Genomic DNA, 287,166 nt, shown 5'->3' with positions numbered 1-287,166 from the left:
ACTGTTGATCAAAACCTTATGGTAGTCTGACACTGTAATAAAGTATTCTTTCTTTCTCTCAAAATTTTCACTACAATTTTTTTATTTTTATTTTAGTTGTCTAGTGCTGAGTTTCCATAATGGCATAAGGTACGGTGGAGACATTTGTTATATTTGGATTGAAAATAACTAGAATTTCCATTGTGCTGGACTTGTAATAGGGCAAATGTCGTTTAAGACTGGATAAATGTATCATGAAATTAAATTCTACTTTCTTACAATCAAGTAACAAGTTTTTATAAAGAGAAGTATGATTTTGTTAAGAGAAAAATCTGTTTGTTTTAGCAGAAGGCGTCTAAAGTCTCAAGTTCTATTAAGAATCAGGCCAAATAGAGGCAAGGATTAAATATAACCCTTTCCAATAATTTATTCTAAATTGTAGAGCAAAGTTCATGATGGATAGAAGGAGAGGAAGAATATGTTATTAAAATTGGTTACAACCCACTGTTATGTCCTGCATGTATCCATATTCACTGCTCCGTTAGGGCAAGAATCAACCTTGTTTTCCATCAGTTGGCATAAATATTGATGTATATTTTGTGAACAGTGTGGAGTCCCTGCTGGTCTAAATGGCAGTCAGTGTTTCAGTTAGAATGTACACCACCTCTCAGGTATAGGCTTTAGAATATATGTTTGGGATATTCCCTCAGCTCCTGCCCTCTTAATACAAAAAAGGTATTGCTCATTCAGAGGACAAAGGGAAATCTTTGGGAAGACAGAGCAAAGAATATTGGTACGCAAGACAGAAAAACAAGTGGACTGCACCATCTTCGCAACAATTGATACATTGGCAGGAATTACCACAAGATGAAGGAATGGCAAGATCACAAAAGCAGAGGACTTTGCTTCTGGGTTCAGCTTATCTCTCTAAGGAATAGATAACTACTCTAGTTAGGCATTGCGTTGTTTTAATTTCTTTTACTTATGTTAGAGACTATATTCTTATTTCTATAAATGTAGAGCATTTTGTATAATTTTTGGCTAGAAATTACTTATTTCTCAGATGACATCTTCTTTTTGAGATAACTTATTATAGCTGGCCAGCACCATCTTGTGGTCTGCTGAGAGCATTACATGTTTTCTTAAAAATAGAACTTCCTATATCTTGTTATATTTCTCAAAATAAAGTTTGATTTTGCTTATCTCCTATGAGGTTGATTTACCTCCCAAAGAACACACCTTTATGCTACAAAGCCAGGAGGTTAAAACATTCTCCCCCTTTATTGTATAAATTGTGGGAGCAGGCCAGGATTAGAGGGGGCACCAGGTGAAACATGGGAAGATGTTCTGGCAGTAGTAGTTATTGATAAGCTAAAGGAGGGACATGTTGAGATCAGAAAGTATAGAAACCCAAAACATTTCAGGTTCAGAGACCCATCTCTTGATGATTTCTAACTGTAAGCCTTACCAGGTAGACTGGACAGGAAATACAACCAGTTAGCTAATTCTACTTTATTATAAGGTTATAATTAATAGAACCTTGCAAGTCTGAAAGTAAAACTCTCCTGTTTCCTTTACACCCCAAGAAATTGGTGAGGGTCACTCTCCTGCCATAACAAATATCTAGTTGTGTATTAGGATCAATCTCCCAAGGTCATTCTCATATACCACTGCATCAGCTTTCCCCCTCCCGAATTCCCAGGGAAAGTTGATTTGTCAGCTGTGAGAATCAAATGTAGTTGTATCACTGGGCTCTTCTGCTGTAACTTTCCCAGATCATAGAACGCAACTAGTAAATTAGCTGTGCCTGTAAAGGTGAGAGCTGTTGCTTGAGAATCTGTTGCTCTCCCGTCCCCACTACGTTCTGTATGCCTGATGAAAAAGAAACTGCTCATTTTCCATGCCCTTTACTTGGTTTCCTGCTATCCCTGAGGCACCCTCCACTCTTCAGAACTCTTCCTGTTCATTTTGGTCAACACCTAACTCCTGCAAAATTTGTAACTCTTTAAGGATGGCATTTAGGGTATTGGTCATGAAAGCAGTTCACAGTGTGTGTGGGTGGTGCCGTCTATGAATGTAGAGTACAGTGTTTCTTTTATTAGCAAAGACCAATATACAGGGTGATATCATTGAAACCAATGATATCACCAATACAGACCAATACATTTTGAGTTTAGTTGCTAGGAAGGACTTGTGGAAGTCAGAAATTTTGTAGAAAGCCACACCAAATCCTCTTGCAATTCTAGCTCCCTCTTATCTGTGTGTGCATGTTGATTTTTTGTATACAAACTTTGCTAGATCTAATTGTTCCTTTAAGGGACTTCGGGCTGCTTAACTCTAGGAAATCTGCTGCACGAGGATGGCACTTTCTCGCCTGGTTGTTGGTAAGACCTGTGGATGGAATCCCTAAATTGCTTGGAACAGGGATATAACAATAAAGGAGTGTGTCTATGGAGATTCTCAGTCATTCAGATCATGGTTGTCCCAAAGGTGCTTTTTCAAGAGACAGATGGACTTTCTGGTTTTTCTTTGAAGACATTTCACTTCTCATCCAAGAAGCTTCTTTGGGATAAAGGAGTATGTTACATTTTAAGCAAATTCAGCAAGAGGTACTGTATGAGACCAGTCCAATTGTCTTGCTGATATGAAATATAGCATCTTAAATACTGCTGAAACAGTTAATCTTTTCAGACTATTAGTCTCCAGTAATGTGAGGAAGATAAATTTTAATATTTAATAAGTGAAAGTGGGCATACTAAAGTTTGAAACTCAGCTGACTTCCTAGGTCAGAAATCATGATTGACCAATTTTCTGTATCTAAAGACAAGCTCTCCCACCCCAAAAGAAAAAGAGTTGAACTGTTCCTTGGGTCATTCTGAGCTCCCAGCCCTTCTTTGAACTGTCAGTCAGGACTAAGTCATTTCATCCTACATTGCCAGCATGAAAGTTAAAAAGTTTGAAATATATATGACCGTATTCTCCTCTGTCCCTGCTTGAGATTCTGGATATCTCAGTTAACATCAATTCTCTCTATGGGATCTCCAAAGTGTCCTTTGAATTTATACACGAAGTTCCCATAGTTATTCCCCTCAATTAATAATATTGCCTGCTTAGCTGCTGCTTCCTTCAGCACAAAAGTCACTTTGGTGTGATCAGTGGGAAATACCATCACCCTGCCTGCACATTGAGCAGTAAATGTCTGGAATTGATCCTGGTCCCTTCTGAATTTTGACTGAGCTGCCCTCTGTTGTGCTGCCACAAGTTGGAACAAACTCTGCCCTGGCTGTTATATTAGTTTTATCATGGCACTTTGCAAATAAGTCATTTGTTCATCCACTTGTTGCTTGTGTTGCAACAATGTTGCTGCCAGATAATCTTACCCTGAGAAATTAGGGTCTCTTCTGAGCCTCTTGCCCCTACCCTCATTATCCAGCTGCAGACTATGCTGACTCTTATCCGTTTCCTAGGCAACATCTCTGGGCCCAATCTCTCAAGGTCACTCCCATAAGCCATTACATTAGCAGAGTTGGGACAGGAATGGTGCAACCTGACTTTCCTTGATCTATCAATAGACAACAATATTATCAATTACGGTATACATTTGGAACAACTGAGGATTGGGGGCATGATTTTGTGATGGAGCTCCACATTCCTCCATAGCCTGTTCCAGTTGGTGGGCTTGAGAAAGGAAATCCAAAGTTCCTGACCTGTAGGGTGTAGAGGACGTAATGGTCTCATCCCTCTTGTTTAACACAAAGTGCATGGGCTTTTAATGTTTTTAAAATGTTTTAAAAATGTTTTTTAATAATTTTCCTATGTTCTTTGTTGTATTATTTTTTGCTGTAAGCCGCCCAGAGTCCCTTGGGAGTTGGGCAGCATAGAAATTCGATAAATTAAATTAAATTAAACACCTACATGAGGCCACCAGGTAAGCTCCTGTTGACACAGGGCCAGGTATTATCAGTATACTGATAATAAAAAGTTACGTATCTTAATCTAGTTGACCAAGTGTTATCAGGTCTTATCCCAGTCCCTGGAGTCTGTGGGGGTATGGATGGAGAGCAACAGAATTAAGCTCAGTTAGATCCCAATAAGACCAAATGGCTGTAGGTGCATGTATCTTATGGAACCAGAGACTTTCCATGGGGGTTGCATTTCCCCAAACAGAATTACTCAAAAACTGAATAGCAGCTGTAACCAGAAAGGCCTTCAGAGAGATTCATCTTCAGCACCTACTGCATCCAGGAGGCAGCTCTGAGTCACTCAAACCTTGGTTTCTTATGTGTGGACTACTGCAATGTGCTTTATATGGCTGTCCTTGAAGACAACTTAGAAAGCTCAGCTGGTCCAGATTGTGCAGGCAAAAGCAGTTATGGGCATACCATAAAATGATTTTCCTTTATGAATTGCACTTGTTAGCAGAGTCTCTGGGGTGCAATTCAAGATTTTGGTTACCATTTACAAAACACTAAATGACACAGGGCCTAGTTGTTTGAGGGACTGTTTCCCCATTATTTCTGCACATTTGGTGAGTTTAAATAGACTCGGTATGCTTCAAGTCTCAATCATTAAATGATGACATCTGATACAACCCAGGATGCTTGGATTCTCAGTCCCTGCCCTTTAGAATAGTCTCAAACCTCTTCTTTTAATGAGTGTTGAAGATCTTGTTTTTTCTCCCTGTACGGGGCTAGGCTGGAAAATGAGCTCCCTAAGTGAGAGGTTTCACTATTCTCTGATGGAATTACCATTTTCTTTCTTTCTTTTATTTTTTTTTATTTCTTCCCTCCCTCCCTCCCTTTTTTCTTTCCCTTCCTTCCTTCCTATCCTATCCTCCCTCCTCCCACCTCTCTGTTATCTGATGTACAAATAAATCTAAAGTACATCACCCAGCGTCATGTGGTTGGGCAACTGAAGAAATGCAAATAAATATTACTGTAAGCTGTGAAATCTTATGGGAAGAATCAGTTTGACAAGTGAACTAGATCACTGAGTCACATTAGCCAATCCCATATTGCCCCAGAATGAGAGCCTTTAATAATTCTAAAATAAATAATGGATTTTCAAAAGATTATAGTATCTATTAAATATTGAAATGGATTTGTCAATTTTAACTTTGTCTGCTTCAAACAAGTTTTTTTAAAGCATGGTATTCTTCAAAGAACTGCTGCACCTCCTTCACAGCGGCTGGTGATCATATTAGCAGTCTCAGTCCAAGTATCCACATGTGGATTATACACTTCCACAGAATCTGAAGTTACAGGAGCAGCTGCCTCATAGCTGGCAGTCCTGCCTCCTGTGGCATAAAGGAAGCCATTCACCATTATGACACATACTCCAGCTCTTGGGACTTTCATTGAAGCAACTTCCGTCCATTTTTCCTGATAATAAAACAACAAAAAGAATTATCTTTTTATACTAAAGTATACTACTAAAGTATACTATATTTTCCTTCCAGAGCAAATCTATACACATAACAACAGTTATAATGGTCTTTCAGGCACTGGCAAAGTAAAGTACTGCTATATATTAGTCATCAAACACAAATATAGTATTTATTCAAATTCACAAATCCAGAAAAAAAATGCAGAGACAAAACAGAAAATTTGTTTCTGTTCATTTGTCTATTCTGTTCATTCATGAATCCAATTCATTACACAAATGAATTGGATTCAAGAGCAAAATTCTTGATGATTCCTTACTCAGAAGAAGGGAAATTTCTCGGATTTTGACTATGTCCCTTGAAAATCTGCTCTGTCTGGTTGGAAGTTCCTCCTGGCCTGGCAAAGTGACTCTGATCACCAGGTTATCTTTGAACTTTGCTCAGTTTAGTTTTATATTTGTCCCAGAAAGCCATTCCTTCAACAGTATAACACTTATACACAGTTAGAAGCATAAACTGCTTGTGCCATTCTGGAAAAACAAGCAGATACAGTACTGATAGTGCATAAAAAAATTCAGAAAAATTCTACAAGGTAGCACAAATAGTTACTTTGATATGAAAACTAAATCCTACCTCTTCAAATGAGTATTTCTCAACAGTTGAAAGAGCACCTTGAGTTTCATTCCACCCTCCAACAACGTAGATGCAGTCATTCAAAGTAGCCACTCCTAGATATGCCCTTCTGGTACCCATTTCAGGAAGGGTAGACCAGCGCTTAGATAGGGGGTCATAGACTTCCACAGAACGTAGTTCTATTTCTTCATTGCCAGTGCCTCCCACAACATAGATTAAACCTATGAATGTAACAATTTCCTATTAGACCACTGCAAGCCATCATGCAAAATTGACTGCAATGCCATCTATAGCAGGAAATCAATAGCTTTCATTATTGGGATTGCTCCTGAATAAATTACAGATTGTAATTAATTCATTTCTGCGAAGGACTGTTTTAAACCATTTTATATTGTAAATAGTGTGTTTGAATTTCATTCTTCAAAACAGGACAGAAAATCTCTAGAAGATATCAAATTTTCTGGTCATGTCTTAACTGAGCAATGTTATGCATGTCTACTCAAAATCCAGCCCAACTGAGTCAACTGAAACTATTCCCAACAAATATATATAGGACTAGCTGAATACCCGTGCTCCGCTACAAAACTATGTGATTGGGCTTGATAAATCGACACTTACAGCTTGAAAATTAACGAGTAGTTACGATGGCCTCTCCTCTTCCCTTCTTTCCCTCAGCTTTGTCCCACAAAAGCCTATCCTATCCTATCCTATCCTATCCTATCCTATCCTATCCTATCCTATCCTATCCCTTCTCCCTCTCAGGCTTACCCCAAAGAAGCCTCCCTTATCCTATCCCCTTCTCTTCCTCGGCCTTGCCCCACAGAAGCCTCCCCTATCCTATCCCCTTCTCTCCAGAATTATTTTCAGGTTGGGAGGGGGAGTAGAATGTCTAATTAGTATCAGAGCATGTTAATAATAATATAAGAAATACTAATGACCTGATGGTCATATTGAAAAATCCTTTCTTAGTGAGCACCTAGAAGCCAAGAGGAAGATACGTGCCAAATTTCAAGTTTGTAGGCTTTATGGTTCTGGTGATTTCCTGATCACGGTATGAGTGGTTTCGCTTTTATATAGATAGATTTCAGCTTAAGTTTAACATATTAGGAGGAGTCGGGTAACATATTTTCAGACTAAAACATTTTATTAAAAGTCATAAGCTTTCATGAGCTACCTCTGTTCATTTTTAATAAATCTGTTACTGCATTCTGCCTCATTTTTAGCTAATATAAACTAATGTAGCTCTTCTCCTATGATATCTAAAATATTGAATCTGGAAATTTAAATGTTTATCATACTGAAAGCACTTGCAGCTATTGCTATGTTGAATATAGTTATTAACCATAATGAATGCAGACTGACTGCTGCCTATTATATAATTTGCACTAAGCAAAATGGTCCCATAATTCTAAACCCCTCACCTCGTATTTCACAACAGCCAAAATTGTAACGTGGCACAGCCATGCTGCCCACAATTTCCCAAGTATTCTCTTCAGGATCAAAACGTTCAACGGAAGTGCCAATCTCTGCTCCAACCCAACCTCCTGAAAATCAAAGCAAGTGTGCAGGTAAAGAATATTGCATAGTAAACAGATTGTTACAGCCTTGAAACTATCAGATATATAATAGATATAAAAGCAATGTAGATTATAGCCCTAATACGTAAACATTCCTCACAACATGTTTTACAAATGTACAATATTTTAGTGGCACGGGTTTTAATATTACATGGCTTTGGCTTTAAAACAAAGTATAATACATTACATTATGTAATAATTAAATTTAAATATCCTGTATATTATCTTACAAAAGATACAATGTGGTAAGCAAGCTGGTGAAGCTGTTTTAGCAGATCCTACCTTTGGAATCTCTGAATAAAAATTTGTGTTAAGCTACCAGAAATGATATTTATCAAGGTGTCACCAGATGTCTCACATGATTTGAAGACAACTTTATTATTGCATAATCAAAAGCTGCCATGCTATGTAGTAGTACATGATCCAAATACAATATTGCTCCTAACATAAAACAGTTATAGATTTAGTAGTCAAAAGACTTGCCCAAAGCATAGATAGTCCCGTAAGAGGTGCATACTCCAAGTCCACAGCGAGGATGGTTCATCGAAGCTACAGCTGCCCATTGCTTTGTAATAGGATCATAGCGTTCAGTACAATCAAAAATCATAGAGTCTTTTTCACCTTGGGAAGAGATACGAACATAAAGTATGTTTTACAATAGATTAAGAATACAGTTACTGTACTGTGGCGGAGTATTGGCTCAATTTATCAATCTGAGTCACTATTAATGCAGATTATAAATTAAAGTTGCTAGATGACCACAGCACATTGTACAATTTCTAAACTGAGTGGCATAAATCTGTACTAAAGATGATAAGGAATTGTGGCTCTGATCAGCCCGGGGAGAATTTTATTTCCCAAATACACTTTTCCTGAATAAATAGATATTACTGATAATTATTGACTCTGAATAACATTTAAAAGAACTGGAAAAAGCAAATTTACATCTGGAAGGAAAAAAAAGTACACAGAAACAAATGGCTGAAACAAATAATAATTATTAATATTATATTGTTAAAAATAATAGTCTCCAAATAACATTTTTAAAAAGTGGAAAAAGCAGATTATATTTGGAGGGAAGAAAAATACACAGAAACAATCATGGCAGGAAGAACCAGGGTTCTGCAGAATTCAAAGAATTTCTGTAATAGGAAATTGTTAGAGCAACAGTCCATATGCATAAGGCAAATTTTCCTATTTTACATAATCACAGCAATAAAATATCCTAAAAATGGTAAGCATAGTACCTGCCAATGTAAAGGCCACCTACCACCTGTTGTATGATTTAATGTGTATATGGTAAACTCTGGATGTCATTGTATAATTCCTAATATGCTCTAGAATGGTATATGTCAATCTTAAAGATACAGTTGCAAGAAAAAGTATGTGAACCCCTTGGGATTACGTGGAGTTTTGCATGAATTGGTCATAAAATGTGCTCTGAACTTCATCTAAGTCACAACAATAGAAAAACACAGTCTGCTTAAAATAATACTACACAAACATTAGATGTTGCCATGGTTTAATTGAACATAACATGTAAACATTCACAGTGCAGGGAGGAAAAAGTATGTGAACCTTTGGACTTAATAACTGGTTGACCCTCCTGTGGCAGCAATAACCTCAACCGTTTCCTGTAGTTGCAGATCAGACCTGCACAATGATCTGGAGTAATTTTGGTTCACTCCTCTTCACAAAACTGTTTCAGTGTAGCAATATTCTTGGGATGTCACAGCATTTCAATCAGGTTGAGGTCAGGACTCTGACTGCGCCACTCCAGAGGCGTATTCTGTGCTGTTGAAGCCATTTTTTTGTTGAATTACTTGTATGCTTTGGGTCATTGTCCTGTTGCACCACCCATCCTCTGCGGAGCTTGTTGGCGGACATATGGTCGTACATTTTCCTGCAAAATGTCTTGATAAACTCTGGAATTCATTTTCCCATCAATGACAACAATCCGTCCAGGCCCTGAGGCAGCAAAGCAGCCCCAAACCATGATGCTCCCTCCACCATGTTTTACAATGGGGATGAAGTTTTCATGTTGGTGTGCTGTGCCTTTTTTTCTCCACACATAGTGTTGTGTGTTCTTCCCAAACAACTCAATTTTGGTTTCATCTGTCCACAGTATATTTTGCCAGTAGTGCTGTGAAACATCCAGGTGCTCTTTTGCAAACTTCAAACGTGCTGCAATATTTTTTTGGGGACAGCAATGGCTTCCTCCGTGTTGTCCTCCCATGTACTCCATTCTTGTTTAATGTTTTCCTTATTGTAGATGTGTCAACAAAAATGTTAGCATGTGCCAGAGATTTCTGTAGGTCTTTAGCTGACACTCTAGGATTCTTCTTTACCTCATGAAGCATTCTGCGCTGTGCTCTTGCAGTCATTTTTACAGGACTACCACGCCTAGGGAGAGTAGCAACAGTGCTAAACTTTCTCCATTTGTAGACAGTCTGTCTTATCATGGACACATGAACATCAAGGCTTTTGGAGATACTTTTGTAACCCTTTCCAGCTTCATGCAAGTCAACAATTCTTGATCGTAGGTCTTCTGAGAGCTCTTTTCTGCGAGGCATGGTTCACATCAGACAGTGCTTCTTGAAACCAGTAAACCCAAAACAGGTGTGTGTTTTTAAAGGGCAGGACAGCTGTCAGCAACACATCCAATATCATCACACTGATTGGAGTCAAGGTTGGCTCACTCCTGGCTCCAATTAGCTCTTGGAGGAGTCATTAGGCTAGGGGCTCACATACTTTTTCCTCCCTGCACTGTGAATGTTTACATGTTATGTTCAATTAAACCATGGCAACATCTAATGTTTGTGTAGTATTATTTTAAGCAGACTGTGTTTTTCTATTGCTGTGACTTAGATGAAGTTCAGAGCACATTTTATGACCAATTCATGCAAAACTCCACGTAATCCCAAGGGGTTAACATACTTTTTCTTGCAACTGTAGGTTCTTGCCTTTAAATAATTAAGTTATTGTCATGGTACGTGGGAATGAACTTGGGAGATAGGAGGGAGAGCTGCACAGCCAGTATGTATAAGATGTCTCATCCCACAGGTGAAATGACTTGGGAAACGTTTCAGAAGAAACTCTCCCTAGTTTTCTGAAAGGTAAAAGGAAAGGAGGAGAGTAATAGGTTCAGACTTGTAAAATAGAACAGAATAGAACAGAATAGAATTTTTTATTGGCCAAGTGTGACTGGACACACAAGGAATTTGTCTTGGTGCATATGCTCTCAGTGTACATAAAAGAAAAGATACATTCATCAAGAATCATAAGGTACAACACTTAATGATTCTGTTAATGTAACCTTACAATGAAGATGTAACTAGGGCTTCTTGTCTGGACTTACAGGGCTAACAGCTATCAAATGAGCAATACAAACAACAGTCTACATTTTTCTCAATATTTTTTAATTACCTCCAATAGCGTAGATCATTCCTCCAACTACTGTAACACCCAGGCCACTGCGAGCCTGGTGTAAGGAAGACACAGTAGTCCAATACTGACTGAAAGTGTCGAAACGCTCCACGCAGCTGAGAGCTCTGCTATCACTCCAACGACCTCCCTGCAACCGAGTATAACCACCTACAGAAGAAGTGGGAACAGGATAAACAATCAGCCATTTTTCAGGCATTTCTTGACCAGTTAAGGGTTTCCAAATATTTAAAAGCTAAGAAGAATCCCCACCTATTGCATAAATGTACTTCCTAGCTTTTCTCCGTGGACGTGCCTTACTTGCCTGGAGAAAACTGCTCATCTTATTTTCTTTGGGAAACTGACCAACTTCACAATATTCTTTCAACAGAGTATGCAGAGCTACTCGGAGACTGAAATCTGAAATCCCTGAGAAAGAAAGAAAACAATGAAGTAAAAAGCAGGTAATCCTTGAGTTATGACTGTAATGAAACTTGTCAATTATGGCCGTAAGTCGTAATGGTTATAAAAGGGTTGGTTATGTGACTGACCCAATTTTATGTTTTTTTGCACCAGTCATTAAGCAAACGCCACAGTCAGAAGTACAAATGCTGCAATTCTTAACGAACCCATACAGGTGGCCTCAGTTCATTTAGTGACCATTCAAAGTTACAATGGCACTGAAAAAAGTGGTTGAAAACTATTTTTCACACTTATAACCGTTGCAGCATTCCCACGGCCATGTGATTTACATTTGGATGTTTGACAACTGGTTCATATTTGTGATGGTTGCAGTGTCCCAGGTTCATGTGATCCACTTTTGCAAACTTCTGACCAGCAAAGTCAATGGGGAAGCCCAATTCACTTAACATCTGTAGTGATTCAATTAACAACTGTGGCAAGAAAGGTCATAAAATGAGGCAAAACTCAATTAACAATTTTTTCACTTAGCAACATAAATTTTGGGCTCAATTGTGGTCATAAATTGAGGACTACCTGTAGTTGGCTATGGTTCAGTTTTGCAGAAAACTGGAAGTAAGGACCAGTTTTCAGAAAAACTGTCACAGAACATGATCATGTGATTTCAGGACACTGCAAAAGGCCATAAATGCCGAATGCCTTCAGTGCAGTCATGTGACCCTGGGAGAGGGGATGATAAAGTTTGGATCTGGGTTATAAGTCCCATGTTTGGATAGGTCATAACTTTGAATCATCACTAAGTGATTGGTCATAAATCAGTTCAAGGTTTATGTACCTGTACCTAATTTGTAGCTAAACTAAATTACATATGTGCAGTTTACATTTTTTTTAATTTAAAAAAACTCTGAGCCTGTAATGTTATATGAAAATGACCTTGAGAGACAGGAGGAAGAGCTACAGACTAAAGGTGAGTGGTGGAAAGAAACTTTCAAACTTGCAAGATTCGTTAATGTAACCTTACAATAAAGTCAGAGCTAGTACTGCTAGCTGTGCTTCTTCTCTGAACTACCTCACAAGGCTGACAATATCAACGACAATATCAACTTAAAACAGTTCACTTAATGACCGTTCAACGTTACTGAAAAAAGTGACTTATGACCATTTTTCACACTTATGACCATTGCAGCATCCCCATGGTTACGTGATCAAAATTCAGACGCTTGGCAACTCATACTTATGACGGTTGCAGTGTCCTGGGGTCATGTGATCAGCTTTTGCAACCTTCTGACAAGCAAAGTCAATGGGGAAGTAAGATTCACTTAACAACCGTGTTACTAACTTAACAGCTGCAGTGATTCACTTAACAACTGTGGCAAGCAAGCTTGTAAAATGGGGCAAAACTCACTTAACAAATGTCTCACTTAGCAACATAAATTTTGGGCTCAATTGTGGCCAAATCAAGGATTACCTAGCAAAATGTGTTTTGATGTAGTTTTTTTAGTCACTGGTTAAGTGTTAATTTCTTAATACTTTATGGTCCTTACTGCAGATGGTCCCCTTTGAAAACCTGATTAATTCCACAGGGGGTGGGGTGGGAAGATACTGTTCCATACATATCTAGACAAGATTTAAACAAAGAAAAGCAACTAGGCTAGGGCATTGGTCTGCATCTGTATTCTTCCATTAGGTGGAAAGAACAAGAGATGTCCCTTTCTGATCCTCTGTCATCCTAAAAAGTAGAGAGATGGGTAATCCACAATGGGGGCTATAAAGCAGGAGAAACTGGCATAGAGAAATCTAGCTATTTAGTCACTAAGTCTGTTAAATTTGGATGCCTGGTGAAATTCATGATTTCATATCAATACTGTTCTCTCACCACGTCTTCAGCAGAACAACAGTCTGCTCTCACAAAACTAGGCCAGATTACAAAATAGAAGCTATAAATTTAACCAGAATCTGGATCTTCACTTTTTAGTTCATGCCAAATTTCCTTACCTATCAATTCTCACATAAGAAGAAATAAACACTGATGACCAATCCATCTTCTTCTGCCCTACTTCACCTTGATTTATCATGTCTTGTTTTCCTTCAAATAAAAAAAAACAACCCAATATTTTCCTGATTGTAAAAAGCAAGTGCCACTGTGTTTTGCATCATGTCATGAGTTATTTGCTATGATATTCAATTTGTATTATACACAAATTGTATTTTAATAAATGTGTTTATTATTATTTTTTAATTTGTAGTAATACTGTTGTATAATAAGCCACCAAGAAAACTTATTGAAGGACAGCATAAAAAATGTAATAAATAAATGCATTCACAGGAGTTTTAATATTACAGAAATTTCATGCTAGGGCGAGGTGCTATTACATAACGTAAGGGTAACTTGTATATAGTTAATAAGTCTTCATATAACCAGTTTTTAATTCTTATATTGGATAACTGAGTATCCTATCATTATTCTACAATTTATTATTAGATTTATATTCTGTATACTCTGCCTTAATTTTATGCAACTCAAGTTAGCGTATTTTCCCCACAGCAACAACCTGTGAGATGGGTTGGGCTGAGAGTGAGCGACTGGGCCAGAGTCACTCAGCTAAACGTTTATGCCTAAAGGAGGACTAGAACTGACAGTTTTCTGATTTTTAATCCAGAACCTTAATCTACACCAAACTGGGTCTCAAGAAGTTACCTTCTATGTACTTCAAAAGTCTTTGTGGAGATAATAAGGGAAATCTCACTGCATCCAGTATTTCCACAACGTGTTTCTTTCTTTTCCCTGAGTCTTTCAAAATCCATTGCATGGCAGCCATAAAAACCTGGTACTCATCTTCTATGCTTAGGTCTTCACTTCGCAATATCTTAATTAGCTGGTCTTTTGTCAATGCCAAGAATTCATCTCCATTGTGAACCTCTAGGAAGTGGGCATGGATGTAATTTTCTGCGAATTCTAGCAGGTCATGACAGGCAATTTGCTCAGCAAACTGGAAGAGTCCAATGCAGTTCATAGGATCAATCTGTCCCTTTAGAAATTCACAACAAAGGTCCACCACCTCTGACAGCTGAAACATGTCTGCTGCCACAATCAACTCCTGGACATTATTTTCATTAATGCTGACAATACCTGAAAAAGGAAGAAAGATTTTTAGCTGGCATGAAATCTTACCAACACTGTTAAGTATACAGGTAATCCTCAACTTATGATCATTAGTTTCAAGTTATGAAATTAATGTTAAAAATTATGACGGTGGTGACTTACAACCAATCCTTGAACATATGATTATCACAGCATCCCCACGATCATGGGATTAAGATTTGGGTGCTTGGCAACAAGCATTTGATGGTTGCTATGTCCCAAGGTCACATGATCATCATTTGTGACCTTACCAGGGGACTTCCAACAAGCAAAGTCAATGAAGAAAGACAGATTGGCTTAATGACCTCAGCAAAAAAAGATTTTAAAATTGGGAATGTATCACTTAATGACCGCACTGTTTAGCAATGGAAGTTCCAGTCCTAATTATGGTTGTAATAAGAACCATCTGTAAAGCTTGTCTACAAGCAACCATAACTGCAACCATCCTTTGAAAGGTATTGATGTACATTGCTAATAGATAAGATTCCATAGCAATTAAAATGAAGACAGTGAACATGTAAAAAGTACATTTACAGTAGGGCAAAGAAGTATTTAGTCAGCCACCAATTGTGCAAGTTCTCCCACTTAAAAAGATGAGAGAGGCCTGTAATTGACACCATAGGTAGACCTCAACTATGAGAGACAAAATGAGAAAACAAATCCAGACAATCACATTGTCTGATTTGGTAAGAATTTATTTGCAAATTATGGTGGAAAATAAGTATTTGGTCACCTACAAACAAGCAAGATTTCTGGCTCTCACAGACCTGTAACTTCTTCTTTAAGAGGCTCCTCTGTCCTCCACTCATTACCTGTATTAATGGCACCTGTTTGAACTTGTTATCAGTATAAAAGACACCTGTCCACAACCTCAAACAGTCACACTCCAAACTCCACTATGGTGAAGACCAAAGAGCTGTCGAAGGACACCAGAAACAAAATTGTAGATCTGCACCAGGCTGGGAAGACTGAATCTGCAATAGGCAAGCAGCTTGGTGTGAAGAAATCAACTGTGGGAGCAATAATTAGAAAATGGAAGACATATAAGACCACTGATAATCTCCCTCGATCTGGGGCTCCACGCAAGATCTCACCCTGTGGGGTCAAAATGATCACAAGAACGGTGAGCAAAAATCCCAGAACCACCCGGGGGGACCTAGTGAATGACCTGCAGAGAGCTGGAACCAACGTAACAAAGGCTACCATCAGTAACACACTACGCCGCCAGGGACTCAGATCCTGCAGTGCCAGACCTGTCCCCCTGCTTAAGCCAGTACATGTCCGGGCCCGTCTGAAGTTTGCTAGAGAACATTTGGATGATCCAGAAGAGGATTGGGAGAATGTCATATGGTCAGATGAAACCAAAGTAGAACTGTTTGGTAGAAACACAACTCATCGTGTTTGGAGTAGAGAGAATGCTGAGTTGCATCCAAAGAACACCATACCTACTGTGAAGCATGGGGGTGGCAACATCATGCTTCGGGGCTGTTTCTCTGCAAAGGGACAGGACGACTGATCCGTATACAGCAAAGAATGAATGGGACCATGTATCGTGAGATTTTGAGTGCAAACCTCCTTCCATCAGCAAGAGCATTGAAGATGAAACGTGGCTGGGTCTTTCAGCATGGGAGGGGGAGAACTTGCACAATTGGTGGCTGACTAAATAGTTTTTTGCCCCACTGTATTAATGCAATGGCGAAGATTTCTATCAGAAAAGCTATAGATTAAATGTTTCAACATCTCTTCACACTATATATAGGAATTTGAAAAACTTAATGCTTTTCCTCATCTTTCTGAGAACTATTTCAGAGAGAAAGCTTTATCCTTTAAATACTGATTTTAATGTACAAACAACTGGCTTTATAGGACAGTCTCTCCCTTGAATTTAAATGTGCAAACCAGTCCAGATTTACTTCATTTAGCTATTTATGAAAATAAATAATATTTTCATATAGTATGAAATACTATATCAAATAATATAGCATAGGAGAGAAATTCTGTATCCAGTATCTATTGCAGGTTCTTTACCATGACGTTGAATAACAGAGCAAAACAGACTCGTAATTCAAGCTTAAACATATTTTGACAAAATGCCATTAATTTTATGGAATTTAATTCCAGATGTTGTGTCCATGTAAAGACAGTAGTAACAAAAAAATTATGTGAATAAAACATAGATGCCCACGTCATGCTATGTAACTCATCCTGTTTTTTAAACTAATCTGAGATAAAAGATGGATGTTTGCAAAATAATGTTTATCTCAGCAAGAACTAACTGAATCAAAACATTCAATTTGCAGGTTACTAGGTATCTAAGACATTAACCAAAGCATGTTAAGGAAAAAATTAGAAATTCTCCTACCTGTATAAATAAACTCCAGCAGGATCTGGAAAATATTAGCATCCACACCCAGGATCTGCACAACATCCTTTGAAGATTCCTTCATCCCTCCAGCAAACAAAGCAGCAAAATAAGAGCTACTTGCGGCCAAAACGAGCCGGTGGACTTTATATGCTCCTTCACCAACTTGGAGCTGTACATCACAGAAGTGTTGCCCACATCTCAGCTTGTTGATCTGGGCTAATAAAAGTCGAGCATGCCTGTCTGCCAAGAAAGGGAACTCACTTGTGCTGGGGCAAGCCACACAAGCCATGATAGCTTGACAAAATCACAGAGAAACTGAATGACTAATGCTCATCAGCTTCTGGTGCTACCCTAGGAGAAACAGGAACACATGAAAATGACAGACCTAACTATGAAATTACTGTTGACCATGAGTAAGATTAATTACCATAACTCAATTCTTCCATCTTTAATTAAAGTAAGAGTACTCTGTAAGATCTTCAGCTAAAATTTGAGTTTGGGACCAATTCCCATTTTCATATCATAAATGAAAAAGTGATCGACTATATAAAATCATTGAATCATACTCTGGGCCGCAGACCAGTACCAGTTCCTGGCTTGTTAGGAACTAGGCAGAAAAAGCAAGTGAGAGAGCGAAGCTTCGTCTGCGCATGTACAGGATCTAGGTTGCATGGGAAACCATCCTCCACGCCCCACCCCGTGGAAAAATGGTCTTCCATGAAACTAGTCTCTGATGCCAAGAAGGTTGGGAACTGCTGGTGCAATGCATAAAAAAGTGGTTATGTTTAAATGAGGGCAAATTACATTTTGTTTTGTTCTATCTACTGTCCAGCACCCCAGGTTATTACCTTCTTAACTGCACTCATTCCTTAGCTACTCCATCAGATCATGACCTATTACCAATACATTTGGCTCCATTTTTTTTTTTAACCAACTAATTGTGTGGCATATTTTTTCGAAGAAATCAATAGTACAGGCAGAGAAACAGTACAGCAGGCCAGTCCTGTATACTAAACAAAACATCTGGTTTGACATTTATTTTCCAGAAATGCTACCTAGCCTTTTTTAAGGTTTTGTTTCACATTACATTTTGATTATGCATCATTTCAAAGTTTCTGCCTTTGTTCCCCCTTCAGTCATTCTTTTTAAACTATCGCTGGGGTTGAGATCTCACCTCTCCCCCTCCCCCCCAGGCAAGGCCACAGGAGGTCCAGGGGATGCTTACAGCCTCACCCAACCTTTGAGTGCCTGCACACGGTTGTTGACGTTCTGGCACTCACTTCTGATGGGGGCGAGAGTGGTTTACATTTCATTTTATTTTCCCGCCTTTAAAAAGAAATCAAGAGACTCTACGGCGGGAGCCTCCGTTTTTGCAGCAGCAGCGGCGCCGAAAACAAATTGGAGCCCCTTCCCACCCACCCCCCAAAAAAGCATAAATTCCTCAGCTGCAAAAATGCAAAGCGGCAGCCACCAAAAATTCACACGTAGCGCCGAAGACGTGGCTACAGAGAGAAGGGGCGGAAAAGGTGAACCGGAGGAAAGGAGGAGCCGGGGCAGCCGAGTTCTGGAGCGAAGGCAGCGCACGTGACGCGACATGACACAGCAGCCGGGAGGGTTTTCACCGTTGCCCACCGTCCTGTGGCAGGGCGGTGGAGGCGCTGCTGCTGTGGCTTTCCCCACGAGAGGGTTGGAGGCCGCGCGAGAGATGGAGCTGCACCTTTGCAAGGGAAGGGAGGGAGCCGCCAGAGTGTGTGGTGGATGAGGCCGCTTTGCTAAGAAGTTAAAGCGAAGCTTTTTCTTTATGACTAACCCTGTTGGTTTGTTTGATGTTTGGAGGATTCGTTGAACCAATAAGCTAGCCGGTGTTTGTCCACTACTTTAAGAAGCGTAGACTTCAACTCCCAGAAATCTCTAGCCAACCATTAAATTCCCAAGTAGGCTGCCTGGGGAATTATGGGAGTTGAAGTCTACACACTTTTAATATATTGTGGCTCACCAATACTGAGCTAAGGCCACCTTAAACGACAAAAACTTAAGAGAAATTGAACCCAAGGGCTCAAACGGGGGAACAGTGAGCGCCTGTAAAACTAACGGCAAATCCCACGTAGGATACCGGTGGACCATGCCCGGCCGTAAGTTTGTATCCCATGCAGAAACCCCCGGACATAAGGATGGTGAGCCAAGGACTGGTAGGCGGTGACGAGATAACCGTAGAGAGTGCTGCAACCTGGCGACGTAGAGTGGTTGGTGCCAGCCCAGTCTCCAAGCCCGACTGAAGAAACCCCAAAACGTCCTGAATGGAAGCTGACGTTGGGTCCACATGATGGTCAGCGGACCAGCGGCAAAAGGCCTTCCAAGATGTCTCATAAATCCGCGTAGTCGAGGGTCGACGAGCTGCCTGAATGGTGCCGATCCCTGAGTCCGGGAGCCTCCCTTTCCTCAGTATGACCCGTTCAAGGACCAGACAGCCAACTGGAGCCACTGAGGCTCAGGATAGGAGATGGCCCCCTGGCACAGGACGATCCGATGGGGCGGAATCACCCACGGGCTGGCCACGGAGAGCCCTACAAGGTCGGGAAACCAGGGCTGACGGGGCCAGTGAGGCGCCAACAGTAGCACCCTTGCCTTTTCCGCGATGATCTTCCTGATCACCTGTGGAAGCAACGTGATCGGAGGGAAGGCGTACAACAGACCGGTCGGCCAACGACATCTCAAGGCATCCGAGTCCTCCAACAGTGTCGGATATGCAAATGATGTAAAAAACCAGAAACTCCAATTCTGGGGTTATAGTATTGTTTGGAGGGGCTTTAATTGGTTGGAAGTCCAGGAAGCAAACAACTGTCGCCTGCGGAGGCAGAATTTATTGCTTTGTCTGAACTCTGTTCAGAGATTACTTGATACATACAGCTGTTACAGGATTTAAATGTAAAGATAAATGAAGCTGTAACGGTGTATGAGGATAATGCTGCCTGCATTAAAATGGCAACAGGTGACAGAGTAAAAAATAGAAGCAAGCATGTGGACATTAAATATTGTAATGTAAGAGAAGCCATTAAATGTAAATTGATTAGCTTGCTTCACTGTTCTTCAGAGGACAATTTGGCAGACATAATGACCAAGCCATTGGGTGGAGTGCACCATGGGAAGAATATTATGTTAACTGGATTTTTGTTTATTCCAGGCATGAAGGGAGGAGTGTCAGAATATTCATGACTGGGAAGATATGGTAACAAGGTCAGCCAATGAATAGGCATAGCAATTAAGTCAGCCAATGGGAGCTGAAACCAGTTGGGAGCCTGGTCATGGCTCAGCAAACAAGTCTGGTCTAGTCTATCTGCAGAATTGAAACTGAAACTAGACTGCTGAACTGAAAACTGCTTCTCTCCTCTGCCTGTCTTTTTGCCTGTAACTCTCTACCATGTTGGAAGAATCTGCTGTTGGTATTGTATGTGTTATTTTATATATAAAGAGAAGTTAATGAATCCTGCTGAATCAGTTACCTGTGTGTGCTTTCTGGATTTGATTTTGCAACAAACTCTGACAAACCTCAGTCAGAAAAATACCAAAACAAAAATTCAGACACTCTACCCTCCTGTAAAAGCACACTTGACTGGAGAAACCTATCCTTCCAATTGCCTCCTTAGAATTTTCTCTGTCTTCTGTTTTCTCTGCCTATTACTAGGACTGGGATACTGGCTGCTTTCCTTCAATTTTTTTCAGTATTCAAAACCTCTTAAAATGGAAATTGTTATAATCACTGTGATGAACAATTGCAAATGTACCTGCTCGATAAAGTAGTGGAGCAGAAACAGGTTTCTACCTAATGGTTTTAACATAAACAACAAAGAATGTTCTTCTATAGCAGATCTTTAAATTGTTCAGTTAACTTATTTTCAAAAGAAAACCTACAAAGTCAAAGACCAAACTATTTTGCCCATCATACAGCTATAAAACAAAACCAAACCTCTGGTCCTAGTGATTGACCCAGATTGGATCCTGCAGCTATAAAACACTAAAAATAATACTGGCTTAATAGAAAAAAAGCAAGGGGAAGCAAAATCTAGAGAAATACTGAAGAAAAAGCCCAGCAACAACCAAGTGAAACAGTCAATAGATACTATTCCCAATGCAGCTATTGGAGTACATGGTATACTCATGCTGAAATACACACAATACAGGATAAAAAAAAATCAGCATTAGAATGTTCTGAAATGCTCTGCACAGCCACAAAACTTTGGATGCAATACATAAACCGCAAAAATATTTTGATTAAGCACTTAAGAAAAGTTTTAAGACCAATTTCTTTCAAATTTGTAACTATGCAGCATAATAGGAAGATGGGAAGTTCAGAAATGTGAAAATAAATACCATTTACGCATTTCACAATCAAAATGACAATTTAACTATAACTTTGTCTGAGCAATTGATCTAAGGTTTAATCATTACCTTGGCAGACTGTGGCGTAGAGAAGTTAAGCCAGGCAGGAACAAAGTCATGCTGCGCCATTTAGGTCCAGTGTCTCTCTTCAATAAAGTGAGGCATCAAACCTCATGGCCAGGAGCTAAGACGAGAGAACCACCACACACACTGTCAGCCCTACTAAAAGCAATGGAAAAGAGCAGATTCTTCTGAGCATGCTTCCTAGAGTCTGGAAAACATCTTACCATCTTTCTAGGGACTAATGGAAATTTATTTAATTTGACTAAGCATCAGGTTGAGTTACTGTAGCTATATTGCTCCTGTTTAATTTAATTCCCTTAAGCCACTTCAGTCAAAATTATCAAAGGCCAGGTTCTACCATCATCACTACTGGAGCTAAATAAAACTGAGGAAGAATTAGTGTACATCTCCAAAATAATATTTCACTAGCAGGGTTTTTTCTTCAAATTATTTTGATGTCTGCTTATCTAGAAATAGTTCACTAATTTACTTATAAGGGACAAATTAAAAACTTTTCTTCAAATAATGTATTAAACATAATGTATTATTTTTTAACTATAAATACAGTGCCTTACCCAGTTTGGCCTTTGCAGCCCACTCTCACTTTAATACTTTGATTTCCAGGTTCCTTCCTTCGCCAGGGTGCACCTATGCCAGCTGTGTGGCAATGGTGAGTCCCAAAGGAAGCACGAAAAGCCGCACTTCGTGCTGACTGCACCCCTTAACCCTCTAGCTGCTCATCTTAAATGCTCTCTGAACTCATACGAGAAAAAAAAAAACCTAAAATGCAGTGTGCATTTTTGGAAAGCTACAACTACATTCACCTCATTAAACTGTTCCCTGTTGTCACAATGCTGCGTAATTCAGCTATTACATTACAAAAGTAGTTGTCAACTTTGTACATTCAGAAAAGCACCGTAATTAATGGTGAATTTCACAAATCCACTTTATTCATCTTCTGCAACAAATGAATTTGAAACAAAGGGACAGGGGAAAGGATGCTGAGGAGTCTTGCAAAATCTGGTATAGTAAACCTTTGTTCTTATTAAGTGCTAAAATGCAGGATTCATTTTTAATGGTTGCTAAAAAATTAGCTTTCTTAAAATAGTATTTTGAAAGGCTTTTCACATAATGTCACTTAAGTTTCCTTAGTAAGGAACTAAAAGCAACTTGAACATACAAGATTGAATTATTACTGCCTTTCTACTGTTCCTAGTTATGCATTTAATTAAAGCTAAAAGTAAAGGGCTAAGCTAGCAAGCTATCCTTCTGCCGTATTTGAATTGCTGCTTTTAAAAACAGAGAAAAAAATGGTTGTATTTTAATGAAGAGTTCACATTTGGGCAGTGGTCTTCTTCCATCAAAATGAGTAGAATTCACGAAGTACTCTGTAAAGAAGGAAAAAATAATACCACCTATCAGTAATCATAAAAGTGGCCAAAAGGATTATCAAAGACACATTACTTATGACCCCTATTTCTAATGAAACAATATAAGCTAACAAGTGTAGTATTTATGGTCAGTGCCAGGGTGCCATTCTCATTTTGGTAAATTAATGGAGAGTCCTTACATAGTTATTGAGGAATGATACCTGCAATTTACCATAACATATTTTTTCAGTTATGCAAACATCATCACTTACAATATAATAAATGTGGTTCAAACTACATACCTTTTTGAAGCAGAAAGAACTAGAGGATGGAACTGGGAATGGTCAAACAGCACTTGATTCCAAGTTAACACATTATTGGAATGGAGCCTTTCTTACTGAATTTTAATGAAGTGTTTGTCAGTCTATGTTTACATTATGTTTAAATTATGGCACTGGCATAATTTATGTTTAAATTATGCCAATGAAATCAATAAAGCTATTAAAATCAAGTTTTGTGTGAAAAAAAAATCAATTAACTCTATTCAACTCTCGTATTCCAAAGAAAATCCAACGCTAAGAATTCCAAGTATTTTATAGAAAATTTTACTTGTTTTATCTTGATATATACATACAAATATACAAAGTGAAACCTGCAAACCTACAGTATCAAGTTGTAAAGTGCTTTTTCTTCTGAAATTTTGAATACTACGGTATAGCAGTTTTGTAACAGTAACTTATTAGAAGAATTCAAAGAAAATGTGTAAGAACAAGTTATCTACTCTGTTTGGAATATGAGGAACTTTCACACAAACAACTTTTAAAAATATCTTTAGACAAAGAAATGACTACCGTAATGGTTCAATAAACAGAGCAATACAGTATAAGTAACAAGGATAGGAGGTAAAACCTGCTAAAAACTTCAGGGGATGATATTCATCTGAGTTTCTTAAGTCAAAAGGCTCATAAGAGCCTTGATAGTACAGGGGTTTAGTGCACCCTGTTATTAACACAGCTGCCTGCAATTTCTGCTGGTTCGAATCTCTCCAAGGCTCAAGGTTGACTCAGCCTTCCATCCTTTCTAAGGTAGGTGAAATGAGGACCCAGTTTGTGGGGGCAATAAGCTGACTTTGTATAAAATATACAAAAGAATGAAGGCTATTGCTTAACGCATTGTAAGCCGCCCTGAGTCTCCGGAGAAGGGCGGCATATAAATCAAATTAAAAAAAAAAAAAAAAGGCAGCATTGTCCGGAGATGTTTCTTTTTTTATTAGAAAAAAAAAAGTTTTTATTTTATAATCAAACAAATTATAGTCAAGCATTCAATGTATCATCAAAATACATCTTAACACTTTTACTTATTTGTTAATACATTTATCTTAAACCCAACCTTCAACCCCCTCTCCCCTCCCCCACCCCCGACTTCCCAGAGCAAAAACAGGGTACAGAGTTTACCAAACATACGCTAAAATATGCTAACTTACTGCAAGATTTAAAACTCCCTGGACCCCTTAACTCCCCTTTTACAAATTATTTATCAACCTCCCTTTTATGAACTCAAAATAACATAATCCATTAATCAAACCCTGAAAATCACTTATTACATCTGTAAAATATTCTTAATACTTTTACTTAATCATTTTACTCTTCCTATTATTATTCTCAGAATTCAAATATAATACATCATTAATTAAACCAAATTCTCCTCTTACATCAGCAAAATATTAATCATTAATACATCAAGAATTGAACCAGAAAAAATTAATCCTCCATTCTTCCTTTCTTTCTAAATTTTTTCCAGTCTTTCTTCCTCCCTCCTAATTTTATTCTGAAGAGATTTTGAATTTTGATTTGAGGTTGATGTATCTTGAAAAATTCCTTTCTTGAAACTATTTCCACTGATTTAGAGTCACCATATCGACTCTTCTTGCTTATATAATCAATCAGTTCATTCCTTCGTCTGTCACTATCAGTTTGCAAAGAAAGGTCTAGTTGATGATTTCCAATTAGTTGTGTGAAAGCTGCCAAATCTTCTTTGTCCAAAATCTCATTGGGCTGGTCAGTTTCTGCTTCTCTCTGCTCCTGATTATATTTTTGAAAAGTTCTGTCGATTAATTCCAAAAGAGCAGGAAGAAAGTTTGAAAGTTCTTGAGAACCAGCCAGTTCCACTTTCTCTGTAATCATAATGTCTCCTACATCATTGTGCTTTCCTTCAAAAACATCTTTGCTTTTATATCCTCCACCAGTTCTTTAAATTTCCCTTCCATAATTGCTATTTGGTTATTCATGGCTTCCTTTATAAATTCTGTAAGTTCTCTAAAAGAATCCTCCTGGCTCTGTACATCAATTGGAAATTCTATTGTCTGTGTCATTTCTGGCACCACTGAAGAGCCTCCAACCCTTTTAACTTGCTTGGGAGCCATCTTAATTTAAAAAGAAAATTTTCTTTTCACAGCCATAAAGTCTCTTGAACAGCTTTCAACACTTTATTTATAGTTTGTCAAGCAGGATAGTCTTTTCTCCACCCAGCTCTCAAATTCCAGCAACTTTAATCCAGTTTTTGAGCACAAATCTGTTAACAAGCACTTTCAATTCCAACTTTCACTTTTAGAGCCACAACAAAGACGTCATTTCCTCCAGCTCAGAGAATTCAATCAGAAACAATGTTTCCCCGGAGTTAAGCATATACTTGCAAAGGCTTGCTCTCCTGCTTCTGTTCTGTCAGCTTTTGAGCTCAATCAATCTTCTTCTTGACAGCAGAGTTGGTCGCGACGCCTGGCTCTGTGTGAAACAGAGACTTCCCGGATCCGGAGCTTCAGTGGGCTGACCAGGGAGCTCTCACCCTCCAAGCCCCTGAGATTATTCCAGGGGCTTTCGGGGAGCTCTACCCTCACCCACCGGCTCTCCTCTCCTTCTTCTCCCGAAGGAGAGGTTTCCAAGCTGTCTGACAGCTGATTAGCGCTGTCAGAACGGTTCCACGGAATCACAGGGCTGGCGGTCTAAAAAGACTGTCCACGGCGCCGGCGGTGCCAACCGGAAGTCCTGTCCGGAGATGTTTCTGTGGTCAGGTGACTGACAAGACATCACACCACAGCAGAGCGTACAGCGAAACACTCTTGGTATGCAAGTTTAAATCAGCTTGCTCCAATGCTACTTCTTAGAGCGCCAGTTTGGAGTACTGGTTAGGGCATTAGACTAGAAATTGGATATTTTGAGTTTTAGTCCCACCTTAGGCACAAAACCAGTTGGGTGACTTTAGGCCAGTCATTCTCTGTCAGCCCTAGGAAGCAGGCAATGGCAAACCATTTCTAAAATCTTACCAAGAAAACTGCAAACAGTCCAGGCTGTCATCAGGAATCAGTTCTGATTTTTTTAAAAAGTGTGCTATTATTTCTACAATACTTTATTTCTCTTTGAATTATCTGAAATAGCCATTATGGGTATAGTATCGGAGAACACAGAACCGTGATGGCAAACCTATGGCACACGTGCCACAGGTGGTACACGTAGCCATATCAGTGGGCACACCAGCTCAGCATGCGCGCACCGGCCAGCAGAGGCTCTGGAGGCTAGGGACAGCAAAAAAGTCACTTCCTGTTCCACCGGGAGTTGGGAAATGGGCCCTCTCAGGCCTTTGGAGGACCTCCGAGGGAGTGGGAAAGGCTGTTTTCGCCCTTCCCAGATGCATAGAGAGGATCTGGAGCCAGGTAAGAAAGAAAAGCGGACCTACCAGGCCATCGCATGCCAGAAGCAGGGGGGAGGGGGGATTGCGGGCGCATACACAGGGCAGGGCTCATAGAATTATGGGTGTAGGCACACTTGTGCGTGAACCTCCCCCGCCCCCCCCTCCTGGTACGCGATGGCAAAAAGGTTAGCCATCACTGACATAGAATGATCACACCAATTGTATGGTGAGGGCACCAGAGTTTATTTTGTTGCCTTCACTGCATCCTAATATAGCCATCCAGCCGAACTTTCTCCAGTGATTCTGAAAACATTATTTTATAAACCCCAGTCTCGCTGTTATAAATTTGCAGATTATCTAAAGAATAAAATTGTTTCAAAAAGAAAAGAAGTCTTCTAATACTGTACAGTAGAGGACTCTGAAAAACTTAATTGTAATGTTATATCTACAAGCACTGACATCTATATGTTAATGTGGTCTTCGACTGACCTTCTACTGTACCATTACTAATTCTATGCCCATACTTTTGAACATATATACATTCTAAAACGGTTCTTAGTTATTACAATCTTATCATTCCATAGATCAACTGTTAAATCCTGTAGCATTAGTTATTCTGAAACAGAATGTCTTGACATTAAAATCTGTTATCTACACATACCACCACTTTTCGCAGTAGTTATATTCCAATTCCTTAGATAAGAAATTATAATATATTTTTATTAATCAGTTAAAATATACAGTGAACACTTGATCTTCCAACAAAAGAATTCTTATAATTTTGAAGATTTCTCCATATTTGTTTTCAGCATATTCATAAAATGAAACCAAAGTTGGTATGCTATTCTGTACTATGTCTCTTTTGCAGCTGGGAAGAAGAGGGAAGTCTATTTTTCAAGCAGTTGAATGTGTCTAATTTACAAGCATCAAATATGCTGATTCCAGGATGGCCCATGAGGAAAGTTTCCAGAAGGCAAAATAATCCCATTAATTAACTCAAGAAAATTTAAGACATTCACTGAAGACTGAAATCTCCTTAAAGAAAATCAAGGCAAAGAATTTTTCTCATTAAAACTTTGAAATAGTGCATTAAATTGATGAACAATATCTTTTAGGAACACGTAGAAGAATACCCAGAGTAGAAATTATCCATGGCAAGATATGCTTTTTAAAGTATTAGCTGGATTTCAAAGTATATTTCACTTTTACTACTGTAGCAGTATATCTATATTTGGTTTCGCTATCTATATCCAAGTACTGTCACATCAAAATAAGTTATTGGCTCCAGGCACTATTTAAACCATCCAGTAAAAATGCTTTTGGCAATTAGTACTTCACAAACAGCCTACAAATCTAGAATATCTTCACAACTCTTTTCCTCAATTGCCTTTGCCATCCGGTAAGAACTGTCAGACTGGGTCACTTCTGATGAACAATGTCATGTTCATTTCACACCAGAGCTATGCCTTCCCTTTTGCAGCTCCGGCCCTCTGGAATATTTGCCCAGAATCCATTTCTCCCCATCTCTATTTTAGGAGGGCTAAGGAAACCTGAATTTTCAAATCAGCAATAGTTTGAATATAGCATAATTTAATTTTATATACTTTCCATCTTGAGCAACATTAGTCTAAAATATAATCAGTTCAGATTTAAACCAATTATATTTGGGGAAATAATTAAAAACTCAACTAAATTATGTCTAACAATTATAAATGATAAAAAATATAATTTTTAAAAAGGAGCTAGATCCGTGATGGCGAACCTATGGCACACGTGCCGTAAGTGACACACAGAGCCATCTCTCTGGGCACGCCAGCCATCACCTGTTGTTCTTCCAGGTTCCGTCGTGCACATGCACGCCGGTCACCTGGTCTTCCGGTTTTTGGCACGCACCCGCGCCAGCCAACTGTTCTTCTCGCACGCGGGAGTGTCAGAAACCAGAAGAGCATGCGGGTGCCAGGAAGATGAGCTTCCGGTTTCCAGCATGCACACTCCCATTTCGGGACTCAGTGCCGAAAAGCTTCGCCAACACTGAGCTAGATGTTCATGCAGCATCTAGCACATGAACATCAATGGTACCATTTGACATTTATAGGTCACATTTCTATCCCTTTAAAATAAAAACTTAAGATTTGAACTCTACTATGAGGATCCAATTCTAAATGTATCTAACTCTTGACTCCTTAATTACAAAAATATATTGCTTAATTTATAGTTTGTGAAGAGGGAAGCAGGCTACTACATAATTATGAGAAATAATATGAAGCATATGCCAAAAAAAAAAAAAGCATGAATTTAATCAAATTGAACAGAAGCTTTATGTGCTTAATAGGTATCACAAGGAATTTAAATCACAATTTTCTTTAGCTTCCTCTTTGGAAATTGATATTATTTTACAACTATGTATAATAAATAGGAAAAGCAGAGGTTCATGTTCATATGTATGCTTAACTGGGTAAACTACTACTTTTTGCTTGAAGAGATAAGAACAAGAATACACTGGAAAAACAAACGTTACTTAATTTACTTCAGAAGTTTAATGCTCTACTTTAAAAGAAAAAGAAAAATTGAAAGTAAAGGGATGTCCAATTTTGTTCTCCACAAGACTATATAGTTGGGAACTTTAATAAGAATAGATTATAACAAAAATTACATGGTATTTAAACAAGAATATCTTCAGTTGACTACTAACTTCTGTTTTCTATGGCTAAATATGCCTACTATTACTCTTCAATCATAAATTATTATTGATTCACCAACCAATGTGTTGGAAAGCTATGTAATCTCTATGGCTTAATGAACAGAAATGACACATTCATAAATATTTGTAAAATTTGTTTTAGTATATAAAAAGTGGATTCTTATCTGCATGTCATAAATTTATATGATAAAACATGTTTGCTTGGGAACATTCATATAATCTACAAAGCGCTTCCGGACTAGATTTTAACTGAGCAGTTCAAATATAGTGGGAATACAGCTCCACCCACAAGCTAATTACATAACATAGGAATATCATTAAAAGCCTCTAATCGAAACAAGGCTTGATATGCTACATCCAAACTATGAAAAGTATTTTACTACCTTAAACCAGGCCAAATATGTAATATGTACATACATGCTTTAGGGATACAATTAGTAAGAGTAACTCACTAAGTTATTTACAGAGATTATCAGGCTTTCATTTTTTCCATTTTTCTTAACAGGATCATAAAATATTTTAATTAATTAATATCCCTTGTTAGTAGGGAAAGTGAATAGTTCCAGTATTAAAATAATAGCAATAGTTTTCTTCTCAAGCATGTGTAAATATAACATTCCCTGGATTTAAATCATATGTGCGACAGCAATGTGAATAAATTTTTGTTCGACATTGAACCATCAGAAAATATTCTGTATTAAAAATGTTGAATATAGCTTCATAGTAGCCCAAAACAACTCTGGTTATCTAGCAGCAGTTTACATCAAGGAAACGTTTCAGAATCTCAATTCTAGTCTGAAACATTTAGTCCAATGGTTCAAACTCCATTCCAGTTTGTAGTCCCTTAAAAGTTTATCAAGAATTTTTTCAAAAAGAAATTCTGTAGCATTAACAAAATGCTTGAAACCTTACTCAATAACTCGTATTCCAAAAATATTGATTGGAAATGGAGTTTGTTTCTAACTTGGCATGTTGTGTGAACTCATCTGTGATCCTTTATTCAGTAAAATAAACTGTAAATCCAATTCCTATGTAAAATTCATTTCACATTTCCCCAAACACAGTATGCTGCTTCCAAATTGACAAGATGTATGTGTAACCATTCAGGATTACTTAACCAAAAATATTATTTAAACTTTAGCAATAGTGCCTGGAGTAGCCACTGGTTAAAATGTGATTGGCTACTTTCTGGTTCTAAGTGTGTCCTGTGAATCTAGCCAATGTGGTTAGCTTCTGGTTTAGTGCTGTGCATAACAGGCAAGCAGATTCATTCAGAAAACCAACGATTTGGTTTAGCAGAGGTCAAATGCTTCTTTCTTACCACAAAAATAAACTCAAGTATTATTTTTTTTTTGCAGAAAAGGCAAATATTACTAGTTCAAAGGCAGACGTGAAATCCATGCCCCTGGTATTACTTCCTAAGTAAGGGGGGGGCTGCTTCGAAAATAAGCCAAAAACCACCTTCTAAACGTTTGTTTTGTTGCCTCGCAGAGCCAGATTTACACCCCCCCCTGCACCCAAGGACTCTTCCAAACTCTCACACTTCCTACTCCGCATTCCGCTTCCGACCTTCTTTTCGACGACACCGCGAAGTTGCTGCCCGTTTCCACCCTTCCTACAGCAGAACTTCCACTATATATATATATATATATATATATACACCAAACCCTCACATACACACACACACGCCTCTCGCTTACTCCCTTCAGCCGCCCTGCCCACCCCGCCCCCACTCAAGTTTGCACTTCGAGGCCTACCGCGGCTTCCTATCAACCCTCTTCCAGCCCAATCGAAGCCCTCTCGCAGCCCCCGTCCCTCCCGTCTCCAGTCCTCCTCAACCCCCAGCCTCCTCGTCCTCCGCCTCCATTTCTCACGGAAAGTGGGTCTCGAAACTACCTTCACCCGCTCCTGCCCAAACCCCGTGTCCAGCATGTCTCCACCCACCCGCTCGTCCCAAACGCTTCCCGCAGCCACGGTTTTCCCACCCCCTCCCCACCCAGCAACTGCCCCCACCCACCCCCCCACCCCCTCGATCAATATAGAAGGCCTTCAGCCACCTTCTTCCTTCCTCTCTCCCAATTCCTGCACCCGAAGCAGCACTTATTTACACTCCCGCCCCCTTGCCTACTCCGGACTCTCTCTCTCTCTCCCCGCTGCCTTCCTACCTCAGTTTCTCCCCCGACGTTGGCAGCCACTCAACTCCCTCTTTAAGTCCAGCTCCTCTTCTCTCTCTCTCTCTCTCGTTTTTTTCCACGCAAGGCCGTGCTCACAGAACCAGGCCCCAACTCGCCCCCTCACTCTCTCCGTAGCTTCAGTTCCTCAGACCGAATCATAACAAAGCTCTGCCCAAAATGGCTGCCCGGACCGGCCGAGGGCCGGAGTGGGGCGGGGCTATTCACGCGAAGTGGGGGGGTTTAGGGGGATAGAAACACGCCCACCTGGCCCTGCCCGTGCTAAGGGTGGAGCGCACGCGCGCTCACTTGCTAAGCCATACAAAATAGCCGCACGCGCACCGCCCATCAAAGGCTCTTCGGAACGCTCGCTCGAATTCGCCCGTTCTCTTTTTACGCATGCGTGAGCGTGTATCATTCTGTTGGCGTTAAGTTATGCTCGGTTCGGTCTGCAACTACTATCTTTCAACGCTTTGTTCTCGGCCCCTCTCCAGTTGGCACAACCTTGGTGTTATTGCTCGGTCGTGTGTCTATTCTCGCAGCACGGTTATCCGTGGATAACTCGGTTCATTGTCCAGGGCTCGCGTGACACTCTGAACCATAATAAACTAAGCGCATACCGGAAGGATTTGCACTGGTCGATTTAGTTTGGAACTAAATGAGCCATGGAAAACAGTATAATAAAAGTTTTTTTTTCCCCTGCAGTTCTCTATGTGCTTTCGATAAATCAAACTCAGATTAATTTTGCTCATTCAAAATTAACGAAATGTCTGTTACTTAAGAAAAACCTAGTAAAAAGTTTAATCCGTCTGTAGGTATTGTACCTAGAATGTTAAATAAAAGTAAGTTCCAGCATAGTACCCTTAATCATACTTTTTTAGCTGCGTTTGTCCCTGCTTGTTTGCCATCTTGTGCTTTTGTGTGTTTTGCATTGTTTCCTTGTTTTTAAATTTTTTAACAATTTGTAAATCTTCCAGAGTCACTGGGAATCAAGCATCAAAAACATTGAATTATTACCATAAAACTTGATGGTTAACTACTGGCTATGTTCATGCAGAAAGTTAGACTAATCAATTAGGACTTACAGTGGCCTGGTCATACAATTTATTAAATTTATGTGCTGCTCATGTCCCCTATAAAGTTGCATTGCAAGTGTTTGGTTTTAGTTTAGATGTTGTGGTTTGTATTGTGTAAAGACATCCTCATTTACTGAATGAGAAATGTTAGATCAACATGCCCTTGTAAATGGCCTTTTCCTGTGAATGAGTCAGACCTATATAAGATGTAGATCTCTCTTTTTTTAAAAAAAGCCACTAAAAGGTATGATCACAAATAGTTAGAAAAGCATGCCAAAGGAAAGCATTCTAGATTACCTGTTCTTCTAAATACATCCTCTATTTCTGAACTATTGTCATTAGACAACTGGATCATTTCTATTAAAAATAATTTAAAAGGAAGAGAAATATCAGACACCCCCCCCCCCCCCTCAGTCAGGGAATTTATTACTTCAAAGTGTAGGAAGTTAGCACCCACCCCTTTCCTGGAAGAGTGAAATATTTTAGGAAATATGAAAAAGGCAGAATATTATATTTCCCTGGATGAGAAATATGAGAAGCATATTTTACAGACAAAGCAGCTCCCACCTTCCTGCCCCCCACCCTTTGTCAATGGGCCATTAAGGCCTGGGCCAGTCTATTCTACATAACAAAGATCTGCCTCCTTCAGGCAGAGCCATAGTAGGAATTGCCAAAGATGGGATTAGCCCTCTACACAATAGCAGCAGAAACTCACCACATGTGACCTGGGAAGCACATGTGACCATCAGCCAGCAAGGCCCCCACCCCCTGGGAGTCTGACAACCAATCAGGATACTCTTTTGGGGCCCCAAGAAATGCAGAGCCAGAGAGAGCATAAAAACCCGAGGATTTACTGTATCTGCCCCTTTTCTGTTCAGGAACTCAAGCCATGTGATCCTGTCCACCATTAAACCATCTTTCCAAGCAGTCTCCATGTTTCCAGTGTCTGTTTTCCCCACTTGGAGCAGAACCTAGAAGGATGTTTCTTCCAACAAAAGTATGAACGGATCCATAAAAAACGGATAGCTTATAGCTAGCTTTTTATTTTTACAAGATAGCACTGTTGACAAACTATCTTTACAGGACATACTGAACCACAATCTTATGTAAGATTAGCAAATGTTAGCCCAGCCTGTGCAAATTCAGTCTGTATATGATTCAAAGCATTATGCAATACAGAATACCTAAGGAAACCAGAGTTAAATCTACTATAGATTAACCCATCAAATAAATAGTTAATGTGTTTTGCACAAACAACCAATGAGATTAGTTTACATCCAAGGTTGAATTGGATTAACCTGGTAAACTATCTCCTAAGTAACCATTTTTTCCAGCACATTTTTCTTTGATGCCAAATTGAAGTATGTCAAATAAGATAAAATTATACTTACAACAAAGGGAAAATGTTTAGTAAAAAGCAGGAGTATTTTATGGATAAGTAAAAGGAATATAATTTAATCAGAGATATGTGAAATATGCTGTTTTTGTTAATTTATATAGATTAAATGTTTTTACTATTTAAACTAATCATTTGGAGTGCCAAACAGTAAATGTTACTTAAAATTCTAGAAAATGAAAACATAACAACTACTGCCCTTTGGACTGAAATAACCTGCTTCTTTTTATTGTTCTCTCAAATAAAAGATCTTTCACACTTTCATATTCAGTGCAAATCTGGGTGAGATTGGAATGACAGTTTTGTCAGTGTGAAATCAGTCTCAGAAGCACACAAGAAAAGTTGTTAAACCATTGTAACTATAAATATTGTCCAAAATTGTCCATGTTCAAATCTACTGTCATCCATGAAAGCTTAATAAAATGGCTTTAGGTCTTATCTCAAGAGTTTTTATGGGGGTGGGGCATGTTTAGGAGAGAATGTTCTGTAAGCAATTTTTTTGCTCCTAGTTTTTGCATGGCCTTGTGTGGAAAAGCAGGATATAATTATAGCACATAAAAATATGTATTTGATGTGTTATAATTCAAGTTATCTTACAGTTATACAGTTATAACTGTATAACGTCGTGAGTTGAAGACGTGGCTCTTTCGTCAACTTAACTGATCCGTTATGGGTGTACATTGTTATAATTTTAAATTGTTTTAATTGGGTTGTTGATTTTAATTTTATTGTGATTTGTATTGGATATTGTTTTTGTAAGCCGCCCTGAGTCCCTCGGGAGAATGGCGGCATATAAATTGCAATAATAAAATAAAATAAAATAAAAATAAAGAATATACAGTGTAGCCCATAACTGACATTTTACATATCCTATGGATGCAATCAATGTAAAAAGTTCTGTATAAAGACATCCAAATAATAAAGAGTCCTGATAGATTGTCATTCTGGATTAAGTTACCTGTAAAGCGAAAATGGCCTTTTTTTTTTCCGTTGCATTTTAGTAAATTATTGTTATGTATTCCCAGTGCTGGTCATTTATAAACAAACCATGGTTGTGATTTCTGAGGTTGCATTTATCCAATTCATGCTGTAAACCATGATTATAGGAATCACGGCTTCGGGTCTTCTGCCTTCAGTGCCCCACCACAGTCAGCCGAATGCCGCATAACTTTTAGAATTAAAGAATCACGCAAACAAACAAACAAACAAAAAAGAGCAGTACTGAACCGTTCCAAAAGAGAAGAGCGGATACCTCTCGTGTTTCTTATACAAAGCAGGAACTGAAGGGAAGCCTCTGTTGCAGGCTGAGAGCCTATTGGTCTGACACGCGTACCCGGCGGACTTAAACGGGAGCAAAGGGAAGTGCCTTGCCTTTCAAGCGGATAATGGCTCGGGTTTTGTTGGGGGTCGGTTTGCATGTTACTAGAGTCATACTTAGCCCGGGGAGGGGGGGAAAAATAAGCTTCTGCATATTTCGTACAATATTGTAGGAAGCGCGTGGATTTTTATGCTTTAGAGTGTTTCTGACTTTCTGGGAATCCTGCTATACGAGGAGAGTCTGGAAAGCCATTTAGGAACGGGTTTCCCCTCCCCCTTTTTTTTTGCTGAAGCTAAATCAAATTTCGGGCTTTGGGTTCTCCTCTGAATATTCGCTTCTCTGTTAGCTCCTTCGGTTTTGCCTGCACGTAGTATATGGTGAGTATCTCCAGTCATGTAAAAGGTGGGGGGGGGGGGTGGTTAACGCACTCAAGTCAAGGAAAGGAATTTACTTTCGGTGTAATAACTGAGGGGAAAGCAAGAAGGATTTATCTTAAGTTTTAAAATGTATTCTTCAAATGGAAACAATTAAAAAAATAAATTAAGAGGCAGTTTGGTTTAGTGGTTAAGGCAGGGCCGGATTTAGATGAAAAGAGGCCCTAGGCTATTCCACTTATGAGGCTCTTTCACCAGTGGTGGGATTCAATTTTTTTAACAACAGGTTCTGTGTGCGTGGCTTAGTTGGGGGTGTGGCTTGGCAATCATGTGACTGGGTGGGCGTGGCTAGCTGGTCATGTGACTGTGTAGGTGTGGGTAGCTCATCATGTGACCGGGTGGGCGTGGCTATGTGCATAGGGACTACTCAGAGGGCTGAAAAAAGTCATTTCTGACTGGGCCTCGCACTTTTGACCGGTCCTCACACTTATGACCATCCTCACATTTATGCCCGTGCAGCTTTCTTAACAACCATGTCACTCGTTTCACAACTGCTTCTCTTCACCATGGTGACAAGATAGGGCAAAAACGTAAAATGTGAGGACAGTCGTAAGTTCGAGGACTGGTCAAAAGTGCGAGGACCAGTCAGAAATAACTTTTTCAGCCCTCTGAGGAGTCCATATGCATAAAAGGATACAGCAATAGAGAGGGATGAAGGAAGGGAAGGGAAATTAGAGTAGGAGTGAGGGTAAGAGAGGAGGGAAGAGAGAAGGAGAAGGAGAAAGGAAGAGGAAGTAGGGAGGAGAAGAAGAGGGGGAGGAAGAGAAAGTAAGAAGGAAAGAAAAGAGAGAGGTGGTAGGTTTGAGGAGAAAAATTGCTGTACAATAAAAAAGATGAAAGGGAAGAAAGCCAGCCCCAAACAAATATAAAGATATTAAGATAAAGAATGAATTGTTAAACTTTAAAGAATAAAAGAGAACAAATATGAATAAATAACAATAATTAGAAACACACATACAAACATACAATGTATTTTCTTTGAACAGAGTATTTGGCCGGTTCACAAATTTAAAAAGTGTTTAGTCATTTCAATTAAATTTACAATTTCTATATTTCCTTTTTGCCATATTTATTCCTCATCTATTTTTGTAAAAAAACAATATTACCCTTCATCCTCATCTCTAATCTTAATCAAATTCAATTTTTCCCTTCTATTCTATATTATACCCTTTCCCATTGTCATCTATTTTATATCCATCCTCACATTGGTTAATTATGTAATATTAGTTGTTTAATATAAATTCAACATTTTAATATAAATCAATTAGTTATATAACTACCTTTTTTGTATATTAATCAATATGAACATGAATATTCCAATTATTTCCATGCAATCCAATTTCTTACAAATCAATTAATTATATTTACCAATAATAATAAACCAAATAATTTCCCCCATATATTCCTCCAAACCACAACTTAACCATTTCTGCTTTCAGAAATATACAATTAATAGTATCTCAATTATTACAATTCCCTAGTTAAATAGAGCTTTTTTTCTTTTGTGTTTTAAAATCCTGAACTCTCCTCTTTTCCCCTAAATTTCCCATTGTTTGCACCAACTTTTTTGGTGAGGAAAAAGAAAAGAATTCTGCCTGCCTAATTTTCCAACCTTGCAGCAATAGCAAAGCAGTTTCACTTTCGTTTCTCCGCATAGCTAGGGGGAAAAAAATCAGCACTCTTTGCAAGGAAGCAGAAGATCCCTGAGCAAAATAGCTGAGACAAATCAGCTGAGAGCCGGGAGGCCAATTAGCCTATGCTGGAGCTCCGTGGGCCAATAAAATTACAAAAAAACCACAGAGCCCTTTGTTAAATTGCTGGCTCCCCCGCCCCTCGCCCACCACTATTTATTGGCAATAAATAGTGGTGCGGAGGGGCGGGGCAAGCCAGCAATTTAACAAAGGGTTCGGCTGCACCACTGGCTCTAGGGCGGCCCTTTGAAGCCCTGCGGCAAGAATTTGAAATTTTTTTTTTCCTCTAGCCATCGGAGGCAGCAATAGATGGGGAGTGGGCGGGGTAAGCGAACGGCCGGCGATCCAATAGAGCAGAGAGTGAGGGTGAGTGAAGGCGTGGAAGCTGCTTTCTCCATCCTGCTCTCTTGCGTCCGGAGCCCACGTGGATCCCAGGCAGCGGAACTCAGGCTAGGGAAGGGGTGGGCAATTGTGGCTCTTTTACAACCGGTGGCCTTCAACTCCCAGAATTCCTGAGAGAGCCAAGCTGTCTCAGGAATTCTGGAAGTTGAAGTCCACCGGTTGTAAAAGAGCCACAATTGCCTACCCCTGGCTACGGTAGGCTGGCACCGCGCGGGTGGGAGGCGAGGGGCGGGCGAGCCAGCAATTTAACAAAGGGTTCGGCCGAACCCCCTAGAACCCCCAGAATCCCACCACTGTGTAGGCCCCTCTTGATCTTGAGGCCCTAGGCTGAAGCCTAGTTAGCCTATAGGAAAATCCGGCCCTGGGTTAAGGTGTTGACCTAGAAACCAGGAGACGCTGAGTTCTAGCCCTGCCTTAGGCTTGAAAGCTGGCTGTGTGACTTTGATTTGACCAACTACCGGTAAATAAGGTGGCTTCTCACATCCCTAGATATTGTCTACTGTATTTCTCTGGGTGGACATGATAAAACTACAGTATTTCCCCAGAACGTGAGGCTGGATTTTTTTTTCTTTTTCTCCAGAATATGAGAGACTGAAATTATCCTTAGCAATAGAGATTATGCTTGAGGCCAGAAGCATGCCAACTTGCTTAATTTAAAATGATCAAAATAAAAATAGTATGAAATCAGGTGAGAATGGAGTCTTGTTAACATCAAAAGAGAAGTCTGTGAGTGCCGTATTGGGGACTTTTAAGGCGAGTTTGTGACTGAATGTGTCCTGCAAAGATAGGGTTGACATCTGATTATTTGTGTGAAGTCAGACAACTGGGGTAATTCAGTAACCCATGATTACTTAACTATAGGTTACAGTGTGTACTGAGGTGATTTAAATGCATACTTCTATTTCAAATACTGCTAGTATAATGAATTCCTGTGCCATTAAATTAATTTAGGGAACTCTCATTTCCATCTTGGAAAAGGTAAGTGCTGTCAGATCTGATTGATACTCAGATAAGAGACTATCAGGAAATTCCTTGTTTGGCAACCAGACTGGACAGTTGAACAAATATTTTGGAAGGCCAAAAAACCCACACAGCTCTATCTCATGATTAGGAACTGAACTTAATTTGAAGGCATATTCGCCTTCTATTCTTACAACTCAGATAATATTCCATAGAAGAATATACAGCGAAACCTATCGTAAGCAAAGGGATACTGGGGATACATAGCACATAACACAGTATAATATTGTTATTGTTTATATGTTGTACAATGTTGGATTGATATCTAGTATTAGACTGATAGTTAAAGCTAATTATATCATGACATCATCGTTATGTTTTTTAACAGCTTTAGCTGATAGGCTCCCTGGAATTGACTTTCCAGTTATGACTCTATATTTTAGATATATCTTTCCTAATTTATACTTCATCAAGATTGTTTCAATGTAGTATATTTTATTGAAGTGGAAAATATCACCCAATATTTATGCATGATACTCTAAGGTTAACCATCTAACCTTTTCTGTCTTTTAAGGTCTATGAAAATGTTCCGTTTTATACAACAATGTGGTTTCCAAATTCCTTCCAAGGTAAAATTCTCCCAGATAATTGAATTGGAATTTATTTTAGATTTTTTAAAAAAGAGAACAACTTCTATTACATGCTGGGATAAAAGAAGATAGTCCTAATAATCCTTTGTCTTCCAAGAGAGATGTCAATAATAGTTTTGTAGCTTTTGTGAAATACGAAAATCTCCCGAAATATTTAATGTGTGCAGTTACTATGGTTCTTTTACATGTTAAAAGAGATTAAGTTTTAAATCAGATTCTCTTAAAAATTCTATTTTTATCAGAATGAAGGCATAAAATCAACATATTCTACATTTATTAATAGTACTAAAATATATATTCCCCCAGAGATTAGAATGGCCCCCACTCTAATACTCTTCCGGAAGGCACTGAAGACCTGGTTCTGCCAGTGGCCCTGGGGAACCCAGAGTGGGATGGAGCCCATTAAATGGCTCATGTGACCTGCTGTTGCCACGGTGGGAGGTGGGGGGGAAAATTTGTTATATTGTACTATATTAATTTATTTGATTCTTTTTGTTAGTTTTTATTGTTTTAAATGTGGTTTTATATTCTGTAAACCGCCTTGAGTCGCCATGGGCGAATAGGTGGCAATATATATTCAATAAATAAATATGGTATATAATATATGCAGTAATTTATGAATAGAAAGAATAGAATAGAAAGAATAGAAAGAAAAATAATTTTCCACTATAAATGTAGGTATTAGGAAATATTCAATTCGTGCATTCCAAATACAGTGAAGACATAGACCTTATATGTTCTCTGGAAAGATACTAGAAATGTGGAAAATATTTTGAATTTGAAAAAGTCTTTTATTTGAACAGCATCCAAACACTTCCTGTGAATGAAATCATTTGAATCTTTTATCACCTTTTTTTTTGCTGTCAGTCATTTTAAGCATTAGTAAATTGTATGTGAATTCCTGAGGATGCATGTCTTGAATGGAAATCTCTTGCAGATCCCAAATAAGAGTGGGTTATATAGTATCATAAAGACAAAAACTAACGTTTTTATATGATTTTGGAATTAGGTAAAAAAATAAGTTTGAGGCAAAATGTGTAGCGGTTGCAGGTTTAAACTCATACATTTCAGTGACATGCATGTTTATATTTCCAGTTGCAGAGAACTCGCCTTCAAAGGTTTCTGCAGCCTAGGAATAACCCTTGCAGTTTTCCTCTTGAATACCGTCAGAGTTTCCTGTCAAAATTACAACTATCTAAAAAGGCATCTTTGTGTACAACTAAGATCCAGGGATTTCATTCCTCTGCTTGTAGCTGGAACAGAAAAAGGCCTTCAGAACCTACATCTGATGAGCAGGATACTCGACTATTTGACTTGACATCACTCAAGGACTCTCCAAAGCCTGCCATTTATGTAGCAGCTTCAGTATTATTTCCATTTGTTTCAGTGCCATTAGTAATGGCTATCCAACAAGCCTCCTACCCTGAGTTGGCATTTGCTGAAATTACATATGCTGCCTCTATATTGTCTTTCCTAGGAGGGATCAGGTGGGGATTTACTCTTCCAGAAGGAAGTCCTGCAAAACCTGACTGGCGTAATTTGGGTAACAGTATAGTTCCTCCTTTAATAGCCTGGATTACTTTGCTTTGTAAAGATCTCACTACAGCTGGAGTCATGGTTATCATAGGTTTAATGATAGCCCTGAATAATGACTTGGTCCTTCTTCCCACCTATCCCAACTGGTTTAAAGCCTTGTTAGTAATTTTAACTCTAGTGGCTGCGTTTTCTACATTTGTCACAATAATTTATTTGAATGTCTATCCTGAAAGATATCTAAGTTTTAAATTTGGGGAAACAGAAGATTCTAAGTAAACACACACAAAATGCAGAACCTTGTGGGAGAAACAGAATACAGAATGGAAACAATATTCCCAATGCATGAAATTAATTTAGAAAATTATTGGAACAGAAAATAATAAATGAATTATCGAATTCATTAAATTTACAACACTAGCCATAGAGAAGCAAATTAGAAGCCCTGAGTCCTTTCGGAGATAGGGCGGCATACAAGTTCAAATAAATAAATAAATGAATGAATGAATGAATGAATGAATGAATGAATGAATAAATAAGAAAGGAGGGTAGGTGCTGAACACTGATGGATGGTTTTTAGATTACTTGGTTTTCATTTTTATGGCTTTAGTAGAATTTAGTTCTCTCGATTTTTTATCAAATTTGGTACAAATATGAACCAATTCACAGCATTATTCTTGAAAATTAATTCTAGGTAGGTCAGTACCAGGGTCATTTGAAGCATGTAGAGCAATGCTTCACTTAAAACCTGGCAGCACATCCTCTTGAAGGCTCAGCGCAGCCGTTTTAATGGTTTTCCCATTCTGTCTGAATGTGTGTGTGCATGCATGCAATGAATATTTCTTCTGGGATTGGTGCTGAAGTTTTATTACTAACAAATTGTAATAAAAGTAAGATAACTTTGAGGAAATTGGATATCAAACAATGATTGTTTCAGTGATTTGAAAGAACAATTCTGGGCCAAAGATATTTGGGTAATATGTTCTAAATATTTAGATATAAAACTATAGATCTACTGCTACCAACAGACAATATATCATCTTTTACATTAAGCAGTTTTTAGAAGTTTTAACTTCTTGTGCTAAGTGTTGGATTGCTATTTGCTGAATTAACAAGAAAACCCAGTATAAACAATTCCTTTTTTTATAAAAAAAAATTATGAGAAAGATTTAAGAATACACTTGAGGCTTAAAAGTAAAATCAATTTAACTGTGCCACACTGTTGATCAAAACCTTATGCTAGTCTGACACTGTAATAAAGTATTCTTTCTCTCTCTCTCAAAATTTTCATTATTTTTTTTTATTTTAGTTGTCTAGTGCTGAGTTTCCATAATGGCATAAGGTACAGTGGAGACATTTGTTATATTTGGATTGAAAATAACTAGAATTTCCATTGTGCTGGACTTGTAATAGGACAAATGTCATTTAAGACTGGATAAGTATATCATGAAATTAAATTCTACTTTCTTACAATCAAGTAACAAGTTTTTATAAAGAGAAGTATGATTTTGTTAAGAGAAAAATCTGTTCGTTTTAGCAGAAGCCTTCTAAAGTCTCAAGTTCTATTAAGAATCAGGCCAAATAGAGGCAAGGGTTAAATATAAAGCCTTTCTAATAATTTATTCTAAATTGTAGAGCAAAGTTCATGATAGGTAGAAGGAGAGGAAGAATATGTTATTAAAATTGGTTACAACCCACTGTTTTCTTCTGGATGTATCCACATTCACTGCTCCGTTAGGGTGAGAGTCAACCTTGTTTTCCATCAGTTGGCATAAATATTGATGTATATTTTGTGAACAGTGTGGAGTCCCTGCTGGTCTAAATAGCAGACAGTGTTTCAGTTAGAATGTACACCACCTCTCAGGTATAGGCTTTAGAATATATGTTTGGGATATTCCCTCAGCTCCTGCCCTCTTAATACAAAAAAGGTATTGCTCATTCAGAGGACAAAGGGAAATTTTTGGGAAGACAGAGCAAAGAATATTGGTACGCAAGACAGAAAAACAAGTGGACTGCACCATCTTCACAACAACTGATACATGGGCAGGAATTACCACAAGATGGAGTGCCAAGGTCACAAAAGCAGAGGATTTTGCTTCTGGGTTCAGCTTATCTCCCTAAGGAATAGATAACTACTCTAGTTAGGCATTGCGTTGTTTTAATTTCTTTTACTTATGTTAGAGACTATATTCTTATTTCTATAAATGTAGAGCATTTTGTGTAATTTTTGGCTAGAAATTACTTATTTCTCAGATGACATCATCTTTTTGAGATAACTTATTATAGCTGGCCAGCACCATCTTGTGGTCTGCTGAGAGCGTTACATGTTTTCTTAAAAATAGAACTTCCTGTATCTCAGTGGTTCTCAACCTTCCTAATGCTGCGACCCTTTAATACAGTTCCTCATGTTGTGGTGACCCCCAACCAGGGGTGGCTTGGAGGTCATGTGACCCAGTGGGCGTGGCTAGCTGGTCATGTGACCGGGTGGCCATGGCTATGTGTATAGGGACTACTCAGAGGGCTGAAAAAAAGTCATTTCTGACAGGTCCTCGCACTTTTGACTGGTCCTCACACTTATGACCATCCTCACATTTATGCCCGTGCAGCATTCTTAACAACCATGTCACTCATTTCACAACTGCTTCTCTTCACCATGATGACAAGATAGGGCAAAAATGTAAAATGTGAGGACAGTCGTAAGTTCGAGGACAGGTCAAAAGTGCGAGGACCAGTCAAAAATAACTTTTTCAGCCCTCTGAGTAGTCCATATGCATAAAAGGATACAGTAATTGAGAGGGATGAAGGAAGGGAAGGGAAATTAGAGTAGGAGTGACGGTTAAGAGAGGGAGGAAGAGAGGAGGAGAAGGAGAAAGGAAGAGGAAGTAGGGAGGAGAAGAAGAGGGGGGGAAGAGAAAGTAAGAAGGAAAGAAAAGAGAGGTGGTAGGTTTGAGGAGAAAGATTGCTGTACAATAAAAAAGATGAAAGGGAAGAAAGCCAACCCCAAACAAATATAAAGATATTAAGATAAAGAATGAATTGTTAAACTTTAAAGAATAAAAGAGAACAAATATGAATAAATAGCAATAATTAGAAACACACATACATACAATGTATTTTCTTTGAACAGAATATTTGGCTGGTTCACAAATTTAAACAGTGTTTAGTCATTTCAATTAAATTTACAATTTCTATATTTCCTTTTTGCCATATTTATTCCTCATCTATTTTTTTAAAAAAACAATATTACCCTTCATCCTCATCTCTAATCGTAATCAAATTCAATTTTTCCCTTCTATTCTATTTTATACCCCTTCCCATTGTCATCTATTTTTATATCCATCCTCACATTGGTTAATTATGTAATTATGTAATACAGTTGTTTAATACAAATTCAACATTTTAATATAAATCAATTAGTTATATAACTATCTTTTTTGTATATTAATCAATATGAACATGAATATTCCAATTATTTCCATGCAATCCAATTTCTTACAAATCAATTAATTATACTTACCAATAATAATAAACCAAATAATTTCCCCCATATATTCCTCCAAACCACAACTTAACCATTTCTGCTTTCAACACAGTATACAATTAATAATATCTCAATTATTACAATTCCCTAGTTAAAAAGAGCTTTTTTTTCTTTTGTGTTTTAAAATCTTGAACTCTCCTCTTTTGCCCTAAATAATTTTCCATTGTTTGCACTTACCTTTTTTGGTGAGGAAAAGGAAAATAAATCTGCTGCCTAATTTTCCAACGTTGCAAGCAAACCGCAAAGCCAACAGCCTGTTTTACTTTCAGTTTCGTTTTGAGCTTGGTTTGCACAAAGAGGAAAAAAAAACTGAGCAATTTAGCAAGAGCAGAGCCCTGTGCAAATCAGCTGAGAGGGGGAAGCCGAGCTAATTAACGTAGGGCGGCCCTTTGAAGCCCCGCGGCAAGAGTTTAAACAGGTTTTTTCCCTCTAGCCATCAGCGGGGATTCAGGAGGCAGCCGGGAACCAGGAGGCAGAATGAAAAATCGGGACTTTTTTAAAACGCCGCGGGACGCAGGACAAATTGCTCAAAAGCGGGACTGTCCCGCCAAAAGCGGGACGTCTGGTCACCTTACTCTAGGAGTCTCTGGAAGCTGGGGACAGGTAAAAAAGTCACTTCCTGTCCCACCGGGAGTGGGGAAATGGGCCTTTTCAGCCTCCATAGGGCCTCCAAGGGAGTGGGAAAGGCTGTTTTCGTCGTTCCCAGATACACAGAGAGGATCTGGAGCCAGGTAAGAAAGAAAAACGGGCCTTCCCCATCCACCCCCAGGCCCTCCAGAGGCAGGAAACAGCCTGTTTCCCTACTTCTGGTGGGCCCAGGAGGCCCGAAAATCAGCTGGCTGGCGTGCGCATGCGCCCCAGAGCTGAGCTGGTGTGCCCACTAATATGGCTCCGTGTGCCACCTGTGGCACGCGTGCCATAGGTTCGCCATCATGGTTCTAGAGAAAAAAATGGATCGTGAATATTGAATATCTATTGAAGTGCTGAAACTCTCATGCCTCGTATCACTGCATTTGCTAAAATTCTCATTTCTATAATACCTTTGTTTTGAATTTGATAAATTACATTTTCTATCAACTTATCTTTTTAATCTAGATGATTCTTCTTTCTCTTGATAATTCTATTCCAAATTGTTTAAGAAGCATATTTAATATTTTGAAGACACAAAAGCGGCCAAGTTTAACAAGGGCAATTATTAACCTGTGTTCCTGTTCGGTGTTTCTCATGTTCTTGAAACAACAAATCTTGTATTAATTTAAACAAAATAATTGCATTCCAAAGTCTATATTTGGAATAAATATAAAATTTGAATATTGTATATTTCTATCGTAAATCACAAGACTAACAGCTACCACTCTGGTTTTATTTTTAACATTCCTTTGACATGGCACTACACATTAACTGTCAGGTTTCACACCCATGTTCAGCAGTGAAACAAACTGTGCAGACACTTAACTCTTTATTTAGCACTTGTCTTGGGTAAAAAATATTGGACACACTTTGTAGATTAGATTTTTTTCCAGACATGAATGAAAATTTAAATATAACAATTGGCTGCCACTATACTACAGAGAAGTCAAAGGCTATATATTTACATTCACAGTTTCAACTCTAGAATTTTTCCTCTTGCCCTTCCAAGTTTATGGAACTTGGCCAATTTCTCAATGGAAAAGCAGCAGTATTAAACTATGTTTACATAATAACCTGGGAACTACAGATCATTGCCTCCATGATTTCAGTCTTTACATTACTATTGGTTCCACTCCCCGATCCTTCAAAGTTATTCTGAAGTTTGTGTGGAATTACAGGAATTAGGAGTTACGACCACTGTTGAGCCCAACATTTAAGTGAAACATTTGTTAAGTGAGTTTTGCCCCATTTTACAACCTTTCTTGCCACACTTGTTAAGTGAACCACTGCAGTTGTTAAGTTAGTAACATGGTTGTTAAGTGACTCTGACTTTCCCATTGACTTTACTTGTCAGAAACTCACAAAAGGGGATCACATGACCCTGGGACATTGCAACCATGATAAATATGAACCAGTTGCCAAGCAATTAAATTTTGATGAAGGACCATTGGGATGCTGCAGTGGTCGTAAGTCACTTTTTTCACTGCTATTGTAACTTTGAATGGTCACTAAATGAACTGTTGTAAATCGAGAACTACATTACTTGTATCTTTCTTTTCTGTGGAATTTGCAAAACTAAGAATTATCAGTCTAAATCAACCCACTGCACAATGAACAGAACAGGACAGGACAGGACAGGACAGAACAGAACAGAGTAACAGAGTTGGAAGGGACTTTGGAGGTCTTCTAGTCCAACCCCCTGCTTAGGCAGGAAACCCTACACCACTTCAGACAAAGATGTTATCCAACATCTTCTTAAAAACTTCCAGTGTTAGAGCATTCACAACTTCTGCAGGCAAGTTGTTCCACTGATTCATTGTTCTAACTGTCAGGAAATTTCTCCTTAGTTCTAAATTGCTTCTCTCCTTGATTAGTTTCCACCCATTGCTTCTTGTCCTACCCTCAGGTTGTCCTCTTCTGTGAAGTCCTCTTCGTTGAAGGCTGGGGCTTAATCTACTCCATTGGTCTAGTTCAGGTTGGTAGATACATGTTTTTCAACTTTAGTGTCTAGTCTAGGGCTAAGAGACATTGACATTGACCTAAATTGGCTTCTGCGGGCAAAAGAGGATGAGAATCTGTAGCTTTCTATTCCTAGCCCAAGGCTAAGAATAAGGAAGCAACAATTTTCCCTATTCCAAGCTTCTATAAAAACACACTTCATTTTGTATGAATTCTTACATACATATGAATTACCCATGCCCTTACTGCATGCATTTATCTAGTAGCAGCAGAAAAGAAAAAATTCAAACAGTTCAAACAGAAGTGATTGGACAGCCATTTGTCCAGATTGGTATACGCTTAAGACTTTTTTATTTCATCATGCTGGCCTGGCCTAAATCTTCTCCCCTTTTAAATATAAATTTTAATTTGTTTTAAATTATGGGGTATTTTAAATTCAGCCAAATTATTTAATTCGTTTTTAATCTATTTTAAATTTTTGTATTTATGTGTTTTATCTTGTGGCTGTTCACCGCCCTGAGTCCTTCGGGAGAAAGGTGGTATAGAAATTTAATAAAATAAATATACAATCTCCTGTCTGAACAGGGGGCCTAGAAGACCTCCAAGGTCCCTTCCAACTTTGTTATTCTCTGCACATTCTGAAAATGTGCTTAAAAAGTATCACAACATGTTTATCCTTGAAAGAGCTGTTAGGGCACCTGATGTGGGGAACATGGAAGTGTTGTGAGGCAAGAGATCCTACAAATGGGGAAATGGACCATTGAAAATAGCTTCACAGAACTGCAGTATTTGGAACAAGTGATTAATTTTACCATGGTTTCAAATTTAGTTCTCTGCAGCTGGTACAGATTCTTATATGAAAGCTACCAAATTTATAAAACTATTAGGCATAAAGCATTCTCTTCTGATATATTTTGATATTTGTCCATTAGTATAATTTGAATCAACCATAAGCAACTTCTAATATTTATTGGTATGTATGAAAGTATCCTTGCAATGTTTCAGATATTGACAGACATTTAGACAAATGTCTAAATACTACATCTAGACATTTAGACAAATGTTTAAATACTACATCTAGATAAAATACATAAGGCATTTTGCTTTTTATGAGCAAAGTTCCCGAAAAATGCATGTCCAAGTTCTGTATTATACAGTATCATGTTAATACATCTCTGTTCTCCCTTAAGAACAATGACTGTATTATGAAAGAAAATGGTTATAACAGGGAATTAACTCAAAAGTCTGTGTAAGGAATTCATCAACAGCTGTGTTACCAATAGGAGGATCAAATGCTTCATTTGCCAAGAGCTCAATGCATTTTCATTCCAAAGGCAGAATTGGAGGTAATCCAGGGACACAAAAAAGCTCAGAGTTACAAAGGGGTGTAGTCCCATAGAGTTACAGCTGCACACAAAAAAAGAAAAAAAATTAGTGAGCAATAAATACTATGAGAGAAAGAGGAAATAGACATAACCCCTTCTCCTTTTCAGGATTCATATTGTATAATTGTATTAAATGTTCCTCCAAACCATCATTTGGGTAAAGCAGTTCAAGAATACCTTTGTGAAGCCCCTAGCAGCCATTCATACTCAAGAAGGCTAAATCCTCTACAATATTATTAGCCAAATTCAATAGAATGTTGTAGCTGCACATTTGAAAGAGTGTTTTGTTTTGTCCCATAACATTTATATAGAATCATATATAATGAATTCTCCAGTATACCTTTTTCCTTATAGTATTTTCCCCCTTCCTTATTTCACAATTTTTGTATATGATGATGGCTTTAGAGTGTGACAGGATAAACATTCTGTGACAGTTCTCATACTGATAAAGATAGTAACTATTATCAATCAATGTACATTGATAAAGCAGGCAAGCCTCTTCTGCTTTGCATTGCAAGAGGACATGAATGTTTATTTATTTATTTATTTATTTATTTTATTATATTTCTATACCGCCCTTCTCCTGCGGGACTCAGGGCAGTGTACAGCCAGGATAAAACATAGCATATAAAATTTAAAAACATTTTAAAAAACAATTAAATAATTTTGGCCCGAATTTAAAACAACCCAATTAAAACCGAAATTTGATTAAAAACCTAAGAGGATGGGATCAAGATGGAACAAGTGTGTCTTCAGGGCCTGATGAAAAGTCCGGAGGTCTAATATCGTGCGTATCTCAGGGGGCAGGTCATTCCAGAGGGCAGGTGCTGCCACAGAGAAGGCTCTTCCCCTGGGGGTCGCCAGCCGGCACTGCCTGGCCGACGGCACCCTGAGGAGGCCCTCTCTGTGTGAGCGAACCGGTCGGTGGGAGGCTATTGGCGGCAGAAGGCGGTCTCACAAATACCCCGGCCCTAAGCCATGGAGTGCTTTAAAGGTGGTCACCAACACCTTGAAGCGCACCCGGAAGACCACAGGAAGCCAGTGCAGCTCGCGCAGGAGAGGTGTTATATGTGAGCGCCCCGTCGCTCCCATAATCCCCTGCGCGGCCGCGTTCTGGACCAACTGCAGCCTCCGGGTGCACCCCAAGGGGAGCCCCATGTAGAGAGCATTAAATAAATAAATAAATAAATAAATAAATAAAGCAGTTGTGGGAGCCTTTGAGCAAATTTAGATAGTAAAGGTGAATTTCAACATGTAAATGGATGAAAGAGATTGCAAGTGTTTCACATCTTGACCTTAAAGGTAGCATATTTTTTTCTATATAGAGAAGACAAGTGAGTGTGGGTATTGCCAAAATTGTGAAGTGATTTAACATTGCCTTCCTTCTTTCAGAATATATTTTTTGACTTCCCAAATGAGTCTTCAACCCTAATATTTTCAGTTCATATCCTAACCAAGCACTAACCAGAGCCAACCTTGTTTAACTTTGAAGCCTGAAGTTGGTCAGCTACTGTATCCTGCTGATACATTGTTTAGTTAAACATGTTTTATTGAATAAACTGGCTAAGCTCATATATCATACAAAATCATAAACCTTAGCTTACTAATTAATGATGGCTGAATTTACACAACATACTGAATCAAAATCGAATCACATAATTCCTTATTGCAATGTGTAAAATCAACCATTGCAACTTATAAATAACAGATTATTGCTTAGGTAGCAGGACCCAGTTTATGGTTTATTTAATAGACTTTAATTAAGCAAATGGCTTAGTGTGATGTTGAATGCAGTTGCACATTAATGAACAATCAGCACTAGTGGATAAATTATTTAGCTCCTTGTTTCTTGCTTTCCTATATATGATGATTAACAAATTTTAGGTTTTGGCTTCCTAGCAGTTCTACTCCCAAACACTTCTATTGATTTTATTTGCTTGGGAGGATGACTGTTGCTTGTCTGAGATTAAACTTGATTGTGTAACATTTTTTGAAAGGTACTTTTGAATTCATTTCAACTATGATTTAACATAATACTATGCTTCCCAAACATGCTAAAATAATTTCCCACATCCTGAGTCACAAATTATTAATTTCATTTAATCTTCTCTAATCTAGTATGTTTTGCTAATTCAGTAATACAAAGCAGTAAGCTGTGAGTTCAAGTCCGGTGTTAGCCATGAAAGCCAACTGGGTGACCTTGTGCCAGTCACTTTCTGTCATCACAACCCACCTTAAACAGTTGTTGTTGTTGTTGGTAAAGTAGAAGAGGGAAGGTACGCTGAGTATGTTTGCTGCCTTGAGTTATTTGTAAAAATAATGTTGGGATACAAATAAATAAATGATAAATGCAAACACTTCTTATAATATATTCATATAGTGGTAACCATCAGGAGGACTATTTCTGTGTTATCATGGCAGCTCACCCATAGTTGGCATAATGTCCCATCTATAGTTCAGCCAAAGTTGATTTAACTTGGCAGTGCAATGGTAGGTTATTCTTTACAAATTATAAAAATATTGGTCAAGTGGAGGAGAATTTAATAAAACTGCAAACAGAATTGATTGCAAAACATTTTAGAAATGTCAGAGTTCTCTTTGGGTCTCTCTCTTTTTGCTACAACATTTGCAGAGAGAAATAAAAAGGTTTAAAAAACCCCGTTGTGCTACAGTTAAGCAACTGGATGAACTACACTTGTTTGTTGTTCTCATGATTCACAGTATATTTTATTTCCTGAATGTCATATTTTATTTGTTTTAAAAAACTTATATTCTCTTCCTAGGTCACAGCACCTAATTATCTTTGAGTTTGGGAGTTAAGTAGGGTTGGATCTGGTTGACCTGGGAATTCCAGTGCTATGATTTAGATCAGGAAGTTAAAAATATTCTAGAAACAAGAAATGGCAAGCCACTTCCATACTACTGTCAAGAAAACTGCAGATATGGATGTGTCCACAAAATTAGCAGACTGAAACTCAACTTGAAGGAGAGTTTATCTTTTATCTCCCCAGAAAATATCTTGAAATAATTTACCAATCAAATTTAATACAATAATAAAAAGTATATTGAAATATAAGATATACATTAAAGTGAATTCAAGAAAAAGACAAATGTTTCTACCATTTACCCAAAGATGGGTTGAAACATCATTTTTCAGTAGATGCCTAAATTATTTAATAGTAGGTGCCTTTGAATATCAAAAGGGAAAGCATCCTAAAATGCAGGTACCACTACAGATATAGCATGTACAAAGCAAGATGCTCAATTCAACAACCTGGGTTTTGCAGTTTTGGTCCAGTTGTAGTTTCCAACTTGTTGGACATCAAGCACATTGTGGTACTCAAAGTGCAAAATGATTATTGTCTAGTAAAGGGCTAGTAACAGATGCTCCTAGTCATAAAGGTCACATGGGCCTGTGGTAAACATTGTGGGAAGGCAATGATGTTAGTTTGTTGTAGCCCAAAATCAGGAAAAACCTGACAGTACCATTTCTAACTAACATGTTTTATTAAAAGGCATGCATTTTTGCAAGTTGTAAGCTTATTCCTTTCAGGGGAGGAGGAACTGGCTTATCTCTGTTTTGATTTTATAGCCATCAGATGTACTATCATGCTGTTTTTCTCCCAGCATGTGAGAATTAACTCTCACAATCTCTCACAAAATCTTCAAAGAAATCAGATTTCATTTGCGATTTATTCACTTCATCACTGCATCCAGGCAATAGTTCAGGATATGATTCTGATGTTACTGAGAAGAATTGGTTGTTATCAGTGTATTGATGGCACTCTCTCAGCGGGCCTATGACCTCTCACTATATATTGTATGGTTTAATTGTGAAAATTCAATAAATAGTTGTCCTTTAGAGGTGTTGTCAACCAGAATCACTTGTGCATAGTCTCAAGGAGAAATTTTATTGTTAGTCACCTATAAGAATCTTGTCAGACTGACTACATTCTGTTGGAAACAATCAGATAATTCAGGGATTCAGGGATTCTGGTGGAGATCAGGTCTATGCATCCTTCTTCAGTTCAAGGACTCTAAACATGGCTCCCTCTTAACACTTTCCTCGAGTCTAAGTGGAGATTCTACCACATCTGTGTTTTATAAACCATACCTTATCATATAGCATATTGTGTCAACACAACTATGTTAGATTCAACAATCATCAGTAACTCAACCACTGGTTAATGCAAGGGTTCTGAAACTAGGGATCGCAAGCTTATTGGGATGGGTCATATTTTTTAATGTATTTCATGAATTAGTGTTTTTAACATGATTAAAATGGCCAAATCACTCATTTCAGCAGAGAATAACAACTGATATTGTTGATGTTTCTAACATTTGAGCCATGGTGGCGCAGTGGTTAGAATGCAATATTGCAGGGTAATTGTGCTGACTGCCAGCAGTTCGGCAGTTTGATCCTGACTGGCTCAAAGGTGACTCAGACTTCCATCCTTCCGAGGTTGGTAAAATGAGGATCTAGATTGTTGGGGGCAATATGCTAACTCTGTAAATTGTTTAGTGAGGGCTATAAAGCACTATGAAGCGGAATATAAGTCTAAGTGCTATTGCTATTTGATTTTAGAGTCCACTGGCTTTGCAGCACATTCACTCTTCTTATACATATAATGATGTTGTCAATGCTTGATGTATCGAGAAGTATTATTTTTCAGCCAGCTTGTGACAGAACCAATGTTGATTTCGGCTGAGAGTTAATGACTTGTCCAGGTTAAAGCAGCTGGCTTCCATGCTTGACAGAGGACCTGAGTTTTCCCACTCCTTCACTACTACTGTACACCTCATTGGCTCACACCTACTGTTACTATGTCAAACAGTTATTGATACTGACAATCCATTGTCACTGATTATTTTATTTATTTATTTATTTATTAAATTTATATACCGCCCTATTCCCGAGGGACTTAGGGCGGTGAACAGCGAAAGATAAAAATACATGTAATACAAACGTAAAAACCAATTAAAATATACTAAACACTCTGGTCCTAGATAATTCAAAACCTCCCAGTTTAAACAAAATCAAAAGCAATATAAAGGGAAAGTTAGGCCAGGCCGGCCTGCTGAAACAGGAATGTTTTGAGGGCACGGCGGAAAGTGCGCAGATCCGGGATCTTTTGTATCTCTGGGGGAAGCTCGTTCCAGATGGTGGGTGCCCCCACAGAAAAGGCTCTCCCCCTGGGGGCCGCCAGTCAACATTGTTTGGCTGATGGCACCCTGAGAAGCCCCTCTCTATGGGAGCGTACTGGGTGGTGAGAGGCTATTGGTGGCAGAAGGCGGTCTTGTAAGTACCCCGGTCCTAAGCCATGGAGTGCTCTAAAGGTGGTAACCAAGACCTTGAAGTGCACCCGAAAGACCACCAGGAGCCAGTGCAGCTCGCGCAGGAGGGGAGCCACATGGGAGCGCCATGCTGCTCCCATAACTACCCGCTTGGCCGCATTCTGGACCAGCTGGAGCCTCCGGGTGCTCCTCAAGGGGAGCCCCATGTAGAGAGCATTACAGTAGTCCAGGCGTGAAGTGACGAGGGCATGAGTGACCGTATTTAACGAGTCCCGATCCAGAAAGGGACGCAACTGGCGAATCAGGCGAACCTGATAAAAAGACCTCCTGGCCACACCCGTCAAGTGTTCTTCTAAAGACAGCCGTGAGTCCAAGAGGACGCCTAAGTTGCAAACCCTCTCCGTGCGGGGCAATGACTCGTCCCCAATAGTCAGTGATGGCACCAACTGACTATATCGGGATGTCGGAAACCACAGCCACTCAATCTTGGATGGGTTGAGCCTGAGTCTGTTCCTCCCCATCCAGATCCGTACAGCCTCCAGGCACCGGGACATCACTTCAAGGGCATCATTGGGGTGGTCCGGGGTGGAGATGTATAGCTGAGTATCATCAGCATACTGATGATACTTCACCCCAAAACCACAGATAATCTCACCCAGCGGCTTCACATAAATGTTGAACAGAAGGGGCAAGAGAACCGATCCCTGTGGCACCCTACATACAAGGGGCCTCGGGGTCAACCTCTGCCTCCCTGTCAACACGGACTGTGACCGATCAGAAAGAAAGGAGGAGAACCACTGCAACACGGTGCCCCCCACCCCTAGCTCTTCCAACCGGTGCAGCATGATACTATGGTCGATTATAGCTAGTGGGATGTGGCTTTCCTCAGAATTAATTATGCACCACTAGTATCTCTTTTGGGCTGGCATAGCATTGTTCTTTGGCCTATCTGTAGAATGACATATGTCAGTGAAGGTCAGCTTTTATCTTTATTTGATAAAATTATATGGTTCCATTGCTGTTTTCTTTGATATAAAGATTGAAATTTAATTTCAAAGATAAATAATATATTTTTCTCTTGCTCCACAATAATGACTGAAATCAGTTTTTATTTGGAGGTGTTCATATACAAACCCTTCTATTATTTTAGGAATCAAGGAATTGGAATGTTTAAGAAGCTCTGACAATGTAACAAACAAATAAAATCTTTACAGTATCTAGTTGAGTGGACAATGCTTACTTCCACTCTGGATGCAATGAATAGGACCCCTGCAGCAGAAATTAATAAGGAGATCAAAAACCAGCATTCTTCAACTCAGCAGCAGCCCATTCCTTGAAGTGCCCCTGGGGTAGCACTTAAGTTTAAAAATAGCCTCTACTGTTGCCCCAATGCCTTAATGCTATTAACAATTGTTTCTAAGTTTAATTGCATAGAGACACTGGTGTGTGTCCGTGCATTTCCCCTAGTTTTCATTGTGGACCCTCCTCCTTGCTGGTAAAGCGCTTGTCCAGAGGCAATTAGGCCCTTGAATGGAAAGAGATTTCCTTGTTCTGACATAAAACAGAATGGCAGCTGCCCTCCTATAATGGCAGCATGTCAATAGAGGTATTTTTGTTCAGCAGCGATTTACAGAGTTGAACAGGTAATGTCTTTATATGAAAGACACATTTCCTCCTCCTTTGTCCCCATGTACCTACAGATTTTTAATCCAGAGCTTTAGTGACCATATTAGTCTTCTGATACTGTTGCCTCCTCAAAGTCTGATTGAATGTAATGCTGATTAATAATTCCCACAAGTATATGCAGATAAAGATGGCTATGGAATAGACTTTCCACAGGCAGCACCCATGAAAACACTGGCTAGGAATTCTGAAAGTTGCAGGCTGACTCTGCCTGGAGTTCACTAGATGAGGAAGACCCACCCAGAAATTTGATGGACAGATTTAAATAATAGCATCAGTATAAAAGTGACCAGTGATGAAATATTGGATATTTAGCCATTATTTATTTATTTATTGGTCTTTAGTAGAACATTGGAAATCAGCAATTTGCGTAGCTTCTACTTTTACTTTGGTGCCGGAGCAAGCGTATGCTGAAATAGACACTGCCTGATTCCTGGCGGTCTTCAGATAGGATATTTGTCAGATGAAGATTCATTCATATGTCACTGGGGGGGGGGATGAAAAAAGTCAGAACATTTATATCTCATCTTCAACAATTGTTTCATGCTAGCATTGTTTTACGAGCAAATTCACAAAATCTGTTTTTGATAATGTTTAGAAGATATCAAATTTGTAAGAAACATTGTCTGTTTTGCAAATTAGTTACAATAAACAGCTATCTGCATACAATCCTTCTCTTTCATTCAAACTGTATTTCAGGAAGTCGACTTAATCTCCAAAATATGCTTTCACTAAGAATTTACTTGGCACAAGATGGCAAGTAAACTAATACTAATCCTAATATATTCCCTTGATTTCGTGCAGAGGTCATGGTATTGTACATCTGGAAGTACAGTTCTAACTATGACTGCAGTGTCTTGGCAACGTATGTATGTGTCTTTGTTTTCAGCATCTGTCATCACCTATGCTTCTAGCAAGTTTTAACTAGTAAATATGACTTCTTTTATGAACATGCAAAATATTATGAACAGAAATTTCTTTGGGTAAGCCAGTTGAGACAAGAGAATGCATATGCAGACTGAGACTCAACATAGCCTTACCTCATTCTAAATCCAAATTTCAACCCACCAAATGATTATTTGTAAACATTATCTAGTGCATTTCTCTATATAGTCTAGATGTGTTTTACAACAAATTTTATCATCCATCATATTAGCCATAGGTGATGAGAGTCGCAATATTTGGAAAATGCCTTGTTGAAAAAGGAAGGATTTAATAAGTTTTGATACTTTGGAAACCATCTACTACAAACATATTTTCTCAAGATGGCTTCTTTTTATTTATTATTTATTAGGCACACTTCCAAACTGCTTCCTGTTAAAAAAATTGTTGTGTAGAGACAATTACAACTGGAGTGCTATATAAGCTCAGCAAAATAATGCAGCAAATTCACAAACAAAAGCATAGCAGCTTTCTTCTTTATATAGAGTGATTAAGACTGGAATAACGAAAATGTACTTAGATCTGATTGCTATGGCAACCCATTCAGCTCAATTATAATTCAACAGAGTTGGGAGTAAGCGCTAAAAGAACCTAAGTGTATAATTCAGCAATGTGTTGGGGTTTTCAAGTATTCTCCCATTTTTGTCATAAATGGCTGTTAATTGGCTCTGTAATGTTTGGGTAGGTAAAATAAATTAGAATACATTGAACAAACAGCTGATTTTATTGTGCTTTTTGATCAGTATTCTCACTCAAGAAGCTACCACCAGATTATCTGTCTTGATTAGACTATTCTGGAACAGGAAAATATGTAACCTTCAAGAATTCTTGAAACACTACCCTTAGGAGGCCTAGATAGCATAGTCAATGTGAGAAATACTAGAAGCTACAGCTGTTGAGTAGCAACATCTGAAAGACCAGCAATTCTGGCACTTTACCCAGGTCTCTGACAAGAAAAAGTGAGACCCCTCACTTCATCATGCTTGCCATTTTTAATCTTTATTTTTTATACTTTGATTATAATTTTATTTGTTTGATGATTGAGAACTACCCAGAGTCATGAGATTTAAGTGGCATACAAATTATAATAATTATAATTAATAATCTTCCAAGGTGACTCATTATCATCTTAGTAGCTGTCATTGTCATTATCCTGTTTTCAGTTATTTTGAATAAAATAAATCTTGGTTATCAAACAGCAACCATGCTAATAAAATCTCACAATTGCTTTATATTTCTTTTTAAATTATAAAAAATTAGAAACTGAATTCCAGGAATTGACAAATACTGAGAACTTTACTACTGATATAGGAATGGAGTTTGGCCTAGAGGACACCCGAAATAACTGGTTGAAAAGAAGAAAGTGTGAATAATCAATGTGGCAATACCGGGGATAGTAGAATAGAAGACAAAGAATTGGAGATTATCACAAAATATCAAGATCTGAAAATGGAAAGATTATGACATAAACCAGTCATGATTTATTGACACAGTGGGCGCCATACCAAAAACTCTTAGATGGCACTTATATGCACATTGAAAAAATTTCCATCTGTCAATTACAAAAGGCCATACTGCTTGGATCCCAGTAGGGGTGTCCACAGGGATGGATGTCAGCTGTCAAAATGGCAGCTACAATCAGGCAACTAAACTTGCCCTTTTTACTTAAGCAAAACACAACAAAAAGTGCAGGCTGTGATCATTTAGACATGTTTGCCATTTGGACGGTGTTGATGTTCCTTCCATAGACACCTTTGATCCCAGCTGTACTCTTGGTTCTGATGGCCAAGCCCTTGAGTATATTCTGATGTGCACTGATGCTTGTTGATTTGCCATTGCTAGAGTTTCATTTCCATAAGCCCACTTTCCAATCATGAGAGTAGTCAGCCTTGAGAGCAATACAGAAACCTCTTGCAGAAATCTGTTTAGCTCTCTAGTTATTTAACTCTTACTGCTAGATAAGGATAATTTCCTTTTATCAAATTTCTGTTTAGTTTTGGGACATCCAATGTTGATTTTAATGTTTAAGCATTTACCATGTGAGTTGCATCTGAGTCTTAAAATGTTATCATTTTTTGTTTATCATTTACTTGTGTGCTTTTGCTGCTGACACAGGTGCCTGCAGGTGGATAAAGGGAAGAGAAGAAGGGAGTGAAGTGAAGAAACATGCATCATTGTAATATAAACTCTGACCCTTATGAACCTCTGAGTATGAAGGAGCAGAGCTTGCACTGCAATACATGTTCTACCATTAGGCATCATTGTGATTAGAAATAGATGCCTAGAGCTGCTGAAGACCAATAATGGCAATGATAAAAATAATAACAATTTAACATTACTTACCTAATGGGTAACTCATTATTTTCCAGGCTTTTATACTTCTCCTCCAGCTCTCTTCTCATTTGCATCCTGAGACGGCAGAATCTTTCTTCATCGTTGTTATCGCTGCTACTGCTGCTGCTGCTACTGCTGGAGGATCTATACTGAATGAACTTGATTACCTCGGGATCCATTTCATCCATCTCAAGGCAGAGGCAGGGGGAGCGGTAAGCCACCTTCAGTGAAGCACCCCACATTTTTTCGCACATATGAGTTCCACTGGCATACATCTAGAATTCAGAGAGACATAAATGGTCTTGTTTATAGTATCATTTACCATCAGAACCACACTGTCCTCCTTACAGCTTCCTTTACATCTAGGCTATTATGAAAAAGTAAGGCAAGTTGTGGTCTGATTCAGTTGGGAGGGTGGATTGGGGAACTAGTTTATTCAGCTCATTCAGGATCCAGAGCATACACCATACCAGAAAACTCCTAATTGCTTTATTATGAGGTTAAAAAAACTGGAGCTGAAAGGAAACAAATTTTACCCAATCCTTTATGTAGAATTTTAGCCTCTCTTCTTTTCAGCTTTATAAACAGAGCTGTACCTTATATCATACCAATGTTTTTGAACTATTTAATTCATTGTTTTCATTTTGATTAGTAATTCTTTCTGAAATATGGGGCGGGCAACCTTTGATAGCCAGGAACTGCACAGTTTAAGTTCATACTACAATATTTTTGCATTTCTAGTTTCAAAATTGGGAAGCTATGGGGGTTATTATATTAGGTCATTGTGATCAGAGCGAATTCATTGTTTCTGTTGCTTCTGCTGCTGGAGGCTCTATCCTGAGTGGATCTGATTGCTGGGATCTATTTCATCCATCTCCAGGAAGAAATAGGAGGAGTGACTAATCTTCAGTGAATCACCCCAGGAAGGTGGCTTGGGAGCCACGTGCAGCACGTGGCTGCTCAGTTTGTTTTCATTCACTCTAGAATCTCTAGCAAACATTTTCCTAATTTTCATTTTATCTAGAGATGCATGAGATCTATCACTGAATTGGCCAACCCATGCATTTCTAGATGAGCCTTCCCATAACAGACATCTTTCAGATTTCTAGCTGGGGTGTTGCTATCCCAAAATATAGTAGAAATGCATTGCTCTTTAAATTAGTGTGATATAGTGGTACCTTGGTATTCATCATTAATTGGTTCCAGGGGGCACGATGAATACCAAAAGCAATGAGTACCAAACACATTTTTCCCATAAGAAATAACATAGTGAGACACAAGGCAGCCGATACCAACGAGTTCTAATTTGTGCGTTGAGTACCAAATAAAGAATGAGTACCAAGACAAAATTTTCATGTCAAAATATGTTGAGTACCAAATTTGATGAGTTTTAAAGAAGCTGAGTACCAAGGTACCATTGTAATTCCTATACTATATGTGCAAAATGACTGAAGAGTCCCTTTGTATAATATCAATATATCTTTTGTTTGGAAAACACTCATTTTAGATTAACCTATTTTAAAATAAATATTGGTACATTATCTTACCTTAACCTTCTCTTACTGAATTTAAAGTTTGGAAGGCAGACTTCAAAATTATGCACATAATCTGCATTTTAAATTATACAGCATTTATTGGTGGATTATTTAAAAGAATTAATGGTGGCATGCACTAGCAATTCTAAAATATTTTAGAATTTAAGAGCGGGTGAATATATGAGTTTCCTCTTGTTAATTTAGATCAATTTGTTAGATTAGAGCGCTAGCACTACAACTACAATTGGAATGAGAATTTCTGTTGCTAAGCAAGGCAGTTGTTAATGTTAAAGTCATGCCTGATTTTTATGAACTTTTCTTGCCATGGCTGTTAAACAAATCACTGGGTTTGTTAAGTGAATCATTTGTTCATTAAGCGAATCCAGCTTTACCCATTGACTGCCTGGGAAAGTTGCAAATGGTGATCATATGACCCCGGGATGCTGCAACTGTCATAAAAACCTGTCAGTTGCCAATTGAGCCTTGGTGGCGCAGCAGACTAAAGTGCTGTTACGTAGCACCAGCTGCCTGTAATTACTGCAAGTTCGAATCTCACCAGGCTCAAGATTGACTCAGCCTTCCATCCTTTCGAGATAGGTAAAATGAGGACCCGGACTGTGGGGGCAATAAGCTGACTTTGTATAAAAAAGAACACCGCTTGGGGAGGCCGAAAGCCCTACTAAGCAGGTATATACAAAAGTATGAAGGCTATTGCTTAACACATTGTAAGCCGCCCTGAGTCTTCGGAGAAGGGCGGCATATAAATCGAACCAATAAAATAAAATAAATAAATAAAATAAATTGTCCAAGTGAACATGTGACATGGGGATCCTGCAGTGGCTGTAAGTGTGAGAGTCGATCATAAGTCACTTTTTTTTCCAGTGCAGTTTAACTTCAAACAGTAGCTAAATGAATGGTTTTAAGTTGAGGAATATTTGTATAGAAAGCCATGTGACACTAACATTAGGGTAGTATGTATGCCTCAGAAGTAGCTTACTGTACAATACATTACCTCACTGATTGGGATGCAGTCATTCTTACAGTGATTCTCTCCTTTTTCATTAATTTTCCAATCGATCAACCAGTTGCTAACACAAGTGTGATCACTTTTACAAGCTTCATACCTATATGAGAAAACACAAAAGTAGAGGCCTTATCTGCATTTTTAACACCCTATGTAATGCAACATAGAATAATGTGTTTTATTTTTTAAAAAAATCAAGTCAATGCTCCTTCAGGATATGATTGGATATTATTCTTTACAAATGTACAAGGCAGTTTAAAACAAAGACATTTTCAGGATAAGGAAGGGAAGAAAAAACAATATACCTAAACCATGTGGCTTGTTACAATGATAGAATGTACAGTATGTTAAAAAAAGACGTGTAACTTTCCTAGGTGATAGCTATTAGACTAATAAGTAGGGAAGAATACTTAATGACTAGAGTTGTGGTCAAATCCAAGCTTCTAAAGAGTGATATTTTCTCCTCATCATTGCAAGGTCAACCTAGGGATGAAAATATTCTAGCCTGGAGAAGTAGCACTAGTATGGAGCTTACAAAGTGTACTTCATTGTTTCCATTTCTCATTTCTCAAAGTCTTCCAGTGGCTTTAACTATATAATTGGCAGAAAATTGGAAAGGAAGATCAAAAAAGACCACTCTGTTACTGTCATACTCTAAAGTACTACAGGTTTTGAAATAATACTTTGCAGAAACATGGTTGGTAAAGCCAGAAGTGGTATTTAGCAGGTTCTGACCAGTTCTGGAGAATCAGTAGCAGAAATTTTGAGTAGTTCAGAGAACTGGTAAATACCACCTCTGACTGGCCCCGCCCCCATCTATTCTCTGCCTCCCGAGTCCCAGCTGATTGTGAGGAAATGGGGATTTTGCAGTAACCTTCCCCTGGAGTGGGGAGGGAATGAAGATTTTACAGTATCCTTCCCAGTAGTGAAATCTGAACCAGTTTACTACCAGTTCGCTGGCCGTGCATGCGCGCCATGCGCCAAACATATGCTGCACCTGCGCAGGGTGCACGAAACACGAGTTGTGTGCATGCACACGCAGTACGCACCAATGGAGTCTTGGGAAGGTAAGTAGAACAGCGCGAGGGGATGATCAACTGTGGCGCGGGTGGGAACCTTTTTAAAAACATTTTAAAAGTATTTTAAAAGTATTAAAAGTATTTTTATATTTTTTAAAGGTTAAAAAGCTCTGATGATCACAGCTGTGCCATATGATCGTCGGAACCTTTTTTTTACTTTTTTAAAGCATTTTTTTTACTACCTATTCGTTGGAACAGGTAGTAAAAAAAATGATTTTAAGAGGTTGAAAAAAAGGCTCCGACAATTACAGCTGTGCTGCGCGATCATGGGAACCTTTTTTTAACCTTTTAAAAGCATTTTTTTACTACCGGCTCGGGTGAATAGGTAATAAAAAAATGCTTTAAAAAAGTAAAAAAAAGGGTCCGGCAATCGTGCGGCACAGCTGTGATCATTGGAGCCTTTTTTTTTTTACTTTTTTAAAGCATTTTTTACTACCTATCCACCCAAACCGGTAGTAAAAAAATGCCTAAAAAGTAAAAAAATAAGTTCCGACAATCAGCTGAGCGACGCGCTATCTTCGGAATGTTTTTAAAACTTTTTAAAGCATTTTTAACTACCGGTTCTGGAGAACCGGTAGTAAAAAAAATGCTAAAGAAGTAAAAAAAAAAGTTCTAACGATCGCGCATCGCTCAGCTGATTGTCGGAACTTTTTTTTTTTTTTTTTTTACATTTTTTACTACTGGTTCAGTGAACCGGTAGCATTTTTTACTACTGGTTTGGGCGAACTGGCCTGAACCAGTAGCATTTCACCCCTGATCCTTCCTCTGCCACGCCCACCAAGCCACACCCACAGAACCGGTAGTAAAAAATTTTGAATCCCACCACTGGGTAAAACGCTTCTTTGAAAGTTTTCCCCAGCCCCACTACCTCTATCTGGAGTTTATGATCGTGTGGGGTTCTGAATGAAGCCAGGAGGCCATGTTTTTGTGTTAAAAACCTGAAACAGAAAGTAGCATCACCTAAAAATTTATGATTCAGTTAAAAAAAAACCTATGCTAGCCATTCCCAAAATCTTCAATATGTCCAGTTAAATTTTTAATTTTATTTTTTGAATGTCAAGACTTTTGCCAGCACCAGCTTTCAAAAACACTTGAAAACATCAAAGGGTACAGAAGAACTTCAGGTAGACAAACAAAAATCGGTAGCTTGATCTATGGAACAAAACTGTTGTAAGACAATAATAACAATAAAAAGCCATTTCAAATTCTTTTTTTTCCTAAGGAATATCATCTTAAAATGAATGATGCATAGTATCACAACAATTGTAAATAATATTCTGTTCTGCCTTGTAAAAATCCATGTGGGTTTACTTCTCAACATTTTTTAAATGCTAAGAGAAAGTTACTGGTAAGTTAATAAGATTTTAAAAATAATGAAATTGCATTGGAAATTTTGATTTCACCCCAAAGAATGAAAAATTAAAATGTAACTTCAAACAGAATCTTTTTATTTATTTATTTTTAAAATAGCAAGAAGATCCACCTACCAGTTATCACAGAAACTTTTGCATATGGGAACAGAAGAAATAGCAGCTGGTTGTCTGGGACGAGCCCAGTAAGCAATATATGGTGAGCACCTATAAAAGCACTCTATTTTCTTCATGTAAGCTTCACACCTATTTTTATGGAAAAAATATTCACTGTTATTATAGAAAAATCTTCAATAAACAAAATGGAAAATTGCTTGGGAAGTTTAATTCAGTTGTTCCTTAGACTTGTAATTCTAAAATTATACTACAATTTTATTTAAGTAAATACTAGGTTTCATATCAAGGCTACATTAATACTTTATTAATCTCATTGATAACCCTGGGTAGCAACACCAAAGGGCTAAATAGAAAATTTATTATTTATTTATTTATAAAATTTATAGGTCACCCAACTTATCCCTTTTTTCACCTAGTTTGTCTTGCTACATTGTCTTAATTACAGATAGTCCTTGACTTAACAACCACAACTGAGCCCAAAATTTTGATAGCTAAGCGAGACAATTAAGTGAATTTTGGCCCATTTTACCTTTCTTGCCAAAGTTGTTAAGTGAATCACTGCAGTTGTTAAATTAGTAACACAGTTGTTAAGTGAATCTAGCTTCCCCATTGACTTTGCTTGTCAGAAGGTCACAAAATGTGATCACATGACCCTGGAACACTGCAACCATCATAAAGATGAGTCAGTTGCCAAGTGTCTAAATTTTGATCATGTGACCATGGGTATACTGCAATGGTCGTATACGTGAAAAATGTACAAACCAAAAGCCACTTTTTTCAGTGCCATTACAACTTTGAATGGTCACTAAATGAACTGTTGTAAGTTGAGGGCTATCTGTATTTGCCTTAATTCAGTTGCCTTAATTCAATTAATATACTATAAGTCACTTTGGGAATTTTTGGATTTTGGACAATAAAAAAATAATTATTAATATAATTCTACTTTTAGAAGAAGAAGAATAACAGCAACATCTGGAGCACCACTTGAATATTATCAACATTAACAAAATCACCATCTGTCAATTGGAAAAGGCAGCTTTTCTTGAAACAGAAACTTACATCCTGCGACAATACCTTTAAAGCCATCAAACAACATCTGCCTATCCTAGGTCCTTGGTAAAGACTCAATAGTTGGATAAAAATGTCAAATCTAGTCTAAACATCTGGCTGATTGCACAATAACCAAAACAATGTATTAAATGTATACTTATGTCACCCAATTTCCAGGGACTCTTTATGTTATGCTGTTGTTACAAACAGCAATTATGGCAGAATTATGGCAAATAACATATTCCTAGAAACATATGGAAAATAAAAACAAAACAAAACCTACTCTGGGCTAAGATTTCCACATCTGTTCCAGAAGGTAGTATTTATTTTAACGACTGGTGAATCGGCCAGTTGTTCTGTAATGTTTGGATAGCAACAGGCGGCTGTGGGAAATTAAAAACCAAAGAATTATTAATAAAGGCTTACTTTCTAACACAATTATAACTGTGAGGCCTCTGACCTAGTTAAATACCCACAAAAGCCAAGGTTGTTACAATTGGAATTAAGTTGTGGGGCACTTTTAGATGAAGAATTGTTTTGTTCCCCTTCTTGCAAATCCTCTTGAAAATTCAGCTTGTCTGTCTCCTAAGTCTAGGAAACTCTCAGAGGACAGACAGCTAATTAATACAGTAGTTGCTTTTTCATGCCAACATCTGAGCAAGGACAGCTTTTGCCACTATGTAATTGATTACTTATTTTGCCTGTGATTCCATACCTAAATGTGCATGTCCTTCCCGTCTTTAAAAAATCTCTCTCCTCCCTCCCTCCCTCCCTCCCTCCCCCTCTCTCTCTCTCCTCACCTTTCTTTATCTTGCTAAAAAGTGTTACATGACAACCTCAGCTAGGTGGCAGAGGTGGATGCCTATGGGCCCATCTGTAGTGACTATATGTCTCTGTCTCTGTGTGTGCAGCAATTTTTTAAAATTTGGAATGTAGGAGCAAGTAAGAATTGAAAGGGAATAAAATAGATATGTGAGGAATCTGTAAAACAAAGAAAAGAGAGAATTTAACAGAACTGAAAGAAGAAAGTGTGATTTTGTGACTAATGGGGAAGTGACAACATATCGGTAGTAGCTTGAAAGAACGTATTACACTTGTGTCAGAAATTATGACTTGATAGCATCTATACTGTTATGCAAATGTTGGAAAGTAGAAATTCCTATGGTGGTGACAGTTGCACAGTAAGCTCTAGTGAACCATGATAATAAAAGAACTAGGGATGAGTTTGAAAAAAGTTGTGGATCATTCTTTATTCTATTAGCGACTATGAGTGGATGGGTGGGAAAAGATGATGGTACATTTGGTCTGTTTCCTCCTATCCTTTTAAGTCAATGGATATTTGGCTTTTATTCTCCAGTTGGCACTGGAATGTACCAGCTCCATGTTTACACAATGATATACCTGACAGCAGCACTGACTCCCACCTCACTCACTTTTCCTCATTGAATTACTTCTATAAAAGAAGTATGTTGAGGTGATTTGTTCTATAGAGTGGATGAATGAAGGGCTAACTGCAAAACTAGTATATGAAGGAGGTGTGAATGGGGTTACGAAAGCCACCAGTCATGGTTGGAGGGAGTCCATGAGGTACTCAGAAAAGTGAATTGAGAAGTTTAAAGAGCAAAATGCAATGTGTGAAGTGATGTATGGATATGTATGGAAGAACAATGATTTATAAGGATACAAAGTATGAAGAGACATCACGAATGATTTTAATATAAACTTTTATCATTTTTCTTTTTCTACTTCTACTTTGACTTGAATTTCTTGGCTTATTCGTTTTTATTTTTTTCTGTGCTTTTTTATTTTAATCTTGAGAATCCTTGTACTTTGTTATTATTTCATCACAGAAGTAATCAGTTAACCCCTAGTGTGCATACATGTGGCTACATACAACACATACACACGTAATTGTATCATGACATTGAGCTCACATTAGTGGCATGAATAAATGATAAAAGTACAAAGTAATCCTTCAAGACCCCCTGTTAACAAAGGCACCAGCGCACAATCTGTTGACCTTATACAGTTTAATTTTTGACACAGTTTTGCAGCACTTACATTTGGCATATAGGGTACATTCCTGCAAGTATTTTTCTTGGGTAGGCCTTGGCTTGTGACCAGCCCCTCTCAGACATCTTTGTCTCTGTCCAGTGCTGGACATTAAGACAGCGAGGAACAGGAGCACTGAAAATCGCAACATCTTCTTTTTACTGCTATCCTTGTCAGGGATCCTGTAGGGAAGTTGACATTTCAATCATAATGGTGGTTTATGAAATGTAAGGACAACCTTAATGTGAAATGTCAGAAAATATTGCAACTAAACTCTAGTAAGTGGAACATGGTTTTCTTTCTTATCCTCCTTAAACAATTGAACTGAAAATTTATTTATTTATTCATTCATTCAATTTACATTTTCTGTTCAAATAAATGTGTAGGGAATTTTGCTACCAAAATTCTTGACTGAAGAAGAGTTCAGAGAAATTAGAAAGCTTCCAGTAAGTGTATAAAATGTGATATGATAAAATATGATCCCTATAAATTTGATTTTTTTTCTCATGGTGAATATTGTACAATTATTGTTGCTTTTGAACTGAGAATATCAGCATACCTTGTGCAACTATTTCAATTCAAGAACTTTGTTTGTGGTTTCCATATCTCAACTTTCTATAAAGAGGACAGTGTGGACAAATGAGGACCCAGTTTGTGGTGGCAATAAGCTGACTTTGTATAAATATACAAAAGTATGAAGGCTATTGCTTAACGCATTGTAAGCCGCCCTGAGTCTCCGGAGAAGGGCGGCATATACATTAAAGCAAAAAAAAAAAAAAAAGTCACCCCATAACAGGCATGCAACATGTATATACACCGTATTTTTATCTCCCATCTCAGTGCTGCATCCCAGTATGCATCCTATCTCTCAGGCCACACTAATAATATAAACAAATATTAGTACCTGAGGTTGAAGCAGCTTTTGCCATTATGGGAGTAGCCAAGTAATTAATGAGAACTAATTATGTACTATACTACATTAGTATTCTGAAGTAGCAAATTGTGCCCCAGCACAAAATCTCCAACTTGAAAAGGTTTTGTGTTCACTACTTTGTTTACCATGTAATCTTTGGAGTGTATTAATAATCAATAGGGTTCTTTACCCTGTTGGCTTTCTATATTTATCTTCTCATTAGCCAGTAATGGGTTTCAAATTTTTTTACTACCGGTTCTGTGGGTTTCGCTTGGTGGGCGTGGCATGGCTTGGTGGGCGTGGCTTGGTGGGCATGGCAGGGGAAGAGTACTGTAAAATCTCCATTCCCACCCCACTCCAGGGGAAGGATACTGTAAAATCTCCATTCCCTCCCCAATCCAGGGGAAGGTTACTGCAAAATCCCCATTTCTTCCCGTTCAGTTGGGAGGCAGAGAATAGATGGGGGCGGGGCCAGTCAGAATTTTTACTTCCAGTTCTCTGAACTACTCAAAATTTCTGCTACCGGTTCTCCAGAACTGGTCAGAACCTGCTGAAACCCACCTCTGTCATTAGCAGAATATATATGCTGCTTTCCATTACTGGTATGAATCCCACCAAATGACATAGAGAAGACACAGACACTTGACTTCTTAATATCTCTTGAGGAATCGAGATATTTTTTGGGTTCCAAACTTTCAGGCCATTGTAGACTATGAAGAAGCTAATGTTATTTCACAATATAGAGCCTAGAACAATAGAGTTAGAAGGGACTTCAGAAGTCTTCTAGTTCAACCCCCTGCTGAAGCAGGAGACCCTTTCAGTATACCATTTCAGTCAAATGATTGCCCAGTCTCTTTGAAAGCCTCCAGTGTTGTTTGATTTCTCTTTAGTTGTATTGCAACAATAAAACGTTGGAAACTTTTTTTTATCGAGAAACTTTGACCTGGAGTAATAAACAGTGTTGCATAATTTAAAAACTTTTCTCTATTAGAGGATACTTAAAGTAGAGTAACAATTGGTGTATGTGTGGCATATCCTTTTGTTTGCTAATTTATAATGTACAAGAATACCAGAGCAAGACAACCTTTTTCCAGGTAAAGTTCAAAGGGCCAGAAAGCAATTTAACTCCAATCTCCAATCCTCCTTGACACAATAAATAAATTAAACATTATTGTTTCAAAACATGAATTAACTCATATTTCCAATAATTAACATTTGATTTTTACAGGATGTGAAATGTAGATGATTTGGTTACTGAGGAGTTAAGAAGAATTAAGCATTTCCCTTGCCAGTGCACTTAAACTACAATTCTAAATTGTTGACAAATGTTGTTTTTTTCCTGGTATGATTATTAACTGTGGTAGTTTTAGCATAATATGGATGGTAGTTACTTGAGCATTACAAACACAATATCTGTTTACTGATGGTCTCATCATCTTCAGGACATACAGTAACTTTATATATATGGTGTGTGTGTATCTGTGTGCCTTAGAGTAGGTGTTGACTCTTGGTGCCTGCCTGGACAAATCCCTTGTAGTTTTCTTGGCAAGATTTCAGAAGAAATTTGTCATTGCTTCCTCTTCCTAGGGCTGAGAGAGAATGTCACTGGCCCTAGCTGGTTTTGTGCTTTAAGGTAGAACTAGAATTTAGTCTCCCAATCCTTGGCCTTGTGCTTTAATCGCCATACCAAACTGGTTCTTGCGTCCCTGTCTTATATTAATTATACGACATCATTGCTATTTATGCATACAGTTTAGCAAACATGATAATCTATTTCCATTCACTAATTCTAAAATTAAAATAATACACTGTCATTTTATGGATTCTCTGGATTTTATATTCCTTTTGTTTTGAGGAACTGGTATTTAAACATCCCTTATCAATTTAGCTCCCTTCCACACTCTTAACTGTTTTCACTTCCCAAGTTCCTAGAAACAATTTGAGGCCAATTTGTGATTATTCTCACGTCCATCATCCTTGAAATGCAATGAAACCATATGAGAACTAGTACTCATCAACTAACCATTTTTAAAATGTGATAAATACATAAAAAAAAGAACGAAATTATAGAAGGCCGTAAAAATGGTATCTGATTGGTCACCTATCCCTATTCACAGTCTATTTCATTCTCTGATTAAAATATTTGTAATGCACTGAGAGAGGGAGGATGGCTTTATATTTATTAAAATAGCAGAAAATTAAAGCTTGAAGTTATGATAGGTTATTTCCAGCAGGAGTTACAGTACATTGTATAATACACTTTATAATGTAATGATAATGTGATTTACATTGAACAATAATGTAGTTATTTTTATTTAGCCTGTTGTATGAACACACCTGCCATTTATTAACTATACCTATGGTGCAATATGTTGTACAAGTTTAGCTATTACATAAAGAAGATTGTTAATATATAGCACAGTTTCATATCTGATGCAAAGATGACTTAAAAGTAAAAATAGGCTTGATATTAAATGTGTAAATGCATTTAATGTGTTGCTTCTCTTCAAACAGTAATAACCTGGAGTGGAATGAAGAGAAAGAATACAGGAACAATGCCTCCAAGAAAAGAGACTAGCTGTTTACAGTATGTAAAGGACTAACTTAAAAAGCCATTAAGATATCTACTCATTTTTCCTTCCAAAAGGGAAGTTTCCATCATAAAGTGCTGAACATCATTTTAGGTAAAAATTTGCCAAAGCAAGGATTACAGAATTAGTACTGGTAATTGTTCTAATTAATCAATTCTAAGGCAAATGAAGCCAAATGTAACCATTGATTGCTTACCTCTTTGGCTAGCCTTCTGTTCCTTTCTTTTCCCTCTGGAAAGAGACTGAGTAAAAAAAAAGTTTCTGGTCTTTTCTGTCTATTATACCCTCTATATATACTGATTGCCAGCAAAAAACATAGTTTGCAAAGCAAAGATTCCTAGACTTTTGCAAAAGCTAACAGACTTATCTCTGGGTCATTTGCAACTGGGATGTTGACCTACCTGCTTTGTTGGATTAGAGAAAACATTTTTACTCTAGAAACAGCCAATCAGAAACCTCTACAGAAGGCCTGAAAACTTGCAATTCATCTAATAAAATGCTACAGATAAGACATTGGAAGATATGCTCATATTCAGTTAGAGCTGGATCATTGCCCATTCACTGATTTCAACAATTAGGTGTTCAGTATTGATCTTGAGGCTGCAGAATTGTCTTTGAAGTATAAAGCTGCAATAGGTCCCACTTTTTCCTTCATATTTTAAAATCTCCTTTTAGTTAAGGGTATGAACTGACTCAAGGCAGCTTGGGAATCAGCTTTTCTATTAATAAAACCATAAATACTGAACTTTTAGTGGGCTGCTATGTTTGATGTGACTATGTTAGTTACGCAGATATTTGTACTTATAAAATGTCAGTTACATAACTCATTTTTTTTAAAAAAATAATCTTTCTTTACATTTTCCATTAAAAAAAACACAAAAAATAACAACACACCATATAAATAACATACAAGACAACATAACAGATAACAAATATATCTGCAAGTACATTATATTCCGAGGGAGATAGAACGACTTATCTCTCTTTATACATCAATTAGGTCTATCCGACCTCACTTTATTAATATAATATAGGTTTTTCAATAAATACATAACTCAATTTTTGATACTCTAGGAATAGGACTAAAAAGGTTGGGGAGTGTCATTGTAATACATCTGGAAGATACCAGATTGGGAAAACTTAAGTTACAAACAAGCCTCTCATTTATTTTATTTAGCTATTTAGAAAATTTATATTTCTAGTTTCTTTGAATGTGGAACAAAAATATAATTATTTGCCCTCTTTTTGCTTGTTTTCAGAAAACAATTCAAAACTTTATATTAAAAGGCATAATAAATAGTACACATAAAAAAAATCACAATCCTTGAAATCAAAACTCCACACAAAGATCATTTAAAATTTTTCTATGCATTTTATAATGAATTACTAATGATCAGATAAAGTTGTAAAACAGGTAAAAATTAAGAACATCTTTGTTGTTACCACTCTGTATTTGTTATCTGTTAATGATAGGATCACCTCTTTTTGAAGAGGCAGCAATTCCACAAGGAAAGAGAAGGAAAGTACTAAATATACAATTTTTTGTGAAGCTGGGCACCAGGTTTTTGATGGCTGATAGTGATGCAGAAAACATTGTTTCCAGGACAGAAGTCACAAATTATAATACGGTAACTGTACATTTATTAAAAAGTGTGATGGTATCTAAGCCCAAAGGTTCTAGGTTGGGTGAAAAAACAGCATAAAAGTTTCTATGATGGAATTTACTTTATATTTTCCTAACAATACCAAGTAAACTGCATGCCTTGAAATTTTGTGTGTCTGCAAAGATAGATATGGTAGATAAATTATAGTGACCATTTTGTACAGAAATGGAGGCTTGTTACTAGAGAACCAAAACAGCAATACATTACAAAACTATTTTATTTTCCTTTGGTCCCCCCCCTCCCCAAATTGCCATATATCAACTGGGGTTCACAAATTATATTATACTATTATGTGTTTTATGGTGTAACATATTGTATAAATTAGCCTGTCAGTTTATGTTTTCAGTCTTTTCCTATGATTCCAATATTTTGCATATATTTTGACACAACTAATTAATCTTTATGGATGTATGTGAGATATTCCAAAATGTCTTTTATCAGTAAATGTCCCACCTCACTCATGGAAACTTCTTTCAGATAAGATATTAGCAAATATATTTGAAAACTGATCAGGTCAAACTGACCAGGACTATGTCTCCCAGACGATAAGTAGTGATTATTACTAAAGCTCTGCAAATATACAGTCAACCTTTAACAATTTTCCTGTTTTTTTAAAAAAATCTATATATTGATTTCTTTCCAGGCTGAAAACTCTTGTCATCTAATATGGAGCAAGACTGACAACTGAGAATAATGTTAAAATCAAGACCAGTCACATAATTCTTGTTAAGAGAAAATGCTATAACAAGAAATAGCAATAGCACTTAGACTTATATACCACTTTAGAGTGCTTTACAGCCTCTCTAAGGGGTTTACAGACTCAGCATATTGCCCCCAACAATTTTTACAACCTTGGAAGGATGGAAGGCTGGGTCAAGCTTGAGCAGAGGTGGTATTCAGAGGTTCTGACCAGTTCTGGAGAACTGGTAGCAGAAATTTTAAGTAGTTTGGAGAACCGATAAATGCCACCTCTGACTGGCCCCACCCCCAGCTATTTTCTGCCTCTTTAGTCCCAGCTGATTGGGAGGAAATAGAGATTTTACAGTATCCTTCCCCTGCCATGCCCACCAAGCCACGCCCACAGAACCGGTAGTAAAAAAATTTGAATCCCACCACTGACCTTGAGCCTGGTGAGATTTGAACTGCTAAATTGCAGTCAGCCAGCAGTCAGCAGAAGTAGCCTGCAGTACTGCACTCTAACCACTGCGCCACCATGGCTCATAATCAATACTGTAATAGCATTAAATAATACAGCTGTAATATAGTGAAATGTAGTAATTGAAGAATATTTGAAAATGAAAATTTATTTAATATACAAAATAATATTACTATAATCAATTGTATTAATTTCAGTTAATGGCCATCTCCCTCCCAAATTATTTGTCCATGGATTTAAGAGACTAGGAAGGTGCTTTGTATCTCACCTGTAGTCATAGCCTAAAGGATTTTTGGCCCTATTTTCTTTTCCTAGGGAAGTATGACTGGCTTCCTGACTGGCCTGTTTAGAGGAAAATATTTTCATCTAAGTATACACATGGCAAATATTTAACCAGGTCAAAAGATGCTATCCAACAATAACTGGACAGCATATGAGATATTTTTCTAAATTGTTGTATATATAAATTATGTGTGTTATTGCTTTTATAATTTTTAAATTGTATCTTCCATTGTCATATTGTTTACTTCTATGGTTCATAGATAAAAATACTAAATGAAAGTCTAGCTAATTGTGAATAGCAGCATGCATAGTATATGTGCACTGATATTCAAAATAATATATTTTATTAATAGTGTAAATCAGGGGTGAAATCCAGAAGGATCTGACAGGTTCTGGAGAACCGGTAGTGGAAATTTTGAGTAGTCCGGAGAACCGGCAAATACCACCTCTGGCTGGCCCCAGAGTGGGGTGGTAATGGAGATTTTGCAATATCCTTCCCCCTGGAGTGGGGTGGGAATGGAGATTTTGTAGTATCCTTCCCTGCCATGCCCACCAAGCCACGCTGTCACCCACCAAACCACACCATGCCCACCAAGCCATGCCCACAAAACTGGTAGTAAAAAAATTTGTATTTCACCACTGGTGTAAATGTATGCATGTCTACTCAGATAGAAACCTAATTTTAAAGTAAAAATTTCTTGGATTCTAGATATAATTTATTCATACTGAAGAGTGAAAACAAAGCTGTTTATTCTATCAGTGCAATGCTGAAGCCCCAAAGGCAATTGCAATAGCTTAAAATTGGTTTATTAGTTTATAGCTGTTCCACAATTTGCTGCTCAATGTTGATGCTTAATGTTTGAAGTGATATAATAGGAAATTGTAGAGAGGAAATAATATTATATGTATTACATCAAATTGAATTTAAATCATATTTACTTTTTATCCCGAGATCTGGCCACATTTTGGAACATGATCCTATCCTTGGACTGCTATGATTAAACAGAAGTTCTCTCTCTGTTCAAAATTCTTAATATTTGTTTTGCTAAGCAAAAAATGTTTTGATATCAGTGACTTCATTTGCTGTACAGACTTAACAACTGCATAAAACTCAGAAGAAAAATTTAACCTTTTATGGGACTAGCAGAAAACTATTTAAGAAAGAACTATTCAAAAATGGTGATGGTCAGTTTACTTGTGAAAGCTCTTTGTTTTGATGTGTAAGTAGCCAAACCAATTCAACAAGAAAGGCAAAACACTTCATTTACTATAACATTTCCTTCAGTTGTAACATTGATGGTGTGTATCTCTGCCATGGATGCTGCTGATAACATTTCAGTTATAATGGGCTATTCTATAAATACTCCTGTGTAAAAGAATATAGGTAGTCCTTGATTTATGACCAGATGCTTAACAAATGTTCAGTTACTATGAGCCTGAAAAAAATTATTTACAATCTGTCCCTGAAGTTATGACTTCTGTACCACATTTGTAATCATGTGATTGCATTTTGGTTGCTTGGCAACCAGCTCGCATTTACAATTGGTTGCAGCATACTGCAGTCATAGTGATTGCTTGTTATGATTTTTTTGCCATTTTCCAGCAAAAAAATTGCCCATTTGACAAAGCAGATTCACACTTATGAGAATGTGGTTCTTTTAATACCTGGAGTGACTCACTTAATGTCATAAAAACTGTTTTGGATTGAGTCTGGTCATGTGGTTCCTTGACTTAGAACTGCAAAAACCTATGACTAAAATTATGATCCAATTGTGGTTGTAAATTTAGGACTATTTTTATCCTAAAAACTCACAGAAATCATTATTTTCTTTAGTAATGATAATTATTTCAAACAATTCATCATGCTGCTAGCATTTTTTAAAGACTTCCTGAGATTAATTGTTAGCCCTTCAAAAACAGATCGGCCAAGATTTTATTCAAAGAATTTAGAAGCTGTTGCGAGAGAGACTGGCTGGGCCAATGGGAGGAATCAAATGGGGAATTAGTCTGGAATCTCTACGTGAGCATAAGAGAAAAAAGTCTGACTCCCTTTCAATGCCATTAAATCTTATCCAGTTTTACCCAGGTACAAACTGTCAGAGAAGATTCCCATGTAAAAAAACAAACAAACAACCCAGCTAATTGAACTCTTCATGTGTGGATCTGATTGTTGGTGCCTCAGTATAATTTCTTCACTGTCTCCTTTCCAAGAAGTTACCCTGACATCAAAAATCAGATCAAGCTGTTAATATTTGACAGGATGTGACTGTTATTCAATATTGTTGTCTGCCTTGCAACTGGAAATCCACTTTCAGACCAAAGTCCAGACACGGGTTCAGAAATAGGTCATAGGTCATAGACATGGAAGGTTCCACACTTACAACCCATTAGGCAATTCAATTAGGTATCTCAAACACTGACACCCACTTCCACAAATCTAATTCACCACATTTAAGGACAGTGGTGGGTTTCAATTTTTTTTTACTACCGGTTCTGTGGGCATGGCTTGGTGGGCGTGGCAGGGGAAGGATACTGTAAACTCTCCATTCCCACCCCACTCCAGGGGAAGGTTATTGCAAAATCTCCATTACCTCCCCATTCCAGGGGAAGGATACTGTAAAATCCCCATTTCCTCCCAATCAGCTGGGATTTGGGAGGCAGAGAATAGATGGGGCCAGGCCAGTCAGTATTTTTACTACCGGTTCTCTGAACTACTCAAAATTTCCACTACCAGTTCTCCAGAACTGGTCAGAACCTGCTGAAACTCACCTCTGATTAAAGATAGTGGTAATGTTTCTCCTGCTGTCAAGCGATACGTTCTAGCAGGAAAAACAACAACTGGACCTGGAAAACCCACCAATCATTGTCCTAACCTAGTCTTACATTTTGGACAGCAAAGACAGCAGCACTGGTCAGCTGCATAAGGATCAGCAGTGGGGCAGCACAGCAAGTTGCACCAAAAAACTTTCCTTCCAGCTTTGACAGAACTGGAGAATTGCACTGGCAGCGCCCTTAGGAGCCACAGCTGCTGAACGGCTATTTAGACACGAAAGCCCTAAATAAAAGAGTGGGTTAAGGTGAGTTGACAGGAGAGCTTCACCATTCAGATTTAGTCTTTTAAGCATTTTTAGTGGATCTCTCTTATAATACGCTATCCACCTTTGTATTGATACAGATCCACACCGTCCCGTCATACTTTGCGAGCCAATTCAGTTGCAGGCACACTTAAAAAGAGTGTATTTTTTTCCGCGCGCTCCCGTTCCCCCCTCAAGCTCTCCTTTTCCCTCGGCCCCGCCTTCTTCATTCTATAAGCCCCGCCTTCCCCGAGTTGGCCCGGCCCCGCCCTCTCGAGTTTCCTCGCGCGTCGGCAGCCCCTCCTCTCGCGATACGTGGCCGGGTGGGAGGGTGGGGGTGGGCTTGTCGCAGTGTCCAGCGTGCTCGCCGCTGACAAGAGCGCGGAGCGATGCCTGCCTGGCAGCTAAACGGGGAGAGAGGCGCTTCCCGAGATCGTCTCCCCCTCCCTCCGCGGCCATGGCGGGCTGTTTAGCGCGCGAGCCCCCTCGCTGAAAAGTTGCCGCTGCCACTTTTCCGCCGTCATGAGGAAGGGTCGCCCTCGGGGAGAAAAAGCGGGGCCCTCGGGGCTCTCGGTTCCCCGGAACCTGGAGCAGCCCACCCGGGTCCCCTTAGATGCTTCGAAGAGAAGAGCCTATGCGGCGGCGGGGGGCAGTGTAAGAGAAGCGGAAGAAGCGGGTCCAGGCAGCGCCGCCTGTAGGGAGCCGCCAGAAAAGGTACTGCGGCGGCTGGAGGGTCGGCGGGTCTGCCTTGTCGGGGGGGGGGGCGTCGCTACAGCCAGGGATATCAAGATGGTTGGTGGGGGTTGATCATGGAGGCTTTACCGTTCGGGTGAGTGGGGGGGGGGCGCAGAAAGAGAGTTCTAGGGGTACCGTGATTGCTGGTTGGAGTCATCCAATGTGGACAGCCGGATGCTCCTCCGTCACTGCAAGGGGAGACGCTGGGTGGGTGGAAAGGGGCCGTTGTGGTGGAGATGCCCTTCCAGGGATGCCGAGAGAGAGGCTTCCCCTGCTGTCAGAAAACTCGTGGAAACTTCTGCTTGCCTCTTATGAAGCCCAAGAATAACAGCGTCTAAGCTAATCGCTGTAGTAGAAGATGTTCACGTTAATAATTGCTGTAGTAGAGGATGTTCACATTAATTGCTGTAGTAGAGGATGTTCACATTGGATCCCTTAGGGTGGGGACATGCCTTGCAGGGTGATTCCTGTAACCTGCAAATGGCTCTGTGGTGGTTAGATCTGGGGTTTGGTCCAGATCAAAGAACATCTCAGTGAAGGGACAGGTAGGCAAACATTTTGGTTTAGATTAGTAGTGCTTCTGTTTGGTACTATTTGGTATTATTAGTATAATTTGCCCCAGTAAAAATACCTACGGAGCAACTATGTGGATGATTTATCTTCTCTAAAAGTGAAAGATTAATTATATAATGGATAAATTTACATGTATGATGTAAACCTTCCTGAGGATGTTCCAGAGGATTATTTATAATTACATTATGCATTGCCTGGCCGAGGGAGTTCAAGGTTGTATACTACAGTAGCAACCTTCTCAGGTAGCTTGGACTAAGAAATAATGGTTGGGCCAAAATTTCCTGGTGAATTTAGTAGTTAATTAAGGACTAAGGACTAAATGATAATTATACTTGCAGGATAAGTACTGTAGCCTATTTGAACATGCCCTCAAGTGGGCAAAAATAAATGGTGTGGACTGGTAGAAGGAACAAAATAACCTCTCTTGTTATAGAGGGTTCATTAAGGTTCTTTTGAATTTGTACATTTACAATATAGGTTTTATTTGTACAGTATTAGCCCTGGTTCTATGCATGATACCATAGCAAGTACCATTAAATACTTAGCTGCAGCTGATGCATGAAAACCAATTTGACAGTTGGTGTTCCTAATCAGTGAGCTGCCCTGCTTATTAGACATTAGTCGTGACTGAATATGAAGAAGTAGAAAGTAGGATAGTCCATCTTTTTCTGGAAGATTGTATTGACTGAATACTAGTCATATTTTAAGCCAGTGAACACTACTTCACATGCAGGTAGTCTTCAACTTACAAATATTCATTTATTGACCATTCAAAGTTACAACTGCACTGAAAACAGTGGCTCATCACAGTTTTTTACATTTATGATGCAGCATTCCCATGATCAAAATTCAGATGTTTAGCAATTGCCGGATATTTATGATGGTTGCGATGTTCCTGGGTTACGTAATTCCTGAGTTATGTGATCACCTTTTGCGATCTTTTGACAAGCAAAGTTAATGGGGAAACCCGATTCATAATAACCATGTTACTAACAACTATAGTGATTTCTTAACAACTCTGGCAAGAAAAGTAGTACCCTGTTTCCCCGAAAATAAGACATCCCCTGATAATAAGCCCAATCGGGCTTTTGAGCACTTGCACTAAACTAAGCCTGTCCCCGAAAATAAGCCCTCCCCAAAAATATTTAAACGCAGAGCTGGAAATCAGGTAAGATGGCAAGAGGAGACCCATCTTCCTCCATGTGCCCCAAAATAATAAGACCTCCCTGAAAATAAGACCAAGCGCTTATTTCGGGGTTGAAAAAAATATAAGTCAGGGTCTTATTTTTTGGGAAACAGGGTAAAACGGGGCAGAACTCATTTAACTGTCTTGCTTAGCGAGAGAAATTGTTTAAAATGCTTGCTTATTTTTTGGAGAATGGGGAAAAATGCCAAGATTTTACTTTAATTTGGAAAATGATAAATTTATGTATATATTTACTGGAGTACATAGGCCCATCCAGTTGCAACTCTGATGGGAGATAATAGGTTGTGGATGAAGCTGATTACACAAATATAAGATGGCCTGTGAATGGAGATGTATGCAGAGATGATGGAAAGAGTTTCATCTGAAAAAATTCTTGCTGGGAAGAATTTTTTATTTAATGTGGACTTAAAACTAAATGTGGTACAAGTAATTAAGCTTAGGTAATTAAAAGGACTGGGTTTAAGCCTACCAGCAGTTTTCATTTCCAGTCAGGTAATAATTTTGTATATTGCATTCTTCCTTTGAAACATTTGCTAAATAGTATTCCATTCCCCAATGTGAGGATTTTTTTTTCTTGGAGGATGAGGATAAAACAGAAGCTGACTTACAGTATAAGTTTATTGGCGATAGCCTTATGCATATCTTGATATAAATTGCAAAATTTGAACAGGTACTTTTATAATAGTTCAGCTTGTTTGAAATTGCTGGTCTGCTATTGTCTCAATATGGTGGCAGAAATAAAATTTTTGCATTTTATTTGCATATTCAAAAATACCATATTTTTCGCACTATAAGACTCACTCCCCCCCCAAAAGTGGGTGGAAGTGTCTGAGTGTCTTATAGAGTGAATATTGCGATGGGGGGGAGGGGGGTTGGTGCCTGTTTGCCGTTGCCAATTGGTGGCGATCGGGGAATCATCGGTGGTGATAGGCAGTGGTGGCAATCCCTGCCGCCTAGAACAGCTGATTGGCTGTAATCCAGGAGGCTGATCCAACAACCAATCGGCAACGAAGGGTCCAGTGTTCCTCAATGGCAGCTCAACTCAGTTGACCGGTAGTGGGAGGCAGAGACAGATTCTCCCCCCCCCTTGTTTTTCTCCTTTTTGACTGCCTTTTTGGCATAGGAGATTAATCAATCATAATTTTTTTATCTCAAATTTTGGAAGGTCCTTTTTAAAAATTTCTTGTATATTCATTTGACATATTCTCATTATCTGTAATTGAATAGGTAGATGAAAAAGATAAGCATGTTATTTGAACAGTATTTGCTTTAGTATGTCTTGTATCAACAGGACACTTTCTGATTTATTGCTTCTTGCAGAAATTGTTACAACTTTGCATTTCTCAATGCAGCTTGTTTCCCACCCCATTGCTTCTCCACAGCATCTGTCTCCACTATTCCCTATAATAATGTCATTTCACAATAGACATAAATCACTGTAATGGCTTATTTTCATATTAAACAGAGTTTGGGAATAACTGATAACCTTTCTCCGCATTCAGTCCATTAAAATGAGATTTCACTGTATTTCAGATGGTAAGAAAAGTTCTTTCACTTGCTTTAAAATGGAATACATGAATCCTGCTTTATTTAGGCACCCCATTGCTGGTTTCCATAAAGTTCTGAATCTATACCTCCCTCCTTTCCCCCTTCCTCTTTTTTTTTCTTTCTTTCTTTCTTTCTTTCTTTCTTTCTTTCTTTCTTTCTTTCTTTCTTTCTTCATTCTTCAATAATGTACAGTGATGTTTATACAATATTAACGGAAAATTATTGACATTCTATTGTTTAGATAACTTTGAGGGTTGAAAATAGACAAAAGAAAAATATTCTATCAATATTAGGATGATAATTGCAAAAACTTTAATTTTTTTTCGAGAGAGACAAGCTGCGCAACGTCTCTTAAACAAATGGTTAGATTTGGCCCAGGCGGCATACAATGTGTAGCATATATGCATAGACAATCAATCAGGCAACAAAATAGTGATGAGGGATTTGGTGGGGAGTTTCACTAAGTTTCTGTTTTTCTTTTGTCTGTCCAAGAACATGGAATTCAAAAGTTATTTTTTTTTTAATTAGATTTATATGCCGCCCTTCTCCGGAGACTCACGGCGGCTTACAATGTGTTAAGGGGTTATTGACCCCTTACCTATTATACATTAGCCCAATAGCCTATAGTTTTGTCTAAACCTGCCTGATTCCATGCAGGGAAGGACCATTAGAATATTGTATCTGATTCAATGGAAGGGCTAGCCTTAATCAGAGATTGTGTTAGGGAGAGAAGATTGTACTTCTATCTGCAGTTCTAACACATGAACTGCTTTCCGAACTAGCATATAGTGAACTCCAGGATAAAGGAGACATTTTACTTCTTGCCAATCGAAACTTCAGTTGCTATTGTTGGAAGAAGCATTTTCTAGCTCTTTCTAAGATCTAAGTCTGTCATCTATTGATCTTTATAAGCTGCTGAGCCTATCATCAAGAGAGGTAGGACTTGTAATTGACTAGTTGATGCCCCACTTTCAGGTGTGGGAAGACAAAATGAAAGACTGTAGAGCTGGCCTTGGGAATGGGTAAGGAGTGATCAAACTGTTAAGGAAAGAGTTTGAGTAAAGATTATCCTTCAGAAAAAGGAAATTGTGAAAAGCAACACAAAATATCCCACCTTAATTTTGTTTGGTATAAGCTGAAATAGACAGAAGTTCTGAGAGAGTTCTGTGTTATTCTGCCCTGCAACAATAAAGAACATTCCTGGAATCCCTTTGTCTATCTTGAAGGGCTGACAATAGAGAGTACATCATACCTACTCATTGTATTAAACTAAGTCCCATTGAACTTAGTTTAAAGTGTAAGATTATGCTGATATATATAATACTTTATTTAAATGTTCAAATGCATCCTTAAGATCATATCTAGGAAATAATGAATAGGAATTCTAATTTAAAAGTTCAGGAAACATACATTTTTCTTGAGTTCTTAGGAAATCTAGAGAAATCTAATTATTGGGTAGATTAAAGTATTTTAGAAATAAGCATTATTGCCGGCCTATGTTTTTTCTGGCATAAAGGAGTCTAATCATATAGGTCCCAGTGAGTAAGGAGTGTGGGAGTGCCTCAACATGTCCATGGGCCACTGTATCATTGGATTTTATAACAGATCTATCAAAGTAAAAAAGGGAATATGATAATCTTCATAGTGGTGGAAGCTTTAACTAAGATGGCTCACTTCATAGCCGCCTGGTTCTGCCCACAGCCAAAAACTCTGCTCGGCTAGTTTTAAATCTACCATTTACATGGTTTAGCTTGACTTGGCTTCAGATTGTGGCCCACAATTCACTGCTAGGTTCAAAGTCTAGGAATCCAGATCCACTTATCTTCCATTCATCACCTGGAGTTAGAAAGTAGATGGAACTAGAAAATGGGATTCTGGAACAATATCTCAGATGTTTTATTAACTACCAGCAAGGCAACTGGGCGGACCTCCTAGCACAAGCTGAGTTTGCTTATAATCACAACATACCTCCAGCCAAATGACGCCATTCATGGCTAACTATGACTTCCACCCCCAATTTTTTCCACTGACCTCACCAGCTTCTTCTGTTCCAGCCTCAGATCAGCTCTTGTAGGAATTATAAGCAATTTATTGAGTTCTCCAAGCTCATTTACAGAAGATCAAGGATGATTATAACCACTTTGCTGATCGTCATTGCCAGGCAGACCCACTGATAGCTCTGGGGAACTTAGTACCTTTTTATCCATCACCCGTCAAAGAAATTGGATCAGTGGAAGCTGTCATCAACCCAGTTCCTTTATAATTAAAGTTACCTTCTAGTTTCTGTGTTCAGTCTGTATTTTATAATTCCTTGCTGGTTCCTGCTGTACTTTCCAATCCTCATTGCTCCTTCACCCTGGCCACCGCCAATTGTGGTTGAAGGGAACCTGAATATGAAGTAGACTACATTCAGGACTCCTGGTTCCATTGGGGACTCCAGTATCTGATGGACTGGAAGTTTTATGGACCAGAGAAACATTCTTGGGAAGATGTCAATGATGTTCATGTTCCCTGCCTCACATACCTGTTCCATTGATGGTACCCAGAGAAGCCAAGGCCTCAGTCTACAGAAGAGGAGGGCCCTAAGGAGGGCGATAGTGTCATGGCCAGCTTAGTCTTAGGAGATAAAGTATCATCAGTTTAAGGGGATTCAGCTGAAAGTATTGCCTCACAACCAGAAGCGGCAGCTATCACTGATCTCAGAAGACAAAGAGGCAGAGCCAACACCTCCCTCAACTGCAAGGACCCACAGTGAGGAGAGGAGAGCTAAACAAAAGCTATCAGCAAGAGTACTGGCCAGAAAGGAATTGCCCCATCAAAGGAATAAATCGGGGTCAAGCCACCCCTATATAAGGGGAGCCATGTGCCTCACAGATCTGTTGATGACTCTCCATTTACCTCAACGTCAGGTTCCTCAACTCCTTAGCTGTCTTCTCGTTTGTTCAAACTGTTTGCGATTAGAGTTCTGTTTGAAAATCTTAGTAAAGATAAAAGACTTGCTTATAAGACATAGTAAAGATAAAAGATTTGCCTGTGTGTTTGTGATTTCTGTGGACCAGAATAGGACTGCTCCAGCCCCAATCGCTTTTACCACCCTGCACTTTTTGGCCCCTGCCATCCTGCACTCCACCCCCCTAGCTGATTTTTTGCCATCTCCTTATTCCCATTGTAGACAAGGTGTGTCCAGTGTGATCCTTCATGATGAGGCTATCTTCCCCAGGCTTTGTGAGAAAATTGCTGTGCACAACCCAGGGTAGAAAGTCTTGTGCAGCCACTTCTGTCTTACAAATGCCCAGGCCAGGCATGCCTCATCAACAAGATCAGCTAGAGTAGCAGCATCATTGTAACTTCAAATGGTCATTAAACAAATGGTCATAAATCAAGGACTACCTGTAACAAAAATGTAAAAAGAGTGTCTTGGTGATGTGAGCAAAATAGCTTTTAAAGTCCTATATACCCTATCCTTGTGTAACTCAGTTTGTCTCTTTGCTACATAGCCTCTCCTTGTTGTGTCTCCTTGTGCTTTGCTGCATATATACATTGGTGTAAATGTGTCTGCCTCTGTATATATCAGGGTCCATGTGTGGATCTATGAATATATTCAATATTCTGCATTATGATTTGTTTCGTTTGAAAAGGCACACCAATTTTTACCGCATACATGACACATGGCTTCACTTATTTTAATAATGTGTCATTCATGTACTTATTAAAAGTACCATCTATATGTCCCTTAGTCTCCATTGTCTAGAACCATGATGGGGAACTTATGGCACACATGCCAAAGGTGGCACGCAGTGCCCTCTCTGATGGCGCGTGAGCAGTCGCCCCAGTTCAGCTCTGCTGCACATGCACATGCGCCTCCCACCGGCCAGCTAGTCTTCAGATCTCTGCTGCGCATAAATGCGGGGAGGGGGCAGAGTGTGTGCGGGGTTGCACGTGCATGTGTGGAGGGCATGAGGCGTGTGGGGGGTCACATGTGCGGGGGCAGGCATGTGTGGGGGTCGCACGCACATGCACCAGGGGGTGGAGTGCATCCGGGGTTGCATGCGCAGGGCAGGATGGGTACGGGGCGGAGGTGGGGGCGCATGCAGGGGGCCGTGCACGCATTGCATTTGGGGGGTTTGCACGCATACGTGTTTTGGGCACTTGGTCCAGAAAAGGTTACCCATCTCTGGTATCGAAGTTACACAACAATGATGCATACCGTAAAAATTGACATTGGAAGAGGTACTGTGTGTGGAGTGAGCTTCAAGAAGCAGGATTAGCGGAACAATATAAGAATAATATCAGGACATTTCAGTTTAGTTTAATTTAAATTAAATAATATGGTCAATAAGGTTACTCCCATGTCTTTAATATTTTTATTCTTCTACCGTGTTAAAGATTACAATTTGCTGGTAATTTTTCAGAAGAATATACATGCAAGATTTTTAGAGAATGTATCTAAGGTTTTAGATTGTTCTTTTCTGGTATATGGGAACCAGTAATAACAGGTAAAAAGATTGGGAGCTAATGCATTGGCACAGAAAATGAAAGCTGTGTGGCAAATGGAAACAAAAGGTATTTCAGATGAGGAAATGGCTTCTCCAAACCGTTGTCATTCAGTTTTACTTCCTATGAAGTAAAATTGTTTTTAAATTTTTTAAGTTAATTTGCTATTATTTGGAAGAATATACTGTAGGCATTTTTACTTTTTCATCAGAGATAATACTTGAAATACACAGGACACAGGCTTGGTGAGTTCCCCTTATAAATGGATTGTTAAATTCTAGGAGTTATAAAGAATTTGGTATTAGGTATTATTTGCCAACTCTATGTATTACATTTGAAGTGAAAGCTAAACCTGCTGTGTAAAATTGATTTCCATTGAAAATGGCAGAGGCGAACAGCTGGTGGTTTCAGATAGCTTGTCTGAACAGAGCGGATTTAAACAATTCCATGGCACTTATCAATGTTTGTAGGTGTCTCCAAATGGTGGTATCTGTTGTTATAAAGGATATTTTATATTGTATAGCGCACACTCTGTGTATTGACTTCTGAAATTTTCCTAAAATCAGAATAGTTTTTTATATTGTACAATGGCAATGGTTGTTTATATTGTCATCTTTTTGGCTGTTTTTTTTTCCTGAATACACTGTTTTAAACCTCCTTTAGTTACTATGTTTGCTTACAATTAAATTGAATTAATATATGCTATATTCTTTGCATGATACCATGTCAGGAAAGACATGAGCTAAGGCTTACAAGAAATGCTGAAAATACATGCAGGTTTTGTTTAGGTACATCAGACGCAAAAGGAAAGGCAAAGATTACAGTTCTATTAAAGTGAATTGGTAAAGGTGATGGCAAGAAGGCAGTACATTTTGTGTTTTACATTGATTTTCTCTCAAAAGGAAAACAAAGCCTCAACTGGCCAGTGTTACACTTATTTCAGTACTGTATAGACAAAGAGCGGGGATAGAAATATTTACTAAAGTTAAATAAACTCAATCCTTCAGAGTCACCTCACTTGAAGAATCCCACTTTGGATCCAGAGATTTATAAGTATTTCCAACATTCTCTCTTTGGAGAAGATTAAAAGTGGACTATCTGGACTCCCTACAATCAGGGTTCTGGCAAAGATATGAGATGTCATTAGGTATATTAGTAGATTACTTTGTTGGGACCTGGATGGAAATATATATCTATTCTGATTCTTTTAGACTTCTCACTGGTTTTCATATTATTGACCATGATATCCTTCTGGACTTCCAAAGAGGGTTGGGGACACTGAGTTCCAGTGGTTCTACTCCTTCCTTTGGTGGATAGTTCCAGTTGGTGGAGGGGAGGGCAGGAGAGATCTGCCTGATGGCCACTCCCTTGCAAATGTTTATATTAATCTTTAAAGCCCTAATATGGCTTGTCACCTAGTTATCTGCAGGGTCTCATTCTCTCATCAAAATTAGAACTGGCCAGTTAGGCTTCCTAGGAGAAACTATCAGTGGTGTCCAACTTTAGGAAGATTGGGGAGAGAAGGGAGGTTCAGTAGTGCTGATTTTTAATGGCTGTGCCAGTTCTCTAGACTGGCTTTTTAGTGGATATTTCATTGGACCCCAGCCTGATTTCCTTCCAGAATCTGCTTAAAACAGAACTTTTCTAGAGGGCATTTGGGCCTGGAGTCCATCTTAGTTTTATTAATTTATTCTGTGTTTTTATTAGTGTGTAGACCTTTTCTTTATATAACTTTTATTGTATATTGCTTCTGTGTATCAAGGACCAAGAGTCCTTAGGAATTATGAACTTGGATGATGATGACGAAGACAGAAAACCATTCCAGGGAAAGGATAGTTAGTAATTTGATATTAGTTATCATTTGTCTCCCAGTCACCTCAATCTAGATCTTGGTGACTGATTTGATTGAAGTTTCAGTCTCAGGTTTCTGATGATAAATGCTAGTCCTTTCCATAATAAACTACATTTGTCCACAGCTTTGCTCTGGAAAATACTTGGATCTGAATTATTTTACCAAAATCAGATTGCTAGAGAATATCTATGTCATAGGATAGGTAAATTCTTATAGGATACTTTTCTGGGTCCTATACTAGTGCAGGTCCTAGGTAGGGGAGAAGTAGGGATAATTCTTAGTGATAACTTGAAGGTAATAGGCTTTGAGTGCGCATATGTGATGGTTGCAAGGACAAATTAAGGATTTTCCTCATGTTTTTCTGCCTTGCTGCATGACAGATTCTCTTCATAGGTTCTTGGATTTTATTGCAGACTTGGATTGGAAAAACCTGTTGTCCCTGGCTTTTATGCTGGAGTACTTTTATTTTCAGTTTATGAGGGGGCAGAATCTCTGGGAAAACCTGAGAGTTCATGACCTCCATTCAACTGGGTTTTCTGAGGGAGTTTCAGCTCTGACTCATGCAGGTGATTTACACATGTAGTTGGTTTTTGTCCCAGAACAGCTGGTACATGATCTGAAGGGCTATGTTGTATGAGGTCTTTGGATATGGTTGAATTACTTCCTGATTTCCTTGAGTCTAGTTATTGTTTCAAATCACTGAGTATTGTTAGAAACTCTGCCTCATTTTATGAATCCCGACACTTGAGAATATTCTCAATATATTGAATGCCTGGTGAGTTAATTCGAGGTTGCCAAAGTGCTGAGAAAATCATTCCAGGTATCCTCTTCCTTTCTTCAGATTCTTGGGGTTCAATGGTTTAGTGAAGATCTGTGGGAGATAAAGCAGTAGAAGAAGCTCTTAGAGCAGAGGTGACGGAAGACTGAATAAGAACTTGACAGAACATGTGAAGCAGTTCATGTTCAAACCTATGCAGTGGTGTTCAGAGAGCAAATTATTCATACTCCTCCACCCTTACTATATCAGTGCCTTAGTAGCTAGATTTGCTGCAATCAGGACTCTGCATAGCTGGAATCTGAAGAGTTATCAGAAATAAAATTTTGCAGTATGAACTGGAATTCCTTTAATCTTGTGAATTCTGAAGAATTGCATAGTATACTGGATAGATTATCAACACAACATTGGGAGAGGGAGGTGATGACAGGCACCTTGAAAGAGACACAGTGGTATATCTTTGGTTGAAGAGATTGTCCCTAGATCTGGCTTTACAGATAGTCCTCATTTAAAGATAGTAATTGGGACAGGCAATTCTGCGCTAAGCAACATAGTTGTAAAGTGCAATATCACATGACTATGCCATGATGGAAGTTGCAGCAGTCCCAGTTGCCATCATTAGGTGAGTCCAACTATGCAGTCACAGTATTCCATGGTTGTGATCACCCTTTGCAACCTTATGGTAGCTTTTCCATTGATTTTGAATAATTACCCTTATGCTATATATTAGATAATATAAAACTCATACAAAACTATAGTCATATAAGTTTATTTCTTTTTAAATGGATTGAAGGAGAAATTACCGCCCAAAAAGTACCCCTCAGACCAGAAACCTATCTACTAGGTATATTGACAAAGGACTATAAAAAAGAGACACAATACTTGATAATACACATCTTAACCGCAGCTAGAATCGTCTTCGCACAAATGTGGAAATTGGAAAACACGCCACCAGAAGAGAAAATAATACAAAAAATTATGGAATGTGCAGAAATGGATAAATTGACCAGAGAAATACAAGGAAAAGAAGATACAGACTTTTACTTAATTTGGCAAGAATGGTACAAATGGTTAGATAAAAAAGACACGAAAAAAGAGAATACCACCCAAGGACACAAAAATAAGCAAACAAAAGGAAATATCGTTATATAAACATTGATACAAGATGAAAGATAATATATATAGATATATTGATATATAATTACCGAAGTAACTCTACTTTCAAAGTGCAAGTTATATGACTTGATTTCATTGTATAGTTAGTTTATGTCTAGTTTGTTTTAACGTCTATGTCTATATGTGTATGTTTGTTTACAATAAAAAATTAAAAAAAAAAAAATTAAATGGATTGAAGGGGCCCCATGCAGTGGAAATCAAACTTGTGATTTGAAGATTTTTCTGTCTTAATAAATAGTAAGAAAAAAAGTAAATTCCAAAGTGGGTAAACAGATGAGATTTGAGATTTTTGAGTCCCCAAAAAAGGCTACATTAATGATTGAGAGCATGATGGGGTCCTGTGACTCTCAGTTGATCATAAACAACTGCGTGTTTCTGCCATCAACTCACCTGAAACAGCTGTCTGGAGTGCCTATGGGTAATCTCAAAATCTAATCTTCATCTGGAGAAAATTTTCAGCAGTCTGAATCCTATATCCAGCTGCTTTTCAACTGTAATGTCACCCATGGTCCATGGAACATCAGTTTGCCATTTCCCCACCAGAACTGATTCCAGGAAGGGGATTTTCCTAACCCTTTTCACTCGGGATTCAAATCAGGGTAAGACACAGAAACTGATGACACAAGATCTACATAGGAACCTGGGATGAAGCGCAATACTCTTAATGCTTTGGGATTTTTCAGTGGCCTTTGATACCTTTGACCATGATATCCATCTGGACTTACTGCAGCGTGGGATAACACAAGTCTAACTTATAATTAGCTAAAATCTAATAAAAACAATTAAAATTCCAAGAAAATTAAGGGTCAAAGCAACACATTTGAAGTGCCCAGAAAAATATTGAAAACCAGTGTAAGATTATTAAACTTGAGTGTAATGAGGTCCCAATATTATGCACTAGTTAATAGCCTAATTGGTATATTTTACACCATTTGAAATTTCCAATACTTTTCATGGATGCCTTATGTACTGTATATTAATTCTCTTTTGCATGACAGTAAATCAGAACTTAAGAATGGCAACATTTTTCATTTAATACAATAGCTGCACTTCAAATTATTAAAATAGTTTTGTGTTAATACATTTCTTATCTATTTCTATTAGGGAATCAAAACCATGCAAGTCCTCATGAACTTTTGTAGAGTAAGCTTACTCTATTTTTTTGCCTTTTTTTCTAGGATGTTGTAACAGAATCCATTCCTTTGCGCTGCCGAAAATTCAGCAATCCTGACATCTTTTCATCTACTGGAAAAAGTAAACTCCAGCGACAACTGAGCCAGGATGACTGCAAGCTGCGAAGAGGTAGTTTAGCCAGCTCTTTATCAGGTAATTTAGTGCAATTATATAATAGCTTGATTTTAAACTTTGACCAGTGTAAAGTAAAGATGTAGAAACTATGAAATTAAGAACTATAACTTAAAAATATATGCTTAAAATCTGTAAGAACAATGATAGAATTAAAATTGGTTTATTCAGCATATATCAAATTACAAATATAGTAGCAATATAATATTGCATGGTTAAACCATTTGCAGATATATACAATTTAGTTTCATATCACAAATAAACAAGGTATTTGTTGATGCCTTGTGTGATGACCCCGGATAAGGCACAAAAGCCACACAGCCAGCTGAGAATTCAAACTCCCCTTTAATGCTCCAAATTTCCCCAAATGCTCCCATGTTCTTGGCAAATCCCAGAGCAAAGCGTGCGTGTGCACACACACAGCAGCTTATTTTATTTTATTTTATTTTATTAGTCATATTTCTATGCTGCCCATTCTCCGAGGACTCTGGGCGGCTTACACCAAAGACAGTATACTAAATAGCATATTGCCCCCTAATAATCTGGGTCCTCATTTTATTCACCTTGGAAGGATGGAAGGCTGAGTCAACCTTGAGCCGGTGAGATTTGATCCGCTGATCTGCTGAACTAGCAGTCAGCTGAAGTAGCTGCAGTACTGCACCCTAACCACTGCGCCATCTCGGCTCTTTATAGTTCAGCAAAGCAAAGGAACTGGGAAATGAGTCCACGAAGCAAGGAACAAACAATGAGTCCATGAAGCAAGGAAGACACAAGCAGTCTTGCAAACTCCAAATGTTTGCAACGGCAGACAAAACCTACAAATTCAGCGTTTGTTCCCAACAAACGCCCCTTCCCACAGCGTCTCCCTAAATTTCAGTCGCCAGGTGTGCCTTGTGAAGAGGGGCAGGGCATTCTCCTCCCGAGTCATTGTGTCAGCCTTTGCTGTTGATGCCTTTTCTCCACTCTCCGTGCTCAGGGATCACGAGGGGGCGGTCCTTGCTCATCGCCTGAGCTCCATCGCTCCTCATTTCCACTGCTTGCCGTTCCTTGGTCATCCTGCCCCCGTTCCTCCCTGCTAACAAGCCATCCCAATCCTGAGGGGCCCTGGACTGCCTCGTCCTGCTGCTCCTCACATTTCTCCGAAACCAATGAAGCTGCTCCCTCGATCTCCGTCGGCTCCAGCTCTGGCTCATCCTCCTCCACTGATTCAGGCTCTGATGGCATGACACCTTGGCTGCATCATTTAAATATATGTGATCAAGAGCTCTTTTTGTAAAACGTCTTATCCAGAGCCAATGTGATTTAAGACATTTGTGTTAAAATTGTTCCTTTAAGCTCATTCATTGTATTCTATAATTGAAGTGTTGCAAATTTGTGAATGAACAACTAAAACAGACTTTTTTCCTTAAAGGAAAGCAGTTACTTCCATTATCCACAAGTATGCACAGTGGAGTGGCACACACATTAGGACAGCCATCTGGGGAATCATCAAATCTGGTCCGCATGAGAAATCAATCATTAGGACAATCTGCTCCATCACTTACAGCTGGTTTGGTATGTTTCAATATATTTTTTTACAAATTTATTAAAGCAGGTTATAGAGAAAAAAGGCCATAGCTTCTCTATAGATTTTTCTAATTATTCCAGTGATTTATAATGTTTTGATTTTGAAGTTATTCTTCATATTTTAGTATATATTTGTAAAAAAAATAGGGCAAAAAAAGGATAACTATATTTTATTAGTCACAATGAGCACCATTCCTACTTTTTCTGAAATATTTAAAAAAATTACCTTGGACTTCCAACCTGGATTAAACTATTTGGCAGCTGAGAGTTTTAGCAGTTGATCTTATGAGGTAAGACACTTATGAGTGTCTGTACTTTGGCCTTTATATGTGAATTAGTCCCCTTCCTGATATGTGTACACTTATGCTTATTTACCTAAGGCTTTGGAGAACTGAGCTTCTTTGTCATTCATAAAGGGAATTCTCAATTTACGAGCGGTTGTTTAACCATTTGAAATTATGAATGCTTGGAAAGGGTGCTTTATGATCAGTAAAGCTCTTCTGGTTGTTGTAAGACATGGCACTGCCCCTGGGTCATGTAATCATGACCTGAGTGCTTGGCAACCTATTCACCAGCACCCCATGCTCATTGATCGCCATTTGCAATTTTCTCTGCTCCCCGGTCAGCAGGGAAGATTGCAAGCTACTGTCACTTGACAAAGGATTTCCCTCCCTTCCATCTCCTTGTGATGGTGGAATCCTCAATGGGCTGCAGAAACAAAGCTGGGATCTTCAGATCTGAGCTTGGTTTCTCCAGTCCAGTGCAGAAGTTCCCTTCCATACATGGGAAGCTGCTTGCTTTCCTGCAGGTTGTCAAGTGCCCTGCAGGTTATTAAATGTTTTGCAAGTTATTAATAACTACACAGGTTGTTGACAAAGTGAAAGAACTGGCTGCCGAAGGAGTACAGGCAGTTCTTTCTCTTCATCAACTTAATAACCCACACAGTCTCAGTGACCATAATTGGGAGAGTTGGGATTGTGATTGCTGAGTGATTTAGTTACATGGGCATCTCGTTTAAAATCTTCTTCATTAAATGACTGAGATTCTGGTCCTAGTTGTAGTCGTATGTTGAAAACTACCTGTAATGGAGGCCTTCTGATTTCCAACCTATAATTATGGGGAAATAAAAATATTTGGCATATAGTCATAATGAATTCCTCAGCTTGGAATACCTAATCTCATTATGGCCCCTATAAACTTCAAAAGGTATTAAAATTATTGTGAGATTGTTCCAATTTTAATGTATTCTTTGGGGTTGTTTAACGTACTCTCTGGTTCAGAAAAATAAATTCTTCAGTTTACTTCTTCAGTTTACTGAAAAATTTCCTTATTAGTGTACTGAATGTGTCCATCCAATTTAATAATGCAAATCTCAGTGAAGGCTGAATTCTTCATGATTTTTAGTTGAATTGTTTAAGATGATGCAATTCGTTTGACTAAAACAAGATATTGAATTATAAAATTGAAAATAGAGCATGAATTTTCTTTTGTTTGATCTGTTAATTGTAGAATCCTGTTGATTTTAAAACTCCAAAATCATATTTAAATGTTTATGAATAATTGTAGCTGTGTAAAGAGCATACCTCATTTTTTTCTGGGACTTACATGGGAGTTTCATTGTGGTAAATTAAGCTAAGAGAGAGTGACTAGCTTAAGTTATCAAATCAAAGATTGGAGGCCCAAGATCTGGGCCTCCAATCCAAATCTAAACCCTAAACACTGCATTACATTGTTTTTGTGACATCTTAAACTTGTCAAATTTGTATTACAAGAAGCCTGTATTCTGCTATCCACTTAAAGCTCTCTGAAAACAAATGGCACATCTAAGTAAATGTATGTGCGCTTAGGAAAATTGTAAAGTGTCACAATCTTTATCTGTTCAAGATATATGATATGTATCTATTAATTTTGTGCATGTATGCATTGCAAAATGTTTTAAGGTACATCTTTAAGGTATGGAGACCGCAATTCTTTTTTCACATTGTATGAACTTCATGCTAGTGGTGCCATCTACTGGACAACATATACCTTTCGAAAAACCAGAAGAATACTTAAAAGAATTTTAAAAATAGGGTGATCTTAAGTAAGGGCTTGATGTTGAAGGAAAACCACATTAGTCAATACGGGAAGTCCTTGACTTATGACCACAATTGAGCCCAACATTTCTGTTGCTAAGTGAGACATTTGCTAAGTGAGTTTTGCCCCATTTTATGATCTTTCTTGCCACAATTGTTAAGTGAACCTCTGCAGTTGTTAGTCACATGGTTGTTAAGTGAATCTGGATTCCCCATTGTCTTTGCTTGTTAGAAATTTGCAAAAGGGGATTACATGACCCCGGGACACTGCAAACATCATAAATATGAGCCAGTTCTCAAGCATTTGAATTTTGATCATATGACCATGAAGATGGTGCAACGGATGTAAGTGTGAAAAATAGTCATAAATCAGTTTTTTCAATGCCGTTATGATTTCGAACAGTCACTAAATGAATTGTAAGTTGAGGACAACCTTTAGTAGCCAAAAAAAATTAGGAGTCTGGTTGTACACTTCATGAGATGTTGCTGTTCATGAAAGTTTATGTGTTTAATTTAAATCTGTTAAGTGGAAAAGGTGCTGTCAGACTCCAGCTGAACTTAAAGGATCATTCTGGTTTTTTTTTTAAAGCTAGTAATTAATTTATTTACTAAAATTATTTGCCACCCATCTCATTGTCACATGATTCTGAACAGCTTGCAATTCAATGCAACTGTTATTATAAAAGATTAAAATAGTAACAATAAATACATTAAATTTAAGAAATAGCTAAGATAGTGAGTGGGGCATATAGAATAGAGTGGAGATGGGAACATCCATTTAATCGAGCAACCACCTCTAGGATCATATAACCCCATCTGGGCCACAGGCCAACTGGCAGAGCCAGGTTTTAAGACCTTTATGGAAGGCCAAAAAGTTGGGACAGATCCTAATGGGTAGGATGTTCCAGGGGGTAGCTGCCATGGCTTCTCCTGGCTAGGAATCTTCATTAAAAATAACAATAACAATAAAACAATAAAACAGACATGCCTTGTTTAATTATTGATATATTCTGTATTATTCGAATGAGTACTCATAAATGAAATTTTGTTTTTTACAAATTAAAATATAACATAAAATTTATATTTGTCTAGAATCTGTAAGTTGTATGATAATAATTTTCTTAGAGTAAAATTAAATTCATAAGGATTTTTAATCTGGTAAAGCTTTAATGCAAAATTGCATGGCTGCAGAACTGCATTCTTATCCTTGTTTTGCTTAGGTGTTATATGAACTCATTAATTTGTTTCATGATTTTTCAAAAGTGCAAAGAATACAATTTACATTTCTTTGAACATTTTTAAAAATGTGGATTATGATAGCTGGAAAAAGCTTAATTAAGGTTGAGGGTAGAGCATGGCTTTGACTTTTTTATTTTTGGTAAAAAAATTATATTGTCTCCCAGTAGGATTAGCTTCCCATAGTGTGCTTGATAATTTTCAGCTAAACGTACATGGGAAGGTACTTAAAAAGAAATTAAGCCTGTATGGGTTTTTTACTCTAATTTTCTAATCTCCTAGTGATATGGCATGCTAAACAGATTTTTAGATAGCAAATAATAACTTTGTATGTATAGGTACTATATATAAAAGATTTGAGGTAAATGTCACATATAAACTATATAGGAGGGTTTTTTAATCTTTTCAAGCTCTAGTTTCCTGAATAACCTTGTGATTTTGAAATATGGTAGAGAATAGTGTTCAGTGGAGTATATTTCTCTCCGTTCTCCTTGGTGAGGGACTTTTCCCATGTGAAAGGGAGAATTTGAAACGGTGTGTTGTGGTCTCTTGTATTGTTCGTTTTACTGTAAATAACTGCCCACACTGCTGCCATTGCCTTTTAGTGAATGGGCCAAGTAAGTCTGATAATTGCTATATTTGCTTATCTCTGCAGATTTGGCCGATCTGAAGCCATCAATTACTGTTAGAATGGCAGAATTCTGCATTGCTGTTTGCAGAGTTAGGCATATGTTGATTCAGGGGTTTAATTGTTACATATTTAGGTAATTGTGCCAGCTGTTTCAGGCAGCTGGATAGTGTTCATTTTGATACTCATGCCAGTTGGTCCAATTCAGTGTTTATTGTATATTATGAATTGCAGCACTGTATTGTGCCTTCATAATATGTTAGAATATTAAGATAAAGGTATCCTTTGACTTAATGACTCATTGTTTAGTGGATATTTGAAATGATGATAGATCACCCCCCCCCCAAAGCTAGTTGTGACCCAATTTTGAAGTTCCTATATCAGCTCCCTACATGTCGCTTGCTAACTGTCCTGCATTTATGGCTGGTTGCAGTGCTCTACAATTATGTGACCATGATTAGCAATGGTTTTGCTAGAAATATTTTTCTTAACATGCCTAATTCTCTCTTTCATGGACCACAATGGGCAGAAACATGTTTTGTAATTAGTGATTTTTATTCTTTTAACAAACTTGTAGGATCACATACTGTATTGTCCTACTTGGATTTGCACATTTTAACATTTTCCTATTATTAAAGATGTTTGTCATTCTATTAGAGTAACAACTTTTCCTCATTTATATGTAACCTAGCAATGATTAATTAAACCTGTTTTCCTTGTCAGACAGAACTATCTTGGTCTTCAGTATATTTGTTTCCTGTTTTATTGTGCTATATCAGCTAGCTAACATTTGCTATAAAATATTCCAATTCCCATCTCCTTGCTTATATATTATGCATAATATCCTTTACCCACACCTGCACCTAATGTCATCACAAGCATTCCCTATAAATTTATCTATGTGCATTAACTAACTAAACATTGCACAAAATTATTTCTTGCTCAGTGCTCACCTGTTTGCTAAGCATTCTATTTATTCTCATGTATGCTTTACTTTATATTTTATACTACCATCATTGCATTCAGCAACCATCCTTTAAAAACATATTCATGCAAAACATATCACAAATCAGGCCCATTTATTTTATTACTTTTTTATTAACTAACATACAATAAAATTACTTTCTTACGTTCATAAATTTCTATGTGATTTACTAAAAACCAAAAATCTGTTCTGCAGACTTTCTGCTTAACATGAGGTAACATCTTCTCACAAGTAGCCTTTTGTCCCGTCTCACTCAGAATGCAGTTAAATACATTCCTTCCCATGGTGAGTAAACTCATTCCCCTGTAGTTTCTATTTTCACTCTTCTTTTCTTTCCGTTTGTCTAATAGAACAAAAATGGCATTCTTCCTATTTCAATAGAAGAAAATATATGTAACTCAGGGTTGAACTGTGGAGTCCTTGGTGCTCTCTGTGCTTGGTTGTTCACTGGCAGACATTTCATTGGGGGAATGTGGAATTTGCTTCCTGTTTACATACAGTAGCTTGCGTTGCCACTGTTGGTGGTGGTATGGTTTGTTTTGAAACAAAAAATCATAACGCATCACCTCCAACAGCCAAGATCCAGATTCATAGGGATTACCACCAGACAACCAAGCAAGGAACAATAGTCTAATCAAGGAACTACAAAGGAAAAAACTGTACTGAGGATGTCACCATCCTCATTTATGACTAATTTCTCATCAATATTTTTCTTGGAAATTGACATTGATGGTATTCATTTCTAATTCACTCTTTGATGTATTACTAAATTACATTGATTTGACTCTGCATTTCCCCCCTTTTTAAGTTTAATGTTCATGTTCTTTTTTATTATATTTTGCAAATATTTTATTTTCTCTATATGTATTATGCAATGTTTCCTCATTTATTTGTAGAAATGATTTTTAATATAATATTTTGTCATCCACAGTCTCTTTCGAACAAGCATCCTTTTTCCTACTTGCCATTAATTTAACTCCACATATTTTTCCAGTGTGCTGCTCTTACAATCCATAGCTGGGTTGTTTCCTCATTTGCTTGACTCGACTGGGTGACATTTTTTCTACTTTCTTCGTGCTGTGGTCACGCCCCCAATTCCCATCATGCACCAGTCTTTCACTCAGTCTCTGACAAGACTGGTGGAATTTTTCTTCGTGCCTTCTTGTTGTAGTGCGTTTAGGACTTTTTCTTTATTGTTTTATTGAAATTTTTCCTTCGGTGAAAGCTTTTTGAGTTTGCCTGCTGCTGGGTGTCGTGACGTGTCTGGGGCTCCAGGCCGTCCCACGCCCACTCTCTTGCCAATCGCCAGTTGCAGCTGGGGGATTCCGACCCTTAGGGGCAGTTCCCTTCCTGAGGCATTTAGCCGCCGGTGTGTGTGTTGGGTTCCCGGTCCGCCGGCATACCCACCCTCACCATCACCCTTTTATAGCTCTCGGTAGTGGCGACTCCAGAGTTGCTGCACAGTTTGCTCTGCAGGCTCTGACATTGGCAGAATTGCTCCTGGTGCGGAGCGGCGGGAGTGCTCTCGCCCGCTACCCGATTTCTTCCCTGATCAAGGCAGCAAGGCTTCGGAGATCACTTGGGACTGCTTCTGGCTCGTTGTGGTGAGAGGCTTGGGGCGTCCATCAGTGGCGTAGCTGTGACACCATTTTCCGTTTACCGCCCGGCTTGTTGCCTGACCGCCATTTTGGAACAATCCTTCCCACCACATTTCGTCCAGTCCCGAGCGCCATTTTGGCTTGCCCGTTTTACACTCTGGCGGCTGCCATTTTGGTTGAGGGCGAAAGCCACCATTGTGTTGCCCTGCCTGATTGCTCCGCTAAGGCGACCATATTTGTTGAGGGCAACTGCCGCTGTCTACGGAGGCCCGTGCGGGACTGCTGAGGCCGTTAATTTCTGTTGAGGGGAACGCCATTTTGTTGGGGGCCTTTGTTTTCGTGGCTCTTCTACCCTTTTGATTCAACGCCGGAGCTCCATCTCTGGAATAGACTGCGGCAGTAATTCATTTTCAGCCATCAGTGGGCCGCCCCTGGTTTACCTAGAGTCCTTGCTAACTAGCACCAGGTGGTCCAGTGTTTACACCAATTCCACCGTGGGGCTTTTGGACAATTTGGCCCGTTTTCCTGGGTCATTTCCATAAACTGTCGAGTCCTACCGGAGCTCGCCATCGATGGGGGGTGTGGGAGATGAAGGAGTGGAGATAAGCAGCCGCAGCGAACACACAAACAGTTCCTGGATAGCAGCATTCAGGGCGATGATTGATGACGTTGCCGGGCCTCTCCGATTCTGCTGTCCTCGCTGCTCTGGTGCTCGCAGCTGTTACTGTTAAGGGAGTGGGGGGTGCTTGATTGATAATCACCGGATGTATGTTTAAGGGGCTGAGTTTTTGTTAAATAGCGCTGTGGTGTGATTACACCCAGCGCTGACTTTGAACCAAAACACCGACTTGTACTTTACTTTTGACTGCAAGCTTATCATTGCCAAAGTAAACCCTGATTCTCTGTGCGTTACTGGTGATTATTTCCTATCGCAGTTCTGAACGAACGACAAGCCGAGATAGACGTCCAGGAGGGTGTCCTGTGCGATTGTGAGGGCCCTTGATGTCTCGAGCCATCCTCTTCTTCAACTGTAAATAGTTACTTCCTGTTTTTTTTTTTTTTAAAAAATCTCTCTCTCTATATATATATTGTTAGTTTGATGGCGGTAATGGTGGACTCTTCACTGTCTTCAGACCTTGAGCACGAGGCCAGTCCACCTAGGTCTTCGGCCAAACACAAGGCTACTCGTCGAGTACGCTCGGTGTCTTTCTCTCAGCCCGCCCGCCAGCCCAAATCGTCCCTGGCGGAGGAAAAGGACGGGTTGAGACGCCACAAAGCGCTCGAGCGCCAGTGCGAGAATGCACAACAAGCAGCTGTTTCTTCGGTTTTCGCTCCTGACTGGCCGACTCCTCCGTCTGTGCACCCCCCTTTGGTTGCTGATGTGCCAGGGGATCACCTTCCAACCCCGACTCCAGGGGGGGCACCTTCGGGCGCTGGGGATTTTTTGATTCGTTCCCGAAGCCTCTCCAAGTGGGCGTCGCTGTCTTTGACAGATGTTTCTGCGGTTGGGTTGACTGACCCTACTCCGCCGTTGCCACACCAACCAACAGCGACATTCACACTGACTGCTGCGGGCCTCCGCAGATGGATTTCCAGACCCTGTTGTCTTCTGCGCTATCCTCCTTGCTGTCCGCTGGCATTCAACAGGCATCCCTTCAGCCGCCCCAGGCTCCGTTGCCGCAACCGCTCTCTCGTCCGGCTGGTCAGTTCCGATCTCGGTCGCCTGCACGTGTGGATATGGCCTCCTTGGAAGATTCTGAACGTGATGAGGCGGCTCCAGAGGACATTGAGCTTTCTGATGACGAGGATATGTTTCCGGATGCTCCGGCTTTCTCGGGCTTGTTCAGGCCGTCCTTATTTAAGTCGCTCTTGCATAAGGCGCGTCAGACAACTAACATGGGAATTCCTGAGGCGTTGCCTAGCAAGCCTTCCTCTTCGGCCGGGCCCCATGATGTTCTCTTTTCTTCTTCCAAGCCGGGCAAGGATTTCATCCAAAACTTTTTTCGGACGTTCTGCAGTTGCCTTGGTCTCAACCTGGGTCTCTAACGGCCCCTAGTAGTCAGGATAAGAGACTGTATTGCGCAGCTCTGGAGTTGGAGGGACTTTTGGCCCTACCGATTGTTGACCCACCGGTGGCGAGTCTGACATCCTCTTCCTTACTTTCCGCTGATTATCTCGACGCTCTCAAGTCTGAGGACCGGAAGATGGAACTTGCTTTTCGTAAAACGCACCAGGCAGTGGCCTGGGCGATCAAAACTGCAACGGCAACCTCTTTCTTCAACAGAGCATCGCTGATTTGGCTGCGTCAACTCCAGGAGAGGCTGCCCCCGGAGGCAGGATATAAATAAACTACATCAGGATATAAATAAAATTGTGGCAGCCACTGAGTACTCGGCAGACGCCTCATTAAACTCGGTGAAATTTGCTTCGCGAGCCTTGGCATCTTCTGTGACTTCTTGCCACCTTTTTTGGCTGGAGGGCTGACGTCAAAGCCAAATGGAGACTGGCAGCTGCACCTTACTAAGCCTTAATCTATTCGGGTCCATTCTTGATCCGGTGGTGGTGGAGGATAAAGATAAGCAGAAAGTTCTACCGACTTTGTACCGCAGACCGGAGTGTTATACACTCTACTCACAGCGCCAGCCCTTTCAGACTTCCTCAGGACCCAGGGGGTCCTATTCGCAGTGCCCCTTCTTTCATGAGGTCGATCGTTCTACTGATAGACAGCGATTTAGAGACGAGGCAGAAGTTCCTCGTCCATCAAACGTCCCTTCCGTGGTTCTGGGTACAAGCAGTTTTGCCGGGGGAAGTGACTGCAGGACGCTAGGCCCCATTGGCGGCCGTCTACAACTTTTTTACCGCCAATGGGAGCACTCAACCATGGACGCTTGGGTTCGCCGTACCATCACCTCCGGCCTCACCATCGAGTTCGTTGGTCGCCCTCCATCTCGCCATGTCTGCTGTCCGGCCCCTTCTTTGGTCGAGAAGGACAGGCTGCTGCGGGAGGAGATTCATTTTCTCTTACGTATCAAGGCGATAGAGCCGGTGCCGTCGGATCAGCGCGGAACAGGCTTCTATTCTGTCCTGTTTTTGGTTCCCAAGAACTCCGGGGGATAGAGAGGCATTTTGAACTTAAAACATCTGAATCTGTCGGTATGTTACTGCAGATTCATAATGCACTTTCTCCGCTTCATCCTAGGGGGGTTCGACGAGGGAATCTTCTGCAATCTGTCGACCTCAGGGAGGCATACCTCCATGTCCTGGTGAACCCCGCCCATCGGCGGGTACCTACGATTCCAGTATGGGAACGACCATTATCAGTATTGTGCCATGCCCTTTGGGCTATCCTTAGCCCCATGGACGTTCACCAAACTTGTGGCAGTCGTAGTGACGACACTCCGGGCCCTGCTGGTGAGGGTCTTATGTTACCTTGACAGCATCCTGGTCCTGTCGTCTTCCAGAGAGCAAGCCCTGCGGGATCTCGATCTGGTGATCAGGGGCTTCCAGAGTCATGGGTTCTCGATAAACGTTCCAAAAAGCCATTTAACCCCGGCAACCCGGCTTCAACATCTTGGGGCAATAATAGACTCTGTACAGACCGGACCCAGAGTATTTCCGACTTGATCCGTCTGGTTGTGGCGCACCGGTCAGTTCCGCTTCTCCATCTCTCACAACTGTTGGGGAAGATGGTCTTGTGTTTTTCGATCGTGCCTTGGGCTCACCCCTACATGAGACCTCTGCAATGGTTCCTCCTCCCCTTCCAACGGTCTGGCCGCAGCGACTCGCTCCACAAGGTCGCCCTTCCTCCCCAGATACAAGGTCGCCCTTCCTCCCCAGATATGTCTGTCACTGCGCTGGTGGTTGGGCCCAGCCCTGACTCGAGGCTCCTTCTTTCTGGAACCGAACCATCTGACGCTGACGTCCGACGCCAGTCTTCTAGGTTGGGGGGCACATTTCCGCAATCTGATGGTGCAGGGCCGTTGGTCTAGCCCCATCTGGAGGGTCAGCACATCTTGGTCCTCACGGACACCGTCTCCGCCAAGGCCCATGTGAACAAGGAAGGGGGCACAAGGTCCAGGGCCCTGATGTCAGAGGCGAAACATCTCTTGGCCTGGGCGGAGCAGCACGTCCTTTCCCTCGTGGCAGACCATATCTCGGGTGTCGACAACGTTCGCACCGATTGGCTCAGCAGGGAGCTGATAGAGCCGGCAGAGTAGCAACTTCACCCCAGACTGTTCTGGGAGGTGACGCTTCGATTCGGGATGCCAGTGGTCGATCTCTTTGCCAGTCAATCGAACGCTCAGCTTCCCCACTATGTGACCAGATATCCATGCCCGACGACGGAGGACCACAACACTCTCAGGTGCCGTTGGTCCAGAGGCCTCTTGTACGCGTTCCCCCCAATCCCGCTGATTCCGCGGGTGATTCGGAAACTTTTGGACAAGAGGGCCGAGGTTTTGTTAGTGGCATCCAACTGGCCTCATCGCCCGTGGTACGCCGATCTGGTGGTGCTCTCCGTCGTCCAGCCGTGGGTGATCCCTCCTTAGCGAGTCTCCTTATGCCAGGGGGCCATAAGCCACCCAGAGCCTCAGTGGCTCCAATTGGCCATCTGGCATTTGAAAGGGTCATCCTGAGGAAGGATCGTCTCTCCGATGCTGTCATCAGCACGATACAGGCCTCCCGTTGACCGTCAACATCTCGGATCTACGAGGCCACTTGGAGAGCCTTTTGCGCCTGGTGTTCCAGCAGCCATGTGAACCCCACTTTGGCACAGATTTCGGACATTCTGGACTTTCTTCAATCTGGCTTGGACAAGGGTTTGTCCCCGTTCACCCTACACCAACAGACGGCGGCTCTGTCTACAGTCATCAGGTGTGCAGCTTATCCCTCATTGTCGCACCATCTGTTGATTAGAGGTTTCCTTCATGGGGCTATGAACTTGCGCCCACCTCCGATTCATCGCTACCCGACATGGGATCTCTCGTTGGTTCTGCAGGCACTCATGTTACCTCCGTTTGAGTCTTTGGGCTCCGTTCCACTCAAATTCCTGTCATAGAAGGTGGCCTTTCTTCTCCTGGCAGTCACATCTGCCAGGAGGATTTCTGAACTTACCGCCTTGTCAATTAGGAAGGACCTCTATATTTTCCATGCAAACACCGTTGTCCTCCGGCTGGACCCGACATTCCTCCCGAAGGTGAACTCCTGGTTTCACCGGGCCCAGGAGCTCATCTTACCAGACTTTTGCCCTTCACCTCGGCACCAGCGCGAGAAGGACTGGCACACCCTGGATGTTCGCAGGGCCCTTCGCCGCTACATTCGTCGTACAGCGTCCTTCAGGAGAACTGAGGCCCTGCTGGTTTCATTCCATCCGGCATCCATGGGCCAAAAGATATCCCCCCCCCCACGGTGAGCAGGTGGATCAAGGAGTGTATCTCAACTGCCTATGAACAGAAAGTGAGGCCCCTTCCAGGCAGAATTCTGCCTCACTCTACACGCAGTGCTGCGACCACGGCTGCCTGGGCCACTCAGGTGTCGGTTTCTGACATTTGTCGTGCCGCCACGTGGTCTTTGGTTACACCCTTCATTAGACATTATAGGATTGATGCCTTCGCCTCAGCTGAGGCTTCCTTTGGTCAAAGGGTGCTCCAGAGTGTTCATGTTGCGCAGGACTCCGGGAGCAGTCAGCCTCCCGCCCTTGGGGTTTAAGCTTGGGTATATCCCAGCTATGGATTGTAGGAGCAGCACACTGGAAAATGGACGTTGTCTTACCTGAACGTCCCTTTTCTGGGTGCTGCGACTACAATCCATCCCCTCCCTACCTGTTGTTTGTTTGGGGCTTCCTGCTCCATTTTTTTGTGGGCATTGTACTGTTTATCTTTTATTGCCTTTTGTTCTTGGTTACACCTTACCTGTGTAGATGGGTCGCGCCTTCGTGAAAGACTGGTGCATGATGGGACTTGGGGGCGTGACCACAGCATGAAGAAAGTAGAAAAAATGTCACCCAGTCGAGTCAAGCAAATGAGGAAACAACCCAGCTATGGATTGTAGTTGCAGCACCCAGAAAAGGGATGTACAGGTAAGACAACTTCCGTTCTGTGAAACTTTATAATGCAATTATTTTCAGTCTGTTCAAATATCTTCTTTTCTTATGCCCATTTCCAATTCATTCTCTTGTGAGATTAATACATCTTCTATTTTTTTCAGGTAAGTTTTTTCATTTTCTCTTACAATGGTTCTTCTTTCACTGTGGATCCTTTCACTTCTTTCCTTTGCTTCCATACTAACTTTTTCCCACTTTTGACCTACCCTCAAAATAGCTTGTTCCACCTTTCATTATGATGCTGCAGGGTGGATAAAAATCGATGATCTTTTTTAAAAAAATTGGATTTTTTGATTTAAATCGGATTTTTTTATTTTTATCAAATTTATTTTAATAAAACACTTTTGGAATAAAAATCTATCTAAAGATAGTTTTCTATTTAAGATACATTAATAATTTAGTTTATTCAGCATGAAATGGAGCTTAGTTATGTAGCATGAGGCTGTATATTCTGCAATATTTACAGTTTTGGTAAACTCATTCATTGAATCCAAGCTCTGCAAGCTGAGATAACATGCACTGCATTGATGCATTCAACAATTTCACAGTAACCATGAGATAAATCATAAAACAAAGTTCAGGAATATTCCTTTATCCCATTGTTTTACAAACTACACTACAAACTGTATGATTGTTTGAAGAGAAATGCATCTTTACCACCAGGCTCTAAGTGAGAGGAGGAAGGGCAAGCAGTAAAAATTAAAGTGAAACTTTCTAAGCAGATTATAAATATATTAAAAGAGCACCTGTCATTTCAGATCCATCATGGCAGTGGCTGTTAGCGGGCATCCACTCACCTGCTGCCTGCCACATCCCTCACCTTGTTGTGTCACTGCCACAACAGTGAATGGGACTGTCGGTGAGTCAACAGCCGTCAGAGGAGGAGCTGCTGCGGGACAGAGGTGACAGTTGCTCTTTAAAAATTATGATTTAAATTGAGTTGATTTAAATCAAGCCTTTTTACTAGTGATTTAAATCATGATATAAGTCGTGATTTAAATTGACTTGATTTAAATCAAATCCACCCTGCCATACTGTCTTACACTAGTCTTCTGCATAAATAATTATGTCAGGTTGATATTTACATTCTTTCCTTTGCTATATCTAGATATATGTAGATTTATGTTTAAGTTATGTATTCAAAACAGAAAGATACTAGACTTCTTGGGAAGTAATGTCAGACAGAAGATGACTGCATGAGAGCAGACTAGATGGCTGTGGTGGAAAGACGAGCTAGTGAAAGGAATGGCTCTTTGGAACTTCTCTTTGGTTCAAGGAGAAGACTAGGTGATCACTAGGATCACCTATAGGTTTGCTCCATAGCCAACAAGAGTTGAGAGCTCTGGGAGCCAAGGGAAAATCATTCTGCCTAAGCCAGGGTTTGATGCCTTCATTCGAATGCTGCGTTTGCCAGCCTTCTTTTAAACTACTTTAGGAAGTTGCTTGTTATTAATTTTCTAGATGTTAAGAACCTTCGGAAGAACAAGTTTCATCATACTAGAACGTTTCCTTCTGGCTTGGAAGAAAGAAGCTTCATTTATGATTAAGGATTAAAAAGAAAAACTCTAATTTTTAGGAAAAAGTATAAGGGGAATAAGACTGTTTATTTTGGAAAGTTAAGGGGTGAACTTGAAAGAGTATTTCCTGTGGGTTGTTCAACATTTTATATAAAAAAATATGAAGAGTGTGAAATTAAATATAAGAAGTCCTCACATGGGACAGTTTTGTTGGTTGGAAAATAAACATATGATAAGAGGGGTCTTTGAAGGTTGATTATAGGGGACCAAAGGGATTATAGTTGAAGGAGAAAAAACCCATTAATACAATGGAGCAATATTACTTGACCATAAAAGAAATTAAAGCTGTTTGAGAACAGTGTACTTAGAAATTACTTTCAAGCTTGTCTGACACTATAAAAGGGATTTAAGAAGATACAGAAGAAGAACAAATTTTACTCGATAAAATATAGCCTGAAATTGATTTGAATGTGGTTTTGAAAATGGATTAAAAAAAAATATCAGACTACAACAATGATAATGAAAAAAGATGCTGTGGATCTGAAAATGGATTTAAAATTGCCAGACTGCAAGAGTGATATAGAAAAAGATGCCACAATAATATGAAACCAGTTGATATCTTAATAACTAAAAGGGACATACAAATAATCAGAAGAGTGAGTTGGAAAGCCTTCTTATCTTGGATTTACAGAAGGGATACATTAAACTACTGAAGCAATTTCTGAAAGGAGGCAGAGAAAAGAGAAAATGATAAGAAATCAACTTGTAGAACATTTTTCAGCAGGATTAAGACCAAGCTTTTTAAAAGTAAATGGAAGGAATATAAAATAAACTTATTTGACTAGGGTTAAAATATGTATGTTATGGTTTCTAGTTGCCATTAATGGATTTTTTAAAACCAGGACTGAATGATGAGGCTTCTGCTTTATTTCTTAAAGAATATAATAAATTGGAATACAAAATGGATTTGTTCAGCTAAGATTAGAGTGTATATTTTACTATTTCTGGTAGCTTTAAATAGACTTTTGCTGATTAGGACTGAATGACAAGGCTTTATAATTTGCTTATTGATAAGGGATGTGATATAGGAAGAAGAGAGATTTTAAAAATTGAACTACTAGAGAAGTATAAGTTATTGAAATTGTATTTGACTGAAGGGAGATGGAAGACATTTTTTATATATCCTTTATTTTTTATTTTCTTTTTTGTACTTTTTACTTTTTATATTTTTGTAAGTTTGTATTAGACTTTAGTGTTGTATTTATAAAATTTTATAAAATTATTAAATTAAAAAAAATATTAAAACATTATTATTTAAAAAGCCAGACAGGTACTTGCCAGTCTCCATCCTCCTTCATTCTGGAATGTCTGAATGGCCCACTCTTTTTTTTCCTGAACTTTCTTTCATTCCCACCCATTCATAATTTTCCTGCATATTCTGTTCTTGAATAATTTGGATTTTTGTTGTTTAGTTTTGTTATTTCTATTTATTATTACAAAAGAAAAATAATTAAACCTACAGTTTTAAGAGAAACTTATTAATAAAAATTCATATATTATGGATCAAAAGAATCATACTATTAAATAATTTTCTGTTACCAGTGAACATACTGTGTACACTGTTCTTGTCTTAAGTATTCCAGTGGCAAGATAAGTTTTGGATTTAAACTTTCCTTGAAATGAAAAAAATGTATTTCCTTATCAAAACAAATATACATAGATTTTATATACAGATCCATCCACCCACACATCCATCCCCTATAAGGCAAAAACCTCCCCCCCTTTGTGTGTGTGTGTGTGTGTGTGTGTGTGTGTGTGTGTGTGTGTGTATTTGAATTATTATTGACCCTTGGTAACTGCCTGGACTAGTCCCTACAGTTTTTGTGCAAGGTTTTTCAGAATTGGGGTGCCATTGCCTCTTTCCTAGGTCAGAGAGAGAGTGACTGGCCCAAGATCACCCAGCTGGCTTTGTGCCTAAAACGACACTAGAACTCAAAGTCTCCCAGTTTCTTTCCTGATGCCTTAACCACTACATCAAGCATTTTCTGTTGTTTAATTAAATAAATATTACTGATATTGGTAAGAATTAAAGGAACTGCTGCCCTTCCAACTACTGAATCCCTTTGCTGTCTTCTTCCACATTGCAATTTCTCTTGAAAAAGTGTCACATAGTAGTAATAAGAAATTTCATCATCAGTTCCATAAGAACTGGTTTATGACCTCAACAAAGAATTCCATTTGACAGTTTTGAATGGAGATAGGTTTTCAGAGAATCAGACAGAAAACCACTAGGTCAGATTACTTATATTCACTGATGAGAATGTCACTATTATGTTGTGCATTGAGATATAAGTAATTTTGTTAATCATGCTCCCTTTCATGTTCTGCCAAGAACTGCTTTTCTTTGACCTTCTAGTGCCATCTAGGATTGCATTGATATAAGGATGAACAAAATTAACATGACTTGCAGTTAAAAAGTTGAATATTTTCCTTTTCCTAAATTAATGGATTCCGTTTACTCTGGAACTGCCATAAGAACTGAAAATGCTTGACTTAGAGACTTTTAAGGTAAGCTGCTTAAAAGCTTCAGTGGGTTTGGCTTAGGGTACAGCGCAGTAGTTGTCACAGATTGTTGAACCTAAGCTTGTCTTTTTTAAAGCCTGTCTCTTCATTAACATATATAACTACTATTATTTCTCTCAAATAAGAATTTACCATATATCTATAGCATGCAGACGCTGAAAACCTCAAAGGATAAAGATTGTAATATAACTTCAGTCCTCAAACACATTTCTCAGTTTTGGATTGCTAAGCTAAAAACATCCATTATAGATAGCTATAGAATCAAATGATGTCTTGCCTTTACTCTGTCAAAAACTGTAGCACACCAAGATTCAAGCAGTTTTATTTGCCAAATAAATGGGCATAGGGCTGGGTTACCTGAGGGACTGCTTCTCCCTGATTTAATCTGCCTGCCCCACCAGTACTAGCAGAAAGGCATGGATGTTATGGATTCCTTTGGCTATGGAACCCCATTTGACAGGCTCTGGGTGGCAGGCCTTTTCTACTGGGTGCTGCACTGTGGAATAATCTTCCCCCTGAGGTGAGATCGGCTTCCTCTCTTCTGAAAGTCTCTTAAGTCCTGATTATGCCAGCAGGTCTGGGGCACATAGGGGACAGCTGAACTAGTGAGGTACCTTTTTTATTATTAACATCTCTTCATCTGTGATTTCTCTGTTCTTCTGTTTTTATAGTTTTTTCACTGATGTTTTAATGTTCTATAATTATTAATTAATTATATAATAATTAATAATGGTAATGGTTTTCAGGTATTTACTGACTGCTTTGCTTTGTTGTATACTTCTCAGAGTCGCTTGTTGGTGAGATGAATGAGTATACAAATTATCAAACAAACAAAATATAACACAAGTTCTCACTAAGCCTTTAAGGGTCCCAAGATCTTTATCAAATACACTTTTGAACATGGAGCTATAGAATCACAGAGTTGAAGGACTATGAAGTTCTCAGTGCAGGAATCCATGTTAAATCAGTTGCACACACAAATGGTTGACTAGCTTTTTTGAGCAAAGTAAAGCAAAGCTCATAATTTCCTGTGGTAATTTTTCCACTGTTAAGTTGCTCTTACAACTTAGGATCCTTGTATCTCCATAGCATTCAAGTGATTTTTTCTTCCTATAAGTTAAGATCATTATTTTGTGTTCTGTGCTCAGGCTTGGTAGAGAACCAGCCATGTGTGATCTTCAAGAATTTTAGATCCCTTTGGCACCATATTACCCTATGCCAGTGATGGCTAACCTTTTCCGGAACGAGTGCCTGAAGCATGTGTGCATGAATGCACGAGCACGTGCCCGAACCCCCAAAATGCAATGTACATGCGGCCCCCATGCATGCGCGCCTGGTAATGGGAGTGGCCCATTTTCCCCTCACTCTCTTAGCTCCTCATGGTTTGATCTGGTTAGAAGATCCCCAAATTGATCTTTTAAATACTTTTCTGATAAGACTGTGGAAAACTGTAGTTCCGTAATAGAAAATAGCGCTGCTCAAACAGAGAATGCCGATTAAATTCATGTGTGGTATAAGGTAGCTACATTTATCTTGTTTTCTTACATGGAGCAATCTTTTTGTTCTGTATTAATAGAGGAGTACTTTTTCCTAAAAAAAAGATATTTGATAAATTCCAGGACTTGTGATCACAATCTTATTGTTGGAATCCATTTCATGGGAAGCTGCCATATAATTAGTGTTTCTAATCCAATAGAATGAAATGTGTTGTTTATGTTTTAATATTAGGGATAATTATAAAAATGAAAATTATAAAATATAAAAATATTTAGAAGATATTTACATTTGATTTTAAAAAACCCCAATATATTTGTAATACTTGCAGAATTCTGAATTTGATCGGTGAATACAACATGTAATTTGCTATGTAGAAGACATCTTGATATCTTGTAATGAGCTGGAGGCCATATTTCATTTGCATAAAATTATTAACATAATTTGGAACGTTAGACCATGCTGGGATTTGCCACAAATTTTCTCTCGCCAGTGAAATATTTAAGACAGCTGAAGTGATAAAAGTCCTTGTACTACTGATTGCACATACCATAGTTTGTCAACTCAGTATTTATAAATCAAAATACAAACTTACACAGTTTTTAAACAAGTATTTTAAAGCGGATAGCAGTGTTTCATTTTTGCTGCTAATTCTTTACAGTCCTCATCTCCCTGCTATGTTTGAAAAACCCTCAACCTCCAAAGCAGCCTTTGGGGGTTACTGGCAGATACAAGGGAAAGAGGAAAAATTGTCACCTACCCTTTTCTTCAACATCAGCAGAACTAGTTGAGCTTTGATTGGTATTCAGAATTCAGAAGATTTGAATGCAACACCCAAATAACATATGAACTGATGATTTACTGCTTGCTTTTCAGTAATAATTAGATTATTATTCTACATGTTGAAAAGAAACACTATATGTATTTTTGTTAGAGAGATGCTGATTTCTAGGTCAAAAAAAAATGAGCATTTAAATGAGAGAGGAACAGATGTTCCGCAACATCTTTCTACAGTGCTTTGCTTTAAGGATAAATAATATGTCATGTCTTAAATTAATAATAGTCTTGATGAGTGAGCATAACACAGGGGAAAATACACACACACACACACACACACACACCCACACACAAACAATGTTTGTGCATAAATGCATGTTAAGGAGAAAGTGCTCAGTTGGGATACCAGAATACCTGTTCAGAAATTGATTTGATTTTTCCAGACCATTTGATTCAGAAACATTTCGATCGGAATGTTATGAAGCAAGATATTTGTAAGCAAGAATCTCTTTTTGAGAGACCTTTGAGGTAACTAACAAGCAGAGTGACATTGTAGTAATGATAAAACTGATATGAGTTGGCTTCTTTTAATTTTAGACCTATACGTTGGAAAGCTTACATTGAGATTTTAGATTTTGATGACAAAAACATAGCTAATTGATTATTCAAGTTGTATAATTTCAGGAACAAGATAATAACGATTAAAAAACTTAACAGGATAGTTTCAGAAGCAAACTAATTGTAAAGTATCTCCCTGACAAGTTTGACATTTTAAAATCCACTTATTTATCCAGCAAACATGCATGGCAGGTTCCTGTTTCAATAAAGTATATTTAATTTGCAATTTAATAAATCCTTTGGATAATCAATAATAATCTGAAAAGGTAGCTCTGTATCTGTATGCCTTTTAATAATTTGTGCATATCTATTTTACAGACCAATTGCTTATACAACCTGAAATACTCTGCAAATTTATTTATTTGAAAATTAAGGTTTAATCTGGGTATATAGGAAGTTCTTGAGTTATGATGGCAATTGGAACTGGAGTTTCTGTCGCTAAGTGATATGGTTGTAAAGCTTGATGTCATGTGGTTACCTTGCTTAGTGATAGCAATCCTGGCACTCCCTGTTGCTGTTGTTAACTAAATTCTACCAGTCATTATCTGAGAATCTACCTCGATCCTAGCCATCCCTAGTTTGATCTGTCCCAGCTCCAAGTCTCTGTTTTTCCAAAGTAAGGGACTGCTTCCACTTCATCTCCCTTATTCCATCCATCTCTTTCCTTTTGGCTGTCCTGCATCTTGTCTTTTGTGTAACTCTGGAGCTCTTGCCTTGCAGTTCAGGGCAGTGGTGAAATCTAAATTTCTTTCCTACCAGTTCTGTGGGCATGGCTTGGTGGGCGTGGTTTGGTGGGGGGGGGGGTCATGTGACTGGATGGGCATGGCTATGTAACCATGTGACTGGGGGATCAAAAGACAGAAACTCACTAACAAAGTCCTGCTGGAGCAGGGTTTGACTAGATGACCTCCAGGTCCCTTCCAGCCCTGGATTATTCTCTGAAGCTGCGTGTCAGGTTTCGAGGTCGTCTCAAATAAATTGCATTTCAAACAAAGTCATTTGTTTGTCATCAAAGTCATTTACTCTAGTGCTGACACTGCGTCTAGTGCCAGGTTTGTAGTCCTTTCTTCCTCTCCTTTTTCCTTCCTTCCCTCCCTCCCTCCCCCCTCTCTCTTTTAAAAATGGACCTCCCCACATTTTTTGCCTACACCCCCTTTAGGGAAGCCTGCTGGGAACAAAAATGGACCCTGCCACCACACCCCCATAAAAAAAGGGTTCCGACAATCGTGTGCCTCAGCTGTGATCATTGGAGCCTTTTTTTAACCTTTTAAAAGCATTTTTTATTACCGGCTCGGGCGAATAGGTAGTAAAAAAATGCTTTAAAAAAGTAAAAAAAGGCTCTGATGATCGCACAGCACAGCTGTGATTGTCGGAGCCTTTTTTTACTTTTTAAAAGCATTTTTTACTACCTATTTGCCCGAGCCGGTAGTAAAAAAATGCTAAAAAAGTAAAAAGAAAAAAAAGTTTCGACGATCTTGGGTCGCTCAGCTGATTGTCGGAACTTTTTTTAAAACATTTTTTACTACCGGTTTGGCGAACCAGTAGCATTTTTTATTACCCGTTCGAGCGAACCGGACAAACCGGTAGCATTTCACTGGTTCAGGGGCTTCATGATATGTTGCAGCTCTGAGGTTGCAAGAAGCCCCTGAGCCATAATGCAAAGATGCAGCTACTCCAAGAATCAGCTAGAACTATTGGATAACAAAACAATTGTATTGGTCATATTTTTGGAAGTACATAATTTTGGAATTTATTCAACGTGCCCTGATTAAACGTAAATATCTTCTTTTTGCTAAAAATTCAAGGTAATTTTCTGAAAATTTCAAAACATGAGTAAGAAAAGGTATCACTTTTGAGGAAGATAGATTAAGAATTACCCTTGGCTTGTTAGTAAGGGATTATAGTTTTATTGGATTATGTTGGTTTAGTAGCTAGGCTATTTAGACTCATTATCTCTATATCTTGCACAAACAATAGCATTTTATCTGATCATGCAGAAAAGAAGAGTTGGATTTAGATTGGACACTACCAGGGAATTATAAGTTTAAATAATACAGTAGAAGTTTTAAAAAATGGGAAAATGCAGAAACCATTTTCAAAACCATTTTCCTACCGTTGCCAAGAAAACTGAATGGCATGTCCATGCATTCACCAGTATTTGAGTTGACTCAAGGGAGTCTTTACTTACTTCTATTATATTATCCATTATAAAATAAATGGAGGAAAAAGGGAGTAATTGAAGAAACTTTGGCTTTTCAGCTTGAAAGTTGCAGTTAAAGTTCTGCATAACTTGTTTGCTTCTATTAGTTCATCAAATGAGAACTGTATTTTCTATACTGTTTTTAAAAGTTCTATGTTGTGGATCTGTTTAAAATTGGAAATGGCCTAGCTTGGATAATAGCTTAGTAACAGTATGTTCCAGCCAGAAGTTTGGCAGGATCATTATGTCACATAAATAATTTTGTGAGATACCATTGGAATAGAAATGTGGTTTCAGCAGTAATTTTTCCATATTCTAAAAAAACCTTCTGTACCTCTTAGGCAACATTCAGCAATTGCAGAACCTTGAATCCAATTTATATTAATATATGTTCTTATATAGTAGTTTCCTTCAGAACCTTGTTATTGTCTTTCCCTGATGTGAATTTTTTAAAATAATTTTATTTGGCACAATAAGAAATGTGTTCTTATTGGGTAGGGTAGGTAATTTAAGGTTACATATTTTGTTTTGAGTTATTAAACTGATTAATAAGAATCCTAAATGTATAGTGAATGCCTTCATACTTAACATTAATCTGTAGGAAGCATGGCAAATATTGTAGTATAACAGATTCATCTATATCTTGTAATTTTCATTAAAATAAATGAAGGGCAAAATGTTATTTGTTTAAAAAAAATGCATCATTTTATGTACATAAAACCTGAATAAAATGCATAGTAGATTTTTTACTCTTTTTTGTGCTGCATTGTTTTACCATTCTCCAAAATAGACCTAGGTGGTAAACTTTTGGGTTGGAGTAAGATGGCAAGAGATTTCCCTGGGAGCTATAAATTGATGGAAATAGAGCAGGACTCCTTAAATGAATAAACATTCCTTATGTTTGCTTAGGGTTTTTTGAATTTTACTCTTTACATTGATTGATTGATCGATTGATTTACACGCAAATTTACAAACACATAAACACACATGCTTCTATGTATGTCTGTAGGTGGATACCCACCAGTCACAATATACATCCACATAAATTATTGTTCAGTAGTTTCAAGTTATAATGATTACCTGTTTTATGTTTAGGTTCTTGTCAACAGAAGTTCCAGTTTTCTTTTTGGGATTTAATGTACAAGATGCTTAGAGTGTACTTTGGGGAGTTATAAAAGAAGTTCTGTTGGTTTTTAATTATAGTACAGAAAAGCATCCTTAATAGCGTGCTTATTTTTTATTTCTAGTATCTGCACAGTTTCTGTTCTGCAGATTTCATAGGATACAAAAATTTATAGAACAGTGGAAAATATTAAAAATGGACTTTTGTGTTTTAAACATACAATTTTAGAAAATGTGAATGTGCCATTTTGGAGTGATTAAAATAGTATACTGGAATGGTTCAGTTATGATTGACTTATTCTTCTAAAAATATTTATAGTATTTTATGGCTTATTTTATAGTTGAAAATATTCAAGAAAATGTACATTTTATTGCAAGAAAAAGATTAATAAGTGTGCTAAGCAATTGAAAGATTATGCTAAGGAAGAATCTGGATCTTATGCTGTACTTTGTAAAAGCAATCATGTTATGAGGTAGCAAAGAATTAAAATAACATTGGGTTCTGCATCTCACACGTTTCTAATATTCTTAGTGCATGCTATGCACTAAATAAAGAGTAATATATCTGACAAAACTTAACTTCACATTGCTGTTGCTTTCTTTGGGAAATAAAAATGCTGTTGCTGTTTTCAAATCCATCTGATGGTTGTTTTTCCAGAGAGCGCACTAGTTCATCATTGTATAGTGCAGTATGCAAATAAGCTGCTTCAGCTTAGATGCTCTGTTGAGTGGCTCACAAAGAATCAGTAGAGCTAATTCAGCGTTCAGTTGTTTAAAGTGGCAGATGGAAGGCTATGCTGGCGAGCTATGTGTTCATTAGTTCTTTACAAAAAGGAATAGAGTGTTTCTGTGGAGGATCAGAATACCGCTAGTGAATGGAGCTAAGCTTTATTTGCTTTTGGGTCAATATATAATGGCATGGCTAGCTAAGGCAACTCTTAAGACGCTTAGCTGCGACATTGCCTTAAATATGTAAATATGTAAATATTCTTTTTAAGCAGCAGCAAACTGTATCTGATTGAGACACTCCGATGGCAGCTGTCCTTAAAGGAAAAGGCTTTTTGCAGATACTATAGCAATAGACAGAGGTCTGAGACCTTGTTGCCATTATACCTTTAAAAGGTGAAATCATCTAATGAAATCAAAGTCATACATTTTTTTTACTATTGAAAGGGTTAGATATCTTCTTGAATCAAACAGAAATAAGTATTTGTTTTTTTGGTGTTGCGTGATTTGATCAGAAAACAGGCTTTTGTTTTCTGGAGGTCTTATCTAAAATTACTGTGCTGTTTTTAATAGGCTATTTCATAATGTACCCTATGTGTGCACGTTTGCTATTTAAGGCTATTCTACAGAGCACAACATGAGTTGAAAGCTATATTAGTTTCTATTTTGGATATTAAGTTTTATTTTTTATTTTTTTAAAACTTCTCTCTTATGATTGCTTTATACCACCTTTTTAAAATATAATTTTTATGGGTTTGAAAATGAGAAGAAATATTTGGACTAGGCATTGATGAAATATATTTTGAAAATAATGGATGTAGGGAAAGAGATCATAATTCAGGGTGAAAAAGCATCTATCAAACTATGAATAACAGTCAGCACTGGGATGGGCTTCTTTAGAGTAGCTCTCTCTGCGAAAAACAGCTCTGCCAATGAATGGATTCTTACGTATTCAGAAGCACAACACGTGTTGCAAGTAATTTAGAACATAAAAGGAATATTTAGCTCTCAATATAGAGCTAAGACAAAAATAATCATGCTTATTATCATCGGGGAAAGAGAAGATGCCCTGCATATTTCAGAAAAGAGAAACAAAAGAATGCTACTGTATCTGAAGACTCCGACATCTGCTTTGTCTGTACAGAGGATAAAGGAATTTTGCATGCTGAGCTAATAAAATCCCTTTATCAATGTTGGACTTTTTACATTTGTTTGATTCACTAAAGGGTGTTTTTTTTAAATGTGAATTGTTCTTTTTTCAGTGAAATATGTTTTGGATGTTGTGCATGGAAGATAAATGAAGCCGTTGTAGTTTACTGAGCCTATGTGGGAGAGCTGTTTGACTGAAGTAAGGAGAAATATGAACTGATTGCTTTTGGCAGCTTTTCATTCTTGGATTCCTAGGTGTTTAAGCTGCACACAAATATGTGTATGGACAAAAACATCTCCATGCTGAAATCTACATTCTAGTTATCACAGCTATTTGCATACAGTGTGACAGTGCCAATAAGGAAGCATATTACTTATAAATGTTGAGAGACATCAACTTTGATTTTTCATGTTGCAAGAAGCTATTTTTTCTTTTTGTTGAAAAGAAGAAAACATTGAAAATAAAAGAGAAAACAGTACAAATAGTAAACAGGAGAATATTGGAACATTTTGATAAACTGAAGTAGACAAGAGTTGAAAATATGGATGATTCAAGCATTCTTCGAAGGAGGGGGTTACAGGTAAGAAACAATTCTGATTGGTAATCTTTGGCTGGCTTATTTAGGATATTGTGAAAATGTTCTCTTTGTTTTAACTAGAAAACCATAGTGGTGTTATGTATAGATTTTGAGCTTATTTATTTTAATATTGTGGGTGTTCTGAATGGGATGAATTGAAATTGCTAGTAAAATATTCAATAAATTATGTTATGGGATTTGAAAAAGGGTTCTGAAGGGTTTTTTAGTCAGCTCAATTGGGTCTAATTAAAAGATAGTCGCAAAAACATTTGTATTGAGGAATATATTAATATTCCTCAACAAGTAAAATAATGTGGATAGTATGCCCTACAATTTTTTTTGATTAAATGACTTTTCTAGTTCTCTAAAAATATAATGGCCCAGAAGTTCTTCATCATGTCAGTTTGAGATTTATAGAAGCAGAGTTTTTTTTATCATTACGAGAGAGATGGCTAACTTAATGTCTGTCCAATAGGGAATTTCCAGTTAACAAATTGGCCCCTTATTTGGTATAAAACTATGCTTTGATTTCTTGGTGCATAATTGGGGGAAAAGTATTATTTCAATAATATGAATTGATGTATTTCCAATTAAAATTTCTAGAGAGGTTCATAGAAATAAATATATGTAGGGAAAATTTTTTAGTAACTGACAGTATAGACTAACAGAATTTTCTGGAAGCATCTATTAAGTAAATATGTATTTTTAATGTAAAACTTTTTATAGCAGGGCCATGTTTATTGGAACATTATTTGGTGTGAAATTATTCTAGTCTCAGAGACTTTGGAACAAATATATTCAACTGGTTGTTTAATGTTCTCCTGGATATTAACTGTTTCTATTAATGCAATATGTCTTTGTGGTTGTTGTACAGAAAAACTCAGTGATGAGAAACTAATGTTGAATGTTCCCTCTTTTATTAGAATCATTGTTATCTTTGTGGAATTCTGATTAATGTTAACATAACTTGAGGTATATTGACATAGTATTAAATTCAAATTTAACCAGAGAGGCCTATAAATTTTTTTTTGCAGGTATAGCAGAGATTTGCCATGAAGTTCAAGTTAGATCAAAAAGTGCTGTTTTAAAATTTGGAATTCATTACTATAGTAATGAATTTCAAAACTACAGTAATAAAACCAGTTGGAATCTCTCTCTCCCCCTCTCTCCCCCTCTCTTCTCTCTCCCCCCTTTCCCTCTCTCTCTCTCCCTCCCTCCTCCCCCCTCCCCCTCTCTCCCTGTCTCTCTCCTCCCCCCATCCCCTAACTTTGAATGAACTAGACAGGGACCTGAAATGAGCTCAAATCCTATTTCTCTGGGAGTTGTTGCATTAGTAGCGGGTCTTCCTTCTGTCCTTCAGAAGCTCATTCCCTATGCCCTCTACCTTACATATTAGAACTGCTCATAAAATTTTAGTGGCTTGGATCCCAAGTGTTCCAACAGATCAAACAGTTCTTGATTTCTTAACTTATTATGATTTGGTAATCATAAAGATTTAGTCAGATCATTCATTTAAATTGCACATCTGTGAGTTCCTTTATTCATTGCCCAAGCAATTCATCAAATTAGAGTTTATCTCTTCCTAGTTTTAAACATGTAGTTGCATATGCTCATAATTCTGCCTATGTTGTTCAGACAATTATTGTGCCTGTTATTAAAGCTCAACTCAGAAGCATTTCCACATTTGCAGGGGTGGGTTTTACTTACCTTTGCTACCAGTTCGCTCATGTGCCCTTGCTTCGCTCGCGCACATGTCACTTTTGTGCACGCGCAGATTGTATTTGATGATGTCCGGGCGGGTGGGTGGAGCTTCCTGCCACTGCTGCTACCGGTTCGCCTAAACCGGGGCGAAACGGTAGCAACCCATCACTACATATTTGGATTTGGAAAAGCATGCAGGAAACAACAGATTGTGCATTTTCTTCTCTTACAGTTTTTCAGTTGCCCATTTAGCATGTACCGTGTATGTTTGTGTGTGTGTGTGTACGCTTTAATGTAGCTCATGTTCTTTGAATGAGAAATCAAAGGTTGAAGGCAAGGGTGAAATCTAAAAATTTTTGCTACCGGTTCTGTGGGCATGGCTTAATTAGTCGGCGGGGCTTGGTAAGGTGACTGGGAGGGCATGGCTTGTTGGTCAGGTGGGCGTGGCGAAGTCAATGTCACTTCTTTGCCCTTTTTTAACCTACAAAACACAACACAACACAACAGGCTCACCCACAATATAAAAGCAGCTGTGCTAGACCCAAAATGGCCCCTGCAACAAGCAGGAACCTCACATAGCCACAAAAAGCCCAAAAAACCAACTTTCACACTTTACACACATACAACACAACACAACTGGCTCACCCACAATGTAAAAGCCGCTGTGCTAGACCCAAAATGGCCCCTGCAACAAGCAGGAACCTTGCACAGCCACAAAAAGCCCAAAAAACCAACTTTCACACTTTACACACACAAAATTCCACATACAGCTTTGTCAGATTTTGTGTGTTTGTGTAGTTAGAGTGAAACACTACAGAAACACACTAAATCTCAGAAAGCTGCACAAATATTATTTTATTTTATTTTATTTTATTTTTATTTTTATATAAAAGCAGCTAAATTTAAAACTTTCTAAGCTTTAAATGGCTAGGTCTAAAAAAAGAACAACTAAAAATAAAACCCAATTAACTATTTTTTTAAAGCTCCCAAAGAGGAAAAAAACTTACCCAATTGAACAGAGGTCTCCAACCTTGGCAACTTTAAGACTTGTAGACTCCCAGAATTCCTCAGCCAGCTTTGCTTTGCTGGCTGAGGAATTCTGGGAGTTGAAGTCCATAACTTCCTGCCTGCTTGATTGCAGGCAGGGAGATTTAGTTGCTTGCTGATGCAATCGATTGCAGGGATTACAGCAAGGCGTTGTGACCAGCAGCTGAAGTAAGCAAGCTGAGGGGGGGAGGGGGAGGGATTTTTGCTACCGATTAGCAGGCAGAGCCATTTAAAAGGAAAAAAGTTTTTTTCTTTTACATGACTCTGGCAATCCAAGCTGAGTTGCCTGATTAGCAGGCAACTGAGCTGGGATCGTCAGAGCTTGGCTGGTCAGAGCCATTTAAAAGAAAAAAAAGGCTCTGATGGTCACGCGGCTCAGCTGGGCATGGGGGGCAGGGGCAGGGATTTTTGCTACTGGTTCTCCAAACTGCCCGCTGCCATCGCTATCTACTCACCCGAGCCGGTCCGAACCGGGAGCATTTCACCCCTGGTTGAAGGTGACTTTTGAGGTGAAAATAAAATGTAAAAAGTTACTAGTATGCTTTGGATTGAGTTTTTTTTAAATAAAATGGAACCATTCAAAAAGCCAGTATCTGTTCAGTATCAATATAATAACTCTTAAATGAAATATTTTTTACAATGATATACAAGGCTGAGTTCTATGAATCTGAAATATTCATTTTAATTACTTGGGTTTTGGAATCTACTAATCATTCTTACTCTTCTGCCATTCTTAAATCTGTACTATATTGTGTCAATAAGGTGAGCTTTAGTAATTTTATTCCCAATGTGATGAGGATAAATAGTCAGCAGTGCCTTCTGTAGAATTTGTTCTTCCAGTCTGAGAATAATGACTTGTATTCTTTATATGATCACTCAAGACACAGGATATATCGCTTCTGTTAGTATCACCCCAGATGCAAGTGTATCTGTTCCAGAAATCCTGAGTTTATAGTAGAAATCAATTTCCCCTCATGGCAACATAATATAATGCCAGCATATTGCAGAGCAGACTTTTCCTAATTTGATCTGGTATCTATCTCCAGTATATGAGAAATCTCACTTGTCACTTTAATGAGAAGGAGCATCTCATAGCAAGGCAACATGTATTTTGCTTACTAAATCTAATGCCCAGAGGCAGGAATTGGTTATCAAATTTGATATAATTTTTGCTTTTTTATTTTAAAAGGTCTGAAGGGATGAGGGCTGCCTTATATTTGCTTTAAAAATGACTGAGTTTGATAGATACTATTCAGAACCTCTACATTAAGGCATAATTTACATTTAAGGTTTTTTTCTTGCATATGAATATCTCCGTATATTGTTTTCAGAAGTGCCAATTCCTGTTGTTTTAATCATCAGAAAATGTAGTTTGTAAGTTGAGGCGAACCAGCATAACTACATCAATGTGGCAAATCAATTCACATTGTCCTCTGTTAACAACCACTTGTTTAGCGACTTTCGAAGTTACAACAGTGCTGAATAAATGGTACTTACGACTGGTCCTTAAATTTCCGGCCATCCCAGCACTTCCACGGTCACATGATTGCGATCTGGGCACATGGCAGCTTGGCCACGCTTAATGACAGTTGCAGCATCCCATGATCATATGATTGTGATTTCTGAGTTTCCCTGCCAACTTTCCAAGCAAAGTCAATAGGAAAGCTAGCAGGGACGGTTGCAAGTTGCTCAGGTAATTCTCCCCTTTCCATGCACTCTTCCTGAGCCCTGCTACGCTTAGACTGCAGTGGACCACCCCTCCACTTACAAACCTTCACATACCCTCTCACATTTGGCAGCCATCCCAGGAACACTTCCTCCCAATTGTCTTGACTAAGAAAGTTTGTAACTTTGGCTTCTGTAGCATATTTTCTTGTTTTTATTTAACCTACAAGGGTGTGGTGGGGTTTGATGCCTCAAATCAATAGTTGATATACCAGTGAAAATCATGTCTTGACAACCTTATACAACATATATTCCATCCTGTTCAATAGTGTGTGCAACCTGAAAACAGCAACCACATTTCTATTGTTCCTGGGAAAGGTAACTCTCATACAACATCCCAAGTTATTAGAGATCGACAAAACATCTTTCAGTGTCTCATTATAGTTCTAACAACTTTACGATTGTTTTTACTGTGATTATTTGACCAAGCATATCATTCTTCTGTGAGAGTGACAGTCTTGGCAAGAGAGCATGAGGTAGAGTGGCTGCAGAACAGTGCTTCTATTTGTACTATTTTTGAGGGGGTAGAGTGATATGGTATTTCATGTATTCCCCAGGAAACTTACTGGTCCTGTTGGTCATGAAATTATTCTTTTTTGGTACCAAATTTAATTTTTAGTTTAAATTTAAATCTTAGAATTGCCCTATTTATCTGTGATGAAAAGTGTCTATGAAGGGGGAGATGAGGTGATGGACCACCCAAGAAGGAGAGAGCACATTCCAAAGAGGGGGCGGGGGCAAGACAAGTACAGCCCAGTTTGGACCTAGATCGTGGGAAGAGGAAAAGATTTAAACTAGCCACTCCCTAGAATCTCCAAGGGTATATCCTTTGGGTTAAGGTAGTAGAAGTTAAGTCTGGCAAGGTTCTGTCTATATAGAATAAGCAAAGAAAGAATTGAACTTTGGCTGGATAGGCTAGGCCTGGCATTACCTTCTGATAGATCATCATATATAACAAATTTAATATTCCTGTGAAAAGCTGAAATAAAAGACGAAAGTCATCCCTGAGGAGATAGGGCTGAAGAAGAAAATATTGAAGGATGCATGATGAAATTGAGAGTTAAAATTTCCTAGTCCCTTCCTGTCACATCAGTGGAGAAAGACTGGTAGTTGTTTTACTTGACAGAAGGTAACACTGGGTAGGAAAAGAAGGGAAGATAAAGGATCCATCCCATTGCTGCATTTTCCAATATTACATCTTGTAGTGAGAAGAGCACTTGACTGTTGTTTGATGTACTGTAGCTTGTTTAGGGAGGCAGCACAGTTCAACATTATTTTTTTTGCCAGCTCAGGGAGAGACAACATGCACATAAATGTTATATAGTTTCTCACAAGTCACCAGTATGTCATTTATTTTGATGCAACTGTAGCATTGTTTAAGATATTTCAATTTGTCTGAATGCACTTCTAAATGAGATTAGATTAGGATTAGGATATTGCTGTCCTAATTAGGATTTACTGTTATAAACCCTTTTCTTTTACCTACTAGCTAATTTATTGAATAGATAATCCCCACTTAACTCTGATAACAGGGACCAGAATTTCCATTGCTAAGCATCATGTTTATAAAGCATGGTGACTGCCCTGCTTAGTGCCCGAAATTCCAGCACTTATGGTTGCTGTTGCTAAGCAAATCCCGCAGTGTTGTTAAATGCAACATCACCTGGTTGCCATTTGTGGCCTTCTGCCAGCTTCCTCATTCATTTTGCTTGTAGCAAACCAGCAAAAAAGGTTGCAAATTGGCCGCAGGATGCTACGACTTTATAATTGCAAGCTGGGTGCTGAGTGCACACAATTACATGATCACAGGAAGTCTGTGACCATTGTAAGTAGAAGGATTAGTGGTAAGTACTGTTGGTTCAGTGCCATCGTAAGTTTCAACAGTTGCTGAATGAGTGGTTGTTGTTAAGCAAGGACCACTTGTATTTACCTTCTTAGTAGCATCATTTTGCTGACTCATAATTTGTGGTTTAGCCTAGTAAAAAAGCTTTGTCTTTTCCTTGTAACTGATTGAATATTAAAATTTCAGCGCATTCTGCAAATGCTTGTAACAGAATTTGTGGTGTTAAATATTCTAAATTTGCTAAATTAAAATAATCATACCTAAGAACCTGTGAAGCTATATTTATTCTGTAACTTGTTCCATTAATTTTCAAGTAATTGAAGTATGGTTAACTAAATTCAGATCTAATATTTTGAAAAAAAAACCCCTCTCTGATACAAATTAATTTTCTGCTACCTGAGCAGCATTTCTTCTTTGTTTAGTCAGGAAATTTATTTTGAATTGATTAGAGAATGTGTGTGTGTGTGGGGGGGTGGGAGGGAGGGAGGGAGTTTAGATGTTTGGAAAAGGTAACAGTGCTTAATTTATTTTATCTAATTTTCATCAAGCTGCTCAGTGACTCATTTTACTGATTTTTTTTTTTTTGCAGATTATTGCAGTACACCAGATGATGCTTTTGCAGATAGACTTTTCTAACATTATTTGGTTTTTCAATAAGATAAAGGCTGTCTGGCATATTGTTTCAGCAAAATGGAGGTGATGTAAGAGAACTTGCAATTTTGCTCCAGTTTTGTTCTTGTAAAAGAAAATACATACTAAGAAGTATCCCATGAAAGCATTTTTAGACTATATAAAATAAAACTTATTGAATAGTATCAATATGATAAGGAAATAAATAACCTTGTTTCAAGACTGCCTTTTCTGATAAAACTGGACATAATACCAGTACAAGATTACTGTGAGGGGTCTTTGGTGCTGTCTGAGCTTGGTTGTTTTCTTGCAGATATTTCATTGTCTGAAGTAGATAACATCAGTGCTAGTAGGGAGTGGGGTTTGCTCTCAGTTTATATTCTAGTGCTTGCCCTGTCAGTGTTGGTGGGGGTAGTCTTGGAAGTTCTTTGGTTGGACTATTTAGAGATAGCTTGTTTGGCAATTCCTTGATGGGGTATTGTTTAGATCAGTGGTTCCCAACGTGGGGCCTACGCCCCACAGGGGAGCAATTTGATTTTTAATGGGGGCAATTTGGAACCTTGTTTAAACCAAGTTAATGGCCCTTTAGGCTTCCTCCACGTGAGTAGGAGTTCACTTTTTGAATAGCAAGAATTATATGTCATGGTGTGTGTGTGTGTCAGGATTTTAAAGATGCTTAGGTGGGGCATGTCCAAAAAAAGGTTGGGAACTACTGGTTTAGATACTGTTTATGTCTATATGTCTATTGATGGCTAATTTGTCAGAGTGCCAGGCTTCTAAAAATTCTCTAGCTTTTTTCCCCTATCACTATTTGTTTAACCTAGTAGTAGAATGTTCTTGAGCTTTTTTTTTGTCTAGTAGTATTCTTATTTAAAGATAACAAACTTATTTCCTGGGTGCTAGATAAATAAGGCAGTGTTGTCATTTTTTGTATCTATGTGTATCTACAGTCTTGCACTATCTTAAAAGTAAATCTTGCAGTCTTACCTTTCTACTTACTTGGTGGTCAACTGATGTACTGATTATGAAAACTTCTATACAAATTATTTCATATCCTGATATAAAAATGCTGTGAATTTAATCAAAAACATGTCATAATTATGTTGTATTTATCATATCAAAGGCTCGGAGTTTATTCAGAGCTTATTATTTGAGTAGAAGAGGCATAAGTAATTGTTAAAAGTTGAGATTTGTATATCTGGGTATCTTTCTCATCTTTTGCTGCCAATAGTATGGATCAAAGATAAACTAGTACTGACTAAAATGAATACACTTAAAAGAGGAAGGAGTTACTTGTTTGATATTGAAGTGCTAGTGATAAGAAACAGTGAAGGGTTCATTACACACACACACACCGCCAATGTCCTTTCATAACCCCTAAGATTTTCTAAAAAACTTCTTGGAAAAAAACACACCCACATATACATAGCTGTAATTTTATGGACACAGATAGACATTCTTGGTAGTTTAGTTACATTTTTGAAACTCCTCTGCTTTATATGTTTCTTAAACCCAACTCTATTCCAAAAAGATTGTGACTTTTTTCTATGGGTTTACACATTGCATGACTAGGAGCAACTTCCAAATTAAGTATAATTTTTTGTAAAAAAAAACCACCTTTGTTATCTCCCTGCCATTTTAGAATATAATGGGATTTGCATATCATTAAATAAATAATGCTTATACTTTACCTAATTTGTAATTTGGTATAGACACAGGATAACACAACTTTCCAGGAGACATAAATATTAATTTATCAAACTCTGGTGTGTAGAGCCAATTTTTGAATATAGCAAATTAATTTTGTTTTTTAATCAGTAGTACAACAGTCATATAAACGTAGTCCTCAACTTACAGCCACAATTGAGCCCAATTTTTTTGTTGCTAAGCAAGACAGTTAAGTGAGTTTTGCCCCATTTTATGACCTTTCCTGCCACAGTTCTTAAGTGAGTCGCTGCAGTTGCTAAATTAGGAACACGGTTGTTAAGTGAATTTGTCTTCTGGTTTGATTTTGCTGGTCAGAAGGTTGCAAAAGGGGATCACTTATGACAGCAACTGTCATAAGTATGAGTCAGTTGCAGAGCATCTGAATTTTGATCTCATGATCATGGGGATGCTGCAGTGATCATAAGTGGGGAAAAACGGTCATAAGTCACTTTTTTCAGTACTGTTGTAACAAGTCACTAAATGAACTGTTGTAAGTTGAGGACTACTTGTACTGTGAGTTGATACCAGCCATTACAACATGTAGATTTTAATAAATTAGGTATGCTAAACTGCTATATTTCTTTGAAACTGAGTAGTATGAATCATTTTTCTTATAGAAGTGAGAATATACTAATGTTTCAGAAAGCAGTGTTGTGTTTGATTAAGTTGAGAAGATGATGGAGAAGCATAATAAATAAAATACCTGTGAATTCTTGCTGTAACATGGAATAGAATGTTGTTACACTTGTGGGATATTTAAAGAAAAAATGTACAGCATATTGTATTAAGCTATGAATACAGTAAATGCAGTAATGTTATAAAAATCATATTAATTTCTTACATATTGGGATGGGCTGAGAAACTTTTGTATATTCAGTATTTCATGTATATCACTTTGTAGTATGTGCAGCCTGTTTTAGCGCCAACTTGAGAAACAAGAAACTGGCTAGATATGAGATTCAAGGAAGAAAAGTAATAAAGTAAAAGCAATACAGATAATTTGAATTGTACTCATATTAACACCTCTTGAATGGTTTCTATTTATGGCTGCAGCTGAGAAGCATAATTTTCCTGCTAGAGAAATAAAGGAAATAAAATAAAGTTTTCCTCCTCCTTCCCTTTGTTACAACCAACATTATTCTTGAAGTCCTTCAACCCTCCAAGTCATCTTCTTAGACAATAAAGGTACTGTTGCTATGGAAGAAGGAATATGTAAAGCCACCATCCCATTTTCTTTGCTTCGGATTAGATGCAACTTTATTGGAGGGAAATATGGATCCAGCCATTTTTTTTTAAGTTTAACATTTTAAAAAGTGTGAATGAAAAATATAAGTAAGAAGATATAGAACAGATAAGAAAACCGATGATACTGTTGGTCTTAAATTGAACATACTTGGTTAATGCAGTAAAAATTATAACAAAACTTTAAACATTAAGCCAAAGACTAGATTAATAATGAAAATTATAGATAGTTTTTTGAATAAGTAAGTCAAATTTCAGATATGGCATAAATCCACATGTAACAGTATATATGGTAGGGGTGTATGTTTTAGTGAGGTTATATGAGTTTATAATAGAATTTCAACCTTCAAAATCAATTCCATTCGACTATGTCCAATATTGTTGGGCTTTATAGCATGGCTATTACACATGGAAAAAAGATCCAACTATTTCAATACCTTTAGCATTTTTAGAGAAGGAATTATTCATTTTTGCATTTAAGACTGGAGTAATGCATCACCCTCATTTGTAGTTATGCTAATTCATTGATTATCATGTTCTTAATTTGACTATTCAGCTACACTGAATACCATTATGCAGATTAAAAGTGCTAATTTTAGTGATCTAACAGGCTATCCCGACTCATAAAGTGGTTAAACAGCTTCCCCCATTTTTTAACCTTTACCCCCATTTTTTAACCTTTACATTAATAACATTGTTATAGCTTTTGCCAATCCAAGTTTCCACCCTCTATCCCTCACCCATGGCCAGTTACTGTTCTTCTCTGTTCATATGATGCAGCTGCTTCCGTTTCAGAATTGAGTTATGGAGAGGTCTCAAGGAGCTTTTAAGATACTATGACAGACTAGGCCTCAAAATAAACTACCAAAACAACAAAAGTTCTGCTTTTTTTTTTCAGAAGAGCTTGGTTAAGTCATCAAATTAATGCCAGACCTATCAAACAGGTGAAATTGTTCAAAGGCAAAATTCTTGGACTGCTGCTGTAGCTAATCTTTGATTAATGACAGTAATTGGAACAAGAATGTCCGTTGCTAAGCAATGCAGTCATAAGCATAAAGTCATGTGACCACATCACTTAGAAGTGACAATCCTGGCAGTCCCAATTCCCATCATTAAGCAACAATTACAGGTTGTTAAGCAAGCTCCTCCTTGTGATTTCTTGTCAGTTTCCAACAAGAAAGTCATTAGGAATCTGGCAGGAAGTTGCAAGTCCCAGGCAGCTTACAGGTGGTTGGCAGGAAGTTAAGTGACTGCTGCCAAGGGTGGAAGAATATATAAGTGACCCTATATTCTACATCCACTACCTCTGCCAGCTTCAACTGACTTTAACCATCTTATAATAATAATAATAATAACAACAACAACAACAACAACAACAACAACTTTATTGTAATTGTACGTGTATACACAGTATACCCATACAACGAAATTCACTTAACACCCAAAGACCAGGTCCAACACACACAACAATCCCCAAACATACTCCCATCCACCACAAATTCCTCACCCCTAAACCATCCAAACAGCCACACAACAGACCAAGTAATGCTGTCCAACAGCTCACTGATGATGGCCCTTTAATTCATTGTTGAGTGCGATTATAGCTCTGGGATAAAAACTATTCAGAAAACGTGTGGTCTGAGTTTTAATTGTTTTGTATGTTCTGCCAGAAGGCAACAGTCCAAAAAGATTCTCCTCCCATTGCTGATGAAACACACCCAGCCTGGCCCATTGTGAAGCTGCAGGTACCCCAGTCTAGCACCTAGACCCCAGTTGTCCTAGCCTGGCCCAGCAACACAGAGCCATGGCTGATCCAGCTACAGCTGCCTTGGCACCCTGCACTCCACTGCCTTTATCTGCCTTTCACCAACTTTTTGCTCCTGTTGCTGCTGAAGCACGCCTGGCCTGCTAATAAACTGTACCTTGTGGTCATAAATGCAGGTGGGCTGCAAAATGCCTGAATTTTGATCACAAAGGTGCTCCAGTGGCTGTAGCTTTAAGAACCAGGCATAAATACCATTTGTTCAGTGCTCTCAGAACTTCAAACAGTAACTAAGTGAATGGTCTGTAAGCAAAGACTATCTTTATGTGGTTTTTAGATGTATATTTCCAAAATCTCTCAGTCCTTCAACAAATACAAACAAAATTCTAAAAAAATCAATATATTTTTAAAAGAAACATCTTTATAATTTATTGTTCAGTGGTTACTCTAGTTCCCCTCCCAATCTTGAAGTAAATTTCTTTGATTCAAAATACACTGGGCCTTAATCATCGATAATTCCCATTTCTATTAAAATAACATTATTTTTGTTATGTCCTGCTTCTGAAAATAAGCAGTGGTAGTAATTGTTCTAACCCCCCCCCCCAAATAATGTACTGCTAATTATGTGTGTACAAGAGCATTCTTGGATTTACTTTGACTCTACTTAAAAGCCAATAATGACTAGGATTAACAGTACTTGAAAAGCAGGAGGGAGTGTATTTATAACAGGTTTCTGAATTTTTGATTAAGACATTGCTAGTATTTAATCTGCACCTGACTATTTAATATAATATTATACTCTAATGCTAAAGTAAAGATAAAGAATTTATAAACTGCATTTGGTTTTCTAGCACCGTGAAATCAGGTATAGAAATTTGACAAAATGGCAGGATTTGAAAGTGTATCCTTGCCTATATTCAGTCTCTTCGTCGTGAGAATGAAAATTTTAGGAAGGTTTCTTGTTTCCACTTCTATGTCTCAGGAATGCCGTGTGAGACGCAATCAAAACACAGCTACAGCCTTATTCAGCTCTTTTGGCACGCTGGTTTATTCGCATCCGCATCCGGCTACACACTGTGATTCGTAAACACGATTGAAATCGGCACTACATTACACCAAGAATGGGGCGTTTATATAGCCCATCTTTCCATTAACTCATTAGGACCGCGCCCTTGTTTGTTACCACGCCCCTCTTTTAGGGGCGTAGATCGCGCCCTTGTTTATTACCACGCCCCTCTTCTAGGGGCGTAATTGGTCTTCAGCGTTTTCTGGAAGGTGCTGCCGCTGTGTCCTCTGGAATGGCCCTAATCCCGTCGCACCCGATACCACCACCCCACACCCCGCATACGGCCGCCTTCACCCAGTGCCACCCCCACCAAGTATGTATATGTCCCTAGATGCTTTCAGCACGCGTTAGCGATGTCGAGCAGGTTGCTAGGCTCGACACTATGGTTGCAACCATCCCACTAAAAGGACCCAAAATTTGGTCACACTCCTTCCTATTCTCCATTGTGGGTGGAGACAGCAGCCAGGATGGGTTGTACCTGCCCAATCAGCTTATAGGACTGAGTCTGTTAATAATGCTAAGTCCCGCCCTTGCTGCTGGGTAGACCAGCTTTTGATGCAGTCCTTTCAGCTGGATGGGCGTGTGGGTCTTCTGCCCTTCTTTATTCCCTTGAATTTGTATTTCTGGCTTGAATTTCTGGTTTTTCCGACTTTGGACTGTTTGACTTCGTATTTCTCTTCACCCATCCTGGCTTCTGATTGACTTTGGACTTCCTTATTCGATCATGAGTTCTGCCTCTCCTGCGTTCCCTCTTTGCCACCATTTGGGAGCAGTCCATGTCTGACTGGCCATGTCCTGGCCACCTTACGATCTGGACCAGGTATCCGGAACCGCAGGCGGAGGGCGCTGATGCTCTATGGATCCCATGGCCGGCGGGCCTCCTGTACGCTTTTCCTCTGCCGTCTCTCCTTCCCAAGTCATCCGCAAGATCCTGTTCGAATGGGCGGAGGTGATCCTTGTGGCTCCTCATTGGCCCCGGAGGCCCTGGTTTGCGGACCTTGTCTCCCTCTCGGTGGCCCCCTCCTGGTGCATTCCTTTCGGGGATGACATCCTGACACAAGGCGCCCTGAGTCATCCAGATCTCTCTTGGCTCAATCTGACTGCTTGGAGGTTGAGCGGCGCACTTTGAGAGCCGCAGACATTCCAGTGGATGTTATTCGGACATTACAGGCATCGCACTGTCCATCTACGGACTGCATTTATTCTGCCACCTGGTGGGCCTTCTGCTCCTGGTGTGTCCAGAACGGTGTGCCCGCTCTTCAGCCTTTCATTGTGAACATTATGGTTTTTCTGCAGGAGGGCCTTTCCGAAGGACTTTCTCCTAATACTTTGCATCGGCAGGTGGCCGCGCTGTCTTCTGTACTTGCCTGCGGGTCCTTGTCATCCTTGGTGCAGCATCCTCTGATCTGTCGCTTCCTCCGAGGCGCCACGAACCTGTGTCCTCCCGTGTTGCATAGATACCCTGCTTGGGATCTTCCACTGGTGTTGGAATCGCTTATGGGTCCTCTGTACGAGCCGTTGCGGACTGCCAGTCTCAGGCTACTTTCGTGCAAGGTTGCCTTCTTGGTGGCCATAACCTCGGCTCGCCGTATTTCAAAAATTGCGGTTCTGTCCACTCGTTCAGATCTTTGTGTGTTCCACACGGATCGTGTGGTTCTCCGTTTGGACCCTACCTTCGTGCTGAAGGTCAATTCTGTTTTTCACCAATCACAAGAACTTATACTCTCTTAATTTCTGCCCTTGACCTTCTCGCCCTCGGGAGCGACATTGGCACACCTTGGATGTCAGGCGAGTGTTACAGATCTACCTTAAGAGAACGGCTACCTCCCGCAGATCGGAGTCGCTGTTTGTTTCCTTCTTACCTGTTTCCCAAGGGTGCAAGGTTTCGTCGTCTACCATCAGTTGCTGGATTCAGCAGACTATTGCTTCGGCATATGAACTTTGCTCGCTTCTGCTACCTTCCCGATTGACTGCACATTCCACCCGCAGTCGGCTACGTCGGCGGCATGGGCCACCCAGGCTCTGTTGTTTGAAATCTGCAGGGCAGCTACGTGGACTTCACCTGCCCTCTTCATACGGCACTATAAGCTGGACAAGTTTGCGTTGGCAGAGGCCGCGTTTGGACGACGGGTGTTGCAGCAGGTCGTCTCCGGGGAGGGTGTTTCAGATCAGCCTGGTCCCCCCGAGGTTTCGGGACAGTGAACTTGGGTATGTCCCATCCTGGCTGCTGTCTCCACCCACAATGGAGAAGGGGCGTTGGTCCTACCTGAGACGTTGGGTGGAGACAGCAGCCAGACCCTCCCTGTGCCAGTCTGGTCCTTTCTGTCCTTTCTGCTTGCCTCTACTTGCCTGTTGCTCCTCTGTTCTCCCATACGCCGAGTCTGTTCCTTCAGGTCTTCGCCAAAAGCTGGTCTACCCGGCAACAAGGGCGGGACTTAGCATTATTAACAGACTCAGTCCTATAAGCTGATGGGGCGGGTACAACCCATCCTGGCTGCTGTCTCCACCCAATGAGAAGGTGTGTCTCAGGTAGGACCAACGCCCCTTTCACACTCCTTCCTATAATTGGATACAATCCTCCAAATGTTTTTCAGCATTGCTAAACTGGGTCTGAAACTGCCCTTTAAAATGTTCTATTTGTGTTTGTACTTTGAAGCTTTTAGTAATTTTTTAATACAGAAAGAATGTAATCAATTGTAAACATTGCTTTTAGTGAATGCATTATATTGATTTTTTAAAATATGTATGTTGAAAGGAAGAGAAAACTTTATTCCCATCTTCTAGATACAGAAAAACCAACCAAACAAAACTCAGTACAAGGAGTAGTTGCCAACATTGCTGAATTGATTCTCATTAAGTCATAAGTAGAGAGCATTGTGACAGATGATCAATAAGAATTCTCCAGTAATTGGATATTAGATTTATAATATTTACTGAACTTTTTAATGCTTTGAACTTAACTTTGTCCAAATTGAACATCTTGCATTTTTTCCCTTTAATTTGAATTGGATCATAATGCATGATTCTTACAAATGCTGACTTTTATTTTTTTGATTTGGAATGCTTTAGCAAGTTGTAGTTAATTCTTAATACAGCATTTTCCTTTAAGCAGCTTGCTTTATTTAAAATATTTAATAACATTAGAAATGGAAATTTAAAAACTACAGAGTTGAATTGTACTATCAAATGTCTTTTCCATACATTTCTCAAATAAAAGATCTGCTATACCTTGGAGTTCCTAGGTATCCCACAGAATAACTGTGAACATTCCATCAACTGATGAATTAAACTTACTATTTATTCACGTATGATGACCAATAGGATAAATTTAAGGGTTAACTTGGTAATTAATGCTGGATTCTGGTAGTTAATGTCATCATTATTATGCACTTTGTAAAATTGATCATTCCTTAGATGTTATACAAGCTTCAGCATAAGGTTTGTATTTCATTTTTAAATTAAGTAATTTTTCTACTTTTATTGTTGCTATTTATGCAATGATGTCAGTGAATGTTTAAGCATGTAGTGTACATAGGTTTTACAAGGTCCATTACTTTATTACAATGTTTATTATATTACACAATATAGTAACTTTGCAACTTTGCGTTTTAATGAAATATAAGGAAGAGTTGTCGTCAAATGTAATTTTGTTGCTTTGAAATCTTTGATATAAATACAACACCTATAGATAGTGTGAATAAAATTAGGGATTTTTAAAAAAAAATCCTTTGCATTTCTAAGTAATTGTTTTAGTATGGGAGACTAGATAATATTTTAAGTAAGTTTTAATATATTTTCTTAAGTGATGCTTTGCATTGATGATTCTTGTTACATTAATTGTATTGATATAATTGGTATTTATGGGATGATCTAAATTTGCAAGATAAATTGATAATATATTTGTCTATAGAATTTATATTGTTGTCTTTCTCAGTCTTGTCTGTCTGACTCTTGATTACTTAAAATACCATATAAATATAAAAGTAATATGATTTACACAAAAATGAAGTCCTTAAAAATTGTAATAAAATCAAATCACACATATTGAGCTCTACTGACATCTTGCCCCAGAGCCTGAGGGAAAATCAAGAAATTGAAGGCTTTCTGGAAGATTAACAGAGTCAGGGCTGTCTGGCTTAAATGGAAGCTATTTCGTAAGAGAGGTACCATGATAGAAAATTTCATGCTTCCTGAATCCCATTAGATGGCATTCTTTCAGAGAAGGAACCTGAAACATGTCCACTCTGTTGGAACATGTGAGAAAGATAGACCTAATCAGAGATAGGTGACCCTACAAGTAATCTGGCCCTGTGCCTATATAGGACTTTATTTGATAAATGCCTCACAGTAGTACTTTATGGGCCACCTGGTCCTCTGCACCTAGGAGAGATAGTGACACTGCCAGCTATCTACAAATGCAGTAAGTGGAAAAATAATCACATTTTCTTGCTTTTGAACACCACAAGGTAGTACTTAACAAAGGATTGGTAACAAAGAAATGTTGATCAATAATTTATTTTAATATAGTGCTCATTTATGCAATCCCATCCCATTTAGAAACTCTATCACTTCTGTTCTGGTCATTTTAACTTCAAAGGAAGACTTTGATTTTTTTTTAATTGGATGTTCTTCTTACCTTGGGAAAATGATTTTTTTTGTTTGTGTTTACATGCACAGACACGTATATATCAAGCGCACATAAATGTGCATATGCGTGCCTGATCTTTGGATTAAAAAACTCTTTTCACTGTTTAAATCAGTTCTTTTAATTGATTTATTTGCTTCTTACAGCAGTCTGGAAATGCAGCTGCAAATTAGAATCAATTTCAAGTAATTTCATGGTTTCAAAATCTGAAGCAAAATCCAGAAAAATACTCAAGCTGAAAACTCCCATCAAGCTGCAGTTAATTAGTCAATAACATAAACAGTTAAATTGCATAATAGTCTCGATATTGTGTTAGAAAAGCTGTTCTGGATAGGTAGATTTATTGAAGTTGAAGAGAAAAGAAAAATAATTTGCACTAAAGAACAGGCAAATGGTTACTACAGAACTAGATAATGAAAGCCAAAGATGATAGTACTAAAATAAAAATTAATTCTCCCCAGTGAATCTAACTGAATACACAAATAAAATAAAAACAAAATAAGCTCAGGAGGGAAGTGTTGTAGCAGCAACCATTGCAATCTTGCCATTATAAATATCCATATGTTTCAACTGATTAAGAAGCACTTCTCAAACGAAGCTTTCAGAGCTATTTATACCATGTGTCATCTGTCTCCTGAAAATATCAATATAGCAGCCTCTAATTTCAATTAAATTGTGTCTTTTGCAGAACATTATTTTTTGAAGTGAATTATTTATGACAACACAATTTAGGAATAGTATTTTGGTTTTAAAATATTTTCTTCCTAGGGTTCACTCATCTAAATGGCAGGTATTATTGTTTTGTGGCTAGACGGGTTTTAAAGAAATCTGCATAAAGCTAGACTATATTGCTGCCTGATAATGAGATTATGTTAACGGAAGGGTTTATTCTAATGAAAATCTTCTATGGGATAGGTATATTGATTTTCATTGAACTGCTCCTACCAGTCACATCTCTTTTTACAATTGCTCATACTGTTCTGTACTTCAAAAATGGCAACAGTAGGAAACAAAAGGAAAAGTTATATGCCCATAAGTTTAATAGATCTGAAGTGCAAATATCTGTATGACCACAAGATAGCAACAAATAGTTGGTTTCTTTGGTTCTTTTGCTAACAACTTGTCTCCTCCTCCTCCTCCTCATTCATCTTCGGGTGTCAAGGGAGATACAGAGTTCTGGCTCTTGCTCTTCTGGTAGCTTCAACCATTGTTAATTGATGTTGTTGTATGTGTCTTTGATGTTGTCTCTCCATCTTCTGGGTCTGCCTTGTGTTCTTGACTGATTGTATGAATTAGATTTACTAAATAAATCTGCTCATTAATGTGTTACCTGGCTTTGTTTGAAGATCATTTAATAGCTTCATTTTCTTTGTAAAGGGGAAAAATAATTCTAAAATGCAGTACAACATGATAAATGAAATAAAGTGGGGATGAGAGAAGGGTCGAGTTCTGTCAAATATCTGGATGATCTCACCAAGCTTTGATATTGTATTGAACAGAGGAGGGAGAGGTATAACTACTGTTCAACTACTGTGCAAAGAACCATTTGGCCCAGATTAGCAATTAATTTGAATTGGATTTTATACTTGACTTCAACTTTTGCAGATGGAATCAGCTGCAGATGCTTTCAGCTTTCTAGTAAAAATGAAAGCTCTTCATAGTCTGGGAAAGTTTGTGCACGTACTGTAGAGGATTTGAATACAAATGCTCTAATTCCCAGCTGCATCTACTTTTCCTGGCTTCTTCTGGTTGTTTACCCACTTTTCCTAAATAAAAGATTTCTCTCCCTGGGGGAACAGAGTGGGGGAGTGGAGGATAAAGTGCATATTAATTGACTCTAGAATTCAAATTGGTTACATAAAAAATGATCAAAATCTAATCAAGATATTTCAGTGATTCATAAAGAAAACGTGAGCAGATTGAATTATGTTGGACTGAGTAAGCAGATATTCATCTATGCATCGAAAGAAACATATTCAATAATACTGGAAACTTACTACGAATGATGAACAGTGTTAAGGAAGAAAAGAAGACATTAGGTCCATGGTGGTGAACCTATGGCACGCGTGTCACAGGTGGCACGTGGAGCCATATCGGTGGGCATGTGAGCTCAGTTCCGGTGCACATGCACGCGCCAGCCAGCTGATTTTTGGGCCTTCTGGGCCCACTGCAAGTCAGGAAACAGGCTGTTTTCGGCCTCTGGTGGGGCCTCGGGGGGGGGAAGGCCGTTTTCACCCTCCCCAAGCTCCTAGAAAGCCTCAGGAACCTGGGGACGGTGAAAAATGGGCCTACCGGGCCCACCGTGCCATCACGTGCCAAAAGGGGGTCACGAGGGGGTCACGCACGCATGCGTGAGGGGGTGGGATGCATAGAATTATGGGTGTGAGTACATGCGCACACGACAACCCCGTGCTCACCCCACTTTTGGCACGCGATGGCAAAAAGGTTAGCCATCTCTGCATTAGATATTTAAATCAAATCCAGAATTAATAAAGGTACCTTTTTCCACATGTCTGCTCCATAGATAAAATAAGAAGTGTGGAGGTAATAGTATTGATACCAGAGAGAATATTGACAAAAGAGATATTCTCTCTCCTCATCTTTGTACCTTAACCAAATTCAGCCTTTTCCTTTAGCTAGTTGAAAAAACTAATGAACAAAAGAGACGTGAATGACGAGGCCAGGACATTTAATTTTCCTAAGAAAAACAAAGCTGAAAAATTCATATTTGGCAGTTGTTATTCAACTGCTACATAGTTAGATCTGCAAAAGATATCTGTTGAAGAGAATTTCAGCGGTTGCAAAGGGTACACAGTATATTACCCTTTGGAACCCATTGTACTCCGTTGGTGTCATGTGCTTATTAAAGCCAGGAATAAAGCAGAAAAATGTTATTGTGAGATTGTAATCCCTACCAAATTTGAAGCTGAAATATCCTTAGATATTAAATGATATTTTTAAAATGAAATTGTAAAGGACTATAGATATTTGTTATAATTGAGATATGTAGAACTTCTCAAAATTTTATATGGACTATCATAATATTAACCTTATCAGACTTCAGGTTTCAGAGTCATTAAACTGTTTCTTTAGAAGAATACCATACTGTAGCATTTTTAAAATGAGAAACCAGTGTTGTTAGTTACCGTATTTTTCAGAGTATAAGACGCACCAGAGTATAAGATGCACCTTAGTTTTTGGGAAGGAAAATAAGAATACCCCTAATCAGCTGTTCCCAGAGGTGAATTTTAGCAAGAGGTTCCTTGGTTGTGAGCTCTGTGCCTTGCTTTTTTTTTTTGCTTTTTTTTCTGCCTCTGAAACTTCTGAAACAGCTTCAGAAAAAAAGCCTCTGAAGCACTGTTTGGGGGCTTCTTTTCTGAAACTTCTTTTCTGATGCTTTTTTCAGTCTTTGAAACCTCTGTTTGAGAAGCTGAGTGGGCTACATTCGGAGTATAAGACGCACCCAGATTTTCACCCTCTTTTTTTGGGGGGGAAAAAGGTGCGTTTTATACTCTGAAAAATACGGTATATCATATGGTGATAAGAGAGACTAAATTATAGGCAGTCCTTGACTTATGACCATAATGGAACCTACCCATTAAAGCAGGGGTGAAATGCTTCCGGTTTGGACCGGATCGCCCGATCCGGTAGCGATGGAGGCGGGTGGTTCGGAGAACCGGTAGCAAAAATCCCTGCCCCCCCCCATGCCCAGCTGAGCCACACAATCAACAGAGGCTTTTTCTTTTAATTTTTAAAAGCATTTTTTCTACAACCTCTTCGGCCGAAAAAATGTTTTAAAAGTAAAAAAGCTGTCTTTAGAAGAGATATGATGGCCGTGGCCAGGGGGGCTTTTTATCAGGTTCGCCTGATACGCCAGTTGCGTCCCTTTCTGGATCGGGACTCCCTATGCATGGTCACTCAGGCACTCGTCACTTCCCGCTTAGACTACTGCAATGCTCTCTACATGGGGCTCCCCTTGGGGTGCACCCGGAGGCTCCAGCTGGTCCAGAATGCGGCCACGCGGGGGATTAAGGGAGCGACGGGGCGCTCCCATGTGACACCTCTCCTGCGCGAGCTGCACTGGCTCCTGGTGGTCTTCCGGGTGCGCTTCAAGGTGTTGGTGACCACCTTTAAAGCGCTCCATGGCTTAGGGCCAAGGTATCTACGAGACCGCTTTCTGCCGCCAATAGCCTCCCACCGGCCAGTACGCTCGCGCAGAGAAGGCCTCCTCAGGGTGCCGTCGGCCAGACAATGTCGGCTGGCGATCCCCAGGGGGAGAGCCTTCTCTGTGGCAGCACCTGCCCTCTGGAATGACCTACCCCCAGAGATACGCACGATACCAGACCTCCGGACTTTTCATTGGGCCCTGAAAACTCATTTATTTCATCTAGCCGCGCTGGCTTGATCCCATCCTTTCGGTTTTAATTTGAAATTGGTTTTAACTGGGTTGTTTTAAATTGTGGGCCAAAATTATTTAATATCTTTTAAACTGTTTTTTAAATTTTATATGTTATGTTTTATCTCGGCTGTTCACCGCCCTGAGTCCTGTTGGAGAAGGGCAGTATAAAAATCAATCAATCAATCAAACAAACAAACAAACAAACAAACAAACAAACAAACAAACAAACAAACAATAACTAAATAAATAATAAATAATAAATAATAAATAAATAAAAATAAAAATAAATAAATAAATAAATAAATAAATAAATAAATAAATAAATAAAAAAAATAAGACTGATGATCGCGCGGCTCAGCTGGGATCGTCAAAGGGATCGTCAGCTGATGATCCCAGCTGAGTTGCCTGATCGGCAGAGGTTTTTTTTCTTTTAAATGCCTCTGACGATCCAAGCTGAGTTGCCTATCGTCAGAGGTTTTTAAAAGAAAAAAAGCCTCTGCTGATCAGGCAACTCAGCTGGGATCGTCAGAGCCTTTTGAAAGCATTTTTTTTACAACCTCTTCGTGAAGAGGTTGTAGAAAAAATGGTTTTAAAAGAAAAAAAAATTGGCCATGCCCACCCAGTCACATTACCCATCACCACCAAGCCACGCCCACAGAACCGGTAGTAACAAATTTTATATTTCACCACGGCATTAAAGTCATACATTGTGGCAGGTATAAAATGGGTCAATCACATGACTGAACTGACTTTACAACCATTTTTGGAGGTGAATGTTACTGTGGTGGTCGTTAAAGGAACCAGTGACTCACAATGGGTATGGTTTTGCTAAAAAGAGGAAATACCATATTTTTCGGAGTATAAGATGCACCTTTCCCCCCAAAAAAAGAGGGTGAAAATTTGGGTGCTTCTTATATACTGAATGTAGCCCCTCCCACCCATCGACCCCCACCCTTCGGAGGTTGTCGGCCTCCACGCATCGCATTTTCCAGCAGTTCCAGGCAGTGGGGATCCTCACTTCCACTCGGATTTTGATAACGAGCAACACAGATCTTTTTATCCGTTTAAAACAAACCCTATCACTATATGTGCATTTAACTGGAGTGGGTGGGGTGGGGTGGGGTATGATTTTTATGGGTGCAGAAGAGGGACTTGGCACTGAAGGCTCCACTCTCGAGATGCCCTCGTCTTCCTACCTATAGCTGTAGGCGTTGAAAGCCTGGCTTTCTCGCAGCAAGGCCTGATAAGAGACTCTGCACTTGAATCCTTCTGGATGCTGCCATCTCATAATCACGGTGCTGGCCTTCCTGGCAAGCCCCCTGCGCCTTTGCTGCCTCGGTTGGAGCCTGATTCTGGAAGCAGCCCAGGGAAGCGCGGAGGTCGGGACTTGGTTGGTGAAGAGGGTGCTGCACAGGGTGCATAAGGTAAGGGGGCGCTGCGCAGGGGGCACACAGAAACACTTTTGCTGTGATCTCTGCTGTCTGGAATCGCCTGAAAATGTGATGCTCTTTTTTTGCTTCTGCACGCCCCATTTTTGGAATTGGGGAGGAAAAAGAGCATCGCGTTTTCGGGCACTACGCAGGAGGTGTAAGGCAAGGTGCTGCCACCTGAAAACACTGTTGCTGCGACCTCCGCTACCTGGAGATCTCCATTGCCTCCCTGATTCCAAAAACGGGGCATGTGGAGGCAAAAAAAGAACATCACGTTTTTTCAGGCGGTTCCAGGCAGTGGAATGGCAACAGTGGTTTTGAGTGGCAACGCCTTGCCTTACACCTCCTGCCACAGTGCCCAAAAATGAACCGGTAGTAAAAAAAATGCTGGTTCATTCGAACCGGTATTTCGGATGATCAGCTGTGCCGTGCAATTTATATCTAAATTAAATCTAAATTGTGCAACGCAGCTGTTCCCCCCCCCTTGCTGTTCCACTTACCTTAAAACGGCTCCTTTTTCGGTGCGCAGCGCACGTTTGGCGTGCACTGCGCATGCATGCAGTGTGCATTTGGCGTGCACTGCGCACACGCTGGCACCAAACTGGTGGCAACCCGCGGAGGATTTCACCACTGATTTGGTTATATATGTAGCAGCACTGAGAATTCTTATGCTCATAATGTGTGGCCAATCTTAGAAATCATCCTTTATTCAAAGCAAATGCATGTTTGTTTAAAATTTTCTGAAAAATATTAATACTAGTTTCACTAATGATTTTTTAGGAATTCTTACACACAAAGAAGAATGAAAACGTGTGTGACTTTAGTCTACCTGAGTTCCTCTGTTGTTATGTGGATTTTCAAAGAAATTATCTTCAATTTACTATGTCTGATATGTTTCATTATAGTTTTATATTTTTAATTACAATAGAGTTGGGGGAATAATCTTTTGTATTGGTAACTTTACCAAATAAGAACCTCAAGGGCAAACCAGTCATAGGATGCTGAAATTGAAAGTGATTCCATTTTTAGATTTAAAAAATTGTTTCCATCTCACTTGTTGAACTGCATAGAACTGCATTTTTACGACCCTGTAATTCTTTAATTTGAGGTAGAGTCGGGGTGACTGGATTGAGCTGAGCATTTACTGGCTGGATGCCCTTCCTGATGCCATGTGGAGTTCGCAGCAGATATTTTTTTCTTTGCACCCTAGGAGAGAAATTTCTGCTGCTACCTAGGATTGAACTCTCAACCTTCCAAGTGGGAGGTGAGTGTCGGCACAACTAGGCCCCTTAGAATACCATATATCCATCTTAAAAGTTCCAGGGCAATTGCAAATTTGAAGCATGGACTGATTTTGAAGGGCTGACTGGAATGTATGGCAAACTGGGCAATTGATGTGAGCAGATTACTTAGGCTCTATTGACAAGGAATATGACTGACATGTAACAAAGAGGAAAATATTTTTTATGATCATTGGGAGGAAGAAGTTTATTAGAATAGTGCAGATTAGACCATAACACAGTTACATACTTGCAGACATATAGACTTAAGTGAAGAAAGTAATATTCTTTGTGTTAACAGCTGAAGTGCTAAAAATAGATTGTACACCTGTCTTGTACAATCTATAGTGTGCCTTGATATTTACCTCTAATTTGTGTGCCAGATTTAGGAGAGGGAACTTATTAAGCATAATTAATATATTTAATCATATTTTCCTCCTACTGAATAAAATTACTGCACCAGTAAATTCTAGGTTAAATATAGTAGCCACAATTTGACAGTGTATTTTATTAGCTTGCAAAAATTTCTATTTCTTTCATGTATACTATTGTTGTAGACAAGTGTAAAGTTATGAATAAACTTAGATAGCATTAATATATGGCTTTCAGGCTTCCCATTGCATGTTTCATTAGCCTCCCTAACATGCTAATTTTCCTGCTGATTCCTATTCATACATACAGTATATTTAAGAAATGTAAGAAATAAATTAATTCTATTTTTCTTAGTCATACCACATGCTGCAGTTGCATAAATAATAGTTTCTGGAGGTTTGCCTTTCCTTTTCTAAATATGCTGAGACTTCTGAATATTACTGTGCTATTGAAAAAATATTGGAGATATAAGATCTTTTCAGCATTTTAAATTTGCTGTTGCTGCTATTTAAAGACTAATCATCTGTAGAGACTTAGTAGCCAATATCAGCAAGAATTTCAAGATAAAAACTCTCTCATCTGCAAAATCTGAAAACCTGAGCAATTGTAGCTTCAACAGATACTTAAAATATTATTCCAGATTCTGAATAAGAAATAAATACATTTTCCAGCACGCTGCTCCTCCAATCCATTGATTGGGAAGCTCTCATCACGTTGCTGGGGAACTGAGTGCAGAATTCTCCTTGGCTGACCACGCCCCCTCTGTGACACTCCCGTCAGTCTTTCTCACTCAGTGACTGAGGGAACTCGTGTTTTATATAGCTCTTCAAAGATACTTCATACTCCTTGACTGTTTCATTAATTAATTTTTTATTTTAGTTGGTTATTTTTTTCACCCTTTCTGTGTTCTTGGAGCTGCATCGTGAGATTGGTGAAGCTGCTGGGGGAGCGATAACGCGCCTGGGGCTCCAGGCCGTTTCGCCCCTTCCTGTCAATCTACCAGCAAGGCAGCTATCCGGATTCCGACCCGGCTGGGCGGATCCGCGATCACCGCTAGCCGCCGGCACTTCGCTGGATTCCTGGTGAGCTGGGATCTCCACGAGTGCCTCAGCTCCGACGTTTGGGCGGCTCCGGAGCGTCTGTCCAGGCTTCCGACAGGCTCTGAAGTCCAGGCAACCCCAAGCCGTTAATTTCATCTCGTCACGATCGGAGACTGCCGGGCGCCATTTTGAGTCGCCGCCATCCTTCGTGCCGGGTGTTTGGCTGCCGCCTTCAGCAAATTGAATTTGGCGCCTTTAAATGCAAGCCGCGGAGCCGAAGCCCACGGCAGTCATTGTCTATCGGCACACAATTCGTCAGCGACCAGGGAGGCTGTGAGTTGGTTGCCTTCCCTGCGGTCGCCATTTTGGAGCACAGCATTTGCGCGGCCGCCATTTTGAACGTGAGTCACTAACGGCGCATTGGGGATTGAATGTTCTGGCACACATCTAAGTCCAGACTAATAAGACCTGGAGGTTATTTAGACGCAGGGCTTAAAGACCTTTTCCCAACGAAGGGGAAATTTCTGATTACTGGCCCAGGGCCCTTTTTTTGGACTGCTCATTGCTGGCTAATTTGATCATTGCTGCTTGGAGGCTCTCCGGCACATAACATCATAATGGCGGATTTGGACTTGTCATCCGACATGGATCAGGATGCTGTCCAGCCTATTGAGGCAAACCAACGCAAAGGGGGGAAGAAACGCTCCAAAACCAAACATATTACTTCATCCAAATCATCTCATTCCGTGCAACTTGAAAGTCGACATAGATCTGAGTTACAGCGTCACAAGGCACTTGAAAAACAATTCGCTAGAGCAAAGAAGGCAAGGGACCAGAACACCTGTCCCATGACCTCTGCAGGATCTGATATTGACCAGGTCCATTCCAGTGCTTCTTCGGTTTGCTCGGAGACCTTTAAGGCTACTGAACATCGCCCATCTACTTCTTCCAATTTAGAAGCAGTGCGTGGGGTTTCTCTGTCTTTGCCTAACGTGTCCTTGGTTCATCAAGCGGCCCAACCAGAGCGTTCCAGACCAGGTCCGTCGGCCACCTTCACCCCGACAGCGGCTGGCCTGAGACCAGAGGAACACACTGGCCAAGTAGATTTACAATCGATGTTGTCCGATGCGTTGGCCAAGATCTTGGCGGCCGGGTTACAACAAGGCATGGGCGCTCTTCAAACTGCTCCTAGTTCGTCTAAGCCTCTAACTCAAATTCGTTACGGCCTTTGTCTCGAATTCGTCAGGGTCCCTCCCAGTCGGTTTCGTCGCTGCCCAGTATCTCCAATCTTACACCAAAGAGAACTAATGGAGGCGGAGATTACTCATCTCTTAAACATCAAAGCCATAGAACCAGTGCCCGAGGCCCAAAGGACGAAGGGGTTCTATTCCATCTTATTCCTGGTCCCCAAATCTTCGGGAGGGCACAGAGGTGTTTTGAACCTGAAGCACTTGAACAAGTACATCCTGTATCGCAGGTTCAAGATGCAATCCCTCTCGTCGATTCTGGCATGCATCCGGCCAAACGACCTTCTGCAGTCGGTAGATTTGAGGGAGGCCTATTTACATGTTCCGATCCACCGGGCGCATCGCAGGTTCCTGCGATTCGAATACAACTCTCACCATTATCAATACTGCGCGATGCCCTTTGGTCTCTCCTCTGCCCCCAGAACCTTTACGAAACTTGTCTCCGTGGTAGCCGCATCTCTGAGGGCTCTACCAATTCGTCTTCTGTGTTACCTAGACGACATCCTTGTCCTGTCATCGTCTCCGCATCAAGCGTCAAGCGACATAGAGACAGTGCTAAGAGTCTTTCAGAGTCATGGATTCACAATAAATCACAAGAAAAGTCATCTGGTTCCAACGACAAGGATTCTTCATCTGGGGGCGGTGATAGATACAACCAAGGGCCAGGTCTTCCTGTCGCCGGATCGAGTCAAAGACATCAAGGCAACAATTGCTCAAACTTCGACCAGCCGGACTGTCCCAATTCGGCGCCTGTCTCAAGTCTTAGGAAAAATGGTGTCCTGCATCAATATCATTCCCTGGGCACGCAGACATACGAGACCGTTACAATGGTTTCTGCTCCCATTTCAGAAAGCCAATCGCAGCACTTCTCCGTCGTTAGTTCGCCTTACACCTCAACTTCGGTCGTCACTGCTGTGGTGGATGTCCCCCGCACTTCTCCGGGGCTGTGTCTTCCTCGAAGTCGACCGACTGGTTTTAACATCGGATGCCAGTCTGGTGGGCTGGGGGGCTCATCTTCTGGATCACGTAGTCCAAGGGCGTTGGTCTCCGTCGGAGAAGGCGAACAGCATCAATTGGCTGGAGTTGAGAGCTGTTCGCCTTGCTCTCCGGCATTTCCGTCCAGTCTTGGAGGGCCGTCATGTGTTGATCCGGACGGACAACATGACAACCAAGGCTCACGTGAATCGAGAAGGGGGCACTCGGTCCCGGAGCCTCATGATCGAGTCGGAATTGCTGCTGACATGGGCGGAACGCCACACAGCGTCTCTAAGAGCAGATCATATTTCCGGTATTTCCAATGTGCAGGCGGACTGGCTCAGCCGGGAACGCATCGACCCGGCCGAGTGGCAACTCCATCCGGACATCTTCCAAGGAATAGTTCGGCGTTTTGGAAAGCCGCTCGTAGACTTATTCGCCACTCCCAGCAACGCGCAACTACCAAGGTATTTCACCCGCTATCAGTGCCAAGGAGCGGAGGGTTGCAACGCCCTGAGATGCCAGTGGCCGGACGGCCTTCTGTACGCATTTCCTCCGCTTCCTTTGATATCTCAAGTAATCCGGAAAGTGTTACTAGAACAGGCAGAAATCTTATTGGTAGCCCCTTGTTGGCCGCGCAGACCGTGGTACGCGGACCTACTGAGCCTTTCCATCTCCCCTCCATGGACAATACCTCAGCATGTCGTCTCTCTCCGCCAGGGGGTCATCGTCCATCCAGAGCCCCAGTGGCTCCGATTGACCGTCTGGCACTTGAGAGGCGACTGCTGAAGAAGGACCGACTTTCGGACTCGGCCATTGAGGTTATCCAATCAGCCAGACGTCCTTCGACGACTCGTATATACCAAGTTTCTTGGAAGGCTTTCTCAATTTGGTGTTCGAGACACCATGTAGATCCGACTTCGGCCGACATCCCAGATGTGTTGGACTTCCTCGTGAGTGGTTTGGCTAAGGGCCTGAAGCCTGCCACATTGAGACGCCAAGTGGCGGCACTTGCAACTGTCCTTGTGTGTGAACCTCATCGTTCATTGACGCAGAACCCGCGCATCCGGAGTTTTTTACACGGTGCTTCTAATATGTCTCCACCGGTAGTCCACCGTTTCCCTACTTGGGACTTGACTCTAGTACTCCAAGCCCTTACCTCGCCTCCCTTTGAGCCGCTGGCTTCTGTTCCACTGAAGTTCTTAACATTCAAACTTACATTTCTAATAGCGATAACATCAGCGAGACGGATTTCTGAACTGACCGCCTTGTCAGTTCGCAGTGATCTTTGCCAGTTTTATCCGGATAGAGTTGTGTTGAGGTTGGACCCTTCTTTCGCACCAAAGGTGAACTCCTGGTTTCACCGGGCCCAGGAGCTCATTCTGCCGAATTTTTGCCCGGATCCTCGGAACCCGAGGGAGGAAAACTGGCATACTCTAGACGTGCGACGGGCTCTCCGCAGATATGTCAGGAGAACAACTTCGTTCCGTCGTACTGAAGCCTTACTCGTTTCATTTCACCCTTCCACTATGGGGAAGAAGGTAACGCCAACTACTGTAGGTCGTTGGATCAAAGCCTGCATCTCGACAGCATATTGTAGTAAGGGCAGGACAATTCCGAAGGGTATATGTGCCCACTCCACCCGCAGTGCAGCGGCATCAGCGGCCTGGGCGACTCAGGCGTCCGTTCTTGATATATGTCGAGCTGCATCCTGGACGTCAGTTTCGACATTTATTAGACACTACAAGATTGACTCGTTTGCGGCGGCGGAGGCCTCCTTTGGCCGTAGAGTTTTGCAACGAGTAGTCGAATCACGAGACTCAGGGAGCACTCAGCCTCCCGCCCAGGATCTATAACTTGGGTATATCCCAATCAATGGATTGGAGGAGCAGCGTGCTGGAAAATGGACGTTGACTTACCTCTGAACGTCCCTTTTCAGTACGCTGCGACTCCAATCCATACCCGCCCGTGGTTTGGGCTTCGTGTTCCAGAGTTACCTTCCATGTTTCTGTTTTGTTTCATTGAGATTCTGTTTGAACTTGGACCTCCGGTATCTTCGTGAGGAAAGACTGACGGGAGTGTCACAGAGGGGGCGTGGTCAGCCAAGGAGAATTCTGCACTCAGTTCCCCAGCAACGTGATGAGAGCTTCCCAATCAATGGATTGGAGTCGCAGCGTACTGAAAAGGGACGTTCAGAGGTAAGTCAACGTCCATTTTGATTTAGTTCTCAAACTGAATTTAAGGGGTTATCATATTATTACAGGATATCATCAAAATATTCAGTGGAATATGGTTTTAAAAGGCCCTTATTCAGTTATTATTGCATTGTATTCAAAGGTTCCTGTTCAGTTTCTGCTCTTTTGATTAGGTTGAGATTATTTGAAATAGTTGAAAACCACTGCCAGTAAGCGTAGGAACTACATTATAGAGCAGTGCTCCTCAAACTCATAACTTTAAGATGGATGGACTTCAAATCCCAAAATTCCCAAGCCATAATGGGGAAATTGGCATTGATATATCTTAAAGTTGCTGAGGTTGAGAAACATTGCTGTAAGCAGTACTTTATTATAGCTAAAGGGCAAGGAAACCAAACAAAAAACCTAAAAAGTAAATTAATATAAATATACATATCAAATGATGTGTATGCAAAGATATACAGTAAGTTGTTCCAGCAGTTCGGCAGTTCGATTCTCACTGGTTCAAGGTTGACTCAGCCTTCCATCCTTCTGAGGTCGGTAAAAATGAGGACCCAGATTGTTGGGGGCAATATGTTGACTCTGTAAACCGCTTAGAGAGGGCTGAAAAGCACTGTGAAGCGCTATATAAGTCTAAGTGCTATTGCTATAGTGCTATATAAAGTAAGTTGTATAACAAGAAATAAGGATGAAATGCATAATATAAAAGTACAGTCAAATATAATTTGAATGGTTCAATCCAACATGGTTCTGAAAGTCTCTCTTTTTGAAAACTAACAACTGTCTCTACTTTTCTGGCAGGCTGCAACATAGCTAAACAATATGTTCAATACTGGGGAGATGGTTTTTCCCTCTTATGCACACACACACAAAAATCACTTTAGATTATTTTTTCTTTCTGAAGCAGTTTTCCTTCCAAATGCAGTATTTTGTTGTTTCTTAAATTATTCTGTAGAGAACCAAGTCTGTTAGTCTGTCTTCTTCTTTCTAGCATGGGAAAGGAGAATATGAGAAGGCAGCCAGTTAATAGTTAATAGTGGGACTGGCACTAGAGCAAGACTGAAATTCTGGTATACAGTAAATCCCTGGGTTAAAAATGCCCTGGTTTAAGGATAACACATAATTTAGTACCTATTGTAGCAAAATTCTAGTTAATTACACAATGACTCAAGTTCATTACACAATATTATACTGTTTATACAATATTATACAATAATACTGTTCCAGCTTACATAGAAATACATTTTCAATTTCCCTCTTGCGTTACAGGGAACAAAACTTGCTCTTAAACTGGAGACTACCTGTACAAAGAAGATTCAAAATAGCTTTTTGTCCTTGCTTGTTTGGTCAGCTGAAGAGCTTATTGGGTGGAAATTATTTTTGGAAGAAACATATTCTCAATGTTGTGGGTAGAAGTTGAAACTTCTTGTGTTCTCTGATAGAGTTCCTCTGAAAAACACTTCTGGGCAGAGAGCACAGTATTATGAGAGGAGCAGCTTTATATACGCAGAGGAAGAGAAGCCAACTGAGTAATGCAAGAGGGAGATTGAAAATGCATGCAATGGAGCTATCATTCCACAATCAGATTTATACCATTCCCAGAAAGGAAAGAGATATTCTTGGAGAACCCATTTAACACAGCGTCTTTTCCTGGCAATCTAGGTTGATCTTAATTATTCTTGCTAGCCAAGATTAGTGATGATGGCAAATGGGATTCCTTGGACTTCAAAGTATAAATTATACCATGATAATCTGAGGAAAATGTTAACGTTAACTGAAGAGAGGAAAACTCCTCAGGTATTAGGTATTAAAATGATTTTGATAGATTTTTCAAAGATTAAATAACAATGAAATTTTTTCTTCCATAGTAAACTTTTAAAACTTGAATAGATTTGTTTTTTGAACACTGTTAATCTTTTCACTTTTTTTATACAGCTGCTAAAAAGAATAATCATACCATCTAGTGGTGAAATATTATATTTACATGTAAATGTAACAAAAAAATCCCTAAAACTGAATTCCATATTTTGTATTAGGGCTGTACCTGCTATGAAAATGACTTGTAAAAACTGTGTCAGACCTTATGCAAAAATAAATGCCTCTATTTACTAAAGCAAGCATAAACCTGAAAAATGATTCAGTTGCTTTGAGAAATAAACTCATTAAAATTAGTGCCACTGAAAGCCTTAATGATTTGTTTATACCTTGCTGTGCAGTTTTAAGTTGTAAATCAGTTCAAAAATTATACACTTGAAAAATATATACTTATAATAAAATGAATATTTACAGGAGTTACATTTAGAGTAATGCAGTCATATATATGCTTTGAAAAAAAGCTGACATTTTTACAATGCTGTATTTAGACATAGTTATCTTTTATTTATTATTTCAGTCACTGTAAATAGCTAGTCACTCACCAAGCAACTCTAATAATCTGCTCTAAATCATCTTATTGGTTTTTTTTCTCTCTCCCATAGAAAGAACTTAGTCTCCCTAGAAGAGGAAGCTTGTAAGTATAACTTCTTAAAATTATTGATTTAAGACATATTTTTCAAAATGTTTAATTTGTATTGTGGCTTTGTATTATTTTTCAGGATTAACCAAGTTAATACAATTAATATTGCTGCATACTACCATTTATCATTCTCCACCACTGTTTATGATGTTGTGGAGTTGAATATGGATAAATTTCCAATTTATATGGATAAATTGGAAAAGGAAACAATGCAGACTTCTAAAATTATATGATTCTGAATTAAAATATTTTACATTTTATATGCACTAAAGAATATAAAATGTACAAAACTTTCATGCAGACTCATGATTTAAGGATTATCTGTCATTGTGGTTGCTTAGCAATGAAATAAAATTCTGTTTCTAATTGGGTTATATGAAAGTCCTAGAATTAAGCCTTAATCCTGGAATAAGAATGGCAATTGAGAATCATGATCTGAATACTGATTTTATCTTTTGTATTGGAATTTAATGGATTTTTAAGAGAAAAGGAAATTGGTTAAGAGCAATATTGATGCTATAAGTATGTCAAGGCAGTTGAGCCATAGAATTGAGGAACTGAGGCTTTGATTGCAATCTCTTTATTCCTGTACAATTTTTTTCTGCGCCATTCTATTCACATGGTACTATTTTGTCTAACTCCTGCATGTCCTTATCTACTCAGTCTTTCCTAGCCATTCTGTAGGATTTTGTACTTTATTAGCAATTTTAATAGTGTCACCTTTAACAGCTTTAATAGTATTAGCTTGTTTTCTTTTTTAGGACAATTCAGTATACTTAGAGATGTGGGCTGGGATCGGGGTGAAATCCAGCAGGTTCTGGCAGGTTCTGGAGAACCAGTAGTGGAAACTTTGAGCAGTTTGGAGAATCGGTAGTGGAAATTTTGAGTAGTTTGGAGAACCAGCAAAGAGCACCTCTGGCTGGCCCCAGAGTGTGGAGGGAATGAAGATTTTGCAATATCCTTCCCCCAGGAGTGGGGAGGGAATGGGGATTTTGCAGTATATTTCCCCTGCCATGCCCACCAAGCCACGCCACACCATGCCCACCAAGCCACGCCCACAAAACCAGTAGTAAAAAAATTTGGACTTCACCACTGGCTGGGATGGTAATGGATATATTATATGATTTGGATACAAAGATTGGAACATGATATGAAACTAGAGGTTTGACATACTGTAAATTCTCCATTGTGGGTGGAGACAGCAGCCAGGATGGGGTGTACTCATCTGTTATGCTGATAGACTGAGCCAGTCAAAGTTGCCAAGTCCCGCCCTTGTTGCTGGGCAAACCCAGCTTTTGGCTCAGTCTGTCAGCGTAGACAGGCGTGTGGGACTGTTCCTCTAGCAATTTCTACCTATACTTACCTTCCTCTTATTTGAATTCTGTTTCTGATTGATATTACTGGTTTGACTTTGGACTGTTATCTGGACTGCTCTTGGACTTTGATTTAAACTGTGAGACTTTGAAGCCCCAGTAACTGGCTTGCCTGGTTAGCTGGGGAACCTTTTTTTCTTTTTACTTAAGTTTATTTCTTTGCTAGTAAAACGCTGTGTTTTTTTGCGGTTTGTGGAGCTTCGCGCCCCCGTGGGAGAGGCTTCGAGCCTTACTTCGGCTTTTTGGCCGATTTGTCATTTGCGGAGCTTCGCGCCCCCTGCATTTGCCTCTGATGGCCATTTTGAGGGCTTTTACTAACGGCTGTCTCCCCTTGACTATTACATCGCGCCGTTCCCCTTTCCGCCTTTAAAAGTTTCTCAGCGGATCGGAGCCTGCGAGTGGAGCTTTGCACCCCCGACAGGGCCGTCTTGAGCACCGGAGCCTCCATTCGATCGGCGCTTGGGGAGGTGTTTCTACGTAGCCCGCTGTCAGTTTCGGCGCGAAATTCAACTGCAGAGGCTTTTTGGTTTGCCGTGGCTGCGTTGCGCGCCCTTTCTCTGCCGCACCAACGAGTCAGTGGGATTGCCCAATCACTGCATTTGGAACATTTCGGAGGGGTCTCGCGCCCCCATTGACAGCATTGCACGATCTCCAGCGGGGTGAGCTATTCTTAGTGGAGCTTTGCACTCCCGTCCCGACGCACTCACCAAAGTGCCTGGTGGACTCTCAATCCTCGTTGGTGAAGGCCTGGGCGTTCCTTCACTCAGTGGAGTTTTTGCGCTCCCATTGGTTGGGGCCCCTTGTCTGTGCCCTTTGCCTCAAGATATTTCAGTTGTCGGGCCTCCAGGTCTTGGCCTGTGCTTTCTGACACATTTATACCTGACCCCTCCGGTTTTTGCATCTTTGGCCACGTCTCCTAAAAAGGGCGTTGCTTCATTATTTGGCCTGACATATTAATTGAATTAAGATGCCCAAGGCTTTACATAAAACGAAACATGGCCGGAAGGCTGGTCGCTCTGAGAGCCCCCATGCTAAGGGGGACTCGCACCCCAAAAAGGACCACTCCGCGGTCCTCCCTTCTCAATCTGTTAATTCTGACGCTCCTCGCTCGCATCATAAATCCTCTTCCCACCTTACGACCTCCCGTGCGGAAGCTCGTCGGGACAAGGTCCTCAAAAAAATCTGCGCTAAAGCAAGCGCTCACCAGACCTCCACCAGGGAGGTAGCCATTGTTTCCTCCCGGGGGGTTACCACATCGGACACAGGAGCGCAACCAGACCAAGTCTCTTTGCAAGATTGCCCGGTGGTCATTCAACCGGAAAATCTGTGGAGTTCGGAGGCTGTCCCTGCACCGCTACCTTCATCTGAGTCCCCTTCGTTGTCTCCTTCAGGGCAGACCGCCCCTGAATCGGTGGCTCAACCTCATCCACCTGACCAGAGATCTGACGGGACTCAGCAACGCGAATTTCCATCTCCTGACCAAATACAACAAATGATTACGACAGCGGTAAAGCAATCGTTGGCCTCTCACTTTCTTTCCACCGACAGGGCGGATTCCATTCGGTCTGCGGTGGCTCTTTCTAGGGTGGATGTGCATCCGGATGACGTCCTCTCGATCGAGGCTCCGGACTCTCCTGTATCCTCTGTTGCGAGCCGTTCCTCCTCAGTGGCCGGCGAGGTGTGTCCGGATATGGATTTGTCAGAAGATGAGGATCTTCCCCTGGATCAACCCGCTTTTACGGGTTTATTTCCTCAAGCCTTGTTCAAATCCCTTCTGCACAAGGCAATTGCTACTGCCCAGTTGGACATCCCTAAACCATCACCGGCTACTTCAACCGTGGCCAAGGGGATTCTCAACCCTCTGTTTGCTGAACTGTCGCGACCGGTGGACACTATACCTACTCCACCTCTGTTCCTCGTCGTGATTCGGAAGCAGTGGTCTTCACCTGGCTCCGGCTCCTACCTCAACGGACCGGCGAAACTTCACTGTGGCGTCAGATCTGGATTCCCTTCTCCAGGTTCCATCGGTCGACGCGCCTGTGACTGCTCTCTTACCCCAGGCTGCTGTTCCGGGAGTTCCAGATGAAGGCCTCCGTCCTGAAGAACGCCGGGCAGACCAGGTTTTACAACGGGCGCACCAGGGCGCCGCTTGGGCTATTCGGTCGGCGTCAACGGCCTCCTTTTTTAACCGTACTACCCTCCTCTGGCTTCGCCATCTCCAGGAGACCTTGACTACGGAGGATGTCCGCGTCCAGCAGGAACTGAACAAGAACATAGCTGCCACACAATTCTCAGCGGATGCCACCCTCAATGCCGCTCGCTTTGCGGCTAAATCTCTTGCCTCTTCCGTTACTGCCCGTCGGTTGGTCTGGCTCCGCCATTGGCAAGCGGATGCCAGACATAAGTGGCGACTGGCTTCGGTTCCCTTTGGCGGCTCCAAATTGTTTGGGGATTCTCTAGATTCCTTCCTCATTGAAACGAAGGATAAGAGAAAGGTTCTTCCGGTTGTTTTCCGCAGGGGGGAGCCTAGGTTCCAACCTTACCCGTCCCGGTCCCAGCTTCGGTCATATGAGGGTGCTAGTTTTGCGTCTTCATCTTCCAGACCTCATGGGAATTTTCAGCCCAGACAGCGGGGTGCTCAGGACAGAGCTCCCAGAGGTAGGACATTCGGCCCCAAACAGCCCTTTCGAGGGGGAGGAGGTCGTTTCTCCAGACGCCGTTGCTAACTCCATCCCAGATCCTCCCATAGGGGGCAGATTGGCCCTTTTCACCCCTGTTTGGGAGGAGTCCACCTCCGATAAATGGGTCCTGGCCATCTTAAGATCTGGGTTGGCCATTGAATTCCTTTCCCCTCCTCCGAGATTCTTTGTGCGCTGTCCGCTTTCCCATGACATCGAGAAGAGATCCCTTATGGATTCGGCGGTTCAGCATCTCCTTTCAATCAGGGCTATCCAACCCGTGCCCGAGATTGAACAGGGCACGGGATTTTATTCCCATGTTTTTCTTGTACCAAAGTCTTCGGGGGGGGGGGGTGGAGACCCATTCTGGACCTCAAACGTCTTAATTGGTATGTCGCATACCGTAAATTTAAAATGCAGTCTCTTAAATCTATTCTCGACGGTGTTAGGAGGGGCGATCTCCTCTCTTCTATAGACCTCACCGAGGCCTATCTCCATATCCCTATTCTCCCCTCCCATAGGAGGTTCCTTAGATTCTGTTACGGAGGCCACCATTACCAGTATCGGGCCTTGCCCTTTGGCCTTTCGTCTGCCCCCCGTACCTTTACCAAGGTCCTGGCTGCCTTGGCAGCTTTCCTTAGGGCTAAATCTGTTCGTCTACAATGCTACTTAGACGATATCCTGATTTTGTCATCTAACCATCAGCAGGCTTTCTCTGACCTGCAACTTACCCTCCGTACTCTGGCTGCCCATGGCTTTTCCATTAATGTAGAAAAGAGCCATTTAACTCCCTCAACTCGCTTGGTCCCTAGGGACCCTGATAGATTCGGTGGCGGGGAGGGTCTACCTATCGCGTGAGCGACAGGATAGTTTGCGATCACTGGTAGCTAAGGTAACATGGACCAGGTCTGTCTCTCCCCTCGTCCTGTCCCAACTCCTAGGGAAGATGATATCCGCCATCTCTATCGTCCCATGGGCCCAGCTCCACTCGAGGGAACTTCAGTGGTTCCTTTTACCCTGGCAGAAGGCTGGCAGGGGCACCTCCCGATCTTCCATTCCTATCCCTAGGAAGGTGCTCAGGTCCTTAGCTTGGTGGCGGTCTCCAGCTTTATCCCGGGGTTGTTTTTTCTTTGACCCGCAGAGAGTGGTGGTGACAACGGACGCCAGTCTCCAGGGCTGGGGGGCCCATTGTCTGGGTCAGATCGCACAGGGCACCTGGACCAACGTTGAATCCTGTCATCCGATCAACTGGCTAGAACTACAGGTTGTCTACCTGGCCCTACGAGCCTTCTGTCACATTGTAGCCAATTCGCACGTCCTGGTCCTCACGGACAATATTACAGCGAAGGTCCATGTCAGTCGCCAAGGGGGCACGCGATCTCTGTCCCTGATGGCGGAAGCATTACGACTGGGAGTCTGGTCGGAGATCCATCTTGCCTCGTTGTGGGCGGAACACATTTCCGGTGCCACCAATTTACAGGCGGACTGGCTAAGCCGGCAGCGTCTGGACCATGCGGAATGGCATCTTCACCCGCACATCTTCCAACTGATCGTGGCACGTTTCGGGACTCCAGTGATAGACCTTTTTGCCACAGAGGGCAATACTCAGCTGCCACGCTTCCTCTCGCGGTACCCATCGCCTCATGCGGAGGCTGTGGACACTCTCCGCTCCCCGTGGCCTCCAGGCCTCCTCTATGCGTTTCCTCCGGTCTCCCTGGTCTCCCGGGTGATTCGCAGGTTATTGATGGAGCAGGCGGAGATCATACTTGTGGCCCCATATTCGCCTCGCAGACCTTGGTTTGCCGACCTTGTGTCTCTCTCAACATGCCAACCGTGGCAGTTGCCCCAACCGGAGGACGCATTGACACAAGGGGCCGTGAGGCATCCGGACTTGCAGTGGCTCCGTCTGACCGCTTGGCGGTTGAGCGGCAGTCGTTCTCAGACGTCAATGTACCCGCAGATGTAATCAACACCATTCAAGCTTCGAGGAGACCTTCAGTGAACTGGATTTACTTGGCCACCTGGCGGGCCTTTTGTGCCTGGTGTGATCGTACTGGGGTTCAACCTCTTCAGGCATCGATTCTCAACATACTAGTCTTCCTGCAGGAGGGTCTGGCTAGCGGCCTTTCGCCCAACACTCTGCGAAGGCAGGTGGCAGCGATCTCGTCGATACTTATCCTCGGATCGTTGTCCTCTCTGACTCAGCATCCGTTAATTCATCATTTCCTTCGAGGTGCTACGAATCTCTGCCCTCCAGTTCTGCATAGATACCCAACTTGGGATCTCTCAATCGTTCTTAATTCGCTCACGGCGTCCCCGTTCGAACCTTTACGGACAGTGAGCCTTCGGCTTTTAACATGCAAAGTTGCATTCCTGGTAGTGATTACCTCAGCTCGCTGCATCTCAGAGGTGGCCGCCCTCTCCATCCGGGAGGATCTCTGTATATTCCACATGGACCGTGTGGTACTCCGTCTGGACCCCACCTTTGTGCCAAAGGTTAATACCTCCTTCCACCGCATGCAGGAACTGGTTCTGCCTAATTTTTGCCCTCACCCATCTCACCGCCTCGAACGACGGTGGCACTCGCTGGATGTCCATCGGGCTCTGCGGATTTACATTAAGCGAACAGCGACTATCCGCAAAACAGAATCACTCTTTGTGTCTTTCTTGCCATGTTCCTTGGGCAATAAGGTGTCGGCCTCTACCATCGGTCGTTGGATTCGCCAAACAATAGCCAAGGCCTATGAACTTCGCTCACTTCCGAGGCCTCCTCGTCTGACAGCGCATTCTACCCATAGCGCGGCAACATTGGCGGCCTGGGCCGCCCAGGCATCCTTGCTGGAAATCTGCAGGGCGGCTACGTGGACTTCGCCTTCTCCATTTATTCAACACTATAAATTGGACAAGTTCGCCTCGGCTTCTTTACTTAGTGTCCCACACGCCAAGCCTCTCTTCTTGCCTTCGCCAAAAGCTGGGTTTGCCCAGCAACAAGGGTGGGACTTGGCAACTTTGACTGGCTCAGTCTATCAGCATAACAGATGAGCACACCCCATCCTGGCTGCTGTCTCCACCCAACGAGAAGGTGCGTCTCAGGTAGGACCAACGCCCCTTCTGGTAAGAAATTTGCTATCTGAAGAGTTAGACAAATATTATACAAATATTATACAAATATCAAGTTACCTCTTGCATTGATATGTACTATATCCCCTCCCCCCCCCGAATTACATAATGCAAACTGGTTGTTAGGTGTATTTTAAGTAAACAGAAGGTGGTTCAGAAGTGAGTATACATAGGTAATTGTAGTGACTGTCAGTTTTCCCCTGATGGATACTGGTTTAGTCTGAAAATTCCAAGCTGACAAGAGAAAAGACATCAGATTCATATAAAGCAAAATGGCAGAAATATTCATTGTGCTAGTAAAAGGCAAACAGTTGCAACTTAGAGGAGAACGAAATAGGCATAGAAGCTCATAGTCATATTTCCATCTATTTTCCTATCTGGAAGTTTTGCCTAAATGTTTCAGTAATTGAAGTTTAAACTCATGAGACATCCGCATGCTCAGGGATATAATTTTAAATACTCATTTATGTTCAAATGTGAAAGTGCTTCATCACTTTTTTTTTTTTTTTTCAAAAATCTCATTGGGATTGTGATAAAATATATATATTTAACAGGGAAAAAAATATTCAGAAACTATTCTTAGTTCATGCTGCATATTAGTTATGGTTACTTAACATTCTTTTTTTAACATTAGTGCTTTCAAAATGGTAAGTGGATTGTAAATGGAAAAATAGCTTTCTAGGTGAATAAATGAAAGAAATATAAGAAACCATGTTTCCTGCAAGTCTTCCTAAATTGTACAGCCAAGAAATTGTTCATTTGGATACAGTTTGCTGCTATTATATCTTCCTGCATGAGGTTTTTTATTAATTTGTTTTGCGGTTCTGTGTTGTTTCCATCTTCTGTTTTATTCCTTGTCTTCAGTTCTATCTTTTTCCCTTAGCAAAAGCGATGATTTTCAAATTTAGTTGAAGCTAATGTCTTTCAGATTAATTGCTTTGCTCTTAATCTCTTTTATTTTCTCTGTGACAGATTGTTTCCTTGGTGCGAAGCCTTGGTTTTACTTACTGAGAAATGGGTGCATTGTTGATAGGCCTCTAAATCACCTTCTTCCTGATAGTTGTATGACTTGACCTTATTTAAATAATCCCTCAGAGGCCTGGCTGTTCTCTGACCCTTGGGGTAAAATGGACTCCCTATATGGTGTTTTGATTACATTGACATTGTTTCTCTCAACTTTGTTTTCTAGGTTATATACTTTGGAGCTTTTATTGTTTTATGTTGAAAGTCACCCAGAATTATGATAGATTGGGGGTAGCCTGTTAAACAAACAAACAAATGCTGATTTTCATTCTTTCTCTCTCAACTTTTCTAAATGTTGTTGTTTCAACAGTTCAAACGTCTTCAATTTTTGGCGACTATAGGCAAGTGGTCTCCAAACTACCCTGTCAAGCACAACTTCTTTCAGTTGTTGGATATTCATCTTTGTATCAGTTTTTATTGTTATCAGACCAGCTCCTTGCTTGCCCCTTCTTCTTGTTCCACTAACCATTCCTAGCATCACTGATTTCTCCAATTTGCACGCATGATATGATCAAAGTAAATCAGACATAGTCTTGTGATAATTGGCTTCTAAGAATGTTTCTGGTTTTATACAAATCATCACCTCTCTTTTGATTGCTCTGGCTGTCCATGGTATACACAGTAATTTACACCATATCAGCACCATAGTACAAATGTGTCAATTTTTGATCAGACTTTCTTAGTGTCCAACTCTCACCCCCATAATAATTACAGGGAAGACTTGCTCTAACTAGCCTCTGCTTTTTATATTTATACCGTATCAATAGCTCTGCTTTTTCAGATCTTATTCATGTTAATCATTGCAGTATGGCCTGCAGTTATTCTGCATTTGATTTCAGCAGTAGAACTGCCATAATGAACAATTTTTGATCCAAGGAAGATAAATTCTCAAAAATAATTCAGTTTCCTTCTTGTTTATTTTAAAAATGTCATGTCTATTTCAGCTGTTGTCGTTACTGTTAGGGTGTGTGTAAAAAGTAGTTGTTGCTTGTGCAACGAGCAGAGCAGAAACACACAGGGAAGGAGATAAACGTCCAGCTCGTGTGAGAAAAATACTTTATAGATAACAAGCAGTCTCGGTGTAAATAAAACAGTCCAAGGTCATAAACAGTAATATCAGTCCAGTAAGTATCTTCCCTTACCAAAGCAAACAGACTTTAGTAACTCTTGGTATTCAGTACCATATAACAGATGCAGTAAGCAATAGGATACAATCAGGTATCAATCCGGAAGAAGCAGGAAGAAGGAACGCTTCTCTGTGCTGCTTATTTATGCACTGTAGCCTAATTACAGGGTTCAGCAAACCCTGATTACGTGGCTCAGTTGTTTCTTAAAGAAACAGATATATTGCCTGACCAACAAGTTAGGAGTAAGCTGCAAGCTGAACCTAACAGTTACGTTTGCTTTCCTGATGCTAAGACACAATCCTGCTTTTTCACTTTTGTCCTTGATTTTCCAGATCATTTTTCCAGCTCTTCCTTATTTTCAATCAGTAGTGTTGTATCATTTGTGTACATCAAATTATTTATGGTTCTTCCCCCAATCTTCACTCCAACATCAGGCAGTTCCAAATCTAATTTCCACATAATCACTTCAGCATACTGATTGAACAGAAACAGTGCCAAAATATATTTATTTTATTTATTTATTTATTAGATTTTTATACCGCCCCCTCTCCCGAAGGACTCGGGGCGGTGAACAGCCAAAATTAAAAACATACAATATAAAAAATTAAAATACGTTTAAAACAGAATTAAATCTAAAATGGCTCCCCAATTTAAAACGCCTTACCCATACCCCTATAAATAAGATGAATTTAAAATTTAAAAATTTAAAATTTCCACATTTAAAAAGGGGGAAGATTTAGGCCAGGCCAGCTTGATAAAATAGAAAAGTCTTAAGCGCGCGGCGGAAGGTGCGCAGATCCGGGATCCTACGTATCTCCGGGGGGAGCTTGTTCCAAATCGTAGGTGCCCCCACAGAGAAGGCTCTCCCCCTAGGGGCCGACAGCCGACATTGTTTGGCCGACGGCACCCGGAGGAGCCCCTCTCTATGGGAGCGTACTGGCCGGTGGGAGGCTATTGGTGGTAGCAGGTGGTCCCGTAAATAACCAGGTCCTAAGCCATGGAGCGCTTTAAAGGTGATAACCAAAACCTTGAAGCGCACTCGGAAGACCACCGGGAGCCAGTGCAGCTCGCGCAGGAGAGGTGTCACATGGGAACTCCATGTCGCTCCCATCACCACCCGCGCGGCCGCACTCTGCGCCAGTTGGAGCCTCCGAGTGCACCTCAAGGGGAGCCCCATGTAGAGAGCGTTGCAGTAGTCCAGACGAGAAGTAACGAGGGCATGAGTGACTGTGTGTAGGGAGTCCCGATCTAGATAGGGACGCAACTGGCGGATCAGGCGAACCTGATGAAAAATCCTCCCGGACACGGCCGTCACATGCTCTTCTAACGACAGCCGTGAATCCAGGAGGACACCCAGGTTGCGGGCCCTATCCGTGGGGGCCAATGATTCGCCCCCAATAGTCAGCGATGGCACTAGCTGACTATATCAGGACGTCGGAAACCACAGCCACTCGGTCTTGGATGGGTTGAGCCTGAGCCTGTTCCTCCCCATCCAGATCCGTATGGCCTCCAGGCACTGGGACATCACTTCAAGGGCATCGTTGGGGTGGTCCAGGGTGGAGATGTACAGCTGGGTGTCATCCGCGTACTGATGGTACTTCACCCCAAAACCACGGATTATCTCGCCCAGCGGCTTTACATAAATGTTGAACAGAAGGGGCGAGAGGACCGATCCCTGCGGCACCCCACATATGAGGGGCCTCGGGGTCGACCTCTGCCCCCCTGTCAACACAGACTGCGACCGGTCGGAGAGAAAGGAGGAGAACCACCTTAGTACGGTGCCTCCCACCCCCAACTCTTCCAACCGGTGCAGCATGATACCATGGTCGATGGTATCAAAAGCCGCTGAGAGATCTAACAGGACCAGGACAGAGGAGCATCCCCTGTCCCGAGCCCTCCAGAGATCATCAACCAACGCGACCAATGCCGTTTCCGTGCTGTATCCAGGCCTGAAACCCGACTGGAACGGATCCAGATACGACGCTTCATCCAGGTACTGGGGAAGCTGTCCCGCAACCACACTCTCAACAACCTTCGCCACAAAACGAATGTTGGAGACTGGACGATAATTAGCCAATATTGCCAGGTCCAGGGAAGGCTTCTTGAGGAGGGGCCTCACCACCACCTCCTTAAGGGCGGCGGGGAAGACACCCTCACCCAATGAAGCATTTATAATCCCCTGGAGCCAGCCTCGCGTCACCTCCCGGGAAGCCAGCACTAACCAGGAGGGACACGGGTCCAACAAACATGTGGTCGCGTTCAATCTACCCAGAATCCTGTCCACGTCATCTGGGGTCACAGGATCAAACTCATCCCAGATAACAGTCTCAAGACCTGCCTCCATCACTCTCGCTGGATCTACCCAGTCAGAGTCCAGACCTTCCCGAATCTGAGTGATTTTGTCATACAGATACTGAACAAAGTCCTCGGCTCTTCCCTCCAAGGGGTCCTCCCGCGCTTCCTGGTGGAGCAGGGAGCGGGTCACCCTAAACAGGGCGGCTGGGCGATTATCTGATGACGCAATAAGAGCAGCAAAATGCGTACATTTTGCTGCTTTTATCGCCACTAGGTAAGTCCTAATATGGGATCTAACCAGTGTCCGGTCCGATTCAGAAAGACTAGCTCTCCAACTACTCTCTAGGCGTCTTTTCTGGCGCTTCATCTCCCTCAGCTCCTCGGTAAACCAAGGAGCCAGGCGAGATCCGCGCCGGGTCAGAGGCCGCAAAGGCACGACTCGATCCAGGGCCCCAGCGGCCGCCCTATCCCAGGCGGCCACTAGGTCTCCAGTCGAGGCGTGAGCCAGAACCTCAGGAATTGGCCCAAGCTCCGTCTGGAACCTATCGGGTTCCATCAGGCGCCTGGGGCAGTACCGTCTTATCGGTTCCGCCTCCCTGCAGCGGGGTGCCGCGGTACGAAGGTCAAGGCGAAGGAGAGAGTGATCCGACCATGACAAGGGCTCGATGACTACATCCCCTATCTCAAGATCACTCAACCACTGTCCAGAGACAAAAAGCAAGTCCAGTGTGTTTCCCCCAGTGTGCGTAGGGCCATGAATTAGTTGGGTCAGATCCATGGCCGTCATGGAAGCCATGAACTCCCGAGCCACCTCAGACGTCTCACCCACGGACGGCAGGTTGAAATCCCCCATGACCATAAGTCTGGGGGTATCAACCGCCACCGCAGCGATAACGTTGAGTAGCTCAGGCAGGGTTGCTGCCACGCGGCAGGGAGCCAGGTACGTGATCAGCAAGCCCATCTGAACCCCATGGCCCCACTTCACAAGGAGGGACTCACAACCAGCTGTCTGAGGTACAGTGGTCTCCCTGGGCCTAAGGCCTTCTCTAATAATAACCGCTACTCCCCCGCCCCTCCCTTGTGACCTCGGCTGATGGAATGCGTGGAAGCCTGGTGGGCACATTTCTACCAGAGGGACCCCTCCCTCCGGGCCCAACCAGGTCTCCGTAATACCCGCCAGGTCCGCTCCCCCCTCCTGAACAAGATCACAGATGAGGGGGGCTTTATTTACTACGGACCTGGCGTTGCACAACATCAGATGAAGGCCCGGGCCGTGAGGATCTGTGCAACCTGGCAAACGGGTGGAGCCTTGGGGGCCGGAGCACCCTACCGCTTGGAGACAGCAGGTGCGTGCTCCCTTAACATGATATGGCCCCCTGCTCCCGCCATATCTACCCCTCCCACTCACAGTACTGATGGTAAAAACACAGTCCGAACAAGCTCGACCCCCCCCCATATCCCCGTCTAACTGCCTTAATGATTCTGAACCAATCTGTGTTGTCAAAGAACTTCTGTGTTGACAGAAGTTATGGCTAATCTTTTTGCAATCGTGTGGCAAAAGTGGGCGGGTGTGGGGAGGGTCATGCGCACGTGTGCCCACACCCATAATTCTATGCACCCCGCCGTCCCGTGCATGCATGTGTGATCCCCCTGCATTCCCCCTGCTTTTGGCACGTGATGGCACGGTGGGCCCGGTAGGCCTATTTTTCGCTCTCCCCAGACTCCAGAGCCTTTCTAGGAGCCTGGGGAGGGTGAAAACGGCCTTCCCCAGCCCCCCGGAGGCCCTCCGGAGGCCAGAAATGGCCCGTTTCCCAACTTCCGGTGGGCCCGGAAGGCTGAAAAATCAGCTGGCTGGCATGTGCATACTGAGCTAGGGCAATGCTCGCGTGCCCACAGATATGGCTCTGTGTGCCAACTGTGGCACGTGTTTTCATAAGTTCGCCATCACGGCCATAGAGTGTTCTCACTGTTGAATCCTGCTCAGTGATCTAATAAAGTCTGATCAGGTGAGTTGGGAGACAAGATCACCCAAAGAAGCCCATAGCATATTGTGTTCTACATAGTCAAAAGCTTTTCTGTAATTGATAAAACACATATATAGATCCTTTTGATATTCACATGTTCTAATTGTATATGATTTTGTTTCATTGGGGTGGTGGTCGTGATTCTGTTGACCTAGAAAAATTTGAACCATAGGAAAGATTAAGTCCACGGGGTACAAAGCTGTTTAAATATATGCAAACTAACATTAACGAACAAGTACCGTATTTTTTGGACTATAAGATGCACCGGTGTATAAGACATACCAAGATTTCAAAGAGGTAAACAAGAAAAAAAAGTTTTTCCCCTCCTCAGCCCCCAGGAGCATTCTGCAGGCCTCCCCAAGCCTCTGCATGCCCCGTTTTTGCGAAAAATGGGCTCGTTTTTCACCCATTTTTCTGCAAAAATTGACTTTTTTTGCCCTCCCTAGCACCCAGGAGCACTCTGCAGGCCTTTCGAAGCCTCTGTGCCATCCCCCCTCCCTGTGTTTTTCGCAAAAATGGACACGTGGGGTGGGGCTTTGGGAGGCCAAAAATGGCTGTATTTTGTGCATAAGATGCACCAACATTTCCACCCTCTTTTAGGGGGGGAAAAGTGCATCTTATACTCCAAAAAGTACTTTAAAAATGAATAGAATTGATACATCACAGATAGCTAGTCAATTTCCTATCCAGTTCAGCCTTTAAAAAAATTGTGTCCTATCTGTAGGACAATTCTTTACCATACTTCTGGGGGAAGCAAATTTTTATTCATTTTACAGGACTTGTATGATCTAGTTTTACTGTCATATTGCCATGAAAAACTATTTTTTTCAACTCAGTTTTGGTATGATTAGGGTAGGTCCATGATGGCGAACCTATGGCACGCATGCCACAGGTGGCACGCGGAGCCATATCGGTGGACACGTGAGTGTTGCCCTAGCTCAGCTCCAGCGCTCGCATCTGATTTTCGGAAGTCGGCAAATGGGCCGTTTCAAGCCTCTGGAGGGCCTCCAGGGTGTGAGGAAGGCCCATTTTTGCCCTCCCCAGGCTCCTAGAAAGCCTCTCGAGCCTGGGGAGAGGGAAAAACAGGCCTACCAGACTCACCATGCCAACGCATGTAAAAAGCGGGGGGGTTGCATGTGCATGCGTGGGGAGGTGGGGCACATTAAATTATGGGTATGGGCACACGCGCACACTCCCCGCTCTCCCCCTTTTGGCACGCGACGGCAAAAAGATTAGCCATCATTGGGGTAGGTATTTCCTAAGTACTGGTAAGCCCCCCTTTTTTTTTTTTTTTTGCACCTAAGATGAGATGAGACTTTCAGGAGGGAACGTGAAGGAACAAAAATATTACAATTAAAGAACATTTAAATTTGACTTACTAATACAGAATGAAGCAAAATATTTTAATATTGGACATATTGAAAGATATTTTTGAACAAAAGTTATGCTTTTGTACATAATAATTACAGTGAGATGCACAAAGAAGGAAAGATTTGTAACTACCCACCAAGGAGGAATGATTAGTGATGATAATGGAACTTGCAGAGATGGCTAAATGTACTTCTTTGATTAGAGAAAACATAATGTATTGTCTGTGTTTATGGCTGATTGGAAAACCCTTATAGATTTTTTGCATGAAACTGAAAAAATGCACTTAACTATTTGTGATTTTTCAAACTATAAACATTTTCAAAGAAAAACATTAAAAGGGCACCTTTTTTTTAAAAAAAAAGTGAAGTGCAATACAGCAAAAAGTATAAAAATTATTTAACAGTAGTTACAATTCTAATGCAATTCTACTGTTATTCAATGCAACTATTATTCAAATATATATGCATTTCTAAAACATTTATATAACTATCATTTTAAACCTATTGTATTTTATATAAATGAGTCCCATATTTTATTATATTTGTCCATACAAAGTTACATTCATAGGCAATCCACTCCTATGAAGATCTACGAGGCAGTACATAATTTAGTTAAACACAGATTGGTTTTATTTGCAATTACATTATTTTGTTTATTTCTAAATGTCACACTGCTATCTCACTATTGATGCAAAAGATGGATGCCTTTAGCAAAATGGCATTACTGTATTAACTAGTCCAAATCAGAACTGATGCCCATAGGTGAAAATCTGATAACCTATTTAAGGAATATAAAATGCGAATTGATCCTGAATCCATAAAGTATCTAGGTATGTCTATATCATAAAATATAATTCAATTAGTAACATATAATAAAATAAAATAGTGAAGTTTCTAAATTTTTGATAGATGGCACTAAATTTTACCCTTTGGGTTAAGGTGAACATTCTCAAAATGAATGTTATTTCCAGACTAATTTATATTATGAGAGGAAGTCCAGCTATAGATCTAATAAATATTTTCAGAAATAGAAAATTTCTATGGGGTTCTTTATTTGTGGCTTTAATATTTAGGGAAAAAAAATGAAACTGAGCTTTTTTAAAAAACAAAACAAAAACAAAACTTATTTAAAGAGGTTTTTTTAAAAAAAATTAAATTAAAGAAATTAAAATTATTTAAAAAGAAATGAATAATTATTAGCTAAGTAATCTGCAAACTGAGAGACATCATGTCAGCAAGATTAATTTGTTGCCTTCTCATCCTGCTTATGGACTTCTCTGTGACTTGGTTATATTGAAAATAAAGGGACTATCATTTATTTGAAGCTGCAAATGCAGTTGTCTGTGTGGATACTGGAAGATAGATTTAATTATGTGGATGAAGAGAGAATAGCAAAAAAAGTGCATAATTGAAGAGTGTGATTGATATTGTTCTTAGCAGAGTTTTAATGGCAGAAAAAATAAATTGCATTTTAGAACATTTACTATTGAGCAATTCTTACTTTGTTATGATAATAGACACTCTATCAATAAATAATTGAAGAATTTAGCTAGGAAGGAGTTGACTTCCTTGAGTTAGTTATAAAAATAAAAAATATGGGATATAATAAATAAAAAAATAAAAAATGAACTAATCATGGTACATGCTCAAGATATTCTAATTTATCAGAGGCATATAAATATGTGCTATAATGGTTGATTGATTTATATAAATTTCTCCAGATGGTGGATTTGTGGACACTGATTAGCAATGGCATGTATATAATTACAATTACTTATGACCAGTTGTTTAACAACAGTTTGGCATTTCAACAGTCTTGAAAAGTATAAAGCACTTCCAGCTGATGTAAAATGCCACAATGCCTCCTCCCACGGTCCCATGACCACATTTTCAGTTGCTTGGCAACTGACTTACATTTGCAATTAATTGCAATATCCCACAGTCACATGACTGCGATTTGTGATTTTTTTTTTACCAGTTTCCAGCAAAAAGTGCCCATTCAGTAGAATGGATTTTGCCTTACAACCATGTGATTTGCTTAACAACCACCATAAAAACAGTTGTAAAATCAGGTCTAGTCATGAGGGAGCTTTGACTTATGACCATCACAACTTACAATTAAAATTCCAGCCCCAATTGCAATTGCAACTGTAAGTCAAGGACTTTATGTTGATTTGAGTCAGCAGCTAGGACTGTTACTTGCCAGTCAGGAAGAATGACTGATAAAGGAGGAAATAGATTCTTCTTCAAAAGGATTCTGTGATCATCTCCTCAAAAAAAATCAATAACATTTGAACCCTTTTTTTTTACCCGTTCATTCCTAGATTCATTTTAGGAATCATAACTGTCAGAACACTTTTTCCATCTCCTGGAAGTCTAATAAAATAGTTTAATAATATAGGTTTGAATTGTATATTAATATAAGAGAATAATCCAGAAAAAGGTGTGACATTGTTCCCTGATTAATATCCACAAAGAGATATCAAAAATTATCTCCAAACATGAAGAGCAGCTGCTCATAGCTTTGTTGGAAATCTGGCTCAGAGCAGTGCCCGAGTACTACTTTTACAGTGTGAGTTTTCATGTTGGTATGCAAGACTTCTGCCAAACGTTTTTGCTCATGTGCCATTTCTCCCTCTTGGTTTCTGTTTTCCTTGTGGCTTGCTGAAGTGAACAAACATTTGTCAGTGATTTGTTGAGCTGCAATGTGATTGGTGGTAGAAGTATACTGTAGGATGGCTGTGTGATAAAAAAGTCCAGTCCTTATTTCAGGCTTCACGGTCCTAGTATTTCATACTGGTTGTCTATGATTTAGCTGTTTCGGGAGGTTATAAACAAGTTTCAGAAAATTTCTTTGAAAGCTTTTGGACAGCATCTGATAGTTATGAACAGAAGTTCACTGCATAGAATATGTGACTGATATTGGGCCTTTGCTGCAAGCTAAGTATTGGATTTAATTGGCTCTAAGATCTCTGGTTGTTGAACAAAATTTAGTGTGTCACACAGTGAAATGATGAAACGAAGAAGAGAGCGAATTGGAGCTCCATCTCTACGCATTCAGTAAGGCTCGTTTTGGAAAATAGATTTCCATATTAACTAATCTTATTGGAATATTTGTTCCTGAATTAGTGTTTAAAACACGTTCTCATGTTTTTAGTAGGAAAAATAGTACAGTTTATATACTATAATTAATACAAGATATTTCCCCTAAAAGAATGCTTTCACCTCTTGAAATAAATATTCATATTTTTTGTTAATCTTTATAATTAATGGAGGAGTAATGTAGAAGTAGTAAAAAATAACCAGTGTTTAACCTAATATTTTATAAAATGAGGCAGTGTATTTGGATTTTTTGTGTTCATTTGCATAAACTGAATAAATGTTGACTCTTAGGTTTTATATGTTTTAACTCTTACAATCAATCATATGGCAAATGATTCAAATAAAGTATTTAGTATAGTAAAAGAAATTGATACAGCAGTATCAAGACTAAATAAACTTTATCTGCATTTTTCCCAATTCAGATTCTTCAGATAAAGTTTGTCTCTCTCTATATACATCACCTTTTAGAAATAAGTGAAAATCAACACTTTTGTTTACAATTGGCCAAACATTAAGAATGGTCCTTTGCAAATGTTGTTTTTGCCATCTACGAGAAAATTGCCTGTGGTTTATTAATTATTTATTTGCTTAGAAAAAAGAAAATGGCACCCATTCCTTTGACAGTTCTAGGCAATTTACATGGTACAACAAAAGTGTAACTCAAATTCTATCATCATGATCAGCAACATTTAAAAAATATCTCCACATGTAGTTATAGTAAAAATGAGATTTGGTTCATTTCTACTGGCAATTTGTTGCAAACTATGGACCCAGTTATGGAGAAAACTGAATTGGTCACGGGACCAACAAAAGACATTCCACTGAAGACTTAAATATAGAGAATAAAGTCTATGGAGACAGGCACTTTAAAATGTCATTGAATGCAAGTAGATTTATCATTAAATGTGAGGAGAATATAGAGGACTCTTTTAGCAGTCTGTAAATTCCAACTCAGTATTGAAACCAATTTTAACAGCTCATGCTTTCATGTGATCAAGTTTTAAGAAACATATGGACTAATCGACAAGTAATAGTCTTCATGTATAGCTTCAGTACTTCTTGTGTACAGTGTCTAATAAGATCTTAAACCTTAGGGGATTTTGAAGATAGAGATAAATCTGGTTTGGAGTGGATACATTATTGTCAGGAACATGATTTTGTTTTCTGAAAAGATTACAGATGTGAGATGATTTAGAAATTGACTCTTTCTGTTGTGGTACTTTATCAGAATCTCCTCTCCTTTCCTCTCCCACTGCCGAGGAAGCGATGTCCATCAACATATGTTCTCCCCTACATCTGCTCCAGGTCTGCAACATCTTAAAATTCCACTTAGTGCTGATTGTGCCCTTGCAACCTCTCCTCTAGTATTTTACCTCAATCCACAACCTCAAAGCAACCCTGGTAGTCCCTGCCACAGCAGTCCACTTCAGTGGAGGTAAGGAGGAACTTACACTGGGAGCTTTTGTGGTTTGGGCAACCTTTTATGTGGAATATTTAAAACTTACATATTTTAGGACACTTTTTAACAGTCAAGATACTATTGTATTCACATAGCTAATGATAAGGTAATGTCCAATTCATTTATCCAGTTTTATCCAGTTGCCCCTCTTATTTTATCAAATAATAAAGGCATCTTGGCTCAGACATGTATACTAAACCTTTTGTTGATTAACATGGTTTCACATGTTACTTTAAAGGTATAAAATTAAAGAGGTGTTTCAGTGCAGATCTGAATAACAAAAGATTAATGTAGGTATATACATTGGCTTAATTCCCTTCTTCCCAAATAGAGGTTGTTATCTTTTTTAGCAGTAAGTTTTAACTTGCTTCTTATTCTAAAATAAATTAACATTTTAAAATATTTTTCCTTTTTACATATTAACAAAAGCTGTTTAAGTGAATTTGAATCCATATTTTATCCATTCAGATTTGCCTGGGGCATTTTAAAGTTTTTAATGCTTTGTAATAAAATAGATTGTGTGTGTGTTTGTGTTCATGCTTAGTTAAACAGTTATAGATATGAGACCACAGAGTCTGCTGCATCTAAATTGGATGACTTTTGCATCTGCTCCCCTAAAGCTGTGGAAGAAAAAAAATCTCTATCTCTATATCCACCCCCACCCCCCCTGTGTGTGTGTGAGAGAGAAGAGAGAGAGGGGGGGAGGGAGGGAGGGAGGGAGACAGAAGGAGAATGTAGGAGCTTTTTAAATTGATCTGTCTTAATTTTCTCTATACAAACTCATAATTCACAATTCACAATAAAAAGAGGCTGTTGATTCCTTCAAACGTTCTTAAGATGATTCACATTGTTGAAGAAAGACTGCTATTAAAATGTGGAAAAAGCCATTAGTGCTGAGGAATGCAATTTGGAGAATAAGTTAGGTGCAACCCAGAATTGTTGAGACTTGGATAATATGAATAAAGTGAATGCCATATGACATGCTGTGGAAAAAGAGGAAGAGAAAAATAGTATCAACAACTATCTTTTTTAGGCTGAGACATTTTGCTTGAAGTGTTTTCTTTTAATTTTAATCATAACATTACCGGAATAGTTCTTATTTCAGTCTCTTTCCATTTTTTATTGGGCTTGATGTCCATAAAATTATGGCTAAAATGTTTTAAAATGAAATGTAATTTGGTCCTAGATCCGTGATGGCGAACCTGTGGCATGTGTAGCCATATCAGTGGGCACGCCAGCTCAGCTCTGGCGCGCATGCGCGTGCCAGCCAACTGATTTTCAGGCCTTCTGGACCCACCAGAAGTAGGGAAATAGACTGTTTCCTGCCTCCCGAGGGCCTGGGGTGGGTGGGGAAGGCCCGTTTTTCTTTCTCACCTCACCTATTCTTTGATCCATACTAATTTAGCCGCCTTCTGATATGCTTCCCAATCGGGTAATCCGAAGCCACCCATGCTTCTTTTCCCTTGCAGTGTTTTATATGCAATCCTTGCCTTCTTCCCTTCCCACAAAAATTCTCGCACCTTCTTTTCCAGATCTAGGAAATATTTTTTATCAATGTTCACTGGAATAGTTTGAAGTAAAAATATAATCTTGGGGAGAATATTCATTTTAATTGCTGAGATCTTACCTGTAAAAGACAGTTTTAACTTCTTCCATCTGTCTATATCCTGCTTTATTTTTTGTAGTAGTGGACTGTAGTTATCCTCCTTTCACCCTCTCCAGATGCATGGAGAGGATCTGGAGCCAGGTGAGAAAGAAAAACGGGCCTACCGGGTCATCGTGTGCCAGGAGCGGGTGTGTGTGTGTGGGTGTGTGTGCACGCGCGCATGTGCATGCACAGGGCAGGGCGCATAGAATTATGGGTGTGGGCACTTGCATGCGCGAACTTCCCCTGGCCCTCCCCTCCTGGCACACGATGGCAAAAAGGTTAGCTATCACTGTCCTAGAGCCTTAAGGACAGGGCTTGCAGTCAAAGGTTGAGGGTAAGTGATCAAGTAGTGGGCCATGCCAGGCATTCATACATAGAATGACATGGTGGAGCTGACATTGTCTCCTTTATCCCTTCCTTCCTGCCCACCTACCCAACTGAGTCTTATCAAAGAGTAGGGCTATGGATTTCTCCTTAATTACAGATGTTTATTTTATTACTTCAAAATGTATTGTTTTCTGCATCACAATAATGTTTACTCCTAAATAAGAAATATGATTTGCCTTGTAAAATATAGAGCTGTGCACATATAATACAGAATAAAATGTTGCAATGAATGTTCATGTATAAATCAAAACAAATCTTGTGAACAGTTTGAAAAACTGTTGTCTGAGGTACCACCAGAAAACATTTGATTGGATGTTAGGAACTGAACTGCTGACAAGTGTATAGTTTTCATTGAAGGAAATAGTACTTCTAAGAAGGAGTAAAGATATGAATAAGAAGCTTAATTTTAAAATACAAAGTCAATGCATATTCATGATGAAAATTACATTTTACTTTTGCTAGTGTAATTTTACTGTTCTACATTTTCAGAGGTTCATCTGCCATTCAAAACTTGTTGATAATAGATATGCAATCGTGTCTCAGAATACACTTTGTAAAATTTAGCAATTTACTACCTTTAGCTGTGTAATTCTTGATTTTGCATTATCAATAGCTTAATTGTCACTTATGTATTTAGGTACCATTTAGTCCCTGTTTCTGCTAATTTGGAATTTATATTCATGCTGTCAGGTTAGTTTGTGACACTAGTAGATAAATTAGGTTGCAGCTCCCTTAGCTTGGGAGATAATTATCTTTTAGTATCGATTAATAGCACATTTATTAACCTTCTGGAACATTTTCCCATAAATATTTGACTGAATTTTTTCTTGCTTTGCCATATTCCGCCTTTCCAGATATAGCATGTCTCTTCCAGGCATTCTAGCATGTTGAGAATAGAAGAATCTGCTATATCTATAGAGTTTTTGAGCTTAATTCTTCTAAATGAGATAGCAAAAGTTTGTGAAAATTAATCCTAGTCTGATTCCTCATGGTTTCTACCATGTGAAATGGCCAAGCAGTTTGAGACTTACTGAACTTGTACATATAGTTTATCAAATCTTTTATATAATTTTAATGAGGGCTTCCAGTATAAATGAAGTGATTTCTGAAGTATGTTATTCTCCGAGAGGAGGGAAACGGCAGTCAGGCTAGGGAAAGACTCCTCTACGTAGCATAGGACCGAGTCTGCTAAATTAGAATAGCTCCGCCCTCTTGGCCCAGTGTTTCGACTCGGTCTATGTTGGACGGATGTGTCTTCCCAGCCTGACTGTAGTTTTTCACTCCCTGGTGTTCTTCAGTGAAGATTTCTCCTGCTGTTACCTTCTTCGTCGCTAGCTGATTTTCAGCTTGTCTTCTGTCGGCTGACAGATACCAGCGACCAGGCATTTTGCCATCTAAAAGCTCCCCACGTCATCGGAGGGAGCTGACGCTGCGTTTTAACGGCCATTGCGTAGCAGCCTGATTCGGCTCGAGCTCCATCTCGCCGACCACGGAGATCGCGCTAATAGCCGGATGGCTAGCGATCTACAGGAGAGGCAATCCGGCGCCCCTTTTTTCGTCAGAAGACCTTGCTGTGAGTTTATTTCCATCGTTTATAGCAGGCGGTCATTTTAGAAGTCCCGGACCTCTCCAAAATGGCAGACGCCATGCGGTCCAAAGCCAAGGACGGCTCTATCAGCTGAGGACGGCGGCGCCATCCCAGCGACCCAATTGAGGGTACCTCTGGCCATCCTCCTTTACCTAAGAAGGCCAGGAATAAGAAGACCGCCCCCCTCCTGCCTCCCTAGCTTCCTCCTCTAAGGAGGATCAATGCAGGCACAAGGCTCTTGAGAAGGCCTTTCATAAAGCCCAGTTGCAGGCGGAGCCAGATTCTGGGCACTCTTGTTCGAGGGCTCCTTCAGTGACTCAGTCACCTATCCCTATGGATGATGGCCATCTTTTCCGGGAGCTGTCTCCTGATCATCCCGCTTCAGAGGTTCTGCTCCTCCCCCCGGGACTGAGCCCTTCTTTCAAGCTTTGCCAACTGCTGAGGCACCACGAGATGTCCCTCCGGCTGCACAGGTTCCTCCTCCTCCTCCTCCTCCTCCTCCTCCTCCTCCTCCATGTCTGACCAAGAGCTGGCAGCCTCGCCCGATTCGGCTGACCAGGCGTCCATATCGGAGGTGGAGGACATCCGAGAGTCCGCCCTCTCGGATGATGAAGGCCTGGTCCCTGACCAGCCCCCTTTTATTGGCCTCTTTCACCCGCAAACTTTCCGTTCCTTGCTCCACAAAACCATCTCGACCACCCGCTTGGGTCAGGTGCCATCCGTTTTGACCGCTACTGGCTCCCACGATCCGGCAACAGCCATGTTTGTGGAGCCAACGATTGACCCGGAGACTATACCAGTGCCAAAGTTATTCTTGGACATTCTTCATCGACAATGGGCTCTTCCAGGGGCTGAGCCCAGCCCTAACGGCCTGGATAAACGGCTCTACAACTCTGCTCCTGGTCTATCCGACCTTTTACAGCCACCATCTGTAGATCCACCCATTGTGGCTCTTTCCAATGCGCTGCACCCTACGGGACCACCAGAGGATGCCCTGCGTTCAGAGGACAGATGTGCTGAGAGGACGCTCCTCAAGGGGCATCATGCAGCGGCCTGGTCCATCAAGGCCTCTACTTCGGCCTCGTTTTTCAATAGGGCGGCTCTTCTCTGGCTCAGACAACTCCAGGAGCGTCTTCCCCCTTCTGATACTAGGTCTCATCAGGACCTCAATAAAATCTCAGCGGCTCTGGAGTACTCAGCCGACGCAACCCTGAACATGACTAGATTCGCCGCTAAGGCACTTGGGTCTTCTGTGACTTCGTGTCGCCTTCTGTGGCTCAGGAATTGGAACGCGGATATGAGAAGTAAATGGCAGCTGGCATCTGTGCCATACTCCACTGGCAGCCTGTTTGGTCCCCCTCTAGAACCTCTCCTTGTAAAAACGAGAGACAGACGCAAGATTCTTCCCTCTGCCTCTAGACGGTCGGATGCTCGCTATTCTGCCTATCCTCGTTTCCAGTCCTTTCGTTCCTCAGATAGTGGATCCTACCAATTCCGCTATCAGCATTCCCCTTCGACCAGGTCTCTCCTCGGTCCCCAGGGTGTTTACGAAGGTTATGGCCTCTCTGGTCGGACATATTCGTTCCTTTCCCATCCGCCTCCAATTTTATTTAGATGATATTTTAGTTCTTTCATCCTTACTTCCGGCTGCCCACAGGGACTTGTCTACTGTCCTATCTCTCTTGCAAAGTCATGGGTTCTTGATAAATTGGGCCAAGAGTCACCTCTCCCTGGCCACCCACATCCTACACTTGGGGGTGGCCATCAATACTAGGTCCTCCTTGGTATCCCTCACTCCTGATCATCAGGACAGTCTTAGGACCCTGGCGACCCAATGTATCTCTTTGAATTCGGTCTCCGTTCTCAAAGTATCCTGCCTTTTAGGCAAGATGGTGTCCACGTTCGGCATTGTTCCCCAGTCTCACTTACATAGCAGGGAGCTTCAGTGGTTCCTCCTCCCGCACCAGCGAGCCGGCCAAGCCACATCTCTGGTCCGCTTGCGGTTGACACGCCTGGTCACCTCATCGCTGCAGTGGTGGACGTCGACCTCCGTCTCTCAGGGGAGCTGCTTCAGGAAACCATCTCGCCTCTTGCTCACTACCGACACCAGTCTTTCCGGGTGGGGAGCCCACCTACAGCAATACTTGGCTCAGGGTCAGTGGTCCACCCAAGAACGAAGGCTCAACATCAACTTCCTGGAGCTGAGAGCCGTTCATCTGGCTCTTCTTCACTTCAAAGATCTGGTGGAGGGCAAGGACATTTTGGTCCTTACGGACAACATGACAACAAAGGCCCACCTCAACCGGATGGGCGGCTCCTGCTCGCAGCTTCTTCTGACGGAAGCTCTTCGGCTGGGTCAATGGGCCGAGGTCCATCTCAGCTCCATCAAAGCAGACCACATCTCTGGCATAATGAACACCCAAGCGGACACCCTCAGCCGCCACTGGGTAGACCAGGGGGAGTGGAGCATCACTCCATCCCTCTTTCAGGAGATTGCGGACAGTTTCGGAACTCCAGCAGTAGATCTGTTTGCCTCGGCAGTCAACTTCCGAGTCCCTCGATACTTTTCCCATTATCCGGACCCAGGGGCAGAAGCCACGAATGCCCTGCGCAGCCCTTGGCCTCCCGGTCTACTCTATGCTTTCCTCCCTCTTCCACTACTTCCCAGGGTCATACGGAAAATGCTAGAGGAGAAAGTGGAACTCATCCTTCTCGCGCCACACTGGCCGCGGCAGCCATGGCTGGTGGACCTAATGTCCCTATCAGTCACCAATCCTTGGTGAATACCAGCCTCCAAACTGATCCTCACCCAGGGGGCTCTCCGTCATCCAGATCCCACGTGGCTTCGCCTAACCGCCTGGCGGCTGAGCAGCTCTGCTTAACTGCTGCTAACGTCCCAGTCCGCGTCATTGCCACCATCCAGGCTGCACGCAGGGCCTCAACAAATCGTATTTATGAGGCCACTTGGGCTTCCTTCTATTCCTGGTGCAACCGTTCTGGTATCGACCCGATGGCCGTTACTGTCATCCATATCTTGTCCTTTCTCCAGGATGGCTTTGAAGCGGGACTGGCCCCTAACACTCTGCGCCACCAACTGGCAGCCCTCGCTTCCGTCTTGTCTTGCGGATCACCGGAGCCTCTCACCAGGCACCCATTTATCTGCAACTTCCTCCGAGGGGCTACTAATCTGCGCCTTCCGGTCGTCCATCTGTTTCCCACCTGGAACCTCAACAAAGTCCTTACCGCCCTGACGGCATTTCCATTTGAACCTCTCCGCCAGGTGTCGTTGCGGTTCCTGTCATTCAAGGTATCCTTCCTTCTTGCGATCACCTCAGCTCATCACATTTCAGAATTGGCTGCACTCTCTATACACCAGGATCTGTGCGTATTCCACAATGACAGGGTCGTTCTTCGCCTCGACCCCGCCTTTATTCCTAAAGTGAACTCCTTCTTCCACCAGGCCCAGGAACTGGTTCTTCCGGATTTCTGCCCTCGCCTGGTCCATAGACTGGAATGTTTCTGGCACACTCTCGACGTCCGACGGGCCTTGCGGATTTACATCTCCAGGACTGCCCTCCTCAGGAAAATGGAGGCGCTATTCATATCCTTCCAACTGGATTCAATCGGCGCCCATGTCACGGGGCCTGCTTTGGGTCGCTGGATCAGAGCGACCATAGCAATAGCCTACCAACAACTGAACCTACAGGTGCCCCGCCACATCACAGCTCACTCGACCCAGAGTGTGGCCACCTCAGCAGCTTGGGCTACCCAAGCGTCTCTGGAGGAAGTCTGCCGGGCCACCATGTGGACCATGATCTCTCCATTCATCCGACACTATCGTGTGGACTCTTTTGCATCAGCAGATGCGGCTTTCGGCCGCCGAGTCCTACAGGCGGTGCATCGTCCATAACGCCTTCCGGGCAGGAGTCTCCCTCCCTGGAGGACATGCAGCTTTGGTATGTCCCCAGCCTGACTGCCGTTTCCCTCCTCTCGGAGAATGGACGTTGGTCTTACCTGATACGTCTGTTCTCGATCAGGAGGAAACGGAAGTCAGCCCCACCCTTCTGGGTCCGGCCCAGATGGAATTGGTGGGGTGGGTGGATATTAACTCTCTCTCATTTCAGGAAGACACGTCAGTCTGTGTCAGCATCCTCGCCGAAACACTGGGCCAAGAGGGTGGAGCTATTCTAATTTAGCAGACTCGGTCCTATGCTACGTAGAGGAGTCTTTCCCCAGCCTGACTGCCATTTCCTCCTGATCGAGAACGGACGTATCAGGTAAGACCAACGTCCATTTCAGACACATAGATGCAGTTTTATTTAATAAGAATGTTTGCAGGAGCAGTCAACAAAATCAAAATAGTGGGTTTGATTGGACAATGAAGCTCCAAACCATACGACAGGATGCTTTCAGTTGTCCCTCTATAGAAAGTGGTAAGGACAGGAGATGGAAGATGTGCTCTTCTCCTTTGACACAGAAAATGCAGGCATTGCTGTGCTTGTTTCACCAGTGTCTCACTATTGAGTGATCAAGCTAACCTGCTTATCAGCTGCACATGCAGAAACTTAATACTACTAACCACCTCCACAGTTGAATCGTTAATACACAGAGGTGAATGGTTATACCTGCCTTTTCTGAAATTGATAATCTCTTTTGTTTTTCCTACATTTAAAACCAGGCGGTTTTATTACACCAGTTCATCAAATCGTCTCCCTCACAGGTTTCAAACTTGCAGCGTCATGTTGCCATCATGTGATGTTTCATAACATTTTTCCCATTCATGGAGCTGGGGTGGGTGTGGCCTGTGACACATCTGGCCTGTGGGCTGCCATTTTAACATCCCTGCTCTACCTCCTCCTGGTAATCACCCTCATTATCATCCTGAATAAGGTCCAACAATGTTGTATCATCCACATACTTCACAATATGGTTGGTGATGAGCATATAGCTGCTCATCTTGCAAAAAGTGATTCTGGGTGGCTAAACAACAATCAAATAAAACAATATTATATAAAGAAAATGACACAGGGACCTTTGATAAAATTAAGAAGACTTCCTCTGACTGTCTTCTTTGAATTTTAAAATGGTAATAAAATGAGATTTCATTAGAGAATGTTAAATTTATGTGTAAGATCTAGGTCAAACTGAGCTGTGCTAAGAGAGTTTTCTTAAATATAGCAGTGATAGCTGAATTCTTGCTATCCATATCAATTGATTTTGAACTATTTTAATTCCCGAAAGTGAAGGAATACTGCAAACCCCTAACTATAAGATACTTTGCCTTTCTTAGCTTGGTTAAAAGAGTGATCGTTATGATATTATATCTCCTATTCCTATATTGGAACAGAGGATTATATCCAAGTATTTTTGTGTTCTAATCTTGTATTTCAGAAGAGCATGAATATATATTGGTATTATAAATTGCGATAAAGCAGCTTGGAGAAAACATTGCAAATATGTCACCCATTCTAGCAATGTTCACGCATGATCTTATTTAATAAAATGGAACATAACATTTAAAATTATATGTTTTATTAAATGATTTTATCTATTATCAGATTATTTGTTGAGCCATTTTCTTTGCACAGCCAGCTGCCCTGTTTTTATTTCTCTTGCTCTACTATAGAGATAAAAAAAGGAAATTCATTTTTCTTTTGAATAATAGGTTGCTTGGAAGAGTTGTTTGTTTCTGTCTCATGTAGGATATAAATTTGAAAGCTGGTTTTAGATCTGCAACTGATTATATTTAAAGTAAGATTGTAATTTGGGAAATGAGCATAATGATAGAATGCATCAAACATGCTTTTCCTGTTTTAAAACATTTTTAATTATCTGTTGTGTTTTATTAAGTATACTTTTTCATTTAAGAAAGTGTTACTTGCCTATCTTTTATAAAATATCTTCTAAAAGTATATAATTTCTGGAAGTGGACATTTTCACTCCCTATTATTTATGTGTGTATACACACACCAGTGGTGGGTTGCTCCCGGTTCGCACTGGTTCACAAGAACCGGTAGTAAAAATTTGTAGTAGTTCGGAGAACCGGTAATAACATTGGCTGGCCACGCCACCGAACCGGTCCCTGGCCGCTCGCTTACCCCGGCCACCTCATCAAAGGCCTTTTTTTTTTTTTTTTTTTTACTTTTTTTAAAAAAATGTCCCCCAGGGGGACCTTTTGTCAGGTTTGCCTGACCTTTTGTCAGGTTCGCCTGATTCGCCAGTTGCAGCCCTTTCTTGATCGCGATTCCCTGTGCACAGTCACTCACGCCCTCGTCACCTCTCGCCTTGACTACTGCAACACTCTCTACATGGGGCTCCCCTTGAAGAGCACCCGGAGGTTCCAACTGGTCCAGAACGCAGCAGCGTGGGTAGTGATGGGAACAGCATGGCGCTCCCATGTAACACTGCTCCTGCGCGAGCTGCACTGGCTCCCGGTGGTCTTCCGGGTGCGCTTCAAGGTGTTGGTCATCACCTTTAAAGCGCTCCATGGCATAGAGCCTAGCTATCTTCGAGACCGCCTGCTGCTACTGACGACCTCCCATCGACCCGTGTGCTCCCACAGAGAGGGCCTCCTCAGGGTGCCATCAGCCAAACAATGTAGGCTGGTGACCCCCAGGGGGAGGGCCTTCTCTGTGGGGGCACCTACCCTCTGGAATCAGTTGCCCCCAGAGATAAGGAGAATCCAAGACCTCAGTGCCTTCCGCCGTGCCCTTAAAACCCACTTTTTCCAGCAAGCTGGGCTGGCTTAAGAAGAAATTTTTAAATGTTTTAATTGGTTTGTGATTTTTAATGTTTGGGCCAAATTAATATATATTTTAATTGTTTTTTAATATTTGTATTTCATGTTCTTAATTCTGGCTGTACACTGCCCTGAGTCCTCAGGGAGAAGGGTGGTATATAAATTGGAAATAAAATAAAATAAAATAAATAAAATAAAAGCATTTTTTCTACAACCTCTTTGGCTGAAAAAATGCTTTTAAAAGTAAAAAAAAAAAAGCCTCTGATGATCGCATGGCTCAGCTGGGATCGTCAGAGGCTCCTAAAAGCATTTTTTTCTGCAACCTCTTAAGGTTGTAGAAAAGATGCTTTTAAAAGTAAAAAAAAAAAAAAAAGTTGGCCACACCCACCCAGTCACATTACCCCCCATCAAGCCACGCCCACAAAATAAGCCACACGCACAGAATGGTAGTAAAATTTTCTTTAGTATACTACAATTGAAAATTAATATGTGAACAGTTTATAAATGTAAATGTATTTGTTAAGTTTCCACAGAATCCTGTTTACGAAACCCTAATCTAGATCTTTAGTTCATTTATAACTTTAAGGGAAGCAACACTTTAAGCACACGTTTGCTGTTTATTCCCAAATATTTCCCAAAAATGTTCTTAAGGTTGCACTTAAAATTTCTTTCATTAAAGATCGAAAGAAAATCACCCTATGAAAGCCATCAAACTTGCCGCTCTGAAGATCTTTAATATTTGAAGTAGTCATTGACAAGTAGGGCATTGTAGCAGATAATTTTATGAGCTACGCTTAGGTCATACCGAAGACGGTGTAGTTCTAAGTTTTCTAGGCCCAGAATTTCAAGTCTGGTGGCATAAGGTACTCTGTTGCGAGCAGAGGAGTGGAGAACTCTTCTTGTGAAATATTTCTGGACATGTTTGATTGTATTAATGTCCAATATGCAGTGTGGGTTCCAGACAGATAAGCTGTATTTGAGAATTGGTCTAGCAAATATTTTGTACGCTCTGGTTAGTAGTGTGATATTACTGGAAAAGATTAGGTTTACAACTCTTAATGCCTTTTTGGCGATGAGTTATACCTTCTGAGTTATATCCAAAAAATCATAGACTGGGACTGGCCCCTTTAAAGTGATATTTTGAGAAATGTGTAATGTTTCCACTTTTAGAGGATGAGAAATGGGAATGTACTTCTTCATACCAATAAATACACAGACACAAACAAACACAAAAATGAGTTCTGAAGACTAACAGAAAAAAACCCTATGCTTTTGGATTTTTTGCAATCAAAGATATCACTTCGTATCAGTGTACTACTAGAATAGGCCAGATGAACCCTTGAAAAGAACATTTTCTTAGTTAGACTACCAAAGTCAAAAAGATTCTTTCTTGAATTGTCACTTGAGAAGCCTCTCTTAGAGATTTCAGGTTGAAGTAAAGTGAAGTGATCCTTCTATATTCTTATTTCAAGCTCTGATTGACTTCAAAGGTCACTGCAGCACATTTAACTGAACTTGGAAAGAAATCTAGGAGGCAGTGCAATTGGCAAAGCGCATGTAACGTGATCATAATGACAGTTCCATTTGACCCAGAAGTAGAATTTAAATGTTTTAACAAATGTGGAGACAAACATCTTTTGACTAATAATCTCATATTATATGGTGACCTACATTTAGAGGGATGGTAAATTATGAATACTTGCCAAAGGGATACAGCAATACATGTTTTTCAAAGACCATTCATAAAAAGGGCAAAGTTTTCAAAAAAAATTGTTTTGAAAAAAAGATGATGGATAATTTATAATTCTCACAAGAAAGTTTATATATGAAACAGGCCGTTGCTTGAATCATGTTTCTTCTCAAATTCATGGTACATTAATTGTTGCCACTAGCAAGATGATTTGCTTCTTTCAGGAGCATAAGTACTCACTATGTCAGAGTGGGGATGACAGTTCTATTTTTCTTTCTGTGGCATTTTTAAAAACAAATTGCCATTTCCTCTTGTACACCTCAGGCAAAATACTGGATTCATTCTGGTTGTCTTCACCAGCACAAGCAAAATCTTCCTTCCTTCCTTCCTTCCTTCCTTCCTTCCTTCCTTCCTTCCATCCATCCATCCATCCATCCATCCATCCATCCATCCTAATTGAGTGAAATGAATTTTAAGTACAATTCTAATGATGTCATTGAATTTCTTTAGAAAAGTAGATGTCATTCCATGCACACTTCTTTAGGTACATGGCAGACAAGCCTAGATGAAATCAGTACAAAGCAAATACATTGAAAATAAGAGCCTTTCTACCTGCATATTTGATTCACTGACATTAATGGAACAGCTCATAATGATGATTTGCTTTGGCTTTGTCATTTGATTTGGAGGCGGATTATTAGTACTCAACCACCTTTATTTACTGCTTGTGATTTGATTGTACAGGGTTTCTGTTGGTTTGGAAGCCTCCAAAGACCATGTATAGTTCCTTTTGGGTATGCTATATAGTTTGTTATTGTCAAAAACAAATAAAAACAAACAAAATGTTAAGGAAATCCAAAACGTAATGATGATGATATGATGAAAAATGTTTTCTTGATTTACTATTTTCACATAATTGAGAATGCTATGGGGATCAAATCTGATGAATGAGAAATGTAATTAAATGCAGCCATGTTTTAATATTTAAACTATCCAAATAAGATGTCTGTCTAAAAGGGATTGAAAATATAGATTCCTAGCTTCTCTTCTATAAGAGAGTATTGTGAAGATGTACATTTATTATCAATACTTAGAATATTTTTTTTTAAAATTAGGATTGAAGTTCTTAAAAGCTGGAAATTTTGAATGGTACCCTTCAGGCTACTAAAATACATAGTGCCATTTTGTAATAATAAATATATCATTTCAGGGAATGAGATGACTTGCTAATCAGGAGGTTCTCATCGTTTAAAAGTTTAAAACTGTGAGGTAAAGAGAAAGATGAGAGTTATGTTGTATAGACATGTAGTTAGGTTGTTCACAGTTCATGAATAAGTCAGAGTGCATAGATAGTGAAGGATAGTTTTGGTTTAAAACTACTGTGGGAACTAATTTAAGTTTTGCTGTAATAATAATTTCTCCATTGTGGTGGAGATAGCATCCAGGAATGGGTTGACCTCGTCTGCTAGCTAGCTAATTAGACTGAGTCTGTCAGACCTGTGAGGACACGCCTCCTTTACCAACGGTCCCCAGGTTTTGACTCAGTCTCAGTCAAAGACAGACGTGTTCTTTTCTTGTCAACAATTCCTGGATTTCTTCTCCAACAAAACCTACAAATTCCATCATGGTGGGCTCCCAGCCTTGGCTGGTAGAGCCGCTGACAGCATTCCAGCGTGAAGAGTTTATAGCTCAAACCCGCTGAGGGCCACGCTGAGATGATCCAGATTACTGGGAGGTAATTCTGGCAGGGCAGCGTGCAGCAGCTTTGCTCAACACCGCTGACCCTTGGGCTGGGAGGAGAACTGGCTTTTGGCGCTCCTCTGTGTCTGGCTTGATGCGAGGGCCTCTCAATCAGCCGAGGGTGCACCGGCTGTCCGGTGAGTCCCTGATTATTGGAACGGACTCCTGAAGCGCCGAAAAGTTGCCCAAGACCCAGTCCTTAGCCTCCAACAGATTCAGGAGGCATTTGAGCCCCTGCCCAGTGCCCGGGCATACTTGATAGCGCTAGGCTTCAGCCGTGCTTCAAGCAGCGGGGCTCAATTTGGGTGAGTCTGCTTGGCGGAGAACTTGACATGGAAGCCGCAGTGGCTGCGTTTGGCACAGAAACCACTTTTTCAGCGGTAAACCTGGCTCTCTCTGCCCAAGGCAGTAGCGATTTGACAGGAACCTCTGGAGAGAGGCCTGTGGGCAAGAGAGCTCAGAAAAACTCTCCGAGCAGCGCAGCTTCTCCAAGAAGGCCTCTACGGCCGTGGAGCGGGAAACCATGTGGAGGCAGAAGGCTATTGACCGCACGATCTCCAAAGCATAAAAGAGCCTTGATAGTACAGTGGTTTAGTGCACCCTGTTATTAACACAGCTGCCTGCAATTTCTGCTGGTTCGAATCTCTCCAAGGCTCAAGGTTGACTCAGCCTTCCATCCTTTCTAAGGTAGGTGAAATGAGGACCCAGTTTGTGGGGGCAATAAGCTGACTTTGTATAAAATATACAAAAGAATGAAGGCTATTGCTTAACGCATTGTAAGCCGCCCTGAGTCTCCGGAGAAGGGCGGCATATAAATCAAATTAAAAAAAAAAAAAAAAAGGAAAGGAGGCTGCCCATCAAGGGAAATCACCTCAGACAGTAACTAAAGAGCCAGCAAGTTTCCGCCAATTTACCTTGCAGCTGTTGGAGCTGCCTGGCATATTTGACAGCCGCCCTGTGCTAGCATGGTCTGCAGATGGCGCTGGAGAGCAGCCTTCTACTTCAGCCTCTAATCTACCTGGCAACAGTGAGTCTTACTTCAGTTTACTGCCAGAGATAGCTGCCTGGGAGCAGCCTGGAAGCAGCCTGGGAGAGATTCCCTGCATAGAGGCTACTTTCACCCCAACTGCAGCGGGGCTCCGCTCAGGGGGTAATCCAGAACCTCAAATCCTGCCAGTATGGGGGATTTAATTTCGGACGCAATTAAGCAGGAGATAGCAGCTGGCTTGCAACAAAGCCAGAGAGCTGCTTCCATAGATTCTGAGGATCCCCTGCCTACAAATTTTCATCGGGTGTCCCATGCGTCAGGGGAGATTTTTCCCCTGCAGGAACCATACTCTCCGGTTTCCTCACGTCATTCATCAATATCGGAGGAAGAGGCACACAGGAATCTAGAATTTTCAGAGGACAAAGGCTTTATGCCTGATCAACCAGCCTTTGCAGGTCTGTTTAGACCAGCTTTGTTCAAAACTTTGCTTATCAAAGCTAAGAACACTACTCACCTGGGAACCAATCAGCCAACCCTAGACCCGGTATTGGGAACCACTGATGCTACCGACTTTCTGTTTTCTGAACCAACTACTGAGGCCGTAGTAGTACCATCACTCAGGCTGTTTCTAGATGTAGTGCAGAGACAGTGGGCCTCTCCAGGGACAGGACCAAACCCTGGCAGTATGGACAAAAGATTCTATAACATGCGTCCAGAACTTTCAAAGGTGCTCCAGGTGCCAGGGGTGGATGTCCCGGTTGCAGCATTAACATCAGAATCAGTAATGGCAGATGCACCGGAGGATGCCCTCTGACCTGAGGACAGAAGGACAGAGCAATCTCTGAGAAGGTCCACCAGACCACTGTCAAGGCCTCCACAGTGGCTTCCTTTTTTAACAGAGCTTCTCTGCTCTGGCTGCGACAACTACAGGTTAGGATTCCTGCTGGGGATACAAGATACCATCAAGATATTAATAAATTAGCAGCAGCTATAGAATTCTCCGCAGATGCCACACTCAATGTGGCAAGGTTCACGTCGAAGGCCATTGCCTCTTCAGTGGCTAACTGAAGACTCCTGTAGCTTCGCCAGTGGCAGGCAGACACCAAACATAAGTTGAGACTGGCTTCGGACCCCTTTACAGGGGACAGATTTTATTTGTTCAACTTGTATGCCGCCTTTCTCCAAAGACTCAAGATTGTTCGGAGACTCCTTGGATCCTATCCTAGTTGAGTCCAGAGACAAACGTAAGATCCTGCCATATCTATCTAGGTGAGTAGATTCCCACCTGCCACCTTATTTTCGCCGCCTGTCCTTTCGGGGGTTGGACAGTGGATTTGGGCCGCCACATTCACAACTGCAATTCTTTCAGAGGCAGGAGCAACAACAGGACAGGTCTAGGGGGAATAAACAGTTCCCCCCACAAACGGCCCTTTCGTAGGGGAGGAAGTCGTTCATTCAGATACCAGAAGTAACTGCACCACCAACCCCCCCCCCCCCCATGGGGGTCATCTGGCCTTTTTTGCCAGATGTTGGGAGAGTATCACCACAGATACCTGGGTCCTGGAGATGGTCTGGTCGGGCCTCTCCCTAGAGTTCCTCTTTACACCCCGAGGATTTTTATTCATTGTCTGGTTTCAACGGACAATTCAAATAGCGATTACCTCATGGTAACCGCTATTCAACATCTGCTGAACATCCAGGTGATCCAACTGGTTCCAGAGGACCAACAGGGGATGGGATTCCATTCCATCCTCTTCGTGATTCCAAAACCCTTGGGGGGGGGGTACAGGGTGATTCTGGACCTGAAACGACTGAACTGTTTTATAATCTACAAGCGGTTCAAGATGCAGTCACTTCAGTCCAATTTGGACGGCGTTAGAGAGGGCGACTTCCTCACTTCCATTGATTTGACAGAAGCCTATCTGCATGTCCCCATTTTACCGGGACATAGACAATATGTCTGCTTTTATTACTCTGGCTGACATTATCAGTATAGGGCCTTATCCTTTGGCCTATCGTCAGGGCCCAGGGCATTCAGGAAACTGATAGCCGCTTTAGCAGCATATCTCTGGGCCCCGTGCTACCTGGATGATATCCTGATCCAGTCCGCCTCTGGATCCCAGGTCGGGGAGGACCTCAGGATCACCATCCAGGTGCTCCAGGAGCACAGTTTTTCTATTAATACAACTAAGAGCCATTTGTCACCAATGAATCGGTTGAATTGGTTGCTCCATTTAGGCACGGAGATAGACACCATTGCGTGCAAGGTATACCTTTCCCAGGAGTGCCAGACGAGTCTAAGGGAATTGGTAGGTCGGGTCAGAAGGGAACGTTCCATATTTCTGGCTCTTCTCTCACAGCTCCTGTGCTGTGATGGTATCCTGTATTTCTATCGTGCTCTGGGCATGCCTGCATGCCAGGTCCTTCCAGTGGTTCCTCCTGCCTTACCAGAGAAAGGTCAGGAGCAATTTCCTGTCCAAGGTCAAGGTACCGCTGAAGGTAATCTGTTCCTTTCGGTGGTGGGCTTCCCAGGCAATTTCAAGGGAAAGTCTATTCAAAGAACCGGAACGTCTGACGATTATGACAGATGCCAGTCTCTTTGGCTGGGGTGCACATCTCCAAACAGGATGGCTCAGGGACAGTAGTCACAAGCAGACCTGGGCCACAATATAAAATGGCTGGAACTCAGGGCAGTCTACCTGGCCCTCAGGCAGTTCCAGAAACTGGTGTCGGACAGACACATCTTAATTCTGACCAACAATGTGGCCACTAAGGTGTACAATAATCGGCAGGGAGGAACCCACTCCAGGACCTTATGAGGGAGGCACAATGACTGTGCCTCTGGGCAGAGAGGCACCATTTGTTGCTAAGGGCAGAGCATATTTCAGGGGCCACAAATATGCAGGCAGATTGGCTTAGTAGGGCTACAGTCGATCATTTGGACTGGCGCCTGCATCCAACTTTGTTTCAGGAGCAGATAGACCGATTTGGATGGCCAGCCATGAACATCTTTGCCACCAAGGACAACACTCACTTCTGAGGTTTTTCACATGGTTTGTTATACCGGGGGCGGAAGGGACTGACATGCTTCACACTCCTTGGCTCCGGGAACTTCTCTATGCCTTTCCCCCCTCCCCCTCGTCCCGAGAGTAATCCGAAAGATTTTGGTGGAAAGGGCGGAGGTGCTGCTAATTACACCCCACTGGCCCTGGCGACCATGGTTTGCCGACATGGTTGTCCTGTCGGTGGCCAGTCCTTGGAGGATACCACCGGACAGAATCTCCCTCAGTCAGGGGGCCTTGGTCCACCTGGCTCCACAATGATTACAGTTGACTGCCTGGCATTTGAGCAGAGATTTCTGAGCCGGGACAATTACTCCTCCAGAGTTATATAAACTATACAGGCCTCCAGGTGGCCTTCCACTGATCAAATATATAATGCGACCTGGAAGACTTGCTGCACCTGGTGCTCCAGGATGGGTATCCGTGCCACAGCTCCTCCAGGAGGGACTAGACAAGGGGCTATTGCCCAACACTATTTGTTGTCAGGTAGTGGTCCTATCCTCGGTCCTTTCTTGTGGGGATCTGCAGTCCCTCACTCATCACCCCACCGTCTGCAAGTTCATTAGAAGTGCAACGAACCTATGGCCTCCGGTAGTTCACAGATACCCTACATGGGATCTGACCAAAGTACTGCTTTTGGTGACTGAGGCCCCATTCGAACCACGGAGATCAGCCACACTGCGTTTCCTAACCTGTAAAATCGCCTTCCTGGTAGCCATCACATCGGCTAGACAGATTTCAGAGCTGGCTTCACTCTCTGTCAGGAAGGACTTCTGTATCTTCCATCCTAATCTGGTGGTATTGCGGTTGGACCCTTCCTTCATGCCCAAGGTGAACTCCTGGTTCCACAGGGCTCAGGAACTTATCTTGCCCAACTTCTGCCCCAATCCAGTGCAAGCCCTGGAGAAGAAGTGGCACACCTTGGATGTGAGGAGGGCCCTCCACATTTATATTAAGAGGACTTCCTCCTTCAGGAAGACAGAGTTGCTCTTTGTGTCTTTCTAACCTGCTTCCCTAGGCAGCAACGTCACTCCATCAACCGCTGGATCTAGGCCTATGAACTACAGGCCCTTCCATTGCCTAGACGGATTACAGCCACAAGGCTGATTACAGCCACAAGGCCACACTTCACAAGGAGTGCAGCCACAACAGTGGCGTGGGCAATGCAAGCCTCTATTGAGGAGGTTTGTCGAGCAGCTACATGGTCCTCTCCGTCTCTTCAGACACTATAAGCTGGACAGCTACGCCTCAGCGGAGGCGGCCTTTGGCAGGTGGGTCCTCCAGAGGGTCCATTCTGATCAGGGGACCTCAGACCAGACTGCAGCCCACGCGTAAGGACAAGCCAGCTTTGGTATGTACCATTCCTGCATGCTATCTTCACCACAATAGAGAAGGGGTGTTGGTCTTTCCTGATAAGCTCCGTCTTGTTGGGTGGAGATAGCATCCATCCCCACCCTTAGACGCTGGTCCTGGGTCCAAGGGGAAGAACATCGGAACAAGACACATCGAGTCTGTCACTTCATCTTTGCCAAAAGCTGGGGACCGTTGGTAAAGGAGATGTGTCCTCACAGCTCTGACAGACTCAGTCTAATTGGCTAGCAGACAAAGTCAACCCATTCCTGGATGCTATCTCCACCCAACGAGAAGGAGCGTATCAGGTAAAACCAACGCCCCTTCTCAAGATGTTTACAAACATTAAAAATTAGTTTATTTTCTCTTACTTTAAATAAGTCACTCCTCATGTTCAGTAATAATTACATTAACATTATTTGCCTTGGCTTCCAATTGGCACTGCCTGGCGTCGCGGACGGTCTTCTTGGACCGCCAGCCCCGTGATTCTGTTCAAGCCGTTCTGACAGCGCTAATCAGCTGTCAGACAGCTTAAAAACCTCTCCTTCGGGAGAAGAAGGAGAGGAGAGCCAGTGGGCGAGGGTAGAGCTCCCCAGGAGCCCCTGGAGCAATTCCAGGGGCTTGGAGGGTGAGAGCTCCCTGTTCAGCCCACTGAAGCTCCGGATCTGTGGCGACTCCGTTTAAACGGAGCCAGACGCCGGCGACCGACTCTGCTGCCAAGAAGAAGATCAACTGATTTCAAAAAGCAGACAGAATGGAAGCAGGAGAACAAGCTTTTGCAAGTATATGCTTAACTCCTGGGATACATTGTTTCTATTTGATTTTGCTGAGCTGGAGCTGGAAATGGCGTCTTTGTTGTGGGTGTGAAAGTGAAAGTAGAAAATGAAAGGGCTTGTTAATAGACTTGTGCTCAGAGACTGGATTTAAACTGCTGGATTTGAGAGCTGGGTCCAGAAAAGACTATCTTGCTTGATAAACTACAAATAAATCTGGGAAAGCTGTTTGAGAGACTTTATGGCTCTGAAAAGAAAAATTCTTTTAAAATAATATGGCTTCCAAGGAAGGAGTTTCTGAAAGTGGAGGCTCCTTAATGGCGTCAGAAATGACACAGAGAACTGAAACACAGAGCCAGGAGCCTTTTTTTAGAGACCTTGCAGAATTTATAAAGGAAGCCATGAATAACCAAATTGAAATTATTAATAACTTTACAGCAATCATGGAACAAAAATTTACAGAACTGGTGGAGGATAAAAAAGCAACTGAGGAGGTTTTTGAAGGAAAGCATAATGACAATGCAGGAGACATTTTGATCAAGACAGAGAAGCTGGAACTGACTGACCCTCAAGAATTTTCAAACCTTCTTCCTGCCCTTTTGGAATTAACTGACAGAACTTTTCAAAAATATAATTTGGAGCAGAAAGAAGAAGAAACTGATCAGCTCTATGAGGTTTCGGAGGATTTGGCAGAGGCTTTCACACAATTAATTGAAATGCAGCAACTGGATTTTTCTTTGCAAACCGATCGAGTTAATTCTTTGTTCTATGAACTGACTGTCTGTACAAGCAAGAAGAGTCGATATGGGGGCTCTAAACCAGAGGAAATGGTTTTGAGAAAGGGACAAGTCTTAAAGATACATCAACCCCCAGTTAAAATTCAAAACCTCCTCAAAATAAAAGAAGGAGGGAGGAAGAAAGATTGGAAAAAATACAGAAAGAAAGGAAGAAGGGAAGATTAATTTTTTCTGGTCTAATTATTGATGTATTAATGATTAACTACAATGATTAACTAAATGAATTGAGAGTTCAATTAATGATTAATTAAGGTTTAGTTATTGTTAAAAATATTTGAATATTGAGAACAAAAGCAGGAAGAATAGCCAAATGATTAAGTATGTATTATCTACTAGTGTTTGTTATTGGTTTTTTAAAAAAAAAATTCTTAGGGCTAAAGGATTATATGTTATTTTGTGTTTAAAGGGAGATTGATGAATAATCTGTAGAAGGGGAGTTAAGGGGTCTAGGGAGTTTTAATGTCTTGCATTAATTTAGCATATTTTAAGCATATGTTTGGTAAAATCTATACCCTGTTTTTCTTCTGGGAAGTCGAGGGAGGGGGGAGGGAAGGGGGGGTTGCACAAATGTTTAATTAGATAAGTGATTTGTTTGAATTTTAAAAACAATAAAAAAAATTTGTTCAAAAAAAAAAAACATTATTTGCCTCAGTGTAAACTAGTTAGATTATTGGTCTGTTTTCTGTTCTTTTATGAAGTGCTGCAACACTTAAAAAAAATTAAGCAAAAGAACTATAAAGAACATAGCCCCATTCATAGAATTCCCCCTTCAGTTTTTAATGTTGTCAAATCAGCATAGTGGGAAGGCAAATAAACCTTATGTTGGCATTGTCACATATTTGAGATCAGAAATATGAAAACAGTTTCTTGTACACTGCTTGTCTACCTCCAGTCTGTTCAAATCTACTACATGATTGTTAGAAACGTCAATTTTAATTATAAATAGCCTGAATTACCTTTTCAGGAACTTGTAGGAGAAAAATAATCTTTACTAGAAGTCTTAAAACCACAATTACTCTTAGACAAAATTATTCTTAGAAATATTCACAACACAAAACTTCTTTAAAATGGATATTTAAAAGATCAAAACAAGTATTTTAATTATTTCTCTTCATGATGCAACAAAAGATACAAGTTTAAAATTGACATATTGCTGAAAAGCAACAGCTGCACAGCCATATTAAGTAGAGATAAGGAAGCTATAGCTTTAATTATAGTAATTTTGAGATGGAAGCAATTTTTGCAAGCAATGGTTCAACTAACAGGAATAATTATGTGCTTGAAAATAGATAAGAACAAGCAAGCCTTTGGTATAAATTGTTTCCATATTCAGTAACAGTTTTAAAAGTTATTTGTTTTGAAACAGATGAAATTTGTTAGTGTTCCCTATGGTACATATGTGTTATTGTCTGTAGCATTATTTCAAACAAAATTGTGTCAGATCCATCTGATTAATCTTTTTTTTTTTTTTTTACACTGTTGGATAAGTTATAAGATTACCAGGAAAGTACCAAAAAACCTTAATTCTATGATACCATGGAATTGAAGTTCTGCTGAATTTGGGCTATATTTGATCCAAGTCCACTTATTTAATGTATTGTCCAATTATTTTTGACTTGTGTGCTCTACTCTGTTAATTCCAATAAATAAGCAGGGAAAATAATACTGACCCCTGCAACTCAGTCTACACTCTATTTCAAGAGCTAAATATATATTTGGGCTCAGAACCCAAAGAGGACATGAAAGAATTAAATAATCAATTGCATAATTTATATCAGAAGCACATTGCTCTAAAGATAGGTAAAGATACTTAATGTAGTTAACATACCTAAAAGTCGTTGATAGGAAACTTCTTCCACAAAGCTATCCCTTCTTTAAGCTAATTTAGTGGCTGTAACTTTTGAAGAAATATAATACTAAGATTCTGCACTGTATATCTTGAAATTGTGCCAAGTTCTAATACTGAGTTAGAGAAGAATTCCTTGCTATGAACAGTTTAATTGGTGTTTTGTATGCATTTTGCCTCCAGATACCATTGTGGATTGTGCAGTCTTTAATGTTGGATCAGACATTTTCTCTAAAATAGTACAATAGGGATAATGAAATCTCACAAGATAATACAGTGGGGACTAAGTTGCCTTGTACAAATATGCAAGATATTATGATATGTTTTGTTTTTCTGTGTAAGATGTCATGAAATTTCAACCACTGGTTTAACTGGGAAGTTAAACCAGGGAAGAGCCCTGGTGGCACAGCAGACTAAAGCACTGTTATTAACATCAGCTGCCTGCAATTACTGCAAGTTCAAATCTCACCAGGCTCAAGGTTGACTCAGCCTTCCATCCTTTCTAAGGTAGGTAAAATGAGGACCCGGATTGTGGGGGCAATAAGCTGACTTTGTATAAATATACAAAAGTATGAAGGCTATTGCTTAACGCATTGTAAGCCGCCCTGAGTCTCTGGAGAAGGGCGGCATATAAATCAAATTAAAAAAAACAAACAAAAACTGGGCATCAGGACATCTCTCATTAATGTGTGAGTGCTCTGGTGCCTACAGAGCTTTACTTATCTTTCCTTTAGTTTTTTCTTGAAAGTAATGTGTTCCAGACTGGTAGCTTGATTTTGTCTTTTTCCCTCATCACCTTGTTTCCTTTGTTTTGTTTTGTTATTCTTAAAGTTAGATGTCCTGAACTCTGTTGAAAAAAACAAAACAGGTATGCGGGGGAGTTGCTGATTGAAAAGGGAAGGAACTAAAAGAAATGTCATATGACATTGGGGCTTGTGATTTTATTTGTACTTCTGAGATTCTTGTTTGAAAGTGTGCACACACTGATCAGCATGCACTGTGTCACAATCATTTCTATCCCTAGAATCTAACCATTATTAAAAAAAAAAAAAAAAACCAGACAAGTTGGTAAAGCAGCTTCATGTATGCTCACCAATATTATTCACTGAGGGAGAATGCTCAGTGAAGGAAAGGGAAACTGAGATGATAAGATAAATAAATAAATAGAAACAGTATATCCTATCTTCATAATGCCTGCTGAATGGTGTGGTTGAGATACCATGCATTTCATTGAAACTGTGTGCAGAATGAGAATAGGAGTTGTGTGGTGTGGACATTGCAATTCTGCAGGCAAGCATTAAAGAAAAGTACTTGAATAACTTATAACAAGTTTCACATAAGGACAAAATCCCAGATAAATAGTGACTGACTGACTGACACAGACAGAGACAGACAGACCGAACTACTACGAGCCAGTAGTGTGCCGCAGCTGCCAAAAAAGCCAAAACAGTTTTAGGCTAGAGGGATAGATTCAAGATCACATGAAGTATTAGTACCGGTTTATAATGCCTTGGTAAAACCACAGTTGGAATATTGCATCCAGTTTTGGTTGTCATGACATAAAAAAGATGTTGAGACTAGAAAGAATTCAGAGAAGAGCAGCAAAGATGACTAGAGGGCTTGGAGGCTGAAACATATTAAGAACAGTAGAATTGGATATGTCTAGCTTAATGAAAAGAAGGAGTAGGGGCGACATGGTAGCAGTGTTCAAATACCTAAGGGGCTGCCACAAAGAAGAGGGGGTCAAGCTATTCCTCAAAGCACCTGAAGGCAGGACAAGAAGCAATGGATGGAAACTAATCAAGAAGAGAACCAACCTAGAAATAAGGAGTAATTTCCTGACAGAACAATTAATCGGTGGATTGGTTTATTTGCAGCCAGTTAATATATATTGTTAAAAATGAATTTTGCATGTGAAATTTTATATCTTGAATTGCCAGTTCAAAGTTAGTCATAAATCAGGTACTGCTGATCAGGTGTTTTTTGAGTTAGCACTAGCTGTGGGCTTAGATTTATTAACGCTTTGTTGAGGATTTAGACAGATAATTTTCTCATGTTAAAATTTGTTTTGAATAGCCTTTTAAAATGGCTAGTAATCAGGTTACAACCAGTGAACTGTGAAGTGACTAAATTCTAAATATAGGTAATACTCATTTGATGACCACAATTGGGATTGCTTTTTGAAGTGAAGCAGTCGCTAAGTAAGAGCGTGACTATGTTTTTCTTTTTCTACTCTACTCACCTACCCTTTGAAATGCTTACCCTGGCACTGGGCTAGTGGTCTCACAACTGTTGCCTCTATCTGACAAGACTAATTAGTTGGCACACCTTGAGACTGGCCAGCAATCTTGCATGCTGCTTCATTTTGAATGAGCTAAAGTTTCTGAATTTTCTTTAATTCTTTAATTCCCTGAATTTTCTTTAATTGTTTAATTCCCATCTGGAAGAAATTATTGTAATTTAGGTGAAAGACTGAACTTTAATGAACATTTTGATTAATTTTATTAAATAGTGTGGTTGTGATATGTTTCTTATATTTACATTAGTAGTGTGTTCTTGATTTCATTTTCATATGCTTAAATTAGCATCCTCATACCTGATCGAATGACTATGTGAAAGATCTTTACCAATTCTATACTAGCTGCTAGCTAGCTTGCTACTAGCTAGGTTTATTCAAAAATATTTAAGTAGGGACATCCACTTTACTTCTGATGAGTCTCAGTTTGCAGTCTTTCTGGAGAAAACAGGGGTGGGAGAGGAAACGCTTTGGGTGGGAAGGTTGAATGTCTGCAAAGGAATGTCCTGTTGTTGAGCTTCCCTATTCTCTTTGAACTTTAACAGAAACTTATTCTTGTCTGCAGTAGTCTATTCTCATTTTCTTTCAATTTAGTGAAGATGTATTGACGCAGAGGCATCAAATCTTTTTTTTTTGCAAATGTTACAATTTCATTGTCTGTTCCAATTTAGAAATGGTGGTTATTTATGACAAATTTCTCATGTATAACTTGTATACCCATTATATTATAGAACTATTCAACCATTTCTACAATCTGTAATTAAAGAGAGCAATTAACATATATCAAAAGTCATATTAATGTCCATTTTACCTTACTAAAAGCTGTATAACACTGTTTCACTTTTTGTATCCAATTTAGCACATAGATTTTGGGAATCCTGAATCAGTACAACCATGCTTTGTCTTTTACTTAAAGATTTGTGTTTTTATTTCAGCTGCCGAACCAGTAACAGAAAAAGCTTGATTGTAACCTCTAGCACATCTCCAACACTTCCACGACCACATTCTCCACTTCATGGACATGCAGGTAATTGTGTGTGTGTGTGTGTGTGTGTGTGTGTGTGTGTGTGTGTGTGTGTGTGTCTGTCAGTCTGTCTGTCTGTCTGTCTGTCTGTCTGTCTGTCTGTCTGTCTATCTATCTATCTAAATTTATATTTAATTTACTTTGTTAATTTAATTTCTTCTATTGGAATTTAATATAATAAATAGACATGGTCCCTGACTTCTAGGGATTCATTTAAATAAAAATGGATGAGCAAGATTTCTTCGTTGCCTATAGATTGGGCATCATTCAATTAAGTACCAATTTGGAGGCAGATGTTTTTAACTTTGCAAAATGTTATGAAGTAAAGGTTAAAAACATCTGATAATATTCCTTTCTTGTCATTTTCAGTTCTCTGTGTTACATTCACATAGAAAGATCTTACTTTCCATATATGTTTACACTGTTAACCAGTACATTTCTATACAACTTCTTTTGCAATTTACCAATGGGGATTTTGTCAAAGCTGACAGTCTTCATGTGTCCTTTAGATGTGTTTGAATTGCATCCAGAGTGACTAATGGTACTCATCTAGACTCTTGATGTTACTTCTATAGGGTATCTTGATTCTTTCAATTTCCGCTATTTTTCCCCTGTTGATGGTAAGGATGGCACTTTTGTCCAGCCTAAATTCCATTGCAATATCTTAGTTGTATATTCAGAAAGTATTCAGCAGCAATTCTATTTCAGATGGTCTTTTTCCGTGCAGCTTCAGATTGTCTGAGTGAAGCAGGTAGTATAGCTTGGCAGATTGCCCCCATTGCAGAATTGAATTTAAAAAAATGTCAATTCAAGAGATTAAATGCATATAATGTACAGACTAGTCATGTATAAGGTATTTCTGTTATCACTTTTTGAAAACAATCATCTTTCATTTGAAAATTTGGATCAAATTTAGATTTACATACAACTTATAGTTGAAGCAGATCAGAAATTACAGAGTTTGTATGCAGTGAAAAACACTATTTCTCTGAGAAACACTGATGGAAACTGATAGAAAGAGGAAGACCATAATCTCTTTCTGCTAAATATTTTAAACTGGCATCTTGAGTGTATGTCAGTAAACTGTTCATAAAATAAACTGTCTGAGATAAAACTGGCTTTCAGTTACTCTTGTGACATACTGGCAAAATTTGCTGCATGCAATATGGATATGATTGAAACTGCTACACTTTATCTTCCTAAAATATATTATGTGAAAGTCTCAGTTGAGGAAAGTCAGGATGAATGATAGTGATAAAGATTTCTGACAACTGTGGTGTTTGGGGGAATTGCAGCTTAGAATGTAAGAAGAGCAAATGATAAGGAGCATGAATAAATCAATGAGAAAAAGAGCAAGTAAGCAAGCAAATCTAGAAAGATATAATAGATCTGGATGAAAGTGACCTAATTTGGTGGAACAGGGTTTAAGATTCAGGGAAGTAAAATGCAGAGTTAAAATGTATGTCAGGAAGTATTAATTGGTAGTATGTAAATCAGAATCCATATAGTCGGGCTTCATATATCAGGGCATGAAACCCAGCTCCCCTCAACCGCCCAGATACTGGAAACTTATTCAGTGATTGGCTGAAAAAGCTGAAATTTGAAAAACTCGAATGGAACCTTTGCTGTAGAAAAAAAATATATCCCTGAATACAATATATTATTTGCCCCAGAAAACAAGTCCAAGCCTTTATATAAGCCTGTATACTTTAATATTTAAGATCTAGCCTTCTTCTTCCCACTTTGCTGAATAAAGAAATACGTGGCATTTTAATGGTGTTTGGAGGCAGCTGAACTATGTTTATGTAATAGTTCTTTCTACTCTGAGAACCATTAATTAACGGCTGATCAGAATTATCCCTTACAATGATAGTTGAATGGTGATAATGGAAGAATTAGATATTGGGAAAATGTACAATGTTATGAATGAAGGTGGAAAATAATGTAGCATAAATGCGTTTGGTGAGGGTAGGATGGAAGAAGAGATTACAGAAAAAGTTTTTGTCAGAGACCCAAGTAGAAATGAGAACGGTGACTTAACAACAAACAGGCAAAAGGTCTGTTTGAATCTGCAATACAGGTAGTTCTTGCTTAATGCCCGTTTGTTCAACAGCCATTGGAAGTGTTTATGGCACTGAAAAAAATTGAATTGTGACCCATTCTTGAAATTATGACTGTTCCAATGCTGAACTTATGACTGTTCATGACTTTTCATCTTATACTGAGAAATATTTTAATGGGATACAATTAAAAGTTGAAGTTACTAAAAAATACTTCTCACCTGTCACAACATAGTACCTATCCACCCAATTATGTGATACATATGTTATCACTAGATTTATTAGAAAATGAATACCGCTTAAAGTACGATTCTTCTATTGCAAGTTATTGCATAAACAAATATATGTACTGTATATTGTACGTAAGGAATTTAGAGTAAGAAAGGTATGGGGAAAATATTAGACTGCTTTTAGGGGAGAGCAGTCTCATAAAAGGTCATAGGATCTAGTTTCTGTGAATAGAGGACTCAACCATGGATACCCAGAGAAGAAATAGAATAAAGCTATGATATTAGGGTAAGGCTAAACTCTGGATGGTCACAAGATGGCAGAGATATGTAGAAATTTTTTTCTTGCCATCTAGTTGCCATCTGGATTTTTGCAGGCCATATATGATGGCCCTAGGATAGGGAGTGGAGATTAAAGGCCTACACACATAGAAATAGTTAGAAGGCAAGGATGTACTTAGAAGCACAGACCCAGAGAAGGGAAATAAGGCACACTGATCATTCTATTTTTGTGAAATAGACTTTTGTTCTCTTGGCTTCTTGTTTAAACTTTTTGATGAGGAAGATGTGAGGAAGATGTGAGGAAGATGTATTCCATCCTGGAATGAATCCATTATCTTCTGCTGGGTTTCTGTCAAAAAACAAAAACAGAATCGGAAAAGAAGTGTGGGGCATTGTTGTTTACTCTTAATATTTTTTTCTGGACTAGATTACTAGGAAAATCTCAGTAAGGAAAGATACATAGACTTACAAGACATATTTTGTGGGTGTGTATTGGAGCAGAAGGTTAGGCTGATTATAGTTTTGCTCTGCTCCAGTGTGGTTTATATTTTAACATTATGCAGATGTTTAATTTAAAGCTGATTTATTACAAAGCTGTACAGTTATATTCACATTTCGCATAATATTTATAAGTGCAGATATAGAATTAATGTCTGTTACTTTTAGATAAATGCAAATTAATGCATATGAAGTGGTATTTGTAACTTCACAAGCACTAACATATATTTATATAACAGAGCAGTTCCAGATTGGCATAGTATAGGTCACATAGATTAGATCCTGATTAATTCATATAATCCATAGGACTTCTAAGCCATGGTATTTTCCATTTGTGATCCTCATTATTTTGTTTTTCACCATTTATTCTGGCTTAGTTTTCACCAGAAAAAGTTAGAGAAAATAGGTTGAACACCGTGATTAATAACAATAAAAACCATAAGTCTGAAAAACTGTATGTCAGATTCACATTAACTATAATATAAAAATAGTTGTAAACATAGTTCAAATACCATTTTGTATGTTTTTAAGCAGGTGGAAGTCCATTGGATAGCCCCCGAAATTTTTCTCCAAATGCACCATCTCACTTTTCCTTTGTTCCTGCCCGTAGGTATGTATGAGTGATTTCATTCCATTTGTGTGTGTGTGTGTGTGTGTGTGTGTGTGTGTGTGTGTGTGTGTGAGAGAGAGAGAGAGAGAGAGAGGGAGAGAGATCTGATTCATTAACTTTGTACCGTTGTTTTAAAAATAGTTTTTTTGAAAATATAATCTTTAATGTGTCTGTTGGATATAGGATTCCTGTGCTTGTACAGATATCAGAATATTTTAGATTCAGAATTCAGATCGGACCTGAATTTTAGTAAAATTAGAATATTGCACATTTTAAGGATTTACCATTACAGATAGTCCTCAATTTATGACCACAATTGAGCCCAAAATTTCTGTTGTTAAGTGAGTTTTACCTCATTTTATGACCTTTCTTGCCTTGTTGTTAAGCGAATCACTGCAATTGATAAGTTAGTAACCCAGTTAAGTGAATCTGGCTTCCCCATTGATTTTGTTTGTCAGAAGGTCACAAAAGGGGGATCATATGACCTTGGGACACAGTAATGGTCATAAGTATGAACTAGTTGCCAAGCATCTGAATTTTGATCCCATGATCATGAGGATACTACAACGGTTGTAACTCTGAAAAATGGTCATATGTCAGTTTTTTCAGTGGTTGTAACTTTGAATGGTCACTAAATGAACTGTTGTAAGTCGAGGACTACCTGTATTTATCTCAGTCCATTTGAATTGCCATTAAATCAGTACTGAAGAATATTGTTCAAGATTTTTGTGCTGGTTGAATTTGGCTCAATTTTCTAATCTTGAGATTTGTTCATTTTTGAATTTATTGAGGATTTAAAAAAAAAATCAGTTTGTCTTTAATCAGATATTCACAATTTGGGCCATGATGGCTTCTTTTAAAAGGAAGTCAAGTGTGGCAGTAAGAGCCCCCCCTCCCCTCCCCCGGTCCCAATAAACTCCGCTTGTATGCAATAGCAAATGGACTTTTGTTATTTTGTAATACATTCAGAAGCAAATACATTGCAATATTTATTTATTCATTCAAATTGTATGGCTGCCCATCTCTAATCTTAAAATAAATTCAAAACAAATCCAGTCAATGGGCCATTTGAAATTATGATGGCACTGAATGGATAGTGGGTACGATTTGACCTTGGAATCTGGGTTCAAGTCAACTGGCTCCCACTTACGACCAATTGCAGTGCCCCACAATCATGTGATCGCCATTTGCAAATTTCCCTGCCCCCTTTCCCAGAATGTCACTTGGAAACCAGGAGGGTTTCCAAGACACAAGTCATATGTCACTCAGATAAGTCCCACCCTTCTCCCTTGCCAGCCACTTGCACACCCCGCCACACCCTCCCAGATCTTCACCACACCTGCCTTGCACACTCCCCAAACCTTGCTGCACTTCCTTTGCAACCTCTCCAGACCTTGGCTCCACTTTCAGTGAAAACACTATTCTGCACTATTTCCCATCTTTTCCCCCCAAAGAAGTTTTGGGGACCATTTTCAGCCTACATCTATCCTTGGAAGTAAAGATGATACTTTCAGTTGCCCCAAACCAGCTTTCCATTTTTGTTTTCATTAAAATAATATTTTTTAAAAATCAGATGGAGCAGGGAGCCAGATGCAAACAAAGGGCGATGTCTATGGACAGGTTACGGGGATGAAATATTGGGGTCTTCAAATATAATGATTTTTTCATAATTGCCACTATTAAATTATAATGGGATGTTATAGCTGTTTTATACCTTTGTTGATAAGTTATCTCATGAGTAGTTTTAAAAATTCCATCAATATTGTTAGGATGTCAGGCTACTACCATTTGTTTTGCTAAGAAAATATTATTTAACAATAAATCTTAAGTTCAGTATTTTTTGAGCAGACCTGAATTTGGTAATAATGCGAAAGCTGGGCTCTACTTATATACACAAGATAAAGATGAATAATTCTTAAAGCTGAGTGGTGGAATTATTTCAGTATAAATCTGATGGTGTAAAAATCTGATGTATAAATCTGTCATTAAATAATATGTTTCTTTTTTGTTTTCTTACATTGCAAGTTCATCCATAAAATTGCTTAGCATGTTTAAAGGGATAACAATAACTATTTGATAAATGTTTACAAATGCTCTGTATTTTGTTCCCATTTTTATTGCTGGTACTGTTTGTTTTTATATAGCCATGGACACAGGGCAGACAGGTAAATGGTACAGCAGATGTAAGTTGTATGCAGTATGAATGGAAAGCTTTTGCATGTTGCAGTCCTGGCGAGCTCATGCTTTCATAACCCATGTAGGCATGTTGGCGACACTTCTCTTGACCAATTAAAACGAGTGATATCTGGTTTTTTAAGTTTTATGACTTCTGTTGAAAAGAAAATATTGCTCTAAATGTTCTATTATGCATCTGTAAACATATCAACTTAAAAGGGAAATAAACTTTATTCAGTTCAGAAGTGAACCCAAAATTAAAATACTTAGGAATAAGTCTGTATGGGATAGTAGCATTAGTGAGTTGATCTTGTCCTCTGTGTAATAATGTAAAATAGCTCATTTTCCTTTCAGTTGTGGGTACCATCTCATCTTTTAAATAAATATTTCCCAAGATATGTAGGGAAAGGGGGAGGGGGAGAATAAAGTTCTTGTGCTGCATCTAGAGTATTTTCTATTTAATAATCTAAATGGTTCTCAACCTTCTCTTCACCACGGACCCCCCTTAAATATCTTTTGTGGCCACAGACCATGGCCACAGGACTACCAAAACTTAACTTCTTATTTAAATCATAACATTTCTTCAAGTCTTCGCGGATCCTGTGTGATGACATCACGGCCCCCCCAGGCATCCGCAGATTACATGTTGAGAACCACTGATCTGAGCAGTATGTGAATTTCAGAATACCTTCATCCATTCACAGAATCTGCCCTGTACTTTAGTTGAGGTCTTGTTATTTTTACTTTGTCTTTTCGTTCACAAAGAGCCTGCCTATTTAATTAAATCAATTAAATCAATTATTTAAAAATTCCTGTTCCACCTGAACAGTGAAAATAACCTAAACTTCTTTACTACTCTGGGAGCTGTGTTATATTAATTTTAATTTAAATCAACTGTAAAATGTAGCTGCAAACAAGTCAGTATCATGAAAAGTGTCATATAGGAGCAGCGGGCTGCTGTTCTGTTTTACCTCAAGTGAAATGTTTACTGTCAGTAAATAACTGTAAGGGAAAAGTTAATGACTAAGGATTTTTGCAACTGAAAATAAAAGTTATACATCTAATATTTATTTATTTATTTATTTTGTCGCATTTCTATGCCGCCCACTCCCAAGGGACTCTGGGCAGCTTACAACGGAGAATAAAACAATGCAACAATATCCCATACAAAAGTTAAAAAAAGACATTAAAAGACAATAATTAATCAATTAATAATTATTGTTAATAGGCATTCTAATGCTGCAGTTGCTAAGTGAACACTGCTTGAAAGTTTTCTGCCTTGGAACTGCTCTTTTCAGTTTTCCTTTTTATTATGTATATTGGCTAGGTGATAAGTTGATCCATTAAACAGAAGTAGTTTTTCTATATGAAAACTATAGGTAAAACATTCTTTTATTTGCTTTATAATGTTCTTTGGATGACGTTTGTTTTGAAAGGACCCTGATTTTTTTAATTGTGATTTTTAAACGTGATCGTGCCAAGGAATAGTTAACATTTTGCACCGTGTTTGTATATTTGTAAACATTATTATTTATAGTGTTGATTTCCCTGCAGTTTCTTCTTTTCAATATTTTTTAAAATATCAAAAAAATATTTATAATACATATACTTTAAAAAACACCTTGAAGACCATAAGAGCACAAGAAGATTCTTGCTTGATCAGGTCATAGATGCTTTATTCAAGAATCTGGATTTTTGCATATAAAATGTAACACACAGTGAGTGACAAGACACAACAATAGCAATAGCAATAGCATTTGTTTAAAAAAATGCCTATTTGGGATTTTTAACTATAGCATGGATTCTGTAACATCTTAAATATTTGTGATCTTGTGCATGAAGCATGAAGGCATAAATTAAAAGTTATGGTTTTTTTCTAAATTTAAAAGAAAAATGGTTTTGAAATTTAAGTTGTGTTTCTATATACAGTATAGTAGATTGAATGGGAAGTTTGTTCCTGACTTTCTTTTGAAATATTTAAGAGAAAAAAGATTAACACAGCAAAAACCTTAGAAAAATATTTGTTTAGAAGGCACATAGTTGTTGACTGTGGTATATTTTGTGTAGATACCTGCCATATTGTTCTGCTGTGTTTATTCTTTGGGTCAGCAACAATTTACAAGTGGCAAATTGGATTTTTAACTACACTCTGATGGCATATGAATCATTTAAAAGGCAAAATCTATTATTTAAATTATGTATTTCTAATAACATTTTAAAATAACTATTAAGATACAGTTTGTATCTTTTTCTAGGACAGATGGGCGCCGTTGGTCCTTGGCATCCCTCCCTTCTTCTGGATATGGAACCAACACTCCAAGTTCAACTGTTTCAGTAAGTTCATGCTCACTGTGTTGATTAGTGAATGATTCCAGGTTCTTTTCCTCCTGATAGCTAATGGAATTTGAGATGTTTTAGATAAATATTTATTTTTTCATATTCTGACAGAAATGTATTCTTAAAACACTTTTGATGAGAATGTCATAACTGATTCAGGTTCCAAATGAAAATATATTCTGTATTTTCTTCATAATGAAGTCTCACTCATTTTGTTATATTATTCATTTAGAATATATTAACAAAACCCCTTGACAGATATAAGATACATGAACATTTGTATTTTTTCTCTTTGAAATAAATCATTATGTATTTTTGTAAAATATTTGCCTGTCCTTAAGTATTCTCTTGCATACATTTTGTTCTTAGTCATCTTGCTCATCTCAGGAGAAGCTACACCAGCTGCCCTATCAACCAACAGCTGATGAACTTCACTTTCTGACAAAGCACTTCAGCACAGAGAGTATCACTGATGAGGAAGGAAGGCATTCTCCAGCAATGCGACCTCGATCTCGTAGCCTGAGGTAATTCTTAAATCCTTCATCCTTTTGCTTAATTTTCTGTGATATCCTCACAAGAAAAATTACTTTTGTTTCACCCATGAATTGCTGCAATACCATAATTCAACTGGTAGACTGTATGGTTTGTATATAATTTCAGATTCAATCTGCTTAAAATTTTGGAGAACAGCTGCCAGACTCAGTGGGCTAGATGGACCAATACAGGTCTTGCATCTACTGTGTAACTAGTAGCTATCTTAGTCTCTTGGAATGTCCCAAAAGCCATTATTCATTACATTCATTATTTTTAGTACTTTAAATTTGATAAAGTTGAAATTAGTGCAAATATCTCCTTTAATCCACACTGTTTTAAACTGACCTGACCATTGGGTAGGGAAAGGTTAAAGATTAGAAATATTTATTGTATCAAATTTATTATGGCCGCCCACTTCAATAGATTGAGTGACTTACAAAATCAAATAAGCAATTAAATGCAGTTAAAAAAATGAAACAGCCTGGAGCAAAAACAATCATACCAGTAAAAAGGCAATAAAAATACAGTAGGGGCTATACACATATACTATCCCCAGGCCTGGGAAAGATTAAAAGATGTCTTACAGAAATGTCTTTATATTAGATCCTAAATCACATTTTTTGTTCTAAGGGAGAACAACCACAAGTTTAAATATTGCTGAATTATTGCTGATTTGTCCATATTGACTAGACTGCCTAGGAATGAAATTCAGCAACAATGGATTTTATATATGAATAGCTTTTGTCAAAATTGTATTAACTTATTATCTACTTGTGAGAGCTAATGTCATAGGAGCAGAAAGACCCAGATTCTGGTCATCCTTTAGGCATGCAAGCTGGCTGGGTGACTTTGATTACATTTTCTTGACCACTTGGCTTGGAAGTAAAAAAAACAATTGACTAATCACGTTAGTACACTGTAATTTTCAATGAAGAAATTTCAACCGCAACAACTGTATGAGCCAAAAAAAGATGTGGCTGTTTTTATGGGTCTGAGAAGAATGCTGCAATTTGACTCCTATATATTTCTTGTGAACATGTCTTGTGAATTAAAGCCAAAGTATAACATAGTAATTATGCATACACAGTTTATGCTGTTAATTGGTTTATGAAATATATAATCACATTAAAGTGGATGGTATGCTCAAATAGTCATACTGCATTATGTTACAATGCTTTACCCCTCATACTTTTTTTTTATAGCCCTGGTCGTTCTCCAGTGTCCTTTGATAGTGAAATAGTGATGATGAACCATGTATACAAAGAAAGATTTCCAAAGGTAAGAAGGTGCTCTGAACATTTGAGGTTTTTTTTAGATCTATTCAGTAGGAATAATAATATATGAGATAAAAAATATATAATATAAAGAACCTATTCTTTATACAAAGTTAAGGCAATAATAATAAAATGAAAATCCACATTGGAATTATTTAAGCAAATTGAAGGTTTACAAAATAGTTATAAATATTTAAGTTAAGAAAATATCTTCATCAAAAAAGATGGACTGGAGCTGGTCCCTGTTTAAAATGTATTTGCAATCGGTTGCCAGTTAAGAATCTCAATGTGTGCCAAAATATAAATTGAATTTTATTTGGTACATAAGTGGTATTAGGTGGTTCAAAGGTCTCTCCTAAAGTCTATTTGAAAGATGAAATATGTGTATAATTCTTGATCCCATATTTTTTTAAACTCTAAGTTTAAAATTTGAAGTCAAACTTTTCCATTCTTAGCAAAATAGGATGCTAAAATAAATGAAAAATCCACTATGCAGGCTGTAAAAAATAAAAATTACATGCACTCCCATTATAGCTCTCTCACACTATATTGTATTTAAACTTTTCTGAAATGATGTTTTTTATCCGTAAGTTATAATTACAGAATATAATATCAATAAATTTAATATGAATGTTTACAGTGATAATGGAGAACAAAGTTCATTTATTTTTATAGGCAAAATCCTTAAATAGTCTAATAAAGCCCATTAATTAGGTATGATATATTTAATTAAACTTATAAGTTGATTTATTTATAACAAAATGTGACTAATTATTTGACCCATCTTTAGGCCACAGCCCAGATGGAGGAACGGCTGGCTGAATTGATTCCATCAAGTGCACCTGAAAATGTGTTGCAATTAGCAGATGGGGTCCTAAGCTTTATTCATCATCAAATTATTGAGTTGGCCAGAGACTGCCTGGATAAATCACGTGAAGGACTTATTACTTCTCGGTACTTTTATGAACTGCAGGAAAATCTTGAAAAATTGCTTCAGGATGTAAGTATGTCAACAAATGATTTAACCCTATCAGAAATGTTGGAGCTTGTTAATTTAGAATTATAGAAATTAAAGTCCAACACTCTTGACAAGGTGACCCTCTTGATGACTGCCACAGATTACAACCATAATTCTGGGTTCAGTTATGGTTGTAAATCAGGTACAAACCTGTACAATCTTAGATTCATCATCATGAAGCCTTTTGCTCCCTAATTCATCTTTACATATTATAGGTTTCAATATGATAGAATGGGCACAATCAAGCTATATGAATTGAAATTTAATACCGTGTTTTCCCCAAAATAAGAGCTCCCCCGAAAATAAGACCTCCCCTGAAAATAAACCCTCCCCGAAAATATTTAAACGCATGCGCAGCTGGTCCCTGCCATTTCCTCTGATTAGGGTTAGGGAGAGCTGGAAATCAGGTAAGATGACAAGTGATCCCCATCTTGCTCCACACACCTCAAAATAATAAGACCTCCCCGAAAATAAGGCCAAGCGCTTATTTTGGGGTTCAAAAAAAATATAAGACAGGGTCTTATTTTCGGGGAAACACAGTAGTTTATGGGAAGATAGACATTGTAGAAAAACAGTTTTAAAGATGCATATGTTTATTATTGTATAATGTGTTTATGGGTCATAATCCATGGTTGTGTGGCTGATGGACTGTAATCTACAAAGGTTTTGTGATAATAAAATTAATGTTCTTTTGGTTTCAGTGGAAGATTCAAAGCTGAAATTTCTCACTGAAATTCATCCCATATCAAATCAATTACCTTTAATTGTGCTTGGCTTTCATGCATTTTCTACAGCTTCCAAAACACAGTTTGTTGATGTAAGGCTAAAACTTAATATGACTGGAACCAACAGTTCTCAGCTTACAGAATACTGTCAAAAGACAAGCCAAGTGTCTGTTGGAACAGAAAGACAAGAGATAAAATTTCAGGGATTAAATTGTGCATAAATATATCATATTAATTGGCTCCATGGTCCAGAAGTGGATACAATTGATACACAAGATGAACCTGTGCAAAAGGCTATGGCTGCTACCTGCTCTTTAAGCAGGAGTTGTGAATCTAGGAGTTGCACACCAACTCTGACTGAGGAAATGTGACTCCCTGTGCAGAGTTAAAGATGGAAAATCTTGGTCTTGAGCCAAAGTCTGTTCTCCTGCACCAAACTTCTAGATCTCCAGGCGCTGGGAAAGGGAAAAAACCTTGACAGCATCACCAGTGCTGAGTTGCACAACTGGATGTCATCAGCATATAATAATACAATAATTTCTGTGTTGATGATGACTTCATCCAATGGCTTCATGTAATGTTAAATAGGAGTAGTGAGAGAGTACCTTACAAAGCAGGGATTTCAGGCTCCATCTCTTCTTTCCCTATGAATACTGTTTGGAACTGCCTCAGAGAAAGGAGAAGAATCACCATAACACTGTCTGTCAGTCCCCTAAATTGGTCCAAAGGATATCATGTTTGATGGGTATCAAAAGCTGATGAGAGATCAAGGTGGATCAGATGGCTAGACCACTTTAGACCACTTGCCAAAAGTAGTTAACCAGTGTGATCAATGCTATCTCAATCAGACTTGAATCCTAATTGAAAGGAGTTCAGACAATCTGCTTCTCCTGGGACTTTCTGGAGCTATAGACTAATAACTTGCTCTAGAAAGGGAAGATTGAAGACTGGATGAAAATTGTTCAGATCTGTTGGTGATGGCCAGTGATGGCCTCTTAAGAAAGAGCAGACAGTTGTCTCTGTCGAGGCAGATGCAGCTACTTCCTCCTGTAGAGAAGCATTTACCATCGGATGGACTCAATCGCCTGTCACGTGTCAGGAGACTGAATTAACCAGAAGGAAGAAGGATCTAAAACACCAGTGGCTGAACTCAGCTCTAAGAAATGGTTCCACTTCATCAGGTTCAAACCTTTTCCAGACAACCAGGCAAGACCATGCAGAGACAGCTACATAGAGTCTGTACATCCAGATTCTAACTCTGATTTCTCTGCTGAAATGAGACTTCTCTGCTCTGGAATCTGCTCCTGAGGATAGAAGATCTGTAAGAGTGGCATCAGACGTGTTGTCAGTGGGATTTCCCCATTGACTTTGCTTGGTGGAAGCTAGCTGGGAAGGTTATAAATGGTGATCACATGACCCTGGAACAGTACAGTTGTTATGAATGCATGCCAGTTGCCAAGTGGCTAAATTTTGATAGTGGGGATGCTGCAACAGTGTGAAAATGGGTCATAAGTAATTTTTTTCAGTATTGTTGTATCTTTGAATGATCAGTAAACAAATGGTTGTAGATCAAAGATTTTCACCATTCCTGTTATAATACAGATACAACATTTCCAAATCTTTTGGAGGATGGGCAAGAAAAAGCAAGCATTTTGGAAACATTGAAATGTGTTCAGTATTTATTTTTATTATATCTTTTACTGATTTAAGTTTGCTCTGCTGTTTCAATGCAAGTTATGTATTGCAACAAGTGACTATATCTTGGTTTACATACAATTATAATGTTGGATACATATTTCTCAAGAAAATAAACTTTTAAAAATTTAATTTAATTTAATTAATTCAATTTATATGCCGCCCCTCTCCGAAGACTCAAAAAATATTTGAGATGACGTAAGTATTGTATACGTAGCAAATGGAGCCCTTTATTATTTGTCTCATGAAATTAGAGGACTCAGGGAAAAACTATCTTACTATTACATCTGGGAGCTGTACTGCACTATTTATTCTCATGGTAACAAAGTCAGCCAATGACGGCTATTTGGGAGCGGAGACAGACTGGGGTCAGAGCGTGTCTTAATCTGCAGCTTCTGAGTCTGCTCAGAGCAAAAGAGAAACTGAAACCAGTGTCTGTGCATGCTGTCTGCTCTACTGAAATGAAACTGTGAATCTGCTATTGGTATTGCAAATATTTTATGTGTTGTTATGAATATAAAGAAGTTAATGAATACAGCTGATTCAGTTATCTGTGTGTGCTTCTGGATTTGATTTTTGCAAGAAACTCTGACAGAATTGTAGCACCATAATGCTCTAAATAAAAAGTCTTTATATTGGTAGGCAGCATGTCTGAGCTCCTTGACTTATTCCATTAATTTTTAAAGAAAATATTTGACTGGAGGGTTTTTTAAACATCTTTCCAAAATGTATCCTTAAAAAAAAAAGAACTTGGGGTGGAAGAAATGTCTTCAGTTTCTTTGGCTTTTTTTCCTCTTAGCCTTCATATGCCTAGTTTCTACTTAACTAGAAATCCTGATTAGAACTACGATTCTTAGAAGGGTTTTAACCTGGAAATATCAGTTCTTATTTCTAGAACTCAGCTGAATTAGACTGTATCAGTGTATTAGGTCACTGAGAAAGTTTTGAGTGGAATATCACACTTCTAGGGAGAAGAGTGATTGTAATTTCATGCCCCAGTGAGTACTATTAGTGACAGATGAGTCTTTCACATAAGGGAATAATTTTATAATTTACCCATTTCTGCCTCCTTTGAAATTGGCAGCAGCTAGAGTCAATAATTCTTTTTCTCCCCACCTTCCAAAGTGAGGTTGAGTGGGATTTGTAATATGACTTACAACCTTCAGACAAATATATAGTCTTGAGAAGTACTAATTGGGTAGCACGCATCATGTTGAAGCAAATGGCAGACACCTGTTTGGCATATAACCAATACCTTCAAGATGCAGGAAAAGTAGGATATATTTTTAGTAAAATATTTGAAATCCAGACTGATTTGTCAGGAATTAAAACAAATCATAGTGATATTATTAAGTGTCCTGAAACTGCAGCCGAATTATTTTGGATGAATGAGAGCCAGCGGTGAAATCCTGCCGGATCTATCCAGATCATGCGAAATGGTAGCGCCGGCAGCGGGAGGCTCTGCCTACCCACTGGGATGTAATTACGCCCCATTTTTGACGCTCTGCGCATGCGCAGAAGAGGTGTATGTGCTCACATTCCCGAACAGGTAGCGAAGGTAAGTGCATTTCACCACTGATGGCAGCTATAAGTTGTGCTTCATTACTTTTTTTCTGCAGTTTTCAATTATTTTTCATGTAGCTAGATATTAATGTTTTGAATAAATGACATGGGTTTTCTTGATTTTTTCTTCTCAATATAAAATAGAATAATAATTAAAAAATCTTTTTTTTAAAAAAGCAATAAAACTTTCGATATTACTGTTTTATAGTAATGTTTAAAGTTACCTTGTTTAATATCCAGATTTTGGTGAAAAAAAGATTTACTTAGAACAATCAGCCATAGAATTAAAATGAAGATATTGAAATGGTGGATAGCTTCTGCTTTCTAAGATCAGCCATCAACAGTAAGGAAACAAACTGTCAACAAATATGTTGCAGACTGGCACTTGATAGAGCAGCTAAGAAGGCCTTGAAAAAGATATTCAAATGTCATGATATGTCTATACCTACAAAGATCAGAACTGTGCTAGGTATTCCCTGTGATACTCTATGGAAATGAAAGTTGGATTTTAAAGGAGCAGGATAGGAAGAATATTGATGCCTCTAAACTTTGGTGCCAAAGAAGATCCCTGAGAATACAGTAGCAAACAAGAAAACAAACCAAAGGATTATTGATCAAATCAATCCAGAGTTCTCTCCTGACCAAGCTCAAATTATCATTCTTCAGACATGTTATGCAAAGACCAGAACACCCAAAAAAGTTTCTAATGATGGGAAAGGTGGAAGGAAAGAGAAGAGTATGAGTACTACCAAAATGGACAGACTCAGTTACAGTGGCAACAAGTACACCATTAAGAGACTTAAAATTAGGGATTAGAGGTACATCATCATGGAGAATATGTGGTTACAAGGAAATGAAAATGACTTGATGGCACCTAATCTAACTTTTGCTCAGAACAGCTTTTTCTCAGTGGTAATATTTTTCAACGTCTAAATGTTTCTTCCAAAATATTAATATGTTTGCTAAATGGAAAGAAAAGTTAAAGTGATTTGAATTTCAGTTCGTTTTTTATAAATTCCAAATGAAGAACTTATTAATTCAAGTAAAATATTATGTTTTTTTGAAAGGAATTGCAAAATCTATATATATTTATTGTCTTAGATTGAAAAAACTGTATATTACACCAGCTAGGAACTCTATAAAGCATTCCTGTGACATTTGCAAAACTGTTTATTGAATAGACATTTTAAGAAAATGATATAAAACCTAAATCTAATAAAGTAATAAACCAAGTTATGTGGTTAATGTTCTATTAAAATAGTTCTTTACTATTTTGCCATTTTTCTTAGTGCTGTTGATTTTTATTGCTGTTCTTCATTACTTTGAAATGATAAAATAAAACAGTTGAGCAAGTAAACACCTTGCCAAAAATGTTGGCGTTTGAATCCAATTATTATTATTTTTCTTTAATGCTTTTAATAAAAATTGGAATCATTTTTATGTTCTTCATGAAGCTTTTTCAGAGTAATGACAAGGCACTGAAAAGAGTTTTATATATAATGAATTATGGGAAAAGAAATCTTTAGATTTTCAGTGAATGTTATAAAAAAGGTTCTACAATTCTGCACGTGAGTTGGTGTTATTTTTAAGATTCTCCCAATACGGAAAATGAATAATGCTAATTGTGGTTGTGTTGTGCTTTAGTTATAATTAAATTACTGATGTTCACTTCAGAGGGGAGATATGCAGGATCCATTTTTTGTACATTTTGTAATGCAACATTCTTTTCCCTAGGCTCACGAAAGATCAGAAAGTTCTGATGTGGCATTTGTTACCCAACTGGTAAAAAAGTTGATGATCATCATTGCACGGCCAGCGAGGTTGCTTGAATGTCTGGTAAGCACACAAGAGTTTTTAGGAGCTTTTAAGATAGTAAAATCTTCTAGGAACCAGACATATGCACTCAAAAGTTTAAAATCTATGTCCAATATTGAGTGTAACAAAATATATTTCCAAACAAATTACATAAATCAGAGAACTGGAGACTGTTCTACTAAAAGACTTTGTAGTTTTATGAATAATGGCCTGCTTCTGTTGCATTTGGTTTATAGCAGTGATTATAAATCAAAGAACACAATTCTGTATTGTTTACTGCTTGGTAAATAAATTTGTACACTGTTCTCAGAGTTTATATTGTGATATTGCAACTGTTGTTTAGCTTGAAAAATAGTGTCATGCAAATTTTAGGTCAATCTTTGTTGATTGTGACTTATACAGTATCTATAGAAGTAGGCAGTTGATTGTAGAATGGTGTATTTTATGACATTTTGTATTATTTCACAGAATGCTTCATTATAATTTTATGTTACTTAATGTTTTATAAACTTAACCAAATTTCAATTTCATGGGAATCATAGGTCCTGAATTTTGGACACAAAATCATCTATTCATCTATCCGTCCATCCATCCATCCATCCATCCATCCATCCATCCATCCATCCATCTCTGACTTCCTCTGGAAGCTCAAGTTGCCACATACAGTTCTCTCACATTTTCTACTTTGTTGTCTTGGTAACTCCATAAAGTAGGTTCAGCTGTGAAAATCATGACTAATTCTAAATTTCATGGCTGAATGAGAATTTGAACCTGGATCATCTTATTCTTAGTCTTGGTATATCAAATTTATAAATGATTTCAATTTTATATATTAATATAGTATATTCTATGCATAAGGAAGCTATAGATCCACTTCTTCAAAAACCTTTAGGCCTTAAATTCCCTAGATAACTTTGTAATATTTGAACTGAAAGTTATTTTATCTATTTGAAACTAATAGGACTGCAGCCAAAGAGTTACCCTTCTGATGTAGATTTCCCCCCTCTTTGAACAGTTGATCACTAATGTATATTTCAAATCATTTTTGAAAAATCAATTGCTGAGCTATCTGGAAGATTATTTTTTAAAAAAATCAAAAGCCTAATTACTTCATTTAAATTGTATGTACAGTTTTCTACTGTAGATAAATAATAAAAGAAGAATTTATCATAATTAATCAGTTTCACCTGATAATGAACTGACTTTTGATTTTACTGGAGCTTTTAAAAAAAGATATATGGTAAACTACACATCAATAAAAGCTTCAGGAATTCTACAGTGTGACACTGAATGTGTATGCATATTACATGGACTCCTTCAAAAATTCTTCTTATATGAAAGTATAATTTTGAGAGCATATTTAAATTAAAAGTAGGTCAGTATGATATTCTGCTTATAATTATGCTTATTAAAAGGAATGTTTACTTATATTACTCTCTTTGCAAGTCTGTATAAGTTGTTCATAAAAATTGTGCTGAACTAACTAATTTTAGTTATATGCATACATCATTAACTGGGATGTGGAAAGATATTAATTAGCCTCAAAATTGTTTTAAAAGGAAAAATGGAAGCAGATACAGGCTGAAATTTAACAGTGATAATGTGAAGCTGGTTGTGACAGTTGTCAAATGATGTGTCAGGACCGCAAAATATACAGTTAGCCGTGTCAATACTGTTTGGATTTTACTTAATGTTTTCTGTAGTTCAGTTTATTACAATATATCATGTGCCAAATTTATTCGTTTAATCAGTCATCGGCTTGCTCCTGTTATTACTGTTGATTTCCTATAATAATAGAGAGCATCTGTTTTCATTCTTCTTGTTTTTGTGTACTGCTGATGGAGAAATGAACATTTTAATGCCCTTAATTGATTATTGCAAATTATTTTTTATAAAAGAGATCCTTTCTACAATCTACAATGAAAAATTCAAAATGTAATTACATTTACATATGCTTTTTTTGAAATAAAAAAGGATTATCCTTTCCCTCTGATCACGCATTATGTGCCAAGTGGCTGAATGCCAAAATAATAATATAATGCAGCCTGGAACATCTCCAAACAGAGCAGCTTAATACAGTTACATTGTAATTTTCAAGTCACTACTTTTTTTTTAGTACTGTAGCAGATTTAAGATTATTCATGTGACTTCAGGAAATGTTCTAGTTCTAGTGATATTTAATCCATTCTACATATTCTATATAAATAATACAATACATTTTTATTTTCTTTGTTGAATTTATTTGCCTCCCATCTCAACCACAAGCTGACTCTGGGCAGCTTACAATGTTAAAAAGAATAAAGCAATACAACAGTATGAATATAATAAGAGTAAAACAGTATAAAAATACAAATTTTCAGCTATAAAGCTAAAGGATGGGGGGAAGGAATAAACTGAGCAAGGGAAGGTGGGTGGGATCTGTTATTAATCTGTCAGCTATTTCCATCTTTTTTATACCGTTATTACATAGAATGCAGTGAATGGTTGCCCAATTTAGATCAGGGATTTTTCATTAATATTTCTTCTACTTTCCCTAAATTGTATAGAGGAAGTACTTTACCACACAAATTGGAGTATTACACGGCATGTTATATGCTGTCTTGCTCCTTATATGGCTATTTTTTCAATTCCCATAATACTTTTAAATTAATCATTGAGATTGGTTTCAGTTGCGTGCCTTTCTAGCTCAGCCAAATGACTCTTCTTGACCTCTCTGATGAACCAGCTATTTTAGTAGGCAGGGTATGATGCTTTTGCATATCTGTTCCACAGTTATGCAGTGCAAAATCGTCTCTCTGCAGAGTCTGTAAGACTAAATAAAATAAGAAAAATAATTTTCATTAAGAAATAAGAAAAATGGTTTCCACAATTCTGTTGTCTAATCTTTCATTGCCCTTTATGGTGCCTTAATGAGAAGTTTCAGTAATATTCTGAATCATCTGTTATCTACCAATTTACATTTTTCTAAAACACAACTATGCCCTGAGAGCAATACTGAGTTGTGTCATAAACTTGAAATCAGGTTTCAATCTGGACTTACAAACTCACAAAAATTTAAGTTAAACTATGCATTTTATTATCATCTTTCTTAAAATAAATTATACCTAGAGTTATAAGCATTTGTTTTTGAAATTAGATTAAATATTCTCTTTCTGAATCCTTTTGCTTTAGGAGTTTGATCCTGAAGAGTTCTACCATCTGCTAGAGGCTGCTGAAGGCCATGCCAAAGAAGGGGGAGGAATTAAATGTGACATCCCTCGTTATATTATATGCCAGCTGGGCCTTACCAGGGATCCCTTGGAGGGTGAGAGCATTGTATTCTTAGAACTATAATGAAGCAGAAAAGAGTAGGATGTCACAAACCATCTTAGTCATTCTCACAAACATTAACTAGCACATAAAATCTAATGAGCACATCAACTGTTAAGAATGTCTGTAAGTATTACGGTGTCCCATTACATTTATATAGTGTGCCTATGCATTTTAATTATTACTTTAATGATATAGTATAAAGGTAAAGGTAAAGGTTCCCCTTGCACATATGTGCTAGTCATTCCCGACTCTAGGAGGCAGTGCTCATCTCTGTTTCAAAGCTGAAGAGCCAGTGCTGTCCGAAGACGTCTCCGTGGTCATGTGGCTAGCATGACTAAACACCAAAGGCGCATGCTGTTACCTTCCCACCAAAGGTGGTCCCTATTTTTCTACTTGCATTTTTTATGTGCTTTCGAATTGCTAGGTTGGCAGAAGTTGGGACAAGTAATGGGAGGTCGCCCTGTTATGCAGCACTAGGGATTCGAACCGCTGAACTGCCGATCTTTCAATCGACAAGCTCAGCATCTTAGCCACTGAGCCACCGCGCCCCATATATTATAGTATATAAATGCAGGGGCTGGAAAGCATGAGTCTTCTGTTTCCCCTGCATTTGCAATGAATCCCTCCCAAACTAAGTGAAATGGGAACAAAAAAAATGTACCATCCCTATCACTTTCCTTCTATGGGGATGGCTCCATTGGATTTCAACTTTCTTTCCTAGGGGAATACTGTATGCCAACTTTTCTCATTCTCAATGAGTTTAAGATGAATGGCTTTGAACTCCCAGAATTCTGGGAGTTGACATCCTTAAAGCCACCGAGATTGAGAAACACTGTGTTGTTCTATTCTTGACTGCTCAATACTAGAATTAGCCCACTAATTTTGTGTGTGAAGTGACCATGCATATTGTATCTTTCATTGTTGTATATCTTGTGCATTAAATAGAAATTCACCATATTGCGGACTAATTTTTCTGAATATTGCACACAAAAACAGTGAAAGGGTAAATTAGCTTTTTATAGGAGAAAGTGTTTTTTACAGCAAGCGTCAAGAGTACAATAATTTGTACTGAAGATGACAAATGGTATTTGCTATTTTTCATTTTTGTCTTGGAATTTTGCTGAGGCTTTATATGACTCATAGACTGAAATAACTTTGAAATTAAAAAAAAGCAACAGAAAGCGAAAAACCTGTAACATACAAAAAGCTAGGACACTGATATAGGACACTGATTTTTCAAAAATGAACATTATAGCCACCTCACTTATTTTAAACATAAAAAGGTCTCTTTTGTTATGAGAAAATATAGAACCTATCCTATATATTATTCAGAATAACCTTACCAATACTAAGGAGATGTATTTGCATAGTTACAAAGTAAAGTGATATAAGTTAATTACAGTGACCATCCATGACATTTTGGTTTGGCCGAAAAATTCTCAGCATGAAAAATCTTGTGTGCTACTGTTTTCTACCGACCAGCATCCAGTATAGGCCCCCTGCAAAAACTCTCCCACTCTTTATACTAGTCAGTGTTTCTCAGGCCAAGGAAGAAGGTAGGCAGTGGCAAACTACTTTTAAAAATGCTGTCAAGAAAACTGTAGGGAATTGTTCAGCAATTGCCAGGTGTCAAGGCTGACTCAAAGGCACACACACACACACACACAAACACACACACACAAAGCTGTGCAGGAAGGACTGCAAATGAGATAAGGGAGTAGGTGTATTATTCTTTGAATACCAATGATTGTATACTGTTACATCTTAAAAGCATATTTTCCCTTTCTTTCCAGAAATGGCCCAGCTGAATAGTTGTGATAGTCCAGATACTCCAGAGACAGATGATTCGGCGGAAGGAAAGGTAGTGATTTAACAGCTCCATTCCATAATACAAAAACGTTTCTGCACTGCTATTAGCAAAGTATAAGTTGTGCATGCGTACATTTTTTTCTAATGATAATTACAGTGGATATAGAGTCTCTACACCCCCCTGTTGAAGTGCCAGGTTTTTGAGTGTAAAAAAGTCAGACCAAGATAAAGCACATCAGAATTTTTTCCACCTTTACTATAACATACAAGCTGTTACAGTCACATTATTCTAGTTTTTTATTTTTATTTTTCCTCCCTATGGATTCCAGTTTGTTTTTCCATTCGATTGAGCAAAGGTGGGAAAATTCTGGGGGATTTATTTTGGTCTGATTTTTTTTTTCATCTCAAAAACCTGGCACTTTAACAGGGGTGTACAGACTTTCTATATCCACAGTAGCTATCTGTTGAATAAAATTAAGTATTATAATGGAAAATATTTAGAAAATGAATAGAAAATTAAATTTGTTAGAGTAGCCATATTTCTGTTTGATAAATAGCAATAGCACTTAGACTTATATACCACTTCATAGTGCTTTACAGCACTCTCTAAGTGAGGGGTATCAAACTCACATTGTCATGGCAGTGTCACATGACATATCGGGACTTCCCCCCCCCTTTGCTAAACCGGGTGAGGGCGGGGCCAGCACGTGACGCATCTGGCTGCGAGTTTGACACCCCTGCTCTAAGTGGTTTACAGAATCAACATATTGCTCCCAGCAATCTGGGTCCTCATTTAACTGACCTCAGAAGGATGGAAGACTGAGTCAACCTTGAGCTGGTGAGGATCAAACTACTTGCGGTCAGCAGAATTGGCTTCCAATATTGCATTCTAACCACTGCGCCACCACGGCTCATAAAAAAATCATATTAGGTTGGAATTTTGAGAAATTACTCTTATTGTCACACACACACACCATCATATCTTTTTGTAGGAAGTGTGACCTCATTTAACACTAAAGTTATTACTGTTCTGGACTCTCTTGACTTCTGAATCAACTGTCATTTAATTTTGCTTAAGTTGAGTCTCAGCCTATTTCTTTAAGGAATAGGGTTATGTGTGCCTTTTTGAAGAATGGCTGTATTAGCTCTTCTTGCAAGGAGGCATTCATCAGAAGTGAGATCCAGTTCCTCGTTGACTCCTTCACAGCTCATACCACCCAGGAGGGCCAGGGATCCAACCCACAGGTGGGCAGTCCTTATTTCACCAAGCACTCTGTTCACTTATCAGGTCGTCCGGTTCAAGCTCCTTCCTTTTATTACGGAAATTGTCAGGGTAACAGAAAAATCACAAGTAGCTTTAGCACAATGAAATCATAATATTTCTATTCATTTATACTTCCAAAGAAGAAATGGGTCAGTGGTTAATATCAGTTACATATTTAATAGATTAAAAGTAGAATGAAAGCTATTTTTGCTATTTTCAGAACCGGGGAGCAACTGTGCAATCCAAGAAAACACCATCAGAAGAGGAGTTTGAAACTATTAAATTGATCAGTAATGGGGCATATGGGTAAGATTAATAAGTTATACTAGCATTTGTTTTTTAAAATCTTATTTTAAAATCTTATTTTAAAAAATAGGTTAATGTTGTGGGAATGCCAATATTAGCATGTTAATATTTTAAAATGGCTGTGGAAGAGATTGTATATGCCATTTGTTTTGTAAATTACAGGAATAAAACTGTAGGCTGTTTTCTAACTTTAAGATGCTTCCCTCCCTTGAAATTTGTGATAGCTCTGCAGTAGAATAACGCTGGTTCCTGTGGTGGTTCTGCTGAAACCTTGGAGGAGGGTAATAAGATGAGAAAATTAGTGTGCTCTTCCTCCCTTACACTGCTGTTTTAGAAAGAAACAAACCACTATTGGGAAGTGCCACAGTAATAACAATAATTACAAAAGGGGTGGAAATGAGCCCTATCTTTCTAAGGTCGCACTTCCATGTGTGAATTTCATGTGTTCAGCAGCAATGCATTTAATAAGAAAACCATCACTGCAAGTTTCCACAGAATTTGAATCCTGATAATGCAAGGATAGAGAGTTCATCCCTCCGCTACAGGGATGGATTTCTCCCTTATTTTGTAATGTGAGCAGGCCTCCCCTTAACATCCAAGTGGAAGTAATCATATTGCATATATCTATAACAGCATTCATCTTAGTGACAGCTGAGATGACCTGGCGCTGGCCACCTCAAAGCAGAAATCATTTTACACAATTAACATGAGAACTGACAGAACTATAGCAGCAAAGACCTTTTCATACCCACGTACCAGTGTGACAGTGAGTGTCATATAAGAAGTGCCTATTCCATGTTAGGTGGCCCAAATATCCAAGATGAATTGGAGATAAATGTTGAGGTGTGCTGCTGCTCACAGTTCCAAGTATACGGAAGGTATAATTTGCCTGCTGAAAGTGGCATATTCATAATCAAAGCAATCAGAAACTGGCATCCTGCACCAGATTGAATTGCTGGTCCCTCAAAGACATTATCTGTATGACACCATATGTCATGCCTGATGCCTTTAGACCACTCTATCCTCCTGGCTAGTCATCATCACTAGTCAACACCTTACTAGAAGCAGTCTGACTCTAATCAGCTATTGTCCCTTTTCCCCAAAGGGGGCTGTAGGGAGTAGGGGCATTTAAATATGTCATAGTATTATCATGCAGATCTCACCCCTTTGGGTAGCTGTGTCATGACAAAATGTCAACTTGCTACAACTGCCCACTTCCTCTGCAGATAAGCACCTTGCATATCATGCCTGTGGCATGTCCTCTTTGGTCATAGTTAGAGTTCTGCTGTTGCATCTGGGTCACCAGAACCACCATGCACTGTGCTTTCAGTGCACTTACATTTAGGAGGCAATAGTTGCTCCTCCTTCTCCAACCATTATTTCTATTCTTGTGTTCCTAACAAGAGAAATGGCTGGATGGTTTCCTGAAATGCCAACTCCCATTCATTTTATGAAGGGGAAATGCTCCTGAGTCACCACGAGGCCATTACATGGCACCACTGCTGCTTCAGGAAGACTAGGCATAGTGCTAAAATCAAGCCTCCTTATATCTTATGTTGATCACTAAATATTAATCATATACCCACTCCCAGTAGCTTAGCTCTCACAGCCTTGGTTTATTTAGTGAAGTTTTTATAAGGAAGCAACATGGTTTAGATAGTGTAATGAGTGAACCTTAAACTGGAGATGGGAGGGAAGAGAAGCCCTATGGGCAAACCTCTTGTTAAAATATAAAAAGAAAGGGCCTTCTTGAATGCATATGCTCACATTTCTTGCAAGTTGCAATGCCCTCAGTACCAGTGTGTGGTCACAGAACTCATTGGAGGAATCCCCCAATAAGCCAACTATCTTGATTTGGGTGAAAGGGTGTATTTAAACTCAAAAACTGACTGAATCTCTCTTTCATTCTTTTCTCTTTTTTTACATCTGATTAAAGCTCTCGTTCAATACAGTATCTTGGATCAAAATTAAAACTACAAATGGAAAAAATAGAAATGGAATTGAGACCTGGAGGTTGTCTCTGAGGCAGCAGGCAACTAAATACTTGCACACCAGTTATCCCCTGATCAAGCAGATGCACCAGTCCATCAATGAGTCCAATTGTCAAGCTGCAATTTTTTCCTTTGTAACTCACTTGCCAATCTCTATAATTAGTTAGCTTCAGAATGGCTCTCTAGATGTACCAGTTGCTTCTTCCGTTCCTGCTATTTCCCCACAAAGTTCCATCACACATTGAGCCCAAACTGATAGCAGCAGGACCATATCTAGAAAATGTTTTGACTTGGGCTGACACAATCCCAAACTAGCTGTTCTGTATACAGATTCGTTTATATGCAGAATGTTTTGCAAATCCCTAATAAATATGGATGTGCAGCTTCCGATCTGAAGCAGAAAAGATGCTTTGGAACAGATCTGACTGAACACATTTGCTGTACCTGTCAGCTGAAGGAGACACTGATAGGTGCTTTAGATGTACTTTTTCTCTTTTGGATTAAATGGCTGCACACCTCTACCTGAAAGTCTCTTCAAAGAAAGGAAAGTGGCCATTTTTTTCAGAGGGATACTGAGTCAAACAAAAGGGTATACAAATCTTAATACACAGGGAGTTGATAAAAATAAAAATAATATTTGACTATAGAAGTTATATTTGAAGAAAAAGTTACATATGAATGAAACAGATTCAATATTTCAAATTTTGTAATGCTAACTTGGTAAATACTGTAGATTTATTTCTAAGAGTCTTTTGTTCTTTCTTGGTTTCTACTTTCATTCATGATTATTGAATCCCATATAAAACTATCCTTTACTATAAAAGAATTAACTTTAAAATTCAAGTAAAGTCTGGAGAACAAAGACAAATTACTTGGTGCTAGTTAATCCTGTCAATTTTGTGAGTTCTTTCTAGCTTTATGGACTGGTCAAACAGGTGAAACTTCAGATGTATTCTTTCTCATTTCCTATATAACATATTGTCCATGTGTTACCATAGTGCAGTGTTCTTGGTGCGCCACCGGAGTACACGTCAGCGTTTTGCAATGAAGAAGATTAATAAGCAGAACCTTATTTTGAGGAACCAAATTCAGCAAGCTTTTGTGGAGAGGGATATCCTAACTTTTGCAGAAAATCCTTTTGTTGTCAGCATGTTTTGCTCCTTTGAAACCAAGCGGCATCTTTGCATGGTCATGGAGTATGTGGAAGGTATCCAGAATTTACCCAGACATTATAGTAAATATATTAATCAAAATGGTTTTCATTAGGAAGAGAGAGATTAAATATAATGATTCATTTAGATGCTAGGGTACATTCATTATTTTCTCAGCCTAGGATTTGTTTCATATCTTTCAAGATAGAATGAATATATTGTGCTATAAAACTTGCTCTGTTCCACCATATTTCAGTAATAAATGCCAAGTCAGCATATTTGTCCATCACTTTATTCTGAATTAAAGAGATCTTACCAATAGAGTTGGCATTTATCAACAGCAGCCAAAGCAATACAGCTGGATGTGGAATGAGCTAATTGATCCAGAAGAGGAAACAGGCACCAAATACTTCCCACTGATTTTTCCTAATTCATCACCACCAAATTATATTCCTATCTGCCTCACATTTCCCTGGTCTTCCTCCATATCATTATCTGTTTAGCATTGTATGGCAGAGTATGTGGCTCCTTTTATATATTAATGTAACATTCCTCAGTTATGTGCACCTATTGAGAATGAATCTGGAAACTGATCTATTATTTCAAAGATAATGCATTGGACTAAAATATTGGACAAATATTGGTCCAATAAAATAACATTCAAAACTCCTAGTCTAGCGTTTCTCTTTTGATTAGACACAGATAGGAATATATTGTATATAGCATGATATACTGTCAGCTTTGTGTAGTCCGATAGTGAACACAGAAATTATGTTTTTATTGTGATCTAGGAGGGGATTGTGCAACTCTTTTGAAGAACATTGGAGCATTGCCTGTAGATATGGCAAGAATGTATTTTGCAGAAACTGTACTGGCATTAGAATATCTCCACAATTATGGAATTGTCCACCGTGATCTAAAACCTGACAAGTATGCTTTTAACTTCTCATGTTTGTACTTGCAGTTGCAGCTGTTCATTCTAAAAATATCTGTAGCAACAACTTGTACTATTTTTTTCTCCTTTGGAAGGGCAACCTTTCATTACAATATTTATTCTTGAATTGCTTCTTGACAAATATCAGATTGTGATTATTTCAATAAAATGTATTGAAAAACTATTCTTTCATTAATTGTGTCCTAAATTTAAAATGAGGCATCTCAACAATAGGAAAGTTTTGATTGTCCTTCTACAATGACACTACATTTAATACCCAGTAAAAGTGCAAGGTGAACAGGGCTATCATTTTATCATTTTATACACATGTACTTGGCTCAGACCTTTAATATGTGAGACATTAAGCAAAGAATAAAGATAGAATTTAAATTAGTAAGAATTTAAACTAGTAAGATTTTAAATTTTCTGGAAGAAAGCAATGAAAAATCAGTTCTGTAACACTGGCAAGAAATGTACATGGATGTAGTAACCAGAAATCAATTAAAGAGCAATTTTTTAAAAAAGCTTTTTGATTTAAATTAATTTGTTTAAAAGCATTACTAGATTTGGGTCCAATTCAGTGTTTGTATATAAAAGTATTCAAATCTGACTCAAATTAGACTCTGGTTTTTTTCTTTAAAATGTTATGTAGCAAGTAGTTCCTTTTATAGCAAGGCTTAGATATATATAAATGGCGATTGTTAGTTACATGTACAAATGGGGAAATGTATGTCAAAAGTCATATTATAGTGAAAATATTAACCTCATAGGCCATGTGCTGATAATAAATGGTAATAGAATTGCCAGTAACCCTGGCCAGAAACAAACTTGGGCTAGGACATAGCTAAATCTGGCTTTGCGCATGCTGGGAAGCTAAACTTCTGGTTTCTGGAATGCACATGCATGCCAGGCAATTGGTCTTCATGCGCGTGCATGCCAAAAATCTTAAGACCAGGTGGCCGCCGTGCATGCACATGCCAGAAACCAGAAGACCAGCTTCCCAGCGCGCATATGCATGCTGGGGAACTGCTCTTCCGGTTTCCGGCGCTCCCACATGTGCATGCCGGGGATTTGCTCTTCCAGTTTCTGGCGCTCCCCCACGTGCGCGCTCCCATTTCGGCACCCGGTGCCGAAAAGGTTCACTAATACTGATAGATATTTTCTACAGTAATGAGATATTAAAGTTATAGGTAGTTCTTGACTTATTACCATTCATTTAGTGATTTTCAATAGTATTGAAAAAAACCTCACCAGTTTTTACACTTAATGACCATTGCAGCATCCCCATGGTCATGTGATCAAAATTCAGGCACTTGGCACCTGGCATGTATTTATTGGAGTTGCACTGTCCCACACAGTCTCAGGGTCACGTGATCACCATTTGTAACCTTTCAGCCAGCTTCTGACAAGCAAAGTCAATGGAAGAAGCCAGATTCACTTAACAACTTGAGTGATTCTCAACAACTGTAGCAAAAAGGTCGTAAAATGGGGCAAACCTCACTTAACAACCTGTCTTGATTAGCAACAGAATTTTTGGGCTCAGCTGTGGTCATACGTCGAGGACAGCCTATGTAATATTTGTTAGAGGGTGTTGATAAATAATAGCATGGTATTGTGGCATGATTAAATGTTCATAAATGGCATTCTAATACTAATCTGTATTCCCCTTTTTCAGTCTTCTCATAACCTCAATGGGTCACGTCAAATTGACTGATTTTGGCCTCTCCAAAATTGGCTTAATGAGTTTGACAACTAATCTGTACGAAGGTCATATTGAGAAAGATGCCAGAGAATTCTTGGATAAGCAAGTAAGCCAAAATTACAGTTTTGAAATTACTATGCATATCTGCATATATTAATTTTTAAAAACTGCCTAAAGCAAATATGTTCAACATGGGTTTTATACCTTGACCCAGAAACAGCGCAGTGAAATTGAAGTTTTAACTCCTTTAAGTATAGCAATGAAAAATTCTATTCAGTTTGGACAGATTTAAATTAATCAAATCTCAAATGTTTTTGCGCAAGTGTTTAATTAAAAATATTTACTTTTTTTGCAATGAATAATGAAGCTGTTCCACATTGTTTAAACATGATTTACATTATAATTTTATTGTTCGAATTTCTTCATTAGAGATTTTCTACATCATAACATTTTTATATTTTCTTTTCAGGTATGTGGGACTCCAGAATACATTGCGCCTGAAGTAATATTGCGGCAAGGTTATGGAAAGCCTGTGGACTGGTGGGCCATGGGAATAATCTTGTATGAATTTCTAGTTGGTTGTGTTCCTTTTTTTGGAGACACCACAGAAGAGTTATTTGGGCAAGTTATCAGTGGTAGGTATCCAACTTTTATAAGTATTAAATGTCTTCTTGAAATTGATAAATTTAATTAAATAAGAACAATATTTGTAATTTATTATCATTATTTAGTAAGCTTATCTCATTTTGGAAAATGGATACTGTCTCCTTCAGGTCCAAGGTAATTTCCCCTGCAATACAATAAAATCAACATTAAAAAGCAAATGTCATACATCAATTCAGTGGGTGCAAGAAAAGCAAGAGATGCATAAATCTTATTTGGAAATTAAAGGTTTTGCTTCTGTTCTTCATTTGTCAACTATCTAACCTGAAATTTGCAAAGTCATCCATGAAATCACAGAAGCAGAGCCAATTACACTTAAGACTTCACCTATAATATAATTTGGCTAATTCACCCATGTTGGCAGTAGTAAAACAGAACATGGGTACTTTGGGACCATACCAAAGACCTGCCTCGTTGATGTAGCCAACCAAATATATAAGTATTGTATATTTTTAAATGGCACAAATTGCGATTTTAATGTGCCATGTTATACAGTTTTCATTGTCTCTGATCCAAAAGGGTATTCCCAATCTTTTATTAGTTTCTGCTATGGGCCTATGGCTTTTATTTTATGGTTTTTGAATTCTTCCCAAGTTTAACAACATTTGGAAGGGAGAGGCAGGAAACCCCTGTATTGTGAGTAGAACTACATTCATAGAGAGTAGGATTCAAGATGCTAAATGTTGAATGTAAAAGATGCTAAAAGAAGAATGTTATAATTTTAATATATATACAGTGTGGTTGGTAAAAAAATAAATTAGTCTACTTCCATATATAGTGGCATGTTATTTAACATTTGAATGTGTTACAGTCTTAAATATGTTATTTTAGATCATAGAACCTCCATACAGTACAATTATATTACATTGTATTATGTAATACAACACAATTGTATTACAAAAAATATTAACTCAGTTGATAGCTAAATATCCATATCACCTCAGTACATGTATGGGGGCCGCGGTGGCTCACATGGTAAGACGCTGAGCCTGCACTCTGCTGAGGTCTGTAGCTCCGTGGCTCGATTCCCGTGAGTGAATAAACCGCGTAGGGACAGGAAAGGAGCCTCCCCCGATGTTCTGTCCCCCGTCCTCACACAGACAAATGCAGTATCAAACACGCTTGCCAATAATTTATTGTATAAACAGACCAGAATTCCTGGCAGACGAGAGTTCTGGCAGCTAACTATAAAACACCTGCCAAGTCCAATTAGTACTCCCAAAAAGCAGGAGAGGCCTTATCTGCAGTCCATTTCCAGAGCGACAAATTATCCACAAGAGTTTAGTCCAAAATATATCTGAGCTGAAGTGCAGGATTCACGATGTGACTCTTTTAGAGTTTAAACTTTTGTCCGTCACAAAGCCTGCCGAGCAATCACGCCCCCTTTTATCCCTTGTGGGGCATGGCTCAGTGACTCAGCTCAATCCCTGGCCCTCCCACGCCTCTTCCTTTGCTGCACACTCTTTTCCCTCCGACGCTGCCTGGGATCAAGCAGGATTCATCATTATCACTCTCTATCAATGGGTGCTCCGAAATGCCTTCCTCCTGGCCCATCCCAGGCTGTTCCTCCTGGCCTTCGGATGGAACCTGAGGCATTGCCAGAGAGGAGGGTCCTGGAGAGGGAGGCCTTGTCAGTTCCTCCCCCTCACCTTCTGAGTCCTCTTCCTCCATGAGGACAGGCTCGGGAGTCGGAGTCACAACACCCAATTGCCTACTGCCATTTAGGCGTCTTGTGGGTAAGATAACACCGCCAGAAAAAAATCCTTTCACAGAGGCAACCAGCCACCTCGGTGATCCCTGGCTAACACGTGCCATATGCTAAAAAAAACCACCCTGCAGTACATTCAGTAGCACTCTGCATATTGTACTTCAAAAATGATTCAGAAGTGCTTCAGACCTCCTATGAGGGCAGCATATTTTGCTACTCATTAAAGCACACTAACTTTTTTCAGATTTCCATATGAGCCTGAAAAATGCTGCTGCTGCTTTATGGAATTTCAGATTTAAGCTTAACACAACTCTTAAAGCAGCAGTGAAAGCCAGTTTGGTATAGGATTACATCACCAGTCTAGAAACTTGGAGACCATGAGTTTTAGTCTTGGGCACAAAGGCAGCTGAGTGACCTTGGGCTAGTCCCCCCCCTCTTCTCTCCCTCCCTCCCTGAAGGAGGCAACGACAAACCACTTCTGAAATCTTCCCTGCCAGGTTCCCCTTATGTCCAGGCAGTCACCAAGAGTCAACATTGACTTGAAGGCACAAAATAAAATAAAGCAGCAATGCTTTTTTTCCTTTTTGTCCCAGGGAGAGAATCTAAACTGTTTCTTTCAGGCATGCCCTTTCTGAGTATTGACTGTCCTTGAACCAATTATTTTATCTATCTATATGTACTATATTTAATATTATACACATGCATTTAATCGAGCAGTGGTTGAAAGAATAGATAATAATTTTATGTGTACCTGGAGAATGTCTTTCGTAATACCACATTAATTTTCTTGTGCATATCATCTGGTACATCTCATTAAGAAGTCTCCTGACATTGAAAGCAGAGTTGTCAGTAGGGCAGGAGATGAAAGCAGCATTGTGTTGTTCCAGTATAAGCTCTGCTCCTTTTTTATGTGTATCATGACGTTTCACAAACATATGAAAGGAATGAAAGCACAATCTGGCTTTCATCATTTTGACCCAATGATCAGATCCCTCAGACACTTCTAACTGAAGAATGCAATTGGTAGCAAGGGCGGAGAGGGGTGGGCTTATATCTGAGGGAGAAGTTGAGAGGCATGAGACATGAAAACACTATTCTATGCATAGAATCCTGTGCAGAGTGTAATCCTGTCAATATGATTTCTGCAGATGAAATTGTCTGGCCAGAAGGAGATGAAGCTTTACCACTAGATTCTCAGGACTTAATTGGTAAACTCCTACGACAAAACCCTTTGGAAAGACTGGGAACAGGTGCTTCATATTTATAAAAATGATTTTAGAATGACATGTAAATTGTTTATTTTTTCATACTTACTAATATTAGATTATATGTCATTTTGGGTATACATATATGCTGCTTATATGCCATTTTGTCCATTTAGAGTGAAATAGCCCAAAAAGTGTAAATAGTTCCATAATACAAAAATATAATTGCATATGTAATCTTAGTGCTTGTTTCTTGCCACTTTATAACTTAGTACAATTATTGTATTGGTGGATTTCGTTTTAGTAGAGACTAATATTGGCCAATATTTAAACATTCCTCTAAAAATGCATCTGCTGAGAAATAGTTAGATAGGTCCCAGTATTTCTATTCAGTGTTCCATATACTTCCATCAGCAACAATATTAAAACATTTTGCATTCTGCTTTGTTGCTTTGTTGGAATTTATGAGATTGAACATGGATTCTCATTCCTCATAAAAACAAAAACTGTATAAAAGACTAACTTACAATTTAAAAATGCATATATTTACATGCAGTATCTCCTTACTCCTTCCTTTATGATAGTTAAGTAATTCAGATGTATTTGAATTTATGGTTGTTATCACAAAGACCTAAAACATCACCAATTCATCTCCTGTCATTATTTTGGAGAAGAAAGTTAGTGTAACATGTCTCTATTGAGCTCTGATTTTTATTCAGATTTTAGATGAACTGTACTTGCTACTATATGAAGAATTCCTCACAATTGTCATTACAGGTAGTGCTTTTGAAGTGAAACAACACAGGTTCTTCAAAGACTTAGACTGGAATGGATTACTACGGCAAAAAGCAGAATTTATCCCACAATTAGAGTCAGAAGATGATACTAGTTATTTTGACAGTAAGGAAAAATGATCAGAGATTATAATTATTTTAGCATCTTGCTTATGTTTTCATAAATATAAGAAATTACGACAGCAATGAATGAGTGGTATTTACAACTAGTCCTTAAAGTTCTGGCCATCCCAACATCATGATTGGGTACTTGGCAATTGGCTTGCATTTAACAATGGTTGTAGCATTCTGTGGTCACATGATCACCATTTGGAACCTCCCCTGCCAGCATCCTATGGTCACATGATCACCATTTGGAATCTTCCCTGCCAGCTTCCCACAAGCAAATCAAGGGGGAAGCGGGCAGGGAAAGTTTCAAATAATTCCTGAAACTTGTTCCCCTCCACACTGCTTTTTCTCCTGAGGATCTTGTACTTCTCCCCAAGATCTTATACTCTGTAGTGTGTGCCTGCTTGTACCCACTGCACATGTCTCCGTGCCTGTGCATCCTCCCACACTCCGCAGCAGCCACACCCTGGCATGCTCATGACCTACTATGGTAGCCACCTATTCCTTACCGCACTACCTTTGCTTCTAGGTGCAGAAAATACTAATATGGTAGGCTTTCTCCTTGTGCAAATACTTGAGCTCAAATCTGTTTTCTTGTTTGCAGCTCGTACTGAGCGATATCAACACTTAGATTCTGAGGAGGAGGAAGACACAAATGATGATGATCATATGAAAATTAGACAGTTTTCCTCATGTTCACCTAGATTTAGCAAGGTATGAGGTGTTGCTGAATAAATGGGTTTTGAAAATTCTGATGAAAACAATTTGAAAAACTCTCTATAGTATGTTGGAAGCTCAACTTTTCAAAAGTAGGTCACCAATATGTACAATAGAGGGCTCTTTATAAAAAGGACTGGTGTCACAAGTTAGTTTGATATATGCCACAGTTCCCAAACTCCCCACGATTGTGCTCTGGAGCATTGCATCAAATTCACAAGGGTGTGATGGAATATTTTGAATTTTTGTGATGTCGTATCTTTGCAAAGCTGGGTTCTCAGCAGTGTTAAAATAGAAATTGAACAGTGAGGTCAGGATATCATGAAAGATTCTAAACATGTATTTGATGACATAGAAGGCACATGAGTGACTTGTTCATGGAATATAATTTTGAAATTCTATTTAATAAGTATTCATTACATTCAGTAATTTAAGCCGCATACTCTCTTTGATCACAATTAGAAACTGCAGATACAACTGAAGCAGGAGTGAAATGCTCCTGGTTCGGACTGGCTCGGGCGAGTAGGTAGCGATGGCGGCGTGCAGTTCAGAGAACCGGTAGTAAAAATCCCTGCCCCCGCCCTCCCATGCCCAGCTGAGCCGGGCGATCATCAGAGGCTTTTTTTCTTTTAAATGCCTCTGACGAGCCAAACTCTGACGATCCCAGCTGAGTTGCCTGCTAATCAGGCAACTCAGCTTGGATCGCCAGAGCCATGTAAAAGAAAAAAAACTTTTTTCCCTTTAAATGGTTCTGATGATCCAAGCTCTGATGACCCCAGCTGAGTTGCCTGCTAATCGGTAGCAAAAATTCCTCCCCTCCTCCCCCTCAGCTTGCTTACCTTAGCTGCTGGTCACAACGCCTTGCTGTAATCCCTGCAATCCATTGCATCAGCAAGCAACTGAATCTCCCTGCCTGCAATCAAGCAGGCAGGGAGTTGTGGACTTCAACTCCCAGAATTCCTCAGCCAGCAAAGCAAAGCTGGCTGAGGAATTCTGGGAGTTGAAGTCTACAAGTCTTAAAGTTGCCAAGGTTGGAGACCCCTGTTCTATTGGGTAAGTTTTTTCTCCTTTGGGAGCTTTAAAAAAATAGTTAATTAGGGGTTTTTTTAGTTGTTCTTTTTTTAGACCTAGCCATTTAAAGCTTAGGAAGTTTTAAATTTAGCTGCTTTTATATAAAAATAAAAATAAATAAAAATAAAATAATATTTGTGCAGCTTTCTGAGATTTATTGTGTTTCTGTAGTGTTTCAATCTAACTACACAAACCCACAAAATCTCACAAAGCTGTATGGAATTTTGTGTGTGTAAAGTGTGAAAGTTGGTTTTTTGGGCTTTTTGTGGCTGTGTGAGGTTCCTGCTTGTTGCAGGGGCCAATTTGGGTCTAGCACAGCTGCTTTTACATTGTGGGTGAGCCTGTTGTGTTGTGTTGTGTTGTGTTGTGTTGTGTTGTGTGTGTGTAAAGTGTGAAAGTTGTTTCTTTGGGCTTTTTGTGGCTGTGTGAGGTTCCTGCTTGTTGCAGGGGCCATTTTGGGTCTAGCACAGCTGCTTTTATATTGTGAGTGAGCCAGTTGTGTTGTGTTTTGTAGGTTAAAAAAGGGCAAAGAAGTGACATTGACTTGGCCACGCCCACCTGACCAACAAGCCACGCCCTCCTAGTCACCTTACCACCAAGCCCCGCCCACTAATTAAGCCACGCCCACAGACCCGGTAGCAAAAATTTTTAGATTTCACCCCTGAACTGAAGTTACTTTTTGTTTACACGTGCACATAAACACACACATTATTTTTTTGTTTGTATGTATGCATGTATGTATATATAGCAGATACTTTACAAACTTAAGTAATATTGTAAGAAAATTAAGGTTGATATAAACTGGAAAGGAGTTCTGTGAGGGAGCAGAGAGAATAAAGTGGAAACTAAACCAGTATCTTTAGGGGATGTGATGTTGGCATGCTTATATTTTACACTTTGAAGAATAATACTGTATTCAAAGTGGGTGGCTCATTTGAAAGTCTTGTCTGACAATTGGGCCAGATAATTTATTAATAACGACCCTGTGATGTTGTGAATTTTTTATAATGATATTTTCATCAGTTTGATATGCAAATCAGATTCTCAGTTGAGTTCAGTCTTAGAAACATGAATTTCTTTTCTCCTTCCAATTAATTCTTCGGTGATTTAAAATGTCAGTGTAAAACCACTGAGGCATGATTGAATATGCACAGTGGTCAGTTGGGGGTATAGTTTCTCTTTGAAATACCTCTTTGGGTTAGGCTTATTACTGTGGAGTTTTGGGGGGAAGTAGATTAACTATGGATTTTTAAATGTTACCAACTTATTCATTTTCAGCATTAAACAGATAAAGTACTGCTTTCCAAAATGACTGTTTCAAATGTTGTTTGAGCTGTTTTAAAAAGAATTCTAGGGAGCACTAATACAAGAAATTATGTTTTTGATCCAATTAATTGTTATATATTTAATTATGTATGTGTGTGTATGTATGCAGAAATAAATATAAATAAAATATATTAGTATGGTTCATTTCTTCCACTCTGAGAAAGTGTTGGGTTCCATTATCTTTTTATTCTTCATCATACCTATATGGGTTAAGAGTTTGCACAGAGGTCCATTCTGAATTTCTTAAAGCATACAGTATTGTTAATAAAAGTTCTGCTCCTGTAAGGTCCATCAAATTCCTCCTTTTTTTTATAGTGTTAGCACATTCAACCTGAGGCTTTGCTTAATAGAAATGCTTTTTTCCCTTCCTAATTCAATTTGTTTTATTTATTCTTCTGTTGGTCCTTCTTCAAGATTTCCAACAGTTGTCAGACCATCATTGTCCTCTTGTTGTAGGCATCTATCTGACTGTCCATCAGAAGGACTCCATTTTGCAAGTTTCCCCCTGAATGTGTATAAACTATGCCATGTTTGCCTTGATGAAAGTCACACACCAGACATTTGTAAATATTACATTTATTAAATGCGCACATGATAGTTCTTTTAGTTTGCAGTTATCTGTCTGGGAGCATGCTTGTTTCTCCAAAGTTTCTACTATATCCCAAATAGTGTCTGGGAACAAAGATATCTCTTTGGGAGACTGATTGAATTTTCTGTTGCCTGTGAGGGAACCCTATGATTTTTACCTTTATCAAGGGTACCACTCCATCTTGCCAATGACTAAGCATCTATGGTGGCATTCCACCATTTTCTGTGAAAGGTACCCCCATTTCTTATTCACATGCCAGAGAATGTCAGGACATTCCTAGGCCAGTACAGACTAATTTGATAGACTCTTGTCATCGGAAGAGCAAGAATTCAGGTGGTGGTGGTGATTTTAAACTTGTACACTGCCTGACTCTCAACAATTCTGTAAATCTATATAGCATCCATTATCAGTGAAAGATGTGAAGGTAAGATATAAGAGGAAATTCAGGTTTCCTTTTCTGAGGAGGTGTTGCTTCAAGAGAGCACACATAGTTTGAAAGTTGTCTGGATATAACTTTTGAATTATCATGTCCACTAACAGTTCTCTCTGTATTACTGTCAAAATCTTTTGAGCCTAAAGATACCATTTTGAATACATCTTCTCCCATTGAAAGTAACTTTTCTAACAGCTGTCTTGTTGGCTTTTAGAAGTTCCTTACAATGAGAACCTGCTTTTCTTATTTTTCATAGGGACAAGATAATCATTTTCCAAGATATTTCCTTCCTTCTGAAGTCAGTCTTAGCCCTTTTCTTGAATCAAGACATTGTTTTGCGTTTTTTCCCCATAATCTCTAAACACCATCACTTCACTCTTTGGAAGCCAGTTGTGTTTTCTCTCTTTATTTGTACTGTTTAACATCATTTCTCCAGGATCAGTGTTTATTCCTAGTCTTCCAAGGTCCATTTAAAGGATGTGGTTTTACTTGTAATGGTAGTTTACGCTGAATGGTCATCTGTGAATCCACACTGTCCACTATCCCATTGTGCTTGGTCTCAAGTAACTCACTGTTCCTTCAGAATCTCCTTGTTGGTCTTTGGAATTGAAGAGATATGGTGGCATCTGTGCCTAATTTCACTATACATGGAGGGTATTGGTTGCTGTACTTTAAACAATTCTGTAAACTTTAGAATCGTTTATATAGCACTCTTCACAGGTATAGTTTTTAGACACAGTTTTATGTGTCTAAATTCTCAGATTTCATGGAGAATACAATTATAGATAAGTAACAGCTAATCAAAAGACATAACCAAAATCAGTATTTTAGTTGAGTATAATTTAGTTTGCTGATGAACAGTTATATTGTACCTGTAGGTATATAGCAGCATGGAACGTCTTTCCATTCACGAAGAGAGAAAAACGCCACCACCCACCAAACGGAGCTTCAGTGAAGAAAAGGATGACAGACACGATAGCCTTGTGGGCTTGAAGAATCGAGACCGCAGCTGGGTGATTGGATCCCCTGAAATGTGAGTTTTTGTGAATATATTCTACTTATCTTTTGGGGAAAGGGATATTTTTTGGAGAGAGAAAAAAACATGTATGAAATCAGAAATCAGTATGCAATTTTAGTACAATGTTTAATTTAGCTTTATGAAAAAAGAGAGAGATTGGGATGAGATTACCAAGGGCCTTGGTAGTACAGGGGTTTAAGGCACCCTGTTATTAAGCTGGTTATTAAGACCAGCTGCCTGCAATTACTGCAGGGTTCGAATCTCGCCAAGGCTCAAGGTTGACTCAGCCTTCCATCCTTTCTAAGGTCGGTAAATTGAGGACCCAGTTGTGGGGGCAATAAGCTGACTTTGTATAAATATACAAAAGGATGAAGGCTATTGCTGAGCACATTGTAAGCCGCCCTGAGTCTTCGGAGAAGGGCGGCATATAAATCAAATTAAAAAAAAAAAAATTCATAGAATTAGAATTTCTAATTTCTAAGTTATGGATTTATAGATAACATCTTGTTCAATATCCTGCTCAAGCAAGATCCACTAGAGCATCTGCAACAGCCTCTGTCTTAAGAACCAGGAGGACCCAAATTCTACATCCCCTGAGGCACAGAGCTCAAATTTTGGACACATAACTGCCTCTCAGTACAGACTACTTTATAGAGCTGTTAATAAAGGAGTAATCTTAAGGAAACTCCCCCTCACAAGCTGCTTTCCTGTAAAATAGGGGTCCCCGACTGCTGGGTCACATTCTACTACCAGGCCATGACCTATTCGGAATTGGGCCATTTGAGTGGCTGGCCGGAGCATGCATGTTCAGCAAGTGGCGGGCCAATGATCACTCGTGCATGTGTGGTGGACTGGCGGGGACTTGTGCACGTGCATGGCAGGCTGGCGAACACTAGCATGCATACACGCCAGCCCGCCACTCACGCAGGTTGTGCTGCATGCATGCACCCTGGCTCGCCACTCACACAAGGGCTGTGTCTGCGTGCCCTGGCCCACCACTCATGCTGCCCAGTTTCCTTCTCCCCCCCCCCCAGCCCCCTCAACCCACAAAGGTTAAGGACCGCTGCTGTAAAAAATAGTCAAGATATAAATGTAATAAATAGGTAAATAAAAATAAAGTTCAGTCTGATTTTTTTCCTTGTCCTTACTTTCTTTCTTCATTTATTAGTTCAATTTAATTATCTTTGCCCGATTTTAGTATTTCCATGCTTTTTTACCACCATTAATGGATTTATGTTAAAACCCTGTTGTGTGCAAACTGAGTGATGGCAATGTGTTTTGTTGTTTTCTTTCAGACTACGTAAACATATCTCAGTGTCTGAATCCTCTCATACAGAGAGTGACTCCAGCCCACCCTTAACTGTCCGTCGGCATTGTTCTGGGCTTCTCGAAATGCCTCGTTTTGCCGTTTCAGCTGAGGAAGAAGGAAAAAAGAAACAGTTAGATGGGACATCTTTGCCTCTGACACAACCTCGGGAATGTCTTCCTTATCTAATTCCAGAACAGTCTATAAAAAGAGAACTCCAACTGGGTGATAATGATGGACTAAAAACTCCTACTTCAACTGTCAGTAATATGAGCAGCTCAACGTTTACAGGTATATGGGACTGGCAGCATTGTCTCTAATTCTTGGCCTGTTATCGTAATTTGGCCTGTCAGGTTAGACCAGGCCTGCACAACTTGTTGAGGGGAAAGAGCCACATTGATAAATTAGAAACCCTGGTGGGCTGCAAATACCAGAAGTGCTGTTCAGCTGTTCCACAGCTAGTGGAGTGGCAGAAGTGCTGAAGCGGCTCTAAATATATCGCTTTTAAAAAAAGACTGGTGGGCCATACAATACAACTACCTTTGGAGGAGAGGCAAATAGAAATTCCATATGGCTCTGACCTTTTTTTTTTAAAAAAAATTGTAGGTGGGAACACTACAGATGTTTCTGATCATTATACTCGCAGCAACAGCAGTGAAAGTCCAGACTTTATGACTCCCAAGGCTACCAGTGATCTGGCTGTGCGTCGAGCTCGACACCGGCTACTTTCAGGTGATTCTGGGGAAAAGCGGACCTCCCCACGGCCTGTCAATAAAGTGATCAAGTCGGCATCAGCTACTGCCCTCTCCCTCTTGATCCCCTCAGGTAACCTATCTGTTTCAACGACTTTAAAAAAATCAAAACAAAATAGACTACAGCTAAATATGACAATAACCACTTTCTAAGATAGAAAGACTATTTTACATCTTTTTCTCGGTTTGCCAGGAATCACACAATTCTACCTCTAATATAATAGTTTTGCCATGGATAAGCTTGTGCTATAATGAGGAGTGGGATTTCACTGTGATTTCTTATTAGCTATGATTTGTATACTGTTACTTTTAAATCTAACTTGTTTTGATAAATCACTTCATAAATGATTTATCAAAACATTTGTGGAATCATAAATGATAAATCATTTCAAACATATTTGATAAAACATTTCCAATGATCGTGAAGTTCATATTAGCCACTTATGTAGTACTATGTTGATATTGTCTTGCTGGTGCCAATAAAATTGCCAGTATCAGCTCTACTCTAACCCCTAAGGAAAGATGATACCATCTAAGAAAGCCCTATTATGAACTCCAAAAGCCTGAATTTTATTTAACAACAACAACAACAACAATAACAATAACACAGCTATGGATGAAACATGTAACAGTGATACCCATTGTCATCAGGGCACATGGTACCATGTCCAAGAATTTTACAAAACACATCAAGAAATTGCAGCTTTCTGCAATAATACCAGTGGAACTGCAAAAAAATGCGCTACTTGGAACATCATATATTTTAAGAAGATACTTGGTTGATACCTAGGACACTGGCAGCAACATGTATCAACCATTAGCACCAATCAATCATATTTGTGACACATTTTTAAATGTTCAGTTGACTGAGTTTCATGTTTAATGAATAAAAGAGAGATAATAATAATAATAATAATAATAAAAAAATCCAGAATTACCTCACCAAAACAGGAACCCAAATATATGCCATACCACTTAATTCTTTGCTTTTAAGAGTTAGCAAAATGTTTTATCCAATCTGCAATTAGGTTTAATTTTGTTTTCTATAGCTTCTTTGTGAATACATGTTTGTAGTTCATGACAGACTAAAACCTGGTGCATTTTAATGTATAGTTTCTTTAAAAACTGAATAAGAAATTCATAGTTTAAAATATTTTATTTTTGAGCACATATTTACAAGTGAAGTGCACCAGATATAATCAAATACCAAGTTGCCATTTTCCTGGTGGTGGTATTATAGCATCTTTTTCCACAATGGGGAAGAAAAATAAAAAGAAACTTTCAGTTCTGGAGTCAGAAAGCTTATTTCCCTCTTAACACATTATTGCAAGTTTTATTTTCTTTTGAAAACTAGGTTTTCTAATTTGGAAGCATTTTCTTTGTTCATGTAGAACACCATACCTGTTCGCCATTGGCTAGTCCAATGTCACCTCATTCTCTCTCCTCCAACCCATCTTCAAGAGACTCATCTCCAAGCCGAGACTATTCTCCTACTATTATGAATCCCAAACCACCAATCATCATCCATCGAGCTGGGAAGAATTATGGTTTTTCACTTCGTGCAATTAGAGTCTACATGGGGAACAGTGATATCTATTCAGTGCATCACATAGTCTGGGTATGCTTGGACTTATTGGATTTTTATGTCGTAATTTAGTAAGAGCCTGCTTTGAAAATTAGAGCAATGTGTGGTACCTTTAACTTAATAAAAAAAGCTTGCTTATACCTAAACAATCTTTCCCAGAATTACCTCTGGAACGATTACTTCCTTTGTAAAAGAAAATATGTGTAGTTGATGTATGTGCATGGAAATATCAAAATTGAAACCTATAATTACATTTAATTCCTTCTGAGTTGTCTTGACAGTGATTGTCTGTTTCAGTTCTTTCTAGCCTTAGGGGTTTTTTATATATATACATCTGCTTAGAGTTAGTTACATGTCTTAAAGCATTACTGTCTTCTCAGTTAATTGATCAGGATTTTGAGTTTAGTTCAGCTGTGTTATAATTTATCTTGTTTTGGTTACATTTTCTTTATAAGTATATTGTTATTTGTCTGGATTATTTTTCACAATGAATATTGTCTATTGTGCCATGTTCACAATTGAAGGGAAGCAAAATTATGTTCAAAGTTCCCTATAGGCTTTGCTCAGTGTTTATTTAAGTAGAAATTGATCTTTGAAGCTAATTAGCAGCAATATAATCATAATAGGAAATAGAATAGTTTAGTAAATTGATTTCTGACCTGTATTTTTTATGACCTTACAAAAATTGCATTATGCATACAGCTGCCAATAAACATAAGCCCCATGTAACAAACAGAATTTTTATATTTAATTTTATTAAGAATTTTAATTATAATAGTAAAATCTAATTCAAACTAAACAGAAGAAAATGAAAAAAGGAATAGGAGAGAAAAGTAAGAACGTAATACAGAAAAAGTAATATATAAAGAAGTGACTTTCAACCTTCATCACAAGTATAAGCAAATTTAGAGATTCTTTTTTTTATTTTTATTGAAAAGTTTTATAAGAAATACAAACAATTTTCTCCCCCCCACCCTTTCCCCCTCCCCACATAATAGAAAATGTACATTTTCTTATACATAATAAATCCTACATATACATGTTTCCCTTAAAGAAAGCATTAAAATAAGACATTTTAATTACATTCGGAGTTGCTCTTCTTCTCTTTCTTCCCTCATTCCACAACAAACCTTCTTCTTCTCCTCCTTTCTTTCCCTTCCCTCCCTCCTCTTCTCTCCTACTTTCTCCTTCCTCCTCTCCTACCTCATCCTACTTCCTTTTCCTTTCCCCCACTTCTCTCTTCTTTTCCCCCTTCTCACCTTCTCTCCTACTCCTGTCCCCTTCCCTTCCTCCTCTCCTTTCTTCCATTCCTCTCCCTCCATCTCCTCTTCCTACCCTCTCTCCTTTCTAACTTCTTTGCTGTGGAATATTCTCCTCCTTTAGTATCTGAGCAACTCCTGTATTCTAATCGTAGATACTTTCTTTCAGTTTCTTTTCAGATTTATTCTATCTATCTGCATTATCATCCTAATTGTACATTTATTCTTATAATCTTCTAATTATCACAACTTAATATTATCATTTCATTTATTATTACATTTCCCCCACATTTACTTTTCTATTAAAACATTTATCTATTCAACACTTTTATCCCAACCCAACCTTTGTCCCTCCCTCCCAACCGTCGACTTCCCAGGGCAAAAACAGGGCACTACATTTAACAAGCATAAGCTAAAATATACTAACTAACTACAGAGTTCAAAATATCCTCACGCTCTTTAACTCCTCTTTTACAAATTCATCAACCTCCCTTTTATATCTTCCTAAATATAAAGACCTTTTTTGGATGTATAATCCAATAATTTTACAATATTACCAACATTAAAAATCATAGATAAGTTTCATTTTCCCAGCCTCAAACACCATTCCTTTTCAGCATTACTCCCTAATAAAATTCTAAATTTAATATTTATCCTCTTTAATCCTTCATAAAATTGAACATTTTCAAACCTTAGACATTTTCTCTCATATACCTTTTAAGATACTATAATCTTATATTAAACATTTTAAAAATCTCTTAATACATCAAAAAAACATTCTTAAGTTATTTCACAATTAAATTTCAAAACCTGCAGGAAGATAGCCTTCAAATTTTCAATTAACCATTTTAATATTTCCATAACTTTTAAAAAGCAATCATTTTTATATCCAAAACTAATTGTAAGAAAACACTTCCTTTATATCATTGTCTTAGAATAATTAGAATAACCTTTAAAAATACCAGTTAATTAAAATTTTGAATTTATTACTAAAATCCTCCCCCCAAAAAGAATTAATCTTCTATTCTTCCCTTCTTTCTATATTTTTTCCAATCCTTCTTCTTCAATAATTCTTTCAGCATTGCTCCTCCCCCTAATCTTCTCTTCGAAAATTTTTGAATTTTGATGTGAGGTTGATGTATCTTGAAAACTCGCTCTCTTCTTAAAATCATTTTCTCTGGTTTAAGACCCCCATTTCGATTCCTCCTGCTTGTATAATCAATCATTTCATTCCTTTATCTGTAAAGCCAAGAATTGTTGCCATAAAGTTTGTCAACTTGCAATAAAGAGTCTACTTGTTGGTTTTCTTTTAATTGAGTGGAAGCGTCTGTTTCAACCTCCATTTCCAGCCTGACAGCGTTTTTGTCCTCCGGAATCAAAATCCTGTTTAATTTCGTCCTGTTTCTCAGCCAGCAAATCATTACAATTCTCCAAGCTACCTTTTTGAAAAATTCTTTCAATTGTTTCCAAAAGAGCAGAATTAAAAGAGTCTAATAATTCTTGAAAAGCCTTTACGGTCACAACTTGAGAATTTGCTGATTCACCAAACAGTGACTCTCCAGCCCAGATGTCAGCCATGTTTCAGTCTTCACTTTATATTTATCCAGCTATCAAGTCGACAAATCCAACTATTTTCCACACAGTATGAAGATATAAATTAATTGAGGTCAATACCAAGTTCTTTTCCATGCCGCTTCCACTTTAAATCTTTTTCTTAGGGTGTAATCCAGTAGCTGTATCAATGTTACAAGCGTTAACAAGCGTTAACAAGCACTTTCACTAGTAACTTACGCCCTTAGGTGTCATTTTCTGCATTTTTAAACGGAGTTAAAGTATTACTTGCATTTTTTTTCCTTTTTTCTCCTGCTTTGCTCTGCCAGCACTCCAAGCCCAAATTTAAAATTGTGTTGCTGGAATGGTTGCGGCTTCTAGCTCCGCTTTAGTGGAGTCGTCCCAAGGTCCGGAACAGATTGACAGGCTTCTAGGGAACTCTCACCCTTCTCGCCCCAAGATTTCTCCTAGGGCGCTTGGGGGGCTCTACCTCTGCCTGTCCGCTCTTCTCTCTCCCCTTTGCCCTCTAAGATTACAGATATTTACTCTTTATCCCATATTCCATCTATAAACAAATCCATAAAGCACCATCTTCTCAGTCCTGGTGTCAGCAGAAAGTCCACAAAGGGTTAGTCAACGTAATAATATATCTTGATCAAATAAACCAACTTTATATTCCTTCCTTTTACTTCTAACAGTCATAATCTTCAGTGCATTCAAATATTCTCACAAAATTTGATTTCTATTTGTCAATCTCTTAGTTTATCATTTGTATTTCCCTTTTAAATTTTAAAACTTCAGCCAGTTCTAAATTCACATTCAATACCATCTCTATCTTTCTAGATTAAAAAAATGTACTACTTCTGTCATTTCTTTAATAACATTTTTTGGACAAAGTATGTAAAGACTTTGTAGAGGCAGACATCATTACTGACATTGCTGATATTGTGGCTACTAATTTTTAACTCCATTCTTCAAAAGTCTCCTTCAGTATTTTCAATGTTATAATGTTTTGCAATATTTTATTAGCTTGTAAATCTTTCCCACACCAAAAACTTTACCCCCTCTAATGTCCTATGTTTGAAATCATGAAATTGCTTCTCTTTCATGTGTCTTGTAAAAACCCAAACAGAATCTATTTCCTATGGGAAAATGTATCAATATTTCAATTTTATCTGGCCCCTTAGTACATTTACCATTTCTACCAAAATATTTAGATTTTTGCTGCTTATTTCATATTCTTCAAATTCTTAAGTTTATGATTTAAATTTTCTTTCATTCAGGATTAAAGTAGACTCACATGGCATTTTTAAACTTGACATTCTCAAGTAGCTTAGAGAAGGTCTCTAGTAGCTTAGAAGTAATTAATGAACAATTTCTGAAAATTATTAGAAAGTGAGGTTTATTTAGTGTCTATTAAAAGCCTCTGCTGTGGTTGCAAGCAAGATGGCTAATTCCATTGTCTCCTGGTGCTCAAACCCACAAAAAAAATTGCTGTCCTGCTGTCTTCTTACAAGGAGTAGCTATCTAGAGCACCTGTGGATGATCTCCTACCTTCTCCTTATCCAAAAAGGTTTCAAAGAATCAATCCAGTCACTGGTTCCTTGATCTTTGCCACAGTTGTCAGTTCCACTTTTGCAGAGCTGTGTTCAGGTCGTCATATTATACCTGGAAGTCAAAAATATCTTATTTGTCATTGTTATATTTAATTGTTTATCCATTTTGATTCTGAAATTTCTGTACTACTACCACTAGAGAATACTTGAACATTGATAGGATAGATGTCACTAACAGCAGCATACGATTTGTAAGTGAAATGCCCTAAGTATAATCAGAAGCATAGTTGTTTATGCATGGAATTGGAATGTGTTCTAATATGAACAGGTTATTAATATATTGCTATTATTTCACTTTGTTCTCTACCATTGCAGCATGTAGAAGAAGGTGGCCCAGCAAGTGAGGCTGGTCTCAGAGAAGGAGACTTGATAACTCATGTGAATGGAGAGCCTGTACATGGATTGGTTCATACAGAAGTGGTAGAGTTGATCCTGAAGGTAAAGATTGAAAATTGATGCCTGCCGTACAACAGGAGTGATGTCCGTCAGCTCAAATATTTAGTAAAAAAAATGTTTCCAGTAACTTCAAACTATTTAAAATGGTTTTTTCCATAGGAGGATCAGGTTGCACAGAATACTTTTTTAAAATCTCATGTTGCAGTTGCAGACTACTGATGTTTTCGTGACCTCCAGATAGATTAGCGCAGAGGTGTCAAACTTGATTTCATTGAGGGTAGCATCAGGGTTGTGTTTGACCTGGGAGGGACATGGCCAGGGTGGGTGTTCCCAGCTCAACATCACTCATGTTTGTGGTACCTGTGGTACTTCGAGCACTCTGCCAGCGAAAACAGGGTCCTGAGATCCATTTTCAGATGTGATGGCCTCCTGCAACCCTCTGCCAGCGAAAACTGAGGTCAGGAGGGCTGCAGGTGGCCCTGCCGAGCTCCATTTTTGCTGGCAGAGGCACCGCAGGCCAGTCCTTTGCTGTTTCCAGGGCGGCCCCGCGGGCCAGATCTAAGCACCCCATGGGCCGGATCCGGCCTGCGGGCCTTGAGTTTGACACCCCTGGATTAGTGTAATGCATTTGCTCTTTGAAGAAGATTTAGAAATTGCAATAAAAAAACAGCTGCTAGATTGCTAACTGAAATTTGATGATATATTATCCAAGGCTTGATGAGGGGACCACCTCTTAGCATTTCTACATATTTAATGATCCAAAGCCATGAAAAGCCTTTTCTTCCTGAAAAGTGCTGGGAGCTAGTACAGCTCATCACACCTCATCATAATAATAATTGTATATATGACTGTATATACAGTGAGTTTTTTAAATGGATCTCTGAGTACCTCTACTTTCTTCTTCATAAGGATATTCTGATTATGAAATGCTGCCAGTCGTCCTTGGACCTAACAAGGAAGTGTTTTCAGTGCCAGGCAACGACTTAATTTTCCAAGACCTTTTAAATCTGGGTTTTCAGGTGGCAGCCCCAACCAATTTTGTCTGTACCCTGAAGCTAAGCAGGATCAGTGCTGATAATTACTTGCATAGAAGACCAAACCACCAAGAAATGCCAGACTTGGCTTCAGATTAGTCTGAAAAATTGGAAACAAAGGGCCCTGAGAAAATGTCAATGGCTGGTTAATTCATATTTTTATCAAGAAAATTTAGAAAGCTGGAGTTACTAGGAGACAAGCGTGACTTGAGGGCATCTTTAACTCATTTAGAGGTATTTAGGTATTTTCAAGATGTTACTGATTGAATTTAATTATTTTCTTGTATGGGATTACAAGTGTTGCGAGCCACACTTACGTTTTATTTAAGTAGAAGGATAAAAGTATTGCTAAACAAGTAGGCTATTTAAGAGAGAGCCAGTTTGGTATAGGAGTTAAAGCATCAGGCTAGAAATTGGGAGACTGTAAGTTCTAGTCCCACCTTAGACACAAAGCCAACAGAGTGACCTTGAACCAGTCATTTTCTCTTAGGCTTAAAAAGGAGGCAATGGCAAACAACTTCTAAATCTTAGGAAGAAAATGGAAGGACTGGCCTAGACAGACACTAGAAGTTAATGATTCAGAGGCAAAAAAAAATCTGTATGTGGTATACAATGTAATAGTACAAGTAGTAGTATGTTAATTATAGTCAAGATATCCCATAGAAAACTAATCAATATAAATATTGAAGATTTCATTACACGATATAACTGGGGGTGGGTGTGGAATGGAACTGAAACCATAAATATCCCCACCCACCTAATTAAATAATTGCAACTTTCGTTTATCACTGTCAACATTTGGCTTTTGCATAATTTTTCATAAGTAGATCTATCCAGTATCATTTTAATTATAAGATGGATTTGATTCTGATGAGCCCTGTATAAAAATTTCAAACCATTGGAACATAACCCACTGATTCTACCTAATCACTATTGCAATAAAATCCTTTGCAGTAGATATTTTCTGAAATCTATGTTCAGCACATATGATGTTAAGATTCTAGTCTTAATAAAAATTATCCAATGTTAAATATTGTTTGATTATTTTAGGTTATTACTGTGTAATGTATTTATGTGCAGTTATTGTTTGCTTTATTTGAAATTACAAAAGTCCTTCAAGGGAGTATTCCCAATTCAGAATTATTATGTCATCCTAGTCCTCAAATAACATCCTTTTTCGGGAAAATCTTTATTCATTTACAAATAATAGCCAATTAATAGCAGTTTAGAATATTTTCTGGAATATATCCTATTGAATAATGCCCATTGATAAGTAAACACACAATTTCTTCATGGATTATATTGTAATATGTCTGTTCATTTAATAAACAGAACACCTGCAAAGGAATTGCTTTGAGGCAGGTGCATTTTAGCTAGTTGCCTTGTCTAGATACTTGCTTTGGAAGTAATCGAAACAGGTATTTTGAATCTTAATCTATGATAGTTTGTGATTCTTCAATTCTTTAGAAGAAGAAAGAAATCCAAAGATGAAAACAGGAGGCTGTATTAGAGTTAGGCATGCTGCTTGATAGAATTTCTAATGTGATGCTTCTGGTGATACTCGACTATCTTCTGTGCACTATACAAAGTTTACATTGGATTAATAGCATTTTACATTCACAATCTCTTCAGATGTCATTCAACTAGAAAAACGATTGTTTAATCCGTGAGAAAAGTCTGATTCAAGAAATCCCTCTAGTAGCATTTTCTAAAGACAAACTATATTTTGAAAGGAAGAGACCAGATCAAAAGAATTTAAGTCATTCAGTTACAAACTGGTGCATGCCCTTGCTTTCATGTCTGATTGTACCAAATCATATAAAGAAATGCATTTTAAAAATTAGTATATGTGGTTTTCTTTCTACCAGAGTGGAAATAAAGTGTCCATATCCACGACACCATTTGAGAACACATCAATCAAATTGGGACCAGCTCGGAAGGCCAGTTATAAATCGAAAATGGCTAGAAGGAACAAGAAAAACAAAACAAAAGAGGGGCAGGAAAGGTTTGTAAAATTGAAGTCATTTATGATAATAATTGTCAGTATGGATAAATAAATGTTATTTTTATGTTACAAAAGTTACATATATCAAGAATGGATTATATCCAGAATTCTTTGAACTGTAATTGAATGTTAGCTTGCTTTAATTTTCTACTCAGTTTCTTATTATTTCTTATATTTTATTAAAAATAACTCTTATTTATAACTTGATATAAATAATGAACTAATGACCCCTTATGGATTGCATTTGGTTTCTATGGAGATTCTCAGTTATCCAGGTCATGGTTGTCCCAAAGGTGCTTTTTCAAGAGGCAAATGGACTTTCTGTTTTTTTCTTTGAAGACGTTTCACTTCTCATCTAAGAAGCTTCTTCAGCTGAAGAAGCTTTTTGGATGAGAAGCGAAACGTCTTCAAAGAAGAAGCCAAAAAGTCTAGTTGCCACTTGAAAAAGCACCTTTGGGATCTCATTTGGTTGCTTCTCTTGCTAGTGATTATCTGTATTTTTTATTTTTCCAGTAAGAAGAAGAGCTCATTATTCAGGAAGATTACCAAGCAGGCCTCCCTGCTTCACACAAGTAGAAGTTTATCTTCCCTCAACCGTTCTCTGTCATCTGGGGAAAGCGTTCCTGGTTCACCTACACACAATCTCTCTCCTCGTTCTCCAACACAGGGTTACAGATCTACCCCTGAACCTGCACATTTAGGTAAAAAAGGAATAGAAGGCAGAAGACTTGAATCAAATACTTTCAACTAAATATGTTTTCTAAAACTGGAGGGTAAACGGAGAATAAACTATCCAAATTTTCATTTCTGAACAAGAAATGATAGCTGCAAGCCAATTGACAGTTTGTGGTGGGATCTTTAAGATCCCAGGAAAACAGCCCAAACAACTAATGAGGCTGGTTGCCAAGTGCAAGAAGGGTACTCAAAGGAATTCATTAGTGTGGGAGTAATATATTAAGCTCTTAATATTTAAGAAGCATAAAATGTTAGATATCATAAAATACTATTTTAGGGTGATTTTTGCAGATTGTACTTTTAATTGCTATGTTGTCTTTTACTTTTTTAAATACCCTATTCACTTTTTAATATAGATACTATCAATATAACTTCCCCAGTATGAGAGTGAGTGGATGCATTAACAGTTAAAATTACAATATGTATATGAATAAACAATTCTACAATAAGCTTCCTGGAAGAAAAGGTACTTTGGGGTACCTTTTGTACCCCAAAGGTTAGGAAATAGTGTAGAGTTTATAACCAACATAAATAAGCAGAACTAGAATATGCAGCTGCTAATGAGTGTATTTCTCAAAAAGTATATTTAATATGAGAAAAAAGAAAGACCTCCAAAAGACAATCAAGATATACTGTAAAATAAATACTATAAAATAATATTGAAGTGCAGTGCATTGTTAAAGTATGGTTGATTGCACTTTATTATTTTGATTTGCATTAGTCTTCATTTTTCTAAATTCAGCCTCACAATGCTTGTGATTTACCATTCTCTTCTTGATGTTCACAGTTGGTGGAAACTCTTCTCAGAGCAGTTCGCCTGGTTCCAGTGTTCCCAATTCTCCAGCTAGTTCAGGGCATATCAGGCCCAGTTCATTACATGGACTAGCCCCAAAACTTCAACGACAGTATCGATCTCCAAGACGTAAATCAGCTGGAAACATTCCTCTTTCACCACTAGCTCATACACCTTCACCCACTCCACAATCCACATCCCCTCAGCGTTCCCCTTCCCCTTTGCCAGGGCATTCAGTTGGCAGTTCAAGCATCATGCAATCTTTCCCTGTAAAGTTACATTCCTCCCCTCCTTTGGCCCGGCAGATTTCACGGCCGAAGAGTGCTGAACCACCAAGATCACCACTGTTGAAAAGAGTCCAGTCAGCTGAGAAACTGACCTCTTCCCTATCTTCCTCAGAAAAAAAGCTGCCCTCTTCACGTAAGCATAGCTTGGATATTTCCCATTCTGAATTCAAAAAGGACATGCTTCAGAGAGATCCGGGTCTCCAAAGTTGGCAGGAGTCAATAAATGAAACATCTGGAGGTAAAGTTGGGCCAGCAGAAAAAGGGACACTCCAAAAGCCTTCTTCCCGAAAACTGGGGGCCATTCGACAAGATAGGGTAGAAAGAAGAGAATCTCTACAGAAGCAGGAGGCCATTACAGAAGTAGATTCTTCTGAAGATGAAACTGATGAAGGGTCAGAAGATAGTCAAGATGGGAAAAGATTGGACAGGCCATCCATTAGAGAACATCAATTTTGTAATCCTTTCATTGAGGATATGAAGCCTTGTTCCAGATTAGAAAGCAAAGATAGCATGGAAGATGATGCTTTTCTTCCGGAAGAACCAAAAATGGGCAATGTGCAGAGAGAGGTAAATCAGCCACAACAAAAAGATGTGGAAAGGGCATTGGTGACTGGCATAAATGAGTCCCAGTCTGAAATTTGTGCAATAGCTTCCTCTACAGGAAAACCTGAGGACTTTGAACCAATACAGTTAATATCAAAATGCAAGACAGCAACAGAATCAATACAAGATAAGAATGTTGTTGTTCAACAGGGCACCTGTTTTAAAGATTCTGAAGATCCTAAGGAAATACAGATTATCCAAAAAAGTACAGATGGTCCAGAGCAGACAAAGTGCCTCCCATTAAGATTCCGACAGTTTGGTCAAGGTGACTGTTCAGAAATAGCAGGTGGCAAAAATAATACAAAGGAATCCGCTTCTGAAGAAGCCACCTATCTGTTGTTTCATGACAAAATGCCTTTGTTAGCACTTTCTTCTTCTTGCACAACTAACACAAGCTCTCTTCCATTAGTAAGCCAAATAGACTGCAAAGATGCATCTCAGAATTGGGAGTATCAACCTATGAAGGAGAATGCTAGTATTGAGAATCTGACAAACTTTGGCAAAGCTTTTGAACAAATGTCTCCTAAAGTCGAAGAACAAGTTTTGTCTTCTGTAGTGGGAATTTCAAAACACAAAAGTCACCCAAGTGATAAAAACATAAGTTGTCCTACAGGCAGTACAACATTTATGCTTGATGCCTCAATTGAAAGTGGAAAAACGGTTTGTCCCGCTCATTTGACAAGTGCAAGGAGTACTTTAAGTGCAGTGGGATTGAACATCTCCAGCTCAAGAAAAGTAGAAAAAGATAGAAAAGATAAAAGTCTGTTCAAACAAGGCTCAAAGGAGACACTATTGGAAGATCTGAATCCAGAATCAACCAAAACGTTCAATATAGGTGGCCTCGTTAAAATTTGTGATTCTCACATTACATCAGAAAGTCCGCTTTCTTGGGAGTCAGAATGTCGGATAGTACCAAAAAAGTCACAGCCTGGTATGTCTGATGCTTCTGAAATTTTGGAAGAGAGATGGCAACTACCTCTACTTGAAGTTCAAGCAGATGGAAATTGGAACATGAGGATTTCTTCTGGACCAGATGATAGTTTGAGTTCAAAAAAGGAGACTGCTCTGGTGCCAGGAAAAATCAGTGAGGCTGGAGGTCAGTCCCAAACAAAAGACTTCCTGCGATCAAAAGCTGATGCTGTGAAAAAGAATATAGCAGCATCTCCATTCAGAAACAAAGACAACATTAGTTGAACTCAAATATAAATCAAGAAACCTATACATCTATTTTTTGTAGATTTGTGTTTCATATTCTCGCCTTTTTCCATTGCAATTCTATTTTTGTACACCGCGTTTGCCATTCGATCCCTCTTTACAGGGTATCTTTAAAGCAAAATCACCCCTCCTTTTCCTTTTAATTTGGAGCATCCCGTGCATTATCTTTTGAGTGTTCCCCCCTCCCCCCCAAAATGTCAGTTTGTTTTGTTTACCATATAAGGCTGCTTGCTCGACAAGGATACATTTTGACACTAGCTCCAAGTGTTTGTCCTTATTTCCAGATTTTAATTTCATTATATTGATAGGGATGAATAAATACAATTTATGGATTCTTTTACAATTTTTAATGCCACTGCACACCTTTTTTCTTACGTAGTTGTTATCTCCCACAACTATCTGTGGAGGAAGCTTTGTTAGCTAATGCAGTGGATTGGTATCCTTTTTTTAAAGGGGCTCGCCTGAGCAATCTGTCAAAATAAATTTTGAGTTTTGGTTCTTATCTGTTTTTTTCGTTGCCTTAAAAATAGTATGACACTCCATCATTGGGGAATTTTTAATGCTAGTTGCCTTACCAATATTACCTTGCTCAGAGCAAGCAAATATTTAAAAAGAGGTACAAGGTACTTCCGTTACTGTAGCTCTAAGTGTATTAGCAGCTCCCCTAGTTTTAGCAGCTCCCTAGCACAGACACTGCTGGAGACGGTGAACATCTGAGACCATCCCACCTTAACCTGTGGCTTGTGGTGGTAGCAGAAGGAGTTAACACCCAGCAGGAAAGTTCTGATTGGATGGGAACAACTGATAGGAAGGTACTGTCAGGGAAGGGCTGAGATGAACCACTAAAAGCAAAGTATAGCCCTTATAGCTTCAGTGAGTAACTATTCAGGAAAAATCTCCAGTATCATGCAAATGAACTATATTTTAGTTGCTTAATTTATTTACATTTCCAAAATGCCTATGCTTTCTTAGAATCCTTTTGATACTTTTTGAGAGTGCAACATTGTTTGGTGCTTTAAAAAAAAAATAAAAAAAATAAAGACAGCTAAAACTAGAACACTGCACTGATACTATATACTCAGTAAAGCAATAGAACATTTCAAGATTATTACTCATTATCATTTAAAGGCAAAAGTAGATATTTCAACCTTTCCCCTGCAAAATACCTGTGAATTTAACTCATAGTCTCTTGTAACAGAATATATCTGTATGTGTGAACAGACAAAATTATTACTTTTATAGTCTGAAAGATACATATGCTGAAGTAATCACATGGTGTATGAAATAATTCTCAAGGGCAAACCTTGTAGTTCATTATAAGATAGCTTCATTGTTCTGCTATGTTGCAGATATCAACTCTCTTCCTGCACCATTTCTTCTTTTCCAAATCAGTATTTACTTTTTAACTGGAAACATTTTACTCTTTAAACTCATCATCACATTTCAGGTATCTTGTATCCTCCCCCCTTTTCCTGCAATATTTAGTACCTAATTTTTTATCCTCGATTTCAGTTTTGGACCAACTTATTTTTGAGCTGGTATTGTTTTAACATTAACCACTCTTAAGTGCGTGATGTGTGCTTGAATGCGTGTAAAAGAAGAAACGCCCTCTGTATGCGGCAGTGCTATAAAAATCCATTGACTTTTTCATATATTAACTTGAAGCTTCTGAATTTCTCCAATAATATTACTCATAATAATCTCATGAGATATGATTGTCTGCTCTATCCTGCCTCTTATGCATATAACCTTATGCACTGTCCTTCAAGTCTATTTTTTTAAATCATCCTTTGTGTTTTACAATCCTGTCACTTTGCTGCACTGCTCTCCAATAGACAAGTATATTTAGGAAAAAGGGATTGTTGCTAATATGAGCTGATGACTTAGCCACTTAGAACTTGAATAATGTAAACAAACAAAACTACAATTTAACACTATATTAATTTGAGGCCTGGATCATATAATGTACGTTGTAGTATTAGTATACACAAAAACAGCCAAAGGATTTGCATCTCTGTTTAGCCTATATAGGCTAGCACATGTATGTATTATCACTTAGGTATTACCTTTTTGATATGCCTTTTTTACTATAACCAGGAAACCTCTTAAAGGCTGCAGAAGTCTTTTTCTTTCACCACTACTTTCCAGCTATGGCTCTATATTAATAACAGAGATAAAAAGAAAGGATGTTCCATTTAGGCCCCATAGCATAAAGGAAGAGAGAGAGGGGGTGTGGGCAATTGTGACAATCACAATGCCACAAAGGATAAAATTCAACATCTTAACAGCACTTGGAAGAATCAAGCCTACAGCTCCTGTGGCATGTAATGGATGAATAGAAACTATTGAGGAAAAAAGATTCTATTTGTGATCCAGTTAAACCATTTGGTGATGACCTGGTTAGCCAAATTTCCATGTTTTATTAATATGATTTTAATAATCCTACTTTAGGCATAGGATATATGAAATAACCATCTTAATACACTGTTTGTCCGGTTCCTGTTTGTTTGGATATCTAAAGATAACTTTTTTTCCTCAGCCAACCTTAAAAGTTTTCATATGCAGCTGATGTATTTGATAATAGTTCACAGAATCCAAGATTACCAGATTGATATTTAGTGTAAATATTAGACTTTTAGCCTTGCTAAAAACCACTTCTGGGGAAGGATGCCTAAGGTTTTGTGGTAATGGTTATGCTACAAGAACGCACACCATACAACAGGGTACGAGGAATGACTTGTGAGTTTTTTTCCTCATTAGCACTGAATTAAGATGTGATTTGGAATTTTTTTGTTTGTTATTTCCTGTGGGGGGAAGATACAGTCTTTCCCCAGTTCTGTCTTATGGACATGAAGGATAATGCCGTACTTCTAGTAGATGATTTTACAGCTCTGTGTGTGTTTACACTTGTGTGTTGATTTTGGTTGTTTTGGAGGATGTGAACTCAGTTCCATGCTGAGTTGTGTTTTCAAGCTTGAAATCTGACAAGCAGAGGGTGATGTGGAATAGAACTGTTTTAGAAACTTGAATAATTGCCACATAATATAGGTGCAATAATTTTTATCCATGTTGTACCTGCATGTTGATGTTCAAATATTCTGAAATACACTTCATTTTTTACATAAACTCGTGTTTATCTCTTGACTGAATTACCTTTCTTCAAGTATTTTCCTGTAAAATATTGCAATAACATAAGCATCACTATCTTGTGACCACTTTGACACAATTGATATTCACAGGCCAAGATTTTATCAACTAGTAAGTTACCACAATATGTATGCCAGTTGTGTTTAGGTGTCTCAGATTGCTTTGGCCTTAATATGCAGTCATTCATGCTAAATTTTATTTATGATTTAGAGGTAACATTTCTAAGGACAACTGCTTCTGTCAACGGTTGCCAAATGCAAAAACTTTTTGCCTCTTTTTTCCACAACATTGTGAAGCAGATACCTTATTCTTTAAATATTCTTAACTTAATTAATTATTCTCTTTGTCAATTCTTTATCATATTTTTGGTGTTGCTGCTTTGCACATTCCATACTCCCAATTGCACAACTCATGATGAGATGAGAGAGAGCAGCTGATCACAAAGGAAAGGCAACCATTAAATGGCAGCTAAAACAAGAAAGAATCACACTCATTGTATGTTGTCATTTGGTGGTTTGTCTAGACTTGTGCACCCATCTCTGGCAACTTATGCTAAGCTATTTTGACACATCTTTAGTTTATTGATGCCAAAGTGATGCTAGCCCATGAAATGGGCCGGTTAATCACAAGATTCTGGAAATAAAGATAGTAATATTGCTTGGATCAGCTACAGCATTTCAAACAATATCTGACCATTGGAAAGCCCCACTAAACGCAATGAATACAAGTGATAGGATGAAATAACAGCGACAGCAGGAACATGAGAAAAGTGCAACCCATTTTTCACTTTGACATCAGTTGCTTTTCTGCTGTGATGACTGGGATCACAGCCACAGTTTCTCAGGAGTGCTCCATAGCTTAAAGGGTTGCTCTGAAGTAGCCCTTGTTTTTTTCAAATAAACTAACAATGAGTACTGTTGGCACATAGTGATGTCCAAAGCATGGTGCTTTCTGACCAGCCAGATTTTTACCAGAAACTCTAAAGCAACTTTTTCCCCTTTGGCTGTGGAAAAGGAGCATCTCCCTAGTACCTTTAATTTTAAACATGTTCCCATTATCTGCTTGCAAGATCAGAGTCCATATCAAGTCTAATGATATTTGTACTCCAGGATTTAGACAAACTATCGCTGCCTCTTCAGAAATCATTCTGTAGAAACAGAGTTGGTACCCTGGTTCATTCAGCTTGATGGATGAACCAGAGTTTCCAATTAGGGGGTAGTGGTGTCAAGAAAACAAGTCTTCTCCATTCCACTAGCATCGGGGGATGGGGATAGACTATAGAAGAAACAGGACATGGGGGAAAAAAATCAAGAATTTGACTCATCCTAAAATAAAAGTAGATACCATAAGGAGTTTTGTTTACTTGTTAACTTGTTCACTTGCAAGACTCTCAGCAACATTTTGCAGCAAATCCTGGTAGCTGTGTCAGAATTATGAATGTTAAAATCCCCGTTGCAGGTTTTCACGGTAATCCTGACTTGGACTTCTGGAAATGCATGTTCTTTTGTGTTTAGATGGGCTACTATAAGTATCTCCCCTCCCCTTTTAAAAAAGATTCTTGTGTTTCAATAAATGTTAAACCCTTTCATCAAAGATTATTCAAGCTCTCCCTCCCTCTCCCATTTTTGGATATTGACCTGAGAGTTTGAAGAAATCCCAGTTCTTATTTTTGTAATGCCATTGAAAACCCAACGGTTCTGAAAATTTGCCATTTTCCAGGTTATGGGTTACAGAAGGCAGAGCTACATGCAAAAGAGGTATGCTGAATCTGAGTAACATGCCACTAATCCAGCATTAAACTAATACACCATCCCAAGCCTTGTGTTCCTGGTTTGAGGTGGGGGGAGAAAGGAACTCTGATCCACTACTTCAAATGTGACATTTCATGAAATGTATCCATTAAAGCAATTAGCAAATTGACAGCATTTGCAACAGCAAATGCAAGAGCAGTGGTGGAAGTTGAGAACTGCTGAGAATTGTGTTTTAAGATAAGCAGCCATACAGATCTTTTAAACAAACAAATTGCAACTACTCTACAATGCACAGGGAGAGGCCCTAAGATGTTTGAATAAGAAAAACAACATGAAACTACTGTTATTGCTGCTGAAAATCAGATGATATTGGTTGTTTAAAGAGACTTACAGGAAGACCTTTGACAATTTCAAAGTAACAGACATGTATTCTTATTTAATATGAGGTTATTTCATGTATTTTTCTAGAACTCTGGGCTGATTTGAGGACAAAACTGGCTATGTTTATTTATCTGCCACTTTCACATTTGAGGACTGGCTGATTTTGACTCACATTTACATCATGTGGCCAGGAAAGAGTAAAATGTGGGCCAGTCAGGTTTAACATGAAATATAGACAGCAGTAAGCAATCTGATGCCACAGATCTCATGAGCCCATCTCAGATGGTGGTGCAGCCCCATAGTCAGATATTTTATATTTAATATAATCACTGCCTCTTTTACCCAAATTATACCTTCAAGGCTTAGAAAGGGCATGAATTGACTTGAGTTTATGTTCTTAAGATGTATGGGCAATTTGAAGATTTAATTTCTAAGTCATGAATTGTCCATACATTATGATGGAAAGGCATTAAACAGCTGCAACCAATTCATTTTTTGGCTGAGTAGGATGAAAATTGCAGGGTAGGTTGACCATTAGAGGATCTCTCTCCTGTCAGATTTTTAGCTGGATATCTTCAAAACCCGCACCACAATAATCTTTTAAAATTATTCTCTCTATGTTAAATACTTTCATAATATAGCCCAGATGTTAATTCTGGATATACAGATGTTGATACTCCAAATTGCAGTAGGCCAGCTTCCCATTTAATTTTTATGATTAAATTTTTAAAAAATGAGCAGTAAGGAGCCTTGTAGTTACCAACGGTAATCCTCAGGAGCACCACTCTGACCATCCTTACACCAAATACTATACCAAGTACTATAACTACATTCATTTTGCAAATACGTTAATGATTTAAAAGCCTGCAGGATCCATGAGACATTTAAATTTTCCATAGGACCAAGTATGTTTGAGCAGCTTTTGAAATATAATGCTAAAAAGTGCAATCTGGGAGATGATATGCAGATGGCAAATACAGGTAGTCCTCAATTTAACATCACCATTTGTTTAACAACCATTTCAACTGAAGACACTGCTAAAATCTGTGACATGACTGGTCTTTGCACTTGTGATGATTGCAGTGTATGATCAAAATTTGGGCAGTTGGCAACCAGCTTGTATTTATGATGGTTGCAGTGTTCTGGGTCACATGATCATCTATGACCTTCTTGGGGGTTTCTGACAAAAAAAATCAATGGAGGATGCCAGATTTGCTTAATGGCCATGTGATTCACTTAATGATTCATGTAATGAGTGCAACAAAAAGTTGCTAAAATGGGACATGACATCTTTTTTTAAAAAATAGTGACATAAAGAAATGAAAAAGGGAAAAACAAAGAAAAATATATAAAAAAGCACTTTAAAAAATGAAGTAATTTTTTAAAGGTATATATATATATATATATATATATACTAAGTTAACTAAGTTGTTCTGCAGTTTACGTAGGTAAAACCTGGCTAGAAAGAATATGCACATAAAAGCCTACGAAAAAGAAAAAGACACATTGTACCTTTACAGGGGGAATATCTGAGAAGTGGATGTGGCTCACTGACGAAGCCTTATAAGGCAGAAATAGCTATCTGAGTCTCCCAGAGAGCAACACAGAGTTGCAGTTTGTCAACAGAAAAAAAGCCCTGAAGCTTGTGAATGAGATTTCACACAACCAGAGCTGCAGAACAACTTAGTTTACGTAGGTAAAACCTGGCTAGAAAGAATATGCACATAAAAGCCTATGAAAAAGAAAAAGACATATATATATATATATATATATATATATATATATATACACATATACATATATATATATATATATATATATATATATATACATATATATACATATATATATATATATATATATATATATATATATATATATATATATATGTATATATACATATATATATATATACATACACACACACAGAGAGAGAGAGAAAGATGGAGACGGAGACAGAGACAGGGAGAGAGACAGAGAGCACAATTATTCAAATACATCCTAAATTTCTAATACTTTTAAATAATTCACTTTTAACGTATTATATTTTGTATAAGTCCCATCATTCATTATATTTATTCATATGAAGTCTACATCTGTAGGCAATCGATCACAGTTGACAAGCACAATCAGGTCCTCAATCCACTGAGTGAAAGGGGCCATACATTTATCTTTCCAATGTGGCAATATCAGTCCTTTGGCCACAGGAAGGGCACAGAAAATCAATTATGTTGTCCACTTGTCAAATTCCAAGTACTAGATTTGTACTACAGTATCCTTTACTTCTTTTGGAAGAAAGTCATGAATTATATAGATATTATGATAATATTCTTTTGAATTATCTATCTAGTACTTGAAAATCAGGTATGATTCAATTAGTGACCACATTGTTTAAGGATGGAAGTTCCAGTCTCAGTTGTGGTAAATCGAAGATTACCTGTATGAAATAAGTGCACTGCGAAGGATGTCCTGGTCATGTGCTTAATGGCTAAGTTAAAGTTAGAAATATTTCTCAATCCAGTTTGGGTTTTCACAGAAGAATCTTGTTGCACAAAGTGTTCCTAAAAATGGCTTTAATGGATAGATCCTTGTGTGGACATTTTCCAGACATCAGAAATAATGCAAGAGACTAACGTGGAACTGTAAGATCTCTGCCATCTTTATGTGCTGTTATATGTATGATTGTAATACTGAAAAAGTAAAATAACCTGCAATCAAATCATTAATTGTAATAAAAGGAACAATTCTTTATCCTTGCAGAAGAGGGCAGCATTGTCCCATGGAAGTAAGAGCTAACATTACAAGATTTAAAATCCTGCTGGGCCATTTCATTTATTAGGCCTAACCAAAATGCCACAAAAAAGTGTTCAAACTTAAGAGTTTTGCAGAACTTGCTTGATCCAGGAACAAAAAGCATGCATTGTTTCAGTCCTCCTAAAAAAAAAGTTATTTTCACCTCCATCCTCTGGATTTTCAACCACCTGATGAAACACGGCAAACTCTGGAAGTTTATCCAGGAAAATCTGGAACATACAAGAGTGAAGAAACCTTTTTAAAAAGTGTGATTTATATATGATTTACTAAATCAAATAGCCACATGCAAGACTGAGACTTCTTGGAAATATTATTCTTTTGCTAGGGAGATACAGAATCTCAGAAAGAAAATAAGGATAAAGGGGAAAATGTAAGAAAGATTTTAACCCCTGCCATTTTGATCTCTGCCCTTTCCACTACTTCTTTGTCATTTGGTGTGCAATGGTTCATACTTGAAGGAATGCAATCTTAAGAGAGAAGAAAAGGTTGCCAGCACCCTTTTTTATGGCTGACCTAAAATAGTAATAGCAATAGCACTTAGATTTATATACTGATTCACAGTGCTTTGCAGACCTCTCTAAGTGGTTTACAGAATCAGTGTATTGCCCAGTGATGGGTTTCAAATTTTTTTACTACCGGTTCTGTGGGTGTGGCTTGGTGAGGATGGCAGGAGAAGGATACTGTAAAATCTCCATTCCCTCCCCAATCCAGGGGAAGGATACTGCAAAATCTCCATTCCCACCCCATTTCAGAGGAAGGTAACTGCAAAATCCCCATTTCCTCCCAATCAGCTGGGACTTGGGAAGCAGAGAATAGATGGGGGTAAGGCCAGTCAGAATTTTTACTACTGGTTCTCCGAATTACTCAAAATTTCCACTACCGGTTCTCCAGAACTGGTCAGAACCTGCTGAAACCCACCTCTGGTATTGCCCCCCCAAAATTGGGGCCTCATTTTACTGACCTCGGAAGGATGGAAGGCTGAGTCAACCTTGAGCCGGGGAGGATCGAACTCCTGGCAGTGAGCTGAATTAACCTGCAATATTGCTTTCTAACCACTGTGCCACCATGGCTCCAGGGGTGAAATCCAAAATTTTTCCCTACCGGTTCTGTGGGCATGGCTTGGTGGGTGTGGCAGGGGAAGGATATTGCAGAATCTCCATTCCCACCCCATTCTGGGGCCAGCCAGAGGTGGTATTTGCCGGTTCTCCAAACTACTCAAAATTTCCGCTACCGGTTCTCCAGAACCTGTTAGAATCTGCTGGATTTCACCCCTGCATGGCTCCTAATCAAGCAGATAGCCATGCATATTTTTAGAAACATAGTTCCACAAATAATTAAGAAATCCTAGGGTGGAAAACCCTACTACTTGATTCTTTTATTTCTCTGTCTTACTTGAAACATCTTACTTTAAATTATTTGGTTCTCCAATGTTTTTTTTTTTGTGTGTGTAAATATAGGTAGTCCTCAACTTACAACAGTTTGTTTAATGACTGTTTGAAGCTACAATGGCATTGAAAAAAGTGACTTATGACCATTTTTCACACTTAACAACTGTTGCAGCATCCCCATGGTCACATGATCAAAATTCAAATGTTTGGCAACTGGTTCATATTTATGACAGTTGCAGTCATAATGTGATTATCTTTTGCAACCTTCTGACAAACAAAGTTAGTGAGGAAACCACTGTTTCACTCAACAACTTGACAAGAAAGATCATAAAATGGAGCAAAACTGAATAAATGTCTCACTTACCAAATTTTGGTTCAATTGTAAGTTGAGGACTTCCTGCATTTCAGAATACTCTGACTTCCAATTTGAAGTCATTTTTGTGCTCCATTTAGAATGGATGATATTAAAACAGCCTCAGCCATATAAAAAGTACCAAAATACCATAGCATAATTGCAAGCTATTTTGTCAAAAAATTCGCTTGTTTAGACAAGTGGTTAAAGTAAAAACCATGAAACTATGAGTTCTAGTCCCGCCTTAGGCATGTAAGCCAATTAGATGACGTTGGGCCAGTCACTCTCTTTCACCCTAACCTATCTCACAGCATGGTTGTTGTAAGGAAAATAGAAGAAAGAAGTTAAAATATTAAGTCTATAATAAAATAAATAATATGGACAAGGTTGGTTCTTCATTATATGATTTCTTTACTTCATCATGGGGAATTAGTTCTATCAAAGCAGTAATCTTAATTTCATCATTTTATCACTTAACTCTATCCATACATTCCTCACACATCCTGTTCAGACTGAATAAACTTCAGTCACAGATTTATTTATTTATTTTTGCAAAAGAGTTAACTTTGACTATACTGCATGCAAATCAGACCGTAATTTTAAAAAGTGACTGTCTTCCAATAGTGAATTTGATAAAGAATCTACTGACAAATTTAACCAATTAGTTAACCAATGACTTCACTAGAATTATGGGAAACTATAGGAGAGAAGACAAAAATAGAATCACAACTTGACATAGGAAATTCTGTTGTTACCTTCTCTGTGATAGTATCTCGAATGACCAGACTGGTATTATATACATCTTTTTCCTAATTCTAACCCAAGTATGATAGCTAAATTCTGTGTTCTGGCAATTAAAACATGCTATCAGATACGATATCATAACCTTGTGTTTTAATCTGAATCAATTATTGTAGTAGTGCCTGAAACTCTGAGGAGCAACTCCAATTTTGGTTGATATATTGGATTTGATAGAGCAAGAGTTCATGTCCACGTGAGACACGTTTTTATGTTCTACTGTACTTCAGGCAGCTTTGCCATTAACCAGAGAAATTGCTAGACTTAATTTATATATCTAGCAGCGCCCCCCCCCCGTATTGAAACTTCTCTGCTTGCTCCGATTTAGCCTTGCATAATTTTCTTCCACCTCAGTTCAGACCATAACTGTTGTGGCCCACCAGTGCGGATCATGGCTGATCCCGACGAGGAGGCTTGTGTGGGGTTGCGCCATCAGCCTGCGCAGTCGGCGCTCGTGTCGGATAGAGGCAGAGACTCAGCCAGGGCCTTCAGAACCTCCAGAGGCTTCTTCAAGTGGAGAGAGCGAAGTGGAGGAGCCTCTCCTCAATGCTTGAGCACGCAGGGCTGCCAAAAGGCAGGAGTGGCTACTCAGGAGGAGGAGGTCTCCTCGAGAGTAAGGTTTGAGGACAATTGGCCACTCCCTTAGCCTATTTAAGTCGCATGCAGTTAGTAATTTCTTGCTGGAAACAACATGTAATTATTACAGAGAATTTTGGAGAGTGAGTGTCTTATCGTATCTTGTTTTCTGGGCTGGTTGCCAACCTTTGCCGGACTTTGTTTATTCTTGGTACATTATAACTTTGATAAGGACCGTTGGTGTGTGTCACAATCCTTGGGAATCCGGAGCTGGGGCAGAACAATAACATTGTAGAATTTGTCACTATGTATGTTGTCTCCTTACCGCTATGATTACCTACTGCAGTGCTGAAGCTACCATGGTTGAAACACCAGAGTCCAGCCATCTTGCAGTAGAGTTTGAAGTGGCCCTTAATAGTGCAAGAACGGTGCCTCTTCTCCAGTCTTTCTGTGAAGCAAAAAACTGATAGCAGAAACCCTATGTATCAACTGCCATAAGGAGACCTTTCTCATTCCTTCTTTCTCCTCCCTGGCAATCTGCGGACAGAACCCTCTTCTGTTTCACTGCCAAAGCCCCAGGGTCTACTATGACATCAACACCTCTGTCCTCATCCTATTCTACTGGCTGTCCTCCAGAAGAAGGGTTCTTGAGTGCTAACATGTCGAAGCACCCTGAGGGAGAAAAGATTGCCACAACCTCAATGCAGAATGTCTCACTCTTGGGTAGGGGAAGGTATAGCCGGGGATGTTGCCATGCTGCGTTTGGACTTTTGGTTTCCACAAGTTTAGAAAAGCAATTACAGATGCAATCAGATTAATAATTAACATGAAAATTCACCCCCACCCCTCTTCCAAACCACCAGTTGAAGCATGTTTTGAAAACAAATGATTGAAAGAAAACCAGTTTTTATTCCCAAGAGGTCAGGAAGTGTTCTACCTCCTCGTTTTTCTTTTCCTCAGTTGCTACATTTAAAAATACATTAAAAAGTATCAGGGAAAATATTCTAAAGAATCAGGCATATATTGGTTCCTCGCATTGTGAAATGAAAGATTTTTTGCCTTTAGGCACAGATTAATAATGAGATGGATAACACACAGGGGGCAAAATCCCATGGTGCAACTTATTTTCATAACTTTCATTTATTTCTCCTGTAAGTGATTAATTTTTCAAGCAGCAGGGGAAAAAAAGGAACGGCTGGAGTCTCTTAGTGATGGATCCAACCTATACTTAATTGGAGAGAGCAACAGATGTAAATGCTTCAGGGAGGCGAAGAGGAATCTGTGGGCCAAAGAGAAGCATGAACAAAGCTTAGCAACTCCTTTCTTAGAAACTGAATTTCTGCAAAGCGGAATAAAGGTTGGATTCAGCAAATAAACAAGTCACATTTCTCCTTCTTACTTCCTGTCAAAGAAGTAGCTCATACATCTTGCATAGGGTTACCAGTTATCTGAGCAAATCAAGGAGGACGCAGACAATTGAAAAGGAGGACAAATGGGGAGGGGAAGAAGTATGACACACTGTTTACATTTCTTAGCTTCTGTGACAAAAATTACAGCAAAAACCTATAGGTATATGAAATTACTTTTTATTTATTTATTTATTTATTTATTTATTTATTTATTTATTTATTTATTTATTAGTTCGATTTATATGCCGCCCTTCTCCGGAGACTCAGGGCGGCTTATAATATGTTAAGCAATAGCCTTCATACTTTTGTATATACCTGCTTAGTAGGGTTTTCGCCCCCCCCAAGTGGTGTTTTTTTTTATACAAAGTCAGCTTATTGCCCCCACAATCTGGGTCCGCATTTTACCTACCTCGAAAGGATGGAAGGCTGAGTCAACCTTGAGCCTGGTGAGATTTAAACTTGCAGTAATTGAGGCAGCTGGTGTTACTTAACAGGACTTTAGTCTGCTGCGCCACCAAGGCTCTTTTAAGTATCAGAAAGATTGGTTTTTCAATGAAAAGGGTTTTTTTCTACAAATCTTCATTTTCAAGAACATGGTAAAGGTAAAGCTTTCCCCTATCTAGTCATGTCCAACTATAGGGGGTGCTGTTCATCTCCTTTTCTTAGCTGAGGAAGCCAGCATTGTCCGAAGACACATCCATGGCCATGTGGCCAGCATGACTATACATCGAAGTCAGAGGTGGTATTCACTTACCTTTGCTACCGATTCGCAAATGGGAGCACGTGTGCCACCTCTGTGCATGCATAGGACCTTCTGTGCATGTGCAGACCATCAAAAACGGGATGTGATGACATTCGGGTGGGTGGGTGGAGCCTCCCACAGCCACAGCTACCGGTTCGCCTGAATTGGATAGAACCGGCTGAATACCACCACTGATCGAAGTGCATAGAATATTGTTACCTTCCCACTTAAGTAGTACCTATTTATCTACTTGCATTTGCATGCTTTCGAACTGCTAGGGTGGCAGCAGCTGAAGCAAGTAACGGGAGCTCACCCTGTTGCGTAGTGCTTGGGTCTTGAACCTGGATTATCAGCTTTCCAGCTGACAAGCTCAGCGTCTTTATCCGTCTTGAGCTGTCGCACCCCATAAGTGATAAGATAGAATCAACAATGTGCTTTTCAAATTTCACCATAGAGACATATGATGAGACATGTGATCTATAGACTACAATGATCATAGATTTGAAGGGGCTGGCTTGGAGCTGATTGCTAGAATCAAGAAATAAATATTGTAAATCTAGGTTGTCAGGGCTGTCAATGGAGGAAGGAAGGAAAGAAAGGACCTGACAATTTACAAAGTTGCAATACCCAAAGCTTGAATGCCTTCTGTTGTGAAAAAAAAAAACCCACAAACAAAACAAAAAACAAGATACACAAAAAACTGGGTAATATTTGATTATATAAGCTGATACTTGCCAGATTGAGGACATGAGGATAGAAAGGAGACACACCCTCCTTTTGCTGCATGTCTGGTAACCCTAATCTGTCTTCCATCCAAATCTTTAAAGTTATTTCACATTTATTCACATCCTCTTTGGAATGTGTACAGTATTCTTTTCTTTTCGCGTTCCTTCAAGTGATAGCCAAATGTCCAAGAGTGAGGCAACAACATGCCATAAGCATTTGTTTTCATCTGTTTGGGGTGATGGGGCCTTAACCGATTACCTGTGGCAGATTTCAGGCACCACTTCAAACTTCTGTCACTCTGAGTTTTTTTGAAGTGGCCCTGAATGCCACAGCAGAAGCTCCCTGCACCTGGCAGAAAAGACATATAATTACCAGTTGAGTAATTAGGACTGATGGCAGAGTCCTCAGCTGTGGCCCCCTTTCCATTATCCTTTTGATAACAGCAGGATGCCATTCACATCATTCCAAGATTCTTGTTCTAAATGGAATGAAGGGAAACTTAAGTGATGGGTCCCTAGTGATAGCTTAGGAGGTGAGTTTCCATGAGTTCTGAATCACCGACAGAAGGTCTGAGGACATGGGCCAAACACTATTGACTGTATCCAACTCTTTCCATGTTGCTCTACAACTGCACTGCAACCAACCAACCAAGACAAACACAAACTTCAACAGATAGATAGAACTGCAGAAAAAACAATTGCTATCAACCTGCCTTCCATTGAGGATCTGTATATTGCACGAACCAGAAAGAGGGCAGTGAAAATATCTACAGATCCCTCACATCCTATACATAAACTGTTTCAACTCCTACCCTCAGCAGCCCCTGGAATTCTGGGGGTTGGCATAGAATACATTTGGAGATGTTATTAGGTTATTAGATTCTTCCCATCATTATGGATTTCAACTGGCTATCAGAACGTGGCGGGGATGTGTGTGTTAGCAAGAAAATGTTGACACTGCTGTGAAAGAAGTAGGAGATTCGTGTCTATGGAGATTCTAGGTTATGGTTGTCCCAAAAGTGCTTTTTCGAAAGGCAACTAGACTTTGTTTTTTCCTTGAAGGTATTTTGGTTCTCATCCAAGAAGCTTCAGGGGGCAGAAATGAAGAAGCTTCTTGGATGAGAAGTGAAACATCTTCAAGGAAAAAAGTCCAGTTGCCTTTTGGTAAAAGCACTTTTGGGACAAGTAGGAGATTCCTTTCTTGGGGACCAAAAGCAAGATATAGAAGCTATATCGGGGGATGACTTGGCTGCATTAAAAATTCAGACAAGCTTTTAAACTCTGAAAGTTGAATGATTCATTTCTAAAACTAAACATATAAGACACATACTGTACCTTTTTTAAAAAAAATCAGAACTTCTTTCTTCTGAAAACAATGCTTCTCAAACTTTAGGAATCTGGGAGTTGAAGACTGCATATCTGAAAGTTACCAAGGTTGGGAAATATGATCTTAAAGAACAGCCTATGTGAATTCATTGTAATTAGTGACAAAATAAAAATTCTGCATGTGTCCAGAGACACTTTTTACTTATATTAACCATGACCCAGAGCATAGATCTGGCAGTCAACGAATAATGGCCCAAGGGACATTGGAGATCTGATTTAAATTATACCCTGTTGGTGGAAACATTAAACTCAGTAGATGATACGGTATTTACTAATCCAGTATTCAGTGAAAAGAAACTTACAGTTGATAACCGTATTTATTAATTGTATTGCCCTCCTCCTGTTTTCCAAAAGGTGCCCATTTAAAAAAAAAAAACAAAGTTTCATTATCATTATTTACAGCATACACAGAAAGTGGTGTTTTGTTTTGCTTTTAAAGGTCTTTACCCCAAATTGCTGGTCTTTCACCAAAGGGCAGATATATTGTTTGGTTTTTTTAAAACTCAGGCAGTCTAGCTTTGCAGCTGGGTTTAACGGATTGAAAAATTCCAGCACAATATAGTAATCAAATGGCTGCGTCTTACTCTAAAACCACCCTTCAGTGCAAGGCAGCAGCACTAGCCAACTTCTGCTGGGAAAGGAGAAAGGTGACCAAGACTTTGAACTGTTGCTGACCTCCCTAGCTTTGTTGGGTTATTTATATTTTGTTTTTATTATTTTTAGAGAGCATGCAACTTAAATGTGACAGCAGAAATGATATCTTCAAGATCTAAATTATCCATCAAAGGAATGGGTGACAACAGTGTATGTGTGTATTCTTTCTAAATTGTAGTTTGAAAAGGAGAGGGAAAGTTGTTACATGTTGCTCAAATCATTAGAGGGGAAGAGGACATAGAACAGGGGTGTCAGACTGGTGGCCCGTGGGCTGAATGCATCACACACAGGCCACGCCCACCCCAGCTCCGCAAATGGGAAAAATGTCATGAAATGTCACATGTCGGCAACATGATGCTGTGAGTTTGACACCCGTAACATAGAACCTCTGCTGAGTGTCCACTCTCTTCTGCCTATATTTAAAGAAAGTACACTGCAGTATATTACAAAGATTTTATTTTTCCATTGCAATCATTCAAAATAAATTATTCTCAGTAATATTACCCACATTCTCCTGCATAGGGAAGCAAGCAGTGTGCAATAGTGGTTTTGGCCAAATTTAGATGGAGAAAAGGAAAAGAATTAAAAAAAAACTTAAGCACCAGGACCAAATCCGTCATCTACACCGTAAGGCAAAAGTACACATCGGATGTACCACTCATTTAAGATGATGACAAGTAGTTATAACTCTCCTTTTGTAAAACTTATCATTTAAATCACAAAAGAGGCCTTGGCTAAACCATACATGGCGCTGTGCCAGTTCTGAAGGGCTTTTGATCCTCTTTCTCAATGTCTTCTCTTTCAGTGAAGAATGTGGGGCCTCTGGAGTTCAGCAGCATATTTGGAGCCTGCAGCAGCTGATAAACAAGATGACCAGATGTGGAACTTGTTGAAAACAATATATGATGCCCTGTCTCTTTTCAAAGCTCTGCTCTCTTTATTGAACATCATTGACCGGTGTAGTTTTTCTCTCTACCGGAAGACAACTTTCAAATCTCAGCCAGCTTCTGTTGGGGAAGGAGGGAGGTGACTAAGACTGTTGACCTCTCACTGACTTGCCTAGCATTTCCAGCCCATCCCTGTACTGCCATTTTTGGCAAAGAGTCGGGCAGCTCCAGTTTCCCCACATCCCACAGAAAGTGTCCACCCTTCCTTTACTTCTTTCACTTTCTATTTGCTCTACTTATTCTTGCCAAATGTTACAGTAGGGGGGGGAACACCCCCCCCACGGTGGGTGGCTACATGTATGTTTTTTGGCATTCCAGGGCCGCTGAGAAAGAGCTGACTGGCAGAAACTTTTGAAATACAGGAATCATGGAAGCTCTCTCTGGATCCTTGGCCTTTTGGTCTGAGTACGGAGGCTTCTTTTAGGCTTCTTCACATGGCAGCATTTCAATGGCACCGAAAACCTATCTGGTTTCAGGGGAAATCCATTATACAGTAAAGCAAGAAAGCCCAATCCATAGAAAGTGTTGGCTTGGGCAGCTCCTTTGAAAAATGCAAGGGATGTTCCAAACATTGTTTGATTGGCCTCTGCTATTTACACAATAGTAAGATTTATCGAAATCCCTGGGACTTTCTTTTGAGCAGATACACGCACACTGTTCTTCTGCTAGATGCCTTCATGATTCTTCTTTGGTTTTTGTTCCACCTAATATGATTAAACAATTTTATTTTTCCAAATGTGCCACTAACACTCCATAAATCTACTGTATGGGAACCTTCAGATTGATTCACAGGATTATGGGAAGACTTTCTATGTGGAGAACTTTGTCTCTTTTTTGCCAGCAATCGGACAGTATAACAGAGGTAGATCTTGACTTACAATATTCATTTAGCAATAGCAATAGCACTTAGATTATATGCTGCTTCACAGTGCTTTACAGCCCTCCCTAAGCGGTTTACAGAGTCAGCATATTTGGGTCCTCATTTTACTGATCTCGGAAGGATGGAGGGCTGAGTCAACCTTGAGCTCATCAAGATCGAACTGCTGGCAGTCGGCAGAATTAGCCTGCAATATATTGCACTCTAATCACTGTGCCACCCCGGCTCAAATGGTTTAGCAACCATTTGAAGTTACAACAGCACTGAAAAAAGTTACTCATGACTAGACCTCACACTTATGACTATTGCAGCATCCCCAGAGTTACATGATCAAAATTCTAGCATTTGGCAACTGCCGTGTATTTACTGTTGCAGTATCCTGGGATCACATGATCACCATTTGTGACCTTCCCAGCCAGCTTCTGACAAGCAAGGTTTAATGACTGTGTGATTCACTTAACAACAGGTGACTCATCTAACAAACATAGCAAAAAGGTTGTTAGATTGAGTGTGACTCTATTAACGACCACCTTGCTTAGCAATGAAAATTCTGATTCCAATTGTGATTGTAAGTTGAAGGCTACCTGTATTGAATTCAAACCATAATATGGTTCCAACTAAGAAGCTCTGCAAAGAACCTTGAAGGAATCAATTTTACTTTAAAAAAAAAAAACTATTGGGCATTATTGAATTATTGTGTATGCAGCTACATTATTAAAGAAAGGGTTATTACTGTATGTCTCCCACTGTTCTGAACCAAACTTTTTGATTTAAGATTGTTTCATATTTTGTGACTGTTAGATGATTTTTTTTGTGTGTGTGTTACAAAGTAAGCTTATTGTAAAGAAATTTGGAACCAGAAGTTCATTCTAGGATTTGTAAGCTCGAAGCAACATTTCTTCCATATGTGCAAAGTGCTGATGGTGACATATTTGTTCTCCAGAATAGCTTGATAGCTTGATCATAGCTGACAAATATCTAGGATCATAGCTGCTAAATAGATGCAGTGCTATGACTATAGTTTCATGAACCCGCTGGCTTTTTATGATTTATGAGGAAAAATATACAGTATTATGAATAACTACCATCTCCAATGGATTACATCTATGTTTCTGTAACAAAATATTTCTTAGGATGACAATAGAATGGAATGGAATGGAATGGAATGGAATGGAATGGAATGGAATAGAATAGAATAGAATAGAATAGAATAGAATAGAATAGAATAGAATAGAATAGAATTTTTATTGGCCAAGTGTGATAGGACATTTGTCTTGGTGCATATGCTCTCAGTGTACATAAAAGAAAAGATACGTTCATCAAGATACATAAGGTACAACACTTAATGATAGTCGTAGGGTACAAATGATACAAGCAACAAAATTACAGTCATACAGTCATAAGTGGAAGGAGATGGGTGGTGGGAACGATGAGAAGATTAATAGTAGTGCAGACTTAGTAAATAGTTTGACAGTGTTGAGGGAATTATTTATTTAGCAGAGTGATGGCATTTGGGAAAAAAATGTTCTTGTTTCTAGTTGTTCTGGTGTGCAGTGCTCTATAGCGTCGTTTTGAGGGTAGGAGTTGAAACAGTTTACAGTATGTCCAGGATGCTAGGGGTCTGTAAATATTTTCACAGCCCTCTTTTTGACTCGTGCAGTATACACGTCCTCAATGGAAGGCAGGTTGGTAGCAATTGTTTTTTCTGCAGTTAGAACAGAACAGAACAGAACAAGCTGGAAGGGACCTTGGAGGTCTTCTAGTCCAGCCCCCTGCTCAAGCAGGAGAACCTATACAATTTCAGCTAAGTGACTGTCCAGTCTCTTCTTAAAAACATCCAGTGATGGAGTACCATGATTTCTGAAGGCAAGCTGTTCCACTGGTTAATTGTGCTCACTGTGAGGAAGTTTCTCCTTAATTCCAGGTTGCTTTTCATTATTCTCATTCTCAATAATGAAAAGACCAATGTTAACACACTGTTTCAAAGCACACATATATAGGCAAATGATAGGATTGTGAGATTGCTGGAACAAAACTAAAAACCACTATGTTGGAAGGCAAAAATTTCCATAGGGGGTACCTGAAATCCATAAATAGACTTACAAGGGTCAAACTCCTAGATTTAATGAAGAGCTATAACTCTCTTACATAATACACAGCCACAATATACAGCTGTGGATAATTGCTCAGTGTTTAGATTAGAATAGCAAACAATTGTCAAACTGAGTCATTTTTTCTCTCCTCTGGGCTAATATTATGACTTTTTCTTTGCCTAATATTAAGAGTCTTGTTTGGCATACAGATTGATCTTATTATATATAAAATGTACTTAGCTATTCATGTTGACAAGGCAAATAATTCGGTGATATTAATATAAATGAGATGTCTCCTTTGTGCAACACTTCATTAAAATATTTATTAAAAATGTTAAATAGTCAGACTTTGCATTTAACAATTAAATTGGGGAACATTTGTCGTGACTCTTCAGGTGAAAGGCAAACAATGTTAGACTTTGTCATTACAAAGGAAAAAAAGAAGGTTTAGAGCTGTGGGTAATATTCTGAACACTTGACTGATGTGTTTCCATTTCTGATTTGTCCAAGATCAGTCATGTGTTTTAGCATCATTAGGCAACCTCAATCATCCACATCTTTTCTTCTATTATTCAGTCCTTTCAGAGTTGCTTTTTGTCATTAAAATAAAATACAATACTCTCACATTGACACAGTTCAATATTCTGTTGAAACATAAACTATAATCCACAGTAACTGGGTTTACACAAAGCTTTAAAGCAATAGAAGTTAAGTGAAATGTACCCTCTGTACTGACTATTATTTTCTTCTAGATGGGCACCCAATAATTTAGAAGCACTTCAGTTAATTTGCCATTGTAACCAAACTGGAAGCAGTGGTTCCTATATTCAGTACAAGCCAGGTTCTTAAATCAACCTCAAACCATGGTTAAAAGTCCAGATGGTTTAAAACCTCTAACTTTAATTTCCTCCTTTTGTTTTAATGAAGGGGAAAACTGACGGATATCCTTGAATTGACTCTAAGTTCCTCCATTTTCATAGCAACTTTGAAATGGCTGCCTTCTTCTGAGTGGAGTTTGACTACTTCATGGCCATATCTTTGTAGCGTTTTTGTCAATGGTGGTCTGTCATTAGCTTCCCAATTAGCTTGTTAAAATCAGGAAAATTGCCTGGAATGGATTAAAATCCAAGTTTAGCACTAACAACAAAATTTTGAATCTATGCTACACGATCTCCTTCTTCATGAGCCTTTCGTAATTGGCAAATATGGCTTTTAGTGAAAGGCAATCCATAGAAACTTCAAACCGTTTGTATTTTCTGATTGCTAGTTTTTGATTCTCTAACATCTGGGCAATGTTATATAGCAGAATATTAAGTATATTTGGTGAGGTACAACCCAACACTGCAGGCAATATTTTAGGTGCAGTCCAGAGGTGGGTTTCAGCAGGTTCTGACCAGTTCTGGAGAACCGGTAGGAGAAATTTTGAAGTTTGGAGAACCGGTAGTAAACATTCTGATTGGTCCCACTCCCATCTATTCTCTGCCTCCCAAGTCCCAGCTGATTGAGTGGAAATGGGGATTTTGAAGTAACCTTCCCCTGCCATGCCCACCAAGCCACGCCCATCAAGTCATGCCACACCCACCAAGCCATGCCATGCCCACCAAGCTACCTTCACAGAACCTGTACTAAAATTTTTTGAAACCCACCACTGGTGCAGTCTGACTCAGCCAGAATAGAGAGGAACAATTATATTTCTTAATCTTGACCATATATTTCTTTTGATGTGTTCTGGAATTGCATTTTTTTTTTCAAGTGCATCACATAGTGAACTCATATTCAGCTTTGATCCAGTAAGACATCCAGATGCTTTGTGCACGCAGTGCTGTGCAGTATGGTTTTCCATCCCATACCGGTTTCCCCAATAACTTTGACTTTTGAAAGTTTGACTTTGACTTTGAGGCTACCTACAGTTCCCTTTTTTCTCTGAACATTTAAAAGAGAGAGGATGACAACTGCATCTTACATGGAAATTAAAATTTCTAAGAATGTGTTGATTGAAATAGAGATAATCTATGGTGTGGCTTTATGCTAGACGAAAACCTCTAGCCACTGAATTTAAGAGGCCCTTGCCAGTCCTTGGGATAAAAAAAATGTACTGAAACAGACTTGGAAACATAAATAATAGATGGATTTAACAGGAAAGAGGCGTATCTTTGGCAGGATGCAGGAGACTTTGTAGATGCAACAGCCCTGCCTTCTGTCTTCCAAGAATCTCTCAGAAAATTCCAGTCCCTGTGGATTATAACCAATATTGAACATCTGAAGCTAATTCATTACTGAGACAAACCAATTGCTCTATTTAAACTTCTTATTGATTTATCTTTTCCTCACATTTTCAGACACATATGGCTTTCACATAATTTCAAAAAAAGCATCCTATTGACTACTAGCAAACGTTAAACGTGTCAATATTAGTGTGGCCAAGAGTGCATTTTCCACACTCAAAAAACCTACCAATCAGCAAAACAACTAACTGACCTATAAAATAAAAATGGGGAAATTCCAATGAAAACAACCCAATGAAAACAGTAGAATGCTAACTGATCGATGTAAATTAAAAATTAAGGCTAACTAAAGATTTGAAGAGGTAGCTTGTTTTAAGAATATTGGATTGAATATTAGCAGTCTTCAAAGTAAATCTCTGGTGTAATTCATGGGATTAAATTAAGTCACATACCTTGGAATCATGGTGAAGAGATTGAAAGATTATTGGGAGAATCAATGGCCTTACTAGTCCATTTAGACTCTGTAGAGTCTCAAATATTAATGTAGCTTTGGTTCCATGGACAAAGTTGAGGGAGAGAACTAAGTGGTAAGATGGATTCTTACCATCTTACTATATAGATTATATATATATATATATAAGAATCTATTGCATAGATTCTAAACTATTGCTGTTCAGAATGTTCATCAATGGTGATAAATGGAAATTTTGGAGACGTTCTTTCCTAATCTTCTTTTTCTGCTTTAAAAGATAAGGGAATATTTTTTAAAAAGCATATATTATTCCAGTGAAACTCTTGAAGCTATCCTGCCAAAGGTCTTGCTGGCTGGAGATCAGAAAAAGATCAAGATCTGATCAAAATCAAGATCAGGAATGATCGAGAGCATTCGACAGCACAGCAAGTTGTTACGGGACCACTTTCACTCCCTAATCCCTCTTAAATCTATGACACAATAAAGATGATTCTTGATGGTGCTAAACTTCAGACATGTTCCACAGACCATTGTTTCTTTCTGTAAACCAGTGGTGGGTTCCTCCTGGTTTGGCCCAGTTCCGCTGTGCGGGTAGTGGTGACAATATGATGTCACCGAACCAGTTCTGCCCCCTCCGCCCCCCCACCCTCCGCATTATTCTTACCTTTTATTTGGCCCCACCCACAATCTTTTGCTGCCTCCTGAGTCCCAGCTGATGGCTAGAGGGAAAAAAACTGTTTAAACTCTTGCCGCGGGGCTTCAAAGGGCCGCCCTACAGCTGATCAGTGTTAAAAGAAAACAAATGAGTAGACCGGTCACTGCAAAAATACATGTGTAGGTCAGTGCCTGCAAAAATACATTAGACCAGTGCCTGCAAAAATACATGAGTAGATCAGTGCCTGCAAAAATAAATGGGTAGACTAGTGCCTGCAAAAATATATATTTTTTTTAATTTGATTTATATGCCGCCCTTCTCCAGAGACTCAGGGCGGCTTACAATGCGCTAAGCAATAGCCTTCATTCTTTTGTATATTTATACAAAGTCAGCTTATTGCCCCCACAACTGGGTCCTCAATTTACCTACCTTAGAAAGGATGGAAGGCTGAGTCAACCTTGAGCCTGGCGAGATTCGAACCTGCAGTAATTGCAGGCAGCTGGTCTTAATAACAGGGTGCTTTAGACCACTGTACTACCAAGGCTCTTTATGGGTAGATCAGTACAGCCTGGTAGACCAGTACCTCTGCTAAATCCTAAATAATTGTCACATGACCATCAAGCGACGCCCACAAAATAAGCCACACCCACAAAATAAGCCACGCCCACAGAACTGGTAGTAAAAAAATTTAGAACCCACCCCTGCTGTAAACACAACCAAGTGCTGTAAGTCTGGGGCATCAGTTGCCACATTGTTACTCCAGAAGATCAAAGGATGAATGCTTAGGACTTTGTACCTGATTGACCCCTTCCTATTTGTTGCACATCCAAGAGTAGGCTGTGAAGCTAACCAAAAGACCAACACTTTCCAAATGACAGCTATCTAGAATAGCAATAGTACCCTGTTTAGTGACTGCCATTACTCTTCCCCAGTAGCACTTTCCTGATGTTTGAATAATTTATATTAGACCCAAAGGAGGGCGAGGAGCAACATTTTCTTGCAAAGTTGATGGATGAATTAAATACCTATTTCCTTTCTCCGAGATCCAAGTACTGCTTTCATGAATATACACAGCAAAAAACCAAAACGATTAGGCTTCTTTTAGTAATTCAAGCATTTTGAAACTGGCCAAATCTTGTCACCAAGTCAAGCCAAGTTTAATATTCTGCTGAAGACTTTGCATCTCTGTTCCATCCTCTTTCTGCCTCTTTTTCCACTGGAGAGCCAAAACCTAAACATTTATACAAGTGGGTTCCTCTCTCAACCTTGACCATTGCTATTCAATTGGAAGCTTTGTTGCCATTTTAACTCTTTTGACTTTCTTAGGTGCTGCTGCCTAAAACTTTGTGGGGTTAGCGCATTCCATCAAAAGAGTCGCTGGAGAAAAGGAAATGCTCTTAAATCCACAGGATCTGGATGTTCCTTGAGGACCTTGGGTTAAAATCTCTTTCAAAAGCTGCCAGTGAATACATTTAGGAAAAAGAGAAGTCTTAAATGGTCGGCTTCTAGCTTCTGCCATCTAGTGCTGGACTGCCCACATCAAGTGTTGGTTTGCTTTTGATGAAAGTTATTTGAATTTGGATTTGGCTGGACTAAAAGACAGCACCGAGGCACTGATTATAGCAGTACAAGAAGAAGCGCTGAGCGCCAGATCTATAGATGCAAGGGTCTATCACATGGGATAGATGGGACCCAGTGGTGAGATTCAAGTAATTTAACAACCGGTTCTCTGCCCTAATGATTTCTTCCAACAACCAGTTTGCCAAACTGCTCAGAAAGTTAACAATCGGTTCTCCCGAAGTGGTGCGAACTGGCTGAATCCCACCACTGATGGGACCCATCAGGATTGTGCAAAGAGGCCTCAGAGACAGTCCAATTCGTAGTGGCAGGGTGTAGGATGCAGGCAAAAACAGCAGACACTGAACTGTGCAACCAAGTAGCTGGCACTGTGGGCTGAAACGTCTGTACAGAATATGGGCTAGACTTGCTTAAGTATGGATGGGAGGTCCCATAAAAGGTTGTGGAAAATAAGAAAGCTAAGATCCTACGAGATTTCCAGATGCAGATAGGCAGGTCCTGGCCAATCAAGTAGGCAAGGACCAGAAAACAGTGGTAGTGATAGATATAGCAGTGCCAAGTGACAGCAACGTTAGGAAGAAGGAGTATGAGAAACTGGAGAAATATCAGGGATGTTGAAGGAGGAACTGCAGAAGATGTGGACAGTAAAGGCCAAAAAAGGTGTTCTGAACTCTGAAGTTTGCATTTCAGTTCTAGGAGGTAGGCAATAGGCCATGATGGTGAACCTATGGCACGTGTGCCGGAAGTGGCATGCAGAGCCATCTCTCTGGGTACGCGAGCCATCATCCATTGCTCTTCCGGGTTCCTGTGTCCTGGCCAGCTGGTCTTCATGCACGCGGGAGTGCTGAAAACCAGAAGAGCAGCTGCCCGGTGCGCACATGCGCTCCGAGTGGCTGCTCTTCCGGTTTCCAGCACATGCATGCACAACGGCCAGCTGGTCTTCAAGCATGCATGTGCACCAGAAACCAGAAGACCAGGTGGTCGATGCGCATGCACGCGCCAGAAACCAGAAGATCAAGGGAGCCGAGGTAGCACAGTGGTTAGGGTGCAGTACTGCAGCTACTTCAGCTGACTGCTAGTTCAGCAGATCAGCAGATCAAATCTCACTGGCTCAAGATTGACTCAGCCTTCCATCCTTCCAAGGTGGGTAAAATGAGGACCCAGATTGTTGGGGGCAATATGCAATTTAGTATACTGTCTTTGGTGTAAGCCGCCCAGAGTCCTTGGAGAGTGGGTGGCATAGAAATATGAATAATAAAATAAATAAATAAATGTGCATGCATGCGCGCTCCCGTTTTGGCACTTGGTACTGAAAAGATTCGCCAACACTGTAATAGGCAATTAAATAATGTTGTGTTCAGGAAGGTTTGTACCTCTTGTGCTAATCCATAACGTGGTATGCTTGGTTTTAGATTCGTATACTAATCACTATTGTACTATTGTACTATTCGTAATTCATACTCTATAATTTAGTTTTGTTTATGAATCTGGTTCAAACAAATTACAATCTATGTAGCCTGCCAGTCAATCCTTGGAGCAGAAACAGCACTATGGCTGTGACCAATTCAGAATGTAAGCATGGAGTTCCTTGATTCTCTCCATCAGTTTGGAGGTGGGAAAAAGTCAATACCATATGTGTCTTCCCCCCTCCTGCTTTTCAGGGAGATTAATTAATCAAATTAACAGTTCTGTAATATTGATCAAAGAGGACTACAGGGTACATAGTTTTTCTTCTGCTGCAAATCAAGTAATTTTTATCTTTTGAGGCAGCATTTTAAAACCAGGATCCTTCAAATAGGTTGAAATCCACCTGCCAGAAATTCCAACCAGCATTTTTGGTGGGAGCAGAAAATGCTAGATATTATGGTCCAGGTGATACAAAGTATAACTGACTGATGAAGACTAACTTAAGGAATGAAATTGTTTGCTGGAATCTATATTGATATTTTTGCTCCTTTTTAGCACTGTGTCCTCAGTCTGCTTTGCCCCTTCAATGTTAGTTATTAAAGCAGAATTTCAGCATCCAAATACTAGTTTTTGATACTGAGCAGTTCCAGATGAACCAGTAAGGTGGCTCCATTACCATGCCTTAATCTGTTGTTTTTAGCTGGCTTTATAGATTTTTAGTGTTTTTTAATATTTGTTAATGATAATGATTTTAGATATTTAGATAGACGTTTGTTTTGTTACACACAGTACAGAGTAGCTTGCTTATCAGATGGTATATAAATTAGACAAATAAATAAATTACCATACTTATTCATTACTACTTCAAAATTTCACTGATTAATATGAAATCAAAAATACTAATTGCATGCTGTAAGGTCTAGAAGTAAAGTTTATACAAGCAAGCTAAGTTCTGAGCACAAGATGCTTCAGAAACTTGCTAGCTTCCAGATGACTGAACTTCAACCCTGAGATTCTTAGCAATGTCCACACTGGCTGTGAAATTGTGGGAACTGGAGTCAGGATATCAGGAGGGCATCCAGATTAGAAAATATACAGCCAATAAGGGTAACAAGGTGATATCCTTAAACTTTAAAGATGATTCTCATGGAAATGAAGCTGCTTAAGAAATCTCTTTTCAGATGTCAGCGCTTCTTCTGGCATGGCTACAGTGATATCCTGCTGTTGTCTTCTGTACTTAACATGTTCCATAATTAATGCACATCTCAGGATTACTCTTCTCATCTGCTCTGGGAATACATTCTTTTTCCATGGGTGGGTCATTGAAAACATATAGTTTCTGTGATAAACCTTTGAGGAAGGAAGGAAGGAAGGAAGGAAGGAAGGAAGGAAGGAAGGAAGGAAGGAAGGAAGGAAGGAAGGAAACCCCCCCACAGTTTTGTCACTCTCCCTGTACTTGAAAAGTAACTGTCTAGAGTTACTACAATGAAATGGATGGCCCAAATAAAAAAAAAAATAGTTCAATAGTAACTATAGCAATTAAATAAAAGTTTATGTCAATTTCTCCTGGTTTTAAAAAAAGTGATTCTAGTTTCAGTTCCATTAGTGAACTTGTAAAAAAGAAACAAAGAGAAACTCAACCTTTCATCTTTCCATCTGTGAAATGAGGAAAGAAGAAGCCCACATTCACCAGCACCAGCGGAGTTCCCTTTAGAAAGGTCAGGCAATGCAGTAGACCAGAAGGAATAGCAGGAGAGGGCAATGACCAGGGCCTGGGGTGTTCCTGCTACAGTGCACACGAGTGCATTTGTTTACAACGGGATCAAGTGGAGCAGGTGAATTAGACAGTATTGTGTTTCTTGTGCTGGCCCAAGTTGGAAAACACAAGTTTTGATGTGTAGCAGAAAAAGATAGTAAGGTAGGGCCAATAGGAGATGATGATATAGATTTGTGTACATTCTATACAGGTCCTCTTATCTTTCATATCTGTTAGTAACTGTATTTCAGATTTTTGTTTAAGCAGCAGATTTTTGTTTAAGCAGTTTAAACAAAAGACCTTGTTGAGGCTGGGAAGTTACATTTTGCTGCCAATAAAATTACAACAAGATATCCATGAAATTATCAGGAGCTGAGTCCTATTCAAAGGAGACCTTTTCTTTCTCAGAGCTTAAGCAAAGCAGCATATTTCCCTGCTTTTGTCAAAATAAATCAAGTATGATGAAATTACTGGGAAACTAATGGTGAGGACTTGGTATAGTTTTATGCAGAAGGATGTAAGATTGCAACCTAGCCATTAATTATCCCTCCTGTTATTATTCCTTAAGAATGCTGAAGGGCTCCAGAAGCAGAAAATGGCATTGAATAGAAAAGAGCAAAATTCATGGATGTTTTGCTTTGTAAATAGGCCACTCTACTTTTTAAAAAAAGTAAATTAAACTTTTAAAATTAAGCCTGTTGAGTGCAGACTAGGCATCAAGGATGAGGTCAATTTATCTACTACTGCTTCAGACAGTTCAACAAGACAGCTCCAGGGATAGATTAATAAAAGCAAGAAAACATCTTGACCTCCTAATTCAGTCTAAGATAACATAGGACCTCTGCCCCCCATCCTTAAGATAAATGCAGCAGATCTATTCTATGCTTCCTGAGAGTTTGAATTAAGATTACCCTCTTCAAATATTGTACATTACATTGTGTCTGTGTATATTATATACAATGTATATTGTTTTAAAATTGAAGTGGCTGCCTTCAAACCCTTATATTATGACCCCAACTACAAAAAATTGGAATAACTATCTCAATTAGATCAGCAAAGATTGTTACCTTGTTACCTGGTCCGAGAGCTAAAAGGACATTCTTGAAACAATTAGTTATTTGCTGCTATAGTGATCTCTAAGTCTGCAATGCGTAAGCAATTCCAGTTGGAACAGACTCTTACAAGAAATATAGCAATATGAAAACTTATAAGTAGGTGACACTTGTAGTGCAGCTAAACCTGTTGATGTGCCACCTTCTACATTGGACCTTTCTGTTCTTTTCCAGGCACATTTAAATGAGAGAACTTGATTGAATTAAGATTTTGTATGTATGTTTCCTCAAAGCTGTTTTGGTATTGCCAAGTAAACCATGGAAATCTTCACTAAACATAAACTTAGACAGACATTCCAAAGACTATGTATATATTAGTGTGACTGACTGTGTAACCAACCATGAATTAACCTTGTATGTTAACCCTCAATGATTCTGAGCAGCTGAATTATTTGAGGCAATTCTGTTTTTAAATTGTGACCTCCCTTTCAAGTTGTTTGCTATCTTCTTGGGATTGATACCCACAGTTTGGGAAATCCCAGGCAAATGGTTTAAAAGTCACCCAACTCTTTAAGACACAAACTACTTAGCATTTTGGGTTAGTCTAACTTATACTTAGACATAGTCAATTTAGAATAGACACAAATTTAGGCCACATTGTTTTTCAAACCCTCAGGTTGGAAGATATTTTATATGATATAATATATCATTTATATGATATAATAACGCATATAATTATGTAGTATCACTAGGGCTGTTTTGGAAAGGGCATTCAGTCAATAGAACAATATTGTGAAGGTTTTGTATCAACATGCAAGAAATAAAGTCAGCTGGCTAAAAGCATTTTTTCTTTAGGGTTCTTTCTCAACCCTACTGCAGGTTCAAATCTTACCAGGCTCAAGGTTGACTCAGCCTTCCATCCTTTCTAAGGTAGGTTAAATGAGGACCCAGTTTGTGGGGGCAATAAGCTGACTTTGTATAAATATACAAAAGTATGAAGGCTATTGCTTAACGCATTGTAAGCCACCCTGAGTCTCTGGAGAAGGGCAGAATATAAATCAAATTTAAAAAAAAAACAACCCACTGCCCCTGATGAATGTTAGGTCTGTTTTTTTGGAACTGCCAATATCTGTGATTTAGTTATAGAGAGGCTGAGTTTCTTTACTATGTTACATATATTCTTTGATATGGGTTGATAGGTAAAATTTCTAATAAATATTTATCCAATATCTAAGCTGTGAAGTTCTGTGAATGTTTATTGTATAATAATGTTTTAATGTTCTCTTTTGGAATTTGAATCTCCTCCCCTTCCTTCTTTAACTTCTTTAAATAAAAAAAACAACAACCAGGTTGCTATAGTGTATATTTTCAAATAAGGGAGTCATATGATTATTTGGCGGGAGAATGGACCTCTGCAAGCTCTTTTAGGCAATCATTGTTGTTGCAAGCTGAGAAGCTGACTCTTAGGGCAAATAGGCAATTAATGATCCAGGGCTGTCTGGACTCAAAGCTTGTCTGTGGTCCTAGAGGTAGTCTAGCCACAATTGCCCAAAATGAGGGAAATGATTCCAGGCAATTTTGAGCAGGAAATACACGAAACCTGTAAATTGGTATACTAAGGCTTAATGTAAGAATTCCCTCTAGAATTTAGGGGGAAAACAACGCTAATATAATGGAAAGAGGGATTTAATGTGGGATTACTAGACAATTACAATCATGCTACAAAACCATGATTGAAGTCAAACTCTAAGTAATATAAGGTCTTTGCCTTACATAAGGTTGCTGCTAGGCCTAGACTGCTTAGGTTCCCAGATCCCCCTAAATTGTAATGTGGTATTTTGGGTTTGATTTAGCACAGTGGATGAACCACACTACTGTGAGTTGTAAAGCATGGCGGAGCCAGGTATTCCTTGGGGTGATATGGAAACCCGTCCTTTGAGAGAGAGGCCAGTATAGCTGGTAGATATCTCTATATTTCCATGGGACAGAGTTTTTCCCCCTTTGGTTCAACATCCTTCTAAGTAACCTAAGACTATCATGTAGCAAACCCTTTTGGCCATAATGAACCACCAGGGAGTCCATTATGGTACCAGGAACTCCATTCATGGAAAATTTGATTTGATTTCAATGGCTAAGTAGATAATAGGAGAATAGCCAAAGTTTCCAAAGATTTGCTTCACTTCAGGTCTAAAAGAGTCTATAAACACCAATAAGTCAAATCCTGACACTATGCTTTTGCTAGGATTTTGCTAGCATTTCCACTGCTCTGAAGATATGTATAACTTAAAAATATTTGTACTATATTTATGAACATTATTTGGCCTTAATAAAAATGCATGATTTACTGACCACGCCAATAATTTATATGCACAATGATAGTAAGTTGTTCATAGCAACTATATGAATGCAAATTATGTTTTAAAACAAGAAAATGTATAACAGAGAAACAATCATGATTGAAATGTTTCCAGCTTCTGTTTTTCTTTCCTTCTCCCCTTTCCAACTTTTGCTTAAAAACAGGTTTTCATTAATACACTCTGTATTAGATGAATTTATTCTCCATATTCGCAGCCAAAAGATGTGGAATAATAAAACAAAAGCAATCTGGATGGAAAGTCAATGTCTTATCCTCTTCCTTATCCCTTTATTTTGGGATCCCCAGAGCAAAGTTTGTTAAGGCTTCTTGTGTAATCTTCTGGATCCAGACAAAAGGCAAGTTGGCAGCAAACCAGCAAAATCTCCACATGCTTTTGATTCTGTCTCTTTATTTCTTCAAGGTGACAATCTCAAATGCAGTGTTTAAAATGTCAGTACAGTAGTTCTCAATGTACAGCTGGTCACTTAACAACTGTTGGAAGTTACAATGGAGCCCCCAAAAGGTACTTATGACCTGATTTTGAAGTTTCAATGCCCACACATATACCCTCCACACCAGGGATGGGTTCTACTTATCCTTACTACTGTTTGACAGCGTGCCTGCATGCTCTTCTGCGTATGCACTGAATCACCTATGATGATGTCTGGGTCAGTGGGCGGAGCCTCCCACCAATTTTACTATCGGTTCTTGCGAACCGGTCTGAACCAGGAGCAACCCACCACTGCTCCACACACATGGTCATGTGATTGCATTTTGGGTACTTGGCAACCAGCTCACTTCTACAGCCACTTGCAGTGCACGGTGATCATGTGATCACCATGGTTTTTTTGTTTGTTTTTTTCTGGTTTCCAGTGTTTACTTCCAGTTTTTGACAAAGAAATGCCTATTGTGTATACTAATGGATTTACTTAACAACTGTAGTGTTCACTTAACAACCACAGCATTTGCTTAATGACCAAGGGCCTTGGTAGTACAGTGGTCTAAAGCACCCTGTTATTAACACAGCTGCCTGCAATTACTGCAGGTTCAAATCTTACCAAGCTCAAGGTTAACTCAGCCTTCCATCCTTTCTAAGGTAGGTTAAATGAGGACCCAGTTTGTGGGGGCAATAAGTTGACTTTGTATAAAATATACAAAAGTATGAAGGCTATTGCTTAACGCATTGTAAGCCGCCCTGAGTCTCCGGAGAAGGGCGGCATATAAATCAAATTAAAAAAAAAAATGACTGCCTCATAAAATGTCATAAAGGCAGGTCCTGCTTAATGACTGCATTGATATACAACCATATTTGACAGGCTAATTACAGTCATAAGTCAAAGTCAACATATGTCATCACAAAAGAATGGGTAGGAGAAGGAATAGCAGAACATGGGAGCAGAATGAAAAGAGGGATCAGCCTAGATCCCTACCTAACCACAAACAAACTAGGTCTAACTCCCCTCGAGTGCCTTATCTAACTCTAATCGGGTGGTGACCATTACTTGAGAAATTTTTGTTGCATAGGCTTTTAGCAATAAATCAGCTTAATTGAACTTTCATGTGTAGGTCTGGTCTCACTCCTGACAGTATGCGGAGTTAGGACGGAAATTCCCTTTCTTTTTTATTTCCTGGATTGCATTGGCAATCATACTGGAAATTGCATCTCTCAATTGCACTACTAGCTTGTGGTGGGACCAACAGATGTTCATCCCCATCTTAGATCATTTCAGTTTTGCAGTTGTACATCCTTGGCTATTGCTACACAGTTGAGGCTCCATTCCTTTGGGTAACACTGTTTGAAAGTATGGGCATCTTCCCAAAACAGGTGTCTTTCAGATGTGTTAGGATGATAATTTGCATAATTTTCAACCAACAGAATGTAAGAGCATTAGCTCCATACTATCCCGAGGACATGAAATTGAGAAAGATTAAACTACAGTAAAAATTATTCCATGCAAATAGGAATCAGGCTAACATGAAGAAAACTTAAGAATCCTTTCTTTATTCACACACCTCATTGTTATATTAATGGAGCTCAAGAATTGCTATCTCAGTGTAAAATGACAGCAGGGGTTTGCTAGGGCCTGTCAGCTAACTGGCTATGTTTTGTTTTTAAAGAAAAGCTTTGAATTCCTCGTAATGCAATTACGCTCTTTTCTAATGATCTCCACTAGAGGGCATTGTGATGTCTTCAGAAAAACTTTTTCAAGTTTTTTTTTTTTAACTTAAAATTCCCATTCTTAATAGTCTTGTTGCATACACAATTTCTCCATGTGGTTGAGAAATTTCAAGTGTATAGTTCTAATGTATTTTTGGTTTACTTTGAAATGGCTCAATAAAAACTGAAATCTTTTTATAATATTTGGATTTGTTTATGAATATACTGATTGTCTACTCTAGGCACACCAAGCGTTTTTCTTCACATACATATACAATTAAACAAACCATGTGCAAACTTAATAAAAAAGTAGATGAAAGGAAGGAAAAGATTTCTAAGAAGAGGTGGAGAAGGAGGAGAAGGCGGCGAGGAGGAAGATAATAGCAGGAGCCTTCCTTCCTTCCTTCCTTCCTTCCTTCCTTCCTTCCTTCCTTCCTTCCTTCCTTCCTTCCTTCCTTCCTTCCTTCCTTCCTTCCTTCTCCTGTTGGGGCTTCGTCTTGGGTTACTATGTCTGAGCAGCAAAAATAAAAATGATGACTAGATTACAGGCTACTATAAGAGAATTTTGCAAGCCTGATTGTACTTTACTCCCTTCCCTCTTATATCTTGTCTGAGTCTCTTCGGAATACTATCTCGTTTCCCAGGACTGTTCAAGAATGTTGCATCCCTCCTAGTTTATAATAGTCCTTGCTCACTTCCCACAAGGCCATCTTTGACTGTCTACACCTAATGGTACTACTGCACCAGATTGGGCTTTTTCAACTCATACAGCAAAAAGTAGATGACTGGGGAAGCTAGGCAGGACCTCCTGTGTCTTGTGATCCTTGGAGAGTTATCTCCCATGTCTTAACTACAGCTGCATCACTGGAGCCTATATCCTGAGGAGCTGCTACCTCACAAGGGGACATATTACAACCTACTGGAAAACTGGTATAGATAGGTTGGGCTTAAAGGCACCTGAGCTGAGCTGGTTTTGCCACTCTACACAAGGAGGACATTTGCCTTCATACACCCGATGTAGATCTGGCAAGACTTTGACTCTGAGGGATATACCTAGACCAGGCCAGCTTTACAGGCCTGGGTTGGCACATAGAAGACTGGGAACTGGGTTCTGTTCCCAATCCAACTGGAATCCAAACTGCTTATATTGCCATCATGTCTGGGGCAAAGGCCTGTGTTTTAACTAAACAGCAAATGGAGCTTTGGCAGAAAGTGGGACTGCCAATTAGTTCCAGATGTGCCTGGTGACGTACAGCTATGTGTGTGCCTCTCTTCTCTTGTTGCCTTTGCTCAGCATCTGTGGCCTGAGCCTGCTTCCGATCCAAAGCCAACATCCGCCTGGAGGGACTTCTGGTATCTCGTTCCTTTGCTGGGTTATTTGCAGCACAGACATTCCATGGTAGTCCTTCTTAGTCTTTCTTTCCCCTCCTCCTTTTTCTCCTCCTCCAACTCCTCACAGCTGGCATTGCTGCAAGACTCATTTCCTGCTTGCCAGAGCTGATAGTCAAAAGCAAATGGAGGGTGTGCAGAGCTTTTACCGGCCAATGTTGAGGAGGGTCCCTGTCCACACCAGCAGCTGGTTGGGAGGTTTTATGTATACAGGTGCAAAACCTTCCCACTATGAGAGAGCGAGAGAGTGCCAACAGCACTGAGCAAGAACGGCAACAATTCTGCTTCTGTAAAACAGAAGAAAGAGAGCTGGGGTCTGTGGGATGCCTTGGCTCTCATTGGACAGATTAGGAATTCACAGAGGGGTTGTTGGAGGGAGGAATCTCCATGTTTGGTCTCAATTTGTGGATTTAAAGAACTAGACCTTCCTCTGTTTTGGAGAACATCTCCCATACTTTTCCAGAACCAAGTTTTGTTTTAATATGGTCATCATAGTGTTACTGTGGTGAGTTCTGTGTATATTCAAATGATGGGAAGTTTAGAAGAGATGCTTCCTCAGGAATTTTGGAACGGTTCTAGGCCAGATATTCCTTTTCTGCCTAAGAGGTAGCCAATTGGAGGAGAGGAAGGAAGGACAAATTGGCTATGAGTGGAAATGGCAGCAAAATTTAAAGCAACAAAAACATTTCAGTGTTATAGATTCCAAGAAGTCAAGATCCAACCTCAAGAGCCAAAGGGATTTTCCCAGGAGAAAAAAAAAAACCTCATCCTTTCAGCAGAAAAATTATTTTTCCCCCAGTTCCAATCAAATAATCTAGAATGACCAAACTGCAAATGAAAAGCTCTATTCTTAGCATCTACAGTAGGAATATACACCCATGTTTCTTCTTTTAAGCTGAGTGGGAAACTCAAAACAAAAACTTCCCAGGCTTCAGGAGAGGGAGTGCTAAACTAAACAGCCTAGTAGGTGTGCCTTCTCTAAAAACCGTTTAGTCAGCTACAGCTGTTTAACAGCTTGATGTGAAAAAAGCCATACATTTCTTCAGTATAAAAAGACAAATTATTTGGTTTTGTAGTATTTACAAATCATGCCACATCAACCACATCTGTAACATGGCACAGAATCAATGCATTATATTAAGGGTGGTGACTCTTTGGCTTCTCACAAAAGACGTTATTCTTCTCCAGAGAAGCAGAGTTTGCTTTAGGCATTTAAAAAAAATGGTCCAGAGCCACTTTTCATTTTATTTTTTAACAGAATAAGGCATATCATCATGTCTTCCATTGGACTAGCCTTACCTGTTCTGAAGGCATTTTCGGCCCAGAGTTCTGTGCCAGGTTCAGGGGTGGGCTGCTGGGGGTTCGCAGGGGTTTGGGAGAACCTCTAGTTAAGATTCTGTGCAGTTCGGAGAACCCCAAAATCCCACTCCTGGCTGGCCCCGCCCACCCCATCCCGCCCCTCTCAGGAGTCCCCACGCAGCCCATTTTGGATGCAGGTAAGTTCAGGGGGCGTGCGGAGGCTCGGGAGGGCAAAAAATGGGCCGACTGGAACTTCAGGCTCAAGGAAAGCCTCTGGAGCCTGGGGAGGGCAAAACTGGGTCCCCTGCCATGTTGCAGGAGGCCAACTATGCCACGCCCATTATGACCACGCCCACCCAGCAACAGGGCAGAGAACCCCTAGCTAAAATTTTTGAAGCCTACCCTGGCCAGGTGGCCACTCTGTTCACCTATGTTCTTAGTGTTGGATAGTTGACTTGTTTAACTTTGGTCTTATCTGTGGTGTAGGCTTGAAAACATTGAGAAACCAATGTTTTTCAGAGATTTATTCTTCGTTTCTCTAGTGTAGTGTTTGCCTTTTATGGCAATTTCTTTCTCCACAAATTACAATTTACAACAATGAAAACTAATACAGACAAAAAGTGTATAGAATAAGAAGAAAAAATAGGAGGTGCAGAAAAGAAAGTAAAAAGAAAGAAACATAGAAAAGAAAGAAAAATAAGAACATAATAAAGAACAAAAGAAATACAAAAGAGGTGACTTCTCCCTTCATCACAACAAGTATAAACAATTTTAGTAACAACACCTTTTCTTAAAATGCAACAAATAACATATTCTCCCCATATCCCATATCCCATGTCTTATCTATAAACAAAACTCTAAAACCTCATCATTTCAGTCCTGATGTCAGCAAAAGTCCATTAAGGGTTACCATAGGTAAACAATATCTCTATTTTAACCTTGATCAAATAAACCAATTTTATATTTCTTTCTTTTACTTTTAACAATGTTCATAGAAACATAGAAAGCTGACAACAGAAAAAGACTTAAGGGTCCATTGAATCTTGATCTTTAGTGTCTTCTGAATAACATCCTAGAACTTGTTTCATGTCCTGACTTCAGTGAAGGGAGAAAATACCCACACAAATGGCAGGCAAAATGCAGCATATACAGGTGTTTGGGGGAGCAGCTTGCAGAGGTGCTAGGCAGCAATGCCCACATACACTGTGGGATGGGTGAAGTACTTAGGAGCAATATATTTTCAGTGAGGCTTGTAAAAATATGAGAAAGGCTTGTCTGGAAAGATCACAACAGACAATCAGAAGGAGGCAACACAGGAGGAATTGTGGGAGCAAGAGAAAGAATGTGCGTGTGCATGACAGTACAAC

The 287,166-nt window shown here is 39.3% G+C and overlaps 4 protein-coding genes across 11 annotated transcripts; 2 read left to right on the top strand and 2 right to left on the bottom strand.

Annotated features, from left to right (window-relative positions):
* Nucleotides 1-4,988: 4,988 nt before the first annotated feature.
* IPP (intracisternal A particle-promoted polypeptide) lies at nucleotides 4,989-31,551 on the bottom strand. Of its 4 annotated transcripts, none has more exons than XM_070941378.1 (11): nucleotides 31,283-31,551; nucleotides 21,938-22,750; nucleotides 21,369-21,521; nucleotides 16,920-17,273; nucleotides 14,114-14,545; nucleotides 11,269-11,424; nucleotides 10,999-11,166; nucleotides 8,056-8,193; nucleotides 7,417-7,539; nucleotides 5,996-6,216; nucleotides 4,989-5,360 (listed from the first exon to the last, which is right to left on the bottom strand). In XM_070941378.1, the coding sequence occupies exons 4-11, from the start codon at nucleotides 17,209-17,211 to the stop codon at nucleotides 5,136-5,138; spliced, it is 1,755 nt and encodes a 584-aa protein (XP_070797479.1). In that variant the 5' UTR covers nucleotides 17,212-17,273; nucleotides 21,369-21,521; nucleotides 21,938-22,750; nucleotides 31,283-31,551; the 3' UTR covers nucleotides 4,989-5,135. The 4 variants fall into 4 exon arrangements, with proteins under 4 accessions (XP_070797479.1, XP_070797478.1, XP_070797477.1 ...); XM_070941377.1 differs by having other exon boundaries at nucleotides 16,920-17,307; nucleotides 21,369-21,483; XM_070941376.1 differs by having other exon boundaries at nucleotides 21,369-21,483.
* Nucleotides 31,552-35,165: 3,614 nt separating this feature from the next.
* On the top strand, nucleotides 35,166-42,452 carry LOC139314076 (transmembrane protein 69-like). Its single transcript, XM_070939597.1, has 3 exons — nucleotides 35,166-35,455; nucleotides 39,140-39,194; nucleotides 40,311-42,452. Exons 2-3 carry the CDS (start codon nucleotides 39,144-39,146, stop codon nucleotides 41,025-41,027), a joined length of 768 nt encoding a protein of 255 aa, XP_070795698.1. The 5' UTR covers nucleotides 35,166-35,455; nucleotides 39,140-39,143; the 3' UTR covers nucleotides 41,028-42,452.
* A 13,092-nt stretch (nucleotides 42,453-55,544) lies between these two features.
* On the bottom strand, nucleotides 55,545-70,529 carry LOC139314075 (riboflavin-binding protein-like). Its single transcript, XM_070939596.1, has 7 exons — nucleotides 70,445-70,529; nucleotides 66,754-66,926; nucleotides 64,976-65,075; nucleotides 63,643-63,771; nucleotides 61,065-61,176; nucleotides 58,527-58,792; nucleotides 55,545-55,726 (listed from the first exon to the last, which is right to left on the bottom strand). The coding sequence occupies exons 2-7, from the start codon at nucleotides 66,893-66,895 to the stop codon at nucleotides 55,717-55,719; spliced, it is 759 nt and encodes a 252-aa protein (XP_070795697.1). The 5' UTR covers nucleotides 66,896-66,926; nucleotides 70,445-70,529; the 3' UTR covers nucleotides 55,545-55,716.
* Nucleotides 70,530-76,886: 6,357 nt separating this feature from the next.
* Nucleotides 76,887-252,538, top strand: MAST2 (microtubule associated serine/threonine kinase 2). Of its 5 annotated transcripts, none has more exons than XM_070941371.1 (30): nucleotides 76,887-77,138; nucleotides 89,963-90,110; nucleotides 91,501-91,643; nucleotides 149,825-149,856; nucleotides 195,273-195,364; nucleotides 198,963-199,038; nucleotides 201,183-201,203; nucleotides 203,469-203,547; nucleotides 203,920-204,074; nucleotides 205,287-205,362; nucleotides 206,149-206,358; nucleotides 212,094-212,195; nucleotides 215,346-215,478; nucleotides 217,280-217,347; nucleotides 218,780-218,865; nucleotides 221,855-222,063; nucleotides 222,799-222,937; nucleotides 224,617-224,749; nucleotides 225,113-225,278; nucleotides 228,163-228,264; nucleotides 228,997-229,119; nucleotides 229,726-229,835; nucleotides 234,136-234,290; nucleotides 235,571-235,872; nucleotides 236,188-236,406; nucleotides 237,725-237,951; nucleotides 242,660-242,782; nucleotides 245,643-245,779; nucleotides 246,293-246,480; nucleotides 247,302-252,538. In XM_070941371.1, the coding sequence occupies exons 1-30, from the start codon at nucleotides 76,947-76,949 to the stop codon at nucleotides 249,389-249,391; spliced, it is 6,036 nt and encodes a 2,011-aa protein (XP_070797472.1). In that variant the 5' UTR covers nucleotides 76,887-76,946; the 3' UTR covers nucleotides 249,392-252,538. The 5 variants fall into 5 exon arrangements, with proteins under 5 accessions (XP_070797472.1, XP_070797473.1, XP_070797471.1 ...); XM_070941372.1 differs by having other exon boundaries at nucleotides 198,960-199,038; nucleotides 203,938-204,074; XM_070941370.1 differs by having other exon boundaries at nucleotides 198,960-199,038.
* Nucleotides 252,539-287,166: the final 34,628 nt, after the last annotated feature.

The sequence above is a fragment of the Pituophis catenifer genome, unplaced genomic scaffold (assembly GCF_029215685.1).
Source record: "Pituophis catenifer annectens isolate HBS135680 unplaced genomic scaffold, rPitCat1.0.hap2 SCAF_3, whole genome shotgun sequence".
In the NCBI taxonomy this organism is placed as follows: Eukaryota; Metazoa; Chordata; class Lepidosauria; order Squamata; family Colubridae; genus Pituophis; species Pituophis catenifer.
Note: the sequence above shows the minus strand (reverse complement) of the source record. Positions and strands in the feature narration are given on the sequence as shown.

Excerpts from the sequence above, each read along its gene's own strand:
- IPP (XM_070941378.1), bottom strand. The coding sequence starts at position 17,211 with ATGGCTTGTGTGGCTTGCCCCAGCACAAGTGAGTTCCCTTTCTTGGCA. Across the intron at positions 11,425-14,113 it reads ACTTTTGAAGTACATAGAAG|GGATTTCAGATTTCAGTCTC; the intron begins GTAACTTCTTGA and ends TTTCTTTCTCAG. Across the intron at positions 7,540-8,055 it reads CGGGACTATCTATGCTTTGG|GAGGTTGGGTTGGAGCAGAG; the intron begins GCAAGTCTTTTG and ends TTTGATTTTCAG.
- LOC139314075 (XM_070939596.1), bottom strand. The coding sequence starts at position 66,895 with ATGTTGCGATTTTCAGTGCTCCTGTTCCTCGCTGTCTTAATGTCCAGC. Across the intron at positions 65,076-66,753 it reads ATGTACCCTATATGCCAAAT|CCGCCTGTTGCTATCCAAAC; the intron begins GTAAGTGCTGCA and ends AATTTCCCACAG. Across the intron at positions 58,793-61,064 it reads ACTGCATCCCAATCAGTGAG|ATGTATGCCAGTGGAACTCA; the intron begins GTAATGTATTGT and ends TCTGAATTCTAG.
- LOC139314076 (XM_070939597.1), top strand. The coding sequence starts at position 39,144 with ATGAAAATGTTCCGTTTTATACAACAATGTGGTTTCCAAATTCCTTCC. Across the intron at positions 39,195-40,310 it reads GTTTCCAAATTCCTTCCAAG|TTGCAGAGAACTCGCCTTCA; the intron begins GTAAAATTCTCC and ends TTATATTTCCAG.
- MAST2 (XM_070941370.1), top strand. The coding sequence starts at position 76,947 with ATGAGGAAGGGTCGCCCTCGGGGAGAAAAAGCGGGGCCCTCGGGGCTC. Across the intron at positions 225,279-228,162 it reads ATTTGGGCAAGTTATCAGTG|ATGAAATTGTCTGGCCAGAA; the intron begins GTAGGTATCCAA and ends TGATTTCTGCAG. Across the intron at positions 234,291-235,570 it reads GTGATTGGATCCCCTGAAAT|ACTACGTAAACATATCTCAG; the intron begins GTGAGTTTTTGT and ends GTTTTCTTTCAG.